At 51.8% G+C, this 244,409-nt stretch overlaps 9 protein-coding genes across 25 annotated transcripts; 5 read left to right on the top strand and 4 right to left on the bottom strand.

Annotated features, from left to right (window-relative positions):
• Nucleotides 1-7,980: 7,980 nt before the first annotated feature.
• On the top strand, nt 7,981-11,936 carry AQP10 (aquaporin 10). Its single transcript, XM_036343861.1, has 6 exons — nt 7,981-8,153; nt 8,625-8,751; nt 10,101-10,238; nt 10,344-10,462; nt 10,707-10,924; nt 11,378-11,936. The coding sequence occupies exons 1-6, from the start codon at nt 8,049-8,051 to the stop codon at nt 11,583-11,585; spliced, it is 915 nt and encodes a 304-aa protein (XP_036199754.1). The 5' UTR covers nt 7,981-8,048; the 3' UTR covers nt 11,586-11,936.
• Nucleotides 11,937-12,468: 532 nt separating this feature from the next.
• ATP8B2 (ATPase phospholipid transporting 8B2) lies at nt 12,469-34,183 on the top strand. 6 transcript variants are annotated; one of them, XM_036343838.1, is made up of 28 exons: nt 12,469-12,622; nt 14,519-14,586; nt 16,738-16,796; nt 17,138-17,251; nt 17,376-17,474; nt 17,690-17,751; nt 17,850-17,922; nt 18,195-18,265; nt 18,403-18,482; nt 19,599-19,757; nt 20,005-20,093; nt 22,280-22,476; nt 24,871-25,079; nt 25,957-26,000; nt 26,305-26,470; nt 26,623-26,811; nt 26,961-27,076; nt 27,167-27,331; nt 27,414-27,525; nt 27,642-27,769; nt 27,903-28,047; nt 28,211-28,420; nt 28,582-28,805; nt 29,067-29,150; nt 29,470-29,715; nt 29,866-30,004; nt 31,894-32,024; nt 32,220-34,179. In XM_036343838.1, exons 2-28 carry the CDS (start codon nt 14,556-14,558, stop codon nt 32,496-32,498), a joined length of 3,621 nt encoding a protein of 1,206 aa, XP_036199731.1. In that variant the 5' UTR covers nt 12,469-12,622; nt 14,519-14,555; the 3' UTR covers nt 32,499-34,179. The 6 variants fall into 6 exon arrangements, 5 of the variants coding, with proteins under 5 accessions (XP_036199731.1, XP_036199728.1, XP_036199730.1 ...); XR_004973341.1 differs by lacking the exons at nt 12,469-12,622; nt 14,519-14,586 and adding an exon at nt 15,093-15,450 and having other exon boundaries at nt 32,220-32,958; nt 33,426-34,183; XM_036343835.1 differs by lacking the exon at nt 12,469-12,622 and having other exon boundaries at nt 13,917-14,586.
• A 17,075-nt stretch (nt 34,184-51,258) lies between these two features.
• On the top strand, nt 51,259-123,996 carry IL6R (interleukin 6 receptor). 4 transcript variants are annotated; one of them, XM_036342366.1, is made up of 10 exons: nt 51,259-51,415; nt 66,728-66,976; nt 67,996-68,119; nt 70,330-70,511; nt 70,776-70,942; nt 71,420-71,561; nt 82,744-82,793; nt 83,839-83,908; nt 85,120-85,210; nt 123,859-123,996. In XM_036342366.1, the coding sequence occupies exons 1-10, from the start codon at nt 51,331-51,333 to the stop codon at nt 123,956-123,958; spliced, it is 1,260 nt and encodes a 419-aa protein (XP_036198259.1). In that variant the 5' UTR covers nt 51,259-51,330; the 3' UTR covers nt 123,959-123,996. The 4 variants fall into 4 exon arrangements, with proteins under 4 accessions (XP_036198259.1, XP_036198260.1, XP_036198258.1 ...); XM_036342367.1 differs by lacking the exon at nt 123,859-123,996 and adding an exon at nt 103,068-103,578; XM_036342365.1 differs by lacking the exon at nt 123,859-123,996 and adding an exon at nt 93,671-97,499.
• On the bottom strand, nt 108,969-128,164 carry SHE (Src homology 2 domain containing E). Its single transcript, XM_036342363.1, has 6 exons — nt 127,156-128,164; nt 124,958-125,084; nt 115,726-116,031; nt 113,398-113,554; nt 112,823-112,942; nt 108,969-111,516 (listed from the first exon to the last, which is right to left on the bottom strand). The coding sequence occupies exons 1-6, from the start codon at nt 127,756-127,758 to the stop codon at nt 111,330-111,332; spliced, it is 1,500 nt and encodes a 499-aa protein (XP_036198256.1). The 5' UTR covers nt 127,759-128,164; the 3' UTR covers nt 108,969-111,329.
• A 5,295-nt stretch (nt 128,165-133,459) lies between these two features.
• TDRD10 (tudor domain containing 10) lies at nt 133,460-156,213 on the top strand. 3 transcript variants are annotated; one of them, XM_036344947.1, is made up of 13 exons: nt 133,460-134,074; nt 134,187-134,215; nt 134,539-134,615; nt 135,448-135,506; nt 141,631-141,701; nt 142,743-142,899; nt 151,292-151,334; nt 151,839-151,929; nt 152,687-152,834; nt 153,094-153,239; nt 153,512-153,666; nt 155,484-155,554; nt 155,761-156,213. In XM_036344947.1, coding segments are annotated over exons 2-13 (1,053 nt in total). In that variant the 5' UTR covers nt 133,460-134,074; nt 134,187-134,213; the 3' UTR covers nt 155,794-156,213. The 3 variants fall into 3 exon arrangements, with proteins under 3 accessions (XP_036200840.1, XP_036200838.1, XP_036200837.1); XM_036344945.1 differs by having other exon boundaries at nt 133,460-134,083; XM_036344944.1 differs by having other exon boundaries at nt 133,460-134,215.
• Nucleotides 156,214-157,926: 1,713 nt separating this feature from the next.
• Nucleotides 157,927-166,664, bottom strand: UBE2Q1 (ubiquitin conjugating enzyme E2 Q1). Its single transcript, XM_036343509.1, is given in 14 exon segments — nt 157,927-158,413; nt 158,860-158,926; nt 159,257-159,352; nt 159,613-159,661; nt 159,751-159,809; nt 159,923-160,013; nt 160,209-160,269; nt 160,463-160,547; nt 160,756-160,896; nt 162,933-162,983; nt 163,564-163,668; nt 163,961-164,065; nt 166,196-166,426; nt 166,428-166,664. Coding segments are annotated over 14 exon segments (1,269 nt in total). The 5' UTR covers nt 166,524-166,664; the 3' UTR covers nt 157,927-158,381.
• A 308-nt stretch (nt 166,665-166,972) lies between these two features.
• On the top strand, nt 166,973-186,436 carry CHRNB2 (cholinergic receptor nicotinic beta 2 subunit). The gene is made up of 10 exons (XM_036344509.1): nt 166,973-167,911; nt 168,462-168,547; nt 176,045-176,162; nt 176,874-177,019; nt 177,193-177,873; nt 179,251-179,396; nt 179,578-179,622; nt 180,037-180,146; nt 181,093-182,059; nt 185,346-186,436. Exons 5-10 carry the CDS (start codon nt 177,810-177,812, stop codon nt 185,514-185,516), a joined length of 1,503 nt encoding a protein of 500 aa, XP_036200402.1. The 5' UTR covers nt 166,973-167,911; nt 168,462-168,547; nt 176,045-176,162; nt 176,874-177,019; nt 177,193-177,809; the 3' UTR covers nt 185,517-186,436.
• Nucleotides 175,718-176,182, bottom strand: LOC118673548 (nucleoside diphosphate kinase B-like). The gene has a single exon (XM_036344510.1). The coding sequence runs from the start codon at nt 176,180-176,182 to the stop codon at nt 175,733-175,735; it is 450 nt and encodes a 149-aa protein (XP_036200403.1). The 3' UTR covers nt 175,718-175,732.
• A 9,211-nt stretch (nt 186,437-195,647) lies between the features above and the next one.
• On the bottom strand, nt 195,648-234,843 carry ADAR (adenosine deaminase RNA specific). Of its 7 annotated transcripts, none has more exons than XM_036342519.1 (15): nt 234,724-234,843; nt 211,182-212,635; nt 208,841-209,024; nt 207,829-207,977; nt 207,215-207,359; nt 206,898-207,088; nt 201,694-201,919; nt 201,272-201,443; nt 200,900-200,993; nt 199,997-200,119; nt 199,635-199,765; nt 199,121-199,303; nt 198,676-198,788; nt 198,207-198,334; nt 195,648-198,087 (listed from the first exon to the last, which is right to left on the bottom strand). In XM_036342519.1, exons 2-15 carry the CDS (start codon nt 211,916-211,918, stop codon nt 197,850-197,852), a joined length of 2,814 nt encoding a protein of 937 aa, XP_036198412.1. In that variant the 5' UTR covers nt 211,919-212,635; nt 234,724-234,843; the 3' UTR covers nt 195,648-197,849. The 7 variants fall into 7 exon arrangements, 6 of the variants coding, with proteins under 6 accessions (XP_036198412.1, XP_036198408.1, XP_036198411.1 ...); XM_036342515.1 differs by lacking the exon at nt 234,724-234,843 and adding an exon at nt 217,700-217,847; XM_036342518.1 differs by lacking the exon at nt 234,724-234,843 and adding an exon at nt 217,704-217,847.
• Between the last annotated feature and the right edge of the window lie 9,566 nt (nt 234,844-244,409).

Below are 244,409 nucleotides of genomic sequence, written 5' to 3'. Positions count from 1 at the left end.
ATTGCTTTTTTAAATACTAAAGTAAAATTATTTCTATTCTAGAATTTTATACTCAAGTGAACATGATTAAATGTGGGGGGATAATAGATACTTTTAGACATTAAAAGGGTATTAGCAAAAACCTATACAATCAAACCTCAGTTCTCAAACATCTCCCATTTTAAACAATTCACTTCTCAACCTGACAACCCTTTTCATGCTGATATGATCAGTGACGTTTCTCAAGCAACAAAGGAGAGAATTATCAAGTATGAGTCAGTTTACCACTAAATCCAGGTTAACATCTCAAGAAATTGTGCTGTGAATATTTTTGGGTTTTTTGCTTTTGTTGCTGCTTATTATTAAATTTTTATTTTTTTACTGTACATTTCATTTCCTTTCTGTTAAATTTTCATTTACGTCATGTCCTTTTGTTTTTAATGTGTTTATAGATTAAATAGCACATTAGACATGTACTATATATAAGAAATTAAAATGGGATAATTGGGGGTCTGGAACCGATTAATTCAATTTATATTATTTCTAATGGGAAAAAAATGATTTGGTTTTCGAACAACTTTCCAGAATGAATTAACTTCAAGAACCGAGGTTCTACTCTACTAAACATTATATTTAATGGTGCTTTTCCAACTAAGATTAGAAATACAAGATATCTGCTCTTACCACTGCTATTCAACATTGTACTGAAGTTTCTAGCTAGAGAAAGACATGGTATAGAAAGGAAGAAGTAGAACTGTATTTATAGGTACCATGAGCTTATGTGTAGAAAAAATATATAAGGAATCAACAACAAGAAAATTACTAGTCGCACCCGACTGGTGTGGCTCAGTGGTTGAGCACTGACCTATAAACCATGGTTCAGGTACAGGCTTGATCCCCAGTAGGGAATGTGCAGGCAGCAGCCAATCCATGATTCTCTCTCATCACTGATGTTTCTGTTTATCTCTCACTTTCCCTTCCTCTCTCTGAAATCAATAAAAACATAAAAAAATACTTTAAAAAAATTACTAGCAGTAATAACTGAGTATAGCAAGATGTCAGGATATAAGATAAATTTAAAAATTTGCATTTTTATAGGCAACAATCTGAATATGAAATTGAAGGAACAGTTTCATATTAGCACAATAAAGAATAAAATAATTTTTAAAAAGTGCAAGAGCTGAACATTGAAAACTATAAAAATTGCTGAGATAATTAAAGAAGATCTAAATAAAAGAGATATGGAACTCTTCATATTGTTAAGACAGCAATTCTGCCCAAATTTATAGATTTAATGCAATTTCTATCAAAATCCTAGTAAATTTTTTTGTAGAAATTGACAAGCAGTTTCCTCTATCCCTACCACTAGTTAACTCGTTCAGTGTATCCATTGTTTAAAACTGGGCAGCTGATGACAGTGGCTGACTCATCCTGCCAGTGGTTGTTTAGTGCCTCGTCTGATGGTTGCTTTCTAGTGGGCATTAACCTGTGATACAAAGATCTTCATACTTCAAGACTACTCCTGTGTGGGGTCTCAGAGGGAAGGGGGGTGGGAAGAGATCAACCATATATATGCATAACCCATGGACACAGACAATAGGATGGTGAAGGCCTGGGGCAGGGGGTAGGAGTGGGCTAGAAGGAGTCAATGCGGGGGGGGGGGGGGGGCGGGAATGGAGGACATACGTAATATTTTCAATAGTAAAGATCTAATATTTTTTTTAAAGACTACTCCTATAGGTCCAGTGACATCTCGTCCTCAGACCTTCTTGTCCTCGATCTTCACTAAGTGAAGATAAGTGGAGGCTATTTGATTTCTAGCCTGGATTAACGTCATTAATTCCCAGGTCGACATACATGACCTGTTACGGACTTTCTCTTTCCACACCAAGTGGATGACCAGAGGTACTGTCCAGATCTCCTCACCGGGAGAACTTCCCCTCACCACTGGGGTTGCAATGTGGCAGTAATATTTGGCTTTTATCTACATACCAAGCTTAAACTTTTTCCTTCTCTGATTCCCCCTCACAAGGGATCCTTGCTATAGACTGAATGTGTCCTGCCCCAAAAACTCATGTTGAACTTAATCTCCAATGCGATGGTATTTTGAGGTAGGGTCTTTGGGAGGTGACTCAGGTTAGTTCCCTGATAACAGACCCAAGAGAGCTCTCTCGCCTCCTCTGCCATGTGAGGACCCAGCAAGAAGATGACTGTCAATGAACCAGGAAGTGAGCCTTCACCAGCCACTAGTTCTGCTGGCCCCTTGATCTTGGACTTCCCAGCCTACAGCACGATGAGAGATCAGTTTCTGTTTTTATAAGGCTGTGGTATTTTTGTTATAGCTACCTGAGTGGACTAAAACAGTCCCCAAAAGGGTCATAGGCGTGAGCAGAGGAAGAGGTGCCAGGGTAAGATGTGAATGATATGAATCTGGGCCACTTGCTTTTCAGCTTCTTGTGCCTCTGACTTTCAGCTTATGCCAGATCCCAAAGGTGCCACTTCCGTATGAAAATGTGTTCTTTCTGGGCCCGGCCTTCCTATTGACATGGAGGATCTGACAGGGTTCAGTTTGTGATGGGCAATTCTAGCTATTTGGTCATTTGATGAACAGTAGTCAATTGCTCTGTCTTTATTGGAACCCAGTCGCACTCCAAGAATTGCTATTCCAATGGTATGTATTTTTCTGCTGCAGCTCGCATGGCTTTGCTCCAGAGCTGTAGGGGTCTACATTATGATTCTCCTATGAGAGCTTGCCAAACCATCTTTTCCTTCCACAGATATCTTAGTCTCATAAGGTCTGTGGAGACCATATGGCTGCAGAGACTTTTTTTTTACTTTTGGTCCCACTTAAAAGTTGACAGCCTTTACTGTCAGCTAGTAAATTGGTCAGAGTTGTATTCTCTCTCTTTTTTTTTTTAAATCCTCACCAGAGGATACTTTTCCATTGATTTTTAGAGAGAGTGGAAGGGAGGGGGAGAGACAGAGAAAAACATCCACGGGGATCGAGCCTGCAACTGAGGTATGTGCTCATGACTGGAATTGAACCCAGGGTCATTCATTCTGCTGGCTAACACTCTATCCACTGAGCCAAACCTGCTAGGGCTGGATTTACTCTTTGGTAATTTACTCTCTTCCATTTTACGGTAAACCACTGCCCCCTGCCATGATCTATTCAGTTTTTGTAGGAGCCAAGCTGGTGGTATAAAAGAGGCCACTTCTCCTGTAGTTTTTTTTTTAAATTGCCTTCAGAGAGGAAGGGAGACGGAGATAGAGATAGAAACATCAATGATGAGAGAGAATCATTGATTGACTGCCTCTTGCTGGCTGCCTCTTGCTTGCCCCCCACTGGAGATCAAGCCTGCCTGGGCTCTCCTGTAAGTCTTGGAGGGTGGTGCTAATCTCTTCCATTTTTCCTAGGATATGGTCGTTTTAAGTTTTTATTATTTTGGTGTGGAGCAGTTTCAGGCCTCCACTTGGCCTTTATCACTTACTCCATGGGTCCAGAAACCAAACTGAGTGTTCTGCAACATCAAAGGATATCCATTTCAGTTGTATGATATATGTATACATGGGGAAGTGACTACTGGGTGGATCCATGGTTTCGGTGAACCAGACCTGAACTGGACTCCATTTATTATCTGAGCCCTATATGCCCCTACTCCAGCCGTGGGCAAACTACGGCCCGCGGGCCGGATCCGGCCCGTTTGAAATGAATAAAACTAAAAAAAAAAGACCATACCCTTTTATGTAATGATGTTTACTTTGAATTTATATTAGTTCACACAAACACTCCATCCATGCTTTTGTTCCGGCCCTCCGGTACAGTTTAAGAACCCATTGTGGCCCTCCAGTCAAAAAGTTTGCCCACCCCTGCCCTACTCTAACAAGGGACCATGGTGAAGCATCCATCTGATATAAAAACTGCTGTTTGAAATTTTAACCCTGCTATTTCTGGCTTCTGTAAATGCTTGCTGGCTTAAATAATAAGGAAAATAAAAGTACTCCCATTTCAGAGAGGCCATTAAACCTTCCCCAGACGAAGTTATCAGTGCTGGCGTCAGGCCAAGCCTTTGGTCGAGGTCTCAAAGCCCCAGCACATAGAGCCCTTTAAGAACTTGCAAAGGGAACCGGAATAACCCCATATTTGGGAGACAAAGAAAGTAAAATCGTATAAAATATGGGAAACTTCATGTGTGATTTCACCCAGAATTTGAGAGACATTTTCCTCTGGGCCCGCGCGTAATAAATGTAACTCCATCTCTCTAAGCTTTGCTTGGTTCTTCTCCGATCTTTCCGTAACAATGGGATAACTTTGGGTTGTCAACTATCAGTGTTAATTCAGATCCTTTGTCCAAAAATCCTCAAAAGGTCTGAGGATTCTCCCTCTTTTCAATATGGTCATCAACATAAATGACTTGTCCTGGCATTTTTACCTTCCTTTGTGTGGGCCATCCTTTTCTCCAAACCTAGGACCATCCTAGTGAAGTATGGTAGCAGTCATCTCAGGTAGATACTGTAGTTTAACTTTAACCCTGTTGTTTGGCTTCTGTACTTACTTGCTTTGTTTAACAATAGAAAAGTTACTTTGATTTTCTGAACTTGTGTATGCTGTCCCAGCCGATTGAATACTCCGATGTTGGTGGTTTGAATGTCCCACTGATTGTGATCTCACTGGTTTTGGAAAGCACATCCTTCTGTACCTGGGAACCAGGACAGCACAATTATCCTAAATTGCCTCAGTGGCCACAGATAATGTGTTTCCGTTGACTCAGTGGCCCCGAGACCCGAGGGCTCTAGATAATGTGTTTCTGTCAACTCAGTGGTCCGAAGACCCAAAACTATAATTAATCTTTGTAGATAACTAATCGGCTCAATTTCGCTTCTGTAACTGCTTTGTGCAAACCAGGTTCCTCATTCCAAACCCAAAGATGTAATCGATACCTTTGTGATTTTTGCCTATATAAATCTGGTGTTGTAGCTACTTAATCACTACGAGATTTTTTTTTAATTTTTTAAAATATATTTTATTGATTTTTTTACAGAGAGGAAGGGAGAGGGATAGAGAGTTTGAAACATCGATGAGAGAGAAACATCGATCAGCTGCCTCCTGCACACCCCCTACTGGGAATGTGCCTGCAACCAAGGTACATGCCCTTGACCAGAATCGAACCTGGGACCTTTCAGTCTGCAGGCCGACACTCTATCCACTGAGCCAAACCAGTCAGGGCATCACTATGAGATTTGAGAGAGCAAAATGCCCCCTCGTAGTCCTGCATTTGCAATAAATGTGACTCCTTAATTCAACTTCTTGAGGCGTCCTTGTGTGATTCGCAAGGTATGTTACAACACTAGAAGTGTATTCACCCCGTATTCATATTCCAGGGATCTTGCCAGAATTTAAATCCTACGTCACAGGAGAGTGCTCCTATATCAGTAACTTTTTCCATATTTATCTTTATGTCCCACCTCCTCTGATCCAGCACTCTAGGTATCCAGTTTCATGAATAATGTTACCAAATTATGCAGGTACAAACATATTAGCCAGATCTTGAAACGCCTTTAGTGTATATTCCCTCTCTTAGTGGGTCAGACATCCTCTTTGGAGCTTTGCTAGAATTTGATTCTTGTTTTTGGTCCTATTGCCAGGAAAACAGATGGAAATAGATCCTTGCAGGGTGGGGGACCTTTCCTCTGCCAAGGGGCATTTAGATATTGATAACATTCGCAGGCCATACAAAATTATCAACTTAAAAATCAGCTTGCTATATTTGGTCAAACATTTAATTAATTTACCCCTATTGCCTTGGAGGGCCAGACCAAATGATTTCTCAGGCCTTATATGGATGTTCACCACCCCTGCTTTAGGGGATGAGCATTGTCTTATAAAGCATCTGCAAATAGGACTAACTCCCTGCTACTTGCATTTTAAGAAATGGCTCAGATAAGAGTTCTTGAAGACCAGGTGTTTGCCTCTCAAAGATACTGGGAAAGAAATGTAAATTCCACTTAGAAGGAACTGGGTTTCATAAAGTCAACTACCTATAAGCCTTTTGAGTTGAATACTGGAGATTTGGGGAATGTAAAAGGACTTAGTGGGCTTTGATGTTTTGGAGCCACACCTCTGGCCCTGTAAAAACTTTGTGAAACAAGGGCAGTGGGTGTTTTTTTAAATATATATATTTTTTTATTTCATAGAGGAAGAGAGAAGAGAAAGAAGGATAAGCACCAATGACGAGAGAGAATCATTGATGGGCTGCCTCCTGCACGCCCCCTACTGGGGATCGAGCCCGCAACCCGAGCATGTGCCCAAGAACGGAACCGAACCCGAAACCCTTTAGTCCGCAGACCAGCACTCTATCCATTGAGCCAAACCAGCTAGGACAAAACGGTAGTTTTTTTTTTTTTAAATATATTTTATTGATTTCTTACAGAGAGGAAGGCAGAGAGATAGAGAGTTAGAAACATCTATGAGAGAGAAACATCGATCAGCTGCCTCCTGCACATCTCCCACTGGGGATGTGCCCGCAACCAAGGCACATGCCCTTGACCGGAATCGAACCTCGGACCTTTCAGTCCACAGGCCGACACTTTATCCACTGAGCCAAACCGGTTTCGGCAAAACAGTAGTTTTTAATACCTCCAGGATTGACAAATGTTAGCAAAGGATTGACAAATTCATTCATCCATTTTTGGAATGTTTCTTTACATTTGGGTATATATTTTTTTTCAGGCTCTGTAGCAATTACAGAGAGATCTAGTTTACCACATAGCTGAGGGTCATTTTTTAAAAAATATATATTTTTATTGATTTCAGAGAGGAAGAGAGAGGGTGAGAGAGATAGAAACATCAATGATGAGAGAGAATCATTGATTGGCTGCCTCCTGCACATTCCTTACTGGGGATTGAGCCCACAACCCAGGCATGTGCCCTTGACTGGAATTGAACCTGGGACCCTTCAGTCTGCAGACTGACGCTCTATCCACTGAGCCAAACCAGCTTAAGGCATGAGGGTCATTTTTGAAAGCCATAAAGGCTTGGCTGTATGGAAAAGGCACATTGATCTCAGGAGGCTTCATCCTCTATCCACTTCCCTTGGGAACAGCAAAAACAGCTCTAGCTGCAGGATGGAATTAAACTCAATGGTGCCATTAGGTGGCCAAACCTCTCCATTGCTCACTTTATTGTGGGGCTAGGCTGTGTTGAGGGACTCAGGGTCAAGTTTCTCCCAGTTGGCAAATACGCATCCCAAAAGGGGTATCTCGAGGTACTGTGGACTGGCTCCCCGCCTACCGAGAGACAGATATATTCTGAGCCAAGACTTAGGATCATCTCTGCTAGTCTCTGGGCTGCCCAGTTGTCTGAGCAGCACAATAGGCAGGTGCCCTATCACCCGGGAAATACCCGGGTGTGGAGTGCATATCCCGTACTCTGAAGGCAGACTTACTAATGATCCCGGTTCCATTCCCGCCAAGGGCATATGCCTGAGTTAGGGCCCATGCAGGAGGCAACCAATCGATGTGTTTCTATCACAGCAATGTTTCCCTCTGTCTTTCCCTCTCTCTTCCACTCTTTCTAAAAGATCAATGGAAAAATATCCTGGGTGAGGATTAACAAAAATTAATTAATTAAAATAAGGAGATCCAGAATTCCAAGACTCTCACTCAAGTCCACTCAGTGCGAAATGAGAAGCCAGTGGGGCACAGTGGCCCCTGTTGGTACCTAGAAAGCGTCTGGTTTTGCAAGATGGTGCTGGGTGGGCTTCTTTGGAATCCTGCCACGCAATCCATCAGCATAGGAAGAGGCTACTCCTGAGAGACAGAGAAGATGGCGGCCCCTGGGCAAACTCCAGGCCCTGGTCATGCACGGAGCCTGCTTACATGGGGACATTCTCTCGTTATCTCTATCCTCTCTATACACGTACGTGCAAACACACTAGCCACTGTTCCAGAGCTGAGCTAATTGGTTTTAAAGTCTTTTCCTTATCTTTTCCCCGGGCAGACATATAGTGAAGTAGCAGCGTGCTTATGCAGACAGAGGGAGCGGCAACCAGAGACAGGGTGTCCTCACCATGGCCCCTATGCAGCTCCTGGCAGAAGTCAAGGGCTGGCTCCGGATCCGAAGCCTCCTGGCCCGACAGTGCCTGGCAGAGTTTCTGGGTGTGTTTGTGCTCATGGTAGGCAGGGTACTTGAGGGAAGGGAACAGAAGGTGGGCAAAAGCTATTGTTAATCTGTGGTGTTCTTATCTCTTTCCCCGGCGTCTTGTTTCAACTATCCATCATTCCTCTTTCTGCCCTCCTCTTGTCTCTTGTATTCCTCTACTTCCTGATTTTTATTCCTCTCCCTTTCTTTCTTTTTTTATATTGTCTAAAGTTTTACATATGTCTCCTTTTCCCCAGATTGACCTCCCCCTATTCCTCTCCCTTTCAAGCTCACCCTCCTTCCCTTTCTTAACTTTTTTTTTCACTTCTCCCATTCTTTTCCCTTCCCTCTGCCTGCTTTCCTTCCTTCCTTGCTGCTCCCTCACATTTGTTCAGAGTTTACCTCTCTTGGCCATTCCCCTCACCTTCCCAGTCTCTCTCCCCTGTAGGTCCACCAGGCTGTCTAGTCCTGGTTCTCTGCTCCTCATCTTTCCTCTCCCCACCAGCTCATCACCCAAGGGGCTGTGGCCCAGGCTGTCACCAGTGAGGAAACTAAAGGCAACTTCTTCACCATGTTTCTGGCTGGCGCTTTGGCTGTGATGGTCGCCATCTACGTGGGTGGTAATGTCTCCGGTAAGGAGGGAGGGGTCTGATTATTAGACATGCAGGATATGCATGTGAGTGTGGATGTATGGTTATCGAGGAAAAAGTGACTCATGGACATTATCTTTTTGAGCTTGATTAGTGCCCTGGACTGAGATATACCTGTGGGGCGCGGCTGCAGTGTTTTGGTTAGGTTCAAGCCTCGGAGTAATGAAAGGACAGGGTCCTCTCATTGCCACGTGCAAGTCCCAGCTGGAAGGGCAGGGCCCTCCCAGCACAATCACAGCCAACGGCTGTGGCTGTAAGCTTGAACCTATGGTCCAAACACGTGGCCCCATGTGCCTTGTGATAGAGTTCGGGTGCATGTAGTTGAGTGAGAATGCTGTAAACAACTTGATCACGCCCCTATTTTGCCTCGTGGCATCTGCTATAAAATAAAGACATGGCTTGTGGGCACTGGCGCTGTCTCCTCATCAGGGAGCAGTGTCCCACCGAGACCCAGCTTTCATTCTCTTGTCTGTCTTTTCTCAATCCTTTCACCCCTCCCACTCAGGGTCACTGAACCAGGCTGAGCTGGCGTGGCACATAAGGCGCCCTGGGGCTGAGTATGCCATGGCCGTGCAGGCTCCCCACATATACCTTTGGCCCATTCCAGCCCCTCCCCTTTCCACATCTCTCCATCCCTCTTCCTCACATTAATTCTTTGCTCACTTCGAGATATATAGCAAAGTATGAAGGGTAAGTGCTATCCTCTAGAGCAGCGGTTCTCAACCTGTGGGTCGCGACCCCTTTGGGGGTCGAATGACCCTTTCATAGGGGTCGCCTACGACCATCGGAAAACACATATATAATCACATATTGTTTTTGTGATTAATCACTATGCTTTAATTATGTTCAATTTGTGACAATGAAAATGCATCCTGCATATCAGATATTTACATGATGATTCATAACAGTAGCAAAATTACAGTTATGAAGTAGCAATGAAAATAATGTTATTGTTGGGGGTCACCACAACATGAGGAACTGTACGAAAGGGTCGTGGCATGAGGAAGGTTGAGAACCACTGGGCTAGTGTTTCCCACCTGAAGCCCTCTGGGGTTCCCTTTGCTCAAGACCTCACCTGCCATCCCCCAGAAGCATCGGTGTGTCTGGCTGGAGCCTGGAGACACAGGCACTGTAGGGGAAAGAGCAGTCAGTCCCAGGCTCACTGTGGGACCTTGACAAGTTGCTTAACCTTGAGCCTCACTTTCCTAACTTACCTGCTGGGAATGGTAACACCTGTCTTCAGAGTTGCGGGGGCGAGTGCCAATGTTACCTGGTGAGTGCCTGGCAGTGACGCTTAATGGATGTTGGTTTTCTTTTCTTGATCCTTGAAGGGGCTCACCTGAATCCAGCCTTCTCCCTGGCCATGTGCCTCCTGGGACGCCTCCCCTGGGCCAAGCTCCCCATTTACTCCTTGGTGCAGATACTGTCTGCTTTCTGCGCCTCTGGAGCCACTTATGCTCTCTACTATGGTAACAGAGGGAACAACTTTTGGGGTGTCTGTGTGTGGGCAGGGGTGCCTTGGAATGGTTTTGAATGAGAAAGATGGAAATCCTGGGTGTTCCCCTCCCCTGCAGATGCCCTACAGAACTATACAGGTGGGAACCTGACAGTGACTGGCCCCAAGGAGACAGCTTCCATCTTTGCCACCTACCCTGCTCCCTATTTGTCCCTGAACAATGGCTTCTTGGATCAGGTAGGTGTGAGGGACAGACCTGGTAGTGACCTTTGTCCCTGACCTCTGGCACTATAACCTATTGTTAAGTCTCTGGGTCCGATGGGATGTGGGGGTTATGTCTGTCTTTTGCACTATCCCCCGCCCCAGCTGCCTGTATAGGACAGTCAGATGACATAAGGTGGTGCCTGTACTATTTGGGTGAGAGAGGGCAGATGGATTATCTGCCAGCTGATCGGAATCCTTTGCATCTGTCCACTCTAAGGTTCTGGGAACTGCGGTCCTGATTGTGGGGATCTTGGCCATCCTGGACACACGGAACAAGGGAGTGCCTGCAGGTCTGGAGCCCATGGCAGTGGCCCTTTTGATCCTGGCCATCGGGCTCTCCATGGGTGCCAACTGTGGATACCCACTCAACCCTGCCCGGGACCTGGGCCCACGGATTTTCACCTACGTGGCCGGCTGGGGCCCTGAAGTCTTCAGGTGCGGGCCAGCTTCCCCTGGTGCTGTCCCTCCACTCAACCTCCCTCTGCTAAAGGCTCTGCCCCTGGGTTCCCAGCCTAAGTATTCTCCTCTTAAATAGTTCTTAGCTTCTTAGGTCAGTGTTCCTCCTCTAAGCCCCAGTTCTCCCTTTTGCTCTGCCGCTCCCCCAACCCTTTTCACGGAAACAGTAAGGTTTAGAGGTCGTGTTCTGGGATGCATATGGCCTTTCTGGGTATCAGTGACCTCATCAACAAAACGGGGATATTCAGATAATTACCTAAGGCAAGAGGCTGGATAAGCCCTCCTGGGACTCCTCCTCTCTGACCCCTTTTCCTTTTCCTGGCGTCTACCACCCAGGAACTGCTTAAGGGAGTTCTCTTGTTACTGCCTCCAGTCCTCTGGGGCAAGACTGGGGGGTCACCCTCATCTCTCCCTTTTGTCCTTCTCTTGCAGCGCCGGTAATGGCTGGTGGTGGGTGCCTGTGCTGGCCCCTATGGTGGGGGCCACCCTTGGCACAGCCACTTACCAACTTCTGGTGGCTCTGCACCACCCTGAGAGTTCAGAACCGGCTCAGGGTCTAGTGCTTGCCCAGTATAAAGACTTGGAAACTCCTGCCTCAACTCAGACGCCCCAACAGTCCTACCTCCCTCATGGACACTGAAGAGGGCCGGAGACCCAGACCTGGAGACACGACATTCTTTCTCTGGACTAAGGCACCAGGCCCTGCGCAGCTTCTGTGTTTACTCATCTAAGCATCGCTTCCCCTAAACTGGGGCGGACGCCGGGACAGGGAGACCGCCCGGGAGGAGCCTGAGGTCCCACAAGCCCCTTTGGGGACCCTGCGGGCTCCCAGGAACGCAGTCCTCCCTGCGGCCGCCAGGGGGTGCGCCCCCCGGACGCCGGACTGGGGAAGCCAGAAATCTGCCGGGTGGTGGGGACTAGCTCCGAACCTGGGTCCCACTGTCTGACTCCCAGGCCCCTACCCTCGGCGCCTCCGCCCCTGCATTAGCTCCCCCTCCTCTTAGAAGGTACGGGGTGGGGGGGCGGCCTCCACCAAGGGGCCGGGGTGGGGGGCTGGCCGTGGGACACAGACATCCAAGCGCCCCGAGACCGGGCGGGGGGGGGGGGAGCGAGGCGAAGGGGAGGAGGCACCCCGATGCGGAGACGGTCCGGCTGTCACTCGAGGACGGGCCGCCATCCAGGAGCTGAGCCGGGCGAGCGGAGGAGACCCGGGCGGCAGGGGAGGAGCGGGTGAAGGGCCCGGCGCCGGGGGACTCCCTCCCCGGCCCCCCGGCCCCCCGAAGGGGACCTTCTAGCCGAGAAGACGGCTCCCCAGCCCCTCCTTCCGCATAAAGCGAGTCTCAGACCTCTCGCCTCCTAGGTGCTTCCTGACGCGGCGGCGGCCGTGGGCGGGGCGCGAGGGGCCGGGACCCCCCTGCCCGGCACCAAGATGGCGGCTCCCGCCTCCCGCCCTCTCCCCAAAACCCACTCCCGCCCCCCGCCTCTCCCGCCACCGCCGTCACTTCCGCCCCGCCGTGGCCGAAACTGACACAAAGTAGCGGGCCGAGGCCCCGGGGGGAGCGGGGCAGCAGTTGGGGGGCGGGAGCCCGCGGGGAGCCGAGCCGAGCGCCCCCGCCCCAGCCCCCGGCATGGGCAGGACGGGGCCGCCGGGGCGGGCGCCGAGCGCCGAGCGCTGAGGTGAGGCCGGGCGCGGGGCCGGGGGCGGGCGGGGATGCGGGAGGACGGCCGAGCCGGGGCCGGAGGAGGTGGCCGGAGAGGCGGGGCGCGGGGCGCCGGGATGGGGCCGGGGGAGCGGCGGGGCCGGGGCGCTGCGCAAAGCGGGGGCCGAGGAGCGCGGTCCCGGGCTCGGGGCCCGGAGGCGGGAGGGGGTGAGGAGCAGCCGGGGCGGGGGGCGGGCTGGGCGGCGAGTCCCGGTTCCGTCCCGGGGTGGCGGCAGGTGGCGGGGGGTCCCCTGCCCGGCCCTCCAGACCCCTGTCCCCTCCGCCAGCTTCCCGGGCTCGGGATGGGCGGAAGGGAGCGGGCCAGGCCCAGGAGGAGGGTTTCCTCGGTGGAGCTCTGCCTCCCTCCCAGAGGCGGCTATTTTTATCCCCAACGAGGCTGCGGAGGGGCCCGGGCCGGGCCGGGGCAGGAAGAGCCCCTGTCCGCGGTCTCCCCTCCCTCCCCTCCCAGCACAGCCCCCGTAGGGGACGGGGTCCGGTCTCCCCGGGGCCCTGGAGGTTGAGCCACTTCCCCGGCCAGTGTCCAGGCTGCCGGCTCCCCAGAGCGGTGCCGCTCCCTCCTGAACTCGGCAGGACTCGAACCCAGACCTGCGGGCTGAGAGCGTCTGGCCGGCCTCCTGGGAAGGGTGGGGCCGGCTGGGGCCTGGAGGCGCCCACCCTGCACCCTGCACCCTGTCCTCACGGTCCCCTTCACACCCCACCCTCCGTGACTCACCCTCTAGACTGGGTGGAGACCCTGGCCGGGGGCCCTGGGGCGGCCTGGCATCTCTGAAATGTGGATGAGGTTTTCCTTCTGGAGCCGGCGAGGGCCGGGGAGGGCCGGGAGGAAGAGGGCTGTGGGTCTCGGCGTTGCCTGATCGGGCTCAGGAAGGGCGTCTGTCTGCGAAGAGACAACTGGTGTGGGCGACAGGCTGCGGCCGCGTCTGTGATTACAGAGGCTGGCAGACGGGCAATTAGTACCTCTGGGGGCCGAAGGCTGGCGGGGTTGCCCCGTGCAGACAAAGAGGAGGTGATGGAGGACCCAGCACTGGCTGGCAGTGTCCTCTGGACCAGGCTGGGGGTCGGGCGAGGCTCTGGGACCCTGTCTCGGAAGCCCAAACTTTTACCTTGTCAGGTGGGAGGAAGGACAGGGGAGACGGAAGGACGCAGCGGTCCATCTGACGGATGCTCTGGAGCCCGCACCAGTGCCAGGCGGGCAGGACAGGCTGGGGGTGGGGGGGAGAGGGCACCTCCTCGTGGGGTCGGGGAGCCTTGCTTGCCCAGGAAGGTGGGGACTGTGTGCAGGACGTGAAGGCCGGGCTTCTAACGGGAGCTCCCCCGCAGGAGGAGACCATGACAGCCCCCAGCGGGGAGAGGGGGTGGAGGGTTATGACTTGTGAGAAGGGTAGAGCCTGCCCACCCTGCTTCCTGATGCTCTGCCAGGTGTTTCCTGGCTGGTGTTCCCTCAACCCCACCCTACCCTCGGGTGGAAAATCTGCTTTCCAGTAAACACAGGCACCATTCATTGCCGCGAGGAGGGCACCTGGGGGCATCCGCTGCCCTGGGATGGGTCCCGTGAGAGCTGTGCCCCTCCGGTCAGTGCCTGGCCTCCCCTCTCTGCCACCTCCGGTCCCTGCAGGTCTTGCTCTTTGTGAACGGTCGGCCCCGCTGTGTGATCCCAGGCAGGGGCACGGGGGGAGCGAGTCTCCTTTTCCAGGGACCCATCGGAGCAGAGTGTTGGTGGGAGTGGGGGGTAAGGCTGGGGACGGAGGAGCAAGGCTAGAACCGGCGCAGAAAGCTTCAGGAGGCGCCTGAAGAAAGGAACGAAGGGTGACCCTCAGGCTCTCGACCTCACCCGCATGTCACCTTCCCGCAGGGCCTCCCATGGGACTGCTGGGACCTTGCTGGGTGAGATGGCACTGTGTGCAAAAAAGCGCCCCCCAGGTAAGACAGGCAGGAGTTGGGGGGTCCCCTGGACTATCGGGGACACCTGATAGTAGGGGTTGTGGCTCCGGGAGCAAAGGGGCGGGGACAATGGTGATGCGTGTGCAGGAGGGTAGATGGGAGCGCCTCGTCCTGGGGGAGCCTAGGGAACCCCGTGCTTCCCTTTGATCCCTGAGTGCGTTCCCTGGGAGGGTGCTGAGTGCCCGCCCACCGGCCCTGCACACAGAGCCTTCTTTTGGGGTACCCGGAGCCTCTTCTCCGGCCGGGAGAGCTGTTTCCATCCTCTCCCCTCGGTCCTCACGCCTCCTGTCTCCCTCCGTTCTCATCCTCCCGGGTCCCACTTTTCCTGCGGGCGGGCGGGCGGGGGTGGGACCAAAGCGGTTGCCCCCGCAACACGGTCGTCCCCGCGCCCGCATTGGCCGGACAGGAGGCGGGGCGGGGCCAGGCTTTCGCCTACGCGGCGCTGGCGGACGGCTGCCGGGCGGCCGGGAGCGCGGGGCGGGGCCGGGGCGTGCGCGCGGCTCGGGACCACTCCGCTCCGGTGTCGGCTGGGCCGTCCGGACCCGCGGCTGCGGCGTCATTGAGCGCGCGGCGTCCCCGGGCGAGGGCGGCCGGGAGGATGGCCGGGGCTGCAGTTGGGGTGCGCGCCCGACGGCCCGGGCTCCCCTCTGAGCGGCCGCAGCTCCTGCGCCTCCCAGGGGGGCCGCCGCATCGGCGCCACTGAGCCCCAGGACCGACCCACAAGCAGGCCGCCCTCCCCCGCTCCCACCGGGATCATGACAGTCCCCAAGGAGATGCCGGAGAAGTGGGCCCGGGCCGGGGCGCCCCCCTCCTGGAGCCGAAAGAAGCCCTCTTGGGGGACAGGTAACGGGAGGCAGCGACGGGCGGCTCTCCCGAGCCCATCATTCCCTCTCCCACCCTGACATCGCTTGTCCTCAGCCGCCCCCGGCCTTCCCCGTTCCTCTCCTTGCACGCCCAGAGGTCCTGGCTCGGCGGGTCGGTCCCTCTCTCTCCCCTTGCATGGTCTTTGGCGGCTGAGCAGAGGTCTCAGCCGAGGGTCCCCTCCGGGGACGTTTCTGGGAGTAAAGTGATGTCCGAGAGGAAGGGCTCTGGGGCAGAGGATGTGGTGGTCTGAGGTTTTGTGCCGCAGTGAGCTGTGCAGGGGTCTCGGGAGGGGGTGAGGGGTGAGGGGTGATGGCCGAGGGGAGGGGTGTGGAATGCTGCTCTGGCTCCAGGACTAAGGCATTATGTTTACTGCCAGACCAGGATGCCCCCTTTTCAGCCTGTGGTAAACGTGACCCTGGGAGATGGATGGGCTGGAGAACCCTTCCTAAGACACCCCGTGTTCTGTCCCTGAACTTGGTGCCGACAGTCCCAGATCGGCGGAGTTTCAGGATAGGCGTAGGTCATGGGTCACAGCCTCCGCGACAGCTGTGTTAAATAGGGGACATGTATGCAGATGGCACACATTTAGAGAGCAGCTGTTTTCCTCTCTCCTTCATGTCTGTCTCTGTCTGCATGACCCATATCCCTGAACCCCCCCTTCTACTTGAAGATGAGCTTTAAAATTAGGTGATGTCATTGCAGGCCAGTCAGAAGCCACTGCTGCCGACATGTGACAAGCAGAGGCTCCTGTAGGGGGGACTGCACATGGGGCTGGGATACTGCCGCAGAGCAGTTCCAGGGCACTGTGACCCTCGGTCTTGCCACCTACCCACCTCCCAGTAGGAGAGGACGGTACCACTGCCGCTAGGTCTGCAGGGGGGTTCCCAGGGGAAGGAGCTTCTGGCTCCAGTTGCTATTCCTCTGGGATTCCCAGGACCATACAGGCCTCAGGCATTAATTAATGAATGGGAGGGGAGAGGAACGGCCTGCCCCCAGTGGAAGACCTTGAGGGTTGTTGGTGAGGAAAGAAGGCATCTTGTTTTGTGAATGTGATGCCTGCAAAGCCCAGCCATCAGGCTTGTGGTGAGAGGTGGACCAGAGGGAGGAATTTAGTGACACCTCAGGTGTGGCGCTAACTCCTTAAAACTGTACTGCGCACAGAACCAAGGGCCCTCCGCGCAAACCCCACAGCCTGGGGCGCGCCTGGCCAGCTGCTGGGCCAGGCCTCAGTTTGCTCCCCCTGACTGCAGTGTTGTTCCGTTGCAGAAGAAGAAAGGAGGGCACGGGCCAATGACCGAGAATACAATGAGAAATTCCAGTACGCGGTGAGTGGCTCTGGACCACCGTTCGGACCTTCCTCCCGAGCTGGAAAGGGGAAAGGTGCAGGACGCAGGAGCGGGGGACTGGAGAGTGCTGGGGGAGGGGGAGGCAGCCTCCTCACCACTCCATCTGCTACTGTGCTGAATTTTTCATGCCTTCACCTGTTGGTGAAGAGGTTACAGTGACCCCAGGAGGCTCCCTTCTCTTTGTTTTTTTCCCTCCCACACCTGTGGGTGCCGGCTTTTGGGGACCGAGGTCTAGGGCAGGGTAGATGAAGAGGCACCCTCAGTCTGCTTCTGGGTTGGGGTTGGAGGCTGCCTCATTGTCTTCTCTCCCACGGCCATAGAGTAACTGCATCAAGACCTCCAAGTACAATATTCTCACCTTCCTGCCTGTCAACCTCTTTGAGCAGTTCCAGGAAGTTGCCAATACCTACTTCCTGTTCCTTCTTATTCTGCAGGTAAGTAACTGTGGGAGACCCTTGGCAACTCCCAAGGCCAAATACAGTCCAGGAGGAGAAAGGTCGAGGGAGAAGAAGGCACAGGAGGGGCCTCAGAGGCATGCCTCCTCTTTCCTCTTCCCAGTTGATCCCACAGATCTCGTCCCTGTCCTGGTTCACCACCATTGTGCCTTTGGTTCTTGTCCTCACCATCACCGCTGTTAAAGATGCCACTGATGACTATGTGAGTTGTATCCATTGCCATCCCTTACCTGGTCCAGCTAGATTCATGATATGGTGGCTGAGAGTAGGGAGGGGGAGGCAGAGAGAGAGAGAAAGATTAGATCTGTGAACAGGTATATATAGCTGCTACCCAGCATGCTCTGCATGCCACCGATGCATCTGCATCCCTGGGAGCAGGAGCAGGTGTCTTACCATTCTTAGTTTCCTCCTTTTCAGTTCCGCCACAAGAGTGATAACCAGGTGAATAACCGTCAGTCTCAGGTGCTGATCAATGGAATGTGAGTGCCAGTCGAGACGGAAGGCCTTGGGAGGACAGGGGTTTCTGGGAAATTCTCTGGCTGCTGACAGCCTCCTCTCTGTCTTCCCGTTGCCTCAGCCTCCAGCAGGAGCAGTGGATGAATGTCTGTGTTGGTGACATCATCAAGCTAGAAAATAACCAGTTTGTGGCGGTAAGGGTGCCCCTCTAGGCCGACAGGGGGCTTCCTCGGCAGAAAGGATGAGCCTCTCCTGGTTCGTGCTGCCTCTTAAACACTCTGGGAGGAGCCTTTCTTGAATGAGAAGCTCCTGTGTCATATTAGTGTGGTTGGGGCTGGCTGCTTTCTGGCCATTCACATGCTTGGGACTAAGCAAGCAAAGAATGCGTGGTGGAAGGAGGATCCCCACAGAGCCCATGGGGGGTGGAGGATCGGGTCTCTGGGTTCTCACTAGGTCTTCTCTCTAGGCGGACCTCCTCCTCCTCTCCAGCAGTGAGCCTCATGGGTTGTGCTACATAGAGACCGCAGAACTCGATGGGTGAGTGGCATGCTTAGTGTCCCCCCTCTCCTGCCTCCGAAGGGGTACCAAGCTTGTTTTGGAAAGAGGTCCCCAGGTCTGAGGGATGTGCACCTTTAAGAATAATTGGGTAAGCAGGACTGTGGGTGTCCTTCCAGAGAGACCAACATGAAAGTGCGCCAGGCGATCCCAGTCACCTGGGAGCTGGGAGACGTCAGTAAGCTGGCCAAGTTTGATGGTGAGTAATTTTGGAGAAGTACCTTTCAGGAAGAGGAGGCGGTCGGGTTTTGGGGTTTAAATTGTACTTCCTCCTTTGGGCTTCTTGTTGCTGTGATTATGGAGCTCCCTGGACTCTTGTGGGGGGTCGGTGGTGTGGCGGTGTCAGGAATGCCAGGTGGCTACCAGTTTTCAAATATGTTTTTACTCATTTCAGAGAGGAAGGGAGAGGAAGAGAGAGAATATCAGTGATGATATAGAATATTAATCGGCTGCCTCCTGAATGCATCCTATTGGGGATGGAGCCCGCAACCCGGCCATGTGCCCTGACGGGGATCAAACCATGACCTCCTGCTTCATAGGTTGATGCTCAACCACTGAGCCACTCCCGCCGGGCACTACCACTTGTTTTTTAATGAATGGTCATTTCAAGAGATCTTCATGGGTGATAACTCCCTCCTGGCTGTGCATATTGATAGAATTTCAGCTTATTCTTATTTCTTATTCTTATTCAATTCAGAACAGTGTGCTACACGCCCCTTGAACAAGACACACTGAGCAGCATGCACGGGAAAAAGCTCTCCTGTCCTCTAGTCCTACCTTCCTAAATAGTCAGCTTGACAGGCACTTGAATGTGTTTTCATTCATACTTTTTTTCCGTTTATACAAACATAAATCGGTGGGATCGTACTGTCCCCAAATCCCTGCAGGCTGCCCGTACCTATTAATTTCATCATCATTACCTTACCACATCACTATAGAAAGAAATTTACTTCATTTTTCAATAGCTGCATATTGTTTCATAGAATTGATGTGTCATAATTTACTCAACTATTCACTGACCCTTTGGTTGTGTCTAGTCTTTCTATTCAAATAATGCTTCAATACAAATTGTGACCCGTGCTCTTATTTCTGTAGAACAGAGTCCCCAAGTGGGATTACGGGGCCCAAGGGTGTGTGTCCTCGTAATAGGAGTTCACGTGGCCCCATTCCTTTCCCATCAGCTCACAGTGACCAGCAGTGTCTGGATGGGCCCACGTCCTCACAGCCTCTCCCTCCGCTGCTTCCTCTATTTTGTTGTCTCTCGGTCAAGCTACAGACGGTACCTTGAGCAGGGGCGCTCTTGTCTTCCATTCAGGTGAGGTGATCTGCGAACCTCCCAACAACAAGCTGGACAAATTCAGTGGAACGCTGTACTGGAAGGAGAACAAGTTCCCCCTCAGCAACCAGAACATGCTGCTGCGGGGCTGCGTGCTGCGGAACACCGAGTGGTGCTTCGGGCTGGTCATCTTCGCAGGTGAGCCTCCGCGCAGAGAAAGCCGGGCGAGGGCGAGGGCTGGCTCCCCGCCCCCTCAGAGGCTGGCAGGAAGCTGAGGGGGCTGGTTCCATGAATAAGGTCGACACCCTGCAGCCCTGAAGACAGGCCCCCTGGCCATCCAGCCTGTGTCTCTCTTCCACGCTGATGTCCTGTCGTCTGGGGACTGGGCAGGAGCCCAGAGGCAGGTTCCTTATTTGGCTTCCTAGCCCTTCCTCTTCCTTTGCAGGTCCGGATACTAAGCTGATGCAGAACAGCGGCAGGACGAAATTCAAGAGAACAAGCATTGATCGCCTAATGAATACTCTGGTGCTTTGGGTAAGCTTCCCACTTACGGTTCCCTGCCGTGCCCTCCTGGTCCTCCCTCTGCTCCCATCTTTCCTCCCTGGTCAGTAGCCAAGCTTCAGGTTTTGGCTTTAAAGCCACTGGCAGGTAAGCCACTCAAAGGCAGTGTTTATTTCAGGTTCCTTTTAGACTGGGCAGATATTATTTTTAAAAACGTGTATGAATCAACAACTTAAAGCTGAAACAAGTCTTCCTTTCTCTGGATTCCAGTTATGATGATGACTTAGTGTAGCATGTGACCTTCTGTTTGCTTTTGCCTGGGACAAGGAGGCCTTCATGGGGATGGAGAAGGAATGAAAAGAAAAATTTCCATTCGGAGGATGGAGAACGGGGTCTAATGGGGGCTCTTCCCCTGCCTTCCCAGAGTGAAGGATCCCGAAGGAAAAGTTTCTATTTCAGTTCTTGGCAATTCCCGAATCCTTCTCTTGTTGGCTAGAAATTTGAGCTCCTTGTCAGGTTCTTCTCCCCTTCTCTCCTCCCCTACCCCCCTCACCCCCCCCCCTTGCCTGCTGCCTGCCCTCCCTCCCCCACCCCATGCCAGCTTGCAAAGGCTGGGCCAGCCTCTGGTGAGACAGCCTCCCCGAGAGAGTGGGTTAAGGCTCTCATGCAGAGGCTTGCATCGCCCCCTGGTGGCTCTTGTGTACCAGGATGGTTCCTGTTTTGTTCAAAGCATCGGGAGTGAAGGCAGCCCTGGCCGGTGGGGTAAAACGGTTAGAGCTTTGGCCCAAGCACCAAGGGTTTCAGGTTTGATTCCCAGTCAAGGGCATGTACTTGGATTTCAGGTTCAATATCCAGCCCCGGTCAGTTGGGCACGTGTGGGAGGCAACCAATCAATGTGTCTCTCTCACATTGATGTTTCTCTCTCCCTCTCTGTACTCTCCCTCCCACTCTCTCTCCCTCACAATCTATGGGAAAAATATCCTCGGTTGAGAATGAACAACCACCAAAAAAAAAGTGAAGACAGCTTGGCAAATGGATGTCTGAAATCAGACAATGGTCTCAATTTTTTTTCTTTTAACTTCCAAAATTCTCTTAGGATTCTTCTTCAAGGACTACAAGTTTTATGAGATTTTTGGCTATCGAGAAATCTACATTTCTGAAAATGCAATTTGTTTCCTGGTTTTAAAAAATGGGGGATGCCCGGCTGGCATGGCTCAGTGGTTGAGCGTCGTCCTATGAATCAGGAGGTCACAGTTCCGTTCCCAGTCAGGGCACGTGCCCGGGTTGCGGGCTTGGATCCTCCGTGTGGGGCGTGCAGGAGGCAGCCGACCAATGATTCTCTCTCATCATTGATGTTTCTTTCTCTCTGCCTCTCCCTTCCTCTCTGAAATGAATAAAAACATATTTTAAAACTGCGGGGCAGGGGTCAGTCTGTATGAGATAAGGAGCATGACGGAAATTTGGCACCGTTGCTGGCTTGTGGAGGCTTAGCTCAAGTAAACGGGTGATTTCCAGTAAGTTTCTTCTGAAGTTTTGAAAGCAGCTTTCTCCCACTTTCATCCCCTTTTTCTTCTTTTTTAAAAATAAAAGCCTGTTGAAAATTTTTATAAGAGTTTATTTGAGCAACACTGTGGACATATCAGGAACTAAGATCTCAAATGCTTCCCACTTTTATCATCTTTGAGGTCTCCTAAGGGTTCTGGGTGTCAGATGGGGAGCTGCACAACTATTTCAGTTCCCCATCAGACAGATGGGAAATGTTCAGAGGAGGCCATGTGATGTGGGTGGCAGACTAGAACCTGTCGCCACTTCTGGGTGCTTCCCACTGGCATGTGCCACCGTTTTAAAGATGCCTGGCCCTGGCTGGTTTAGCTCAGTGGATAGAGCATTGGCCTGCGACTGAAGGGTCCCGGGTTCGATTCCGGTCAAGGGCACGTACCTCGGTTGCGGGCACATCCCTGGCCCAGGCCCTGGTTGGAGTGCGTGCAGGAGGCAACCAATCGATTGTGTTTCTCTCACATCGATGTTTCTCTCTGTCTTTCCCTCTCTCTTCCACTCTCCCTAAAAATCAGTGGAAAACTATCCTCCGGTGAGGATTAACAAAAAAAAGGTGCCTGCGCTTTTGCAGGATCAGGTCTGAGTGACGGCCTTCTGGGACGCAGTTGATTTTGGGGGCTTCCTCGGCGGCAGCCTCACCTCTGCTTCTCATTCCTCCCCAGATTTTTGGATTCCTGGTCTGCATGGGGGTGATCCTGGCCATTGGCAATGCCATTTGGGAGCACGAGGTCGGGATGCGCTTCCAGGTCTACCTGCCCTGGGATGAGGCGGTAGACAGTGCCTTTTTCTCTGGCTTCCTCTCCTTCTGGTCCTACATCATCATCCTCAACACCGTCGTGCCCATATCGCTGTATGTCAGGTATGTTGCTTTCTGTGCCTGGGGTCTCTCCAGGGAGCTGGGGCTGTCCCTTGGCCAACTTCTCTTGTCTGTGACGGTGAAATCCTCGGGCAGGAATGTGGTGTCCTCTTCCTTTGCTGTGAACATGTTATGTTCTTTGATTATCTTTGTGTGCAGAGCTAACTTCACCACCATTCCCTGGCACTTCAGACTGTAGAGGATGGAAACTGTTGCTTATTTGTCACATGTTTGTTGCATGCTGACTTTGTGCAAAGAAGCATGTTAGGTGCGTGGCACATACAAAGGAGAGGTAGGAATGGATCTCCTTCGCTGTAGGCGCTTCAGTCTAGGCAAGGAAGAAAGATGTGAACACGTTATAAAACAAAATGGGAACAAGTGTTTTAGGAGTCCAGCCTACAGGCTTATGTGTACAGCCAGGGGTCGCAGAGATGTGGAACATGGCCTCTGCCTTCAGCAGCAGCGGACTGTTAGGGGAGGGGAGAGACGAGCCTTGTAAGACACTGAGATACCGTGTGGGCGGCACAGCTGCGCAGGCCATGCATCGTTCCCTGCACAGCTAATCAGGGAGGACATCTCTGAAGAGGTGGCGGTTGAATTGGGCTTTGAGTGGTGGCCGGGATGGGTGAAAGGTTAGCCTGCGGGAGAGGGCTAGAAACACGGGCTTGGAGGTGGGAGTCTAGGAATGGGCACAGGACAGTTTGGCTGTGGGGCAGGCAGCTGGAAACATGAGTTTGGTACCAATTGTGGAGGGTCTTGAATTTTTGCCTCTCACCTTTGTACTTAGTAAACCATTAAAGGATTCCTAAAAAAAAACACCTAAATGTTTCAGGAAGTGTTGGCAGACAGTGGTGTGCATGAATAGGATCGGGGAGCCGTCTAGGGTGCTCGAGGGAGCTGTTAACAGGGGCTGGCCCAGTGAGAATAGAAGGAAGAGGAAGGAAGAGTGGCCGAGAGAAGTTTTGTACTTCGTGCCTTGCGCTTGAGTTAAGTGAACCTGCGCCTTTGTAAGGAAATGCTTTACGGAGTCTGAGAACTCTTCCCTTACGCCATAGCTCTGTTCACACAGACTCCCAGACAGCCCTCCCATCTCCCCAGCCCCCGAATCCTGGTGCCCGTGGCAGTGGTAGGAGATGGAGTTCCTGTGCTGCGGGCTCCCCTAGACCATTAAGGGGAGACTCAGGTTTGTGGTTTGGTCCTGCTGTCTCAGTTACGTGACACGGGTAAATCCACAATCACTCGAGGCCTCAGTTTTCTCATGTAAAATGGGAACAGTACCTGGTCCGCCGTCTTCATAGGGATGCCGTGATAGAAGATACCGGACTGGAAAATAGCTGAGAAATTAAGTTACTTCACAGATATTGGGTGGCAGCATGTCCCTCATTGTCACTGTAGCGCTGATTCTTCAGTGTTCTCCAAGTGTTTTCTGGCTTCCAGCCTAATTATGTTTCCATCTCTGGGCCTTGCTGTTCGGCGTTTTGTCTTCAGGCCCACAGTAGCTACCTAAGAAAGTTTTCTTTCCCAGTCTCATCAAGTTCACGGTGTGTGTGTTTGGGGGAAGTGGAGGTCGGGGTGGCGCTTCACCGGCTGAGTGTGAGAACGGCCATGAAGGCATTCCCAGCTAGCGCAGCGTTTGCCTAGCAACTGGGTCCTGAGAGCAGCCTCGGGTCAGAAGCAGGGTTCCAGCCGGGGCCCCTTGCCTGGCTGCACCGGACCTCACGCAGGGCCTTTTCTGAGAACCCTGACGGTCCCCCTCCCAAAGGAAACGCCCAGCCGAGAAGAGGGTGCGAGCAGGCCCTGGCATGTTGAAAACACCGCGCCACCTGAACTGAAATCATTGCCCAGGTCCCCCTGCCTTCCGGAGCCAGCTCTCGGTGGCCTCATGGTCTCTCTGAAAGCCCCGAGCCGGGCGGAAGGAGTGTCGGCTGCGTGCGGCCAGTGAGGAGCGGGCCGAGCGCCTTCTTGGCTCCCCGCACTGAGGCCCTGTGGTGGCGGCACGTGTGGTGGTGGCACGCGCAGACCCTCACTCTCTCTCTCTCTCCTCTCCCTCCCTTTCCTCTCGCACTTTCTCTTGTTTTCTCTGCTTGGTTTCTGTATTATTAGCCCCGAGGTAAGAACCGGCCGAACGCCTCGTCTCCAGCCCCTCTTCCTCCTCTGCCTGTGCTGCCTGCCCCGCCTGCCCGGACCCTTTGCGCTTTTTTGTCCGGAGAGCACCAGAGGGTCGGGGTCGGGGACCTCCTTTGCCGGCTGTAGGTGGCCGGCTCCGCCGTCAGGCTCTCCCCGCCCTTCCCCGCCCAGGTGCCCAGGTGTCACCAGCCGGAGCGCCTGCAGAGAGGGCCTGTGTGGGTGGGCGCCGCCTCCCTGCCCGCCCAGCCTCACCCCCTGTCTCCTGTGCAGTGTGGAGGTCATTCGCCTGGGCCACAGCTACTTCATCAACTGGGACAAGAAGATGTTCTGCACGAGGAAGCGGACGCCCGCGGAGGCCCGCACCACCACCCTGAGCGAGGAGCTGGGCCAGGTGGAGTACATCTTCTCCGACAAGACGGGCACCCTCACCCAGAACATCATGGTCTTCAGCAAGTGCTCCGTCAACAGCCGCAGCTACGGTAGGCGCCGCGGGACGGGGCTCGCCTCTCGCCCGGAAGGAGAGTGGTCCCAGGGCTCCCACAGCTGACTTGACATTTGGGTCTTTAGTTCTTTCCTACCGGGGCCTGGGGGGCCTTGAAAGGGTCCACTCTGGGTCCCATGTCGGAAGCAGACACTGACCGGGCTTCCCTCCTGCCTGCTGACCTCTCACCCGGCCTCGGCCTCGGTCTCGGTCTCGGCTCCAGGCGGTGGGGGAGCTCCTGTTTGCAGTGAAGCCTGACGCTGGCCTCTGGGCGTCCGGGCCAGGCTGGATCTTGGCTGCCCCGTGGAGTGCTAGACTCACCCTGTGTTGCTGTTCAGGGGCCTTGTGAGTCTCTGGAATGTGACCATGGTCTTTCTAGTGTGGCCCTGTGGCAGGGGCCTTGTGGCTGAGCTGCTGGGATGGCTTGGGGCAGGGTGTGTGGTGTCTGACTTTTATGCGAAGGGAGTTCTTACAACCGCTTCCTGTACTAACTCAGGCCTGAGGGCCAGTGTGTGAGGCCTTGTCTGCTGTGTTGGCCCAAAGGGTGAGAGGCACCCCGGGAGGCTTGGGAGCCCTTGGGGGAAGGCTGTAAAACAGGAGCTGCCCTGGGAGGCAAGCGGTGGGGGCGGGGCCCCAGGGGCGGGATGGGGAGCAGTGGGTGCCATGACCTTTAGTCCTGGGGTTCCAAGGATCCAGGGTGCCTGTTGCCGCCTGTCCTTTGAGTCAGCCGTGTGAATCTGTGTGACATTTGCTCAACAATTCGGGTTGTGGGTTTCGGGTGCCTGCGGGGGGGGGGAGGGGGGTGTTGGAGGTTTCTCCCCTTGCTTGGGGGGCACCCTGGCTCTGATGTGGCTTCTCGTCCTGGCTGTGTGCAGGTGATGTGTTCGATGTCCTGGGACACAAAGCTGAAGTGGGAGAGGTAGGTGCAGCCTCCACAGTGCTTCTGTGTATTCTGTTTGCCAGTTAAACGGGGCCTGGCCAGTAACAGTTGGTGTAGTTGGAGCGAGGTGTTACCTGGTCAGGAGGTGGAAGCTGCGTGGAGGAATGGGTATTTCAAGGAAGAATTGGTAGCTGGGGATTTTGAGGTCCACAGCGGGCAGGATCTTGGGCTCTCCTCCTGAGAGTTGGAAGGGCGGGGAACAGCAGCAGGGTGGAGACAGCACCTTTCCTGGGGTGCTGCCTGGTGACCCACCCTTTTCTGATTGCCCCCTTACCTGCCACAGAGGCCTGAACCCGTCGACTTCTCCTTCAATCCTCTGGCCGACCAGAAGTTCTTATTTTGGGACCCCACCCTCTTGGAGGCTGTTAAGATGGGGGACCCCCACGTGCACGAGTTCTTCCGCCTCCTCTCCCTGTGTCATACTGTCATGTCAGAGGAAAAGAACGAAGGTGAGTGCAGAGCTGGCTTGCGCTCTCGCCTACCGACTCGGGCCTTCAAGCATGGGGACTGCTCTGCACGGTGGCCACCCCAGGCTCCCTGGGTGGGACACGGGGCTGAGAGGGTGGCCACTCACACCACGGGTGTCCTCCCTCCCACCCAGGGGAGCTGTACTACAAAGCCCAGTCCCCGGACGAGGGGGCCCTGGTCACTGCAGCCAGGAACTTCGGTTTCGTGTTCCGCTCTCGTACCCCCAAGACCATCACTGTCCATGAGCTGGGCACAGCCGTCACCTACCAGCTGCTGGCCATCCTGGACTTCAACAATATCCGGAAGCGGATGTCAGTCATAGGTGAGGCCAGGCCCGGGCGCTGGAGGGCGCGGGGCAGCTGGCACGTGTGGAATGGGGTGAGGTGTGCTGGGGGACCCTTGTTGATATGTTGGCGTGGGGGCCTGCACCTGCCTGAGCTTTTCTGGGCCTTTCTCCCCCTCCTCACTCAGTGCGAAATCCAGAGGGGAAGATCCGGCTGTACTGCAAAGGGGCTGACACTATCCTGCTGGACAGACTCCACCCCTCTACCCAGGAGCTGCTCAACAGCACCACCGACCACCTGAATGTAGGTGTGAGGCGAGGAGGGGCCCCGTGGCTCTACTACTCGCCGTGTGGAGGGAGGGGCGAGGGGTGACGTTCTTGACTCTGCCTCCAGGAATATGCAGGGGAAGGGCTGAGGACGCTGGTGCTGGCCTACAAGGACCTGGACGAAGAACACTATGAGGAGTGGGCTGACAGGCGGCTCCAGGCCAGCCTGGCCCAGGACAGCCGGGAGGACAGGCTGGCCAGCGTGTACGAGGAGATTGAGAGTGACATGATGGTACGGGCTACGGAATGGGCCAGGGGTGAGCCAGGAAGGCTCGGGTCTGGGACTCGTGCCAGGGACCCTTGTGGTATTTCAGCTGCTGGGCGCAACGGCCATTGAGGACAAGCTTCAGCAAGGGGTTCCAGAGACCATAGCCCTCCTGACACTGGCCAACATCAAGATCTGGGTGCTCACCGGAGACAAACAAGGTGAGAGCCCAGTGGGGCAGAGGCAGTGGCATCTGGACAGCAGCCCCCTCGGGTCCTGCATGAGCCCAGGACGTCAGGCAGGAGAGGCGCTGACTTTGTTGGGGGCCTGCTCGTAGCTCCTGCGTTCTCTCTTGGTAGAGACGGCTGTGAACATTGGCTATTCCTGCAAGATGCTGACGGACGACATGTCGGAGGTGTTCGTGGTCACTGGCCACACCGTCCTGGAGGTGCGGGAGGAGCTCAGGTAAACGGGCCGAGCCGGCGGGTGCTCGGTGTTGTGAACGTGGGTCAGGGGGCGGGGGGGGCTTCCTGGGCCCTGATTGGGCCGGAATCCCTGTTCCTGTCAGGAAGACCACGGTCCCGTTACCCCTCCGCAGGAAGGCGCGGGAGAAGATGGTGGACCCGTCCCGCACCGTCGGCAACGGCTTCACCTGCCACGGGAACCCTTCCTCTCCCAAGCTCACCTCTGTCCTGGAGGCCGTGGCTGGGGAGTACGCCCTGGTCATCAATGGACACAGTCTGGTGAGTGTCGCCATCCTTAGTTTGGGCAGTGTTTTCCCAGAGAGCACTTCTCTCCGAATGGCGTTTAGGTTTTACCTTGTTCTGATTTCCCTCGACTTTGGGGGTCTGTGGTCTTTAAGGGGACGGGGCGAGGCTGACGCCCAGTCTCTCCTGGGGAAGACAGGGCCTCTCAGGCTCTCTGTGTCGCAGGCCCATGCGTTGGAGGCCGACATGGAGCTGGAGTTTTTGGAGACGGCCTGTGCCTGCAAAGCTGTCATCTGCTGCCGGGTGACGCCCTTGCAGAAGGCGCAGGTGGTGGAACTGGTGAAGAAGTACAAGAAGGCTGTGACACTTGCCATTGGGGATGGAGCCAATGATGTCAGCATGATCAAAAGTGAGTGTCGTGTGTAGATGTGAAGGTTGGGTGGGAGGGTGGAGGGAGAGGCCCCTGAGGTTGGGGAACCAGGGAAGACTAAAGGGGGACGGGGCTCTGAGTTGGTGGGATTCTCAGGTGCGTGGCCATCTTCACCCTCGTGTCCCCTCTTGTCTCTGCAGCGGCTCACATTGGTGTGGGCATCAGCGGGCAAGAAGGGATCCAGGCTGTCCTGGCCTCGGATTACGCCTTCTCCCAGTTCAAGTTTCTGCAGCGCCTCCTGCTGGTGCACGGGCGCTGGTCCTACCTGCGCATGTGCAAGTTCCTCTGCTATTTCTTCTACAAGAACTTTGCCTTCACCATGGTCCACTTCTGGTTTGGCTTCTTCTGCGGCTTCTCAGCCCAGGTAGTGAGCTCGTAGTCCACTGGCTTGTCTGTCTGTAAGTTCCTTAAGGCAGAGATTGTATCTGTTCTGTTCAAAGCTTAATCCCTTAGGGCCTAGCTTTTTCTGGTTCATGCATTTAAAAAATGCTTATTGAAGGAGTGGGCGCGACTTCCAGAAAATTCCTTGGGGCTCCGTATACACCACATCGCCGTTTTCCTCTGCCTGACTTGTAGTGAAGAGGGGTGACATATTCTTTCCTCTCTCTCCCCGTTTTCTTTCCAGACCGTCTATGACCAGTATTTCATCACCCTTTACAACATCGTATATACCTCCCTCCCAGTCCTGGCCATGGGGGTCTTCGATCAGGTACGGGGCGTGTGATGATCACGCAGGATGGGGAGAAAGACATTGCTGTGAGGAGTCAGGCTGACAGTGGTGGGCGTGTGACGTGTGCCCTCTGCCTGTGGCCCTGGCACGGCCTTTTCCCAGCTGGTGGGTGTTCTTCCTCTCAGCCACTGCTGACCTGTGACTCCCCTGGGTGGCTGAGCAAAGACTGATCGGGGGCAGTTGGCCGGAAGTTAGATCTAGTGTCAAAGAACTTAGAAAGCAGGAGGCAGGGACAGAGTCTGCCCAGTCAGAACGGCCGCTTCTGAGGCCTCGTGTGTGACCTGGGCTCCCCACACAGGACGTCCCCGAGCAGCGGAGCATGGAGTACCCTAAGCTGTACGAGCCGGGCCAGTTGAACCTCCTCTTCAACAAGCGGGAATTCTTCATCTGCATCGCCCAGGGCATCTACACCTCCGTCCTCCTGTTCTTCATCCCCTACGGAGTGTTTGCGGAGGCCACCCGGGACGACGGCACCCAGCTGGCCGACTACCAGTCCTTCGCAGTCACTGTGGCCACGTCGCTGGTCATTGTGGTCAGCGTGCAGGTCAGAGGCAGTTGGGGACCTGCCCTCACCTCTGGAAGGAGTGAGCCTCCTGTCCTGGGGCCGCCCTGGGCACGGCAGTTCTGTTTCTGGGAAGGGGACAGGTTTTGGGGTGCTCCTCCTTCTGCCTGTGACAGCTCCTGCTTGTTGCAGATTGGGCTGGATACGGGCTACTGGACGGCCATCAACCACTTCTTCATCTGGGGCAGCGTGGCTGTTTACTTTGCCATTCTCTTTGCCATGCACAGCAATGGGCTCTTTGACATGTTTCCCAACCAGTTCCGGTTTGTGGGTGAGTCTCTGGCTTCCCCTGGAATCACTGGGGTGTCACGACTGTCCTGGGACTCACAGGGCAGGTAGCCGGTCTGCACTCCGCGAGCAGTTCCTGGGCGCTCCTCAGGTGTCAGTTCTACAAGGTGCTGGGGGAAGGCTGGGTGTGTCTGACCCCGGTGCTGCCCTCAGAGGGCTCCATGCCCATGAACGTGAAGCACAGTCCTGCTAGGCTGTACGCGGTCAGGCCCGAAGGAGGACGAGGGCTGGCAGGCGTCATGGTCAGCAAAGTGACAGCATGTGGGGTGGTCAGGGAGAGTCCCACACAGGAGGCTGCTGTGAGTGGTGCCAGGATCGGGGAGTCGGGTTCCAAGTCAGGGAGCTGAAAGTGTGAAAGGGCCACTTGTTTCTCGGGCAGGGAGAGAGCTCCAGCCAGGGCGGTGGGGAACCCCCACTGAGAACAGTGGGAGAGAGGCCGTGGAAGGCCGGACGTTCAGGCGTCAGACTGCCAGGCTGTCAGGTTTTCATCTGACGTGCCAGGAGCCTTTTTTTCCTTAAATTATTATAATAATTGGTATTATTTTTATTTCTAATCCTCACCCGAAGATATTTTTCCATTGATTTTTAGAGAGAGTGGAAGAGAGAGGGAAAGACAGAGAAATATCGATGTGAGAGAAACACATCAATTGATTGCCTCCTGCCCAGGGCCTGGCCGGGGAGGAGCCTGCAAGCCAGGTACGTGCCCTTGATGGGAATCGAAGATGGAACCCTTCGGTCCACAGGCCAACGCTGTACCCACTGAGACAGACTGGCCAGGGGCTTTTTGTTTTTTGAGGAGGAGAGAGTGGGGAATGACAGCAAAGGATTACTTCAGAGAGATGAATCTGGCAGTGGTGGCCACTGAGGAAGCTGCTGCAGTGACGGTGTGAGGCTGCTCAGAGCTGGTGACAAGGTGGCTGTGGTGGGTGCCAAACGGGCTGGTTGGGAGGCATGAGGTGAAAGATGCATTTGCGCTTTTGGCATTTTCTTGAGATCTTTTCATTTACTCACCCAGTGGGCCTTCGGTCACCCCCTATTCTGGATGCTGGGGATGCCGCAGTTAACAAAACAGACAGAATCCTGGGTTTCATATTTCAGTGAGAGAGACACACGGTTTATAAGTTAATAGATACATAAGCTGACATGTTTTAAAGGATCACTCTTACTGTGATAAAGTGGAGAGGGAAAGGTGGCTCCAGCAGTAATCGGGTGAGAGCAGGGGTGGCTTGCAGTGCAGCGAACAGTGGCGGGAGCCATAGGCATTTGGGAGTAGAGCCAGCGGATTGGAGGAGCAGTGTGCGGATGGGAGGAGCAGTGTGCGGATGGGAGGAGCAGTGTGCGGATGGGAGGAGCAGTGTGCGGATGGGAGGAGCAGTGTGCGGATGGGAGGAGCAGTGTGCGGATGGGAGGAGCAGTGTGCGGATGGGAGGAGCAGTGTGCGGATGGGAGGAGCAGTGTGCGGATGGGAGGAGCAGTGTGCGGATGGGAGGAGCAGTGTGCGGATGGGAGGAGCAGTGTGCGAGAGAGAAGTCAGAGTTGGCTTCTGGGCTGTTGGTGGTGGCAGCGGAATGGGAGGTGGCCTTTCTGGAGCGGGGCACATGGAGCAGGTTGGGGTGGAGGGAATGATAGTTCACTTTTGGCCATTAGAAATGGAGATGCCCGTTAGAGGTTCAACAGCGATGTCAACTAGGCCGTTAGAGAAACAGGCCTGAAGTTTTGGGGGGAGTTTGGAGCGAGAGTCAAATTTGGAGCTACCTCTATGGGGAGCAGGGAGGAGCCGGAAGCCAGGATGACTTAGGCTGTGAGCCTGGGGGAGTGGGGGAGCTGTCCACCCTGTGACTCCCAGGGCCCCTGACTCCTCTGCGTTCTCAGGTAACGCGCAGAACACCCTGGCCCAGCCCACGGTGTGGCTGACCATCGCGCTCACCACGGTCGTCTGCATCCTGCCTGTGGTCGCTTTCCGATTCCTCAAGCTGAACCTGAAGCCCGATCTCTCCGACACGGTGAGCAGCCGGCTGCCCGGAAGCCCTTCTGGCATAAACACGCACGCAGCTGCGGCTTTGGGCTTCGTGCCTCACGTGTTGGTGGTGGTCCCCATACTGTCCTGTCCTGGGGACTCTGGGTCCCTTCTCGGTGGTGGTGTCTGACGCAGCCACGCTGATGGCCACTCCTTCCTCGTGCTTCCCCCGCCCCGCCAGGTCCGCTACACCCAGCTGGTGAGGAAGAAGCAGAAGGCCCAGCACCGCTGCATGCGGCGGGTGGGCCGCACAGGGTCCCGGCGCTCTGGCTACGCCTTCTCCCACCAGGAGGGCTTCGGGGAGCTCATCATGTCGGGCAAGAACATGCGGCTCAGCTCCCTGGCGCTCTCCAGCTTCACCACCCGCTCCAGCTCCAGCTGGATCGAGAGCCTGCGCAGGAAGAAGAGTGACAGCGCCAGCAGTCCCAGTGGAGGGGCCGACAAGCCCCTCAAGGGATGAGGGCTGGGACCTCTCTGCCCCGTGCCAGTGATCAGAGCTCACAGGGCAGGCCGGCCACCGAGAGGACCGTGTCATAGCTGCAGGTCCTCCTGCCTTGCCTCTCCCAGGCATCTCCCCTGGTGGACTCGGTCCTGCTGGCCCCACCAGAAGCGTCTGGGACATTCCAGCCAGGGGCCCTCCCACCAGCTGGGAGGGTGGAGGGGCAGGCCTCGAGCAGAGTCGGGGCTTGGCATCTGGAACCAGCCCCGGGGGGACCAGATGTGGAACCAAAAACAGAAGAAGAAACTGAGAGATTGGGTCTGCCCCTGCCTTGCCTGGGAGCCCACAGGGAGACTCGAGTCTCTGTATTTTTCTACTCCCCTTCCCCAGGGGCCCTCGAGGCCCTGTTCCTGAATTACATACGAATGTATCATGCCGGGAAGCCAGAGACCTGTTGGGGCCTCTGGGCCCCTCACGTCGGGTATGTCTCTCCTTGGTTTGTGTTTGTGTCTAGTTTGGTTTTGTCTTTTTATTTGGCAAGTGGAGGAGGCCTCTAAGTGACTTCTATGTTGTGGTCGGTGTCTTAACTCTCCTGGAAAGGAGGCTGGCGCACACGGGTGCCCACCTGGCAGTTGTGGAATGGTTTGGGAGGAGCTGCAGTTCTGGGCGGGCCCTCCAGGGGCTGAGGGGCAGTGAGGCTGACCAGGAGGGAGGTGCCTGTTAGCCAGAGGGTGCCCGGAGAACAGAGGAGGGTTTGGTCCGTCTCCTTCCTCACCTTGGGAGTGAAGAGCTACCCCCTCCCCCAACACACTCACATATCCACTCCCGGTTTCCTCAGTCCTGCTGGCATTGGGCTGGAGCCTGGGATAGTGGCCCTGTCATTCTCCGGCCAAGAGCTGGGTATGAAGTTTAGTCCTAAAAAAAGGTTTTGTTTCATTTTAAATGTAGACTCAAGTCCATTAATAGAGTCCCTCTGACTCCCTTCTCCCTCTTCATCTGGCATTTTCCTGCACCTGTACCCCAGGACCTGAGGTGGCCCGAAAGGGGAAGCTGGCCTCTGCTTCTCCCTTCTGGTAAACGGGCCCCACCGGCCGGCCGTGCGCCGGGTGTGGGGGCGCTGCTGGGTGCCGGGCGTGGTCTGGACGGGGCTGGTTGGAGCCTCGGCACCTCTCCTTCCTCCATCCATCTTGGGAAGAATCCTTTCCTCGTCTTTGGAGGGGGTCCTCAGGAATGGTGCGGGCTGGGGTGGGGTACAGAGCTCTTGGACATTCCATTATGTGGAGCCCCACGGAGCTGCAGGCGGGCTGCAGTGAGGCAGGGTGGGTGGGCCTCCGATGCGGGGAGGGAAAGCTCGACAGGGAAGTCCCTTAGGGTCACGCCGTTTACAAACCCAGCATCATGTCTGTCTGTGTGTCTCAAGGTGAGAGTCTGATTTTTATACCAAAGAGGAAATGATTTTTTTTCATATTTGGTTTGTCTATTATATAAATATAAATTTATCTATATATATATATATATACAGTTATATATTATTTTTTTGGTTCTCTCTCATTTTTTAGGGAGGGAGGAAAGTACCAAGTTGCATTGAACTGTAATTAAGGAACATTCTGTATAATTTATGACATATTTCTATACTTGGAAAAATTATATCATTTTATGGATATAAGAGAAAAATGCCTTTTTATAAAATTTCAGTTTCTGAGAAATGTGTGATTTGTTTCTTTTCTGATGTGTAATCAAGACATGGTCAACATGAAGAGAGAAACCTTTTCTTGAACCAGGGTGCCCAGGTCAGACAGGCAGGAACGGGATGGGTGGATCTGGGCTGAGGGGAGAAGACGGTCTGGCTGGTAGGGTGAGCCCCTCTGTTAGCACACCTCCCAGACTCCAGTTCCGCTGGACGATGGGGCAGTGGGCGGGGCCGAGAGGCACATCACAGCAACTGTGTGTTGGTGCCTTGGACCTTGAACTGGTCCCTTTTTCAAACACAAGCCAACCTTTCCTTTGTAATACGTGCCAAGTGGGTGGGTATGTGCAGGGGAAGTACCAGGTAAATATTTTACGTTTTTGTTTGTGTTTTTTTGCTTTTACTCCATACCTTATCCATTAGTATCAGCCTCACAGACTCACATCTTCCTGGCTTTTCATAGAAGTGACTATCAAGGGACCTAAATAGTATAAGCAAGACTGCAGAAAAATTTTTAAAAATATATTTTTATTGATTTCACAGAGGAAGGAGATGGAGAGAGGCATAGAAACATCATTGATCTGCTGCCTCCTGCACACTCCCTGCTGGGAAATGAGCCCGCAACCCGGGCATGTGCCCCGACTCAGAATCGAGCCATGACCTCCTGGTTCATAGGTGGAGGCTCAACCACTGAGCTACGCCAGCCAGGTGGGGGCAGCATTCTTTTATGCTCATTGCCACTTCTAGACATTTTCCTTCCATCTCTGTACAAAGATGCTTCCTCTGAGCCTCCTGCCACTCAGATTCCCGTGTTCTTCCCTTGATCTGCTAATTCTTTCACTGAGGACTTGGGCTCCGGTCCGACCATCTCCGGTCCCCCCCTCACCATCACCTCAGTGCCTTCTCTGACTGACCATCTCCGGTCCCCCCCTCACCATCACCCCAGTGCCTTCTCTGACTGTGGGTGAGAAGTCTGCCTGACGCCCTGGCTTGGTTCTTCCTCATTCTGACTGTAACCCTCCCCTCCCTCACCTCCCCCCCGCCTATTGTAACACACGGACATCCACGGCCCCCGGAGCAGCTCCACGTCTGAAATGTCACACTCCAGCATTTGACCCTCCACGTCCTCCTTGCGCCTTCCACCTGTGCTCCCGGCACGGCCTCCTGCCTGGCCTTCTGGTCGCCAGCTCCCTGGTGTGGGCTCATACCTCCTCCCCAGCCCAGCTCACAGCCTGTGGTCTGACGTGAACCACTCTGCCCAGGAACGGCCCAGTGACTTCCATTCTCCGACCCCCTGCTGACTCCTCCTAACCGTCCCCTCTCCTCCGCTCCCTCCCACCACCTCCTCCCCTTCTCTCAGCAGATGGTTCTGCCTCCACTTCCCAGAGGAAAACGGCTGCTTCAGCGTCCTGTCACTTACAAGTGTCACTGGGCAGAAGCAAAGCCTGGGCCCCACTGTTTGTGCTCTGGCTCCTCTACTCCCCCACCTCCTCCACCCCGTCCTCTGTTCCCTCCACCTCCCTCTCCGCTGATTCCTCCCGTCACGAAATGAGCGTGCTCAAGTGTTCTCCTCACCCCTGTACACCGTTTTGTGATCTGTGTCCACGTCCTCACCCTCTTCCTCATTCCACTCCCTGCAGTCAGCTTCTGTACCCACCCCCCCGAAACGCTTTCCATGAAATCACCCTTATCTTCACGGGGCCGTGTCCCGTGTCCCGTGGAGACGTGCAGGTCTGATCTTGCAATCCCTTAGCCATTTGACTCTGTTGACCACTAAACTCTGTCCTCCGGCTGGCTTTTTCTTTTAATTAAAACAAAATTTCAATGACAGTTGGCACTTAATAGTGTATTAGTTTCAAGTGAACAGCATGTTAGACGTTTATGTGACTTACAAAGTGGTCACCCCTCCATGCGTCTCGCACCACCTGGCACGATACCAGTTACATGATTGACTACATTCCTTACGCTGCGCTTTACGTCCTATGGTGGTTTTGTAACTACCCATGTGTACTTCTCAATCCCTTCACGTTTTTCACCCAGCCCCTCAACCCCCTCCCACCTGGCAGCCATCCATTTGTTCTGTGTCTACGAGCTCCTCTCTCTTTTGTTTGTTCATTTTGTTGTTGTTGTTTTTTTAATATTTTTTTATTGATTTCAGAGAGGAAGGGAGAGGGAGAGAGAGATGGAAACATCAAAGATGAGAGAGAATCATTGATCGGCTGCTTCCTGCTTGCCCCCTACTGGGGAACAAGCCCACAACCCAGGCATGTGCCCTGACTGGGAATTGAACCGTGACCTCCTGGTTCATAGGTTGATGTCAACCATTGAGCCTCGCCAACTGGGCCATTTGTGTCCCGATTAGAGCATTTAATCCGTTTACATTTCATAGGTATGTAGTTGTTGCCATTTTCTTTTCTTTTTTTGCTAATCCTTAATTGAGGGTATTTTTCTATTGATTTTTAGGAAGAGTGGAAGGGTGGGAGGGAGAGAGGAAAAAATACATCGATGAAAGAATGCCATATCAATTGGTTACCTCCCACATGCACTCTGACTGGGGCTAGGGACGGAACCTGCAGTGCAGGTATGTGCCTTGACCAGAATCGAACTGTGTCCTCCTGGTTCATAGGTCAATGTTCAGCCACTGAGCGACGCTGGCCGGGCTATTTGGGAAGTTCTCTCTCCGTCAATTCTAAATAATAGCTTTGCTGGGTAGTCATCTTGGTTGTAGGTCCTTGCTTTTCATCACTTAGAGTATTTTGTGCCAATCCCTTCTATCCTGGACCACTCTTTTCCAGTGATTATGACCCAGGCAGTGTCATGATAGACATGTTTCTGCCCCCAAAGAGTAGCCATTTAGATTGGGACTCAAGACACAAATTCTTCTGCCTGATAATCCCACCTTCCCTGGTCCTGCAGGAGCAGATGGGGAGAGAGCAGGGTGCTCCGGTCAGACAGGCAGGCCGCTGAGCCTCCTGCTGTGTCACCTGCTACAAGCCAGGGAGGCAGTCGCTGATAAAGCCCCAGGACTGTGGACTGTGGTCCCCGCTTGGGCGGGATCAGCGACCAAGAGGTTCCCGCAGCAGCAGCAGCTGAAGGGAGGAGCTGAGTTCTCCCTTATCTTTGTTCTCAGAACAAAGTTGGGAAGGTGGCACCCCTGTCTCCCGTTGTGCGGGGGAGAGTGGGTTTGGAGAGCAACAGCCTAAGGTCAGGGACGGGGGAGGCGGGGTAGCTCCACGTCCAGCGAAAGAAAAGGCCGGCTGTCCTTGGCTTCAGCAGACGTTTCTCTGGGTCTTCAGCATCCTGTCCCGAAGGACTGTCCTGACCCCAGTGGGAGACACTGACCTCCTGTCTGACCCTCCAACACTCCCTGGGAAGGCTTCCGCTGCTCAGTGAGGGTTGGGAGCTGCCCTGCAGAGCAGCTGGGATACAGCTGGGGAGTGTAGCCTTCATCTTTTTCTTGTTTTTAATTTTTATTTATTGGTGGGGTTTTTTTTTTGAGAGAAGTGGCGGGGGGGGGGGGGGGCGCGGAAGCAAGAGGGAGAGAGAGAGAGAAGGAACACTGATTTGTTGTCCCACTTATTTATGCAGCTTCGGCTGCTGCTTTATGTACCCTGACTGGGGATCCAACTCGCAACCTTAGTGTATCCAGAAGACGCTCTGACCAACTGAGCTACCCGACCAGGGCCTTGATCTCGGCGTGAGAAAGGGACATCTTTCCACAACATTTCCTTGGGCCTAGAGTCTATAAAACAAACAAACAAATTCCCCACGATGGGTGGGTCTCCTGAAGGAATGAGTGTTTCTGGACCGAGAACGCGGGAGCTCCCCGAGGCGAGGACAACCTGGGGCTGCAGAAATCTTCCCACGTGTGTGACTGCAGGACGAGGCCTGACGCCCTGGGCAGGACCTCTCCTGTCTCCCAGGGCCCAGCAGGACTTGTGTGGCCCAGGTCCTGGTGGGGGCCAGAGAGGGTGCCCAGGATTACTTGAGGGCCTGGAGGAGGGGTGACTATGGGTGGAAGAAGAAGACCATGTCCCACTCCCCAGTCCCTCTGTTTCCCACTCTCTTCTGCCTTCCTGGCGGCCTGGACTGTGGCGTTTCTGCAGGAACCTCCTGGGCGCGGGGCTGTTGTGCCAGGGGCTCTGGGTTAGGCACAGGGAAAGAGTCCCGAGGCTCTGATTTCCACACCGCCCATGGCCCACTGCCCAGGATTTGCAGGCCAGGCCTGCTGGAGCGCCATCGGGGAGGGTGGCCAACACTGGAGGGCAGCCAACACTGCCCAGGCTCCTTGCCGCCCGCCCTGTGGGAGGAAGGCCGGTGGCTGGCCCTGCTGGGAAGCAGCTTCTACAGAACCTGAGAGAACTGCTGGGGGGAGGGAGCGGGGGAGGGGGGGGACGGGTGTGAGAGAGTGGGGAGGGCCGCACTGGAGGGGAGGGGGGTGTTTCTATAAATGCAGAAAGCCCGTTCTGTGGAGATATAAAGGGGATGGGGAGAATATGGGAGACCTCAGCCACTTGCCGGCCTTCTCCAGGTGGAGCCCACACCTAGAGGAGGGCCAGCCTTGACCCCGCCTTGGAACCAGCATGGTGAAACGCCAACTCGTCTCACCAGATTCTCTGCAGAATCTCAGCTAGTGGTTCGTAGTCCCCGTGAACGCTATGCAATAAAACGTTCCTGTGCATCCACCAAATGCACGCAGGCGAAAGGGTGCTCCGGCCATCCATCCAGGGGGCCTTAGGATGGGTCCCAGGGCAGGTAAGAAGTGGAGGCCTGCGCAGCACGCGTCTAATACTGAGGCAGGCGTTCCGGGTCAGGTTAACGGACTAAGAGTATGTCCCGTCCCCCTGCTTGACAGCGGTATCTTCAAACAGCTTACAAGGCCAAGTTTGGATTTAGAACTCGCCACCCATAGCTCCCCAGCCCTCAGCCCGCCCTCTTCTCTTCCCCCTTTTCTCCCCTCTCCCTCGTCTGCACTGTGAGGGGCCAAGCATGCACACAGGGGACACCAGCTCCATCCCCACCCGGGGGCAGCTCCTGGCCACCTGTGGGGGCCCAGTGTGCACCATCAGGGAGGGTTCTGCTCACCTGAGGACGCCTGAGGCAGAGGCCGCAGGCCCTGGAAGTGGGCTTGAGTTAGCTGGGCAGAAAACGCCAGAGTCTAAAACAGTGCTTCTGCTGAATAACCGGCTTTTTTTTTTTTTTTTTTAATCCTCACCTGAGGATGTATTTTTTTTAAATATATTTTCCTTGATTTCAGAGAAGAAGAAAGAGGAAGAGAGAGATAGAAACATCAATGATGAGAGAGAATCATTGATTGGCTGCCTCCTGCACGCCCCCCTACTGGGAATCGAGTCCAAACCCAGGTAGCCCTGACTAGGAATCGAACAGTGACCTCCTGGTTCATAGGTCAACGCTTAACCACTGGACCATGCTGGCTGGGCTAAGGATATTTTTTCCTTTGCTTTTCAGAGAGAATAGAAGGGAGGAAAGGAGAGGGAGAGACTAACCTTTCTTACCTAAGAGTCTGAGAGTGGCAGAAGACTTTTGGAACACGGACCCTTGAACTGTGAGGCATTCTAGCACAATTCATCAAGAAGTCCAAAGTTGCTTATGCCATACCATGATGCTAGGCCTCCATTGGGTGTGGCCAAGGATAGACAAGTGAATACAAGGCATAAAACATATTCATAAATGAGAAAATCTGTCTATAACAGAAATGCTTGACTGTTAAATAGTTACTTATACAATGAAGTATAGGCTCTCGAGAATGTAAGACACCAAGTCCTATGAAGGGGCTGCTGGCCTTTCTTGCCTTGTCCCAGCTGGAGTTGCTATGGGTCACGTGTCAGCCGCAGCGGATTACTCATTCTGTACCTATCACCTCTTGACTCTGGTTGTGTAAGTGTGGGTTCTGATTACCGGGTGCCCTCACCGGGAATCCAACCGTAGCCTGGTTCATAGTCAACGCTCAATCACTGAGCCACACTGGCCGGGCTCATGTGCTGTTTTTGCCATTTGTATATCTTTTTGTGAAATATTTAATTTTTGTCCTTTTTCTGTTTTTTTTAGTTTTAGTTGTAAGAGTTCTTTATGTATTCTGGATACTGGGCCTTTATCAGATATATGATTTACAAATATTTTCTCCCATTGTGTGAATTGTCATTTCACTTTTTTTTTTTTTTAATATATCTTTATTGATTTCAGAGAGGAAGGGAGAGGAAGAAAGAGATAGAAACATCAATGATGAGTGAGAATCATTGATTGGCTGCCTCCTGCACACCCCGCACTGGGGATCGAGCCCACAACCTGGGCATATGCCCTTGGCCGGAATCAGACCTGGGACCTTTCAGTCCGCAGGCTGACGCTCTATCCACTGAGCCAAACTGGCTAGGGCTCATGTCACTCTTGATGGTGTCCTTATGAAGTCCAACTTATTTTTTCTTTTGTTGCTTGGACTAGGTGCCATAATTAAGAAACTATTGCCCAATCTAAGGCCATGTAGGTTTACCCCTGTGTTTTCTTCTAATAACTTTTATAGTTTTAGCTCTGAAATTTAGGTCTTTGCTCTATTTTTCAGTTAATTTTTGTGTGCAACGGGAGATAAGGATCTAACTTCATTATTGTTACATGTGGATATCCAGTTGTGTTCTTAACAGTTTTTGAGAGTATAAGGGGGTCTTTCTTTCTTGTTTTTAATCCTCAACCGAGGATATTTTTTCCATTGATTTTTATCTTTTTTAAAAAAATGTTTTTTTGTTTTGTTTTTGTTTTTTTAAATATATTTTATTGATTTTTTACAGAGAGGAAGGGAGAGGGATAGAGAGTTAGAAACATCGAGGAGAGAAACATCGATCAGCTGCCTCCCGCAATCCCCCCACTGGGGATGTGCCCACAACCAACGCACATGCCCCCGACTGTAATCGAACCCGGGACCCTTGAGTCCGCAGGCTGACGTTCTATCCACTGAGCCAAACGGTTAGGGCTTAAAAAAATGTTTTTATTGATTTTAGAGAGAGAGAAAGGGAGAGGGAGGGAGAGAGAAACATCCATTGGCTGCATCCTGCAAGCCCCCTACTAGGATTCATTGATTTTTAGAGAGAGTGGAAGGGAGGGAGGGAGGGGGAGAGAAAGAGAAAGAAACATCAATGTGAGAGAGACACATCTATTGGTTACCTCCTGCATGTGCCCCAACTGGGGCCAGGGATTGAACCTGCAACCCTTCGGTGTGTGGGTCAATGCTCTAACCAGTTAGCAACACTGGCCAGGGCTATAAAGGGGTCTTTCAATCAAAAAGTTTAAGAATTGTTGCTGTAGGGGAATCAATAAAAATAGTAGAATAATGTCTAACTAAGGATTAAATAGAGGAGGAAATGAAAAAATAAATTAATACAAAGAAGTCAGAGGGACAGAAGAAAAAAATAGAAACGATAAGATAAACATAAAACAAATGATAAGATGGCAAGAAGTAAATGCAAGTATATCAGTAATTCAATTTAAATATAAAGAACAAAATGACCTAATTAAAAGACAAAGACTGCTGACATTCATAAAAGATAAAACTCCATTGCCCCTGGCTGGTGGCTCAGTGGTTAGAGCGTGGGCTAGTGCACAGAAGGCCCCTGCTGTCCACACCTGGGAACGTCCCAGGACAGAGGATAGGGTGGAGAGAGGTGACGGAGGAGCAGACAGGAAATGTCTAACCTGAGAACCAAAACGCTGATTGGAAGTTCTGCCTTTGGATAGGGCTCTTTGCCGGGGAAATCCCTAAATATCTGGATCTTTGGGTCTCTCCTCTAGGGCTAGTCAGATTTCCCAGAGAAAAATATACCGGATTTCCTTCCAGGAGGAAAAAGACCTGGCCACCGGTGACCTGACTGCGGGCCTCCGGGGGGAGCATGAAGCAGACACAGAGCAGTCCTCTATTTTAGAAGCCACACCCAGGCTCTCAGATGGGCGTGGTGACCTCAGATGAATGCAGACTCTCTGGCGAGGGCTTCAGGGAAAGGGGAGGAAAAGGCCTGACCCGGCTGGGAAGTGTCTTGAGTGGATTTTACTTAGCTCTGGAGGCCATGGGTTTGGGGTGGGAGCTGACCACTCAGGTCTAGCTGTCGGGACGTTTGGCAAGTTTATTATCCATGTAGGTCTCAGTGTCCTCTTGCTTCCTATGTGATGACTCAAAAGGGTGTGTGGGAGCAAGCAGTAAACTATGCAGTGCTGTGCCGTGATGTGTTATTTTTCAAACGCAGCCAGAATTTTCCTGTTTTTATGTCTTTGCTCAGACTGTTGCTTCTGTTTGGAATTTTCTCTATCTCCTCCCTCATCTCTCCAACCCTTCCACCCCTACCGTTAAGGTCCAGCTCAGTGTCCACTCCACTATGAACCCGCTGCCCTCAAACCGAATAGGAATTGCCAAACTTACAAATTTTTTTTTAAAATATATTTTATTGATTTTTCACAGAGAGGAAGGGAGAGGGATAGAGAGTTAGAAATATCGATGAGAGAGAAACACCGATCAGCCGCCTCCTGCACACCCCCTACTGGGGACGTGCCCGCAACCAAGGTACATGCCCTTGACCAGAATCGAACCCGGGACCCCTCAGTCCGCAGGCCGACGCTCCATCCACTGAGCCAAACCGGTTTCGGCTGTTTTTTTATTTAATAGGTTTTTAGAGAGAGAAGAAGGGAGAGGGAGAGAGAAAGAAACCTCTGTGTGAGAGTGGAACATTGATTGGCTACCTCCTGCATGCCTCCTAGAGGGCTGGAGCCCGCAACCGGGGCTGCTTAGAACATGTGCGTGCAAGTGTTTGTGTACAAGTGTTCATTTCTCTGGAAACCGCTGGGTCATATGGTAACTCTATGTTCAATCGTTTGAGGAACTTCCAGGATATTTTCCAAAGTGGCTGCACCAGCCGGCATTCTCACCAGCAGTGTATGAGGGCTCTGCTTTCCTCACATTCTTGCCAATACTTATTATTATCTGACTTTAAATTCTAGCACACTCCAAAGCTTTAAATCTCTATGCTATACGGCTTCACACTTAATACAATTATGTTTCACATGATCCATTCTATGGGCCAGAAAAGGGTATGCTATACCTAGGAAAGAGACGCATGAAAATGGTCAACATAAAGAAGGTTTTTCCCTTGGAGGGAAATTTCAGGTAACAGAAAAAAAAAAAAAAAAAAAAGATTATAAGTAACACCTGCTTTCTTCTCTACGCCACGGGATGGGTGAGGTTCCCACACATACAGATGATTATTACCTGGCTGACATTCACTGAGCCCTCACCGGGGGCGAGACTGCGCTAAGGACTTGAGATAGTTTTCTCAGTAAATCCTCACAGTAACCCTGTGCAGTAGAAACTCTTACTATTCCCGTTTTGCAGAAAAGGAAAAGGATATTTAGAGAAATGGGTTTTAGAACGTGTCCATTTGAAAGGAGGCCTTCGGCTCAGCCATCTGCCTATAGGGTCTGTCCACTCTCCTATGGCTCTGCGTACAGGAGTGCTTGCTAGAGAGCCAGCTAGTGGAGCAAATGGTCAGTGATGTGAAGGTAGTTATTAGTCAGCCCTCCATCTGCCAACAGCCAGAGTGTAACGCAGCCCCTACGGGGAAGTGCGAGAACAGACGCGTGAAGTCCAAGTTTAGAACATTTTCCAGGAAAGATGAAATGGCAGATGAGGGATTAATGTTGACAGCAGGAGCAAACCTGGCTGGAACTGTTAAGTCAACTGGCAAATTGTTCTTTAATCAGAACACAGTTAAACCCGGGAGCTAGAAGGGGCCTCAAAGAGTAGCTAATGAACAAATTCTATTGCAGCCTGTTCGTTTTATGGGTGATATAATGCGCTATAACTAAAAAAAAATATTCAGATGGACTCTTCTGTCTAGAGGATATATTTTGGGAAATTTTTTAAATGTACATTTATTTAACAAACACTCATAAGGACTTACCATGTGTTGGGTATGTTATAAACATGTTACATATGTTAACTCATTTAATTCTCATAAGAAGTCCAGGAAAGTGTCTTTATTTTCCCTATTTTACAGATGAAAAAGGAATTTTTAGGGGAAAAATAAAAGACAGGTTTTAGGAAATTTAAAAAATTTTAGAAATCAAGGGGACCATGGAAGAAGCACAGGGCTGCAGAGCAGCAGAAGGTATATTTCCATAGAATAGGGGGCTGGAAAGCTGCAACAGGTACATTTCCATAGACTGAGGGAGCTGGGAACAGCAGAAGGTTTAAATTCACAAAATAAAGAGAAGGAAGCCCTTGGGGAAGAAGAAAGCCCAAAGGGAATAGACAAACAATAAGGAAGGAGGTGGGGGGGAGAACCTCACGTCAATGTGAGGTTGGACCTTTGAGCTCAGGAGTTACTATAGTAACCAGTCCGAGGGAATAGTGACCAACCGGTTTCGGCTCATGTTATATCTTTTAATAACATGAATAGTTCCCCTGTCCCCACCTACTTAATATATAACAACGTATCTATTTTGCATATCATGATTTATGTTCCTAGCTCGTTTAATCTTATAATTGCGATGCTTTTTTAAAGAAATGTGGAAAAATATACATAATGTAAAATTTACCATTTGGCCATTTATAAGAGGACAGTTCAGTGGTGATAAGCATATTTACATTGTTGCACTCCAGTGCAACCGTCACGTTATATCCATCATCTTGCAAAACTGAAATTCCATACCTATTAAACCATGACACCCATTCCTGTCTTCTCCCAGCCTCTGGCAACCACTATTCTGCTATCTGTCTCTATGAGTTTTGACTACTTTGTTGTTTTTTTTGGTTTGGTTTTGTCTAAATATATTTTCATTGATTTCAAAGAGGAAGAGAGAGGGAGAGAGAGAGAGAGAGAGAAACATCAATGATGAGAGAGAATCATTGAGCGGCTGCCTCCTTCACACTCCCTACTGGCAATTGAGCCCGAAACCCAGGCATGTGCCCTTGACCGGGAATCCGACCATGACCTCCTGGTTCATAGGTCGATGCTCAACCACTGAGCCACACTGGCCAGGCTACTCTGGGCTTTTCATATAAGTAGAATTATACACTAGTCTTTGTGTGTCTGGCTTATTTGACTTAGCACAGTGTCTTTAAGGATCATTCATGCTGTAGTGTGTGCCAGAATTGCCTCCTTTCTTAAGGCTGAATCATTTCATATATATATACCACATTTTGTTTATTCATTCACCCATAGGTGGAAACTTGGGGTGCTGCCATCTTTTGGCTGTTATGTATAATACCGCTATTGCTACAGGGCACTAAATGGGTCCCAGCCATCTGTCACTACTTGAGCCAAATTAAGCAGAGACAAGGTTGAATAGTATATGAGTGTTTATTCTGGCAGTATGGAGAGAGCAGCCGGTCATCTGGTAAATTCTGCGCTAACACCTCCTTCTAGCCGGCTGATTAGAGAGAGAGAAGGATGAAAGCTGCCTGCCAGGGTGGGGTGGGGTGTCAGGATAATGGCTGCAGGGCCTGTGGTCTGTGTGTCTCCTTCCAGGATCTTGAAGCCCGATAACAAGGTAGTTACTTTTCAATGGTGTTAAAACTCAGCTTGGAAGGTTCCTGGGAGGGGAGACTGGTCAGCATTCCTGAGCTGAGGCAAACTCCTGGAGGGGGTCAGGGTCCAGGCACAGCAACCAAATCAAAGCATGTCCTGTCCTTTGTCTGTTCACAACATGTATTTTCTTTTCTGAGGAGGGGCCCACCCGCGTGGGCCCCGAGGCGTCTCTTATCTTTTTACAGCTCTGTTTTTCTTCTTGCAGCACATCCTCGCTTCCCTTCCCGGGGTCTGTAAGAAAACCTCTCATCTGCAGCGAGTAATCATTAAACAGCCGTGGTCCTACCTCCTTCCCACTAGGAACAGGGGTGTACACATATCTGTTTGAGTTCCTGCTTTCTTTTTAATTTTTATTTATCTTTAGATATATTTCACTTGATTTCAGAGAGGAAGGGAGAGGGAGAGATTGAAACATCAATGATGAGAATCCTGCCGGCTGCCCCCCCCCCCTGCCCTGCCCAACTAGGGGTTGAGCCCACAATCCAGGCAAATGCCCTGACCGGAATCGAACCATGACCTTCTGGTTCATAGGTTGAGCCACACTGGCTGGGCTGAGTTCCTGCTTTCAATTTTTTTGTATATATACCCAGAAAAGGAATTGTTAGATCGTAGGGTAATTCTACATTTAATTCTAGTTGTGCTTTTAAACAGTTACGAAATCATAACATTATAAATATTATAAGGGGAGGAGGGATTTTATAACCCCTTTCTGAAAACGGGGCTAAAAATCCCTTCTCTGGGGGTGAACTCAGCTGGTGATGTGACGGGGAAACAGAACAGAAAATGTACTGAACTCCGCTGCAGGCGGTGAACGGGCAGCCTGACTGCGGTCTTGCCGGAGCTGTGACAGTGGAGAAGTCTCCCCAGGCAGGCGGTCGCTGGCCCTGGCTGGGTCTGTGGGGGTGTCAGTGGTCGAGGCCACTGAGTTCTGCCCATCAGAGGGGCCCCTTGATTATACCTCAGTTGGGCCACAGACTGTCTACCTCAGTGGTTCTCAACCTTCCTCATGCGGCGACCCTTTGATACAGTTCCTCATGTTGTGGTGACTCCCAACCACAAAATTATTTTCCTTGCTACTTCATAACTGTAATGTTGCTACTGTTATGAATCGTCATGTAAATATCTGATATGCAGGATGTACATAGGCAACCCCTGTGAAAGGGTCGTTCGACCCCCAAAGGGGTCGCGACCCACAGGTTGAGAACTGCTGGACCTCCTCTTGGGCTGTTGAGAAAGGGGAGGGGAAGGTTTCAGGGAATAAGGAGCACCTTCCAGTAATTATTGATAAGCCAGGGCCAGAGGCCAAGGGAGAGATAGCAAGGCAGCCCACCTCTATGCACAGTTTTAGGATATCATTGCCCCTAAAAGGGGGAGAACAAAGGGCATTGTTTTAAAATCTCCTGATTGAGAATAACTCTCACACATCAGCCCACGCCTGAGGGTGGGCGCAGGGTAGGAATGGAAAAGAAATGACTCTTGAGTCCGGCTATCTGGGATCTTGACTTCCTGTCATTACTTGCCCCGTCATCTTTGGGAGATCACCTTTGGAGGCTGGAGGGCGGAGCAGCAGAGGATACATGAGTACCTTTTGGATTCACCACAATCTATGAATTTATTCTAAGGCTTCCAGTTGACCCTCTGACTGTGGCAAACTAAGAAGCTTAATCTCTTCCGGTCAAAGGTGGGAGAGGACTTGCTTGCTGGGAAGGATCTGATAGGAGCGGAGCCCGTCCAAGCTTCCCCCTCTAGGGGTGACCGAAGGCAACTGCAGGAACACACACTGGTTGAAGAGAGTCTGGGAGGCCCAAGAAGGGGGTGTCCCAAATGGCAGGTTCTGCTCCTCGCTCCTCTCCCCTCCTGGCCCACGAATGGGGCAGACAGCTGTCCTGCAGTGTCCTTGGGCCTGTGTCCACCGCACCCTCCCTCAGTGCGGGTTCCGGGCCAGGAGCCAGACCTCACTCCAGAGCACCCCTGACCAGTGGTGTAATCTTGAACAAGTCTCTTTACTTCTCTGAGCCCCGGTGAACTTATCTGAAAATTGGAGCCGAAATCTCCCAGCCCCCAGGGCTGAGAAGTTCAAAGGAGATCGTGTCTGAAAGCGCTTGGCAGGCAGCACAGTTCCGGGCAGCGGTGCCCCCTGGAAGTCCTCATTGTTCCTTCTCCTGCGGGGCCGGAATCCCCAGCCGGGCCTGGTTCGTTCTCAGTTCTGTTTGCGGGTGACTCGCTATCCCTGTTCCCATTTGGGGCTCTAGACAAATCGAGACAGGCCCGAATCTTCTCCCCTTGCTGGGTCGAGAAGCCGGACGAGAGACCTAGCTAGTGACCCCAGGATGCAGGCAGGTCGGGTATGTGTTCTCTCCCTTATCAGCGTTTTCCGTATTAAACGCCGGAATGCGGCCCCATGAATTTTGAAACTCTACTTAATGTTGAGTTCAAGTGGCGTTTGACGGAGGTCAGAGAGACCTTGCTCGGACGACCCCAGGGAGGTCAGGTCTCCCTGACAAAGGCCCTCCCTCGCTCTGTGCCAGGCCCCCCCCCCCCCCCCCCCCCCCCCCGCTCAGCTCAGCAGGGGGGGCAGAGAGGAACGTTATGGTGTGGCAGGGCAGACAGGGTGGTGAACAAAGTCCGGAGGGGGTTTTGAGGAGGGAGCCCAGGGCCCAGCCACCTGATTTGGCCTTGTGGATGAGCGGTAGGATTCCAGTGAAGCAGGGACGAGACGGGCACCTGCCTGTAGAAGACATCCCAGCTGAGTCTTAAGTGTGAGGAGGGTGTAGGACACACAAGGGGATTTCTGGCAGAAGGAATAGCTTGAACATAGGCATGGAGGTGAGAAACCATAAATCATAAAAAACATAATTATATTCAAAGCATAGAGATGTAGAACATGAGGCTGAGAGAAAAAAAAAAAAAGATGGGCCAGATCTTTTCATGGGAACCATAACCTCGATCATCTGCATATTGCTGCTCTCATATTAAAAAATTGAGCAATAGAGCCCGGCCGGCGTGGCTTAGTGGTTGAGCATCAAGAGCATCAGGGCACGTGTCCAGGCTGCTGGCTCAGAGACCCTGGGTGGGGCATGCGGAAGCAGCTGATCAATGACTCTCTCTCATCATTGATGCTTCTATCTTTCCCTCTCCCTTCCTTTCTGAAATCAATAAAAAAAAAAAATGTTTTTCAAAAACCGGGCAATAGAGGCTCAGAGAGTTTAAATCACGTGCCCAAGTCACACAGCCAGCAAGTGGCAAGCTGGGATGGGACCTTGACCTGTCTGACTCCAGAATGCAGTCACCTCACCTGGATCAGAGACGGGGAGGCCCACTTTGATGGCGCAGCCGAGTGGGGTCTAAGACTTGGGCTTCAACATCCATCTGTGAAGCCTTCCTCTCTGAGCTTCTGGTTTCGGGCTGGCAGCTTGTGGCCCCATAGGATTATTTTCAGGTCTGCATTTTCCACAAACGGGAAGGGGCACCCACAGCGGGAACCACCTTGCAGCCCAGAGGGCGAGTGGCCAAAAGATCCGCCTGCCCCCAACAGGCCTTTCTTTCCCTGCCTGTGGGTGTGGCTGAGTGAATCCACCCCTATCACACTCCATCGCGGATGGGTCAGGGCATGTGGCTGGTTCTGCCTGGCACTGCTGATGGGTGGTTCCCACAGACAGGCAAGATGCACGGGTCTGAGAGCTGCAGTTCAGGAGCCCTGTCCCTTCCTTTTTTTAAAAAAATATAATTTATTGATTTTTTACAGAGAAGAAGGGAGAGGGATAGAGAGTTAGAAACATCGATGAGAGAGAAACATCGATCAGCTGCCTCCCGCAATCCCCCCACTGGGGATGTGCCCGCAATCAAGGTACATGCCCTTGGCCGGAATCGAACCTGGGACCCTTGAGTCCGCAGGCCGACGCTCTATCCACTGAGCCAAACAGGTTAGGGCTGTCCCTTCCTTTTAAAAAAATATATTTTTATTGATTTCAGAGAGGAAGGGAGAGGGAGAGAGAGATAGACACACCCATGATGAGAGAGAATCATTGATCGGCTGCCTCCTGCACGCCCCACACTGGAGATCAAGCCCGAAACCCGGGCATGTGCCCTGACCGGGAATTGAACCGTGACCTGCTGGTTCATTGGTCAATGCTCAACCCCTGAGCCACGCCGGCCAGGCAGGAGCTCTGTTCCTTCTTGCCAGGTCCTGTCCACCTGGGGGCCCCTCCAGGCCATGCCCATTCCAGCTGCCCCAGGAACCTTGGTCCTGGGTCGGGTCAGCCTGGAGTCCAAGTGGATAAGCCCATTGTAATGAGCAGTTGCTGGTCCAGAAGCTTCTCAGACTAGACCTCATCTCAGCACTTTTCTTTCCCTTCACAGTGAGCTCTGAGGCCACCCTCGCGGATTCAGGACCCTGGGCAACCTTCCTGGGCCCTTTCCATAGGTCTTGCTCCCGAAAGCCGGTACCGACTTCTACGTCTCACATCAGGAGGGTGGATAAGCAGGTTCTGGTATCCGCTGAGCCCCTGTGACCCAGACCGTGGGTCCGGTGTACCCATGCCATCTCCTGAGCATACACTGCGAAAAAAATTTCTTTCGGACAGATGCTGAAAGAAAGCCCAAGAACTCTGAAGAGCAGTCACAGTAGGTGGAGGCCTGGGTGGAGAGAGGCCTCTCCCTGCCTCCCGAGCCCCCTCCGCGGGGGCTGCGGCCAGATCCATTAAATCAGAATCTCTGGGGGTGGTTTTAGGGTTATCCCTCAGCGGTTCTCAACCTGTGGGTCGCGACCCCTTTGGGGGGTCGCACAACCCTTTCACAGGGGTCGCCTAAGACCATCGGAAAACACATATATAATTACATATTATTTACAGCAGCAAAATTACAGTTATGAAGTAGCAACGAAAATGATTTTATGGTTGGGGCACAACATGAGGAACTGTATTAAAAGGTCGCGGCATGAGGAAGGTTGAGAACCACTGCTCCAGGTGCGTCCCAAGCAGCCGGGCTGGACCACGGCTTCACAGGAAGCGGGGGCGGGGGCACCTCCGTCCTCCGCGGCCCCCAGGTGTGCCTTTCACAGCACCATCCCGTTCACGAAACCAAAAATCAAAACCGGCGAGTGGTGGCCAAGTCGGCAGGACCGGAAGGAGGGGCGCCGGCCGAGCGCGCCCCGCCGGGCTCGGGGTCCCCCGGCCCGCGGCTCAGGTGTGGCGCCCCGGCAGGAAGCCTGCGGTCAGCCGGGTCGCGGGCGGTTGCGCCACCGGCTCGGGCTTTCGTAACAGCGCCCTGGGGCGGCCCCGGGACGCCCGGCGCGAGTTCCTCAAATGTTTTCCTGCGTTGCCAGGACTGTCAGCGGCTCTGAGTCACGTGCAAGTGGGAAGTCGCACGGACACGGAGCGCGGCCGGCAGGAGCCCAGCCCGGCGCCGCGTGGGGCTCCAGGACGCGCCTAGAGTGTCCCGAGCCGGCCCCTCGGGGATGCGGGCCGCCCGCCGGGCCTGAGCGCGCCCGCCCCCGCCCCCCGCCCCGCCCCGCCCTCCCGGTCCCGCCCGCCCGCCCGCGGCCTCCTCGGGACCATGGCGATGGGCTGCTAGCGGAGGAGGAAGCATGCTGGCCGTCCGCTGCGCGCTGCTCACCGCCCTGCTGGCCGCGCCGGGGGCTGCGGCGGCCCCGGGGCGCTGCTCCGCGCTGGGTAAGGCGTGCGCGCACCTGGAGTGCCGGGCCAGCTGGCGGATGGGGGAAACCGCTGTGGTCACCGCAGGTGGGGGTGGTGGTGGGGGGACGGCCGGAGGGAGGAAAGGCGGGGTGATGGCTGCCCTCTTCCGTGGCTGGTTTAGGTCCCCGCGGGCACGAGGTGCGGGCTCCCAGGGACCCAGCTGTTACGTCGCGGGCGGCGGCTCCTGTGCCCCGGCTGCGCCCCGCGCCTTCGGAGCTGCGCGCTCCGGGTGACGGCTCGTGGCCGGGAAGCGCCGCGCCGCCTGCGCGCAGGGCTTGGTGTGTTCTCAGAACCCTGATTCACGGGTCTCCCCCCAGTGTTCCCCGGAGGCTTTACACCGCTGCGTCCCGGGAGACTCTGAGGGCAGGTACCCCAGCCGGTGGGGCTCCCGCCGAAGGCGCCCCTCTACCTTCAGCTTTGGGGGCGCACCTGGCCTGGCTTCCCCCTCAGTGCCCCGGCTGGATGTGTGGATGACAGTGTTCTGCCTGTGTAGGGACTGCCCTCCTGGGCGCTGAGTCACGACCTCCTGGATGCGTGCTCAGGCTTCAGCAGACACCAGCTCTGCAAGCTGTGTCCACCCTGGGATTTCCACCTCAGTGGGGAGCAATTGGGACGTCTTGGGGGCTGGCACACTCCGGACTCACTTCCAGAGGCGAGGGAGGAGTGAGGGCAGGGGGCAGGGGGCACTTTTGCTCCTGTTGACTGTAATCTGCCCCTGGCAGCATGCCCAGCTGCATGCCTAGTCTCTCTAGTCCAGCTGGGTAACTGCTTCTCCAAGGGTTTATTTTTGGGTCTGAGGGCTTCTTTGAAGGCATGGCGGAAAACCCTGGGGCAGCTGCTGTCTCCTGCGGGGAGATAATGCTCGCGGCTGGAGACCAGTGTGCCCGCCGCTCTCTGCTTCCTGCATAGCTGTGTTCCTTGTGCTGGGAGGTGCGAAATGAAAGGATTCCTCTTCTCAGCACACACTTACAACTCATGCCTAGAGAACGGGCACTGTTGATCGAGGCCTCCTGTGCTTCAGGCGCGTTTTCTAATCCTCCACTGGATCTCAGGACACTTTGTTCCGAAAAGGAGACTGAGGTTCAGAGAGGATGAGATGGGAAGTTGCCAGGCCCTTTGGGCGGAGGCCCACCCCCCATGTCCCTGAGCTCCAGTGTGGCAGATCCCCAACATTCCCACATGCAGAACTAGCCCAGCAGTAGGAGCTGGGGGGGAAGGGTGGTTGGGGGCAGGCTGAGAGTCACCCCTGGCTGGCTGAGTGCTGGAGCAGAAGAGGCCAAGGCAGGGAAGTGGGGGCCTGGGCTTGCCCACCCTGGTGTCAGAGGGGTGCTAGGCAGGGTTGAGCCAGCGGTCAGGAGGGAGCAAGGCTCCCCTGCCTCCTCACCCCACAGCCAGGGCACCTGCCCAGCTGCAGCGAAGGCTTCCTTTCACTCCTGAGTGATCACCCAGCGCGAGGTACTGTGAAAGCAGCCAGGTGCCCGTCAGTTCTCCATCTCCCTGGTGCTCAGGAGGGACGGGCACGGTGGTCTCAAGGCCTGGGCAGCCTGTGAATTCAAGGCAGAACTGAGAGTTTGGGGAGGAAGTGAAAGCCCTCCCAGTTCAGAAGGAAAATACAGAGATGTAGAAAATACCCAGCTCCCCTCCCACACCCACACAGACTCAGCCCACAGGCTCGAGAGTAAAAATAAAGACCGTGTACAGGAAGTCTGGAGCAAATGACTGAGGTGTCTCGCTTTGGAGAAGTGAGGGGCCGAGGGGTAGCAGTGGCTGGAATGGGTTTGGAGGGGAAACCCACTGGCTCCCGGGGCTGTGGGCTCCTAATGGCCAGAAGCCTGTTTCCCTTGGGCTTAGCAGCTGCCGCCTGTCCTGGAGCTCAGGCGGACCTGCCTTCTCGGGGCTGGACTAGCTGGACTGAGCTGTTGGGTGTGGAAGGCCTGGACACAGGAGACTCGGGGTCTCCTTTGGCCTTCTGCAGGGCCCTAGCACCCAAAACATACACCTTTGTCGCTCCAAGTCCTGTCTCAACTTCTGCACTTCCCTTTATGGTAATTTCTTCCGGCCCCAAGTGTCTACAGCTTTCCTAGCCTTACCTTAGCCTTATCAGTATTTCTCAAAAGGGTGATTCTGGGTCGAGTTGCGTCAGAATTGTGTGTGAGTGTGTGTGTGTGTGTGTGTGTGTGAAGGGTGGGGGTGGGGGTGGGGGCTTGACAAAAATGCTCGTTCTTGGCTCCAGATTTACCCAAGAGAAACACCAGGGAACGAGTCTTGGGAAATGTCCTTTTCAACAAAAATCCCTTGTGATTGGCAAGTTTGGGGATGGCTGGCAAACTGTGTGGTGGAGGAACGGAGCCAAGGCCCTCCCCCCAGTGGGCTTCCAGTTGCCAGAGATCTTTTCCTGCTTTGGCTCCGACCTTGTTTTTTCATTGCAACAAACAGGTATTGAGTCCGAGGAAGGAGGGGCTGTGTGTGGTCAGCCGCCCAGACGCCGCACTTAAGGGGCTTGGACAGGGTCAGGTGTAGATCCCTGAAAGGGACTGAGGAAGCCCAGCTCCCCGAGCGTCCTGCTCAGCACCAGCTCCCCAAAGACAACTTGTCAGGGCGACAGTGCGGAGAGCAGCGGTTCTCAACCTGTGGGTCGCGACCCCTTTGGGGGTCGAACGACCCTTTCACAGGGGTGGCCTAAGACCATCGGGAAACACATAGATAATCACATATTGTTTTTGTGATGAATCACTATGCTTTCATTATGTTCAATTTGTAACAATGAAAATACATCCTGCCTATCAGATATTTACATGACGATTCATAACAGTAGCAAAATTGCAGTTATGAAGTAGCAACGAAAATAGTTTTATGGTTGGGGGTCACCACCACATGAGGAACTGTGTTAAAGGGTCACGGCATGAGGAAGGTTGAGAACCACTGGCGTAGAGGAAGCTCCTTTGCGGGGGGGGGGGGTGGGGGGGGTGGGGGGGGTGGGGGGGGTGGGCAAGGCTCCAAGAAGCAGGCATATTGACCCTGACTGTGACCTCATCCTGGGCTGGGTAAACAAACCCTCCCCCTCAGGCTGTTTGGGAGGATTACACAGAGTGGCCTGGGTTCTCTCCGTGTAAATGTGCACCCCTCCCGTCTCCCCCTGTCTCCCCGGCCTGCAGGCCACCAACCCTGTGAGTGAGCGCGTTCTTGTCACTAATCCGGGCTTTTCCCCAGCCAGTCCTAAAGGCTACAGCTTGGCTCTCTAATGCGGTGGCCACTTCCTAAGCGTGGCTCTATAAATTTAAATTAATTCAGCCCTGAACGGTTTGGCTCAGCGGATAGAGCGTCAGCCTGTGGACCAAAGGGTCCTGGGTTCAGTTCCGGTCAAAGGCAGGCACCTTGGTTGCAGGCTCCTCCCTGCCCAGGCCCTGACTGGGGCACTGCAGGAGGCAACCAATTGATGTGTTTCTCTCATATCGATGCTTCTCTCTGCCTTCCCTTCTCTCTTCCACTCTCCCTAAAATGCAATGGAAAAATATCCTTGGGTGAGGATTAAAAAAAAAATTAATTTAATTAAAATGAAGTCAAATGAAAAGTGTAGTTCCTTCGTTGCATTCGCCACATTTCAAGTGCTCGGTAGCCCACGTGACCAGTGGCCTCCGCATTGGTCAGAATAGATAGAATTTCTATTACCGCACAAAGTTCTGCTGGCCAGTACTGGTCCAGTAGAACTTCCAGAGATCTTCTGTTGCTTCTCCCTTTATCCCTCTCTGGTCCTTCTTTGATCCTCCACCCGAACACAGCTCATCTTGGTGCAGGTAATGGCTAAGGCTGTGGAGCCAGACAGGTCTCTCTACCCAGCCCTGCCCTGCCCGGTAGAAGTGATGATGATGAGCAGGGGTGTGTGATCTTACCGCCCAGAGACGCACCGTCCTCATCTAGAAAACATAAATAACCACCCTACCTTTCGGGGTGGTTATGAAGATGAAAATGAGCTAGATAGATTGTATAAAAACAAGTCCCTGGTGCGGAACAAGTGCTTACATAAGTGTAGCTCATAGTTCATTCATTTGAAAAAAATGGTTTCAGCTCCTCTTGCGTCCCGGGCACTATTCTAAGAGCTATAGATACCCAGCCGTGAGCAAAACAGACAGACACCCCTGGCTCGCCGGAGCTTCATTTGAGTGGGGATGTAAATTAAATGTGTAGTGTGACGGTGACTGGTGCGAGGGAGGAAGAATAAGGCAGGGGAGAGAGGTAGGAACGGTGTGCTTCTGTTGCGGAGGGGGCATGTTGAACTGATCTTTTCCTAGGGAGGCCGGGGGTGTTCTCACCAAGAACATGATATTTGAATGCAGGCCTGAAGGAAATGTAAACGTGTTTCAGGATTATACTCCTCTCAAACAAAGCACTTTCACGGCCAGAAGCTTTTCTGAAAGGAAGTGTTTATTGAGCCAAATGCTAGCCAGGAAGGGGCCACGTCCCGGGCATGGAGTCTAAACCACAGCCGCGGGGCTGGATGGAGCAATGCCTGCCCGCCTGCGTCCCCGGCGCTTTCGGACATCGTGTCTGTGGGGGGAAAGAGAAAGATGGAGCTGTGTTGAAAGAATGTACACTGGCTATCGATCAAGAGGGTGGGGGAGGGGGGCGGGGCCGGTTCTGAGATGGGTGCAGAGTCCACCAGGAGAAGGGTTGGCGGCTTTGGATTGGCGGCGGGCAGCGGTCCGGAACGTTCTTGCAAAAGCGAGAACAGAGGTGCCTGGGGGTTGGTGGCGCCTGGCTATTTTCTTTAGATAAACGTGAAGATAGCCACCTGAAAGTTAGCTCTCTGTTCTGTGTGTGCAGCCTTTTGTGGGTCGTCCTGTGCTTGATAACTGATTAACTTCGATGGTCTCTTGCTGCCACCCCCCGCTGTGATCGCATGTAGGACGCCTTGTTCCTCCCTAGGCGCAACACGGGAGACTTCACAACGGGGGAAGAGATCTGGGATAGATCTCATAGAATAATCTAGTCTCATGGTCGGCAAACTGCGGCTCTCGAGCCACAGGCGGCTCTTTGGCCCCTTGAGTGTGGCTCTTCCTAAGCCTTAGGAGTACCCTAATTAAGTTAATAACAATGTACCTACCTATATAGTTTAAGCTTAAAAAATTTGGCTCTCAAAAGAAATTTCAGTCGTTGTACTGTTGATACTGGCTCTGTTGATTAATGAGTTTGCCGACCGCTGGCCTTGGGGGTGTGCCCCTGAGGCCCCCCTCCAGGAGGTCTCCTAGCACCTGTTCTCCGTCCCCCTCCACATCCAAACTTCCTTTCCCGAAAAGCATCCTAGGTCTGCCCTCTCTATACCCCTCTCTACACGATGGTGACTATCTGTTACCATATTGAATGCCAGCTGTATACACGGAACTAAGCTAGGCTCTTTGCCTCCGTGATCTCATTTGCTCTTCACAGCCACCTATGTGAGAACCTCCCCTTGTGTGAGAGGGTGTTAGAGCCATTGCATACTTGGGGGAAGCTGTAGGACCAGCAGGGGTTGTCGGAGGGAAAGATCAGAGGTCAGTTTTGTACATGTCGTAGCTGAGGTGTCTATTAGAAAACCAGGACTGCCTGGGTGGCGTGGCTCAGTGGTTGAACATCAACCTATGAACCAGGAGGGGACGGTTTGATTCCCAGTCAGGGCACGTGCCCAGGTTGCAGGCTTGATCCCCAGTGTGGGGCGTGCAGGAGGCAGCCGATCAATGATTCTCTCCCTCTCCCTTCCTCTCTGAAATCAATACAAATATATTTAAAAGAAAGAAGAGAACAAAGAAAACCAGAAGATGCTGAGGAGCTGGATACAGGAGTCTGGAGTTTGGGGATGAGGACTGAGTTTGAGGCATGAATTTGGGAGTCACCTGGTGGCCTGTGAGAACCCCGAGGTAATCTAGGGCAAGAGTGTAGATGGAGGAGAGAAGAGGCCCAGCCCAGGGGCACCCCAACCTTCTCAGGCTGGAAGAGGAGGAGCAGACTGAGAAGGTGAGCCCAGTGATGTGAGGAAAATCAGGAGCGTTGTTGCCTGGAAACCCAGTGAGGACCGTGGAGCAGAGAGGAGGGAGCGCCCTGGCTGGTGTGGCTCAGTTGCTGTTTTTGGTTACTGTTCTTTTTTGTTTGTTTGTTAATCCTCACCTGAGATATTTTTCCGTTGATTTTTTTTTTTTTTTTAGAGAGAGTAGAAGGGAGGGGAGAGACAGAGAGAGAAACATCAGTGTGGGAGACACGGTTGCATGGGCCCCGACCGGTGCCAGGGATCGAGCCTGCGTCCGAGGTGCCTGCACTCCCCTGGAATCGAACTCGGGACTCTTCAGTCCGTGGGCCGACGCTCTATCCACTGAGCCAAGCTGGCTAGGGTGGTTACTATTAATTCTAAATTTTCTAGTATCTTCCGTAGTATTGTCTGACTCTTCATGTGCTTAGTTGCTTACTGTTTTAATTGCAATAGCTTTATAATTTCCTGCACAGGCCTACCATGTTTTCTGAGATAGGAAGGAAGAGGGGAGGGTGGGGGGGGGGGGGAGGGAGAGAGAGAGAGAGAGAGAGAGAGAGAGAGAGAATAGAGAGAAACATCCATCGGTTGCCTCCCACACTTGCCTTGACCTGGGTGGGGATCAAACCTGCAACCCAGGTACATGTCCTGGACCAGGAATCGAACCCGAGACCCTTTGATGTGAAGGCCAACCATCTAACCATGGAGCCACACCGGTCAGGGCCCAACAGGCACGCTGATTCTAAAGTTCAAATGGGAAAGTAAATAAGCAAGGATAGCAAGGACAGTTCTGAAAAAGCAGAGAACTGGGAGGGGAATTAGCTCTACCCATCTTTAAAGCACATTATAAACCCACGGAAAGCCAGAATCTGGGGTTCACAGCTTCCATCCTGAACTGTTTCCTTCAAGGTGAAGCTTGTACAGAGCTCATGGCACATGGGGGTGTGGAGGGGGACATAGGCTTGAGCTCAGGCAGTGTTGAGAATGCGGTGTATGTGTGTGTATCTTTAGGTCCTTTGTAAAATGCGTACTGCAGTGTCACATACATAGAGAGGGGCGCACTCAGCACAGCTCTGACGGCTTGCTGAGTTGTCACTGAGCACACCCAGGAACTGACCGGGACCAGCCCAGAACCTCCCCTGTGCTCCGCTCCCCCCACCCCCTCCCGCACCTCCACTTGGTGGCTTCTTAAGTCTCTAGCGTTGCTTCCTCGCATCTAAAGGGGTGGGAGAAGGTGGTGGACGTGGTTTGGGATGGGATGTGGGACATAGATCAGGTCCCTTCTTTCCTCTCCCCCTAACCTCCTCCACAAACATAACAACCCTCATGTGGGTCAGGCTCTTGGGTAGACTCTGAGGCCAAATTCAGAGATGGGAAGACCAGTCCCTTTGTGCCCTTCTCCTGTGAAGGTCATGGACCCTGGGGCAAACATGACTGAGTCCCAGGGCCCCGGGTTCCCATCCCTGCTACAGGACACACTGGCTACGTGACTGGGCCCTGGTGCTCATCTATAAAAATGGGCAGGTTGACCTGAGTCATCCTTTTTTTTTTTTTTTAAAGGATTTCCTTATCTATTTTTATTGATTGATTTTTAGAGAGAGAGGAAGGCAGGAGAGAGAGAGTGAGAGAGAGAAACATTGATTTGTTGTTTCATTTACTTAGGGAGGCTCGGCCCCATTTCACTGTTGAGTCAGTTGTATGTGCCCTGACCAGGAATTGAACCCACAACCTTAGTGTATCCGGATGACGCTCTAACCAACTGAACCATCCAGCCAGGGCCTTTAATCACCCTTCAGGCCCCTTACAGCCTCAGAAGAGTGACCCTTCGCTCAGCACGCGCTCTGTGCTTCAGCCCCTCCCTGGACCCAAGTCCTGTGTGTCCATGTGTAGGCACCTGTGCCCTTCTTTTTATTATTGATTTTTGAGAGAGAGGAAGGGAGAGAGAGAGAGAGAGAGAGAGAGAGAAACATTGATGTGAGCGAGAAACATTAATCAGTTGCCTCCTGTATGCACCTGACTGGGGATCAAACCTGCAACCTGGGCATGTACCCTGACGGGGGAATCGGACACAACCTGTGGTGCACAGGACAATGTTCAACCAACGGAGCCGCCCGGCCAGGGCCCTCCGTGCCCCTCTTCACGCCCTGCTCCGTCCTGCTTTGATGTCTCCATTTCTCGAAGGGCTTCCTGGGGCTTGGTGGGGGTGACGGGGTTGGGTTGTTTGCCCTCCTCAGATAACTTTTCCTCTAATGAGTTTGTAATCTCTGTGAGGTGATCCAGGCCAGACCTCCTGGGCCGGAGCCAGCTGCTCCCTCCGATGTTGCTGGAGAGGGAGTCAGTGTTTCCCCCGGAGGACTGGGTCACCCGCTGGTCTCCGAGTCAGCTGCCAGCATCACCTTGTAACGGGTCCAGAAGAGCCTCCACGGCTCCCCCCTGCCCCTCCCAGTGGTACAGAGGCCGTGGTGTGGGAGGGGAGGAGAGGCTGCCAGGGTAAATACTGACACCACCAGCTACAAGGCAAATACAAGCAGGTACAGAAGCACAAACACGCCAGAGGGAGAGGAGCGGCAGGGCTGCCAGCAGGAGCAGCGATCTGAGGAGGGGGGCTGCGGAAGGCGTGGGGCGGGGAGCTGAGTTACTGAACATGGCAGGGGCCACAGCTTAGACCCTGAGGGCTGGCCTCTCCCTCAAGGCGGAGGAATGCATTCGGGGGATTTGGGGGGAAGTCAGTGGGTGAGCTGGGGAGAGTCAGAGGTGGGGGCACTTTGAAACTAACTAGTCCTTTGAGTGTTGCTGCTGAAGGTAGGGTAGGGGGAGAACCGTCAAGGGTACCAGGCCCCTGGCTCCCGGTAAGAGACCCCTCCAGATACTACTCGGATGGCAGGCTAGACTCCTTCCCCCGCAACCCCACCCCTTTCCACATACCCTCAGCCCAGACTCCCTTCCCCAGGCCTCTGTGGAGGGTGGACAGGAGTGAGAAGAGCAGGCAGGGTAGAAGTGAGGAAATTGGAAGACAGGGAGAGATCTATAGAGGGTGGTGGGCAGCCCAGAAAGGGCAGCTGAGGGTGGAGCCTAGGGCGACACCTGGCCCCCAGAGAGAGAGAGGCTGGGGCCAGACTCGCCTGCAGCCCATGCAGACCCCTCCCTCTCTAGGGTGTGAATGTGGGCCAGTTCCTTAATGTCTCCCAACTTCCTGGACTCAACAGTGGCGTGGGGCCAAGCTTCCCTCGGCAGCAGGGTTGTTCGGGGTGGGGAGCTCTCATGGGCACGTGGGAATCAGTGCTAATGAGTGGTAATGATCGTTAAGGTTATTGTTACATCGAAAGCCAGGAGGTTGGTGTCGGCCCTTCGATGGGGAGGCAGGGCCAGGGGATGAACCCTGGGAACTTGTCCGAGGCCCCAGGCCCCGTGGGACCAAATTCTGCACTGGTTTCCCGGAGATTCTCAACAGCCGCCCCCCTCGTTGCCGAGACAGGACCTTTCATTCCCTGTGACCTCATCTGCAGTCCTGTGTCCCTGCAACCGGAGAGGCTGGGGGCCTGCTGTGCGGCCAGCTGCCCGGCTGGCCGGCGGGACCTGCGTCTCCGCTCAGACCAGGGCAGTGGGATCAGCAGGCGTGTGCTAAGCTAAGCCTGTGTCCCCGTGGTGCGCTGGCAGCTGCTTCGCTGCTTACATAATTGGGCCGGGGAGCTGAACTTGTTTTTGCTGTCGGGAGCAGCGACAAGCTGTGCGAGTTGAGAAATATGTCTCTGTGTGCGTGTGTTTTTCTCTAGTTGTGAGCGTTGCACGTCACCCTGGAGAGGGGAAAAGTAGAAAAACAGCAACCTTACTTAGGTCTGGAATGAGGACCCACACTCGCAGGGCTGGCCCTCCCGCCACCCCCCGCCCCCCACCTTTGAGAGGTGTCGCAGGGAGTGGGGTTATGTGGCTCCAGGCTGGGGTGTGGGATAGGTTGCCAGGGGTGACGAGGACCTAACCTCTCCTCCCCTCAGAATGGGAGGCCAGGGAGGGTGTGGGAAGGCCTCTCTCCTGCGGCTTTCCAGGGAGAGGAGGAGCATGTGTCCGAGGGCAGTGGGGTGACCTGGCTGTCACTCCTCTCCAAAAGTCATCCACTATGAGAATAATAAATCCACAGACTGATTATGTGTCTTCAGGCAGGGCTGTTGTCTGAGCTACACAGACACACACACGCTCCTGCCCTCTGAGAGCGAATGCTCGGCGTGGTAAGACGCTAGACTGCAGGAACGGGGGCAGCAGGGAGCTTCGGATCATGGTCTTGCGGAGAAGGCGCAGGCGAATGGGGCTGTGCGGCGGCTGTGACGCGCCCAGGGCTGCCCGCCATTAGCCAGACAGGGAATAGAACCCGGGTCTTCTGACCACACAGGGCGGTTTCCTCTCTGCCCGTCTGCCTCCCGCATTCAGAGATGTGCTTTATGTTAAATAACAAACCAAGACGAGACTGTCCCCGGTGGAGAGTAACCCGTGGAAAACTCCAGGCACTTGCCCTCCCTGGGTTCTCACTTCTCTTTGCTGTTCCCTCTTCACTGAATGCCATTCCCTGTGGCTCTGTTTCTCCAGCTCCCACGTGCTTCTCAAGGCCCAACTCAGATCTCCCTTCCCTGGATCCTGAGGGCTCCCCTCCCCACCCCTTTTGAATGACTTCACCCTCATGACTCCCTCAGTATGTCGGGAGCACGTATCTCGGGGTGGCCTGTATTATAGGTAGATTTTTAAGTTCTCCATGGAGGTCTGTGTAGGTTAAACGAGACCATGACATGGATAAGGAGGAGAGGTGTGTCGGTGCCTAGTAGACGTTCAATAACTGTCAGTTCTGTCCCCTGGGATTGGGAGTTTGGGGCCTTGTACATACATGATGAATGTACAAAAAATCGTGAATCCTTGAGACAGGCACAGGCTTGCAACCCTGGCCTTAAAAGACCGCGCAACTGAACTGCTCAAGCACGAATGCTAAACAATGTGCTCTTTGCTAAATGTCAGGCTGTGCAGGGCCCGCCACTCCCTGCCGCGCCCCTGCCGCCCGGGCTGGGAGTGTGAGCGAGGCTGGGGCGCGTGTGTGAGGGGCGGGAAGGGGTGCTCTAGGAGCACGCTCCTCACCTGTTCCCCGCTGGGTCTCTTCTCGGTGAGTAGGGCCTATTTTGGGAGGGCTCTGGCAGATTCCAGGGAACAAACAGCGGCAGATGGGAGGAATGGTGACCTTATGTCCCCCAGGGGATCAGGCCAGAGCGCTGAAGCTGCAAGGAGCGGGGCGTGGGGGGAAGGTAACTACTTTCTGGCCGGGAAGGTGCTCAGAAAAATCCACCCTCACCCACCCCTATTCCCTGGTGACCATCGTGCTGTGCCCCACCTCCGTCCCTGCCCTCCACCCTAGACAGAATAACTTGGACAGACCTGGCTATGTAACTTTTTTGTTTAAAAAAAAATATATATATATATGTATATATATTATATATAATAAGAGTAATACAAACAACTTATAGAAAATTCAAAAACTACAGAAAGATGAAAAGAAAGAAACCGTCTGGTCTCATCCTTTGGCGAGGTGGGCAGAGAGACCAGGAGGGCATTCTGTGAACACCCCTCCCTCCTCCTCCCAGAAACGCCCGTGGGCTCCCACCCCACGTGCCGCGGCCACCCGCAGTCAGGGGTCTGACTCAGAAGTCGGGTGGGGTCAGGACAGAGGGGTGAGTGGGCGGGTGGGAGGGGGAGCGCTGCCCACTCTGACATTAGCACGTTTGTCTCCTTGTGGTCTTTCCTCTGAGTTTTTGTGACCATCCTGTATCCAGCGCCTCAAAACGCCAAGGTAGCGCGGTGCTGCCCAGGCTCTAGAAGAGATCTGTCAGGAAGAAGGGCCGGGACAGGCGACACTTGCCAACGGCTGGTTTATAATTAATCGTCTCCCATTAAAAAAAAAAAAAAGGTGACTCAGTTTTAAAGAACACTGTTACTCAAGTTCCCTGGCAGAGGAAGTGACCATTATGTTTCTCCCGCGGCCCTGCTTTTGTGGAAGAGGAAAATAGGCTTTCTATTTGCTATTGCTGCGAGTTGCCCAAATAGTCTGGCCATTGTCCGCGAGCGCAGGAACAGAACAGCCCCTGCTATTGTTCGGAGGGTCACCAAGCATGGCAAGAGCTTCCATCTGGACTGGGTAAGGGAAGTGAGCAGGGACACACATTTCCTGGAACTGGCAAAGCAGGCGCAGGAAAGAGCTCCCGTGGGCGCTGGACTCACGGGCAGTGCTTTCCCCAGCGTCTCCTCGTTGGGGCGAGCTGGTCTGGTCTCAGTGGAGGGCCTGTCCATTGTACCACCAGAGGGGGCACCTCTAGACCACTGTGTCAGCTGTTTTTTTGTTTGTTTGTTTGTTTTAAATATATTTTTATTGATTTCAGAGAGGAAGGGAGAGCAAGAGAGAGATAGAAACATCCATGATGAGAGGGAATCATTGATTGGCTGCCTCCTGCATGTTGGACCGAGCCCGCAACCCAAGCACGTGCCCTTGACTGGAATCGAACCCGGGACCCTTTGGTTTGCAGGCTGACACTCTATCCACTGAGCCAAACCGGCTAGGGCAATGTGTCAGCTGTTTTTAATGTGGAGGCCCTGTCCAGGTGGAGACCATGTAGGTGCCCTACATGAAACAAGCATTTATTAAGCACCCACTGAACTCTCTGATGAGTGCAAGCAGGAGCTCACGGTCTCGTAGTTATGGTTGGGGGTGGGGAGCTGTGTACAGTCCGGGACCGTGCCATGTGATAAGTGCCAGTGAGAGGATGAGCCGCCTGTGGTCCTCGGCCCCTACTTGGACCTTCATGCCACCTGCCCCGTGTTTTGTATTGGTGCTCCCGGCTGCCTGTGAGTTCTGATGTCTGCTCATCAGCTGGTGGAGGGGTGTTGCTTGCACCCCACCGCGGGGCCTCCCACCAGCAGACAGGAGTGGCTCCGTCTCTGTTCCTGCAGAGGTGGTAATTCGTGCATGAGCTCAGTGTCCCTGTGGGGTTTAATCCTTACAGCTGCTTTATCAAGTGGAAAATGAAAAAGTGAAGATATCAATGTAGTGATCAGAAGTGTTGGTACGTCTCCTAACGTAACCGCATTCAGGCACAGATGGAAATCAGTATGTGAACTGAAAGTGGCAAGCTGTGTCTCCACCAGGCGCTTTTCGGGCTTGAATCCATTGGACTGTGTATTCTGTTATGAAGGAAAAGGACACGGGTGACACACACACACTAGGACCAGCGATTCTACTCAGGGAAACTCGGAAAATGCACCAAAAGCCACATGTGAGAAAGTTGATAGCCACACGCTTTGAGATATGACTCAAACCTCCCTCAATGGGAGATGATCTACTGTAGCTGCACAATGGAATTTTTTTTAAAAAAATATTTTATTGCTTTTTTTACAGAGAGGAAGGGAGAGGGATAGAGAGTTAGAAACATCCATGAGAGAGAAACATCCATCAGCTGCCTCCTGCACATCCCCTACTGGGGATGTGCCCGCAACCCAGGTACATGCCCTTGACCGGAATCGAACCTGGGACCCTTGAGTCCGCAGACTGACGCTCTATCCACTGAGCCAAACCGGTTAGGGCTGCACAATGGAATATTACACAGCGGTGAAAAAGACACACTGGAGCTCCATGTAAATAAATCACAGAAACACAATGAATGATAAAAATACATCGCATGAGTAGTGAGTCTATTTTTCAAAGTCAGGGAGGGATGCCCTGGCCAGTTGGGCTCAGCGGTTAGAGTGTCAGCCCACTGACCTAAGGGTCTCGGGTTTGATTCCCAGTCAAGGAATCAAATGGACCTCGGTTGCAGGTTCGATCTCCGGCCCAGGTCAGGGTGTGTGTGCGGTAAGCAACCCGTCGATACCTCTTTCTCATGTCGATGTTTCTCCCCCTCCCACTTCCCTTCCACTCTGTCTGAAAACCAAGGGGAAAATGTCCTCGGGTGAGGATTTTAAAAAAAAGTAAGGGAGACGAACCCCAGGACGGAACACTGTGTGGGGGGAGGCTGGAGGGTGCAGAAGGGGAGCGGGTGCTCAGGGACAGTGATTGCACTACTTGTTACTGCAGCCTCGGGGCAGAGGACTCCGGCTCCCAGTGGTGAAGTGAGAAGGCAGCCTGTGTCACCAGGCAGGGCCCAGCCCCAGGAGACGCCATCTCTGTCCCTTTGATGCCCATGCCCCTGGTCCCTGGGCTGTGGCCAATGGTCGGTTTGCACAACCAGCCCTGGCTTTGGGATTGTCAACCTCTGGGAGTCACTGAGCATTAGGCCCTCCTTGCTGACAGCCCCCTCGGATGGGGTGGGAGGAAGGACAGTCTGCCAGGTGTGAGGTTAAAACTCTCTCCCAAGCGAGAAGGCTCTGCAGGTCTGAGAGAGACTGGCGCTCCTCCTCCAGGCGCGAGAGCAGGGGTGGGGGGGGTGAGGTCGGATGCTCGGGCAGCTGCTGGGCCCCTACAGAATCTTGGGCCAGATGTATTGCTGCTGCTTGCCAATGAGTGGTTGGACATTTGGTTTGAAGGACTAAGTGTGCTTCCTGTGAAACTGGCTGTCTTCCCTGGCCCCAGTGCCCTCAGCTTCTTGGACTCATTTAAGAGATGGGTTAATAAATTAGTCCAAGGTGGGCTCTGGCTGGTGTGGCTCAGTGATAGAGTGTCGGCCCACACACCAAAGGGTTTCGAGTTTGATTCCAGGTCAAGGGCACGTGTTTGGGCTGCAGTTGTGGTCCGGTCTCGTAGGGCTGGTCGGGGAGCCTGTGGGAGGCAACAAATTGATGTGTCTCTTTCCCATCAATGTTTTTCTCTCTCTCTTCCTCCCTCCCTCCCTCCCTCCCTTCCACTTTCTCTAGAGATCAGTGGAAAAAATATCCTCGGGTGAGGATCAACAACAACAACAAAAATTGGTCCAAGGTGGCTGGACTAATTTATATCTTAGAGCACAAATATATAATCTGTACTAAAAAAAATGTACTTGTTCCTTTAATTTTGGACACTAGGCCGTGAACAGTGGCAGGCCCTCAAAGGGTTTTCTAAGCAAAAGAGTGGGGAGGCCGGATCGAGGCTTCGAGGGCTCCCTTGGGCAGCTGGGTGGAGAGGGCCAAGGCTGGGGCCTGGGGCCACGGGGAGGCTGTTGCCATCACCCAGGCGGAGGCCTGGACCACGGGGTGGACTTGGGAGATGTTTAGTATTGAAGCCTCGCGGGGCTTCCCCAAGTCAGGAATGAAGTTGCTCCGTTTGCCGTGGACTGACTGCGCGTCTCCTCTGTCCCCAGAGGTGGAGAGCCATGTGCTGGCCAGCAGGCCCGGTGCCAACGTCACCCTGACCTGCCCCGGCGGCAAACCGGGGGGCAATGCCACGGTTCACTGGGTGCTGGGGAACCCGGCGACAGTCTCGAGCCACGACAGATGGGCTGGATGGGGGAGGAGGCTGCTCCTGAGGTCCGTGCAGCTCAACGACTCCGGGAACTATTCGTGCTACCGGGACGGCCTCCCGGCTGGAACCGTGCGCCTGCTGGTGGAGGGTGAGTTGTGTCCGAAGAGCTCTCGGGGACGTGATGGGATGGCTCCCTGAGCAGTAGCTCTGCATCCCAGGCTCCTGTTTATTCCTTGGCCCAGGGATCCTGGGGACAGGCCCGCCGACGTCTGCCAGCGAGACTGGCGGGAATTCCCGCTGGGTGGGTGCACCTGGCTGGCGGGGACTCCGTCCCGCTGGCCTTGATGGGCAGGTAGGGCCAGAGGTGGGAGCCAGGGGGCCTGGGTGTGCCTCCTCCTTTGCAGCTCAATGTCTCTGCTCCTCCGTCTCCTCTTTGGTAAAGTAAATTAACGTTACGTGGGGCCTTGACTTACGAGTTTAATTCCTTCCGAGACCGAATTCGTTAAGGAGCTCGTTAACTCAAATTACTCTGTCAACTCAATGCAAAAAACCGGCGGAGAGACAGTTGGTATCTCAAAAAACTCGTTAGTCGGGACACTGGTAAGTCAAGGCCCCACTGTATTACCTTCCCTCAGAGTCAGTGCAGAGATTACATGGGGAGGAAGTGTGAGTGCGCGCACACATGGACATAGGATGTTGGACACTCTCAGACCAACCAGCTTTAGTTTGAGAATCAGCAGGCTCTCAGCTCCCTCACGTCTAAGACGCGCTGGAGCCAGGTGCCCCGTGCGCCAGGCCCTGTGCCGAGGCACCGTCTCCCCTGTCACATGTCCCCGGGACCCTGTGCGGGAAAGCAGTGTTGCTGTTACTTAGCACCATTTAATTTTAGAGGAGGAAACTGAAAAGAGCTGGCCTGTGTGACTCCAAAGCCCCCATGTTGGGGATTGTTCTCTCTCCCCTTTAGACAGGGTAGCCCTGGGCGTCTCCCTTTGCCACTGTGAGGTCCTTTAAGTTCCCAGCCACTGTTGTGTATGTGGCTGTTTGGGTCCCAGCTGGCGCCAGAGCTGGGGGGCGGGGCGGGGGGGCGTGGTGAGGATGGCTAAGCCAGGGGCTCCCCGAGAAGGGGAGGGAGGAGAGCTCACCTCGGCCCCGTGTGCTGGCTTCCAGGTCCTCCAGAGGAGCCCAAACTCTCCTGCTTCCGGAAGAGCCCCATCAGCAACGTCATCTGTGAGTGGAACCCTCAGAGCCCCCCTTCCCGGAGCACCAGGGCCATGTTGTTGGTGAGGAAGTTGTAAGTATCCTGGTCTGGGCTGTGTTTATGTCTGCTCATCCTTCACTGAGGCCCTGGGAGGTGGCGGGGGGCGGGGTGTAGGGGGTGGGGTCGGGGGAGCGGGGGCTCTCAAAGGAGCCAAGTGGCACTGGCCAGCCAGTGATTCCAAAATTTTATCATCAGAAAATATTAGAAAATAATTAATTCCTCTGGGAAGAAGAGGAGGGAATGAGAGCGGAAACTGAGGCAAACTCCGTGCCCTCCCCTGCTGGCCGCTGTGCTGGGATGTCTGTCCTGTCAGCCGCCGCAACAGGCATGGGAAGTGGGTGTCATTTTTCTCTGTAACAGATAGAGAAACTGATTTCCTTGGGTAAGTCATCCTGCTGGTAGCTCTGCTAGGAGCCCAGCCCAGTCGGCCTGACCTTATGCAACGCTAAGGTTTGGGGCGTTGTTCTGAGATGCAAATGGCGCTGGCAGGGGAAGGGAAGCCGCTCATTATTGTGTCCAGGTGTCCTGACCTGGTGAGCTTATCAAGTGCTTCCCTTGGTAATGGCAGACGACGGGAAGTGGTGATGGGAGGAAGTGGTGATAGAGGGGAAGTGGTGATGGGGCGGAGAGGGAGCCGGAGGGGGTGGTGGTGGTGTTGGTGGAAGTCACACCTGCCTGGGGCGCCTCTCTGCTCCAGGAGATGGGATGAGTTGTGGCAGGGATGTAGAGGAGGGGGAGATGCTGAAAACCAGCACACCTCTGCAGTTCGGTCTGTCTCCATCCAGAGCCGAGGGCCCCTTAGCCCAGGTGCTCCTATTGGAGTTTGGGCTGTCAGTCACCAGGGTCTCAAAAAATCTGAACAGTGAGTTCAACCGGGTGATTCAGTGTCCAGGGTCAGCTGCCTAGACCAGCCTTAGCAAGTTTATTAGAATACTTTGTGTGTTCGTTACTGGCATTTTGAGAGAGAGAGAGAGAGAGAGAGAGAGAGAGAGAGAGAGAGAGAGAGGTTTTAGCTCACACCTTCCTCCTGTCAGCAGCCTCAGGCACTCTGTCCTCCTGCCTGGCCGGGTGCTTCTGCCTTGAAGTGAGGAAGTGGGGTAGGGAGCAACTGTGAGAGCCTGGGGGACCACAGAACCCACTCAGGCCCGACTCAGACCCTGGGCTGCCGGGGGTGAAACAGGCCCCTGGAGGGAGGTTGTGTGTCTTGCTTTGTGCACACATCCACGCCCTCCCCAGCTGTGCTTGCTCACCCATTCGTGTCACCGGGGTTCCTTTCGGCGAGTTCAGCATCAGCTGTGGGCCGGGCTGGGTGGGATGGAAGCCTGGGTGGGATGGAGGGAGTGAAGAAGGGAGTCAGGGAAGCTCTAACTCAGTCTGGGGAGGTTGGGGCAGGCTTCCCCGAAGTTGGTTCTGGGCCTGGGGTTCAAACCCGTAACAGGAGGTTGGTGGGTGATTCGCCACCCCCGCGGCGGGCGAGTGGCTGCCGTGGCCTCTCATGCCCACGCATGTCAGAAGTGGGTGACGTCTCAGGCTCCCAGGCCAGGTGGGCCGGTGTCTGACTCACCTCCAATATCCTCAGTCACCCGGCCTTCCTTTCTGGGCTCACCTGCCAGAAATGCTCCCACCTTCGAACCCCCGGCACCCTGTGCTTCTGGATGGCTTTTCTCCTGGCTGCCCCCCACCCCCACCCCTCCCCCGCCTTTCCAGGAGCACAGGACCTGGCAGAGTGCACCCCCTTCAGCACCTTTGAGCCATGGGCCCCAGCTAGATGTTTTACACTCATTTTTGTAAAAAAATATTTTTATTGATTTCAGGGAGGAAGGGAGAGGGGGCAAGAGATAGAAACATCCACGATGAGAGAGAATCATGATCGTCTGCCTCCTGCACACCCCGCACTGGGGATCGAGCCCACAACCCGGGCATGTGCCCTTGACCAAAATTGAACCTGGGACCCTTCAGTCCGCAGGCCGACGCTCTATCCACTGAGCCAAACCGGCCAGGGCTGCACTCATTTTTCAATTAACCACCAGGCAGGTACTACAAATCTTCCCATTTTCAGATGAGCAAACAAAGGCTCAGAGAGGAGATAACTTACTCAAAGTAGCAGGAACTACCACATGTGGAGCCGGGACTCAGCACCAGGGCCAGCCTGCAGAGCCCAGCCCCCCTCGCCATGTCCCGCCCCCCCAGTCCTGAGTCCTCGGGGAATCTGAGAGTGGGCAGCTCTTGTTTTGTGTTGGCAGCCAGCATGGTCCGCCGGAAGACTCCCAGGAGCCGTGCCAGTATTCCCAGGAGTCCCAGAAGTTCTCCTGCCAGCTGGCCGTCCCCGAGGGAGACAACTCTTTCCACCTTGTGTCCCTGTGCATCGCCAACAGTGCTGGCGGCAAGTCCAGCAGACCCTACACATTTGAGGGTTACGGAATCCGTACGTAAGCTCTCCCAGGCCTCCTGGGCCCCTTCCAGCTGTTTCCCTCTTGGGCTTCTCCAAGGGGCAGGGAGGGGCTGGGCGAGGGTTTGGTGAGCTGGGGCTTTTGGAGCTTCACTTGACAAAAGGTCAGGCTGTGGCTGACCAGGGGAGCGGGGGAAGTGCTTGGGCAGGGTGGCGTCCTGCTGTGGGGGTTTGCACAGCCTTGGGGGGTCTTTCCTCGGCATCACGCTTGCCGCTACAAAGAGCATCCTTTTCCCACAGTGCGACCTGACCCACCCGTCAACATCACGGTCACCGCCGTGGACCGAAACCCCCGCTGGCTCACTGTCACCTGGCGAGACCCGCCCTCCTGGAACTCATATTTCTACAGGCTGCAGTTCGAGCTGCGATACCGGGCGGAACGGTCCAAGACATTCACCACATTGATGGTAACTTCTCTTACTTCTGGATAGAAAAGTGCCCCTGGCTACTCAGGGGCAGTAGAAAGGCTGCTAGAAGAAAGCAACGGGTTCTGGGTCCTGTTCCGCACTCACCATCGGCGTGGTTCTGGAGGAGTCTCTGAGCCTTTCTGAAATGGCGGCATCGCCTATAAAAGGGAAATGAAAACCTCCCTGTGTAGGCCTATTGGTGAGCGCGGGAGTGACCTGGGAAGCGAGTGGGGCTGTGAGCATGTCGGGACGTGGCTGGCAGAATTCCACGGTGCATGCGGGTGGGACAGTGACTTCCAGCTTCTGTCTGTGTTGGCCCAGAGGGCACCCGTGTTTCTGAGCTGCTGGGGTGATGGCAGCCCTTGGAGAAGCTATGCCCAGCCGAGTCGCCCCCTAGACCCGAGAGAGGGAGGGCTGAAGGGCAGGGCAGCCAAGGGCATCCTGTCCCTGTGGAGAGTAACGTGCCTCTGCCCTCAGGTCAAGGAGCTCCAGTATCGCTGCACCATCCGTGATGCCTGGAGTGGCATGAGGCATGTGGTGCAGCTGCGCGCCCGGGAGGAATTTGGGCACGGCCTGTGGAGCGAGTGGAGCCAGGAGGTCCTGGGCACCCCCTGGACAGGTAGGTGCTGGTGGGCACGGAAGGGATGTTTCAGCGTTGCTGCTGTATCAGTTACCTGTTGCTATATAACAAGTCACCCCCAAACTCGGGGTAAAACAAATCATTTATCTGCTCAGGATTTTGGAAATGAGTCAGCGAGGCAGTGTTCGTGTTGGTCTTGCCTGAGACAGTACATGAGGTTGCATCAGGCCTGCAGGACCCTAGGGGGCCTCCCTCACATGCCTGACGGTTGGTGCCGGCAGGTGGCTGGGGCCCTGGATTCTTCCCTGAAGCCTGGCCCCTTCCAGGAGGCCACCCCGGACTCAAAGAGGGGAAATTATTTCACAACTTGATGGCAGCAGCCGCAAAGAATTTGTAGCTATATTTAACTTACCACGGTTACTAATGCTTCTTATTAAAAAAAAAAAAAAAAAAAAAAAAGATGTTAAAGGCCCTGGCCAGTGTGGCTCAGTTGGTTGGGTGTCATCCCATGCACCAGAAGGTGGCTGGTTCAATTACAGGTCAGGGCACATGCCCAGGTTTTGTAGGGGGCGTGCAGGACGCAGGCAGTTGATGTTCCGCTCTCACATCGATGCTTCTCTCTCTCCCTCTCCCTTCCTCTCTCTCTAAAAGTCAATAACAATATTTAAAAATAAGTAAATAAAAACAAAAAAAGATCTTAAAGGTAGTAATAATTGCCTCTGAGGAATGATTGAAATAAGTGTGTTATAGAACATGAAAAATTCCAGAAAAGTATGAAGAATAATTATCAATGGTATATCTTCCCAGCTAGAGAAAACCAGTTAGAACATTTTAGTATACTTCTTTCCTGTGTGTGTGTATTTTCTATATGATATATATATATATATATATATATATATATATATATATATAGTATATAAAATATTGTGAGCATTTCCATGTTATTAAATGTTACTCATTATTTTTGGAAATGTATAGTATATAAAATATTGTGAGCATTTCCATGTTATTAAATGTTACTCATTATTTTTGGAAATGTAACTGCATGATTAATTTTTTTTTTAACCCATGGGAATTTTTTTTTTTAAATTTCTTAAAGTATTACAGAGTATTACACGTCTCCTTTTTTCTCCTCCTTGACATTCCCCCGGCTTCCCCCACCCCCCAGTGTCTTGTGTCCATTAGTTATTCTGATATGCATGCATATAAGTCCTTCAGTTGATCTCCTACTCCCCCCAACCCTCCCCAGGTTTCCCACTGTAGTTTGACATTCTGCTCAATGCTGCTCTGCCTCTGTATCCATTTTTGTTCATCAGTCTATAATGTTTCTTATTATCCATAAATGAGTGAGTTCATGTGGTATTTTTCTCAGCTTCCCAGGGGCCATCTCAGTCTCACAGGGGCCATCTCAGCCTCACAGGGGCCATCTCCGCCTCACAGGGGCTGTCCCAGCCTCATGGGGGCCGTTTCAGCCTCACAGGGGCCGCCTCAGCCTCATGGGGGCCGTTTCAACCCCACCGGGGCGGTCTCAACCTCACCGGGGCTGATTCAGCCTCACCGGGGCCGGTTCAGCCTCACCAGGGCCGTTTCAGCCTCACCGTGGCCGTTTTGACCTCACCGGGGCCGTCTCGACCTCACCGGGGCCGTCTCGACCTCACCGGGGCCATCCTAGCCTCACCAGGGCCGTCTCAGCCTCACAGGGGCCGTCTCAGCCTCACAGGGGCCGTTGCAACCCCACCGGGGCCGTCTCAGCTTCACCGCAGCTGTTTCAGCCTCACCGGGGCCAATTTGACCTCACCGGGGCCGTTTCAGCCTCACATGGGCTGTCTAAACCTCACAGGGGCCGTCTCAACCTCACATGGGCCGTTTCAACCTCACTGGGGCCGATTCAACCTCACCGGGGCCGTTTCAACCACACTGGGACCATTTCGACATCACCGGGGCCATCTCGACCTCACCGGTGCCATCTCAACCTCACCGGGGCCGATTCAACCTCACCAGGACCGGAGCCGTCTCAGCCTCACCGAGGCTGTCCAGCCTCACTGAACCCATGGGAATTAAAAAAAAATGTTTTTATTGATTTGAGAGAGAGAAAGAGAGAGACATTGATGTGAGAGAGAAACATCAACCAGTTGCCTCTTCTACTGGGGATCAAACCAAAGCCTAGGTATGTGCCCTGACCAGGAATCAAACTCACGACCTTTTGGTGTTCAGGACGACACTCCAAATCAACGGATCCACCGAGCCGGGCCACCACGGGAATATTTTTTAACTTCTAAAATTTTCATCCAATTAATACATGCCCAAGGCAAAGAAGCAAAGAAGGGCTTATAACAGCCCGTGTCCCTCGCCCCACCCCTCCCCATGTGCAGTCCTGCTCTCTGGAGGACGCCGCTTGGCTTTCTGTTTCTATTTCTTCTGTTGGCACCCTCCTCAGCGCCGAACAACAACCTAATATGGCTGTTTGTTTGCTTTTCCAAGAAGACAATTTGAGACATTATCTTTTGACTCTTTCCTGTGAAAGATAAGGATTTAGCAGACCTAGACCCAGTGCAGGAATCTCTCTGACTACAGCCCAGAGAGTGGCCACCCTGCCTCTGCTTGAATGCTTCCAGAGATGGCGAGCTTACCACCCCTCGTCATGCGGTCCCCAGTGTTCGTGTAGGACTCCCAGGCTTGTTTCGGTGTCAGATCTCTTTAGCCTGTGCAGTGTCGTGAACCAAACCAGTCGTTCTTAAACACTAAGCAATTTAAAAAGAGTAAAAGACTCATTAATCAAGTGTGTCTGGATAAAATGGGGAAGACAGACGTGGCATCCATTGCCCAGGCCTGTCCCCACCCCTACCCCTTTCTCCTCCCCTGGCCCCAGGCCCCAGGGAGAGGACTTTATGTGGAGGCTGTGATGTGATGGTGTTTCCTCTAACCTGGCTTTGCAGTTTGGGCGTCCTTGTCCTTGTCCTGGGGGAGCCAGAGGAGCGGGCTTGGGCTGAGGGTGTCTTCCTTATTGGCCACACATGATGTCAAGGGCAGGCTCAGATCTTTGTCAGCGCTTCCTGGCTGTCAAGAGCGAAGGCAGCTTTCCACTGGACCCTTTTCTTCAGCTTATTTTCCCCTCGGACCTGGGTACGAAGGGAGGCCTAACTGCTCTATCTTCCGTAGGAAAAGCATTTAAATGAACGACAACGCCCTTTGGGCCGGACTGTGTTGACCCGTTCTTAGTTGTCTTTGATTTGTACACTCTTTGAACCACAGCGCACTCCGTGAACACCAAATATTAATGTGGCCCGGGGAGCCTTTGTGAGGCAAGAACGTCAATTACAACATTGTGCAGAGGAAATGTCCCGGATCTAGGCGGACACCCGTGGACACCCGCTTACCTTTTATTCTAGCCGCTGAACGTAGATCTCCACAAACAGCTCTAAGGAATCCCGTTTTTGTCCTTTCTTTAAAAAATATTTTTGAATTGTGCTACAAAATATGCATAACTTAAACTTTACCATTTTAACCATTTTTAAGGATCTATAGTTCAGTGGCATTAAGGACTTTCACGTTGTTGTGCAACCATCGCCACCATCCATCTTCAGAACTTGTTTCATCTTGCAGAACTGAAACTCTGTGCCCATAAACACTAACTCGCCATTCCCCCTCCCTCAGCCCCTAACGGCCATCATGTTACTTTCTGTCTCGGAGTTGGATATTGTAGGTACCTCATGTAAGTAGAATCACATGCAGTATTTGCCTTTTGTTGTGTCTGGTGTATTTCACTTAGCAGAGGGCCCTCAAGAGTCATCCATGTTGTAAAAGGTCAGCATTCCCTCCCCTTTTAAGGCTGGATGATACCTCATTGTGTGTGTGTCACATTTTGCCTGCCCGTTCCTCTCTGGATGCACATCTGGGTTGCCTCCACCTTTTGACTATTGTGCACAATGCTGCTATGAACATGGGAGTCAGGATATCTGTTCAGGTCCCTCATTTTAATTCTTTTGGGTATAAACCTAGAAGTGGGATTCACTTGGTAATTCCTTTTTATTTGCATTTTAAATTGGTTTTTAGAGCGAGAGCCAAGGAGAGGAAGAGGGAGAGGGAGAGATAAACTTTGATGTGAGAGCTATGTGAGAGAGAAACATCAATTGGCTGCCTCCTGCACACCCCCTACTGGGGATTGAGCCCCGACCGGGAATTGAACTGGCAACCTTTTGGTGCATGGGACGCCACCCAACCAACAGAGCCACACCGGCCAGGGGGTGATAATTCATTTTTTTTTTTTTTTTAAATATATTTTATTGATTTTTTACAGAGAGGAAGGGAGAGAGATAGAGAGTTAGAAACATCGATGAGAGAGAAACATCGATCAGCTGCCTCCTGCACATCCCCCGCTGGGGATATGCCCGCAACCCAGGTACATGCCCTTGACCGGAATCGAACCTGGGACCTTTCAGTCCGCAGGCCGACGCTCTATCCACTGAGCCAAACCGGTTTTGGCTATTTTTAAGTTTTTGAGGAACTGCCATACTGTTTTCCAAGTGGCTGCACCATTTTACATTCCTATCAGCAATGCACAGGGTTCCAGCTCCTTCACATCCTGGCTGGCACTTCTTACTTGCTGTGTTTTTTGGACAGTGGCCATCCTAATGTGTGTGAAGTGGTATTGTAGTTTTGATTTGCATTTTCATAATGAATAGTGACGTTGAGCATCTTTTCATGCGTGTATCAGCCATTTGTTTATCTTTTTTTGCAGAAGTGTCTATTTAAGTAGGAAGTTCTTTCTTATGTGAACAGCTCTGGCCTCACTGGGCCTCGCCCTCTGGGGTCACCCCTGACAAGTCTGCTAGCCTGCTCTCTGAATTCCTCCGGAATTCCCAGAGGATCTGCATCTGCTTGGGCTTCGGTTCCCAGGCTGTTGATGGCTGGTTGGTGGGTTCCTTACATGTCTGTGCACCTCCCCCCAAAGCTGGTCTCATCTGTGATGTTCCTTTTTAAATTGTTGATGTCCTCCCCGCAGTGGGAGGTGATACAGCAGCAGCACAGTCTCTGACTTTCCAGCATCAGGTCACTGTGCTTCTGTGACTTGCTAGAGTGACCGTGTGAGCTCAGTCAGAACACTTGGCTTCTTCTCCCATAAGCAGCTGAAGAGTTTGAACTCCCCGTCCTGTACATGTGTGCTTTTGGGGGGATCCTCAAAGCCCCAGGGGGGAATATATCCGAGAGAAACCAGAGGCTCCCCTCACTCCTTTACCCCCATCCTCTACCCCACTGAGGCGGGGCTGATGAGCTGGGCCTCAGCGGGTGCTGCCCCCTTGAGGCTGGTGCCTGGCTGCACACGGGCTATGTTCCCAGGGAGATTCCCCTTTTTGAGGGCAGGGCACTGAGTCATAGGTATTGGGGTCCCTGCTCCATCCAGCAAAGGCAGGTGACTCACTGAGACTGTGTCACTGAGGGCAGGGAAGGGCAGGGAGAAGAGGTTACTGACAGGGCAGCTGGGCAGTAGCTCTCTCCAGAAACGACTGGCACCACGACTGAAGCCCCTTTGCGAAGTGGGGCAGGGTGCCTGGGAAAAGCCCATTGGACATAAGAGGGTTATTTCTTGCTCCTAACAAATTCCTTTCACTTTGCTTCATACCCCCTCACCTACTCCCAGAAAATAATGAGAACTACGTGTGATAGGGAGAGAGCAGAGTGGACCCATTTTGGGGGATCCCAGTGGTTGAAGGGGGTGCTAGAGGTTTGCATTTGCAGGGCCTTTGGGGGTGCCCCGAGGCCAGGGCTGGGGACTCTCCAGGCGGGTGAGTCTCCCTGGCTTGGATCCTGGGAGGTATATACAGGGGTGGGCAAAAGTAGGCTTACAGTTGTTCATATGGAAAATAATGCAGTAATCCTATCTAATAAGGAGGGAATATGCTAATTGACCCTCACCCCATTGCAGAGATGGCGGCACCCACAGCCAATAAGGAGGGAATATGCTAATTGACTGCCCTGCCCTCAAATATGGCGGCACCCACAGCCAATAAGGAGGGAATATGCTAATTGACTGAACTGCCCTCAAAGATGGCAATGCCCACAGCCAATAAGGAGAGAATATGCTAATTGACTGTCACGCCCTCAAAGATGGCAGCGCCCACAGCCACAAGATGGCAGTGCCCAGTCCCCTCAGCCTTCCAGCCGCCCAGAGCTGCCTGAGGCTCTGGTAACCAGGGCCTGCAGAGGCTTGCGCCGCCGGCAGTGGCAGCAGCAGAGGTGTGATGGGGCATCACCTTCCCCTGATCGCCAGGTCGCCTCCCGCCCCTGAGGGCTCCCGGACTGTGAGAGGGGGCAGGCTGGGCTGAGGGACCCCCCCTCCTCTGCATGAATTTTCATGCACCGGGCCTCTCGTTAATGAATAATAATACAAGAATAAACGCTGTTTCACGGACTCACAACTGTGAGCCTGCTTTTGCCCACCCTGTATTGTCATCTAAACCCTCTGGCCATCCTATTCTGGGAGCGCATTTGACAACAGCCCTCCTTATCGAGCTCCTCTCTCTGTGTGAGCCACACCACTGCTGCGGGCATCTGTCTCCCCCCAACCCACAGCCACGGCTTCCCCATTACTTTTCCCGTGAAGTTCAAACTCCTGAGCGTGTGCAGAAGGCCTCCCCGGGCTGCCCGCCCACCTCTGCCGCATGCCTGGCTCCCCTTCACTTACCTTATTTCCTCCAGCTGGACTGAACCTGGCCCAGCTTCACACGCATGTCCTTCCATCCTCAAGCCACGTAATCCTCTGGTCAGCTCCCTCTCCCGTCCGGCTTATCTTTGCATCACCTCCTCCTACATTCTCGCTGCCTGCCCAGCCTGTCTGCATAGTTCAGAGGTTCCTTTTCACAGGCCCATAACACCTCAAAAAGGACCCAAGAAGGTCATCAACTTTTTTTTAAAATCCTCCCCCGAGGGTATGTTAATTGATTTTAGAGTGAGAGAGAAAGAGGGAGAGACGAGAAACATTGATTGGTTGCCTCCCATACCTTCCCCAACCGGGGATTGAACTCACAACCTAGGTGTGTGCTCTGAATGGGAATCGAGCCCACAACCAATTGAGTCTTCCAGCTTGGGCTAAGGTCATCAAGTTTTACTTTTGCTGAGTAAGGACAAAAAATTGAGCAATTAAGGAAAAATGCTGTGGCTGTTCACCATCACCATCCTCCTTTCCTATATAATAAAAGGCTAATATGCAAATTGTCCATTCGACCAGGGGGCGGGGCCGGCCAGCCAATTGCCCGTGTCACCCCTGCCAGCCCGCCTGATCAGCCCCATCCGTGCACGAATTTGTGCATCGAGCCTCTAGTTATTTCATAAAAGAGAGGATGAAATAGGGCGTAAGCTCAGAATGAAGGACACTTTGGCAACTTTACTTCAACTAGGTATCCACATCACCTTTTCTGGATGTTTCTCTTTTGGCCTAAGGCCAGTAGACTTGTTTACAGACCATCCTTGGGGGTGCTAGGACCCCACTGGGAGACTGTCAGCTCCTCCTGAGGTTTTTGATTCCTTTTCCCTCGAATAGTGGAGCAATGATTAACTTTCTGGTTGGTGGTTTACAGGGTGTGAAGGAAGGTGTGAGGCCAAGGGAGGGAGTGAGCATGTGCAGAGTGGAGGTGTTGTGGGTGGTTGGCCTGAGTGTGTCCTTGTCTCTCCCCAACCCTGCTCTTCCCATGAGTGTCTGGCTTTGTGGTTCATCCTTCTCTCCTTGTTCCCTCATCTCTCTGCCACCCAGTCGCTTCCTTTTTCTTTCTTTTTTCTCTTTTAATTCTCAGCCCACTCCTATTTTTCCTCTCTATACTTCAACCCCAGGCCCTACCCAGTAGCCCATATCTTAACTTGTCATTATATACCATTTAAACATTTTAAGAAAAAAATGTATTATGTTCTCTTTCCCCTAATTTTATTGAAATACCAGAGGCCCGGTGCATGACATTTGTGCACTCAATGGGGTGGGGGTTGGGGGGTCCTCAGCCTGGCCTGTGCCCTTTCACAGTCCTGGAGCCCTCGGGGGATGTCTGACTGATGGCTTAGGCCCATGGGGAGCGGGCCTAAGCCAGTCGGACATCCTTAGCGCTGCCGTGGAGGTGGGCTGCTGTGCTCGCCAGCCGTCAGCCTGGCTTGTGGCTGAGCGGTGCTCCCCTGTGGGAGTGCACTGACCACCAGTTGGCAGCTCCTGCACTGAGTGTCTGCCCCCTGGCGGTCAGTGCGCATCATAGCGACTGGCCATTCCGCCCTTTGGTTAATTTGCATATTACCCTTTTATTATATAGAATAATGGACCTATAACATTGTATGATTTGATATATGTATATATTGTGAACTGATCACCACAGTAAGTTTACTTAACTTAATCCATCGCCACAAGTGGTTACAATTTTTTTTTCTCGTGATGAGAACTTTTACGATCGACTCTCTTAGCAATTCTGGAATATACAATACAGTGTTATTAACTTTAGTCACCATGCTGTACATTACATCCCAGAAGTTATTGTGTTCTCTGTTCCTAATTTTGAGAATTGGGCCAGTTTTTACTTTTTTATTTTTTAAATATATTTTATTGGTTTTTCACAGAGAGGAAGGGAGAGAGAGAGTTAGAAACATCAATGAGAGAGAAACATCGATCAGCTGCCTCCGGCACATCCCCAATGGGGGATGTGCCCGCAACCCAGGTACATGCCCTTGACCGGAATCGAACCTGGGACCCTTGAGTCCGCAGGCCGACGCTCTATCCACTGAGCCAAACCAGTTTCGGCTAGGCCAGTTTTTAAACAAATATTATTGTGTTCCAGGCCAGAGTTAGGTGCTTTTAGTGTGTAATCTCGGGTGATCTGTGCAGGAGGAAGCCACCCCCTTGCTTAGAAATGAAGAAACAAGGACTAAAAAGAGGTTAAGGGTCTTGACCAAGGTTACACATCCTGTATGAAGAAGGTCTCTGCCATCTTTTATATTGAATTTCTGTATTCCAAAACTCAAGCGAGTAAACCCAAACCAATTTTCAAATTAATGGAAAAAAGTTTCTTGTTTTAGAATCTCATATGAAAAAAACCCCACAACACACATGTGGTCTTCGATTAATCTCATTTATTAGAGTATGGCCATTCATTCATCTATATATATAAAAGGCTAATATGCAAAGTGACCTCACGGGAGTCCAGGAGTTCAATTTCTCACTATGATGTGCGTTGACCACCAGGGGGCGGCGTGGAACGAAGGAAGGCCCCAGCCAGCAGCTGGAAGGCCCCAATCGGCCCTGATTGCCGGCTAGGCCTAGGGACCCTACCTGTGCAGGAATTTCGTGCACTGGGTCTCTAGTTTTATTATAAAATAATAGTACACAGGGGGCAGTGAATCATAGTTCCTTCCCCTCTTTCACTCAGTGTGGCAGTGAAGTGAAGCGTTAGGAAATATAAAATACGTGAGGAGAAATAGGAAATACTTTTGCCTAAACAGAAAAGGAATGTGTTCTTCAATGCTAATAACTTCCCACAGCCTTTGTGAGTCTCGGTGTCTTTGTAAAATGGGGTAATAGGGCCCACCTCGTGTGATGCTGTGAGGGCGAAATGGGATGATAATACAGGCATATAGGCAAATGAGCTATTTGGAACTGGTGTGTAGTTACCCTCAAAATGTTGGTGCTAGACATATTAGCGGTATTTTATTAGTATGCTATTAGCATTATTAATCTTATCTTCATTGAGCCCTAATTTCTTCATCTGGAAAATGAAAATGATTATTAATAATGATGTAACAGTTGCTCCACTTTCCGTCTCAGGGGACAAAATGGTCTGAATTAGGGGCCCCCATGGTCATCTTGGGAGATGTTTAAAAAGTCTTGTTATGTAAGACAGTTTTATTCTGTATTAGAAAACTTTTATTCATTCTGGTAACATTCCTGGGTTATTTGAAATAATACCAAACTAAAACCCCCACTTTGCCCCTGGGCAACTGAGTCACCAAAGGTTAAACGCCCTTCTCTGGACCACATGCCATGATGGGGGTCAGAGCTGAGGGTAGAAACTATACAGGTCTCCCTTTCTTCCTAAAACCTCTCTCTGGTTTGGGGAGTCTTTTAAAAACCCTGATGTCTGGTCCCATCCCCAAGATTCTGAGGCCATAGGTCAAGGGTGCAGCCTAAAAGGCCACAGGTAAGGCTGAGCATGGCTGGGTTTGGGAACCACTGGACTGAATGACCACCCATGGTCAGCCATATTTCCTAAGTAGCGCTGCCCCATCTCCTGGTGTTTGCTTTCATTCTAGCGCCCCCATACCCTCCATCCGTCCTTCAGTCACTTTCTGCTGTGATTCTGTCCTTTGCTGGGCTCAGCTGGGAGGAACACAGCGCAATGAGAATAAGGGTCCTTCCCATTTATTCTTGGTTGATTTGGGGCTCACTTGCTGTGTGACCTTGGACAAGTTGCTCTCCCTCTCTGGGCCCCTGTTTCCTCTCTGCACAATGGGAAGGAGGCGTGAACATGCTCGTCTGTCCCCTCCAGTGTGTGGTGTTCTCTCCCGGGGATGGCACGCTCGCCTCCACCTCTTACTAGTTATTTTGCTCCTGGCTCAGGGAGGCTGCACATCTTTGTGTAAACCATTCCCTGGTGTTTTTAACTTCTTGATGGAGAAATGATAAACTGGAAAGAAAATACTTTTAAATTTCAGAGTATTCTACACATTCTACCCAGTCCTGTTTCAGTTCCTGGTCCCTTGGGCCCACGCTTGCTGCTGAGCCTGGCCTCAGGTCACACGCCCACTTTGATCCTTGGCCCCCTGCTGCCCAGGAGGTTTCTGCAGAAACACTGTTCCCATGGAGGGGAAGGGCCTCGTGAGGGGCCTGGGTCCCTGCCGCTCCTCGAGCAAAGTGTACTAAGTCCACCCAGGAGGAAGAGAACTTGTTCTTTATGTTAAATTCTTTATATATTTATATATATATATATATTTTTACTTCAGAGAGGAAGGGAGAAGGAGAGAGAGAGAAACATCAATGATGAAAGAGAGGCACCAATGGACTGCCTCCTGCACGCCCCCGACTGGGGACGGAGCTGTGACCTCCTGGTTCATAGGCTGCCACGTAACTACTGAGCCACGCTGCCTGGGAAGCCTGATGCCCTTTTAAATAACGTTGTGATGAACTTTATTCGGCTTCTGCAGCCCATCAGACAGGACTTCAGGGTCCATGAGTCATTAATAAGACGTCTTCTATCCACAGAACCCACGAGTTTTTCAGCTGCGACCACGGCGGAGGTGTCTTCCATGAAGGTGAGTTCGTGTTCTTGTCAAAGGGTCAACACCTACCGGCTAGCGATGTGGCTGGCACCAGACAGAATGTAGCTTCAGTCCCAGCTCTGCCACTTGCTGGCAGTGTGGCGGTGGGCAAACTGTGTCCTTCTGAAGGCTCTGTAAGACGGGGCAGCAGCAGTTCTCGATCCGGGGCCTTTATGAAGCGTAGAGCAGCGTGGGGCTGGCTCACAAAGCTGCGCTGCCCCGTCAGCGGATGCAGTTTCACCCTGAGCTTCTGGACCCCACGGGAGGCTTAGCGTGCGACTCCGGTGCAGTTCTCTGAGCCCTTCCCTGTGGACTCCCGGTGTCATAATGATCTGGAAAGAGGATTACCGCCGAAGCCGCTTAAACAAATCCTCGAGTAATCCAATTTCCCACCCCGCGGCAACTCCTCCGTGGTCCCCAATTCCCACCCGCTCAGCGGGGAGGCTCCACGCTCCCGGAGCTGGGCGGCACCTCACCCATCATCAGTGGCGGACTGTCCAGGACCAGCAACTCCGGGGTGAAGTCCAGGCCCTTGGGCCAGAGCGCTCCCAGCACAGCGTGTCGGGGCACTGACTGACCGAGAGCCTGCCAAGGCCCCAGGCTCTGAGCCTTGCGTCTCATTGATCCTGACGTGAACTGAGATTCAGGGAGAACGCTGACACCCACCTGAGTTGAGAAATCTGCCCACGGTCTCAGAGCTAGTTGTGGTCACAGAGCCAGGATTCCAGCCTGTGATTTCCCTCGTCAGGGATGGTACCTGTGCCCTTGAACCAGACCCGTAGGACAGCGTAAGCTCTTGGTGGAGTGGCAGATGGGAAGCAATCCCCACCCTGAGTAGGCGGGGTGTAGATGCAGATAATGCAGATAATCTTGCAGATGTTGAAAGTGACAGGTCAAAATTGGAGAGGTGCATGAGATAAAGGAAAGGCGTGGTGGGGGGTCGGGGGGCAGGGAGGGGGTTGAGGAGGTGCCTGAGCTGGGTCCCGAATGAAGGTGGAATCCACAGACACGGGCTTACAGTGTGGAATGTCTTTTACAGGCACCTACTACCAACGGAGACGATGACAACATCTCCTCGAACTATCCTGCCAATACGACAAGCTTCCCAGGTGAGCCCTGGATTGTTGTGTATTCCTGTGGCCTAAGGGGGCACCAAAGGCTTGTAACTCTGTAGAAAGTGCTTGCTTGCTTTCTTTCTTTCTTTCTTTCTTTTTTTTTTAAAAATATATTTTATTGATTTTTTACAGAGAGGAAGGGAGAGGGATAGGGAGTTAGAAACATCAATGAGAGAGAAACATCGATCAGCTGCCTCCTGCACACTCCCCACCGGGGATGTGCCCGCAACCAAGGTTACATGCCCTTGACTGGAATCGAACCCGGGACCCTTGAGTCCGCAGGCCGCAGGCCGACGCTCTATCCACTGAGCCAAACTAGTCAGGGCAGAAAGTGCTTTCTTATTTGGAAATGTTGGCAGGGTGCCAGTCTGCTTCATGGAAAAGACCAGTGGCAGAAACATTCTTTTATGACCTTGTATGTCCAAGTTGGATAATATTGTTAGCTTAGGTATTACGAGAGGACCACAAGAATAATGAGACAGATCAGCGAACCATTTCACAGTTGGCACTTACCCAGCGTGGAATGGGGTCACAGCTCAAAGGAAGTGTCCTCATCTCATCTGAGACCCAAAGGCCGGGGAGGACTGGAGAGAAAAGGGGTGCAGGGAAGGTGGGAAGCGTGTTCTGGGGGAGATGTGAGACCATGTGCAGAGAGCCCCGGGGTCGGCGGGGGGGGCGCGGAGAACATGGCATATGGAAGAGCGAATGAAGATCCTATGGCTGGGGCTTGAATGCCAAGTGGGGAGACAGGCAAGAGATGACGCACCATGGAGAACGCTGCACCCAACCAAACACTTGATTTAAAGCACCTGGGCCTCCCTGGCATCGTCCTCAATGGAGCTGCCATCGATGCGGTCCCCAAAGCTTTCTGCTTCTTGCCCCCATCTGTGCCTTATGGGGGCAGGCTGAGCACCCCTAGAAAAGCCACTCTGAAGGGGAGTGGGAGCCTGTGGCTGGCCACAGGTGCTCAGAAGCTCTGAGCTTGAGGTGTATCTCTTGCCAAGTGGCAGAATCCCAGGGTTTGTCAGACTCTGCTGGGAGTGATTCTTCTAGCGTGGCTTTGGCCAAAACACTGGCCAGAGGCCTGCTGGTTAGCAGAGCTGTTTCCTCCTCCAGGGTGAGGTTCCTTGGAGACTTTTGATAGCACCAGCTGAGTGGTTATTGTTTTCTCTTCCTTCTGCTCCCCCTCCTCTTTTCCCCTCTAGTGCAAGAGCCTCCAGTACCCCTGTACACGTTCCTGGTGGCTGGAGGAAGCCTGGCCTTCGGAACGCTCCTCTGCGTTGGCATTGTCCTGAGGTGAGCGGGGTCCTGGGGGGTGGCCCTGGGTGTTGCCATATTTCTTATCTGCCTAGCTTCGCCTGTGCTGGGACGGGGGCAGTGAGTGGGAGAGCCGCACATGGCTCATGATGTATTTCAGAGGTGGGATCGATAAGACTCGATGACAGTAGATGAGGAGAAGGAAGGGGAGACGGAGGAGTCAAGGCTGACCCTCATGTTTCTGGCTTTGGCAACTGGGCAGATTAGGTGATGGTGGTGGGGGGGGGGGGGTCACGCATTTAAAATTGGAAACACTGGAGGGAGAATAACGGAGTGAAAAACGATGATGCTGGTTTGGGACCCCTGAGTCTGAGGTGCCTGTGAAAGCCCCAGGTGGACATATTGGGTAGACAGTTCTGATCGTAGCTGCGTGCAGGTGGTAGTTGGAGCCATGTCAGAGGAATAGGGCCAGTGGCAGTGCCCTGTGGACCCCAGGGTTCTGACATGGGAAAGTGTAGAGGAGGAAGAGTGAGAAGAAGGGCCTGAGGAGTGTCCTGAGAGGGAGAAGCACCGGGAAAACCCGGTGTGGAAACCAGAGGGAGGGGGGGAGGCACCGAAGAAAGCTTCAGGCTCTGGGATTGCCGGCGAGTACGACCCCCTCCTCCTGAACCACATGCTAAGGTGATTGAAGTAGCGCGTGAGGAACAGCAGTGTGTACCCAGGCAATCTCAGGCACCTGGTCAGACTTCCGGGGGCTAGTCCATGTCTCAAAACAAGCAAACCTAGCCCAGCCAGCTTGGCTCAGTGACTGAGCGTCGACCTATGAACCAGGAGGTCACCGTTCAATTCCCGGTCAGGGCACATGCCCGGCTTGTGGGCTTGATCCCCAGTGGGGGACATGCCAGGAGGCAGCTGATTGATGATTCTCTCATCATTGATGTTTCTCTCTTTCTCTCTCTCTCCCTTCCTTTCTCTGAAATCAATAAAAATATATTTAAAAACAAAACCAAAACGCAAGCAACACCTAGCAGGTCACCTTTAAATGCTCGGTGCTAGGGCTGCCCTCCGGCCATGGTCAGGAGACAGGCTGAACGGGCACCCTGGCCGCTGTAGCACCATGCCCATCCACCCCGTCTCTCTCTATTTGGTCACTGGTTTTGCAGTTCCCTCCCAAGCTTGCAGAAAAATCAGCCAACAGTGCTGTCAGTGATGGCAATAAACAGCTTCCCATGTTCACGGTTTCACTGCAGGAAGTTGTGCTCCTGCCTGTGCTGAGCCCCTACAAGACGCCAGGCTGTGCCCTGGCTTGGACGGTGGTTAATTACAGTGATGATGCGACGGAGGAGAAACTTCTCTGTCCCCCTTTCTCTCACTTTGCGTGTAACTTTGAGGAGACTCCAGTTGGTGGTTGGGAGATGGCGGCTCATTGGGTCCTCACAGCGACCCTGACATAGCTTGACTGTAAGGTGGTCTGGGTTGGAAGGGGAGCAAGATGACAACTCAGTGTGTTCGGGGTTGTTTCCACTTTGATTTTCCAGTGAAGTGGTAAGCAAATTGGCCAAAGGGTGTGCAAAAGAGGAAGTTCCCAGTGAGTGGAGGTAGCTCCTTGGAGAAGCTTGAGAACTCACTGTCTTTTACTTTGGGGCCAGAGAGGGGCTATCCCAGCAGTCAGGGGTCTTCTACAGCCTTCTAAGGGATTCCTTGCCCTCAGGCACATACTTCTGTGTTCTGTTTCTATATCATTAGAGCTTCCACAGGCCTTTCTCTTAACCTATCACAGACCCCATAGAGCAGCGGTTCTCAACCTGTGGGTCGCGACCCCTTTGAGGATCGAACGACCCTTTCACAGGGGTGGCCTCAGACCATCCTGCATATCAGATATTTACATTACAAGTCATAACAGTAGCAACATTACAGTTGTGAAGTAGCAACGAAAATAATTTTATGGCCGAAACCGGTTTGGCTCAGTGGATAGAGCGTCGGCCTGCGGACTGAGAGGTCCCAGGTTCGATTCCGGTCAAGGGCATGTACCTGGGTTGCGGGCACATCCCCAGTAGGAGATGTGCAGGAGGCAGCTGATCGATGATTCTCTCTCATCGATGTTTCTAACTCTCTATCTCTCTCCCTTCCTCTCTGTAAAAAATCAATAAAAAAATATTAAAAAAAAAAATAATAATTTTATGGTTGGGTCGCAACATGAAGAACTGTATTTAAAGGGCCAGAAGGTTGAAAACCACTGCCATAGAGTAAATATGATTTCCACTTGACAGGTGAGGAGATTAAAACAGAGGTGGAGTGATCCCAGCCAGCAATGGCAAGGCCAAGGTTTAAACCCAAAGCTCTTGCTCTATGGATAGGGTATTGGAGGTCATTTAGTCAAAATCTTTAATTTTACATCTGAGGAAACAGCCCCAAGAGGTGAGGTGACTTGCCTAAGACACAGTTTGTTATTAGCAGAGCCAGGACTAGAACCCACATCCTGAGAGTCGCAGCCAACCACGCTAGCCAGCTGTCAGCTAAGCGGTGGACCCAGTTGGTCCCGTCAGCCCACCATTGGCTCCATTTACAAGCAGTGCCATCCTGGTGGGCTGTTGATCACTGACAGGGAGCGTTAGGCTGGGAACCGGCCACAGCGCGCATCGCATCGCAGACCTAGTTAGCTAATGTGCTGACGGTGCTTGTACACGAGCTGGTTGCTACCCAACCAGGGCCCCTGGAGGGCTCAGTACCCTGTGCTGGAAACGTACCAGTAATTTATTTCCTAGCCTGGCGAGCTTCCATTCTCGCCCGTATAAGGCAAATTTATTTGAAAAGAGGCCAGTTATTTCAAGTGATGAAAACCCCTCTGGTCTCCAAGTCCCTCGCGTCAGAGCTGCCAGAATGGCTGAGGCCCAGGACCTGGGGTGGCCACATTACAACAGGCAGGATGTGAGAGGCAGGTTGAAGTACATCCTTACCGTCCATGGTACCCTATTTTTCTTTTTAACACTTTTATTTGGCATTTCAGGCAAAGTCTTTTCCTAAATATTTTCCACGAATATCAGTGATAATTTTTAAGACTTCAAGTGTGCCATCCGGAAAGATGGGCCATCTTCTTCAGTGGATGCCATGCCTTACAGGGCCCAGTTCTCCCCACCCTACTCCCCAGGCCCCCCCGCTTTCCTCTCTTCATCGTATGCCGCGCTGCGCTGGGGATTCTCCTAGCAGAGAATTCTTTCCCGGCACATTTATCTAGAATGGGCCGGCACTGTTAGGAGAGGACTTCCTATGTGTATATGCCAATGATTCAGAGAATTTTGCATTGAATGTAGTCTCATTCCAATATTTAAAAATCACAGACTCTCTCACCTTCATGGCAGGGCCAGAGGGACTCTCAGGGCATCCCGGGCGGTGGAGTGGCTGGGTGCTGTGGGTACCCTCGGGGCCCTGGCGGGTGGGGTCACTTCCTCTCCCTGAGTCTTGGTTTCTCATTTTCTAAGAAGAGTGAGAGTTATTATGAATGTTTTAAGACCTTTGAGCTGTAGAACCTTTTCTTTAAGCAAACATTCTGACGCTCAAAGACGTAACCTCGATAGAAGGCAGAGGCTGAGGTGCAAGTGGGGTCTGACAGCTGGGCTTTTATCTCCTCTCGGCCCCACGCCCGCTCTAGCTCCAGGCCCTGCTCAGACCCCTGCCCAGGGCAGGCCCATGTCAGGTGTGGGCACCCTCAGGCTGGCTGTTATTAAAGCCCCTTTGAGCGCAGTGATTTTTAGAAAGTGTCTCATTCATGCCTCAAAATATTTCAAAAGAAGGAAAGCCCATTTTTCCCAGTTACCCATTCAGTTGCTGAGGATGTAGACTGCTTTTTGTATTGGTTAACACATTAAGCGCCTAGTCAGTCACCGGTGACTGACACTGTACTTTCCGTCCGGAGGACAAAACAGGTTGGGCGCTTAACGTGTTAAATAACTTCAATAGAGATTTTAAAACATTGTGATATATGCTTATTTGCTAAATACTGGCAATTTGCTAAATATTGACAAACAGAAAAAAGGAAAAAATCTACATTATGCAAAGACAGCCACCATTAATTTTTTTTTTTTAGTTCTTTCCTTTTTATTGGGAATACACTCATTATATAGAAATACAATTAATCCATTAACCGCTGTTAATTTTTATTTTATTTTAAAAATGTATATCTTTATTGATTTCCGAGAGGAAGGGAGAGGGAGAGAGAGATAGAAACATCAATGACGAGAGAGAATTATTGATCAGCTGCCTCCTGCACACCCCCTACTGGGGATCGAGCCCGCAACCCAGACATGTGCCCTGACCATGAATCAAACCGTGACCTTTTGGTTCATAGGTCGATGCTCAACCATGGAGCCACACTGGCCAGGAACCACTGTTCATTTTTTAAATGTAAACGTGCTAGAAGTCTAACAAACAAACAGAAAAGTGCACACGTCATAACTGGACGTGAATTATCCCAAGGTGAACACACCCGTGCAATCAGTACCCCGATCAAGAACACTTCATAGAGAATGAATTTCCTCTGCGTCCTTTTCCTCTGCATAATGTCTTGTTTGGCTTTTCTGTGGCCTTGATTTTTCTGTATCTGTCACTCTGATTCCTGCCTTTTAAATGCAGGATTAATTATAACGTACGCGTTTGTCACCTTATTGCACATTCTTTGTGAGCCTCCCTTTCTTTAGCTGCAGACTCCTCCGTCAGGGACATGTTCCCCGTTCCCTTAGCCAGCCTCCTCCCACTGGGCCCTGGGGCGGTGGTTCTGCTTCGATGGAAAGCAGTGTGGACACCCTTTGTGCGTACAGTGTTGTCCATAGCTAGGCTGTCTCCTTCAGGCGCGTTCCCAGAAGTGGAATTCCTGGGCCAGAGCGTCCGAACACTTTGGAGTCCGAGCGGGATGATTTTGTCCTCCGTCTTCTCAGACAGGCAGAGAATGCCGTCCAAGGACCCGGCACAGCTCCAGTGAGACCCTCCTGCGCTCCGTGCTGCCTCGGGCCTGCCTGGCGGAGCCCTCAGGAATATTCTATCGCTTTCTTATTCCACTTGGAAAAAAGGCTAAGAGCCAGTGCAGATTTGGAGCCAACTATCAATTATTTATCACAACAAGGACAGGAATAGCCTGTCGATATAAAGAGAAACCCAAGGAAAATCCCCAAGCCTTGTTTGTTTATTTTATTTTATTTTTTATTTTTATTTATTTATTTATTTTTTAAAATATATTTTATTGATTTTTTAAAAAAATATATTTTATTGATTTTTTACAGAGAAGAAGGGAGAGGGATAGAGAGTTAGAAACATTGATGGGAGAGATCGATCAGCTGCCTCCTGCACGCCCCCCAGCGGGGATGTGCCCGCAACCAAGGTACATGCCCCTGACCAGAATCGAACCTGGGACCCTTCAGTCCGCAGGCCGACGCTCTGTCCACTGAGCCAAACCGGTTCGGCTATTTTATTGATATTTCTACAGAGAGGAAGGGAGAGGGGCTAGAGAGCCAGAAACATCGATGGGAGAGAAACATGGATAGCCGCCTCCTGCACACCTCCCACTGGGGATGTGCCCACAACCAAGGTACATGCCCTTGACTAGAATCGAACCTGGGACCTTTCAGTCTCCAGGCTGACGCTCTATCCACTGAGCCAAACCAGTTAGGGCTATTTTTATTTTTTTTAAAATATATTTTATTGATTTTTTTACAGAGAGGAAGGGAGTGGGATAGAAAGTTAAAAACATCGATGAGAGAGAGACATGGATCAGCTGCCTCCTGCACGCCCCCTACTGGGGATGTGCCCGCATCCCAGGTACATGCCCTTGACTAGAATCGAACCTGGGACCCTTGAGTCCGCAGGCCAACGCTCTATCCACTGAGCCAAACCGGTCAGGGCTTATTTTATTTATTTATTTATTTATTTATTTATTTAAAATTAAATCTTTATTGTTCAGATTACAGTTGTTCCTCTTTTCCCCCTGTAGCTCCCCTCCACCCGTTCCCCGCCCCCCTCCGCCCTCCCCCCCCTCCCCCCCGCACTGTCCTCATCCATAGGTACATGATTTTTGTCCAGTCTCTTCCCGCATCCCCCACACCCCTTTCCCCCCCAAGAATAGTCAGTCCACTCCCTTTTATGCCCCTGATTCTATTATAATCACCAGTTTATTCTGTTCATCAGATTATTTATTCACTTGATTTTTAGATTTACTTGTTGATAGATGTGTATTTGTTGTTCATAGTTTTATCTTTACCTTTTTCTTCTTCTTCCTCTTCTTAAAGGATACCTTTCAGCATTTCATATAATCCTGGTTTGGTGGTGATGAACTCCTTCAGCTTTTTCTTACCTGTGAAGCTCTTTATCTGACCTTCAATTCTGAATGATAGCTTTGCTGGATAAAGTAATCTTGGTTGTAGGTTCTTGGTATTCATCACTTTGAATATTTCTTGCCACTCTCTTCTGGCCTGCAAAGTTTCTGTTGAGAAATCAGCTGACAGTCGTATGGGTACTCCCTTGTAGGTAACTGAGTTTCTTTCTTTTGCTGCTTTTAAGATTCTCTCTCTGTCTTTTGCTCTTGGCATTTTAATTATGATGTGTCTTGGTGTGGTCCTCTTTGGATTCCTTTTGTTTGGGGTTTTCTGCACTTCCTGGACTTGTAAGTCTATTTCTTTGACTAGGTAGGGGAAGTTTTCTGTCATTATTTCTTCAAATAGGTTTTCAATATCTTGCTCTCTCTCATCTTCTGGCACCCCTATAATTCTGATGTTGGTACGCTTGAAGCTGCCCCAGAGGCTTCTTACACTATCTTCGTATTTTTGGATTCTTTTTCATTTTGCTTTTCCAGTTGGGTATTTTTGCTTCTTTGTATTTCAAATCGTTGACTTGATTCTTCCGATCCTCTAGTCTGCTGTTGGGAGTCTGTATAATATTCTTTATTTCAGTCAGTGTATGCTTAATTTCTAGTTGGTCCTTTATCACAACCTCGAGGGTCTCATTAGATTTCTTGAGGGTCTCATTAAGTTTATCGGTGGTTTCTAGAAAATTCTTGAAATACCTTAATAATAAATATTTTTATTGATTTCAGAGAGAAAGTGAGATATGGAGAGAGAGAGAGAGAAACATCAATGATGAGAGAGAGAATCATTGATCGGCTGCTTTCTGCACGCCCCCTACTGGGGATTAAGCCCCCAACCCAGGCATGTGCCCTTGGCCGGAATCAAACCTGGGACCCTTCAGTCTGCAGGCGGATGCTCTATCCACTGAGCCACACCCGCTTAGGGCTCCAAGCCTTGTTGTTTTTTTTTTTAAAATATATTTTATTGATTTTTTACAGAGAGGAAGGGAGAGAGAGAGTTAGAAACATCAATGAGAGAGAAACATCGATCAGCTGCCTCCTGCACACTTCCCACTGGGGATGTGCCCGCAACCAAGGCACACAGCCCCGACCGGAATTGAACCCGGGACCCTTGAGTCCGCAGGCTGACGCTCTATCCACTGAGCCCAACCGGTTAGGGCCCAAGCCTTGTTTTTGACTTTGGTTTCCCCTCCTGCCTCCCAGCCCATCCTGGAGGAGCTGACATCGGTGGGACTGAGGGAGACCACCTTGCTCTCACTGTGGGGCGGGGCGGGGCGGGGCGGGGCGGCAGTAAGTTAGTAAGGGACTGAGGGACGGAGCGGGAAGCAGGAGGGAGGGCATGAGCTGCCCTGCAGTCTTCAGGAAGGAGACCTGACTGTGCCTTTGAAGATCGCTATCACCACCTCATCTCTCTTCGGGCTGTCAGGTGACTTCTCTCAGCTACTGAGCCATGGCTCGGGGCCCAGAGGGAGCAGCTGAACGAAGCTGTGATCAGAGAGATGCCTATCTCCTTCCTGTTTAACATCGACTTTCCTGTCAGATGAGTCACTTGTGCCCGCGTGGTGCCCACGGCCGAGGCTCTGAGGACTCACCAGGGTGGTGGGAGTGGGCCCGGAGGTATACAGAGAACTGGGAGGACGGGGATGTGGGCAGCAGGAGGAGCAGCAGGGCTGTTCAGGGAGCAGGTGGCCCTTCTCCTGCTGTTCCATGGCAGTTGATCTGCCTCCTGCCAGCCTTCATTTCACTGAGCGGCCCATTTCCTCCCCCACTGGGAGAATGCGCTCCCCGTCTCTCTTAAGCAAATGGAGTGGGGCTGAGGATGTGTCCTCTGGGCAGCCTCCGGGACAGGACAGATGAAGCTCTCAGTGCGGTAGAGGGACATTCATGGCCACATGTGCCTCCGTTTCTCCATCTGTAACGTGTCAACAATACCGATCCATTCTCTGGGGGTGTTTTCGAGACCCCCAGCTCCTCAGAGTGGTGTGTAATGCCTGGTGGTAAGAACAGGTGAGGGAATCAGTAGTTGTCCCTCTTCTGAGCCGCAGCCGGGACGGCCAGGCCCGCAGGGCGGCCAGCTGTCGGTGTTTTTCACTCAGGTGCCTCACGGGGGGGACTGAACATCTGTGTGGTTTGTCTCTGTGTCTCTGAAGGTTCAGGAAGACGTGGAAGCTGCAGGCCCTGAAAGAAGGCAGGACGAGCATGCACCCACCGTATTCTTTGGGACAGCTGGTCCCCGAGAGGCCGAAGCCCACCCCGGTGCTGGTCCCCCTCATCTCCCCGCCGGTGTCCCCCAGCAGCCTGGGGTCGGATAACACCTCGAGGCACAGCCAACCCCATGCCAGCGGCCCACAGAGCCCGTATGACATCAGCAACAGAGACTACTTCTTCCCCCAGTAGCTGGCTGGCTGCCTGGCGCCTGGCCGGCTGGGGTGTCAGACCTGCTGAAATGTGTGACGGTGTGACAAGCAGCTTCTCACCGTCGTCTCAGCTCATCTCAGGTGTGTGGGCCTCTGGCTGCGCTGTCACCGCGGGGCCTCACAGCAGGTTCTATGCTGGGTGAGCACAGGTGTGCTGGCCTGTTCCGAAGGAAGAGGTGGTTGAGTTTTTGGACCCCTCTTCCCCACCGCCCTGCCTGCAGGGGTTCCAATGAACGCGGGCCCCGTGCAGGGAGCACTGTCGAGTCCACTGGACACTCGGGTGGGCAGAGCCGGGCGTCTGCGGAGGCCTCGGACCCTGGGCTTCGTGTGGACAAGCTGCAGGCCCCCGGCTCACCTGACCTGGCTCCACACGCCGCACCCTCAGGAGGTGGGATGGATTCCAGCCAAAGACACCCCCCACCTCGAGTCGCCTGTCTCCTGCCCCACTGCACAGTTTCACCTTCTAGCTCAAACTCTTGCGGCCCAAGTGCCTTTGCAATTCAGTTTCTTCGGTCGCCCCGGCTGGGGGAGCTCCCGACTGCCTTTCCTCTCCTCCCCACGCTGGATACAGCGGCAGGGGCGAGAAGAGCATCTCAGGACCAGGTGGTTTGAAGTGGAGTTGCAGTGAGCTCCTCGTTAGCAGCATTCTGCTCAATGTGAATGTTAACCCTCAGCACCTGCTGAACCCAGAAGCCACTGCACTGACTCAGTTTCCCTCTCTGGATCCCAGGGCTTCAGGAGGAGAGAAGCAGAGAGGAAGTAGGGGCGTGGGGACAGGCTCTGAAAACCACTATTCTCCTCCCTCCTTTGCCCCCCCCCCGGCCCCCAAAAGGAGGACGGCATTGGGGGAGGGCTCCCGCCATTGCGGGGAGACCGAACTGTTGGACTCAAAATGTTAATTTAGTTTTCACCTGAGCCTGAGTACTGAGGAGGGAACATATTCATGTGAAAAGACAGAAGAACCCGGCAAGAATGTATGTTAATTTGGTCTTTAAAGGGGTGCTGATCGCTTTTCCCTGAGAGCCTGGAAGGTCCGTGCTAGCTGGGGGTCTGTAGGTAAATAGCTCGGGGAGAAGCCGTCCTCTGTTTGGCACAAAACTGAGTCAGATGGGAAAGAGGAGGAGAAAAAAAGAATGATTTTCCCCTTAGAGAAGAGACTCTGGTTTCATTCTAAATTTTGTTTTTGTCTTAAAAGTGAAATTGCCTGCTTCTCTAATTTAAGGGAAGAGCAGCTTGGGACTGCTCCCCCCAGCGGTGGGGAAGGCCCTGGTGTCCAGCTTCCGGGCTGGTGTTGGGAAGTGGCCTCCCACGGCTACCAAGCAAGGTCAGTTGCCAAACCCCCACCCCTGACAGCCAGGAGCCCTGGTTATCCGGGGGCAGGAGGGTTCATGGCCCCCTGCCTCCCCCCCCCCCACCAACCCATGCCTTCCTCTTCTTCTTTAGTTCCTTGAATGTGATTCAGTTCAGCTCAATGTCTAGCCGTGATTCTGAGACTCTCCCACTTCAGCTCACTTTTCTGTCCGGGCTTTGAAAGTTCAGTGATGAGAGGGGTCCCCCAGACAAGTGCCCTCCAGCAGCACGGGGTGTCCCGGAATGAGGCTGTGATTCAAATCTGTTGGGTAACCGAGGACCAAACATTTTACCAGACCACAGCCTTTTCTAGGAGCCGGCCCTTTCGGAAAAACAGCCACCAGCACCAGGCAGGTGGCAAAGGGTGACCATGACCATGCCTTGTACTTGCGGTTTGCTGGGTTCACACTGTTACTATGTTGGGCAAGGGGTGATTTTCATTGCTGGCTTTGACTCACGTTTCAGACCCCATTGCTGCCTTAGACAACTCTCGTAAGTTTGACGGAAGGCAGGCAGGTGTGTGTGTGTGTGTGTGTGTGTGTGTTTCTTTGAGGACAGCAAAAATGCTGTTAAAGGGAAATATTTTTTTAAAAAAAGAGAGAGACTGCCTGAGAAAGGGTGATTCTGCCCACGGTTCTTTAACTCTTTGTAAAGGTTTTAACCACAAGCACTGTTACCAAAGCCGGAGGAGACGTGCTAGTGGAAGATGTGAAGTCAGATAGCTCATGATTACCGAGAGCGAGGCGGCTTTCATCTCCAAATTGTTATTGCTTTCGTTATTATTGTAACGGAACTGCTTTTTGTTTTATTAATTGAAGAGGGTTGTTTTTTTTTCCCCCCCTTTACATCTTTATAAGCTAGTGTACATGAAGGAAAAGTGTTTGTCTTCTCTGGGTTGTGGACGTTGCTCAGTGGACACAGGTGTACACCCTAAGCTTTCTCTGACCTCGGATCTGTGGTCCGTGACCCTGTATTTTCAACCCACTGATCATTCTCACCTGTGTTTCTGCAGCTCACGTGCTGCCTTTTATCCTCAACGATGATGCCCCTCACCCAATACCCGCAGCAATCTGCCACGGCCAGATGCGAAAGGTTGGCACGCTGACAGTCGATATTACACATGACAGCTTATCCTTCTGGGCTGGAAACGTTACAAATATGCGGGTTCAAGGTCTAAAGTGGTCATTAATTCTTGTAGCATTAAGAAACTATTGGTTCAGATGTCAAGGGGGTAGCATTGGCTGTGTCTACGAAGCCATTGGTAACTCAGAGAGCCCTTTGCTCGGATGGGGCCCAGGCCGGGCTCGTTTTCTGCCAGGCTCTGGGCTCACTCTGTGTTGATGTCCCTGCTCTCCTGGGGAGAGACGGTGGGGGCAGGAAACACCCTCATCATATGTGGAATCTGCTGCTGCGACTGGGGCGGGAGTCCACCTGGTGGCGAACAGAGCCCAGGGGAGCGGGCGGGTGTGATCGTGGTGTGTGGGTCTCCTGCAGAACGTCCAGGAATGTCTTGCCCTGCTGCTGGGTGCTGAGCTATATTGCCCCCGCTAAGGTTGACTCCGCTGGGGAGGAAGCTGGCATCCAGCTCCAGGTGGAGTTAGTGAGAAATTTACCTTAATTTGGAGAAGCAGGGGCAACTGTTGGTCTTTCAGACCATGAGGATGGAGCCCCATGTGGGCGGCCGGGCTGTGACCGGAAGGCCTCCTGGCTCGGGTCCTGCCAGCATCATGTGCGCTTGGGTGCTAGCGCAGGTGTGTTTCTATGGCAACCTTAATGATTTTTGTATTTGCTAATTTTTATTTTATTTTTTTCAATTTCGGCTGGCATTCAATATTATTTTGCAGCCTTAATGATTATTAAGGAACATTGTCAGTTTTATGAACATATGCTCAAACCAAGATCTGTTTTAGAAGGAATGGATTGGAACAGCATGTAGCAAGGCTGTTAATTAATAGAGAAACCATCTTTGGGTGGCAATCACACAACTGTTAAATACCTCAACTTTTCTTTTGGAGATGAGAATAATAGTTTTAAGTTTTTATTTTTTTACTTAATTAGCTAAAAGCAAATACCACAAAGGCTGATGTCTGTATATGGGGCAAAGGGTCAGTATTATATGTATTTCAATGTGTGTGTGTGTGTGTGTGTGTTTATCAGCTATTTTGCATTTAAAGTGAAAATTGTGTTTGAAATAAATGATTTCTAAAACTGTGCTTGGGATGTAATTGTGCGTTGGGCACCTGAGTCCTTGAAAGGAAAGCTTGGCCTGATGAGTGAGGGGACAGGAGTGAGAGAGGGCGGGTTTAAAATGAAAGTGGAACCCTTTTGGGGCGGGCCTCCCCTTCATGCAGGATGAAATCACATCTGGAAAAGATCAGATTAGTTTAAAGAAATAAATAGCAGTTTCTCGAAAGACACTAGTTATGAAAGTGTTTCCCAAAATGAGTCCTGGGGTTTCTGGAAGGGGCGTGGGTGCCATGCTCACCGGCACTCCCAGCTGCTGGGCGGGCGGGACAGGAAGGGCCATTATTCACCAGAAGACTGTTTATTGGACGGGGTGTTAGCGGCATCACAGGCAACGCTGCGTCCTGACCCTCGGGCACATGAAGAGTTCCCTGCTGGGAAGGGCCTCAGGGCGTTCGTGGGCCACAGCCTCCCACCGACCAGTTCTAGACAGGAAAGCCATCGAGGGGGCGCTTCGTGATAAGAGGAGCCGTGCCAACAGCTCAGGGCTCGGGGGAGAAACTGCCCGGAAGCGTCGACACCGTAACTCAGACTGAAAGTTGAAGTGGGGGGCCCTCTGTGCGCCCCCCAACCCCACCCGGGAGAGGAAAGCCCACACTGTCTCCGTGAGAATCTTTTTCGAGGTTGGTCCCTGTCTTGCAGAACGGGAACAGGAAACATGTCCCCCGTGGTGGCCGGGCTGTGCGGGCACGGGCACGCAGAGGGGCGCCGGAGTGGGCGTGAGGAGCAGGAAGTGGAGGAGGGGCCCCCCTCTTCCCCACAGCATCGCTGTTAGGACGACATGGTGACCATGCTGTTTCCAGGGGAGTTGGGGAGAGCAGATGGCGTTTTTTTTTTTTTTTTTTTAATTTATTAATTTTTTTACAGAGAGGAAGGGAGAGAGATAGAGAGTTAGAAACATCGATGGATGAGAGAGAAACATCGATCAGCCGCCTCCTGCACACCTCCCACAGGGGTTGTGCCCGCAACCCAGGCACATGCCCTTGACCGGAATCGAACCCGGGACCTTTCAGTCCGCAGGCCGACGCTCTATCCACTGAGCCAAACCGGTTTCGGCAGATGGCGGTTCTTGATGGTGAGGAACACTCAGTTATTGGAACGGGCACGGAGGAAAGCATTTTCCTTACTGACTGAGGCACAGAGACCACACCTTCCCCATGTCTGCGAGGAGGCCGGACAGGAGGCAGGAAACCGAGATCCCGCAGCCGCAGAGGTGCGCTGTTTGCCTGAAACTGCTGTGCCCCGGGGCAGCCCCGGGCAGGATGGAGGCCAGGTGGGCAGGCTGTGCGCCCTGTTGCTGAGACCAGCGGTCGCCAACTGGTGGTCCACAGACCACTGGTGGCCGGTGAGGTCCGAAAGGTTGGCGACCGCTGGCTTGGACAGTCCTGGGCAATGGTAGCGAGCCCGGCCCCATCCTTCAAATGCTGACCAACCCCCAGTTTCTTTGGGGAAGTGCCTGTCTTCTGCACATTTATGTCGCTTAAAAAACACAACAAAACCAAGTAACAGCAACAATACCTCAGCCTTGTCCTATTTCATACCAACAGCCGGAGGTGACAGTCCGAAACATGAGTGAAACCAAGTTTATTTTCAGTAAAATCATGACACATTTAACCAGGGATGCTTCAGTGAAGCGAACAGCTGCACCCCTGGCCCCACGGGTTACCCAGGAACCCACAGAACCCTTTTTGGTAGAGATGTGCCTGGAAAATTAGCTGAAGAGAATGGCTACCATTTGTGGCCCCTCCACCGGGGGCCTTACCACCAGGATGCCCTTTCTCACCCTAATGACGCTGAAGGTGTTCTCCCCTGTTAGCAGGTGAGGCCACTGGGGCGCGTGTTGGAAAGGACAGAGGCTCCAGGAGCCTGGGTCTGCCTGGCTCCAAAGCTGGGGCTCTTTGCGCTGCCCATGCGGCCCCTCTGGTGACTACCAGGGTGAGTCTCTCTCTCCGACCCCTTTCCCGGGCCAGGTGCCCTCACGCTACACGGGGTAGGGGCCTGGTCCACTCACCCTGGAAGGGAGATGGGCCTCCCTTCCTGTCAGCGTGGGAAGGGGCTGGAGCCTGAGCCCGAGCCCATACAGGCTTGTCCCGGTGCTCCCATGGGTGGCCCGAGGCAGCCAGGGCCCAGCGCTGCTCACGTAACAGCAGCCACAAAGGAGATGGGTCGCCAAGGGAGGGACACAACCAGTTCCTGATACTCAATGATCCTAGATCAGAACCCAACCGCTTCCCCTCCAGCTCCATCGGCCCGCACGGGCTCTGCGTGAATAACTGGGGTTTTCTCCTGCTGCTTCCCTTAACAGATTTCCTGGACATCCTCAAATTGTGCTTTAGTTATGGTAGGCAGACCTCGCCCCACCCACTCCCTCTGAAGGGATGAGCGGTCACCACACGAAGTGCTGGTGCTCCCTGGGCGGTGAGAGTCCTTCAAGGAATGTTGACGGAACCCCGGTGCTGGCTGTGGGGGTACAAGAGGATCCGACCGCTTCCTCAGGAGGCTGGCGGGCCATCCAGCCGGCACAGTTACATGCAAATGCTGTCGCTGGGAGCAGATGACCCATCTGCTCTAGGGAGTCAGGGAAGGAAGGGATAGAAACAGGGAGGGTGAAGATGGAGGAGGAGGGTTGGGTGGGGAGGGTGCTGCACAGGGAGAGGCTGGGAGAGGGCTGCTGGGAGGGGTGGGTAGGGGGAGGGAGGCCCGCCTAGGACATGGGCCATGTTGCGCAACTTTGCAATATTCTGAGAGCGTTAGGAAGTCACTGGCGACCACATTTGCTCCTCCTCTTTTCTTTTATGCCTATTTATATTTCTTCATGAGGGTGCATGTTTTCACAGTTACAGAAGGCTTTTTATTAAACAAGTATAATCCTATTTTGGAATAGTTCCATCATGTTGTGCTGCCTGTAAAAATTGTGTACTAAAAAGGGCAAGCAGTTGGTGGGGATCATAGATAAGGCAAAATTGGCCAGGAGGCAGTAATTGTTGAAGCTGGCACAGAATGATTCATTCTATTAATCTTGAAAAAACCTTGACATTCTCCAGTTTAAAAAGTGCAAGGATTTTAGGGGAATGTTTCACTTGCACAAGTACCATTTAACATAATACAAAATGAATGGAAACACCTTCTTTTTCCCTCTTTAATTCTGAGACTTTATTTTTTAGTTTATCTTTATTGTGGAAAGTATTGCAGAAACCCCCTTTCTCACCCATTGACCTCTTCTAGCCTATGCCTGCTCCCTAAACACACCTGTCTTATCCTATCATGTAAACCACGATTCTCACTGATCAACCACACACTGATATCTTTTTTTAAAAATATATTTCATTGATTTTTTTACAGGGAGGGAGAGAGAGGGGATAGAGAGTTAGAAACATCGATCAGCTGCCTCTCGCACACCCCCTACTGGGGATGTGTCCGCAACCAAGGTACATGCCCTTGACCAGATTCGAACCCGGGACCCTCCAGTCCGCAGGCCGACGCTCTATCCACTGAGCCAAACCGGTCAGGGCCACGCTGCTATCTTGATGAACTCATTGGCTTTACATATATCTTCCCTTCCATCAATCCAACCCAGTAATCCTATTTATTTATGCACAAAAGCAGAAGGCAATCTGAATCATTAAAAAAAAAGTCACGCAGGAAGCACTTTCAGTTTGAGTCAAGACGATGCAGTGACTCAGACCGGATGATTCACAAGGTGGGGGACGTAATTCTGGTGTCACGGGTTGGCTTCGGGAATGGCGATCCGCACGTCTCAGCCTGAATCTCCTTAACGTGCAGTCACATGGCGACGGACTGCAGGCCCCCCAGCTCCGCGGGGGGAGCCTCTCCCACGCAGGGGAAAGGGGACGGCCGCCCCCCGCCCCACCATGACCTGCCAGACGCGGGTCCCTCAGCCCCAGTTCCTATCCCCGGCCTCGAGTCCACGGGCTCTTCTGGCAACCTGCGTGTCCAGGCTGCTAGTCTCATTGGAAGATAATAGACATTCCGTTTTGTCTTTTTTTTTTTTTTTTATTGTGGTAAAAGACACATAAAATTTGCTATCTCAACCATTTCTAAGTATACAGTCCCATGGTGTCAAGTGTATTCTGTTAAGTACAGTCGCACTGTTGTGTAAACACCCCTAGAAAACGTTTTCACCTTGCAAAGCTGAAACTTACTAAATAGCCCTCTTGCTCTTTCCCGGCCTTCCCGGTGCTGGCAACCTCTATTCTACCTTCTGCCTCGATGAACTGAGTACTCTGGGTACCTCATGTAAGTGGAATTGTACAGTATTTGTCTTTTTGTAACTGGGTTATTTCACGTAGCAAAATAGCCTCAAGATTCACACACGTTGCAGCACGTGTCAGAATTTCATTCCTTTTTAAGGCTGAATAACAACATTCCATTGTATGTACAGGGGTGGGCAAAAGTAGGTTTACAGTGGTTCATATGGCAAATAATACAATAATTGATAAATAGCAATGCAAGAAAAATCTGTTTCATGGACTCACAACTGTAAACCTACTTTTGCCCACCCCTGTATGGACCACATTATTCATTCATCCGTCCATGGACGTGTGGGATGCTTGAACTTCTTGGCTATTGTGAATGTTTTCTTTCTTTAAAAAAATATATATATATATATATTTTTAAATATATTTTATTGATTTTTTACAGAGAGGAAGGGAGAGAGATAGAGAGTTAGAAACATCGATGAGAGAGAAACATCGATCAGCCACCTCCTGCACATCTCCCACTGGGGATGTGCCCGCAACCCAGGTATATGCCCTTGACCGGAATCGAACCTGGGACCCTTCAGTCCACAGGCCGACGCTCTATCCACTGAGCCAAACCGGTTCCGGCTAAAAATATATTTTTTATTGATTTCAGAGAGAAAGGGAGAGGGAGAGAGAGATAGAAACATCAATGATGAGAGAGAATCATGGATTGGCTGCCTCCTGCAGGCGCCCTACTGGGGAATTGAGCCTGCAACCCAAGCATGTGCCCTCGACTGGAATCAAACCCAGGACCCTTCAGTCCACAGGCTGACACTCTATCCACTGAGCCAAACCAGCTAGGGCAGGGGTGGGCAAACTTTTTGACTCGAGGGCCACAATGAGTTCTTAAACTGGACCGGAGGGCCGGAACAAAAGCATGGATGGAGTGTCTGTGTGAACTAATATAAATTCAAAGTAAACATCATTCCATAAAAGGGTACGGTCTTTTTTTTTTTTTAGTTTTATTCATTTCAAAGCGGGCCGTAGTTTGCCCACGGCTGAGCTAGGGCAATGTTTTCTTTTTTAAACGTTTTTTTTTTTTTTTCATTTGCTAACTACAACAAAGTGGCTAGTTTATCACTCCTCGCTCAAGTTTGACCAATTATATTCACATTTGAAGGGAAGAATTCCTCAGGCCAGGCACACTCTCTCAAAGGGAAAGTAGAGGTGTAGCAATTAAGAGTCACTCTAGAAATAGACAGGCTGCTCTCTGGGCTCTGCCACCTCCTGTGTGGCTGACCCGGGACAAATTCTTTGATTGCTCCTGGTACCAGGGTCCTTATCTACAAACGAGGCTGCTACCGGTCCAGTGAGTTGTGGAGGATTCAAACCGGATAATGCAGTATGGAAAGCATTTATTCAACAACGCACCTGACATGGAGCAAGAATCTATTCCATCACTTACAGCATGGCTCTCACAAGGTCTGAATCCAACACTGAACACCCCGAACGCTGGCTCTTAAAAACACGGGTTCAGTCTGAGTTCTGCAAACCATTACTGTATGTAAGTGCTTGTGTTATGTGTGTGGTGGGGAGGAGCGGGGAGGTGAACATTTCTCAATACAAACTTCCTTTTCTGTTAACACAGACGGGAAAATAACAATAGGCACTTGTACCACCTGGTGGCAGTTTATATAACTGTTCAGTGGAGATTTAAAATTTGCTACCAGAGACTCAACACTATGATAGTCTTTTTCTAGAACAGTGGTTCTCAACCTTCCTAATACAGCCGCGACCCTTAAATACAGTTCCTCATGTTGTGGTGACCCCCAACCATAAAATTATTTTCGTTGCTACGTCACAACTGGAATTTTGCTACTGTTATGAATCGTCATGTAAATATCTGATATGCAGGATGTATTTCCATTGTTACAAATTGAACATAATTAAAGCACAGTGATTATTCACAAAAACAATATATAATTATATATGTTTTCCAATGGTCTTAGGCGACCCTGTGAAAGGGTCGTTCGACCCCCAAAGGGGTCGCGACCCACAGGTTGAGAAGCGCTGTTCTAGAATCTCAAATGAATTTACTTGCGAATTTCTAAATAGTAGCTTCCAATGGCGATTCTCAGCCATAACCGATTATCAGCATCATGTAGTGGAAATGGTAACCTGCACACAGCATCACTTACAAAAACAAAGCAAAACAGTGGATGGGGAGTGATCGTGGTTTGTGGGAGTTAAAAAGACAACAACAGATAACCACGAAATACACAGGTTTCAAGCTTCACCACAGACCACAGCGTCAAATCCCATGATGGGCGGAGGGCATCTGTATGAATACCAAACAACAACAACAACGTCTCAGCTCAGATGCCTCATCAGGGAAGGTGACAAATGCAACAGCTGTCTACGTGGGAAGAAGATGGCCGAGGAGACAGCGCGCAACGTCACTGTTTCTGTTTAACTGGGTAATGAAAGCAGAAGAGGAAGGCTTTACCGATGAGCTGAGAAAGAAATGAAGATCCGGTCTGGTTATGTTCAATCATGGTTTGTTTACACATGTCATTAGCAATGATTACAAATGGAATTTTTGACCCTCTCTGCTATAGCTGTTACCATAGGAATTTTTTAAAAAAAACATATTTTATTGATTTTTTACAGAGGGGAAGGGAGAGAGAGATAGAGAGTTAGAAACATCGATGGGAGAGAAGCATCGATCAGCCGCTTCCTGCACACCTCCTACTGGGGATGTACCCGCAACCCAGGTACATGCCCTTGACCGGAATCGAACCCGGGACCTTTCAGTCCACAGGCCGACGCTCTATCCACTGAGCCAAACCGGTTTCGGCAGGAATTTTTTTTTTAAGATGAAGGAAGGTGATTCTCAAAACTAATTAAGCAAAACCATGGTTTGCTTGGAATGCTGTTTAAAGTTACATTCCATCGTAAACCATCTTCAGGAGGGCATGTAGCCTACACTGGCTACTGCACTACATCCAGAAATTTTATAAAATGTTTCTGATTTAATTTATATAACTAAAGTTCTACAGATAGGAGCCTGTTTTACTTACAATCGTCACATATTTTTGAAAGTTAAAACCATGTATTAGTTAATATTTAAAATGGTAAAGCCCAGCCCTGACCGGTCTGGCTCAGTGGATAGAGCGTCGGCCTGCGGACTGAAAGGTCCCAGGTTCGATTCCGGTCAAGGGCATGTACCTGGGTTGCGGGCACATCCCCAGTAGGAGGTGTGCAGGAGGCAGCTGATCTATGTTTCTCTCTCATTGATGTTTCTAACTCTCTCTCCCTCTCCCTTCCTCTGTGTAAAAAAAATCAATAAAATATATTTTTAAAATGGTAAAGCCCACTGACAAATAACGGAATGGTTCAGAGCTTGGCAACAGGAGATGGCGGTCAGTCATGATCAGTTGCTAGGCTATTCATTAAAATACAATTTAAGATTCTAAACGACATGATCCAGCCGTAAGTCCGGGGGCCTGGTGATGGGAGTTGCATTAGGCTGTAGTCACCCGTTCCACAGGAAAAGACCGATTTCAAGATGGCAGCTGCTGTGTCATCATTTTTCACGCTGTGAACGGTGTCAGAAATCCTTTAGAAAAACACCGCAAACCTGCTGCTTGTTTTCCCCCTGCAGTTTGCTCTCCGTCCATTAGGTGGCAGTAACACTCCACGGCTTGCTCTCTACAGGCTCCGAAATTAAGGAGGCTAAGTTAAGGTCCACTGCAGGCCGAGTTTCTCCCAATCCAAGTCAATGGGGTTGTAAAAATGAGAGAGGAGAAAAAAGAAGAGTGATTCTAAAGAGATCATAAGTCCAAAACAGGGCTGGTTATGGAAAACAAGAGAGGCAATGGGTGAGCGAAAGACACCTGTGAGAAAGGTGTCACAAAAATTCTGCTACCTACTAAAAGGATGCGGAGAAGGGAAATGAAATCTAGACATCTCAGTCCCCTCTCCAGGCAGAAGGAGAAGGGGGGCATTAACCGTTGACTAGACAAAGGGCATCTTCATAGAAGAGAAAGGCTGCCCTCATTTAAAAGGCAACGGGTTAGGACTCGTTTGCCACCTGTGCCAAACACTTCTGGCTGTCTCGAATCATCTGCCCATCTCCCCGTTCTGTGGCAGAGGCCAATACACGAATAACAACTCAGCAAAGCATGGAGACTTGAAACAGCAAAAAAAATTAAAAGACTTTATTTTTAAAATATAAATGCTTCTTAAGAAAGCCCTGTGGATAACTTCAAAGGACATATCTGTCCCCAGTAGAGATTAGGATGTCAGTATGTACCATTTTGTACACGTGTTAACTTTTCTCTGTTATTTCATGCCTACTCATTGGACTACACACAACTCCGAAGGTTGGAATCCAACCTGATGGAACCAGTAGCAACATAAAAAGAGAAGTCCTCTTACCCTGTTCTTCATAGGCCTGAAACAAACTAATGAAATAGACTATTAACCTGGGGCAGAGAACTTTTTTAAAAGGAGGTGTGATGAAGGAGAAAGGACGCAGATGCAGGAAGCTCTAACGGATGCAAAATTCAAGCCAAGTGAGCACAAACTTGTTTGAAGACATGATTCTCTCCAGAAAAAAACCCAGAACACACCAAGACATTACTCTCTGCAGAAAGAATCTGTCTGGGGGACAGAATTAACTCAAAAGAATGACGACTACAGGAAAACACCTGTATCCAGACAAGATGACAAGCAGCCCAGGCATTCAGAGCTCAGAGAGGAAGCGAGGCAGAGCGCGTCGGAGGATCCGCTGGTCCCGGAGGCTCCACCCGGAAGCCATTAGGGACACCCCGCTGGGCCTAATTGTTTTTAGAACGAATGGTACTTCGTGCCACTGCTCAGCTGTGAACTCCCTGGCTTTGTCAACTTGTGTCACAACCTGAAGAAAACAGTAGCTTAACCCCCTCCCCTGCTACTAATTTACTATATTTCTTCTTCTTATAACCTCCTGTACAACTGTGAAGGAACTGGTCTATAAAGAAACTCCACATCTCCACTTTCAATTATATAAAGAAAGTAGTATGACTGTCACAGAAAATGAGTATAGAAAAAGCCACAATCCTGAGCATTTGCTAGAAGCTCAATCAATACTTAATATATCAGGTCTGCTTTCAAAATGTTATTTCATTATATGTTCACCACAGTTGCTGGGTATGGGCCAAAAATCATTTAGGACACAAAGAAAATTTTGCAAAGGTTTTAGTATTTATTAAAATTAGGATAACTGCTGTGTTTGCTTTGTAGAATAAGTTTAAGTAAAAAATAAGGTTTCATTTCCAGGATATTGAACTAAAAATAAGTTTAACATAATGAATTATTTATATATGCAAGACAATAAATATTTGCTGAATGAAACTATGGATGATAAAAATGAAAAAAAAAAAACTTTTACTAAAGATAGAGTACATGAACCAATACACATTTAAAAAATTCTATCAGTACGTATAAAACAGAACACTCTTTATTAATAAAATCATTGGGATCCAGTGAGAAACATTTCCTCTCAGACCTTTAAAATCAAAGCTCATACAATCCTTGGGCTACAATCTTAACTGAATAAGGAAACAAATGTTTACTAACCTCTAAATCATCATTGTAAAATGATGACTAATAACTAGCAAGCTAGGCTTTCCCCAAAATGAATGGAATCGGTATTTGTTTTTGTATTTCAAAGAAACGACAAAAGTTAACTTTTCGTTAGCGACAGACAACACATTTGCAACTGGACCAGTTGTGAGAACCCAATTACAGACCCAGAACACAGAAACCTCTGCTCAGTGGTAATTCCAGAGCCAGTCACGGTAGTCACCTTCCCATCGTATGCTATGCCAGTGCCGCGTTTTGTTTTCACAGTAAGTAATTGGTGATAAAAGTTCACAATAATTCATAAAGATAACGATGCTGTGAGTGTTAAACAGTCCAGAGAAAACCCCAGGCTTTTCAAATATCTATACAGTGTGAACTGGTCTGTTTTGTACAGCATTAGAGACCCAGTTCATACAATCAGATCCTAGAGTTATACATATTTTTTAAAATTTTCTCTAACGATACAAAGCAAACCTCATTTTAGGGAGAAAAATTAATAGTTTCATAACAACCACAATGTATAAAGATCAAACCAAAGGTACCAGAAGTTCTGTATAATTATCCAGTAAGAAAACAGTTGTTGAGCCTTCTAACTTTTCAGATTTTTTACGAATTAGAAATTAAACCTTTGTTGTATATTTTGTTCTAAAATTCAGAATAATGATGCCAATCCTTAATTATATTGGTGATTCTTTTTAAAATTTTTATTTTTTAAGTCATTTAAAATTTTTCAATTATAGTTGACATACAATATTATATTAGTTTCAGGTGTACACCCCAATGATTAGACATTATATAATTTCCTAATAAATCTCGTACCCATCTGACATCATACATAGTTATTAGAACATTGACTTTATTCCCTATGCTGTACTTTACAATCCTATGATCATTATGTAACTACCAATTTGTATTTCTTAAAGCTTTTACCTTTTTCAACCATTCTCCTCAACCCCCTCCCATTGGGCAACCATCAAAATGTTCTCTTTATCTATGAGTCTGTTTCTATTCTGCTGGTTCATTTTGATTTTTAGATTCAATTATTGACAGATATATATATTATTGCCATTTTATTGTTCATATGTTTAATCTTTTTTTTTCCTTCTCAAGATCCTTTAACAACATTTCATGTAATACTAGTTTGGTGGTGATGAACTCCTTTCGCTTTTTCTTGTCTGGGAAGCCAAGACAAGATTCTAAATGATAGCTTTGCTTGGTATTTCTTGCCACTCCCTTCTGGCCTGCAAAGTTTATGTTGAAAAATCAGCTGACGGTCTTATGGAAGCTCCCTTGTAGTTAACTGCTTTTTTCTTGCTTTTAAGTCTCTATCTTTAACCTTTTGCATTTTAATTATGTGTTTGGGGTGGGTTTCTTTAGATTCATCCTGCTTGGGACTCTCTGCACTTCCCGGATTTGTATTTCTATTTTCTTCACCAAGTTAGGCAAGTTTTGTCATTATTTTCTCAAATAGGTTTTTAATTTCTTGCTCTCTCTCTCTTCCCTTTGGCACCCCCCAATGCAAATGTTGATACACTTGAAGTTGTCCCAGAGGCTCTTTGCACTATCCTCATTATTTTGGATTCTTTTTTCTTGTTGCTGTTTTTTTTTTCTTTTTTTGCTTCCTTATAGTCCAAATTGTTGATTTGATTCTTGGCTTCACCTACTCTACTCTTGATTCCCTGTAAAGCAGTCGTCATTTCAGTTGGTGGATCCTTCATGTGTGACTGGTTCTTTTTCACGGTTTCCACGCCCTTTTTTATGCTGTTGCAGATCTCAGTGAGTTCACTGAGCACCCTTAGAACTAGTGTTTTGAACTCTGCATCTAGCAGATTGCTTGTCTCCATTTTGTTTAGTGTTTTTCTGGAGTTTTGTTCTGTTCCGTTGATTTGGGACGTTTTTTGGTCTCATTTCAGCAGCCTCCTTGTGTTTGTTTCTATGTATTAGATGGAGCTGCTACGTCTCCTGGGCTTGGTAGAGTGGCCTTGTGGAGTAGGTGTCCTGTAGGGCCCAGTGGTGCCCTCCCCCCCCCCCACTGTGGACTGTGTACACCCTCCTATTGCAATTGAGCCTTGATTCCTGTTGGTACAGCAAGGGGAGGAATTTATCCTCAGGCCAATCAGCTGCAAGAACTGGCTGTGACCACGGTGGGGGATCAGAGGTAGGGGCTTACACCATAGAGCAGGACTTACTTCAGCAGGGATCTGGTGCCCACTGAGCCCAACCCTTGAGTGTGTTGCTTATGGAGGTGGTTGGGTGGTGTTTCGACCTGGTGTGAAGCTGTCCACCAGGTGCGATGGCTCTGGAGCCTTCCAGGAGGTACAGGCCAAGGTCAGCTACCACCTGTGTTCTGCCTGGGGCCTCCTGGCATGGGTATGAGCTACACGTTGATCTGCAGATGACTGTTACTTGTGCTGGGCTTGGAGGGCCCAGGTGAGGCCAAGCTATGAACCAAGACCAACTGCCACTAGTGCTTGGCCTGGGGATACTTAGTGAGATGTAAGTAAATGCTGCTTATTTGAGAGATTTTAGGAAAATCTGAAGCATGAGCCAAGACAGGCCATTTGTATAGAAAAGCGTGGGTGGGTCTCAAAGTTGGATGAGGTGGGTCTCAGGGAATCACCAAGGTGGGGCAAACAGTGATAACAAGGCTGATGGAGATTCAGATATGGCACCGCCTGCTGGCTCTGTAAGGTGGATAGACTCAGCAAAGGAATGATGGCCTCTGCCAACACTTCTATCTGGTAGAAAGTCACCCCTCCAGACCTCACCCTGATATCAGACAATTCAGTTCCTCCCCGTTATGTCCCTGGTGCCTTTTGAGCTGCTGCCCTAGTCAGAGGGACTAGTCCGGGTAAGTCCATGCACAGGTCCTTTAACAGGAACTGCCTGGGACTCCAGAAGCCCTCCATCTCACTCAGTTGCAATCCCAGCTGGTTTTTACAACCAGAAATTATGGGGACTTCCCTTCCTGGCACTGAAGCCTTGGGCTAGGGGACTTGGTGTGGGGCAAGACCTCTCACTCCATAGTGCGGACCTCCACAATGAAGTATCCCTCCCAACTTTTATCCACATGTGGGTGAGACCAGCCCATTCAGTGTCTGCTTCTCCTACTAGTCTCGATGTGGCATCTTCTATACATTCTTGGTTGTAAAACTTCCGTTCATCTAGATTTCAGGAGGTTCTGAGTGATGGTTGTTCTGTAGTTTAGTTGTAATTTTGATGTGGTTGTGGGAGGGTGCAAGTACTGCACTTATCTATGATGCCACCTTGACCAGAAGCCTGTACTGATTTTTTAAATTGTCCTTCCTATTTATGCTTATGTTAATGACTTGTTGAAATGACGAAAAAGTTCAGAGATCAAGAAAGCACAAACTTTCTTAGCAGGCTGACCAACAAAATAATCCTTTGCCAGACCCTGAAGTTGGGAAGTTTCACGGACTCCAAAGCTGAACTAGGACACGTGAGAAAGACAGCTTTCTCTAAGGTCCACTATTCACTTATTCTTTCTGTTCAGCCTTTTGTCCAAAGGGGGTCTGATAGCATTTTCTCTCCTGTTCCGCCTGATCATTTTTATGTAAAAGCTAAGTGCACTTTTATTGGTTTGTTTGGAGACCAGGTAACCCAGGTAAAAATTAGCACAATTTCTGGAGAACTTGAATATTCCTGGACTCCTGACTTACCTTTGCTGAGGGTCATACCCAAATAGAACACCCTACTCTAGAGAGTGGAGGCACCTGGCATGAGCCATATCTTGTTGTAGGACTACTTAGCAGGGAGAAAGGGGACAGGTCAGTGACCAAGTGTCATGAAATGGATTCAAGCCCAAAGACGTTTTGACTTCTCAATGGAGACCCCCACCTCCTACCAATTATTGTGGCGCAGTCCAGCCTTGTCCCCTGAGGTGCTGGGTGGGTGCTGAGGCCCTCTCAGGTGTGAGAGGCCCGGCCAGGGCTTGTGGCGGCTGAACCTTAGTGCAGCTTGTTGTGCACGGGGTAGAGTAAGGTCATGTGTTCTGCCCCCTTGAAAGGCAACTTCTCATTGGAATAATAGTGTACCACTTCAGGGATGCTGTCGAAGACGGCGCTGGTCTGGTTCAGTGTGTACTTGTTGTCTTTGGTCTGAGCCACTATGATGTGGACACATCCTTGACTAGTCCTGGAACAAAACAAATCAAGGAGGAGACATGAATGAGCGAGCAAGGGGACCCCTCCTCACTGAAAATAACCCCGGTCAGATTCACAGGTGGACAGGCTCTCATCCATGCCCGGAATTGTTATAAACAAACACAGCCCTCAAAAAAACGTGTGTCCTTGAGTTGTTTATCCTTAGTGCACACAAGTCACCAGGCACCAGACAAAAACAAACAAACAAACAAACAAAAGTCCAGTCCCTCCTGATCCTCAAATTGCCAAACTACTGTGCTTAAGCCCAAGTATGAGACCACTAAGGTGAAGTTTAAACTCATATTCTTCATCATGGCTAAAAGGACATGTATAAGGTTTCCTCCTTCTTTCCTCCCCAAAGAATACATCATCATCAACAACAACAACAACAATAATAATCAAACTGTTTCCTCCCCCCACCCCCACCTCCATCTCAATCTGGAAAGACTGCTCCTGGCTGTATCTAATGACAGCTGGCACTGAAGGCTCAAAGATCTAATCCGCGAGCACCAGTTTCAGGAACAGCAAAGCTATTCCTGGTATTGTATATCTGGTGGCCTATCCCGTTTTCTGAGCCATATTGCTCCAACACCCTCCCGCCCCAGCCTCTTTCCCCCTCCAGCCTGATTGTTTCAGCTGCAGGGGCTCAGCTTCCGCAGGAAGGAAATGCTGTTCGGTGCTTGACAATGATCCTCCAATATAGCACCACTGAACTCGCGGAGCAATGAGAATTTCCATGATTCCAGCTCCACCGGGCCTACCAGGCAAAAATGAACGTTCTGTGTAGAGTCAGCCAGGGGAGGAATAGCGAGTCAGCGTTTCCTTCTCCGCTAGAAGAAGCTGGTATCAAAACGGCACTTGGCATTTGAACAATCAAGGGATCTGATTTATTAAAGTCCCAAAGCACTAGGGAACGAAAGAAAAATGACTGAATTATCCTGTCAGATAGTATTCTTTTTATCAGGAGTTATTTCTCTGGTGAGAGGACCTACTTTAGGTTGGGTGATGTAAGGTACACACTGAATAATGGACAATGACAACGACATAGGACCCTCATTATCATAAGAGATATTGATGCATTCTAATTAGAGCATTTCATAGTCTGTCGTCCAAGCAAACGCATTTTACTATGTGGCAATATATGCCCCTGTGGGACTACCTTGAAATGATATCTTTTTTTTGTCTGGTCATCTACCCATGATAGGAAAGACAGTCAACCCTCGCGCCCGCACCCACCCCCCACCCCCCCACCCCCCGGCCCATCCAAATGGGAGAGCCCATGAGGCTGCCACACTTACTTTAGTGCAATGGAGTACCTACTGGTCCCTGACTCACTATTTCGAACCAGGTAACCAGCTTCTTTGCAGGGTTGGAGTCGACTCTCAGCCTCAGCACGGGTGATGGCACCATGATACCAACTGAAAAACAGGGTGAGGGTGGGGGGAGACACCACGGGCGTCAAAACAGAAAGCCAGGCAGGGCCTCGCTCCGTAAAGCGTTGTTTGAAATGCACTTCTGGCAGGAGCGCCACAGCCTGAACTAGATCCCGCGTCACACTGAGAACAGACACGATGCAGCTCTGGGTAACCCTGGGTCACAAAACCCACCAATCACACGAGAGGGAGCTACCAGGGCAGTGTCGTCATCCATCCAGGAGAAGGAAACTTAAAATCAGGCTCCCGGGATGCAGTAACTTTCCATTCGGTACCAGTGCCCTGGGCTTTGAAAGTGGGTTTTCATTAATGAGCCCCCCCCAGACAGGTCCTCAGGAGCCATAATAACCATGTAAAATGGGCCAGTGTGTTCCCTCCACCCCCGGGCTATGAATGAGCTACCGGCTACTGCCGGTGACGCGGCTGGGCAGGAGACTCACGGCTGCTTCTCCAGCGGCAGGGCCGGGTCCACGCGCTCCCCCTCGCCGTGGTCGGACAGCGCCGGCTTCAAGATCTTCTGGGTCCAGCTCTTCTGCCGGTGGTGCTGCCTCCCGGGCTCCTCCTTGGCGGAAGGTCTCTCAGAGCCTTCAAACTGAACTGGAAGGACGGCTCCATTTAGCATCAGAGGCCACGGAGGTGAACCCAGTGTGGACCTCAAAGAACGAGCCCTCCTGGTCGTTCTCCCTCCCCCTGATGCGAGCGAACGCCCTGGGGTATCTGATCACACTGGAGCATCCGCACGCAGGCAGCTACTTCTCCGCAAGATACTCATCAGCGTGGAGCAGTTTTAGAACCGGAAAGAAAACCACTTGAATATAGTTCAGCATGGAATGTTAGAAAAAACCCTTCCGCTGTCGTATATTCAGATTAAAAGACTACACATATACACATAGGTCCAGGGGAGGACTCCTTGTGAGGGCCTGTGTCACTCTGCGGAATCAACTGAGCAGCTTTTACCACGAAATAATCAAGCCTAAAGAAAAATCAATTGCGGAACAGAGTAACTACTGAATGGTGCCTCACAGAGGCCGTGACAGGTAGCCCGGCTAGAGGATAATGAGAGAAAATGAGCAGCACAGTCGCAGGTGCCCAGTAGAGATGTGTGAACGACAAGACGAAAGGAAAATTCAAACGGACTTGAAGGTTTGCTATCAAATGTATTACCGTCCGTGTTCACTCTTTACATTAACTACACTTTCCTTTTTAATTCTCATGCCAGGATATTTTTCCCCTTGATTTTTGGGGAGTGGGGGAAGGAGGGGAGGGAGAGAGAGATACAGTGAATGGCTGCCTCCTGCACAGGCCCTAACCGGGGCGGGGGATTGACCTGCAACCCAGGTATGAGCCCTTGACCGGAACTGAACCTGAGATTCCATTGACACTCTAATCACTGAGCCACGCTGGCCAGGGCCATTAACTGCACTTTTAAAAAAATATGTTTTTATTGATTTCAGAGAGGAAGGGAGAGGGAGAGAGAGATAGAAATATCAATGATGAGAGAGAATCATTGATTGGCTGCCTCCTGCAAGCCCCACAGTGGGATCAAGCCCACAACCTGGGCATTGCCCTTGACCGGAATCGAACCTGGGACCCTTCAGTCCGTAGGCCGACGCTCTATCCACTGAGTCACGCTGGCCAGGGCCATTAACTACACTTTTAATCGCAAACTTGGCTTAGCTGTTGGAGGGAAAAGACATCCCTAACTTTACAAATCAAAGGCAAAAGAAATTATGTGGTCAGCCAAGTAGAAAAACTGTGTCCCGAGAGAAGCAGGAGGGTGAATTACCTTTAATAACTACTGACAACCTATCACCTTCCTTGTAAGTTATTTAAAAAATTCTTATTTAAAGAACTGATTCCTGTAGGTGGAATTCTGACAAGAGGAGAGAATAAAAAAGCGAGCTTCACCCTGTTTTCCAACCTCCGCTACCTGTAATTCACCTGCCCCAGTACTGGCAATTTATAAACAGGGGCTCTAACTGGTGTGAGGAGGAGCACCAAGGAGAGTGAGAAAAGCTGTTCCCAAGGAGAACGCTTCAGTGGGGATCAGATGAGGTTTCCCAATAGTCACGTAGGGCTTTTCCAGGAGTTGTGCAACTGGGGAGAGAGAGGAAAATAAAATGCCCAGAAGGGTGAAAGAGAACTGCAATAGGAAGGGCTCGTCTTCAGTCCTGGTCTTCCCACCAGGCCCGATTCTTCTTTCCCTACCAGATTCCTCGGAAAGAGACTTGTGCCCTAGCCGGTTTGGCTCGGTGGATAGAGCCTCGGCCTGCGGACTGAAGGGTCCCAGGTTCGATTCCGGTCAAGGGCATGTACCTTGGTTGCGGGCACAGCCCCAGTAGGGAGTGTGCAGGAGACAGCTGATCGAGTTTCTCTCTCATCGATGTTTCTAACTCTCTATCCCTCTCCCTTCCTCTCTAAAAAATCAATAAAATATGTATTTTTTTAAAAAGAGACTTGGAATTAAGTAAAAAACGTGGCATTTGCCCACGGGGCGCAGCTTTCCCAGCGGGGCAGCAAAGAGCGCAGGAACGCGCCCCCCACCTGACAGCGCCAGGACCTGACAGCGCCCCCGCCTGACAGCACCCTGACCTGACAGCGCCCTCACCTGACAGGCTCCCCGACCTGACGGCTCCCCCTACCTGACAGCGCCAGGACCTGACAGCGCCAGGACCTGACAGCGCCCTGCCTGACAGCACCCTGACCTGACAGCGCCCCCGCCTGACAGCGCCCCCACCTGACAGCGCCCCACCTGACAGCGCCCTCACCTGACAGCGCCCGCACGATCTGCTCCTTCTTCCACTCCCAGGGCTGCTCGTACTCAGCCGCGGGCCTCTCGTCGTCCTGCGGCAGCCGGCCGTGGGCGTCGGGGGGCCGCGCCTTCCGCTCGGGGCCCCCGTCGGCCGGCTCGTAGGGCGTGTCGTACAGCTGCGGCGGCTTCCCCAGCAGGTCCTTGGAGCTCCGTCTCCGGGCCAGCGCCTCCGGCTTCGCGCCTGGCTCCCCCGGCTCCCCGGGGCTGTCCAGCAGCTGCAGGGCCTTCACCAGGGGATCTTTGGATCCTCGGCGTCTGATTTCTGAAAAACACGCAGCGCACAGAACACCTTGAGAGAGGAGTGCCGTGGAAGCCTGGAAATTAACCGAGCTGCCTTTCCCCCTCTGGCTGGGCAGTCGGTGTGGGTGTGGTCGAGGGGGCAGAGGCCACCGGCACTGCTCCTACGGGCTGCAGGGAGGAGCCTACAACCTCCCGCCAGGAGCCGACCAGATCATGGGACCAAGTCGCCAGATCAGGGGTCATGTCTGAAGACAGGTGTGCGCTGGGGGCCACCTGCAGTCTGGGAGAACAGACGTGGCCTCGGGACAACCTGTTCACATGTTCCTGACCCATGTTGGCTCCCAATACAATTTACCTGCAGAGTTTTTACTTGTTGTCAGGAGGTCATTTTAATAAAAATCAGCAGAGTGTTTACTATTTTCAAAGCATTGGGCATTAGACATAGTCTTCTTGACTTGTAGGTGGTTTCAGTTATAACGGGGGAAGCCAGACACATTCACAAATGACACGTTAACAGGCTAACAATTGCAGGATAAATAAAAGAGGTGTCACGGGAAAAAACAATAAAACAGCTAACATTTATCGATATGTGCTATGCATTCAGCACTATTCCAATCCCGTTATCATTTTCCTAGCCGCCCTGTGAGATGGGGACTGGCAGCCCCCCACTACCACAGAAGAGAAAACCGAAGCGCCGAGAGCTTAAGGAAATTGCCCAAGCCATTTTAAGTGGCAGAGCCTGGATTCCAAAACAGGAAGCTGGGCTCCAGGAGCCACACTCTTCACCACGGCGTTTGGATGGACTCCAAGTAGAAGAGAAATGGAAGATGAGTTGACTTTGATAGAGAGGGTCATTTCCAGTGGAGGAAGCTGCATGAGTGAAGATATGGCGGTGGGAACCATAAAGGGCTTGTTCCCAGAAAGGGGAGTTGAGAGATAAGTTCAAAGGACAGAGGCCAGGAGAGGAGAGAGGTAGTGGGAGAAGCAGCCAGAAGAGTAAGCAGGCCTGGGCACCAAAGTGTAGAAAGGCCAGGATGCAATGAAAAATGGTTACACATTTTTTTTAAAAACAAGTAATAACAGTTACATTTCTGTTTTGTTGGGAGATAACGCCAACACAGTGTATAGGATGGAATAAGCCAGAATGGTATGGTCTGGACTTCAACAAAGAAGAATGGGAAGGAGTGATCAGGTAAGAAATGGATGCAAAAAACCTGATGCAAATCCATCAACCGCCAGCTAACCAGTCAGCCAACCAGCCAGCCACCGAGGGGAAGAATCAGCAGTATCTGGTGACGGACCAGCGCGGAGCCCAGAGGCCTTGGCAGGTAGAGTTCATGTCTAAGGTCTGGACAACCAGAGCTGGGGCTGCAGGCCAACAGAAGCAGTAGGTGGTTCTTCTAAATGCCCATCAAGGAAGCTTTCCATCTGTCCACTTGGTCATGGTCCAGGAGGACCTTCCTAAACACAAACATCTCATCTCATCACTCAACACCCCCTTAGCTCGCACCGGTCTACTTCTAAGGTACAAACTGCTCAGCACGGCATGGGAGGCCTGCTGGGACCAGGTCACGGTCTCCCTCTCCAGTTTCTTCTCTCAACACCACCCTGCCCCATCCCTCTGCCACCCGATTCTTTGTTCCAACCAAATGGAACTTGTGAAATTCCATGAGCACCACACTGCCTTATGCCCACTAGTGTCCAGGGTGATCTTCCATCCTTTGAAATCTAACCTCGCATCTCCCCCTCCAATTCCCCACCTCTCCCAGGTGCCGTCACTTGGCCAATCCACTCTCACCTTGCATTTCTCCCACTGTATGGATGGATTTGTTCTTGTGTCTGTATTTCCAATTTGGTGGCGATTGCCAGGGCGGGGACCACCACCGTCCTGTTGATTTTTGCAGGACACCCAGTTGTGCTAAATAATAATGGGATGGATGGGAGGAGAGACAGAGAGGAAGGAGCTCTAGAATCTCCAATAAGGTGACAATACGGACCTGGAGTTCAGCAGAGAGACAGAGGTCAGAGGTATGCGTCAAGGAGTTACTTGCAAATGGATGGTTGTTAGTCCTGGGAGAATGGAAGCAATCACCGAGGAAAGGAGGTGGGTTGAAAAGAGGATCCTCAGAAGGATCTGGGCCTTCTTCAGTGAAGGGTGAATGGAAGACGAGGTGCCAGCAAAGACGACTGAGGAGGAGTGGTCATGTGAGGAGGAAGAGGACCACAAGACTGCAAGGCCATAGGAGGAAAGGAGAATGGGCACGGTGACACTCTATGGCGATGCAGAATTGACTCTACTAGCGCGGAAAGACTTCTTTTTTTTAATTGATTTCAGAGAGGAAGGGAGAGAGAGAGATAGAAACATCAGTGATGAGAATCATCCATTGGTTGCCTCCTGCACAACCCCACTGGGGGGGGGGGGGCGGGTCAAGCCTGCAACTTGGTCATGTGCCCTGACCGGGAATCGAACTCAGACCTTCTGGTTCATAGGTCAATGCTCAACCACCGAGCCACGCCAGCCAGGCACCAGGAACGACTTCTTTAACAAGGAAAGGCCAACAGATGAAACGTTCAAGGGAAAAGTTATTCAAATCAGGACTCTAAATTAGAAAGGACAACATTTATTAATAGGGTGAGGTTATAATTCTGCTGGCTAGGGGTCCCTGCCTGCAGTTCACTGGAATCACCTGGGAGTTTTCACACCCACTGAGGCCTGGGTCCCATCAGCAGAGGACCTGACTCAATCGGTCTGGGGCCTGACCTGGGAGTTAGAGGTGCAAAAGCCCCCCCAGGTGATTCTAACGAGAGGCGAAGCCTGAGCAGCACTCCCACACCTCCTGGTCCCCCTGGTCCCTCTGTTTTCCTGCTCTCCAGCGCTCTTGCCATGGCTAGCCCCAAAGAGCAGGGTTCTCCTGTATCGAAAGCCTCCACACCAGAACAGGAGGCTGGACTGTCCCCACCCCCAGGCCAGGAAAGGGGCCTGGGGTTGTCTGAGGTCTCCTGCATCTCCAGTCCAAGCCTCTTGACTTTTAATCCCACAGCTTTTTTTTCTTCGTTGCTTATTCTAGATGGAGTTATGGAAAATAAGAAACAAAAACACACTCTGCTCTCGGTTCAATTAAGATAAGGCTGAAGTTTTTGTTTTGTTTTTTTAAAGAAAAGAGAAAACACAAAGGAATTCCTAGGATGGATTTAGAATTTTAAAGTTTCTGATGTAAACCTGTTTGCCCTCAGTTTAGTCTGGCACCAGCTGGGGTAACCTTTCCCAAGGCTCATGCCTCAATTCTGTCTCAGTTGAGATAAATGGAAAAAGAGTTGATTCCAACCTTAAGACAGACGTCATACTCCTAAGAAAATGTCAATACATTTGTGTGAAAGCGACGCACAGCGATTGGAACGCCGAGCTGTTATCACACATGTCTGCGTCTTCACTTGTGAGATGTGGTCCTTGCACTTCTACTTCAGAGCTCTGGGAAAAACACTGGCAAGCAGACAACCCGGGAATGTTCCTTCCCGAGATGGTCCTGGGATTGGGCAAAATCTGCAAAGTAGGACCATCTTCTCAAACAATGTTTAATTAGGGGAAAAAGAGGGCTTGAGCACAGGGCCCCTCCGCCCGCTCCAGGGGAGTAACCTTCCAGTCCCTTCCAACACCTGGCTGCCCCCGGCCAGAGGCGCCATAGAAACAGAAACAATCGCGGGGCTGCAAGCCGACCCTTCCTGCAGGGAGAATAGCCCCTGACGTGCAGGGCTGGCTCCGAGAGGAAACGAGCCTGAGAAGGAGGAAACGGCGAGAGGAAGCTACGCCCTGGCTTTGCCGATAGAGGCCATTTACATGGCAGACAACAGAATGCGGCCGACGGGCGGCAGATAAACACCCATCTGCAGCTGAAACCCAGGCCTGACCTGCACCAGCTCGCAAGGTGGCGTGGAACAGAATGTGGGCTGACATCTTCCCTTCCCAACGCCGGTTCTACAGAAGTAGGCCACTTATATTTAAAAGCATAGCAGGCGACTAAGACTTCCTTTTACCAAGTTAATCATAGTCGGGACGTGTTATTCCTCCAATTGTCCGGAATTCTCTTTGAAAATGGAATCCTCTGGAGCAGCGGTTCTCAACCTTCTGGCCCTTTAAATGCAGTTCCTCATGTGGTGACCCAACCATAACATTATTTTCGTGGCTACTTCATAACTGTCATGTTGCTACTGTGATGAATCGTCATGTCAATATCTGATATGCAGGATGGTCTCAGGCGACCCCTGCGAAAGGGTCGTTCGACCGCCAAAGGTTGAGAACCGCTGCTCTGGAGTGTCTAAAGAATGGCTGTATTCATTGTGTATGCATGCACTAGCCTGTTATACCCAGTATCTCAGTGCAGCCTCATAATGGAGTCAGAGAAGTGTTATCCCATTTTCACGGGTGGGTAAACTGAGGCTGTGCAGCAGTCAACGGGGAGCCAGTTAGCACGGACTCCAGAGCTTTCTCTATCATTCCTTACTTTACGCCCCAAAGATCTCATGTAAAACATGAGTTAAGATTTCTATAATGCACCTTTCCCCCAATTCATTTCATAATTTAGCCCGTGCCAGCCTCAGCTTAGAGCCTCATAAAGCTTTTATTTCCTCATGGAATCAGAAAAAGGGTTCCCTCCTGCACGAAATCAAACCTGACACCCACACCAACCACCTGAGCCACACTGGCCAGGGCTGGCAGGTAACGTTTGTACTTACATCTTTTATCAGTGCTCGAGCTTTTGATTTAAAATTACTTTAACATTTTCTGAACAAAAGCAGATGTAACTCAGAAGCCCTGAAATTTAAGTTTAACAAGGAAAGTAGAGACAAATTATATAAATAAAACATAGTCTTCTGTTTTTCATTTTTAACTATGGTTAAATTTTTAAATGGAGACCTGAACAATGAGATTCTCCTTTAGGTTTCACTATTTAAACAAACCAACAAAACCATCTGGAGGCAAAAAATACACATTTTAAACCACCTGCGACTGCAGCTCCGTAACGAAAACCAATGGTTGCTAAGGGACCCGGTGACTCCACTCTGACGCTGCATAATTTGGACAAGTTATCGAATCTTTCTGAACCTTGGTTTCCTCAGCTGTAACACAGAGACTTCTAACACCCACTTCTCAGGGTTGTAGGATTTAGTGAGGCAATGTAGCAAGCTTGGCACCTGGCAAGCACGCAACTTGTGTGATACCAGCTGCAGAAGGAATGTGTTTTTATTTCTTTATTTTTATTTTTTACAGAGAGGAAGGGAGAGGGATAGAGAGTTAGAAACATCGATGAGAGAGAAACATCGATCAGCTGCCTCCTGCACATCTCCTACTGGGGATGTGCCCGCAACCAAGGTACATGCCCTTGACCGGAATCGAACCTGGGACCCTTGAGTCCACAGGCTGATGCTCTATCCACTGAGCCAAACCGGTTAGGGCAAGAATGTTTTTTTAAATCCTCACCTGAGGATAGTTTTTCCATTGATTTTTTTTTTTAAAGAGAGTGGCGGGGAGTGAGGAGGCGGGGGGAGAGAAAGAGAGAGAGAGAGAGAGAGAGAGAGAGAGAGAGAGAGAGAGAGAGAGAGGGAGAGAGAGAGAGAGATACATCGATTGGTTGCCTCCCACATGGGTTTCCATGGGGCAGGATCAAGCCTGCTACCAAAATACATACCCTTGACCAGGAATAGAACCCGCGACCCTTAGGTCCACAGCTGACGCTCTTACCACTGTGCAACCGGCCAGGGCTGTGGAAGGACTTTTGACACTGAATGATAGCTGTCCTAGGGAGCTTGTAAAGACCCTTTTAATGCTGAAGTTTTAATTTGGTGGCTAAATCCCATAATGCTAAACGATATAGAACATTTCCCCTAAATATTTAGCTGCAATGATTCTGCTAATTTAGCAGCACAATGAAGAAGTTTGTACTATTATTGCCTCGTATTCATAGGCATATCTTTTTATGAGCAATCCTCTGAATAAATATAAGCAAGAATTTATTCATAGATTGATACAGCCTTAGCCTTTAAAAGTTAAGAGCAAAGTCTTGGCAGGGGTCCAGGGAGCCTGGGTCCCAGGGATTTGGCCTCAGGAAAAGTACTAAATGCCTCTTAATTTGTTTCTTCCTCTGTTCCCTGAGGCAGATGATGATTCTAATTCTCCGCCTCCTGGCACTCACCGTACTTTTCAATGACATATTTTCTTCTGCATTGGTGTTAGGTCTGTCAGCCCCTGGGGCTGTGAGGTCCGCAAGGACAAGGGTCCGTGGGTCTTGTTCCCTGTATGCCCAGATCCCAGCACGGGGCCTGGCACACGGTAAAGAAATATTGGTTGGCTGTTATAACATCAGGAGCAGTGTTCTATACACCCAAGACACTGTTAAAATCAGACATGTTGTTTCCACTTCACAGTCATTAAAAAGGCAGGTCAGAGGCTGGGTGCTCCGCAGTGAAACCATTCATTAGTATTATCTCCTTCTGCTACCAAAATGCGGAAACAAACTAAAAAGAAATCCCTAACGTTCCCCAAGAAATATGGGACATTTCTGAACTTGGACTTGACAACAAATCACACAAGGAACAAACTGAACAAAAAAGGTAAAAGGTTGTTTTTTTTTTTAAAAAAAACACCAGGCAGCAAATCTTTTATTCCTAGCTTCCGATAAACTCACTTCCTGTTATTCTGCCCAGCTGTGTAACCTACGGGTAGAAGAAGAGGTATACTCTCTACATTGACTGAGAAAGTGCTTTTTGATATATATTTTAAGCGAAGAAACTTTAAAATTCATCAATATATATTTTTGAAAAAGCACAGAAAAGGTCGAATAATTTTTAAAAGTAATTTAAATTTTTGATAGACTTGAATTTAGTCTCCAACTGAATATATTAATTTCCCATTCCTAAATGAATTCATTCACATAAACGACTTAACACACGAGCCTGGAATGCACAAATGCTTACATATTTAATGCTAGCTATTATGATTATTACATTTATTCATGTTGGACGACTCTGACTTTTCACTATAACCCTCTCTGTGAGTGAATGGAAAGATGCCTTACTGACGAATAAGGTTCAAGTGCTTTTGCATGCAGCACTTCATATTTCTTGGGGCAACCTGGTATAGGAAGCAGACGACCCCATCTGGAGTGGGGAGATCTGAGTTCTGATTTCTGCTCTGTCACTTACAAAGTCTTGGGAGCTTGGGCAAGTCAGAATCTCCTTGATCCTGCATCAGGGGGATGGTACTGGAGTTTTGTGGGGATTATATGGAGAACAAAAGATATGCTCATTTTAAAAAAGCACAGCACTTTCCCTCTGATCAGTGTGGCCCCACGAATACACAGCGGGGCTAGACTAGACAAACTGCTTATTCCAGTCCAAGAGAAAGGGGTAAAACCCAAAAGACAAAGGAAGGTGAGTAAAAAGGAAACATTTTTTTCTTAGACTATCTTTTCCCTCAATTTTATGTGAAAGTAAATCTTTCCCCCTATTTCTTCCAAGCCTCCGATATTTTTTGAAACTCTGACTAACTTCGTTTTCACTTCCTTTCATTCACAGATTTCATGAGAGGTCACAGTCCAGTGACCTTCAGGGTCACAGCCTGGCCGGGGTACACCCTCCCCAGCCCCGGCCTTATCTCTGCAAGCAGAGCGCAGGAAACAGCAGTGCCTTCCTGTGGCAGCTCGTTTGCATTGGGAGCCTGTCTTGACCCTTCCAGGGGGAGCTTAGAGCACCCCCACTTCTGCCCCCAGATGCGTTCGTTACCCTCTGCTCAGCTCCTCCCAGGCTTTGCTTGTGGAGCCCGAGTTGGACAGCTTCTCAATCTGCTTTTTCACAGAAGAGACTGTCTCCTGTGTGACCAACTATTCAGGCACCAAACGCACGACACGCAAACCAGGCTCCTTGGAGTCCGCACTTGGAAACTTCATTTCTCATGATGGATGACAGCGTGTGGAAGGGAAATTAGGCGAGTAAATAACTTACTCTAAAGTTCACAAATAAAACTATCTTTTTAAAGTACTGTTTACACCAGTTTAAGGGATTTGTGAATAAAAGGGAAAAGTTTGATACCAAAAGTGACAGGGGGATTGGGCTGCTCAGCTCATAAGTTGGAATGGTTCCAAGTTGAGAAGTTACAAGGTTGTCAACTGGTTTTAGGGGGTTTGCCTTGAGTGGCGTGGCTCATGCCAGTGACTGGGAATCAGTCCTTAGTTATTAAGCATTTTGCCCCAATGTTGTAGAGCTTGTGGAGAAACCAATGTTCTGTAATACAGAGGACACCGTCACTTTGTACCTTTTGACAACTTAAAATCCTTTAAGGATGCATTCGTCTCTTGGTGCAGATTTATGACTCCCAAGATAGATGTTAGAGCTCTGAAAGTGGTCAGTCTTAACACTGAAGATCACATCTGAGCAGATCTGCAAACTCACTATGAAAGAGTGTCATTTTACACAGGATTAGGAAAACTTTAAAGACCCCTTAAATTCTAAAACGGAAGGATGCAAACTATACAGGAAGTTAACTAGATATTTGACTTTCGTGTTTTTGTTGTTGGTAAACCTCATCTGAGGGTATTTTTCCCATTGCTTTTTCTGAGAGAGTGGGGGAGGGGAAGAGAGAGAAGCGTGGATGTGAGAGGGGAACATCGACTGGCTGCCTCCTGCAGGCAGCCCCATCTGGGGGCAGGAGCAAAGCCACCGTCCAGGTACGTGCCTTGACCGGGAATCGAACCCTTTGGCGCACGGACCGACACCGACAACTGAGCCACACCGGCCAGGGCTTGACTTTAGTTTTGAGTCTAATTTCTGTACCTTCCACTCAGCATGACCTGGTTAAACGGCTTCATTCCTCTCCCCTAAACAGAGAGTGGTTACTGTTTTACACACTCCAAGCGAGTGTGCGAGGTCTGCCCACGGAGCAGCTCCCGGTCACGAACCTGTTATCATCTGCTGTGCGTCATAGGGTTCCATGTAGCCGTCGTTCTCGCCTACTCTCTCCGCATCCCGCTGACCTTTTGTCCGCTTGGCATCATACGGGTCAGCATAGTCTTCTAAAATGATGACCTGTAAAAGAAGCAGAGAGGAGAGCTGCTAAGGATTATCGTATGCCAGAATGGCAGTGGCAGCAAAGTGTCTACTGACAATCTGCTGATCTGAAAAGACATCAAAATCTCTAGTTCTGGGTAGCTTTTGCACTTGATCGTGTTATCCACCGAGCTGCACACACATCTGATGTTTTTGTAGTATAACTGGTTGTCAGCAATGCACCTAAACTCCGCTGATCCCCACGACTCTTTTCACGTCCTTTTCTTTCCCTAAGCAATAGAGCATTTATTTGCTGGGCTAAAGGGTGGCAGGGGTGGGGTCTACAGAGCATAAAAACATGCTGGTCTACCACCTTCCCCATGATCTGGTCTTTTTAACGCCAGCAAAATGAGCAAATCATGGTAAGTCAGTCAATCACCCAGGCACTGCTGCATGTCCGCGAGCACTGGCTAGGGAATCAAAGTAAGACCAAGACCTGCTTCTTGTCTTTCAAGGAATTTGTAACAGCTCTAAAGGGACAGGCTTTATAATAAGAAATAGGTCAGAACTAAACACCATTGTGGGCGTTCTAGGTTCAATAATTCACAGGCAGACTTGTTCTCCGAGGCTACAATCAGATAGAGTTTTGATCAGTGTGTGTGTCAGAAAGCACCTATTCTTCTGAAAATACAAAGGGGCTTGCAAAGGTGGTGTGTGTGCAACAGTTCCGCTCGGCAGCAGCTGTGTGACAGACAATGTGGGAGGTCAAGAAGCCCCTTCCCTGGGAAGAAGCCTGCTCCACCATCTTTGATTACATTCTCCAAAGAGTTCACGGAGAAGGATCACGGGGCTGGCGGGAAGAGCGGAGACAGATACACAGCGAGAAGCGAGGAAGAGAGGACGCCTGCGTAGGAGCCCTCCACTTGGGAGGGGACGGCCTAAGAAACTCCGACATCTAGAAGTGATGACCACGAAAAGACCCAGGCAACCGCTGCTGGGGACGCGGACTAACCACGCCTCCCTCCCTGACTGTATTCTTCTGACTGCCCACCATGTGAACTACATCCCCGAAGCACAGCGAGGACCAGGAAGTGCGACATGCAGCCCAGGGCTGCAAGGTGCATCCGATCTAGTCAGTCAGGTAGACCACTCCTATTCCGACCAGCTGGGGCCTTGGCAGTGCCCGGTGCCTGGCGCAAGGTAGGCATGCTGCACATACTTGTGCAAAGAATGAATGGAGGAATGGATGGAAGGACCCAAGGCAGACATGCGTGGTCTGCTCCTCGGGCTCCGGACTCCATTCAGGTGGGCAGCATGTTTGAAGCCGGGGCCAGAGAAAATTTAAGTTCCCAGGGCAGAAAGCGATCATCCGGGCTGGAGTCCGAAAGGCCCTGTGAGCGCTTCTCTCCCCCCACTTCACACAGACGAGTGAATTTAAAACACCCAACTCATCTCTGTAAAAACGGAGCGAGCCTCTTTACTAGTTCCCCGAATCTGTCATTTCCTGGAGAGTGTTCTTTGTCCATTCCCTACCCCCTGCAGAGCCCTGTGCCCCCTCTCCGCTCTGGCTGCTGCACAGCCAATGGTCATGGGCTGAATGAAAGGGCTGTAAGCTTGGGGAGCTGGTAAGCTTGGAGAAACCCTTTCTGAGGTGGGGCTTCCAATCTGGGAGGTGGGCTGGGCTGGCCAACCCCTCGCTGGACCTTTGAAAACCATGCTTACAAGTTTGGAGGTCACCATTCCTTAAGCTCCAGAGGAATTACCGCTAGACACAGTCTAGCTCTGCACCCTCCCTGGATTCCAAAATTAAAACAGACCACCACCGATAAGGGGGCCAAACTGAACAAAGCAGGAGCGTTTCATTCCATTCCTCATCTACGCTGCGAACAGAACTAAGCGCAGGGCACATTTCTGCAAAGCTCCCCATCCCTAGAACGAGGATTTTTTTCCAAGATGAAAAAACGAATGGTTTAGCACGGTCAGCTAGAAGTCACCAAATGCTAGAGGGGGAAACACACCCTTCCCGTCTCTGACACAGAAGGAACTCTATCTGGGGGTTCGCGGGGCCGCTGTCCTCTCCCACGGGGAGAGGTGGGGACTGGACTCCTACCGTGTCTTGCTGCTTAATAGACTTGCCCTTGTCCAGCTCGGGGCCCAGGGAGGACGGGGATGAGGACGCGGAGGAAGAGCTGCTGGAGCTGCTGCTGCTGCTGCTGCTGCCGCCGGGGTAGCTGCCCTTCCCATTCTTCTCCTGAGTGTCCACCTTGATGAGCCTGTTGATGTAGGTGCTGCAGCCCGAGCTCCTGGCGGCGCCCCGGTGCGGCTCCTCGTCGGCGGTCCGGGAGTTCTTGCGGCTCTTGCCCGCGGCGGCCTGGATCAGCCCCTGCAGGCTCTCGCGGGACAGCCGGCTGTCCTTGGGGGGAGCCAGGCCGGCCCTGCCGCCCCCCGGCTCGGCCACCGAGTTCTTGCGGCCCTTGCCGGCCGTGGGGGCCGCGCCGCCCGCCTCGGAGTTCTTGCGGGGCTTGCCGCCGCCGCCGCCGGGCTTGGCCCGCTCGGACACGGTCTTCAGGTTCAGGGGGAACTCCTTGAACCACTTGGCCGCCATGAGGGGGGCCTGGCCGGCGCGGCGCAGGAGCGTCGTGGCCGCGGAGCAGGTGAGCGAGCAGGCCGAGCGCAGACACGGGGAGGCTGCAGGCGCCGGGGGCCACCGCATTCCCCGGGGCGGAGGCCGGAGCCGCGGGAGGCCCTGCGACGGCTGCTCCGCGCGCTCCCGGCCCGCGGCCGCCCACGCCCGGCAGGGTGGGGCCCTCCGGCCCGGGGCGCCGAGCGGGCGGGCGCGGGCCGCGGCTCCGGACACGGACGGCGACAGGCACGACGCACGGGGCTCCGCCCGGGCTCGTCTTCAGCGCCGTCTCGGCCCGGGGACCCCGCGGCTGTCCGGAGGCGCGGGCGCCGGGGCTCCCCCTGCGTTTTCCGCCGGAGGGGCGAGGTCCGGCCCACGGAAGCCCACACTCCCGGGGACGAGGGGGCACCGAGCGGAGGTGGCGGGAGCGTCCCGGCGCCGCGGCGGACGGCGGACCGACGGTGGGCCGCCCGCCCCCTCCGCGCCCCTCCCCTCCGCGGTGGCGCCACCCAGCCCGCCGCCTCCCGCCCAGATCCGGGGGCGCCGGGGTCGGAGCTTCTGCGGGGGCGGGTCCGGGGGTGCGCGTTCGGGAGGAAGTGGCCGCCGCTGCACGTGCGGGCCGGCCGCGCTCCGGGCTTGGAGCGCCCCCACGTCTGCGCCCAGCGGGGCTCCGCCGGGCGCTGCCTTCAAATGCGCTCCGGGTGCGCCACGTGCTTCCGTCGCCCCGAAAGCAGCCCCGCCGCTCCCCAGGGAGCCAGGCGAGCCGGTCCGCTCCCTCCTCGCCCCCCGGGAACGTTATTTTGGGGGGTGTGTATGGGGGGGTCGCTCGCTCCAGCGCTGGGGCTCCTGCGGTTACCCTCCCGGAGCACCGCCCCGCGCCTCGAGGACCGGCTCTTCCCGCCGCCCCGGCCGCCGCCCCGGGATTGGTGGCGGGAGGAGCGCCCGCCCTGCGCCCCGCGGGTCCTGGAGGAGGCGGGGCGCGCAGCGATTAGGCGCCGGGGGTCGGCGTCGGGGCTGTGGGCTGGCCGCGCGGGGCCGGGAGAGGCAGGGTTCGGGGGTTCCAGGCCCCGGGCTGCAGGGTGAGGAGTGGTGGGACTCGCACCCCCGTTCCCACCCCAGGTGGCGGGGTGCACTGTTACGGAAGGGGCGCCTGTCGAGGGTTTTGGTGGGGATGGGGGGGTGGGTTGGGGGGAGGGGGGAGCGGACAGCGGGACTGAAACTGCAGGTGGGCAGCGTTTTGCTCGGAACTGTGGACACTCTCCGTTAAGTGAGGCCTGTGCCCCCACCCTGGTTTGGGAAGCAATATTATTATTATTATTATTTAGCTTAACAAAACTAAACGTGCCACAGAGGCTCATACGATATGTTTTAAATCCTCACTGCAAGCCACGGGGACTGAGTGATTTTGCTCTCTTACACCAGCCAGTCTTGAAAATGTTTCTTGACTTTAAAAAAAAAGTGTTATTGAGATATAACTTGCACACCATAAAATTCACGGTTTAAGTGTGCAGTTAAAAATATTTAATATATTTACAGTACAGCCACTCTAGTTTTAGAGCATTGCCTCACCTCAGAAGGCAGCCTTGTGCCCCTCAGCAGTCCCAGCTCGTCCCCGTCTCCCCCTTCCCACCCCAGGCAGCCGCTGATCTGCTTTCTCTCTCTACCGATTTGTCTGCTTTGGACTTTGCATGTAAGTGGAATCATGCAACATGTGGTCTTTGTGTCTGGATTCTTTCCTTTAGCATCACGTTTTTGAGACTCATCTACGTGGTAGCATTTATCCCTACGTCATTCCTTCTGTGTTGCTGAACAATATTCCATCGTATGGATACGCCACATCTGATTGATTCGTTCATACATCAGTTGTTGGACCTTTGGGTTGCTCACACTTTGAAGCTGTGTCCCCACCAAGGCTGCGGCAAACATTTGTGAACGAGTCTTGGTGTGGACATACGTTTTAGTTTCTCTTGAGTAGATGCCCCAGAGTGGAATTGCTGGGTCATATGGAATTCTCTGTTTCACTGTTTGAGAAACTGCCAAACTATTTTCACAAAGTGACTGCGCCATTTTACATTTCTGCCAGCAATATGAGGGTTCCTGTTTCTCCACATCCTCAACACATTATTATTGCCTGTCCTTTTTATTATAGCCATCATAGTGTGAGGTGGTGTCCTGGTGGGTTATTATGTTCTAAAATCCTCACCTGAGGATACTCTTTTCATTACTTTTTATTTTTTAAAATATATTTTTATTGATTTCAGAGAAGGGAGAGGGAGAGAGAGATAGAAACATCAATGATGAGAGAGAATCATTGATTGCCTTCTGCACGCTCTACACTGGGGATCGAGCCCACAACCTGGGCATGTGCTCTGACCGGGAATCGAGCCGTGACCTCCTGGTTTATAGGTCGATGTTCAGCCACTGAGCCACGTGGGCAGGGCTCCGTTGATTTTTAGAGAGAGTGGAAGGGAGGGGGAGAGACAGAGAAAGAGAAACATTGATATAAATGAGACACACCGACTGGCTGCCTCCTGCTCACACCCGACTGGGACCTGGGGCCGGGGATCAAATCTGCAAGGGAGGTATGTGCCCTTGACTGGGGATTGGAATCGTCCGAGGGCCAAGGATCTAACCGCTGTGCTACACTGGCCAAGGCTGTCATTGTTTTGATTTGCATTTCCCTAATGACGGATGATGCTGAGCATCTTTTTGTGGGCTTACTGGCCGCTTGTATAGCTTTGGAGAAATGTTGATCAGGTCGTTTGTCCACTTCCTAATTGGTTTCTTTATCTTGTTATTGAATTGTACAGGTTCTTTATATATTCTTTGTCTTTTTTAAAACACAGATATTTCTCCTGGCCAAGCAATAGAGTGGAAACTCCCTTTAGAGTGGTGCTGTCTGGATTCCAAAAACAGGGTTCTCCATTAACGAGCATAGATCGTTATCTTGGACAAATTACCAGATGATTGTTTTTTTGAGCCTCCAGGACTTCCTCTGTACAATGAGGTGATAATGTACAGCTCTTAAGAGCTTCCAGTGAGGAGTCCGTGAGCAACAGCAATGTATATGAGCCGTTAGCACCCGGCAGGCCCTTAAAGGCATCGTTGGCGGATTTGTGCTGGGTCTTTGTTTGGGCGGTATTGGTGCCTGCCTTGTTCCAGAAGCCAGTAGACTTTTCTGGGGGTTCCATGAGATTGGGACAAACACCCACAACCCTGATTCTGCCCATCAACCTCTCTCTGTTTTTATTTTCCTCTACCAATGTCTTTTTTAATGATCTTAATCACGTTGAGTTCTATTTAAAGTTAGTTGCAGCTAAAGCTGTGGTTGCCTGCTACAGCTGGGAACAGATTAGAGGGTTACCATGTTCTTTAAAAATGTAATGTTTTAATTAAACGTTTTAAGTAAAGGAGAGAAGAAAACCCTTTATTGTGACGTTCACAGCCGTCGGAAAAGAACGTAGGAAAAGAACCAAGGCTTCCTTGGGAGTCACGGACCCGGGTTACCTCCGTATCTTTTATAATCGTAAGGAAATCATCTGATGTCCTTGAACTTTGCCTTTCCCGTCTGTAGAGGAGAAGTCAGTACTCCATAGGGTCATAGGAAAGGGCGGGCAAAATGCATAAAATGAAAGCCAATGGCCACCATTTATTGAGCTCTTAACATGGGGCAAGTGCTTTAAGCACAGCACCGCCCCTCACCCTGGTGTTCGAGGGCATAGGGCTCATTTGACAGATAAAATGTGCCCCGGGGCTCTGGGCTGGACTCTGAACCACATCTCTACCAGCCAAAGGCCCCGTGCCAGCCACACGCAGACCACCGTGCGGAGGTGGGTGTGGTTTTAAAATATTTTTGTTTGTTAATCCTCACTTGAGGATATTTTTTTTCCCCCATTGATTACTGGTAGGAGGGAGGGAGGGAGGGAGGGAGGGAGGGAGGAAGAGAGAAAAACATTGATGTGAGAGAGACACATCCGATTGGTTGCCTTCCATACTTGCCCTGACTGGGATCAGGGATCAAACCTGCAACCCAGGTACATGCCCTTGACTGGAAATGAACCTGAGACCCTTCAGTGCGTGGGCAGATGCTCTAACCACTTACCCACACTGGCCAGGGCAAGATGGATGTGGTTTTAAATTTGCTCATGGTAACTATTTTCTATTTGCTGTTATAACAAATTTCCACTTGTTTAGTGGTTTTACAAAAACAAAACTCCTGCTCTGTGGGTCAGAAGTCTGACATGTCTTCCTGGGCTAAATCCAGGTGTCAGCAGGGCTGCGTTCCTTCTGGAGGCTGAAGGGGAGAACTGTTTCTTTGCCTTTTCCAGCCTTTAGAGCAGTGATGGCGAACCTAGGACACGCGTGTCAGAGGTGACACGCGAACTCATTTTTTTGGTTGATTTTTCTTTGTCAAATGGCATTTAAATATATAAAATAAATATTGAAAATATAAGTCTTTGTTTTACTACGGTTGCAAAGATCAAAAAATTTCTATATGTGACACGGCCCCAGAGTTAAGTTAGGGTTTTTCAAAATGCTGACACGCCGAGCTCAAAAGGTTCGCCATCACTGGCCTAGAGTAGACTCTAGCCCAGGGGTGGGCAAACTTTTTGACTCGAGGGCCACAATGGGTTCTTAAACTGGACCGGAGGGCCGGAACAAAAGCATGGATGGAGTGTTTGTGTGAACTAATATAAATTCAAAGTAAACATCATTCCATAAAAGGGTACGGTCTTTTTTTCCAATAGTTTTATTCATTTCAATCCGGCCCGCGGGCCGTAGTTTGCCCACGGCTGCTCTAGAGTCTAGCGATGGCCTGCGTCCCCTGGCTCACGGCCCCCTTCCTCTGTGTTCAAAGCCAGCAACAGTGGTGCAGTTCTTGTCATACTGCATCGATTCATCTTGCTTCTGCGGTTACATCCCTCTCTCCGTTTCCCTCTTTCACTTTGAAGGGCTCCTGGGATCACTACCTTAGGCCCACATGGATGACCTATTTTTTTATCCTCACTTGAGGATATATGTTTATTGATTTTAGAGAGAGAGGAAAGGGGAGAGGGAGAGAGAGAGAGAGAGAGAGAGAAAGAAACACCAATGTGAGAGAGGCATCAATTGTGTGCCTCTTGTGCCCGCCCAACCCCACAACCTTTTGGTGTCCAGGGTGACCCTCCAACCAATTGAGCACCTGGCCAGGGCTGGGTAATCTATTTTAAAGTCGGCTCCTTAGCAACCTTAATTCCCTCGGCAACCTTAATTCCCCCTCGGCATGAAACTAACATGTGCATAGGTGTGATATTGTGATTTTTAATAGGAAATATGTCGCTTGGCCAGCGTGGCTCAGTGGTTGAGCATTGACCTCTGAACCAGAAGGCCACGGTTTGATTCCGGTGGGGGCACCTGCCTCATTGCGGGCTCGATCCCTGGTGTGGGGCATGCAGGAGGTGGTCTCTCATCGTTGATGTTTCGTTCTCTTTTTCCTTCTCCCTTTCTCTCTGAAATCAATACAAATATATATTTTTTAAAAAAGACATACGCATTTGGGCTTTGTCCAGTTCCTGACACAGAGCTTCTAAACCAGTGATGGCGAACCTATGACACGCGTGTCAGAGGTGACACGCGAACTCATTTTTTTGGTTGATTTTTCTTTGTTAAATAGCATTTAAATATATATAAAATAAATATCAAAAATATAAGTCTTTGTTTTATGGTTGCAAATATCAAAACATTTCTATATGTGACACAGCACCAGAGTTAAGTTAGGGTTTTTCAAAATGCATTGTTCTAAATCCTTTGGAATTGCCTAAGTGAGGAGAGCAATGAAGGTATCTTCTGTTATGTGAATGGGGTGACTTTGGAAAGCCCCTGAGGAAGGGGGCTGGTTGGCAGGGGACCCACCCAGATGATTAGAGGGGTGCAGTTTTCCCTTCGTTCACCCCTCTTTCTGCCCCTCCTCTGAGGAGGGGAAAAAAGGCTGGAGGTTGAACCAGTTGCCAGTGCCCAGGATATAGTCAGTCTTGCCTGTGTAATGAGGCCCATAGGAACCCAAAGGACAGGGTGCGGAGGGCTTCTGGGCTGGTGAGCAAGGGGCGGCTTGGGGAGAGCGGCTGGCCTGGAGGGCCTGCAAGCTCTGCACCCGTTCCCCGTACCTTGCCTTATGCATCTCTCCCACCTGGCTGCGCAAATCTGTGAGCCGCCCTAGCAAACGGATCGAACCCAAGGAGGAGGTCTCGGGAACCTCCGGTCAGAAGCACAGCTGATAACCATAGCCCGTCGCCTACGGACTCTCCCGCTCCTTCCAGGCAGATGGTGTTAGCGTTGAGTAGCGGAGGTGGACGCCAGCTGACGTCCGGAGCGTTGCTTGGTGGTGTGGAGACCCCACATTGGAATTGGTGACTGGAATCCTGCATAGGTGCTGGGGGTTGGTACGCGGACCCCCTGGGGGCGGCCACAGCACCTGCTGGGTAGCTAAGTGCTGGTGGAGGTCCTGGCACGCCTCTGACCGCGGCTGCTTGGCTTTGCAGGAGATCCTGTTGGGAAGAAGCTGCAGCATGTAAGTCACTTCCTTTTGTGACAAACAAGCCTCCTTCCTCAGAGCCTTCTCTTCCTCTCTTCCTGCTCGCGGTGCCCGGAGCTCAGGGGTCACCCCCAGCATTTCTTGCCTGTTGATTAGCAATGACAAAGGTCCGGTGGAGGGCTTCCTGGTTTGGAACCTGAGTCGGGGCGGGGTGGGGGGGAGGGGGAGAGAGAAACCCTCTGTCAGAAAGGGGGTGGGGTGGGGGGCTGGGGGGCTGGGGCAGGGCCCTGCTGCCGATGCCCCCAGACTTTTGTTGGCGTTCGGCCTGGGAGGTGAGACACTGAGACCTGTTTTGACAGGTTCTGGGGCAGCCGTGACCGACCCGCAGCGGAACCGTTGGGGAAGAAGGGGGTGATGGAGGAGCAGAAGCCTCTCCGTGAGTTAGCCTGGGGGCTCGGTTGGTGCTGGGACCCTCCGTCTGTCCGTGGACCTTACTTCATCTCCTCGGTTTCTGTTCCTGCGTGAACTTGGGGCCCTCCTAGATCCTGCCCTTGCCCCCGTCAGCCACCACCTTCCCGTGTACGTGGCTGCTGCGTCCCCCCGGTGCTGCCGTGGCCCAGGCCCCGTCACCGTTGCGTTTGCTGCTGCTGACTCCGTGCTTCTCTTTAACGCCGACCTTCTTCCACTTCACCCTCCCCTGTCTGCAGAGCGGTCTTTCTAAAACCCAGCTATGATGTCACCTCTCTGGTGAAAACCTTCTCCTCCTCCCAGCCAGCGGATTTCCCCATGTGGCCTGGCCTCCTCCCTCACGTTCACCCTCACGCACGCGCTGCGAGCTGTTCCCAACCACATGCAGCTGCCCCCAGGCGCCAGGCCTTTTCATAGCTCCCGGCCTCTGCTCGTGCTGGTCCCTCTGCCCGGATTCCTTTCCCCCCACCCCTGCTTCACGTTAACTCTGAAACGCAACCCCCTGGACCCAGACACCCCATAACATCTCATTGAAAGCACTGGCTTCCAGGGATGCTGGTGACTCCGTCCCCCACAGAGCGAGCCAGCTGCCCCCTTGAAGGCAGTGGTGTCCGCGGCCAGCACTTACCCCCGGCCTCTTAGCACTGGCTGCGGTGTAGCCAATCACTGCTCCCGAGGGGAGGGATGCTTGGGGGGGGGGGGGTTTCACATGGAAGAAAATGTGTCACTGATCACATGCCTCCCCTCCTTTGTACCTTCTCACCTGACACCTGCCGTCTTCATGCTGTTTTCCTTCTTAGGATTCAAGAAGAGGGAGACCGAGGTGTATGTTGGCAACCTTCCTCCGGACATCTCTGAGGTATTCTCCCTTCCGCTGCTTCTCCTTTGCGGGCTCCCCCACGTGACGTTAATCGGCCAGCGGCTGAGCGTCACCAGCTTTAACGACGTTTTAGAGCGATGAGTGTGCACGCAGTCACAGGTGGGGACTGGGCTGACCAGCTCCTCCCCGTTTGCCTTGGACTTTCCCGGTTGTGGCCTCTTGTGTGGTTTGTCCCCACTCCTCCCATGTGAACCGGGACGGCCGGTCACCCCACTCTGCTCTGGGTGGGCGGAGGGCTGCAGCGAGGCGGCTTGTTTTCAGGGAGGGGTCTCATTAGTTCAGGTGCCCGTCCTTCGGGCACGGGGAGCAGTCGGGTCTCAGCCAAAACCTGCACCCAGTTCACTTGGGAACGGACCCGTGGAGTCGGTGGCTGTGACACTTAGAATGTTAGCACGAGGATTTTTGAACCCAAGGGGTCTCACTGTCTAATTGGGGAGGCCGAGTGAACAAACCTGAAATAATTATAGAATCACACAAGTATTTAAAATTTGTAATAAGTGCATCTGAAGTTCAGAGGGAAGGAAAATGGAAGCGAAATCTCCTGAATTGAAGCATCCCCTGACTTTCTGGGGGAGCATCTACTGTATGCAAAATAACGTGCTTGAAGTTGAGCAAGCACACTAGAGACAAAGCCGAGTCTTGACCCTCAAGGAGCTCAGAGGTGGGAGGTTGAGAGAGAGCATCTTTGTGGGGCCCCTGCTGCAAGCTAAACATTTTCAGAAACTCCCTGTTCTCCGCGCCCCCTTGCCAGTCAGTGAAACTCCGTCCTCTCTGCCCAGGCTGTATTTTATTCCTTTCACACCACTTACTATATTTTAATTACCAGGCACGCGCCAGGAAATAGGCTAAATGCTTCATTCGTGTGGTTTTGTTACGTTCGTGTAATAACTCTGGGTGGTGGGTGTTCCCTTCACCCTGGAGGTGAGGCTGCCAAGTTCTGTGAGAGGTCCAAGTGCACAGACTAGTGAGGTCAGCCAAGAGCTGAATCCATATCTCGTTGCCCCCAAGTACCAAACCACATAATCGATAAGACATGTAAATAACTCGCCCATAATAAAAGCGGATCTATTATGGGTGTTTTTTTTTTTTTTAATCTGACAAAGAGAGAAGAAGATGATATTGGAACACAGAACGGAGTCATTTAGGTTGACCCAATAAATGAAATCATATTCAATCAGAGGGGTCGGTGGGGGATTCTTGGCGCCTGATTCCCCTTCCTCTTCTTGGCGGGCTGGCAGAACCTGCTACCGGGCAGCAGCAGGGGACAGGAGCCCCTGCAGGCAGGTCCTGCGGTGGTCGGGGGTCGGGGGAGGCAAGGTGCTGAGAGGCAAGGCCTGGTGAAGGCAGCCTTCAAAATAGAAACCCTCTTAATGCTTGAAGGCAGAACTCTCCGAGGATTTCTGTCGCTCCTCTCCGAATCACCAGTGCACCCTGTTTTGGAGTACAGCCTACTTCAAAGCCAGCACCTGGCCTTTGGCCCCCGTCCCTTCCACAGGAAACAGCCAGCCTCTCCCACAGACCTGTGGACGCAGCCCAGCCTCCTAGCAAAGACTTCAGCTCACGGAGTCGGATTCTAGAAAGAAAGTCCTAAATGTCCTGTTGAGAACTGTGACTTGACTCTCCTTGCAAATCAACAGATTAGTCTCATGGCTGTTGGTAGAAGATGCAAGTTGTGGGTCAGAGATGCAGGAGGATTTGTTACTCATCACAATTAGTAGCCAGCATCTTTTTTCATTGTATTAACATTTTAAAAAACTGAAATATAAATCACATTCCATTTCAGCGGCTTTTAGTATACGCACAAGGTTGTGCCAACATCTGAATTCAAGAACCTTTTCATTTTCTCCCAAATAAATCCCATACCCATTACCCTCCCTCTTCCTCCCGGTCCCTGGAAACCATGAATTACTTCCTGTCTCTGTGGAGTTGCCTGTCTGGACATCTCATAGAAGTGAAATCATGCAACGTGTGGCCTGTCGTGGTTTCCTTCACGCTGCATGCTTCCGGGTCCATCCACGTTCCAGCACATCTCAGCCCTTCACTCCTTTTTATGACCGAATGATATTTTATTGCGTGGATATACCACAGTGTGTTTATCAACTCATCATTCAGTGACATTTGGGTTGTTTCCACCTTTTGGCTGTTATGCATAATGCTGCTCTGAACATGGGTGTACAAGCTTTTGTGTGAGCATATGTTTCATTTCTCTTGGGTATGTATACCTAGGAGTGGCATTACTGGCTCACATGATAGCTCTATGGTTAACTTTTTGAGGACCTACCAAACTGTTTTCCAAAACAGTTGTTCCATTTTATAGTGGCACCAGCAATGCATGAGCATTCCAATTTCTCCACTTTCTCGCCAAAAGCTGTCTTTTTTACTATAGCCATCTAGTGGCTGTGAGGTGGTATCTCATTGTGGTTTTGATTTCCTTAAGTTAGTGGTTCTCAACCTTCCTCATGCCGCGACCCCTTTATTACAGTTCCTCACGTTGTGGTGACCCCCAACCATAAAATTATTTTCGTTGCTACTTCATAACTGTAATGTTGCTACTGTTATGAATCGTCATGTAAATATCTGATATGCAGGATTATTTTCATTGTTACAGATTGAACATAATTAAAGCATAGTGATTAATCACAAAAACAGTATGTAATGATATATGTGTTTTCTGATGGTCTTAGGCAACCCCTGTGAAAGGGTCGTTCGACCCCCAAAGGGGTCGCGACCCACAGGTTGGCGACCCACAGGTTGAGAACCGCTGCCTTAAGTAATGAGCATCTGCTTAAGTAATGGCCAATATGTTTATTGGCCATTTGTATGTCTTTTGTTACAGTATATTGTTATAATTGTTCTATTATAGTAGTATATGTTAATCTTTTCTAAAAATATATATTTTTATTGATTTCAGAGAGGGAGAGAGAGAGAGAAACATTAATGATGAGAGAGAATCATTGATCAGCTGCCCCCTGCATGTATCCTACTGGGAATTGAGCCTGCAACCCAGGCATATGCCCCAGCTGGGAATTGAATTGTGACCTCCTGGTTCCTAGGTAGGCACTCGACCATTCAGCCATGCCAACCGGGCTATATGTTAATCTCTTATTATGCTTAGTTATAGATTAGACTTTATTATAGGTACTAGAGGCCCGGTGCACGAAATTCGTGCACTGGGCGGGGGAGGTTTCCCCAGTCTGGCCTGTGCCCTCTCATAGTGCGGGAGCCCTACGATCGATCTCCCCAAAGAGGTAGGCCCAGCCCACTCACCCAGGGCTCCTCGATGGATTGCTCCAAAGAGGTAGGCTGGAGCGGGGGGTCCCGCCTCCGCACTGTACACGCAGCGTCAAGTCCCCCCCCACCCGAGTACCTCACCGCACACGCAGCCTCCTGGTGATGGGTTGTTACGGCGTGAGGGCATCACGGCGTGAGGGCATGGTGACCACATAGGCTTTTATCAGTGTAGATGTGTATATAGGAAAAAACAGTATAGTATATAGGGCTTGGTCCTGCCTGCAGTTTCAGGCATCCACTGGGGGTCTTGGAATATACATCCGTGGGTAAGGGGGGACAACTACCGTATAAGGGGCAGAAGGAAAGTCATAGTTAGGGCATGTCTTCAGAGTTCAGGCGTCCCTAATGACAGCTGTTAACAGTAACAGCGTTTGCTGATGGGCTGGCCTCACTGAGAGCATTGGTTGAAGTCCCAATGGATGGAAAGATGTTGGCAGGGTTTTGTATTTTGCCTTTGTGTGTGTGGTGGTGGTGGTGGTGGTGGTTTTTCTCTCCTCTCACCCTCAAGCACATTTTCTGAAAAGTAGTTACTTCCTGTATCTGCTCGATACCATTGAACAGTAATTTTTGACCTTGGCTGCACATTAAAACCATCTGGGGAGCTTTTAAAAAATATTGATGCTTTAATCTCAACCCCAAAGAAAAGTAACTGTCCAGCAGAATCTCATTTGCAGTCAGCACTGAGAACCATTGCTAGGGAGCAGGGCTTGGCGGACTTTCTCCGCAAAGAGTCAGACAGTAAATATTTTATGCTTTGCAGATCATGTACCTCTGTCGCAAATACTCTACCCTGGGGTAGTAGCCTGAAAGCAGCCTAGACAATAAGTAAACGAACGTGTGTGGCTGTGTTCCAATAAAACTTTATTGAGAAAAAGGTGGTAGGTTGGATTTGGCTTGAGGATGTGGTTTCCTGACACCTGCTATAGAAGATACAAAAATATGAAGTAGTTTCCTACTTTACTTTAATAATGGTAAAACCTAAAAAGAAGACAGCTGAGGTTTTGCAGAGAATGAAAAGAATGTAGGGTTTGAAGTTAGAGCCCCTGGGTTCGAATCCTGACTCTACATTGGCTGTGTAGTCTTAGGGAAGTCACTTAGCCTCTCTGATCCTTATTGTATGCTTCTGAGAATGAGGACAATAATAATGTGTACTTTACAGGGTAATTTTATAGAAATATTTTTTTAATTGATTTTTTTACAGAGAGGAGGGGAGAGGAATAGAGAGTTAGAAACATCGATGAGAGAGAAACATTGATCAGCTGCCTCCTGCATACTCCCCACTGGGGATGTGCCCGCAACCAAGGTACATGCCCTTGACTGGAATCGAACCCGGGACCCTTGAGTCTGCAGGCTGACGCTCTATCCACTGAGCCAAACCGGTCAGGGCATAATTTTAAAGATCAAATGGAATAAGGTTGGTGAAAGTGCCTTATAAACTGAAAATGCTAAGCACATATTGCTTGTCCTGACAAATTGCATGTTGCTCAGCATCTTGTAGATTCATGTGTAATAAACATTAAATATTTAAAAGTAAAAGCAAATTAGAAAATTTGAATTTAAATGTAATATAAACATGAAGACTGAGAAAAATGAGTTATACATAATGTATGTCTAATTTCCTCACCCAACAAAGTGACTTTAGATGGGTAAAAGCTGCTTTTAAAAGAAGATTGTATAAATGTCACACATTTTTTCCAAAATAGAATTTCCTAGGTAAAAAATGTTTTTTTTTATTATGGTGTGTGTGCTGGGAGGGAAGCAGGAAGGAGGCTGTGAGGAGACGTGAAAGTAGGATTCGAGCGGAGGCCTGCAGGCACGCTTCCCGGTGGGCAGTGGGAGACATCGGGGACCGTAAAGAAAGCCTTTCGTCCTGGCTGGTGTGCTCAGTGGTTAGAGTGTTGGCCTGTGCACCGTGGATTCAATTCTCAGTCAAGGGCATGCACCTGGGTCACGCGTTTGATCCTGCCCCGTGTGCGGGAGGCAGTTATCCATGTGACGCTCTCACATAGATGTTTCTCCCTCCCTCCCTCCCTCCTTTCCACTCCCTCGTGGTGAGGACTAACAAAACAAACAAAAAAGCAAAATTAAAAAAAAAAAAAAAGCATTTTTAGCCGGGCAGGAGCCAGACTGCGGCGGTTAGGAGGGAGCGGGCAGAGAGGACACAGGCGTTAGGAGGAGATGGTGCGGCAGGAAAGAGGAAAAGTAGGGTGTAGCTCAGAAGGCCAGCAGGGCCCTGGAGAGGTCGCTCACAGAAAGGGGGTGGTGTGTGTGTGGAATGAGGGGCCCCAGCTAGCCCAGTGGAAGGAGGAGCCACTGGGAAGGAGGCAGCCGGAGGGCAGAGGAGGAGGAAGGGCTGAGAGCAGGTGGGGAGAAATGCCCAGAGAGGGGGAAGGTGACCGGAGCCCTGGGCGCAGCGGAGGAAAGGGGGCGGGAGACTTGCAAAGAAGGTGCGTGAGCAGCTTGGGGGGAGGCTGAGGGGGGACAAAAGCCCTGGCCCTCAGCACGCTGCCTGCCCTCCCCTGGCCTGCACCTCTCTTCCTCAGACTCCACTCTGCCCCGGGGTCTGTTCGCTTGACTGTCTTGTCTGTAGCCCCGCTGGGCCGATGAGCTTCATTTGGGGGCAGGACCTGTCTTTCTTGCCTCTGTATCTGCATCGCTCAGCACAAACCCGGCACACAGGGTACATCAGAGGCTTTCCATGAAGTATGTGTTCCACTGGTTACAGATTGGCTGGTTGGGGGTCTGAAACCTGGAGAACCAGTTGTAACGTTTGTCTCTGGGTCTCTCTCTCTTGCAAACCCCGCCTTTGTAGGAGGAAATTCGGTACCTGCTGAAGGACTTCAACCCTCTCCGTGTCCATAGGGTCCAGAGTGGCTACAGATGGTAAGGACTGCACTTCCTGTGTTTTCCTTGGGAAGCGACTCCTTTCCTTTTGGTCCGTTCTGCTGATGCACGGACATTGCAGACCGGCCGCTGAGCTCCCAGGCCCACACCCACTGGGACTTGGCCCAGTGACATCTGGAAGCCCCCCTGGACGTGTCTTGCCCACACAGCCTTGGTCTAGGAGTCCAGAGGCCTGGGTTTATTTTTTGTAACATCCTTGCTCTGTTTTATGACTTGAGGTAGATGACCAAACCATCCTTAGCCTCGGTTGCCCCTGGAAACTGGGCCTACTCATCTTTCCCCTTTCTTATTTCCAGGGCAGTAAGAGTGCTTTGACCTTTGGGGGGCGTAGTAGGAAAGAAACCCCAGCCCTATGCAGCCAGATGGTGTTTAGTGGCAGAGTCAACGCACACACGTCTTATTTTTAAAAAAAATATGTTTTATTGATTTTTTACAGAGAAGAAGGGAGAGGGATAGAGAGTTAGAAACATCGATGAGAGAGAAACACCGATCAGCTGCCTCCTGCACACTCCCCACTGGGGATGTGCCCACAACCAAGGTACATGCCCTTGACCGGAATTGAACTCGGGACTCTTCAGTCCACAGGCCGACGCTCCCAGCCGTGGGCAAACTACGGCCCGCGGGCCGGATCCGGCCCGTTTGAAATGAATAAAACTATTGAAAAAAAAGACCGTACCCTTCTATGTAATGATGTTTACTTTGAATTTATATTAGTTCCCACAAACACTCCATCCATGCTTTTGTTCCGGCCCTCCGGTCCAGTTTAAGAACCCATTGTGGCCCTCGAGTCAAAAAGTTTGCCCACCCCTGCCCTAGCCACTGAGCCAAACTGGTCAGGGCACGCACACATGTCCCCTGATCCCTGCTGCTCAGCCCAGCCCAGCCCAAGCCTGGGCCTCAGTGACTTGTTTGTGTGTCTGCAGCGCCCCCCTCTGGCTGGAAGGGGCGGAGAGCACCCGCGTTGGGGCTTGGCTGCCTCCTGCAGCTCTGGCCTCTGGCTCCCTGTGTCCTTCCTCGCAGCTTCGCGTTTGTGGACCTGGGCTCCGCGCACAGAGTGGCGCTGGCCATCCAGGAGCTGAACGGGAAGCCCTTCCACAGTCGGAAACTGTACGTGAACTCCAGCAGACGCTCTCCCAAGAGGCCGCCTGACGGGGCCCAGAGGCCCCAGGAGCTGCAGGTACTTGTTCCAGGCTCTCCATGCCCTGGGGGCTGGTGCTTCCTCATCAGGGGGCTGTGGATGAAATCAGGGAAACTTTTTGTTGTTGTTGTTGTTAATCCTCCACCTAAGGATATTTTTTTCCCATTGATTTTTAGAGAATGGGCGGGAGCCAGGGAGAGAGAGAGAGAGAGAGAGAGAGAGAGAGAGAAACATCAGTGTGAGAGAGGGGGGCCTGGGAATCAAGCCTGAAATGGAGGTACATGCCCTTGACCATAATCGAACCTGAGACCCTTGAGTCTGGGCCGACGCCCTAACCACTGAGCAAACTTTAAAAATAGACACTCTCAATTTGTTGTGTGTTTCTGATCAGTTTCCAGAATCCTGAAATGGTTGTCTTTGTTTTTGTGTTGTGTTTTTAATCCTCCCTGTAGGATATATTTTTATGATTTTAGAGAGAAGAAAGGGGAGAGGGAGGGAGGAAGGAAGGAAAGGAGGAAGAGATAGATAGAAAGAAAGAAAGAAACATCAATCAGTTGCCTCCCAACGAGGGCTTGAACTCACAACCTAGGTATGTGCCCTGACTGGGAATTGAACCCAGGACAATACTCCAACCAAATGAGCCACTCAGCCAGGGCCTGAAATGGTTGTTTTTCACAATTGCGTCAAGTTTTATGCTTTTTGGGGAGAGGATTTATCAGTTGGAATATTTTGTAGTAAAATTGTTTTCAAGAGGAGAAAAGGTGCAATTGGAGAGTCAGCTTCAATAGTGCAACATACACATCCAGGAATAGTTCAGGTCAGCATGAGGGAGAAAGGGTCAAGGGACATCAGCTCTCTCAGGAGTGAAGGATATGAGTTTCCAGAGTGAGAACCACCAATGAGTGCCCAGGATAAGTGACGGGAAAATAAAAACGGACACCAAGGCACATTATAGAAATATTTTAGAATTCTGGGATAAAGCTTCCGAATGAGAATCTACATGGAAGGGTATGGAATTGTGTGGTGTCACTGAATTCTGCAGGAAGATGATGTCCAACCACAAATCCATTCTCTCTTAAAAAAAAGAAAAAAAGAAATGTAGAATCTCAGAAATATATCCCTCATGTACCTGTTCTCCGAAAGCTACAGAGGGATGTGCGCCAATAAAATGAAGCCGTAAGCTAAACAACCAGGTGATCTAGGAGATCCAGCCCAGGAGAGGGGTCTGAGACTTCCGAGATGATGGCAAAGGGGTAGAAGAGTTGTGCAGCAGCCAGTCAGGACAGAGCAGGATGGTGTGAGACTGCAGGATAACAGTTGCATGAAGAAGAATGGAAAATTGAGTGGGGAGGTATGATAAAGAGCTATTGGTGGGTGGGAAAACTGAGCCAGAAATTTAAGAAAATCCAAGTAGTAAATGGAGGGAGGAAAAAGCAGTTAATTCCTGGGGCAAAGATTGTGTAAGAATGAAAGCAATCAATCATAATACATAACTTAATTCATCTGTGATTGATGTTTACATCTCTCTATATAAAAGCCTAATATGCTAATTGTCCCTCCAACCCTTCAACTATTCGATCAGTCGCTGTGACATGCACTGACCACCAGGGGGCAGATGCTCTGACCGGTAGGTTAGCTTGCTGTTGGGGTCCAGCCAATCGGGACTGGGTGAGATGGACTGGACATGCTCTGGAGCCCTCTCACGGTCCCTTTCCAGCCAGGGTGGGGTCCCAGATTGCGAGAGGGCACAGGCCAGGGCAAGGGACCCCACCGGTGCATAAATCCGAAGGGTTCCGGGTTCGATTCTGGTCAAGGGCACGTACGTCGGTTGCAGGCTCAATCCCTGGCTCTGGTAGGGGCAGGTACAGGAGGCAGCCAATCACTGTCTGTCTCTCACATCGATATTTCTCTCTGTCTCTCCCCATTTCTCTAAAAATAATGGAAAAATATCCTTGGGTGAGGAATAAAAAAAAAAGAGAGTTTGGGCAGGGAGCAAGGTAACCAGAATTAACCAATTTACATTAAAACACCAACTTAATTGAAGTATTAAGTATATTCTTGAAGTATGGCTTCATAAAGTTTGATGAATTTTGACATATTTAATGTCAGCAGATGATCGTTGGTGCCAATTCAAATACCAGCAGGAATGCACACTTTGGGGCGCAGTGAAGAAGGAAACTTGAGTGTAAACAGCTCCGCATTAGTGCAGCGTGGCCGCTGCGGTGCAAACAGCTCCACTGTGCTGCAGGGTGGCAGTGAGGCTGCCCGAGCCAGGTGGTCCCGGACCAGGCCTCTCCAGCTGGGCAGCTCCACGCTGCCATGGCCCGCCCTGCGGTGTCTGCCCCAGTCTGTCCCACTCCGGCCGCCACGCTCTGCAGGTCGGCGCCACGCTGCCCTCTCTGAACCATCTTCAGCCAGTAAACCCAGTTTTCAGTCTTAGGTGGAAAATGGGCACCCCCAGAGCCAGAGGGGAGCTGGCTTATAGCCAGAAGTCCCCACCCCTCATCCCTGATGGGTCAGAATAGAACTGCCCTGATTGGTTGGAGCTGTGCAGCTCCCATTGGATGGGGAAAGCCTCAGTCCTATTGGTCGAAATAGGACTCCAAGAACTTTTAAGGGCTGGCTCAGAGGCCAGAAGCACCATGCAGGCAGGCCCTTCAGTGGGCATGGGCAGTTCAGCCCAGAGCCTTCTCTGGGAAGTGCTGTTTGCATGGGAGGCCTCTGTGCAGAAATGGCTGCAAGGCTCTGTTATTTTTTTAAGACCAAGTAGCCACCAGGAGCCCTTCTTAGTCCTCAGGGTTTACAGCATGAAGCCACATAACCACGACCACAACCCAATTGAGAACATTTTAGTCACCCACCAGGTTCTCCTGTGTTTTCCCAATCAGCAGTCCCCCTCGCATCCCTGGCAACACCGATCTGCTTTCTGTCGCGTCAGATGAGCGTTGTCTAGAGTTCTGTGTCCATGGAATCCTGCTGTATGTGCATCTCTGTGTCTGGCTGCTTCCACTCAGCGGAATGTCAAAGAGGTTCCCCCGTGTGGTTGCACCATCAGCAGTTCTCTTTTCATTGCTCAGTGGTATTCTGTGGCATGGACGGGTCACTGTTTGTCCAGCCGTTCACCGGGGTTTAAGTTTTAAAGGGGCCCTGTAGAATAGCTTCCAGGGACCAGAGTGGAAGCAGGAAGACCTGTCACAGGTGCCCCAGGTAAGAATGAAAGTGTCTTGTCACGCCCGCCCCAGTGCTGTTCTGCAAACACGCCCAGCTCATGCCCACCTTGGCCTTGGACCCGCCGCCTCCAGCCCACGGGCTCTTTCCCAGGTGTCTACGGGGCTGGCTTTGTCACTTCATTCAGGTCCTGTGTAGCTGTCACCCCACCTCCCCCCCCACACCCTTCATCCCTGCCCCCTCGCCTGTGCTTCTGCATTGCCCTTGTGGCCCCTGGTGGTGGGTATACCTGTCTGTACACTTACTGTCTGCTGCCTCCATCCAAGTGTGAGCACTTACTGGCAGTGTTTGGACTGTACACATTTTATAAATATTTGTGGGGCGACTGAACGTGGGCTTCCTGAGAACGGGGTCTGCGTCATTCGCCTTTGTCGCTCAGAGCCTGGCACATAGTGGAAGCACAGAGTGCATAACCTGGGGGAGAGGAAAGCTGTTGAGGGTTAACACTGTAAATGTCACATTCCCACCAAGATGTGCCCTTCCGGTGGCCCTTGTGCGGTTCCCTAGGTAGGGTGAGAGGCCTTCAAAGCCCATGGCCCCGAGTGACCAGCAGCAGTCGACCCAGAGGCCGCGGGCAGGGATGCTGCCACTGCTCCGGGTGAGGCCTGCACCCCTGCTGAGCAGTGGACCGAGGGCTTCTCCCTGGTGTGTGTCTGGCAGGGATGGGGAACCTTGTTTCCGCCAAAGGGCCATTTGGATATTTACCGTGTAGCATCATTCTCGGGCCACACAAAATTATCAGCTTAGAAATCAGCCTGCTCTATTCGGCCACACACTTAATGAACTCCTCATGCCTTGGCAGGGCCAGACCGAATGATTTTGCGGGCCTTATGGTGTGTGTGTGGGGCGGGCCCATGGGTCCACATGGCCAATCGTTCCCCACCCCTAGTGTAGGGGAGCCAGTGGACCCCCCACCCACCCCAGTGCTTTCTGGCTACTGACCTCTGTGTGCCCTGTGTCTTCTCTCCCACTGCTCAGACTCGCCGGCATCGTTCTGGAGTCTGCTGCCCCTTAGGACACTTGGCCAGCTGGTAGCAGTGCCCAGAACCAAGTGAAGCGCCTGTGACAAAGCTGGTGATTGCTCTGGGCATGAGGGTCCCTGTGCTCGTAGCAGCGATGGAACTTAATTTAAACCGTCCAGTTTGGCAGAGATTGAGATGCTGCCCGCTCTCGGTCACTCCCGGGGGGCCACCTTTGTGACACACACACCCTGGCATCTGAGGCTTGTTTCTGGGCGACATGCTACGGTGGCTGGATGATAATGACATGTTTTCCTCTGAAACTTAATTTCACAAACTGTCAAAAAAGGCTTGTTATATTTATCTCTGAAATCATTAGGGAGTAATAATTAGACAAGAATGGTTTAACATGTTTACATATTGATGATGATTTTTAGCTTGAAGCCGCCGCTGAGAATTGGTTCTCAGGATTGGTACTCGGGGCTGTCTTAAGAGATTTTAAATAAACAGTCACCTGTGCTTGGCTTGGGGGGCAGGTGTTTGCACGGTCACCTTGTCTTGCTGCAGGTGCACAGGTGGGGCCGAAGGTTTCCCATGCAGATCGGACTGGTCTCCGTGGCTGACGGGGAGTGAGCCGCTGCGGCGGGCTCGTTCTGCAGGCTCCTTGCGAAGGGCGTTGCTGTGCGAACTCAGTCACAGCAGCCGGTGCTGTTTCTCTCCCGTCCTGCAGATGAGGAGCAAGTCGCTAGCCCGCAGTGAAGGGGCCCTGTCAGTTCTGGAACCAGGAGTGGATTGCTCTGGGCGTGAGGGTCCCTGTGCTTGTAGCAATGATGGAACTTAATTTAAGCCGTCCGGTTTGGCAGAGATTGAGGTGCTGCCCCGCTCTCTGTCGCCCCCGGGGGCGGCCTTTGTGACACGCACACCCTGGCGCCTGAGGCTTGTTTCTGGGCGACGTGCACCTGTGACCATAGTCTCATCCCGCCCCTGTCTGTTCAGCACCTTCTTCACGTCGCGTCCTGAACCAACACGAGCCCGTGTGCATCTTCACATCCGTGCAGATGTGACTCGTGGAGGAGAAGAGGAGGCCGAGGCTGAGAGAGTTAAAGCTTGCCCCAGGAGTTCATAACTTCTCCTTCCTTCCTTTCTCCCTCTCTCCCGCCCTCCCGCTCTCTCACTCTCCCCTTTCCTCCTCCTCGTATCCCTTCCATTAATCCAGCCATCCGCCCCATCCACCCGTTCACCCAACATCTGTTTACCGAGAGCTTAATAGGCACTGGGGAGCGTGCTAGGCCCCGGGCTACCTCCGTGTAATTGTCAGAAGACAAATGTGATTCTTATTCTCATGATATTTATGTTCCAGTGGGAAGAGACCTACAATAACCAATAAATAAGAAAATGCCGGCCCTACGCACTAATTGAAATAAGCTGATGTGATGAATGTGAGGGGCCTCACTTCTTTACATGGTTTTTTAGGGGGGGCCTCTTTTGTGAGGAAGTGACGTCTCACCTGAGATCTGAATGGACAAATCAGAGCCCATCCTGCAAAGACAGGAAGAATACTTAATTTCAAGCCACAATACCTGCAAAGGCCCCGGGGTGTGATGCGGCGGGAGGAGGGGCAGTGGGCAGAGGGGAGCCCAGTGGGAAGGAGGCTCCTAGCGTGGCATCCTTGAGGAGCCCAAGAGGCTGGGTTTTACTTTCAAGCACAATGGGAAGATGCTGGAAGGATTTAATCGGGGGAGTCATGTGAACTGAATTTTTGTTGGTGAAAGATCGTATCTGCTGGGTGGCGACTGGATTCTGGGGCCAGGGTGGCAGCAGGAACTCTGTGGACACTGTTGCGATGGTCCTGGGACGAGGTGGCAGTAGCTTGTATCCCGGCGGCAGATACACACAGGGAGGAGTCCGTGGGTTCCGGTGTGTTTTGGAAGAAGAGGTGGCTTGGCTTGCTGATGAGTTTGATGTAGGGAAGCCAGGGAGAGAGATGAACTTGGCCTGAGCCACTGGGTAGATATGATGTAATTTGTGAGGTCGAGAGAGCTGGGGCGAAGCGGCTTGTGCAGGGTCTGGTTTAGGCCTGCCGAGTTCGTGTACCTCTTAGTTGTCCGGTGGAGTAGACCTCTCTATATTTGAGTTGAATTCCAGAGAGCGATTAAGGCTGGAGGTCTGATTTTGTGTTTGTTAATCTGTTGATTCCCAAAACCACAGAACTGGAGAGGACCTTGGAGAGAAGGTAGATGGAAGAGAGAACCAATTCCTGGGCTTGGCCGGCATTGACTGGGTCGGCTCCCTTCAGGGGCCAGCCAGTCAGCCTGGCCAGCGTGGCTCAGTGGTTGAGCGTTGACCTATAAACCAGGAGGTCACAGTTCGAGTCCCAGTCAGGGCACATGCCTGGGTTGTGGGCTTGATCCCCAGTGTGGGGCGTGCAGGAGGCAGCCAATCAATGATTCTCTCTCATCATTGATGCTTCTATCCCTCTCCCCCTCTCCCTTCCTCTCTGAAACCAATTAAAATATATTAGAGGGCCAGCCAGTGAAAGATAAGGAAGACCGACGTGTGCAATGTCAAGGAAGGCCAGGGGAGCAGTGTTTCTAGAAAGTGGGGGGCCGGGGGGGGCGGTGTGGAATACCGCCAGTGAGCTCAGCGCGGAGAACATGAGGATGCAGCAGCTCCAGGTCATGCTGACCCTGTGCGAGCGGTTTCAAGGCGGCCTCATTGGACTGTGCTGCAGGGAGGTGTCAGGTGGGGAAGCAGACAGGAGACAGCCCTGCCAGCGACGGAGCAGGGGAAGCTGGCAGCTAGGGGGGAGTGCGGTCAAGCCAGGGTCTCAAACATGGGTAACAGGGCACGTTCCTGGTGGGAGGCGTCCACAGGAGAGGGAGAGCCATGGGGGAGGAAGAGGGCACGCCCTCAGGGCTGCTGTCCTTGAGAAGGCGAGACGGTGCGAGACCCAGAGTGTTAGGGCAGGTACCTGGTGGCCACAGTGCGAGACCCAGAGTGTTAGGGCAGGTACCTGGTGGCCACAGTGCGAGACCCAGAGTGTTAGGGCAGGTACCTGGTGGCCACAGTGCGAGACCCAGAGTGTTAGGGCAGGTACCTGGTGGCCACAGTGCGAGACCCAGAGTGTTAGGGCAGGTACCTGGTGGCCACAGTGCGAGACCCAGAGTGTTAGGGCAGGTACCTGGTGGCCACAGTGCGAGACCCAGAGTGTTAGGGCAGGTACCTGGTGGCCACAGTAGAGACCCAGAGTGTTAGGGCAGGTACCTGGTGGCCACAGTGCGAGACCCAGAGTGTTAGGGCAGGTACCTGGTGGCCACAGTGCGAGACCCAGAGTGTTAGGGCAGGTACCTGGTGGCCACAGTGCGAGACCCAGAGTGTTAGGGCAGGTACCTGGTGGCCACAGTGCGAGACCCAGAGTGTTAGGGCAGGTACCTGGTGGCCACAGTGCGAGACCCAGAGTGTTAGGGCAGGTACCTGGTGGCCGGGGCAGCAGGAGGGATGGCGGAGAGGGTGGGCTAGGGGCTTGCATGGAGAAAGGGGGGGAATCTCCCGTCCCACTGCTTCCAGTTTTCACCTGGTAAAGAGGCAGGTTCGTCGGTGGGGTGGGGAGTGGGGTGGGTCTGAAGAGGCGTGAAGTCGTCCGTTTGGCGAAGCGGAAAGGAAGCTTACGAGGGGCTGAGGTGGGACTGTAGTGTGTGTCCAGGAGAGAACGGGCCACAGCGGTCAGTGGCCAGAGCAGGGGAGCAGCAGGGCGGGCAGAGTCATGGCTCTAAGCAGGGGTGAGTGTTTTCCCGGCGAGGACAGTGGAGAGGGGAGCCAGCGTGGGTTGGGGGCTGCAGGGCTGTAGGGAGGCGCAGGGCACCCAGACCTTTCTGTCTCCACGGAGCCCGGCTTCCAGTGTAACCATTCCCACCTCTCCTCCGCCCCCCGCCCCCCCGCCCCCAGAAGAAGGTCCAGCAGGGACCCCCCCAGGCTCCGCGTCTGGCCTTTGGGACTGTGAGTCCTGCGGGAGCCCCCCTGCAGCCGCCTGCCCCCCCTCCCCTGTTTCTGAGCGTCTTCTCCTGGTTGGCTCAGGGTCCAAGCGAGAAAGAGCGTGAATGAGTGGGTGTCAGACTCAGCGGACGCCGGCGGCGGTGCAGGGGCTGTGACACTTTGCCTCCAAGTCCACTTGGAGCGACTCAACGTACAGATCGATAGAGTAACTGCTGCCGCGCCTGAGCGGTGCCCTGTCTCCTTCTCCCTAGGTGTCGCAGAGGCCTTCCGGTCGAGGATTTGCCGAAATCGCTGGTGAGATCCTGTGTCCCCAGGACGTGTCTTCGCAACGCCTGACTCAGTTCTCCCAGCCCCCCTTTCAGCTCTGCCCGCCATGGGCCTCTCCGTGGGGGAAATAGCCTGTTTATTCCTCCGGGATGCTCTCCTGATTAATGACTGTCAGGCAGCACACCCTCCCCACCCAGCTGAAGATATAGGGCAGCGGTTCTCAACCTGTGGGTCGCGAGCAATGACAATACATCCTGCGTATCAGATATTTACATGACGATTCATAACAGTAGCAATATGACAGTTATGAAGTACCAACGAAAATAATTTTATGGTTGGGGGTCACAACATGAGGAACTGTATTAAAGGGTCGCGGCATTAGGAAGGTTGAGAACCGCTGGACTAGAGGCTGAGGCGTGGGAGGACGCGGCCGAGTGGCCCATCCTGTCCTACCTCTGAGGGTGGGGCCAGGGCGTCTTGGGGGGCAGGGGCAGCTCTGGTGCCTCCAAGACTCAGTCTCCTGCTCTCCAGCTTATCTCCAGCTCACCCCCAAAGCTCCCGGTGACCCCCGAGAGACAGCGAGACCGAGGACGCCCTTATTTGCAGTCCCCATGGAAATGAGGTCAGTGGAGGGGCACAGGGCCCACCAGAGCAAGCGGGCGCCTGCACACAGCATTCCGTCCCTAGAGGGTGGTAGGGGTGGTCCCCGTGCAGGAGTTAAGTTCTCAGGAGCTCCGGCACCAGACCCACAGGGACCTACGAAAATCCGTGTCCGTTTTGGGACAGTGAAGGCCTGTGACTGTCCCCCACCCCGGGTCCCATGAGGCCATCATGCCCACCACATCGTCTGCTTTAACAGTGGACACCTTTCGTAGTGTCAGAGATGCCGGGATCATCTCGGGCGGGAACATGCTGTAGGAGGAGCGATTTGTGTGTTTTTCCACGGCAGCAGGTCTGCCTTGCTGGCCACACGGGTGCCTTCGGGGATGGAGTTAGTGGGTGGGAGGCGGGAGTTGGGCAGGAAGTAGACACAGGAGAAGCGATTTGGGGATTGAAAACGTGTCCTGGGTTTTGGACAGTCCACCCCTTGCTTCAGGTCGTCTGCCCAGTGAGGGCCGACCTGTCTGTGGGAGCCTGGGTGTGTGTTTGTTTTCCTCCAGGACCCGCCCCTTCCCAATCTCCCCCTTCCCCTCTCCCTCCCCCTCCCCCCTCCCCCTGCCCTGGTGCTGCCTTCGTTCTGCGTTATGTACTCACCCCTCCCTGGAGGGGTGGACCTGACCCAGGGTGACCCTCCTGCCTGGCCCTGCCCCGCATCCTCCAGGACCAGGTTGGTCACCTTGTTCACTCGCTCACCCCGTGTCCCACGGCTCTTCCCCCAGAGGCTCCTTCCTGGTGCCGCTCCTGAGGGAATGCTTCCGCGACCTGGGCTGGCTGGCCACCGTCTGCCACACGGGCGGGGACGTGGGGCTGCTGGTGACCAGCATTGTCCCTCGGACCCCGTTCTTCTGGGCCATGCATGTCACGGAGGTATGGGCTTGTCGGGGGCCCGAGTGGGCTCGGCGCCTCCTCGCAGGGCCTTCCCGGGGCGGGTGTGGTGATGGGCCGGCCAGCGGCGGCGTCCGGACGAGTGCGTTCCAACCCCCGGGTCCCGAGTCTTCCTCTCTCCCGCCTGGACCTTGGTTCCCTGGGGGCCGATCAGTGGTGCTGGCCTAGCAGGGGACGTCTGCAGAGCCAGGTGTGGGACGTGCTGCAGGCAGTGAGGCCCGTGCATGGGTGCCACCTGCAGACTCTGCACCAGAACATGCAGGCGCTCTTCAGCACCCTGGCCGAGGCGGAGGAGCAGCAGCCCTACCTGCAGGACGCAGCCGTGCAGCGCGGGGCCCGCTGCCTGGCCGAGTACCACCTGGGCACGTACGGCCGGGCCTGGAACAGGTATGTGCCCGGCAGGGGTGGACGGCCTAAGGCTGGACAGTGTGAGAGAGGCCGGCGGACAGACACTCCTTCCCTTCTCCCTCCTCGGGACTCTGGTTCCTTTCTTGCTGCTTCCTCTCCGAGATCTGTGACTGTGATCACTTCTCTGCCCGAGGAAGGGGAGAACGAGGGAAACTCTGCTCCGTTAGCCTTGACCTCTGAGCCTCTTGGTGAAGGACCGCCGTGCATGCCGCCAGGGGGAACAGCCCTCCGTTCCTCCCTCCCCTGGCCAGGTGCTGGGTAGTGGACAGGGTGGATTCCTGGGCTGTGGTCTTGTTCGTCGACTTTGGCCAGTCGGCCACCGTCCCGGTGCAGTGTCTGCGCAGCCTGGATAGTGATGACTTCTGGACCATCCCCCCTCTGGCTCAGCCTTTCATGCTGAGGAAAGGTAAGATGCCCTCCGACCCCCCCCCCCCCCAGGCTCAGGGATGGGAGATGCTGTGTCTGCCCCCAGGACCTCGGGGGGAGGGTGTGGGGGCAGCCAAGGCCCTCAGGGTCCCCTTAAGCCTCTAGTCATTTGATCTTTCCCCAGTTTTGGCATCTGCCTCTTGCAGAGCTGCCTCTTGGGTATTAGTTTTCACACCTGGGTTCCAGGGGCCCCAGCAGGTGCTGTCCAAAGGCTTAGCTCTCGGGGTGCAGGGAGGGAGGGCAGGCTTCTCACCCCTGCTTCTGCCAGCGCTGCTCTGTCTAAAGCGGTGGTTCTCAACCTTCCTAATGCCGTGACCCTTTAATACAGTTCCTCATGTTGTGGTGACCCCCAATTTCATTGTTACAAATTGAACATAATTAAAGCATAGTGATTAATCACAAAGACAATATGTAATTATATATGTGTTTTCCGATGGTCTGAGGCGACCCCTGTGAAAGGGTCATTCGACCCCCAAAGGGGTCGCGACCCACAGGTTAAGAACCGCTGGTCTAAAGGAACAGCACGTCAACAGAAGGCCCGAGTCCAGTGCCCTCCAACTAACCATTTGTTTTCAGATTCTAGTTTTCTTCTGTAACAGAATCCTTTCCCAATGAAATCTTAAGCAAAACCCAATGTACATAAAACCGGTGAAAGCAGAGCGACTCTGTGAAAGGATGAAAGAATGCTTTGGGGGATCAGGAGAAGCAGAGGTGAAGACAGACAGACAGACAGACACACTCACTCCCCAAGTGTAGGCCCAGGCCCCCTCACCCCTGGTAGGCTGAGGGGAATGGTGCCTAGTGATCAGGAGCACCACCCACAGGTCATCTTGGGTAATTGCCCAGCCTGGGGGGAACAGGCTGAAGGGGACTGCGTGGGTGTTAGGGGCCAGAGTGCCCAGCCCAGACATGGGCTGTGCTGAGCTCCCTCCTGGACTTGGAGATGGCCCGAGAGGTCAGGCAAGTGGTGGACAGTCCTCCCCGGATGGATGGGGAAAGCAAAGCTCCAAAAGGTGAAAGAAACTTCCTCACCTCTCACAGCAAGAAAGGGGCATGGCCGGGGGTGGAAGTGAGGTCCGGCTTTAACATGGTCAGTCTCATGCGCAGACAGTCCCAGATTCGGAGGTTGGCAGGACAGCAGGAGCTGACATTTTGACCAGCGGCCTGCGCTGCCTCGTTCCAGCATGTAAACATGCTCATGGTGAGAGCATCTGCTTCTGACCTCTATCCCTCTAGCCCAGATGCTCAGAGCAGAGAGGATGAAGTTTCTGTCCCCAGAATTTCCCATTAGAGAATGTGAAATCCGCCCAGCTGACATGGCTCAGTGGTTGAGCTTTGGCCTGTGAACCAGGAGGTCACAATTTGATTTCCGGTTGGGGCATATAACAGGGTGCAGGCTTGATCCCCAGTGTGGGGTGTGCAGGAGGCAGCCAATCAATGATTCTCTCTCTCTCCCCCCTTTCATCTCTGAAATTTAAATATATATATATATATATATATATATATATATATATATATATGGAGAGAGAATGTAAAATCCCAGGTTCATGTAATTATTCCAGTAACAGTAATAATGTCCCCTCCTTTTATATATCCCTGGTGCACCCTCCTCCTCCCCCCACCCTCCCCTTGCCAGCTTTATCTCGTTTTATCCTGCAGCAGGGAGGTAGCCCTAACTAGCAGAGACTTGTAGGAGCTGCTCTGCATTTCCCGAGGCCCTGCCTCCCACTTCCCTCCCTTGCTCCTCCTGCCTGACCCAGTGCCACCAGGGTTTTGTTGTTGTGTTTTGTTTCGCAGGCATTTTGAGTTCATATCAGCGGACCCATCACATCCTCAAAGGGAGAATCACCGGCGCTTTGAACTTGGAGGTAACTGCCCCGGTATCTCACTCAGCCCTGCTCCCTCTCCTCCCACCCCAGGTCTCAGCTGCGGGCCAGTGCCAAGGCCTGGATTGTGGATTTATCTGGCATTCCCTTAGAGGCTTAGACAAAATAACCTGAAGTTACCCAAGGGGTCGGGTAGACTGGCTGCCGTGGTCCTTCCTTCCCACTGAGACTTTCTCTTTTTCTTGCAGCCACAAATCCTGAAGTTTGAAGAGTTAAGATGATGTGGCTAGCATCAGCTCTCTCCCTTATATATTCTTCGTGCCCCCTCCCCTTGCCTGCCCTGACCTGTGTCCCCCTTCCACTCGCAAGGCCACACTGGTGCCCAGGATTGATTTGCATTTGCCTTTACCCTCAGCTCCTCTCAGAAAAGTCTCAAATTTGTCATGTGTCTTCAGTTCCCCACTCAGTATGGACATTTGAACCAAACCTAGGAAGCTTACATGGGAAGCTTCAGGTGGCCATGTATTTCTTTTTTTTGTGCCCCCAGAGCACGATATAAATTGCTCTAACAGATTCTGGAGATTCTGGAGAATGGAAGGGCCCACTGCTTTATTTTCCTGGGATTCCATTGTAGAACCAGGTGGGGAACATTTAACCAGTGAGCCATCCCCACGGAGAATAAATGTTGGCACGGTTCACGGTTTGGGTGATTGATTCCTGTCTGGCCACCCCTCCCCAGCTCTGCCCTCCCCTCCCCACGGCAGTGAGGTGAGCTGTCTCAGGCTCTTACTCGGCTCTGGCTGCGGACTCTGGGCTGGGCAGACCCTGCCTGGGATGGAGATTCATTCACACTTGAGGTGCAGGATACTGACCTCAAAGAGCTGTTTCACTTCTTGTCTTAGAAGGAAATTGATTCACGATATGGCTTTGATTCTCCCATGATTTGTAACGCCATGAGAACCCTAAACTTAAGGTCATAAAGGGAATATTAGGTTTGACAAGAAAAGTGGGGGGTTCTCTGAGAGTTGCTGTACAACTCACAGGAGCTGGTGCCTCCCTTATGGCAGGGGAACAGGGACCCCATTATTTCTTTAAAAAAATTGATTAGAGCCAAACTATTTAAATAACTTTATTTGTTTCATCCTTTGGTAGATGAGAAAAATACATTACAAAATACATTATACAGAGGACAGCTCACAGTACACGTTACTAAAAACACAATCTACATGTCAGCCAGGGCTGGTGATCAGTTCAGAAGAAAGCCACAAAGGCCTTGAAAATCAGATTTTCGCTCTATGGAATAAGTTTGCCCCTAAGGTCCCCACTTTATCTAAACTTTAGCACCCCATATCAGGTGGGTGTGGGTAGAGTTAGAGCAGCATTGAGGGGGACTGTTGAACTCTCCATCCACCTGAAGCAGCAAGACATTAATCCCTTAAAAGAAAATGGGGGGAAATGACCAATGTTAAAGCATTACAGAACTGACATCCTATAGGCACCCAGGCAGCGCTCTCAATTCTGGGCTAAGACTAGCATCGCCACTGAGCCATCCCTGGCTTCTGTTATTGCGGTCATCACCTAGTCTGCAGGCATAGTCTGTCCCTCAGAGCCTGTCTCAACCCCAACGCAAGCTCACTGACGGGAGGCAGGCAGCACGCGTCAGACCTCATACCCTTCCTTTTAAACAGCATGTACAGACAACACAGCACTGACGGTTCTAGCCCCGCAGACTTCCTACCTCACTCTCCCCGCCCCAGCAGTTCCCAGAGCCTGGGGTGGGGACACAGGTGTACACAACAGCCCCCTTAAAGCTCACCTTCCCAGAGGACGCATCTTATGGAAGTGGCTTGAAAAGAATCCACAATTTTTCAAGCCAAACAATCTCAGAGCTATACCTGTTTTCTCTTATGAGACCAAGGGAAGTGAGAGAGAGGAGGGTGAGCAAAGAAGCTAGCCAGAAGCCATTTCCCGGGAGGGAGGGATCGGCGAACACCGGAGTTGTGGCATACAGAGCATACTGCTGAGACCGGAGGCTGAGTACACAGGAGACTGCCTCCATCACCACTCAATTCATTTAAAAGCAATTCCATGAAACAGCAGCCTGGTAAGCCTCCTTTCCCATTTCCTTGTTCTTAGAAATTTGAAAACATCTGCAAGTAGAAGAGAAAAGTAGTCCTAAGAATTAAAGTTGTCATTCCAGCCTGCTACACCGTGGCTCAGCAGGGCAGGCTCTGCATGCCAGGGGGACGAGTGCTGGTCGCTCCAGAGGCCTTCAGACGGAATCCACCTTCCTCTGGCTTTAGCAGTGAAGTGCAGCCTCTCATCTCGACCCCTCCCCCACCACCCAAATAGTTTCGGGGATGGGGGTGGGGTGGATATGGGAACAAAAAGAAAGATGAGTCAAGACCAGCATCTTCAAATTAACAAACTGTAATTGTTTTCCCAAAGATACATTTTTTTCATACACATCCATCATACACTGTAACCAAAAAAAGCAGTGTACATGAAATAAGAGAAAATAAATTAAAAATCCATAGCATAGGTAAGGAGGCTCTAGTCTGGAGCACAGCTGAGTTTCCAGCAATATAAGGAGGCTCAAAAGTTTCTTTTATAAGAATGCCTGCTAGCAAGGGTTCCAGCCAGGTGGTTGGTTGGTCTGTAAGTCAGTCTTGAGTACTTGAAACAGTTCGGTGTTTGTTTTTTCCTTAGCGTTTAGAATAGCCATCATTGTCCTGCAATAGGCAGAGCTATCACGTCCAGGAAAAATGAGGGAGGGAACCACAGAGGCAGCGTGAGATCCAAATACAGCATTCAAAGGTAATTGGTCCAGTGGTGCCTGGGGAAGGAGGAGGGGGACGGCGCTCCAGGGTTAGCCATCTTCCTTTGGGGGTGTGTACCAGCCTGCAAAGAGACCCAACAGTGAGGTGGAGGCTGAAGTCCCTGCTCCCAGCCCCGATCACTGAAGACTCCAGGATGACAGGTGACATGACCCTAGGCAGGGCTTCCAGTGCGGGGAGAGGTGCAGGGGCAGGGAGACTGCCCACCTGGAGAGCATAAGCAAGGGGAGAGGCTGTGCCCAGCCCGAGATGACAGGGTGAGGTGAGCTTTCTCATGGGGTGGTTGGGAAGGGGCAGCACTGAGTCCACATGGGGTATGATGGCTGGTGCTTTTCTGGAGAGGAGGCAGTGGAGGTAGCCACCTCTAGCCCTTCTCTGGGTAGCGGGCAGGTGCTGTGTTAATGGGTGATAAAGGCTCAGAAACCAGAAGGGGGTCCTTGCTACTTGGCTGGAAGGGAAAACCTCAGGCCTTCCGAGTGTCCGAATCCCGAGTCCTGGCTCCAGCCTCACCGTTTTTTTCGTGGATCTGCACCAAGGACTTGTAGGACTGCTGTGCTCTTGTCAGACTGTATTGAGACTGGGGAGAGGAAGCCGCCAGGTCAGGCCATGGCCAGCTGCGGCTTTACTGCCCCTCGCCTTCCATGAACTGTCACCCAGAGACCCAAACTTGTGGTCTGTTAACATAGAAGTGCCCCGCCTGTAGGCCCCTCGGGATGCAATCCCATAGCCTTCCCTTTCCAGACCTGTGTCCTCCCCCAAGTCCTAGGTGGCCCCTCAGGCCAAGGCCCTCTCCTGTGCCCACCACGGTGTCCCAGGCCCAGGCATCCGATGCTTCGTCCGCTTGGCCCCTCAGAGAGGGCGGCCTGGGCACCTGGCTCCAGCCCGTCCAGCAGCCCCAGCTCCTTACTTTGTTGGCTCCAAACTGCACTCGTGCTTTCCCCTTCACCAGTGTGGCACTGATCTGCATGATCACAGACTCTATCGAGTAGGCACTGCTCCAGCCCTGGGAAACGGGGGGAGCAGCAAGTCAGGAGAGTTCCAACACCTCACACCTGCTCTCCAGCAACGAGCTGCGCCTGTGGAGGGGGTCCTGCCCTTCACTCCCGGAACAGCCACCACCTGTTTGTCTGGGTCAATGGGTGCCGGGCTCTGCCTGGCAAAATGGAAGGTTAAGCCTATCACCCGAAAGCCATAGAGGTGTGCGGTGAAGCTCAGCCGAGCCCGGCCCTGGCCAGCCTGACCAAGAGCAAGAGACAGGCTCACCTGCTTGGTGAGAAGTTCCATGCAGATGGCACCTCCACCCAGCACATACCTGCAGAAGAAAGGTTAGTCAGTTGTGCCTGGCAAAAGCTCATGCCCCTTTCTCACCTTCTGTAACAGGAGCTGCCCTCAGCCACTCACCCTCCTGAAAGGACTGGAGACACAACCCTGACAAACGGTGGGTCAAATGGAAAGTTATCCTGTGAGAGACAAAGGCAATGATTAGGGGGCGAGGCCGGGATCTGCCACAAGATTGTACGGTAGAGAAGGAGGCCTAGGCCAGGAGGGAGGGGCTGGGAGGGAAAAGACTTACTTTAAAGGAAAAGTTAAGTAGGATGAAGTCTGCACCTTCTTTCTCTTTGAGGATCTGGAGATCGTTGTGCAAAGCGCTGTCCTGGTCAACTCTATGAAGCAATGCGTCTGGGCTGACTCCTTGTCCTAGCTCAGGCGTCTTGTGTCGACCCCCACTTCCCCTGGCTAGCAGCAGAGGGACACCCCACTGCCCACACCTGTTCCTGGGACTGCCCGAGACTCCCAGCACAGTGGCTCCCCACCTACTAGGCCTCAACTTCCTTTCCAATCCCAGAATCCCCACTCACTTGAGGAGTTTGACATTCCAATCATAAAGACTGTCATTCACCAGTTCGACTGCATAGTTTCCTGGAAGGCGGGAAGACAGGTGTTAGCAGGATGGTCCAGATGAGGATCCACCCAGGCCGAGAAGAAAAAGATCAAAGGCTCCAGGTGCACCCATGGACATGCGGCCAATCTGAGCCACTGGCTTGAGGCGCTCCATTCTGGCTCGTGTCCTTAGAGAAGCTCCTGTCCAGGCCCTTCCCGGAGGCAAACTCACCACCTTTGAAACTCTGTGATCGGTATATATCCCTGAGCTCCTTCATCAGCCGGTCAGTGGCCTGCACCGAGCCAGATACTGCCCCCTGCCAGGGAGGGAAGACAAACGCCTCAGGGTCATGTGGTTTAGACCTTAGGGGCAGCCGGGCAGCTTGTTCAGGATCTGAGCAAGGATTAGGCACACCCATAACTCACCCCAGAAAACACTGCTCCCAGACGGACAGGTGATGGCCTACCACCTTCTAGCCAGTACCCACCACCCCCTGGCCCAGCCTCTCCCTAGAAGGTACGTACATTTAAGTAATCTTGCCTCTAGTTCTTTTTAATTTTCTCTAGGATAGCCAAGTTTTCTTTTCCGATGCCATCATCTTCCGATTTCTTGCCCTCAGCTGGCTCTTCCTCTTTCATTTCATAGTGATCTAGGTCTTCTGTGTCCTGGAGGTGGGATGGGATAGAGAAAAGAAACCAACACAGGTTGTGGAGAGGGGCCATCGCCTTCCCAGTCCCATTTGGTCTAGAGCTGCAAGTTAAGGAACAGTGGACTCTCCAGCAAGCTAAGGAACACAGCATCCTTTCTGTTCCGGCAACAATTCCCAGCCCCATTCCCTCCACAATCTAAAGGACAAGGCAAACCCCCTCCCATTCATTCAGTCCTACAGCAGAAATACGTACGGGTCTAGGGAAGCAGAGACTCATTCCTCATTTCTCAGCCTGACCCTGCTCCAACGTTCCTAAAACTCTCCCTTGGCAGCAGCTCTTAATTCCTAGAATGACTTTGGCCTGACACTGTGAGAGATCATGTTTCACCAGGTGACTACTGTACCCAAGAATTCTCAGGACTCTCCAGGTTAAAGGAGGAACCTGGATCAGAAATCTCATGCCCGCCCAGGTGCATGACCTGAGTCAGCACAGGCACCACTGACAAGAGGGAAATGAGGAAGGCGGTCCAGCGAGGGAGCTTGGTAGAGGTCAAGAACAGAACTCACCCTGCCTTTCCATCATGCACAGAGTCCACTGTGCATGATGGGAAAGCCCGTATCCAGGATGCGAGCCCTGTTAGATGCTGGGTGATGGCGCAGAGGGCTCTCTACTCTGACAGGAGTAAGTTTCATGTGTCATGAGTCTTTTGTGTCTTAAGACCTTAACAAAGTTATAGAACCTGGGACATTAATGCAATGCTTGGAGACAAAGCAACCCAAGTGATCTGGCTCTAGCAGGACACGGCAATGCTGACTTCCTAACTATTACCTCGATGCTGACATCTACTGAGCGTTTATTATGTTGGGCACTACACTGGATGCTGTGCGCACGAGCTCGGTTAGTTCGCACAACCACCGTGCCTTTATGTTATCATCACTCCCGCTTTCACAGGTAAGGAACTGAGGTCTAGTAATGTTAATTCTCATGTCCAAAGCCATACAACTCTTAGCAGAGCTAAAATGCGAATCAAATCTGTCTGGCTCCGAAGCTCAAGTTCTTAATTGTAATATTATGCAGAAATACCTGTTTTTAAAATATATCAGATAAATTGTTTAGCACTATGTACTGCATGAAGCATTTTACATGCAATGCGCTCATTTTATCTTTAAGACAACCATATATAGTAGATACCATAATTCTGTTTTATAAATAGGGAAACTGCAGCTTAGTAAAATTAGGTAAAATTCCCAAGTTAAGATAACCTTGGAGATACAGGATGCAAACCCAGGCCTGCTCAAAGCCATCTGAAATTAACTTGCTGCAGCCTGACCAGTTTGGCTTAGTGGATAAGCAGTGGCCCATGGTTGGAAGGGTGTCGGGTTCAATTCCCGGTCAAGGGCACGTACCTCAGTTGCTGGCAGGATCCCTGGCCCCAGGTCAGGGCTAGTGCGGGAGGCAACCAATCCAATGTTTCTCTTTCTGTCTCTCCCACTCCCTTCCACTCTCTCTAAAAATAATGGAAAAATATCCTCGGGTGAGGATTAAAAAAAAAGAAAAAGGAAAAGAAATTAACTTGTTGCTATTTGGTATAAACAGATTTGCACTTGACTGTCTTCAGTGGTTGGATGTGAGTGCCCTGTCTCCTCTATTACACTGGCCATTCCTCCAGGTCAGTGAATCTGTCTTTACTCACTGGCATTTTTCCCTCCCCAGTTTAGACTGGAGCTCTGTTAATCCTCACCCGAGGATATTTTTTTTCCATTGATTTTTAGACAGAGTGGAACGAAGGGAGAGAGACAGAGAGAAACATCGATGAGAGAGACATATGGACTGGTTGCCTCCCGCACATGCCCCTGTCTGGGGCCAGGGATCAAGCCTGCAACCGAGGTATGTGTCCTTGACCAGAATCAAACCCAGGACCCTCCAGTCCACGGGCCAACGCTCTAACCATTGAGCAAAACAGGCTAGGGCTACCCTGGAGCTCTGTACACTGTGGATGCTCAAAGCTGCTGATTGAAAGTTTCCAATGCTGCCTCAGGTGGCAAGCCTACCTCAGGCATCTCCTCATCTTCATCTTCCGAAGACACGTCTTCCTGTGTGCACTGCAGTGGGGAGAGGAAAGGTGGGAGATCAGAGCCCAGTGGCTTCCTAGAATGCAACCTCTCACCTACTCCCCCAAGCTCCCAGGTCTGGAAGCTGTGTGCCCATCCATAACGCTGCCAGCCTGTCCACCAGCCAGATCTGAGTGGAAGCAACAGCCCAGGCAATGACTTCACTAGCAGCCCATTACTCTCCTCCTACCATATGCCAAAGTATAGAAGAGAAGCAGAGTGGCTACTTCGGTCACCCACCTCACAAATCCCAGTTTATTTTCCCCAAGAGGGATTCTTGCTTCTTGGTTCTTAACAAGGGGCCTGAGACCCCAACTTCTACTGGACCCCCCCCCACCCTTTCTTCTCCACATAAGGTATATTGCCCATGAGAGTGAGTTTTGATAGGTGAAGCTATTAGCATCCCATTTAACTAGATTCCCATCTGGGGATAAAAGAAGCCAAGAGTCACAACACGTGTGTGTGTGTTTGGAGGGGGTCGGGTGCAGAGGAACTGCTGCAGGTTTGCCTCCATCGCCTGAGTGCTGTCGGTGGGGTAACTGCACAAGGCCTGAGCCCCTCGGCTCCTCACCTGGTCTGCGGGCAAGGGCTGATCCAGCATCTCCACATCTGGATGCTGAGGGAGGTTATAGAGTTTACACAGGTCGGAGATGATCCTCTTCAGATGCTGCAATAGCTGGGGGGTAGGGGACCACAGTGACATCAAGTACTTTCCAACCCCAATCTGGACAGGTACATGGATGAGCTCTTAGCTCAGAACCCAAATTGGTACCTAGTTCACTAATCTTATGGACCACGTAGCTGTGGGAGAGTTTACTGGACCCATCCTGGGGCTGGCATAGGTCTCCCCCTTTGTCCTTTGCAAGCAACTCCCCCAAGAAGTCTGCCCCCACAGTTCAGCCTACTGCACCACCCACTTTCCAGGTGTCTCCCTTTCACAGTTCGCCTTCAAGATATGGGCCCCTTACCAGAGTATTCCCCTTCTTTATGTCCACCAGCCTCTCCAAGACAGCAGCCAAGTTTGGGTCATCAGACTCCACCGACCAGATGGGGGGCACAGCAGGGTATGACTCCTGGCGGGAAAAAGAGCAGAGAGCGCGGTCAAGATGGGCAGCTCTGGGAAAAGCTACATTTTGCCTGCCCTCCACTCCTCAAAACTTCTCGTTCCTTTGCTCTTTCTCCAGCTCACGGAAGCCCCGCTCAGCAGGTCAGTATCTAATCCAGCAGCTTTCCGAGGAACCCTAGGCCATGAGGAGAGAGAGCGGCACAGCCACACTCTGAGAACAGTGAGGGGGCTTATCCAGGTTCTGGCCTTGAAGTTCTCCCACACCCAGCACCAAGTCCTCTTCTGATTTTCAAGCTCCACAATCAGCTGAGGAGCAGATCACCTCACCACAATCACACTGATGTGAAAAAAGCAGACTACAGACCACTTTCAGTTTAACTGCGGAAGCAGGGATTGAAAACTAGATTGTATCTCCAGAATCTAAAAGTGAAAGGGTAGCAGAATTTCCACACCCCACTTCCAACAGGACCCCTCAAAGGCCAATCTCCCCACCGCTCTCGGGAACCTGCCACCCTCTCCGTCCAGGCGTAGGATGCGGGCTCCACATGGCAGGCTGGAAGAGGCCTACGCCGCGAACATTCCCAGCATTCCTGAGCCACAGTGCCAAAGGCAGCCGGACCAGACTCCCCCTCTCCCTCAACCAAGGGGCCAGTTCAGGCCAAGTCTCCTTTACAGGGGCCACAGGGCGTCTACCGAGAACCTTCTAAATTAACTTCCTTTTAGGGACAAAGATAGTAGATGGCCGCTGGCAACTGGAAGGGCAGGTAGAAGGGGGAAAACCTACCCGTAAGGAATTAGCTAAATTCCGGAACAAAATTAACTCCTGAAGTTTCCACATCTGCCAAGGAAGCCTTTTCCACGTTTACTAGGGGTTTCAGCTCTACCATGGTTCTAACCCTCAACGCCGGAGGGAAACAAATTATTCAAGATGCCCAGTCTTCACCTAAGCCACACCTAGTGCGTCAATCTTAACTTCCTACTTCAGTAGGAAAAAAGGTGATGTGTGTGGTTGGTGGGGATGGAAGAAGAAAGAAGAAGTGGGACGCGCGAGTTTTGGTGGGACATCCTCCAATCTGAGCCGAGGCCTGCCTCGCCAAACCTTGACCTGGTTTGATGAAGGAAAGGGACAGAAAACAGGAACCATGTAAACTGAATCAGGACCCAAAGTCCCACACAATCCACAAGCCTGTCTTTCCCCAGACTGCTCCCATTTGCAGCCTGCTGCCTGCCCGGATCAAGTACTGTTCTCCGAGTCCTAACCAGGGCTGCACGTGATCACAGAGGTAGTGTAAGTGCTACACCACAGTATCGGGCAATCCCGGGGTACCAGCGGCCAGCCCTCTTCAAGGGGTCTGTGCGGGGGCACTAGCCCAGCAAGCAGAGGGTGGAATGATGTCCACTGGGGAGAAAAGGAACTGTTTCTTGTTCGGAACGGGATCGTCCTCAAACATGAACACCATTACCAGGAGAGGCAACACACAACCCAGGACAATTGGCGATATCCTCGGGGAACAGCGAGGGAGTGGCAGATCTGCTCCCAGCTGGGGCAAAAGGAGAGTTAGAGGTTACACCAGAATGAAAGGGAACCCGAAGGAGAGGAAGAAGAGGGTCAGCGTTACTGCAACCACCACCAGGTACATTCAGAGGCAGAGGGGCTGCAGGAGAGGCGCCTGGGCAGGGCTCTCACAGGTGGCAGCGTCCTAAGCGAAAGGTGCCGTGAGAGGGGGCATCACTGAAACGTGTCGAGCTCCCGACCAAGTCCTTCCAGCTGAGGTCGGGGCAGAGGCCTGGAACCGGGCAATGGGCGCGAGGGGAAGCAAAGGGCACTCCCAGGTGGCAGGGTGAAGCCGTGGAGAACCCCAAATCGTGAGCCTGGGGACGCGGGTGGGTGGGTGAGTGGAGAGGGGTAGTGGCGGCGCTGCGTGTCAGGGGGTACCTCACTAGGAAGGGTCCAGGGGGGAGCTTCTGGGTGCCCGGCAGAACCTCCAGGGGCAGGCACAGTGTAACCCGGAGGGAAGGAGCGAGCCCCGAGAGGGGATTCGGCCTCCCAGGTCCCTCGAGATAAAAAAGCTGTGCGGGGGGACCTGGAGTCGCTGAGAGGGGGCTCCTATGGGGGCGCACGCACGGGGGTCCTCACCGTGATGTTGCAGTGGATGCGGACGGGATCCCCAGGCACCGACCCCCGTGCGGGGAGATGCGGGCCAGGCGTGGCCCCCGCCCCGGGCCCCTCCGCCCCGGCCAGCAGGAACTCGAAGCTCAGCTCGTCCAGGCAGGCACTGGCAATGCGGAAGCGCTCGTGGCCGCGGTGGAAGATGGACTCGAGCAGCTTCAGCTCCCGCCTCAGGCAGGGCCCCGGCCCCGGGCCCCCCCGCTGGGCCGCCCCCGGCCCCCGGCGCCGCCCCCTGGCCCCCCAGCTGCTGCCCCGGCCCCGGCTGCTGCTGCCCCTGCGGCTGCGGCTGCTGCATCCTCCGCTCCGCTCCGTTCCAGGGCCGGCGGGCCGGGAGCCTCCGGCCTCCGCTCCGGGCGCCGCCGCCGCCGCCGCCGCGGTCCGCACTTCCTGATCCCCCCTTCGCCAAGATGGCGCCGCCGCCACCTCCGGGACAGGGCCCCCCCCTCCGCTCGCCGCTCCCCCCACCCCCAGCCGCCGGAAGCCGCGCGCCCCTCCTCCTCCTCTTCGGAAGCCCCGCCTCCACCCCTCACGTGACCTCCCCGCTCGGCCTCGTTCACGTGACCTCTCCTTCTTTCCCGCCCCCTTGTTCTCGACCGCCACCCTCCACATGTGACCGCGGCTCTGGGCTCGCCGACTTTAAGCGCCTCAGTGCGTGCTGACGCACAGCGTGCGTGCGTGCGTGCCTGCTCTCCCCGCTCACGTGACCCGGCCCCGCGTGCTCCCAGGGGCTCCCCGCGCGGGACTCTGTTTCCTGCTCTGGGTCCCTTTCCCTGCGTCTCCACGTCGCGGCCGCCGTGCTGGGCGCTCGGTGGGCAGAGACGGAAGAGTGGGACCTGCGGGGGCCGCCGTGCCGCCGCCATCTGCACCCCCACGCCGGTCCTCGGCGCAGGGTCCGCAGCCACGGCCCTCGTGAGGCCACGTGGGCATGCCCGGTCGCCACGCCGAATAAGGGGCGCGTAGCTGGGGAAGGAGATAGGGACCCGGTAGCAAGAGGCTGGGATTCTCGCCCGGCCCAGCCGCTGGTTCGTTCCGTTGTGTGACTTGGGTCGACTGCCTTCCTCCAGTCGCCTCATCTGTACAGTGACTGGTGAGGGCAATGCCCGCTCTGCCTACTCCCGAAGATTCGATGCCAGGGGACCGCCAAGTGTGGGATAATAGATCGCTGGTCCATTAAGTGTGAGATTGCTGACCCCTCGCGCCGATCAGGTCCAGGGGTCTGGACGAGGTCGGAGAGGGACAGCGTGGGCTTCCCAGGGTCACTGGAGGAGAGCTTCAATCGTCCAAACCGCTCGCCTGGACGTAGGCTGGAAGGAGGCGGCCCGGAGGGAGGACCGCGTTCTCCATCCCAAGCCCGAAGCCTGAAGGGCTCACAGTCGCAGTGGTCCCCGCAGTTGCCGGGAGTAGGGAGCAGGCGGCAGTGCCCCGGGCCCTCGCTAGGTGGCAGTGTCACCAAGGACAAAGCTGGCTGAGGGTCCAGCGACCCGGGGCCGGCGTTCCTCTGCCCAATGTGAACCTGGGGAAGGGCCGGGTGGATTCTGCTGGGCCGGCTCGGCGCTTGAGCCCCTGGCGGATTGCCACCGTCCTCTCTCCCGTACGGACCCAAATGAGCCGGCCTTTGTTGGAAATGGACTGAGCGCTTTGGTGCTTGGTGCTGGGTTTCCATTTAAGTAATCAGTGGGCTTGGTAAGGGCCTTCTTTGGTTAAGTCGGGCTCTGGGTATTTAAAGATGGTTGAGACATGGTCCGCAGGACCAGGAACGTGTCTTCTTTGGGGAGCCCGAACAGTTAGCTACACGGAGCATAAAAGGCTGTAGTAAGGATTCCCATTTATTGAGCACTTCCTAAGCCAGGGTATCTTGTACATATTTCTAAACCCCTGCCCCACAACAACGTTGCAAAGTAAGCATTTTGTACCCCTGTTTTACAAGTGGGGGGAAGGAATGACTGCCCAAGGATATACAACTGGTAGGCAGTGTTTTTGGGTGTGTCTCCAAGGTTCCTGCCCTTCTATCCCACTCTGTCTTCCTCTGATGCTAAAAATAAAAATCCTTATTGATTTTAGAGTGAGAAAAATATTGATGTGAGAGAAAAACATGGATTGGTTTCCTCCCACACACATCGGGACTGAGGGTATGCTCTGAATGGGAATCGAGCCTGAAACCTTTCTGGTGTTCGGGATGCTCCAACCAACTAAGCCGCCCAGCTGGGGCCTCTGATGTTTTGTTTTTTTTAAGCCTCTATTCCTGTGTCTCACACCCGGGCAAGTGGAGAAGAAAATCTGGTGCTTCTTCCTTCGGCACCAATGGGAGATTCAAGCCAGGTAAGCCCCTGCCTGAATGCGTGACCCCCTTATCTGGGCCCCACCTCACCACCACCTATTTTTGCCTGTGAGAGTTTATCTATGAAAAGCACTTAAAACAGCCCCTGGCACATAGTAAGTGCTATGTAGGTGTCAGCCATCACTCCTATTGTGATTGCTGTCGTTGTTGTTGATGGTCTCATCACTGGAGAAAAGGACTGGGTACCTCTCCTTCCGACATACACATATACGCCTGTGTGTCCCTTCAGTCCTGTGCCATTCCCAGAAAGGGCCCAGAGTGATTTAGCGCCCTAACCTCCACTTTTCCCTATAGAGCAGTGGTTCTCAACCTTCTGGCCCTTTAAATACAGTTCCTCATGTGGTGACCCAACCATAACATTATTTTCGTTGCTACTTCATAACTGTCATGTTGCTACTGTGATGAATCGTCATGTAAACGTCTGATATGCAGGATGGTCTTAGGCGACCCCTGTGAAAGGGTTGTTCGACTGCCAAAGGGGTCGCGACCCACAGGTTGAGAACCGCCGCTGTAGAGGAATCTCTTATATTAGATATGGCTGGTTCCTCATTCACCTTGTGGACAACAAATTCCTAAACAAGGAATTCTTGGAAGTAAGGACCTAACTTCATGTCAACACCTCAGTGAAATTTTCCTAATTTGCCCACATAAAGTTCACAATGTGGTCCCTGGCCTTACCCCATCAAAGCATTTTTCACACTGTGCTGGCGTCTTTAAATACTTGCTGTCCCCACCAACCTGTGAGCTTCTGACATCCACAAACTGTTGGCTCATTTCTGTATGCCCTTCCTTTTTGCCCTGAAGTGGCCTTCTGGAAGTGCAGCTCTCTCTGTGTTTAACCTTTTCCTGGCCTCGGGCAGCCATGTTTTTCCAGGCTCCTGCTGACGGTGAAAAGTGAGAATGTGGCTGGTTCTCCCCCAGCCAGAGGCATTGCAGTCATTTCTTGAGAGGCTTTTCTTTGATGTATGGTATCCTCATACCATCCAGGTGTCTGCAGGACTCGAAGTCTGTGCATCACACATATTTGTGTTCCTTAGACTTCCTGTCACAATGCCTGACTTCCTATCACAAGCCAGTTACTGAATGAATGAGCCCAAGATGTCTGGAGACCTCCCCTGCCGAGAGGTGTGTAAAGCTGATGGCATTTCTTAGCACAGGTAGTCGAGCTACAGTGTTTCTCTCTCTCATCTTCTTCAAGAGGTTTTCGTATGTCACTTGGCTCTAGCCCTTACCCCAAAACCCTACAAATGCAGCCATTTGGAAGATCCTGAATTCCATATGTTGGCAATGACTTTAATTAGAACAAAACAAGGTTCTTAGTGGTTAGAGTGTTGGTCCACAGACTGAAGGGTCACAGGTTCAGTTCTACTCAAGGACATGTACCTCAGTTGCAGGCTTGATTCCTGGTCCCGGTCAGGGCATGTGCAGAAGGCGACCGATCGATGTGTCTCTCTCACATTGATATCTCTCTCTCTGTCTCCCCTCCTCCCTGCCATTCTCTCTAAAAATCAATGGGGAACACATACCCTTGGGTGAAGATTAACAACAACAACAAAGAATAAACCAAGGCGATGAGATGGTCCCACAATGTTGCACAGACTCCAAGTGCCCCAGTGAGGAAACTCAAACGTCATGGTCACTGGGATGAGGCTTGTCTCTCCCTCTCTGCTGGTCTGTTCAGTACCTCAGCTCCGGCTGAGAGAGCCCTCTGGCAGAAGCCTGGTTTGGAGTCATATGTGGCGTTCTGCTAAAACGTGAAGGGAAGGGGCATGACAAATGGAATGGAAGTGGTGCATATATTCACTTAATGAATATATTAAAAAATCACTGCCCTCGTGGAGCTTACATTCTGCTGGGGAAATAGACGTGATAAAGGTGGAGTCTATAAAGCCAGCCGACTCCCTAGATGTAAGAGAAGATGAGCAAGTATTTACAGGTGAGGCACTGGGGATGCAGCATTACATGAGACAGAACCAGTCCTCACCTTTTCTGTGCGTTCAGGCTGGTAGAAAACCAGATACTTTATGAATTGTTACACATCCAGTCTCTTAACTGCAATGGCCTATGAGGGGAGGACGGGCTGGACGCTGACGCAGGCGGAAGGGACAGCACACGCAATAGTTCTGAGGTAGGACCGTGGCAAGTAGGACCATAGCAAGACACAGGAAAGAAGGCCTGTGTCTGAAGCAAGGGAGAGAGAGACAGGTAAGGCAGGCAAGGCTTCCATCTGGGAAGGCATCCACAACCATGTTGGGGAACTGGGGCTTTATTTTAAGATCAAGGAAGATGAAAAGATCACTAGAATTCTGAGAAGCTGTGCAAGCCTGGGCAGCTAATAGCAGTAGCATTAACAGAATCTCATGAGATGTCTCAAAGGAGAGCTGAGTTCCGTGGGAAGAGTGGAGAGTTGGGTTATAAATATACTGAGTGTGTGAGGGAGGGGAGATGTGGGACATTCTCCTGGAGACACCCAGCGGAGTGTGTTCTGAGCTCAGGAAAAAGGCAGAGCCACAGGTGTTAATTAGAGAATCAGCTCCAGCTGTCCTTTGAATGAGCCCATAAAGGAGGCAGCACAGCTGAGTGGAAGGAGCATGGACAGGGGAGTCAGACAGAACTGAGCTTGGGTTTGAATGCATCGGCTTTGCTGGCTGTGTGACCTTGGGCGAGTGATTTAATATCTGTGAAACTCAGTGTCCTCATCTGTAAAATGGGCACGATGCTTGTTCTGCCTTGCAGGGTGGATCCTTGTTCCAGTTTAGATGAAAAGAGATATGTAAAATGATGAACACTGGTGGGTCCATGGTACATTGCTCAGCACATGTTAAATAGGACTATTCCTACGATTACTGTTATTGCTACAAAGTCAAAAGGTACTCACCAGTCAGTAACCATGGATGGGGCTTTGCCATGTGTCAGACACAGGTCTAGGTATGAACATATAGCAGTAGACAGGCAAGATCCCTGCTCTCTAGCCCTTGTGCAGAGTCAGAGACCAGACCAATGAGTGACCAGAAGAGTGACTGGTAAATATTTGCTAGGAATTAGAGTAGGGTCATGTGGGAGAGGAGGACGGGGGTCACTTTCAGTCCACTAGTCAGGGGAGGGCTCCCTAGGGGGGCAGTGTTTGAGCTGAAATTTGAAGAAGAGAGGGTAGTCTGGCAGGAGAGAAGAGCCTTCCAGCAAGGAGACCAACAACTTCAGAGACCCTGAGTGAGCACACAGATGCTGGTCTAGAACTAGGAAGCTCATGACAGGCTGGCTGAGCTTATGGGCTCTGAACCCCATACACATCCAGTCTCTTAACTGCAATGGCAGCTGTTAATGGTGCGACTTAGCCTGGATGTACTTCAGTTTCCACATCTGTAACGCGTAGATCATAATAGCACCTACCTCATAAGGCCGGTGGGAGGATTAAGTGAGGTACACGAAAAGTGCTTAGAATAGTGCACAAAGCAAGAACTTGGTTTTTCGCCTGCTGGTGGTGTTCAGTGGTTGAGCATTTACCTATGAACTGGGAGGTCACGGTTTGATGCCCGGTCAAGGTACATGACTGGGTTGAGGGCTTGATCCCCGTGTGGGGCGTGCAGGAGGCAACCAATCAATGATTCTCTCTCACCATTGATGTTTCTGTCCCTCTCCCTTCCTCTCTGAAATCAATTAAAATGTATTTTAAAAAGAACTTGGTTTTTCAAAAATGAGAGGGGATTATTATACCTTGAGTCTAGTGGAAAAAAGAGGGGGTGGTAAGGTAGGCGATGAGGCCAGTGAAAAAAGCAAGGGCTGGATTATAGAGGCCACAGTCAGTGTCTGGGTTTTATTCAAAGGACAGTGGGAAGCCCTTGAACGATTTTAAGCTGTGAGTGACATGATCTGACTGGAAATTTTAAAAGATCATTCTGGCTGCTGTATGTAAAGTGGATCATAGGGATTTTTTTCTTCTAAAGGTCATGTGTTGTCAGAATAAGCAGACGCTCTTATTTGGGGCAGAGTGAGCGTCCTTCCCTTGGACTTGCTCCCAGAAGCATAGCACTCTGACACTGACCCACAAATATGGCCTGAGCCCTTGTGCTTGGTCAGGAACTATAGTGGGCACCGGGGATGCAGAGACAAAGAAAATACAGTCCCGTGGGTCGTGCCTGGCTTCATTCCTGGCACACAGGAGGGGCTCCTTACATGACAGCTGCTACACGTCGTTTCTGTTGTATTTCTCACATGGCAATGGGTGAACGGGGGCCAGAGATAATCAACTAGTACAATGCGGCAAACAGTCATAGGGATGGAAGGTGAGGGCCTGATGGCTGATATTATTCAGGATTAACTCCAAGAAAGAACATGACAGAAGTTACTTAGATGGAAATGAAGGGATATCCTGAGAGAATTGACCCTTAAAGTAGGAGGAGGTTGGGAAGAAAGGCCCCAAGACGAAGGAGGAAGGACTTAGGAGAAAAGGAGAGAAAGACAGGAGAGGGCTCAGCATAGGCAAGATTGTAGAGATGTTGGCCATCGGTGATTTAGGCTGAGGCTCTGGTAACCCTGATAGTATTAATTCTCTGGAGGTGGAATAAGGTAAGTATTTACCAATAAATAATAATCAAAAAAACTTTAAAACCTTTGGCCCAGCAATTTCACTTGGAAATTATTAAAGACATATGCAAAAATGTACCTACAGTAGAGTACTTTGTAACAATTTAAAGTCACCAAAGAAACAAAAGCCGTCAAACAATGCTTATTGGCATAAAGAAATGTTTGAGAAATAGTAAGTGAAAAAGGAAGGTTACAAAACTGTATCATAGCATATTCCTTTAAAAAATAAATTGAGATGTACACAACTTAGTTATGTACCAAGCAGGAACGCATATATTTGTACACCAAGAACATGAACAATAATGTTCATAGAAACATGTTTAATAGTCCAAAATAGGAAACAACTGCCCTGGCCAGGTAGCTCAGTGGATTAGTGCATTGTCCCGCTAAGCCAAGATGTGGGTTTGATCCCCATTCAGGGTTCTGAGAAGAATCAACCAATGAATGCATAAATAAGTAGAACAACAAATCACTGTTCCTCTTTCTCTCTCTCCCTTATTCTCTCTCAAAATCAAAAAATAACAAAACAAAACAGTAAACAACCCAAATAAGTGATGGTATATTCATACAATGGCATATTCTATAGCAATGAGATGAATAAACTACAACTACATTCAACAATGTCAATGATTCTCATTAGCATAATGTTCAAAACACAAAAGATCACAATCCCATTTATATGAAATTCAGCAGGCAAAGTTGATTTGTGCTCTGGGAAGTCAATAGCGGTCACTTCTTAAATTTTCAGTCATGTTTTCTTAATTGTGGGAAAATATATAACATAAAATTTACCATTTTAACCATTTTAAAGTGTACAATTCAGGGGCATTCATTAGAGTCACAGTGTTGTGTGACCATGACCTCTGTCAGTTCCAGAACTTTAACAGTACCCACTGAGCAGTCACTCCCCATTCCTCTCTGCCCCCATGATGTTACTTTTGAGAGGAGAGAATAATTACGGGGATATGTGGGGGAAGGACATAATGAGGGACTTCTGGATATCAATAGTGTTCTAGTTTTTAAAAGTCTGGGTGGGGATTATATGGCTGTGTTCGTGTGAAAATTTACCTAGCTGTACATTGATAATTTATATACCTTTTGGACGTATGTCATATCTAAGTATACATAAATGTGCAGATCAATTGGTTTATAATGCCTTTAAAAGAAAATATTCCTTACCATCAGAGACAAAGGGAGTGTCACACCAAACGTGGCCTGGTCCCTGGTTTGCCTCGGGGCTGATACTTCTATATCTGCCCATCACCCTGCATGGTTTCCGACCTGCCCCCTCTCTCTGGCTGCCTTGCTTCCTGGTGGGGATGGGCGGGGGGAGGGGGGGAGAGAATGAGGGAGAGAGGATGTTCCAGTTCTCCTTGGCCACTGGGTGGTTGTGCTGAGAGGACTTACTCCCTGCCAAGCTGGAATTAATCTTCACGATGAGGTCACGGCCAAGGTGAGCAGACTGCCTGGACTGGCCCTAAAGGAGCTTCAGGTAGCAACCAAGGGCTTCAAGAAAGCAAATGTGCCTCTAGTCTGTCAAACCAGAGACAGGCGAGCACTCCAGAAAGAGATGTTCTTTTTTAAAATAGGTTTTTATTTCAGAGAGAGGAAGGGAGAGGGAGATAGAAACATCAATGATGAGAGAGAATCATTGATCAGCTGCCTCCTGAACGCTCCCTACTGGGGATTGAACCCACAACCCGGGCATGTGCCCTGATTGGGAATCAAATTGTCCTCTTGATTCATGGGTCGATGCTCAACCACTGAGCCACACCAGCTGGGCCAGAAAGAGATTTTCATAAAGGAAGCCCTCTTCAATCACCCACACCCACCAAGAGAGGAAAGTACTAAGTTCTATCTACATGCAAGCTCCCCGTGCCTCTCTTTCAGGAATGCAAAATTAAGCCACCCTGGTCTTACTGGCTTTCTCATCTTTCAAATCTCAGTTTTTATCTTCATCCCCTCCAGGCACTCAGACATTACTAACCTCTCCCTCCTCTGTGCTTTCCATAGCACCTTGTTTACAGCTCTACTGAGCAGCCACCATCTTGTGTCATAAGTCTTTGTTACCAAACCGTGGCAACAAAGCTGGGACTAGGTCTTTTTGATCACTGCATCTCAACACCTGTGCAGTAGATACCGAACAAACATGGGTCTGATTGTTGAAGGCAATCCTTCTTCCTGCCTTTGACCCTTTCCCCACGTGATGTGACGGCATACATTCCTTTCCTTCTCTGTAGGCTTTTGTTCTTCAATCCTTTCCTTGGTTCCAAGATTTTCTAAATTCTTCAGATGGTATTACATGTTCGTGCCTGCACTTGCCTTGGAGCCTGTGGTGCAGGGTTATGGCTCACTTCCATGGGCAGTACGGAGCCTGCAGCCATCCCACTTCTCTCCAGTCCTTTTTCGGGTACTTGTCCTGCTCTTCCTTCCCAATTCCAGGACCTGAGCTTTTATTTATTTATTTTTCCAGTTTCCAAAGGCTTAATTAGTAAATATGCGTTAGAAAAAGGGTAGATCCTATTGCCCCCAAGTCAATGGACTGGAGAGCCAAGGGGAATGATGCCTTGTCCACCTCTCATTCACAGATCCAGCCAAACGCACAGACGTGTAGTCACCCATTCTTTGGGCGTAAACCACAGGCTGATTTCTCTCTCGGCACTTTTTAATGAATCACTGCAGTGAATGATGTTCCTGCCAACTGGAATGCAAAAGTCTCCGTGAATGGTGCCTGGCTTACAATCTGCTGGATTGGTCTCCCCAAGCATCACTCTCCCTGTCTTCACCACATTCAGCCCCTCCCAGACCACGGTCACCACAGGCCCTGAGTTCGTGTACGTCACCAGCCCAGGGTAGAATGGGTGGTCTTTCAGGTCAATGCGGTGCTGTTTCAGGAGTTCCTCAGAGGCCCGGTGGACATCCATGGTGACGAGGCGGAACCCCTTCTTCTCGCACTTGATGCTGCTGCCCATCAGGCCGCACTGCACGCCGTCAGGCTTGATGGCGAGGAAGGTGAGCTCCATGCTGGCCATGTTCCGAGAAGCGGGCTGGCCTGGCAGCTGCGCTACTCTGCGCAGCCAGAGCCCAGGAACTGAGCTTTTAGAGGGGAATGTTCCTCTCCACAGTAAAAGGTGTCAGTCCTGTACTAGCGCTATTTGTTGAGCCCTCACCATATGCCAGGCACTGAGCTGGCTCATGGTCTAGCAGGAGAGGGTCACAGCCTTAGACTGGTTCATTTAGTCATTGGACATCCTCTGGAAACATATAGCAAGTCATCTGATTTAGTCCTTGGTCAGGCATAGCTTCCTTAAGGAACTGACATTTCTGCCAGATGTTCAAAGGTCAGTACATGGATGTTGAGGGGAAATGGGTAACAGAAGAGCCATGTGAACTACATGTTTAAAGGGCCGTGAAGTATAGAGGGTGGAAGGGAGAGAATGTGCAAGGATCTTAAAGACATTGCCCATATTTGAAGTGTGGAGCCGGGGGTAGGGGTGCCGATGAGGTTGAAGAAGTAGGCAGAGGTGGAATAAGACAGAGCCTTGATACATGATAAGCCTGCTTTAGTTAGGAACCTTTTGGTTGAAAGTGACAAAAATCCACCTAAGAAAAAAGGGAAGCTTTTATTGGCTCAGAAGCTAAAAGTTCAGGGCTTTCAAGATCAAAGATGTCATTGAATTTTGACACCTCTCTCTGTCTCATCTGTGCTTTCCTTTGTGATAGCTTCGTTCTAGGACTGGCCTCTGTGAAATGGTCTTCTGATCCTCCTCCTCACACAGAAGCTGAAGACTCGAGTGGAAGGGGATGGGGAGTGAAAGGCTAACCGATGAAAGCCACTAATCTTCCTTCCATTCTTCAAGACCTTTAAGGTTACCTTCTCTTCAGGCCACGGCCAGAGGTCCTCACCTTAGACTTCTTGGCCTTTTGGGGGATTTATGGAGGGAGGTAGAGAATGGGACATGGAGGGACCCTGTTCACAGACTCCAAAGCTTTCGTTTTCTTAAGGTTAGCAAACCCACAGTCCCCTGTCTCTTTTCCATAGGGCATTTTCTCTGCTGCATCCTCAGCTGCACCGGGAGGCAGGATCCTCTGGGTTTGATAAGAGAAAAAAGGAGAGCGGGGACCCAGAACCTCCTCCCGACTTCCGCCCCCTCATTCTGGCCTTGCGATCCTCTGCACTAAGCGGGTCCTGACCTATTTGCCAGACTCGCTGTTTCTCCCTCCTCTTCTCAAACCACCCCCGCGTCCTGCCCCAGCTTCTGGGTTTTACAACTCCTCCACCCTCGGGGAGCCGCCCTTCTTTTGCTTGACACCCCCCCTAACTAGCCAGGACCAGCAAAAGAAGATCGCACCCCGAGACCCCTTTTTTACTGGGTTCCGGCGCTTCCGCCTCCGGGGCGAAGACTCCTCCCCCTCCCGTCCCAATTGTATTCCCTGGAAGAGCAGCCGGAAAAGCCTCCGCCGCCAGAAGCTGGTACCTTCTCGCAGCCCCGTGCACGCCCCAGACTTGCCGCGGCATCCTGGGCCCCGCTCCCAGCCGGGGCGGGCGGCACGGGCTCCGGCGAGACTTCAGCACCACGGACAGCACCCGGACCGCGGCCCTCCCGCCCTCGGCGCGCTCCCGCGGGTCTAGGTGAGGCGGCGAGCGATGCCCACAGCATGGCCTGGTGCTCCGAGCCCATGGCGCTGCTCCTCGCTTTCGGCCTCCTCTGGCTGTGCTCAGGTAACCACAGGTCACTGCGCTCTGTCTCACCCCGGTCAGGCTCAGAGGTGGAAGGAAGGGATTCCTGGAGATGGGGGAGTCTGTTGGGAGTTAGGGGAGAGACCTTTGGGCCTGCAGGGAGGCCCTGGGGCACTGCCCTGGGAGGAGGACATACCCTAAGGACATACCCTAAGAAGTAAGGAAGAGGTAGAAACCTGGGCTGTGGTGCTGGGAAGGGTGTGGACACAAAGGAAGGAGGGAGGGAATCTCCCCTGGCTTTCTAGGCCAGCAGGAGAGCAGTCTCTGCAGCTGAGACGCTGTGTGAAGCTTTCTATCAAGAAATCTACCTGGTTCAGCACCCTCCTTTGTCTCTCCATCATTCCCTGTCCACCACATTGGGGTCCTGATTCTGGTCGCTCCACAGGGGCAAGACAGGAGGGGGAGAGAAGTGACTCCAACTCTCTCCTAGGGCAGGACAGAAGGCTTGGAGGGCATAAGCTCTGCCAGGCTGGGGCCAGGGAGGAGCACTCTGAGGGGATGGGGTGTGTTTGTGCAGAGCTACAGAAAGTGGTAGAGTGTATGAAGGGCAGGTACAAAGGAAATGTACAACCTAATGAGACTTCCACACGTGGAGGCACATAACGTGACTTGCACGCGTAGGTGAGCACTGACTGAGGGAAAGGGTGTGTGGTGGGACATGAGCAACTGTTCCTTTAGACCACCCTCCAAAACCGCCCCGGAATTGTAGGTATCTTGTAGAACAGCGGTTCTTAACCTGTGGGTCTCGACCCCTTTGGGGGTTGAACGACCCTTTCACAGGGGTGGCCTAAGACCATTGGAAAACATATAATTACATATTGTTTTTGTGATTAATCACTATGCTTTAATTATGTTCAGTTTGTAACAATGAAAATACATCCTGCATATCAGATATTTACATTACGATTCATAACAGTAGCAAAATTACAGTTATGAAGTAGCAACGAAATTAATTTTATGGTTGGGGGGTCACCACAATGTGAGGAACTGTATTAAAGAGTCGCGGCATTAGGAAGGTTGAGAACCACTGTTCTAGGAGAAGCCATGGAAACATGGGTTTCTCTCTGAGACCTTGCAGGAGAGCAGGTCTCCACCGATCCTTGCAGAATGGTTTCTGAGTCTGGAGGACTCTGTGTTGGGCTGTCTGGGTAACTTGGTCAGTGACCCCAGGGAGGAATTTCTCTCTGAGGGGCCTTTATGGGGAAACCTAAGCATTTGGATACCTTAGGGATGGAGCATTGGGGAAGCTGCAGCCTCCTGTCTGGGCCTGGGTTGCCCCATTTGCCTAGGGCGAGTGGGGTCCTGGATGGGCCTTTCTTGCCTCCTTACTTACTTCCTGCCCCTCAACCTATTGCCCAGGAGTCTGGGGTACAGACACAGAGGAGCGGCTGGTGGAGCATCTCTTGGATCCCTCCCGCTACAACAAGCTTATCCGCCCAGCTACCAATGGCTCTGAGCTGGTGACAGTACAGCTCATGGTATCACTGGCCCAGCTCATCAGTGTGGTGAGTGGGGGGGTCCCAAACCCTCTGCTCAGCTGCTGAAGTCAACACGCCAGAATGTGGTGGTGTTTGTGCTTCCTCCTCTGGAGTTCCCCAGGCTTGGGAGGTGTGGGAGGAGCCATGGCGGGTGTGGTGGGCCCCACGGCTGGAGGGCCTTCTCAAGGGCCTCTCTTCTTTCCTGCAGCATGAGCGGGAGCAGATCATGACCACCAATGTCTGGCTGACCCAGGTTAGTGCTCTTCCCACCCCTGGTCTTCTCTTCCCTCCTTTTCCCTTTCTTTTCATGTGTCTTTCCCTCCTTTAATCTCCCGAAAAGAGGCAGAAAGGTACAGACTTTGGAGTCTTAATTAACTGGATTTGCATCTTGCTTCTTCCACTCACCAGCTCTGTGACTTGAACATTTTAAACTCTGCAAGATTGGTCTTCTCAGTTGTAAAATGTGGATTCTAATATCGTGGATTAGCTGTTAAAATTAAATGAGAAAGTATTTTATGATTCACATTTGCTGGGCAGAGAAGTCACTGTGGGAAGGTGATGGCTTGAAAAGCTTCCTCAAGCCAGATGGGCCCTCTCTTGTCCCTGTTCTTCACCTGGAGCCCTTCCCAGGGCAGAGGCTGAAGTTGCCTCCCTCTCCCTTTCTCAGGAATGGGAGGATTACCGCCTTACTTGGAAGCCTGAGGAGTTCGACAACATGAAGAAAGTTCGACTCCCTTCCAAGCACATTTGGCTCCCAGATGTGGTCCTGTACAACAAGTAGGTGACCCTGGAGTAATGGGGAGGCTGGGGGGACCATGGCAGTGCTCAGGGAAGGAAGGGGTCTTGGGGAAAGTAAATCAGCTCCTGCTGGGTATAGAGAAGGTATTTTTCTTTGGCACAGAGTCAGTCACTACCTAGATAGACAGACCCAGACCAGAGATGTATATGGACGGCCAAGGTGATTGGCCCATGGTCAGCCCCCTCTCAGTCAGGAGTCCCAGTGTTTGGAGCTGCAGTGGGATAGAAATAAGGATTGACAGCCCTCAGTGCCTAAACTGATTCACAGTTCAATTCCCAGTCAGGTCACATGCCTGGGTTGTGGGCTCTATCCCCATTGCGGGGTATGCAGGAGGCAACCAATCAATGTTTGTCTCTCATCATTGATGTTTCTGTCTCTCCCTCTTCCTTCCTCTCTGAAATCAATAAAAAAAATATATTTTAAAAAAGGAATAGATTTTTCCTGGAGGTTTAGGCAAGATCAGAGAACATGGAGGTCTCAGTTTCTCCTCCAGGTTCCATACCCTCTCCTGAAATAATAAATAATCCCTCTTACCCCCAAGATCCAAAACCACCGGTGGGACCATCTCTTGCTCCCACCTGCCTCTGTCCCCCTCCATTGCTCGGGGAGCCGCATTCTGGCCTCCCTGGCTCCCCCAACTCCTCCATCCACATGTGAAGCAAACAGCTTAACACAATGTATGACAAGCAGCAGGCGTGTCCCTCACCCCCTTCCTCCAGTTCTTCATCTCTGAGGGGCCTCACAGATCTCCTCAGAGAACAGCCTTCTCCCCACAACCCCACCCAGACACCATTCTTGCTCCATTTCTGCTCTACCACCTGATACTCCGGACTGGGTTTCCTCCCCTCACAGTGAGGGCTGGGGTGATGGGTGGGGGTGGAGGAGCGCTGAGGCCAGCGCTGACTTCCTCTCACCCCCTGGCAGTGCGGACGGCATGTATGAGGTGTCCTTCTATTCCAATGCCGTGGTCTCCTACGACGGCAGCATCTTCTGGCTGCCGCCCGCCATCTACAAGAGTGCCTGCAAGATCGAAGTGAAGCACTTCCCGTTCGACCAGCAGAACTGCACCATGAAGTTCCGCTCCTGGACCTACGACCGCACGGAGATCGACCTGGTGCTCAAGAGCGACGTGGCCAGCCTGGACGACTTCACCCCCAGCGGCGAGTGGGACATCGTGGCGCTGCCAGGCCGGCGCAACGAGAACCCCGACGACTCGACTTACGTGGACATCACCTACGACTTCATCATCCGCCGCAAGCCGCTCTTCTACACCATCAACCTCATCATCCCCTGCGTGCTCATCACCTCGCTGGCCATCCTCGTCTTCTACCTGCCGTCCGACTGCGGCGAGAAGATGACCCTGTGCATCTCCGTGCTGCTGGCGCTCACCGTCTTCCTGCTGCTCATCTCCAAGATCGTGCCGCCCACCTCCCTGGACGTGCCCCTGGTCGGCAAGTACCTCATGTTCACCATGGTGCTCGTCACCTTCTCCATCGTCACCAGCGTGTGCGTGCTCAACGTGCACCACCGCTCGCCCACCACGCACACCATGGCGCCCTGGGTCAAGGCCCTGTTCCTGGAGAAGCTGCCCCCGCTGCTCTTCATGCAGCAGCCGCGCCACCACTGCGCCCGCCAGCGCCTGCGCCAGAGGCGGCGGCAGCGGGAGCGAGAGGGCGCGGGAGCCCGCTTTGTCCGCGAAGCCCCGGGGGCCGACTCCTGCACGTGCTTCGTCAACCACGCGTCCGTCCAGGGCGTGGCGGGGGCCTTCGGGGCAGAGCCCGCGCCGGTCCCCGGGCGCTTGCGGGGCCCCTGCGGCTGTGGCCTCCGGGAGGCGGTGGACGGCGTGCGCTTCATCGCGGACCACATGCGCAGCGAGGACGAGGATCAGAGCGTGAGTGCGCGGGACTCGGGTGGGTGCGGCGGCATCGGGAAAGCAGTCGCGGGACGGATAGACCCGCAAAGCTGGTCGGCGGGATGCGGGGAACGTGAGGCGGCTGGGGGCTGGGGGCTGGGGGCTGGGGTGCTGCCCAGGGTTTTGGATTGGCTTCCGGGAGGAGGCGCCGCCCGAGCTGGAGTCCTGCGGGCTGACCTTGCGCTTCCTGGGGACCAGCGCCCCCTGCGGGCAGCGCTAGTGACGGAGGGCGGCCAGGAAGGGGAGGAGGCCCTTCTGGGTTTGCAGCTGGCCTGTCCCCGCCGCTTGCATTCCCGAGCCCAAGTTGCTAATCTTCAGCTCTTAGCACAGACGGAGACTGAGTTCTTCGGTGCCCCACGGGAGCAGGGAAGGCAAAATTAAAGGCAGTGGGAGGGGGGTGGGGAGCGGGGAGGGGTGGGTGTTAAGAGGATCCAAGGGCCTGCTGGTGCAGGAGACAGTCCCAAATCAATTTACCGTTTCTGCTCTTCTGGGTCCAGGGGAATGGCCTGGTGAAATATGGATGGAGGTAGGAGAGGTGGGGCCAGAGCTTCTGAGACTCGCCCCCGGCTTTCTGCACAGCTGGCAGCTCCTCAGAAAGGGGACTCCCATGGTTTCCCAATCTGAGAGTCGAGCGTGAAGAGTTGACATGCCCCTACTTTGAGTGCCCCCGCGCGTGCGCGCGCGCGCAGTCTTTGGGTACCTGGCTAGTTCCAGGCAGCTGCTCAGCTGTTGCCATGGTGACCAGTGAGGTTTCTGCTGGGTCGCTGCCATTCCAGTTTGAGGGTGAGGAAGGGGGAGCTCCTGCACCACTGTTTGGGGGGCGGGGGAGGAGGACGTCAGAGCCTGGCGTCTGAGCAGGGCCCGGTGGCAGAAGAGGTGTGGCCCCGCCTGGAGGTGACGGGTGGAAGCCTCGGAGCCAGCAGAGGCCAAGTAGGGGCTGCACGGGTGGGGGTGGGGGTGCGGGAATCCAGCCAGCTTCTCACAGCCCCGCCCCTGCTGCCGCCCATGTCTGTCATCCCGGCAGGGCGCCAGGGATGCAGTGACCTACTTGGCTGCCCCACAGGCATCTCAAACTCGACCTGTCCCAAACGGAGTGCTTGCTCTACATCCCACCCACTCCTCTTCTCATCTCCTCTTTTAGTAAATGGCATCACCTTCCACCTGATGGGTCAGACTAAAACCCTGGAGTGACTCTCGACTTCTGGAGTCATTCTTTTTAAAAATATATTTTTATTGATTCTTTTTTAGAGAGAGAGGACGGGAGAGGGAGAGAGAGAAACATCCATGTGCGAACATGGATCAGCTGCCTCACGCCTGCTGCCTATGGGGGATCGAGCTCGCAAGCTGGGCACGTGGCCCGACGCGGATCCAGCTGACAACCTCACAGCCACAGGATGACGCCCAACCAACTGAGCCACACCGATGTTCGTTTTTCCTTGTTAATCCTCACCTGAGGCTATTTTTTTCTTTAAATACTTGTGTTGATTTCAGAGAGGAAGGGAGAGGGAGAGAGAGAGAGAGAGAAACATCAATGATGAGAGAGAATCATTGATCGGCTGCCTCATGCACACACCTCACTGGGATCTGAGCCCACAACCTGGGTACGTACCCTGATCAGGAAATTGAACCATGACCTCCTGGTTCATAGGTCAATGCTCCACCTCTGAGCCACACCGGCCATGCTCACCGGAGGATATTTGTTCCTTGCTTTTCAGAGAGAGTGGGAGAGAGGGAGGGAGAGAGAAACATTGATGTGAGAGAGACACATTAATTGGTTGCCTCCCTGCATGCACCCCCATAGGGGGCAGGGAATGAATCCACAGCCCAGGTGCATGCCCTTGACCAGAATTGAACCTGAGACCCTTTGGTGCACAGGGTGATGCTCCAACCACTGAGCATGCTGGCCAAGGCGGCATTTTGTTTTTGTTAACCTCACCTGAGGATTTGTTTTCATTGGTTTCAGAGAGAAAGGAAGGGAGAGAGAGAGAGAGAGAGAGAGAGAGAGAGAGAGAGAGACAGACATTGATGTGAGAATCATGGATCGGTTGCCTTGAGCACGTGCCCCAACTGGGGATTGAGCCCCAAACCTAGGTATGTGCCCTAGGAAATCGAACCCGCAATCTTTTGGTGCATGGGATGATGCTCCAACCAACTAAGCTACCTGGCCAGGGTGTAATTCTTTTATTTTTACTTATTTTGTGTCCATTTCTCTCAGTAGACTGTAACCCACAGGATGTGTTTGTCTTGCGCTCATTATATCCCCAGTGCCAGCATGATGCCAGGTACACAGCAGGCACACCTGTGACATGAATGAGTCATTATTCAGCTGCTGACTAAATGAAGTGCACAGGTGCCTCCTTCCCAACCCCCAGCTAGCTGGGCTACAGATGAACATGTGTGCTAAGACCTGGACTCAGGCTGGCGTGGAGCAGCTCCGAGGGGAGCCAGAGCTTCCCCTGAAACCCACAGAGGTCACTGTCTTTTTAACTCATTTGTTCACGTCTGGGACTTAGTCCTCACCGTCTGGGGCCTGCTTGCTCAAGATGATACTGTTGGATGGGGCTCCCCGTGCAGTCATGTAAGGAGCAGAGGGAGCCATTCATTGACTAATTCAACACCCATTTACTGGTACTCTGTGTTCCATGTGCTGGAATTACAAAGATGAATTTGACGGGCCCTTGTGGTTTAGGAGCTGAAGGAAGAGGTATGGGGCGGGGGGGCGGGGCAGGGCAGAGGGAGCGGGTGCAGATATGCAAATTGGAATGGTAACACAGTGCAGTATAAATACTGTGCTAGAAATGTGTACACAGTGTTAAAGGAACCCAGAAGGGACAAAGGTTCAACCTTATCAGGGGCATCAGGAAAGCTTTCATAGAAGAGGTGGTGTAGTTTGGGCTTTGAAGGATGTATAGGAGTTCACCAGGTATAGACAGAGAGGACAGAAATTCTAGACAGAAAAAAACCCACAGGGATGGAGAACTGAGAGCCCATGTGGGGTTTGGTAAATCTGAGTGAGAGCACGGAAGAGGATGGGGGTAAGCTCTGACTGTCATGGGTGGGTCTTGATTCCAGATTCGGGAGTTTGGATAGGTCCTGAAGGCAGTGGGGCCACGGCTGGAGGCTTTGGAAAGGTCACTCTGGGATCTTGAAGGAGAGGCGTGGTGTGTGTGTGTGTGTGTGTGTAAGCTGGGACCTGCTTATGCCCACTCCGCTCCTATCTTGCATCATGTGACTGATATCTTGGGCATCGTTTGTCCCCGTCCAGGTGAGCGAGGACTGGAAGTACGTCGCCATGGTGATCGACCGCCTGTTCCTTTGGATCTTTGTCTTCGTCTGTGTCTTTGGCACCATCGGGATGTTCCTACAGCCTCTCTTCCAGAACTACACCACCGCCACCTCCCTCCACGCAGACCACTCGGCTCCCAGCTCCAACTGAGCCTCCCTCACCCAGCTCCACGGCCCTTCACCCCGCTGCCCTCTGTTGTACAATCGTTTTGGGTGGAAGAGGATGAGCTACCAGGAAGAGGGGCGCTGCCCACAAAGATCTGTCCTTCCACGTCACCTGGAGCCCCTCCCCCCACCCACAGCCAGCTCCACCTGGCAGCTGGGCCAGCCCCTCTCCTCCTCCTGCACCAATAGTGTTGCTGATTGAGGATGAGGCCGAGAAAAGGAGGGTGGAGATATCGGCGACTTCCAGCCTGAGGAAAGTGTGAAGGGGAAGGGGCTGAGAAGGGGCCAGAATCTTCCACTGCCTTCCAGTCATGGGAAAGAGTGAGAAGGACAGGGGCTCCAGCTCTGCTGGGCCGGCCCAACACAATGGCAGCTCAGAAGGGAGGAGCAAGAGGAGAGAGGCCTGGGTGTGACTGGATGCTTGCCTCAGCCCCAGTGAACGGCAGCTGGGCGGGTGGGCCTCCCAAGGGGCACAGGTTCCTGCCCAGAGGGTTCGTCTGCTGCTGTGGTAGACGCCTGGAGGGAGCTTCCAGCCCGGTCCCACCGTCCCAGCTCCCCTCGTCCTGGTGAGGAATTCTCCGCACCCCCTGGACTTTCTTTCCTTCCTTTCTTGCTTGGCCAGGGTGTGAAGGGCAAGGCTGGGTATTGGGAGCCTCTGAGTTCTGAGTCTTTGCGTGACCTGCTAGGAGCCTGAGGTCCGAGGACACACACTTTGGGGGAAGGGCAAGTTCACAGGCTGTTTTTTACCCCCAGTTGAACTGACTGGTTGTTTGAAGTAAATGAAGGATGTTAGCTGTAAGCAGAGCCAGCCTTTTTTATTTTTTTTAATACATTTTTTTTATTGATTTTAGAGAGAAGGGAGAGGTACAGAGAGATAGAAACATCGATGAGAGAGAAAATTCCATGGGCTGCCTCCTGCACACCCTACATTGGGGATCCATCCTGCACCCTGGGCTTGTGCCCTGACTGGGAATCGAACCATGACCACGCGGTTCATAGGTCAACTCTCAACCACTGGGCCACACTGGCCGGGTCAGACCCAGCCTTTTTGCCTGGCTGCCGGGAGAGAGCCGGCTGTGGAGGCCAGCGGGCAGGGCGGGAGTGGCCGCATCAGCACTGCTCCTGCTCTGCCCTCCTCCTCAGGGCTGTTCTCCTGCTCTCGCCCCTGCTCTCACCCCGCCCACCCAGACCTGAGCAGGATGCGGTGGGACAGGACTGCTGCTGCCAGTAGCTGCCCAGAAGGCAGCCCATCCTGTGAGTCTGTGGAGGCTATGTACTGACACTGCTCCCAGGGGCCAGCCGGAGGCCACCTGGCCTGTTAGCACAGGAAACAGACCTCTTATGGGATTTCTGTCCCCATCCCTGCCACGTGACTGGCTCTGATTTATGGCCCCAGCCTGTGCTCCGTGCTGGGCCAGCAGGTGGCAGGTCACAGAGGGGTCAGTCTGCCAAGTGCACTGAGGGGTCTGGTCCCCACACACCATGCTGTTCTTGAGCCCAGCTGGACGCCTGTGTCCCCAGGCACGGCACAGGTTGGGGTGCCAGTGGGTGAGAGGAGACGCACGGCATGTGCAGAGCGCTGGACCGGGGCCCCATTCTGGATTCTAGTCCCAGCTCTGCCACTGAACCGTCTTGAGCAATCTCTGCCTTGTTGGGTCTCTGCTCCCTCATCTATGAAATGGGAACAGTGAGGATGAAGTGATGCTTGTGGAAAAGCCAGTGCTCTCGTGGGCACAGAGTGGGTGATTTATTACTGTGGAGTCAGAGCTGGTGGGAATGGGGTCGCCTGTCATGTCAGTCTCCCCCTAGACCAGGGGTGGGCAAACTTTTTGACTCGAGGGCCACAATGGGTTCTTAAACTGGACCGGAGGGCCGGAACAAAAGCATGGATGGAGTGTTTGTGTGAACTAATATAAATTCAAAGTAAACATCATTACATAAAAGGGTACGGTCTTTTTTTTTTTAGTCTTATTCATTTCAAACGGGCTGGATCTGGCTCGCGGGCCGTAGCTTGCCCACGGCTGCCCTAGACCCTTGCTTACCCTCTCTCTCTCTTTCTTTTTAGTTTTCATGTACTTTTTATTTTATTTTAAAAAAATCTTTATTGTTGAGAGTATTACAGATGTCCCCCACCCACTGCTCCCCTCAACCCGGGTCCTGCCCCACCCCAGGCCTTCGCCACCCTATTGTCTGTGTCCATAGGTAAGATCTTCGGTTACTCTCTTCCTGCCCCCACCCCAGTTTCCCCTGAGATTCGTCGGTCTGTTCCATGCTTCCATGACTCTGAGTCTGTTTTAGTCACCAGTTTATTTTGTTCATTAGATTTCTTGTTTATCTTGATTTTTAGATTCGATTGTTGATAGATATGTATTTGTTGCCATTTTATTGTTCATGTTTTTTATCTTTTCTTCTTCTTCTTAAATAATACCCTCCAACATCCTATATGAGAAAAGGCTGATATACAAATTGTCCCCTTGACTGGGAGTTCGACCGGGAGTTTGACCAGGGGGGTGCCGGCCGGCCAACCGCCCGCAGCCCCTCCCCTCTACTGTCCCGTTCCCCACCCGCCCCATTGGGGGACCCCACCTGTGCATGAATTATAACCTTATAACCTTATAACCATGGTTTTGAACTCTATCCAGTAGTTTGCTTGCTTCCATTTCTTTCATTTGTGATATGTTTGTCTCTGCATTTTGGCTGCTTCCCTGTGTTTGTTTCTATGTATTGGGTAGAGCTGCTGTGTCTCCTGGAGTTGGTAGCGTGGCCTTCTGTAGTAGGTGCTTTAGGGCCCAGGGGCTCAGCCTCCCCAGCCACCTGAGTGGCACTCTAGGCGCACCCCTGTGTGGGCTGTGAGCACGGTCTTGTAGTTGAGCCTTGATTGCTGTTGGCGTCTCTGGGAGGAGTTGACCTCCAGGCCAATTGGCTGTGAGGACCAGCTGTGACTACCGTGGGAGAGCTGCTGTGCTAGAGCCATCTTGAGCCTTTTATTGATAGGTTTGGGGCAGCTGTCACCAGCTGCAGCTTGTCTGAAGCCTGAGGCCGGACAGGCTATTCATATGGAAAAGCTGCCTCAAACAGCTTGGGGTGGGCCTGCAAATTGGATGGGGCGGGGTCTCAGGGAATCATTAGGGCGGAGCAAACAGCGTGCTCCAGGCTGACGGAGACTCAGAAATGCCTGCCAGTCAGCCCTGCAACAGGGGCGGTCCCAGCACAGGAACAAGGACCCTTGCGAGCACCCCTCTCTGGGAGAAAGCTGCCCCGAGTTCCTGCCCTGATGCCAGACAACCCAGTTCCTCCCGTATGTGTCTGGGTCCCCAAGCGCTGAAGCTCGGAAGAAGTGGACCAAGTGAGTTTGTGCGCCACCGGCTCTTCACACCTGGGATTCCAGCAGGCTCAGTGTCACTCAGCCCCAACCCCCATGGTTTTTACAGCCTGTAGTTGCGTGGACTTCTCCCCCCAGCTCTGGAGCCCTGGGCTGGGGTTTGGTGTGGGGCTGGGACCCCTTGCTCCTCACAGCCCCCTCGGCAGAGACAGTCTCCCTCCGGATTAAAAACCCACACACACGGGTGTGAGGCCAGCCGCCCCTCACCCCACCCCTCCGACCAGCCTCTGTGCTTTCTTCGTTACTTTTCTGGTTGTGATGAAAAGCAGGCCCTCTGTTCAGCCAGCTTTCGCGGCGGCTCCGTTGTAGTTGTGACTTTGATGTGGCCGTGGGAGGCGGCGAGTGCAGGCGTCTATCGGTAGGCTCGGGGCGCGCTGTCACCAGCTGCAGCTTGTTTGAGGATTTCAGCGAAGCCTGAAGCCCGAGCCAGGACATCTGGGTTCTCCTCTACCCTGTCTCTTTCTCGAACAAACCACGTCCCCCCAAACAGGGCCTGTGTCTGGGGGAACGGAGAGCTGGAGGGAATGCTCTGTGAGTCTAGCGGGTGGGTCTCCCTCTGGAGCAGCTTCAGAACTGGCCTTGGCCCTGACCTCCCTCTGGGTCAGCGCCTCCTGATGCAGGGTGTGCTCAGGGCTCCCCGCTGCCCGAGGCCTTACTGGTGGTGTGTGCGAGGGGTCCCCAGTGCTCTCACCCGCCTGCCAGGGTAGTGTCCTGGCTCCATGGAAATGCACTTCTTCTAGAACAGCACATGGAGAGTTGCCAGTTTTATGCCTGGCCTCACCTCAAACTCAGCCCTAGGGAAGCATCTGGGACCTGAAACAGCAACTGGAAAGGAACTCCGTCTGAAGGGTTGGTGTCTCCCTCTGAAGGGAAGGGTGCTGGCCTGGGGCCCGCCCTGCTGGCTCTCCCAGGCTCCTGGCCCCTCGGTGGCTACCGTTGGCTGTACTCGCTTTAGTCCTTCCCCCAGTGACTGTCGTCCAGGTAAACCAGCAGACAGTGCCCGAGGGGCTTAGAGAGCAGCCCCTCCGAATCCTCTCCAGGGGCATAGGAAACCGAGGCCTGCAGAGTCTTTGCTGCCTGACCTTGTACAAGCACCTGACTCCGCATCTGCTCAGCCTCATCTGTAACACGGGGGTGAGAGAGTGGGCTCAGGGCTGCAGCAGGGAAGAGAGGGATCGATGAACACAAAGGGGCTAACCAGGCAGGGTCCCTGGGCAGTGCCACTCCCTCCATCTCTGGCTTCAGGCCTCTTGGACCATCCCAGTGGAGAGGGGAAGGGAGGGAGGGAAGGAGAGAGGAGGACGCCACTGCTGGGCCAGGTGTTATGTATCAGCCCATCAGCGCAGGGTCTGAACCCTCGGGGCACGGGAAGCTTTCGAGAACCAGGTTCGTCCATCCTTAGGTTCTCTGTCCTCATCCCTTGGTGTTGTCTGGGCAGCACCTTGCCCCTTCCTGGGTGGGGCTGTTTCTAGAGAGAATCAGGGCAAGGACCAGAGGCCCCAGGTCTGAAGAGGGAGGGAGAGACACCGATTGCAACCTGAGTGAGGTGGCCTGGGAGGCGGGCAGCGAAGGAACGAGTTGGGATGGTCTCCATCAGAAAAGGCGAGACCACAGCGGCCCGATAGCCATTTTTGTCTGAAAAGAGCGCCTGTACAGACTCTGCTTTTGACAGTTGGCACTGCAGCAGGGGGAAGGCAGCTTCCTGGCCGCGGGGGAGCTGATGCTGGAACAGCTGGTACCAAGTTATTGAAAATGTAAAAGCAAACAAGACACGGGCAGCCCCCAGCTGGCATTTGCTGCAGAGCAAGGCTGTCTGCGGAGGAACGGCTGTGTCCCTCCGAGGAACTGGGGGTGCCCTAGGGGTTTTGGGAGCCTTGCCCCGTTCGGTCTCCTCCCAATTGCAGTATTAACTACTGTTTACCACGGGCCTGCTGTGTGCCTCGTGCTTCCGTTGCACCGTCTTTATTCCTCACGACAACCCTGCAGGGAAGGGGCCCGTGGACAGAAAACAGGGCTCAGAGACCAAGCGACAGCTGCTGAGCCGGGCTGGGCCCGAAACCTGACTCGCGGCCCCAGAGCCCGCGCTCTCCCGCGGCCGAGACGGGTGGAAGGGAAGCGAGGGGCCCCAGGGTCTTTTCTGAATTCATTCCCGAGTCAGGGTGGCCCGGGTCCAGTTGTCACCCTCTGCTTCTAGGCCGTTGGGCTGGTGTCACAGCCTCCCACTCACCCCCCAGACTAGACAGAGGACAAGCAGTCACCCGCTTTGTTTTTTTAAATAATGTAAATACAGATTACTTGTCCCCACACCAAGAAGAAAAGCAGCCTCTGACAAGTGGAGGCCATTAAGATGCTTAAGCAGCTGACTGCCTTCAGAGGGTGGGTCTGTGGACCTAACACTGGAGCTTTTTCCATGGGGCGCCCCCTCCTCTTTTCTAACTCCTCACGATGGACAAGCCGGAGTTGCGGGCAGTTTGTGTGACTCTTGTCCCTCCAGGCACTTTCCCATGAAGCATCGGACACTGTGTTCTTGTTGGCAGAAGCCGCGGTCTCAGGCCTGGCAGGCTCTCGGTTCCCCGGTTCTCCAGTTCCAGGGCAGACGCTGGAGCCTGTGTGCCGGTTCCCCAGTTGTCTCAGGCCTCACTCGCCGGACGGCAGGTTTTACTCTCGCGTCCTCTGAGAGATCGTGGGAATCGCTTTCCACGTTCCCTCTCACCTCAGCTTGGTTTTCAGTGCCTGTGGCAGCACGAGGTCCTTCTGGGCCCCCCAGGCAGTAACAGGCCACAGGTAGACGGGCATCGCCGACGTGCAGCTCACCGATGCCGCGAGGGGGTGCTTGGCTGCCATCGCAGCTCCAGAGAACACCGGGCATGAACAGTGCTCAGCAGTGAAATTTAATATTCATCCCGACAGGTCCACGAGGTCTGTGTGACAGTCACATGGTTCCTCAGGGGCTGTAGGTCTGGGACACCTCACGGATCTGCCCTTGGCGCCCCTCTCCCCGACCTGCCTTGCTTGGCCTCCCTTGTCTGTGCTCCTGGAATATTTGCACTGGTCTAGCCCACTCCAGGCCAGACTCATTAGGAACTCGATTCTTTTCTTTTTTTTTACTTAAAAAAACAACTTTATTGTTGAAAGTATTACATATATCCCTCTTCCCCCTCCTCCCCACCCACTTCCCCACTGACCTCCTCCAGCCACCCCCCTACTCCTGCCCCAGGCCTTTTCCACCCTATTGTCCGTGACCATAGATGATATATATATATATACACACACACACACACACACCTCCTCCAGCCACCCCCCTACTCCTGCCCCAGGCCTTTTCCACCCTATTGTCCGTGACCATAGATGATATATATACACACACACACACACACACACACACACACACACACACACACAAAAGTACACACAAGTTCTTTGTTTGATCACTTCCCACCCACCTACCCTTCCCCGCCTTCCCTCTGAGATTCTTCACTCTGTTCCATGCTTCCATGTCTCTGGATCCACTCTGTTCATCAGTTTATTAATCAGATTCCACATATGAGTGAGATCATGTGATACTTGTCTTTCTCTGACTGACTTATTTCACTTAGCCTGATACTCTCCAGGTCCCGCCATGCTATCTCAAAGGGTAAGAGAGCCTTCATTTTAACTGCTGCATGGTATTCCTTGGTATAAATGTACCATAGCTTTTTTACCCACTCGTCTACTGATGGGCACTTGGGCTGTTTCCAGATCTTAGATATTGTAAATTGTGCTGCATGAACATAGGGGTGCATACATTCTTTCTTATTGGTGTTTCGGGTTTCTTAGGATATAGTCCTAGAAGTGGGATCACTGGGCCAATTGGAAGTTCCATATTTAATTTTTTGAGGAAACTCCATACTGTTTTCCAGAATGGCTGCACCAGTCTGCATTTCCGCCAGCAGTGTACCAGGGACCCCTTTCTCCACATTCTCACAGTCATTTGTTGATGGTAGCCATTCTGACAGGTGTGAAGTGACACATCATTGTCGTTTTAATTTGCATCTCTCTGATGATCAGTGGCTTTGAGCATTTTTCTCAAATGTCTCTTGGCCATCTGTATGTCCACTTTGGAGAAGTGTCTACTTAGGTCCTTTGCCCATTTTTTAATTGGATTGTTTGTCTTCCTTTTGTTAAGTTGTATGAGTTCCTTATCTATTTTGGATATTAACCCTTTATCAGAGGTATCATTGCCAAGTATGTGCTCCCAGACAGTGGGCTCCTTTTTCGTTTTGTTGGTTTCTTTTGCTGTGAAGAAGCTTATCCTTTTGATGTAGTCCCATTTGTTTATTTTCTCCTTAGTTTTCTGCCCTAGGAGCTGTATCTGTAAACCTATTGCCATGAGAGATGTCTGAGATTTTGCTGCCTATGATTTCTTCTAGGATTTTTATGGTTTCCTGACTTAAATATTTAAGTCTTTTATCCATTTTGAGTTTATTCTTGTGTATGGTGTAAGTTGGTGGTCTGGTTTCATTTTTTTGCGTGGATCTAATTTTTCCAACACCATTTATTGAAGAGACTATTTTTTCTCCATTGTATGTTATTGCCTCCTTTGTCAAATATTGAGCATAATGGTTTGGGTCTCTGTTCTGTTCCATTGGTCTATATGCCTGTTCTTATGCCAGTAGCAGGCTGTTTTGATTATGGTGACTTTGTAGTATAACTTGATATCTTGTATTGTGATTCCTCCAACTTTGTTCTTCTTTCTCAAGATTGCTGCAGCTGTTTGGGATCCTTTTTGGTTTCATATAAATTTTTGGAGTATTTGCTCTAGAGCTGTGAAATTTGCTGTTGGTATTTTAATAGGGATTGCATTGAATCTGTAGATTGCCTGGGGTAGTAAGGACACTTTAATGATGCTAATTCTACCAATCTATAAACATGGTATAATCTTCCATGTGTTTCTACCTTCCTCTATCTCTTTTTTCAATGTCCTGTAGTTTTCTGAGTACAAGTCTTTTACCTCCTTGGTTAATTTTATTCCTAAGTATCTTAATTTTTTTTTTGTTGCAATGGTAAATGGGATTATTTTTCTTTCTGAGAATTCATTATTGGTGTATAAAAAAGCCATTGATTTTTGGGTGTTGATTTTATAGCCTGCTGCATTGCCAAATTCATTTATTAAATCTAGTAGTTTCTTGCTGGAGTCTTTAGGGTTTTCTATGGACAGTACCATTTCATTTGCGAATCATGAGTGTTTTACCTCCTCCTTTCCAATTTGGGTGCCTTTTACTACTTCTTCTTGTCTGGTTGCTGTGGCTAGGACTTCCAGTACTGTGTTGAATAAGAGTGGTGAAAGTGGACATCCTTGTTAGGAACTCAAGGTTCTTGTAAAGACAAGTTGTGTCCAAAGACATCTTGTCTGTTATATTGGGGGGCAGGGAGGACCCAGTTTGGCAAATATGGGAAAATCAGAGAATGCTGGGAAAAAAGCATCATGAGGTTAAAGACAGAACCCAAAGAAAAGCTCAGTGGTAATAGTGCAATTATTGTGATTTGTTCACTAGATGGAAATGAAATGACCAAATGGCTAGGCCTGTAGTAGACAGGCCCAGAGATAGCTCCTGGGGAGGACCCTGGAGGGCAGGGCAGAGACGGGGGGCTAGGGGCCTCCTCTCACAGCCCCTGCGTGCTGGGAAGTCAAGGCTGTAGTCTGCGTGGAGGCCAGACCTGCTCCCGGAACAGTGGTTTGATCTGGACCCAAATCCTGGAGACGGCGTTAAACGGTGGGCCTCCTGGATGAAAGGCGGGGTGGACGGCACTAAGGAAAACACTGTGGTCCCGCAGGCAGTCTGCTTTCCCGCCTGAGGCGGGCGGTGGGGACAGCCCTCACGCCTGGCACTAGCCTTAGTAGGTGGGAAACTGCCCACTTTCTCCAAGTCCTGGGCACTCCATCCCTCTGGATGGAGCCAGGGGCTGCCCGAGAACAGGACAGCGGCACTCCTGGCACATCCTGGCAGCAGACCCATAATCCTTCCCTGCGTTTAAAAGCTGTCCAGCTCACCCAGCACCATTTCAACAGATTGAGCCACACCCAGAGTTCTGGTGCTTACTTAATGTGCCGCAAACATGCACCCCCCCCCCGCCCCCCGCCTCAGCTGCTGCATTTGTGTAATGGATGAGGAAGGAGGCTTTGCTGTGACAGCCTCACCCTTGTGTCCTCTGGCGTATCATTCTTAAAAGGTCAAGCATGAGTCTTGTAGAAATTCTGGACTAAATTACAATGTGGCAAGTGGTGCATTCTCTTTGAAATTCAAGACGAAGAAATATTCTGGATGCCAGCTATGCAGTAAAAGGCAATGGCCCGCCTCCTGAGATGGCCACCCAGCCAGTCCTGGTTCAGGCGGCACACCTTTTGGGGCGGGGTGTGTGTGGGAGGGAGGGGCTGTAAACACATCCCTCCAGGAGAGGTGGGATTCTGTACATGATTTGTGATACTGTCTCATGGCCTCTTTTCTGACTCTGGGCTTTGAAATTTTGCCTATCCAAGTCTCTGGGAACAAGACATTTAAGGGGCGGGCTCTGACTGGGGGGGATGCCTGATGTACCTCACCCGGACGCAAGCTCAGCTCCCAGGCAGGTGCACTGAAATGGCCCCTTTCTGCAGGTGGGGATGGCCTTCTTCCCAAGTATCAGACGCAGCTAGTGCTGGTGCCAGAAATCCCTCTGTCCCCACTCTCCCCTCCCCCAAGAAACCAAGACTTGAAGTTTTCTACCAATTCAGATTATTTATTTCTTTAGACGGAATGTATAATGTTAGTCACGTATCAGGGAGACACATAAGAGCGGAATTTAAAAACTGCAGCCTGTGGCACCAAGTCCAGGCTCGGGCTGTGCCCCCTCTGCTCCTGGAGTCACTGCTCCGACCCCAAAATCCAACAGTCTCTTCCCAGGGAGTAAGGGAAACAGCGTCAAGCGGCGGCAGTTTTTACAAGTGATTATTCCAGGAACGCACACAAGCCACGGTTCAGACAAATCAACTACAAAGTCATTTTTAAAAAGAGGGGGAGGGAGAAGAGGGCCCTGCTTATTAGAAACAAAGATTGGACAGAGGTGAGAACACTCCAGGCAGGCTCTGCCTCCCGTGACCCCGAGGGGCACGGGGTGCGGCCGTGCAGGGCTGACACAGGGCTGTTCCCAGCAGACACGGGGGGCAGGCGCCTGCCTCTCTTCCTACAGCAGGAGCCGAACACCGCACGGCTGCCAGACGAGAGCCCGGGTGAGGGGGCTCTGGTCTCTGGAGAGCCCCGAGCTCTGCAGGAGGCCCCGGGGCCCAGGTTCAGAGGCGCCAGTGGCGCCACCCTCCAGCCTCAAGAACCAGGTCGGCTGCCTCTGAGGCAGGACTGACCCCTGTGCCTTCAGCTGTCACAGGGCCGGGGCGGGCAGGCGCCTCCCTCCAGAGGACAGCACTGCTCCCCTGCCAGCTCCCATGGAGACGTCCGTAGTGCATCATGAAACTTGGGTTTTCGCATTTGGTCAATCTTGGGGAACAGTAGCCACAAGGAAAGTGTGAATGTGGACGTATCCATTGCTGAAGAGGTGGGACCGATGGGAGTTCACTAGTCAGTGCGGGGCAAGGGAGGGTGGAAGGTCGTGTGCGGCTGCTGGCTCAGCATGTTCACAGGTAAAGATGGAGGGACCCTCTAGAGCAAGCCTGTCAAACTCGTGGCCAACGGGCCGCATGCCTCAAACACGAGTTTGACATGCTTGCTCTAGAGGAGGAGCCGGGCTGAGTGCCAGGGCCTCTGTGCTTCTCTGGAGCAGGTACATCCGCCTGGCACGGGCCCAGAGGGAGGCCGACGGCTCTGACCACAGGCGTCATTAGCTTGAGGTGTAGACCCGGGGCTCCACCTCACAGGATCTGCAGACAACCTGCCCTCCATCTACAGCTGCAGTCCTGTGTCCGCCCCTAAAGACCCCTGTGACCTGCCCCCAATGACCTTCTGAAGCTCTCCGGCAAAACAAAAGCACTTGAAAAATTACATCTGAATCTAAATCTGTGCAACTGCAGGTTATCTGTAGCAGTTAAGACCTGACTCTTACGGCATTCTTTTACAGACTCCTAAGTCACCCACGGCTCCATGAGCTTCCCTGGGTGTGGCTGTCAAGGGAGACCTGCGGGTGGAAGAGTGCTGTGACCACGTCCCTTTCTGCCTTATTCCTGCCGAGTCCAGAGGCTATCTGCCCTGAGGCCCTAACCCCCACTGCAGGCACATTCCTAGGAATGCTGTGGGAGGGGCAGCTGGGAGCTTGCCTGCTCCCCGGCCTGCCTGAGCTCCCTGGGAAACGGTCTGCTAGCTGCAGGGGCACCTGGGCTGCACCTCCCTCAGCTGGCTCTAAGAAGCTCTGCTCCTTCCGGGGCCGCAGGGTTCTCCTCCTGCTCTCAGGGATGTCTCCTCTTTACCCTCTCGGAGGAAAATGAGAAACTTGACCACAGGAAGGAATCTCGACGGGGCGGAGGGGCTTGCAGAATCCGCAAATGAAATCAGTTCCTGATGTGACTCACAGAGTTGACTGGAACCTAATCAAGACCTCAAGAGGCCAGGGTAGCAGGAAATGGAAACCCCCAAACAGAACTGGTGAGGAAACGGGCTGCGGGTGCTCAGTGACAGCTTCCGCGCTGGTTGAAGGAGAGAGACCCCTTTTCTCCCCCCTCACGTCTCTACCTCTTTGCTTGGGAAAAGAGAAGGGGCCTGGTGAGACCTGGCTGGTATTCCCAAAGAAAGCAGGATAAATAGGAACCCCGAGGTCTCAGTATCACCAATTGTGGTTCCATTAAAAAAAAAAAAAAAAAAAGGAGAAAATAAAAGAAAAATTAAAAAAAACAAAATCCTTGACTAACAATGAGGAATGCTATGACCTGCCTCTTGCCCCAGTGACACGCCCGCCACCGGCCAGGCCCGAGTCGCACTATACTGGGCAGAGGTGGAAATTCTTTTCCTCCTGAGGTTTGCTTATCCAGTTCCCATAGCCCATGTCCTTCAGGCCTTTTTTGAAGTGGTTCTTGGCTATCTCGTATTCACGGGCAGCTCTCTTGGCCTCACCATAGGAGAGTTTAAGTAGATCCCTGCGGCCCCGGAAGGAGCAGAGCTTCTTAAATAGGAGGAAAATGTTCTTTTTGGAGACCCGGGACAGTTCATTCCGTGGCCTGGGGAAACAGAAACGTTACTCAGCCAGGGCCGGCGCGTGGCGGGTGGGTAGCTCGGAAGCCTGGAGGCTGGCACCCACGCGGTCCCTGTGAGCCGCTCTGTGCTCCCTGCTCCTTACCCGTCCACGGTGCCCCTGGTGCCGTCCAGGATCTCCAGGTCGTAGCCGTCAGCCAAACACCAGTTGACGCTCGTCTCCTTGGTCTTCCCAGACTGCCTTTTGGAATCGTAGACGCTGACCCGGCCAACCTAGGAGTCACAGGGGCAGCGGGAGAGGATGGACACGTCTCAGGAAAAAGGTTAGAAGCAGGGACCCGAGTCTCAGGGGGCAAAGGGAGTGAGGGCTCAGGACCTTGCCCCTCATTTATGTAGGATTCTACGTGGCTGAAACTCTAGGCACACTAACCCCACTTTGATGGAAATTAATTCCAGACTAAAAAGAGGAAAGCTGTTGGCATTCAAAGAAGAAAAGGGTAGGTTCTTGGGATACCAACTAAGGCTCCCTGGGCCACACCGGACTTTTTTGCTCTGTGAACAGATGGCTTGAGAAGGAGAAAATGGCGAGGGAAAAGCAGACGGGGTTATAGCACCTTGGGGTGGTTGACAACAAAGGGATAGCGCAGTCCATTCTCAAACGCACTCCCATCTCTCGTCACACGACAGCAAATGGCACGAGTCAGATGCCCTTGGCTGAAAAGGTAACCTGGGTGTGAGAAAAAGCACACATTTGGCACCAGGAATGAACTGGGAAGGCGGAGGGCTGTGGAGGTCAAGAAAAGGAAGACACTGCCGTTTTAGCCGCTGTGTTTCAGGGACTCATCGGGAAGAGACCTGCCTGGCACGTCCCTCACCTGGGCTTGCTGCCTAAACCCGTCTTCCCATCATGACAGATGGACACTCAGCATCAATTACTGACTCACACACACTTTGAAAAGCGGAGACACTGTGCTAACTCCTGGCCACAAAGCATGCGGTTTGCTGAGATCTGGGCCTAGAATGACAGGCTGGTTCTGGCTCCCGGGATGGGCCCCTTACCCAGTGTGACTGACTTGAGGTACACGGGCTGCAGGAAGTGGGTCAACAGTGCCCCTTGCAGGCCGAGCACGTTCCAGCGGAGGATTTTGTCACTGCAGGACATGGTGCGGAGTCTCTCCCCGAGCCGGATGCCGTCCCAGGTGGGCACAATGTCACTGGACTCCACTGGGATCGTGCCTTCCCCTGCGTGAGAGCTTGGGTCAGACCCACAGCGGCCCTGGGCCGAAGCACGCCCTGTGCGGCTCTATCCAGTCCCATGGCTGTGAGAGGAATAGCCGGGAGCCGACTCCCATGCTGCTACTTCCAGCCAGGCTCTCAGGGCGAGGGCAGCTCTGCCTCCTCTCTGATCCTCATCTTCCTGCGCACATTTCCCCCACCCAGACCTTCCCTCTCCCTGTAAACAGGACCCTCCAACCCCTGCAATTAATGGCAAAGCCCCGGCAGCGGTGCCCGGGGCCCCCAGAGGAGCCCGGGCTCAGCAGAGCCCTGGTGTGGGGAGGAGGCGTGCGCTCACCGTTCTCCACCTTGGTGCGGAGCTTGCCTTGCTTGGGGTTCTCGAAGACGGGGTAGTGGCGGTCTGTGCTCTCCACCGCGCGGTCGCTGCAGGACTTGTCAAAGAGCGCACCGTCCCCACACGGGGCCGTGCTGCAGGACAGGCCCCTGTCAACACTCGCCCAGGCAGAGGTTTCTCTCCCTCCCCCGGGCTCAGGAACTGTCCCACGGGGTGGGAGACAGGGTGGGCAGAAGCGTACGTGGGAGTCATTCCATTCCGGGTCCGTACAGAGCGGAGTGGGGCCCATGGACTCGCTGGTTACGGACTAGGGGAGCATTCCACACCCCCCTGGAGCCGGCAGGGCCCGCTCGGGCGGCACAGACCTGATGTAGAGGTGGAACGACACGGTCTTCTTGATCTGCAGCCTTTTCCCGCCCTTCGCGAGCTCAAATATGCTGTCCTTCGCCGTCTGGGGGTTGTACTTCATCAGCTCGCTGTAGAGAAACCTGCAGGAGGAAGTCGGGTCAGGGACAGTGGGAGCCTGGGGAGCAGCTGCTTCTGGGATCTGGCCCCAGTAAGGAGGCGCCTAACGCTGCAGCCCTTTCAGTTTCTCGGGCAGGAAGGCCCGGGGACTCCTCGGGGCCTCGGCATTTCTTAAAGCCAAGCTGGCCTTTCGGGTCAGTTCATTTCTGCCAAGGGTTCCCGCTCTGGCAGGAGCAGGGGTGCCGGGCAGAACAGCGGCTTCTCCCTGGGCCTCTCGTCAGTGGAAGGAGAGGTGGCTGAGGCGGCGGCTGGCGGGCCAGGGCCGTTTACAGACCCTCCCGCAGAGGGGAGGCCCAGGACCAGGAGGCCATCGTGGGCCTTTTTAAAAAAGGCCCGAAGCAGAGCTGGCAGAGAAAGCGAGGGCACGTAGCAGCCGGCCGAGCAGTGGTGTAGCCTGGTCCCGGTGCAAAGGCTGTCGCCGTGGGGGCGTTAGAGCCACCGTGGGGGCAGGAGGGGCTGGCCCGACCCGCCTGGGGGTGTCGGAGCTGCCGCGGGGGTGGGAGGGGCTGGCCCAACTCGTCTGGGGGTGTCGGAGCCGCTGTAGGGGTGTCGGAGCTGCCGCGGGGGTGGGAGGGGCTGGCCCAACTCGTCTGGGGGTGTCGGAGCTGCCGCGGGGGTGGGAGGGGCTGGCCCAACTCGTCTAGGGGTGTCGGAGCCGCCGTGGGGGCGGGAGGGGCTGGCCCGGCCCGTCTGGGGGTGTCCGAGCCGCCGTGGGGGGCGGAAGGAGCTGGCCGGTCGCGCACCTGATGAAGCCCCTGCGGGAGATGATCTCCGCGTGGCAGTCGTTGACGGTCTCGCCCTTCAGGCTCAGGGAGTCTCCTTTCACACAGCGATTGCCTGCAGGACCGGAAGGAAGGAAGGACGGAGTGTGAATGCCCAAAGGACAGCGATGATGAATGGGCGGGGGTGGGGGCTGCTCGGTCTTAGGGCGTGAAGGCGGCGCGGCCGCACTTCATCAGATCCTGACTCCCGTCCTCCCTTCCCTGGGGATGAGCACGCACCCCCCTCCCCATGATCTGGAGCTAAAGGTTCCTACACTCGCCCCAGGGGACCCCAGGAGAGGACAAGGCCACCTCCAGGCACCGTGTGGGCGGGGGCGGGGCAGCCTCACCGACCTGTCCCCAGGCTGACCACCACTCCCAGGTCTTTGGAGTCTTTCTTCATGATGATGGCAGCCAGGATCTTGCGGCCCAGCAAGGAGGGCTGGAAACTGTTGGTGAGCGCGTTGAAGCACCGGTGGCTCAGCATGGCTATCTGGTCGTGGAAGGTGCTGCCGGTGAGAGGGAGCTGCGGGGGCAGGAGGCCGAGTCAGGGCCCGGAGCCGGGCTGTGGCCGCCACGCCCGAGTGGGCGGGGAGAGCGCGCTCACTCGTCGGTGAACCGTCCTGTCCCCTCGCAGACCTGGTGTCCCTCCCACGTTCTAGGAGGCTAACATGAAAGCCCAGGAATGATGCACATACTAGCAACGGAAAGCTAACTCCACCCGGACGGAGCTGGCTGGACCCCCAAGGAAGAGAGCACGAAAGGAGACGCTTAACTGTCTTTGGCTGTGCATCTGGGGACCTCGAGAGGAGGAGCATAGTTCTTCTGAGAGTGGCCCCTGTCACTGGGGTTACCTCTGTGAAACCCATGCGCTCTGCCTTCTCGTTCTCCCCAATCAGGACGCGGAGGGCGGCGTCCGCTGCCTCCTGCTTGCCTTGTTTCTTGCTGTGCGCGCAGACGGCTGGGAACCAGCGACCCCCAACTTTTGCTTGGTAAACAAACCTTTGGGACGAGAGGCAGGGGACAAAGACAAGCATCTGAATTGCCGGCAGGTGTAGGAAACGCAAGTTTTGCTTAAGAGGCAGCCAACATCAGCCCCATCCCCGTCACAGCCCTCCAAGGCAGCAGTGCCTGGGCTTTGGACATTCCTGGGTCGCAGTGTGGTTTTTGCTAGATTCGGATATAACCTGGACCGTTACTTAGGTCAGAACGTCAAGTCTGCCTTAGACCAGGGAACCAAACTGTCATGAGGAGCTGTTTTTTGATTCCTGGAAGCCTTGGGATGGCTATGGGGGACGGGAGAGCACCTTGGCATGTGACTCTGCTGACTTAAAGGGCTTGAGTAAGCAGGGAGGTGGGCAGTGCCGCTGCGGGCCCGGGGGGGAGGGGGGGGGCCGGGGGCGGGGGGGTCTCACACATATAGAGGGAAGAGCAGGATGGAGCAAAATGGCTGGAGCGTCTCTCCGACCAGAGTTCAAGAAGCCTAGCTTTCAAACACCCTGATCTGCGGGTTGGAGACCCTGCTTTGGCTAATCCACCTGGGTATGGGAAAGGCTTCAGATCGAGGCTGGGCAGCTCAGGCGGTCACGGGAACCGAGCTTCTCGCTAGTCCTTGCTCACCCAAGGCACTGAACGCCTTCACTCTATTGTGCTGGGGCCAGAGGTGCTGCAGGGCGGTGGGCTGGCGGCCGGTGAAGGACAGGGACAGTGGGTGAACGACCCTGGAGGGGCGGCCTAGCATGGTGGGTCTCCGCCAGGTGGAGATTTCACGGCTGTTCATGTGTTTGCACATGGATCACGTATGTATCGATGATAAAATCTGTGAATTGTGCAGTTAGAATCCTTACAGCCGCACTGTCCAGTATGGTAGATACTAGCCACACGAGGCTATTAACTTTGATTAAAATTCAATACAATTAATAATTCAGTTCCTCAGTCACACTAGCCACATTTCAAATGCTCAATAACCACATGTGGCTGGTGGTCAGCCTTTTTAGCAAAACGCTGGGGACAAAAGCTCCTGGAATGAGTTAAGAAAGTGAAGACAAAGACTACAAATAATTGAGAGGTTTGGCTGGGAGGGGAGCAGAGAGATGAGGTGGGCTCAAGGGAAGGTGCCAAGGTCGGACATGGGCATGTCTGCAGGCTGACAGAAGTACCCAGCCTGGAGCCGAGGGAGGGAGGGACCCGAAGGGGCGGATGAGAGGGAAGGGGCCCAGGCACAGCGATGGAGGAAGGATGCTTCCGGCAGGTGGTGCGGACAGAAGCACAGAAGCAGGCAGGGAGGTGGATTTGCTGATGGCCAAGGTGAAGTACTGGTCATATGATTATCGCTATTTTCTCAATTAAGTGTGAACTAAGATCACCAGTTTGGAGTGAGGAAGAGGGATTTTGGTGGAAATTTGAAGAAAGAGGCAAAGGTCTGAAGTGGTTTTCTCAGAGTAGGAAAAAGGCTGGGAAGGGAACACCGGGGGTGGAGGCAGGTGGCAGCCCCTCAGTTAGAACCTTTCAGTGCTGGGAAGGCAGCAGCATGACGTCTCCAAGGCCCGTGGCCTCCCATCAGCTCGTCTCACCGGCCGGGCGCCCTGTGCTGTCTGCCCCGCCCACCAGGCCTCCTGCAGCTGCCTAGCAGCTCTGCTCTCTTCCCACCGCAGCAGCAGCACCGTAGGCGACTGTCTCCTCCGCCTAGAGCCCCCCACTTCCCTCTTAATCTCCCTCCTTCTCAGAGAAGCCCTCGCCCCTCCGGACTCGGGTCATGCACGGAGGTTGTCATGCACATGCCCCTCGAGCCCTTTGTCATACATGTCGAACACGAGAGCTCACGTTTCTTTACGTGACTATTGATGACTGTCTGGCTCCTGCACTAACAAATAAGACGTACTCCACAAATACTGGTTGAATGACTAAAGTAGGGAGGTCAGGTGACTACTGCCCTGGGTTCCGTGAGAGAAGAATGTGCTTAGCCTAGAGGGTAAGTGGAGCTGGAAAGACGAGGAAGGATTTGGGATGGAAATTGTAGACATGACAGAACTCACGGATGGAGTGGTGTCATTTACTGAGATGGGAAGACAAGGGCAGAGAGGTTGAGGGAGCAAAAATCAAGAGTGCTGCTTTGGAGATGTCCGTCCAAGAAGCGGCAAGGAAGCAGCTGGATCGAGGAGTCTGGCGCTCTGAAAAGGTCTCCAGCATTTTGATATTAAAAGTTGTAAGCCATAGGCGGTTTGGCTCAGTGGACAGAGCGTCGGCCCATGGGTTCGATTCCAGTCAAGGGTGCATGCCTTGATCCCCAGCCCGGTCGAGTCCCATGCAGGAGGCAACCAATCGATGTTTCTGTCTCTCCCCTCCCTTCCACTCTCTCTAAAAATCAATGGAAAATATCTTCGAGGGAGGATAAAAACAAACAAAAAAGGTAAAAAAAAAAAATTAGTGAAGGTTGCCAAGAGGACAGAGAGGAAGGAAAAAGAGAGGACCCAGCATGACTCACATTAAGGAGTAAAGTGTGTTACTGTGCCAGACGTTCAATAAACGTAGCTTCTACATTAGTGTCTTCCCTCCGCAGTGCAGCCTTCCTCGACTCCCCAGGGACACCGGCCAATGTGCACTGTGTCCCCACAGTCCCTTGCATTCACCTCCAGTAAGCCCTGTGCTGTGCTTCTGTGTCTGCAGTCCATTCAGGGGCGCTTTTCATATCTTTAATCTGGTTCACAGTGAGTTCTTAGGTTCTGAGTGAATGACTGATTTGAAGCCCTAGGGAGGACTGTATGGAAAATTTTACAGAAGTGAAAGAGGAAATGGACTAAACCTGCCACAGATGGAGGTTAAAGGACGAGGGGAGTGCGAAGGGTGTGAATGAGGAGCCTGTGGCTTTAACCAAGGGTGGAGCCCGTGACACATCGTAAATGCATCGTGCCCAGGAGAGGGCCTTTTCTGGCCTCGTTGATGTTGACTGTTCTAAAGTGGGGTGCACGCTGGTTGAAGTACTAGGTTTAAAAAAAAAAAATCCCCACCCAAGGATATTTTTTTCCATTGATTTTCAGAGAGAATGGAAAGGAGGGAAAGAGAAAGTGAATTGAGAGATACAGCGATTGGTTTTTCTCCTTTAATCTATTAATATGGTAAATTATGATAAATATCTGAATGTAGAATAATCTTTGGTGCCATTTTTCACATTTTAAAATGGCAAAGATAAAAATGTTGATAATACCATATTGGTCATGGTGTAAGGGAAAAGCCATTTTTATATATGGGGTGGGGCAAAAGTAGGTTTGAAAATTATTCATATGGAAATAATACAATAATTAATAAAATAATAATATAAGCATAAACTCTGTGTACTCACAGCTATAAACCTACTTTTGCCCACCCTGTATTGTTGGTATAAGCATAAACTGGTATAATTTTCACTGGAGGAAAGTTTGGCAATATTTGCCAAAATTCTGTATGTACATAACATGTTATTCATTGCAGCCTTGTTTATCATAGCAAAAGTTTGGAAACAATCCAAGTGGTCATCAATAAGTGCTGGTTAAATAAATCATGACATTGGCCCACTGCACTTTGTAGCCATATACAAAGAATACAAAGTAACATGGAAACTCTCCAAGGTAATGCTGTTATATGTGGAAAGCAAGCTGGAGATCAATATATATACTTCCCTGTATTTATACGAGGGTACTATGAAAGGATACATAATAACCAAGTTACTACATGTTGGTGTGTTGGGTGGGTGTATGTGTGTGTGTAGGTGAGAGTTGGGCCAAAGGGAGAATGGGTGAGAATGAGCTTTATATATTTTTTTATTTTTGAGTAATTTTAATTTGGATAGTCTATTACCTATTAAAAAAAAAACTTAAAAAGAAGTATATGACCCATGTTTGCCCAGAAATTCCTAAAAATGTGTACTACAGACATGTAAGCAGACATACGTAGAAGGACAGTTACTGAGGAGTATTTTTTGGTTTTTTTTTATTGATTTTTTTACAGAGGGGAAGGGAGAGGAATAGAGAGTTAGAAACATTGATCAGCTGCCTCCTGCACACTCCCTCTACTGGGGATGTGCCCGCAACCAAGGTACATGCCCTTGACCGGAATCGAACCTGGGACCCTTGAGTCTGCAGGCTGATGCCCTATCCACTGAGCCAAACCGGTCAGGGCAGAAGTGTTTTTAATAGGAAGACCAAAACCAACCTAAATGTCATTGGAAATGGGCTAAATAGATTATGTAAGGGTGGGTGCTTCAACAGCAACAACAGTCTCTTTCTTAAATTAGGTAAACTACATGGGTGTCTGTTTCAGAAAAGACCTTTCATATCTCTGGTTTAATAGCTGTGCAGGAGTCGGACAGATCTGTACATGCTGATTTGTAATGATCTCTACTGGTAAGGAAAGGAGTTAAGGCCTGGCACAGAACATATGTTAAATACTTATTTTTAAAACCAAAAGAAAAACATGCTAATATATGCTCGAAAGTTCTAGAGGGCCTCAGTCAGTTGGTAATAGTGTATGGGGAGTGTGGGGAGGGAACTAGAGTCTGTGTTAGAAATGAGACCTTTCGTTGCATACTTTTTGAATCAGCTTGAGTGATTTTCTTGAAAATTAAAATTAGTTAAAATTAAAAAGGATTATACTCATTGGAAAAGTGACTATAATCTCAAGATGGTTCATCGTCTAGGGCAGGGTGGGGAACCTTTTTCTGCCAAGGGCCATTTGGATATTTTTAACAGCATTCACCGGCCATACCAAATTATCAACTTAAAAATTCTGTTGCTATGAAAAAGCTCCTAGGTTTATTACATTTCGAGCTCCACCCGTAACGGTTGCCTTGGCAGGGCCAGACCAGATGATACGGGCCGCGGGCCGCCTGCTCCCCACCCGTTCTAGGGGGGTCACGGAGACACGGCTAACGCACATCCTTCCTTTCCCTGGGTTCCAGGTGGACCCCACCTGTGACACATGCTGCGGTCGGGACAGGAACACTCACTTGGGCTCGTGAGGAGGTCCGGACTGGTCAACCAGCTTGAACTCGGCAGCGAAGCCGTGGGAGCGGGCGTACTCCAACAGGCCGCCCACCGGGTTGGTGTTCAGGTATCTGACGAGCTCGCCGATCTTCCTAACCTTGTTGGGCATCATCGATTCCAAGTTATCAAATGACTCCGTGCTGGTACCTCCGGACTGAAAGAGAATCAGCCGAACCAAGAGGAACCGTAAACGCTGAAGGCGACCGAGGACTCCCGGGCAACCCTAAGCCATCCTGCTGCTAAACATGACCGGCACCTTCTGAGTCGAAAATGGCCTCACCTGGTTATCGGAAGGTGCCGAGTTGGTGGCCTCCTCGTGCAGGGCCTTCATGGCTTCCTCGGCGGCCATCTGCTTGGCCGCTTTCTTGCTGGGGGCACTCACGGTGGGGAAAGTGTGGTTTCCCATGGCAACACAGTACTGGAACCTGGCGGGAGAGGAGAGGATGAAAATGGCGGCGGTGGAGGGATTTACCTAGCCCGTGTCCGTGGTCGTCCTTTAGGACTTGCCGCTTCCTGGCACACCTCTCCTCTGTGCCTTGAAGAGCTGGCGCCTTTCTCCCTCCTCCTGCCCCGTCTCTGAGCCTGGCTGACCCTGCTCAGCATTTAAGCATCGGCCTAGCTTCACTTCCTCCTCCTCCTCCTGAACATCTAAGTCTGCAGAGCCTCAGAGCAGAGCTTGTCAGGTAGGCCCGGGCTTGCACCGATTTGTCCCACCACCAGTAAACCTCCACGCTGTGTACCCCCCTCGTGCCTGGTCCCTGCTTCGCCCTTTGAATTCCTAGTCCCAGCAACCATGCCATCATGAAATCATCTGCCTTCTCAGAGGGGGTAAGGAGAACTGCATCTCTTTTTTTGAGAAAACCTCAGCAGAGATACATGACACAAGAGATGTACTTGGGGTCATGGGCAGGGCCTTCTCTGGATAGGAGGCGGAATTCGCAGGAGCTCCCCAACTTGTGCACACACTCAAGCAATGTACTGACGGGGTTCTTCCCAGATAAGAAGGAAGTTGCTGAAGGGGTGGTGGACGGGGACTCTGCAGTCTGCAGAAAACGAGAGACAAGAAAAAACACAGCACAGATAGTGAGAAAACACTGGCTAGCCCATCACAGAGCGGGAACGGGGGTGGGGGGGGAGGGGGGGGCGGGTGGAAAGAGAACTTCTTTTGGTCAGCCACACATTTGGGCTGGCTTCCGAAGGAACAGGGCTGTGGCGTTTTTAAGCATCAAAGGAAAGGGTGAGTTAGAGGTTCTGGGTCTCTTTAAAAAAATTTTTTTTTATTGATTTCAGAGGGAGAGAGAGAAACATCAATGATGAGAATCATTATCACCTGCCTCCTGCACGCTCCCTGCTGGGGATCAAGCCCACAACCCAGGCATGTGCCCTGACCGGGAATCGAACCGTGACCTCATAGGTCAGTGATGGCGAACCTATGACACGTGTGTCAGAGGTGACACGTGAACTCGTTTTTTTGGTTGATTTTTCTTTGTTAAGTGGCATTTAAATATATAAAATAAATATCAAAAATATAAATATTTGTTTAGTATGGTTGCAAATATCAAAAAATTTCTATATGTGACACAGCACCAGAGTTAAGTTAGGGTTTTTCAAAATGCTGACGTGCCGAGCTCAAAAGGTTCGCCATCACTGTCATAGGTCGACGCTCAACCACTGAGCCACTGGGGCCTGGCTGAGTCTCCTTTCCATCTTCGAGAGGAGACTGGACTCGGTAATCTTCCATGTCTCTTTCAACTCCTGGTGAGGGGGTGGTTGAGGGCACAGCAGCAGCTGACTCTGAGACACAGCATCAGTTGCTGGGCCGAGACGCTTCTAGAAGGCCAGAGAAAGCCCTGCTCCTTCACCGACAGGAAAGGAACGGATACCCTCGCAGAGGGCGGACACCTACCTTCTCTGCCTCTTTCTCGAGGGAAGGGTAGTAGGATTCTTCGGGTCTGCCACTGTCCTTGGCTTTTGCTTCCTCGAGCAGGATGGTCATGGCTTTCATGGCTGCATCCTGCTTGGCCACTTTCTTGCTGCCAGCTTCAGCCGGGGGAAACTCTCGGCCACTGATGACAACTTGGAATTTAAATCTTGATGGAAAGTGATTAGATGTGTGAACACTAGCCTAGGCCTCCCTTCTGCCCTCTCCAAAGAGATCTTCACCCTGGAATTGCTGCTCCTTTAAGGGGCTGTTCGACTGGCAGAGGACATGGAGGGCAGGCCAGGGACTCCTGTCCTTCGGAGGCTCAGCCTGTCCCTGCTTTTCAGAAGCAAAGCAGCCAGTGACCCTCTCCCCCTGGCTCATTAGAGCAAACACAGCCACAGGTGATATGAGACTAGCTCAGGGGAAACCCACTCTCAACAATGAACTGAGATAAAGTCTATAAAAATGATGAGCTAAAGCAGGGGTCCTCAACCTTTTTAAACAGGGGTCCAGTTCACTGTCCCTCAGACCGTTGGAGGGCCGGACTATAGTTTAAAAAAAACTATGAACAAATTCCTATGCACACTGCACATATCTTACTTTGAAGTAAAAAAACAAAACGGGAATAAATACAGTATTTGTATTTGCATGTGGCCCGCGGGCTGTAGTTTGAGGACCCCTGAGCTAAAGTCACCATTACAGCCTTGTTAGTAACCAAGCCTTCTTCCTAAAGCAGCTGCAGCAGGCTGGCCACCCACGGGCAGGTCCTAAGGCAAGCGAAGGCTCTCACAGGGCAGTCTCCCGCCCCGGACACCTACAGGGACCAGAACACCTGTCACTTCCTGGGGTCTGTTTCTGTCCCAGCCTACCCACAGGACACACCACTCTTACGGTTTGTGCTGAGTCACTCTGAAGCTCTATCTGAAGCCTGTGATGGAAGGAATGTCCCTGTTATGTAGAAAGCCAACACGCACTTGTCCTAGGCCTCTGGCCTGAGCTTAGACTGCCTTTGTTCAAGCTTTCAAATTTGTCCAGCCCTTTGCTCAGTCTGGGATTTCATTTAGAAAAAGTAAGTCAAATTTCTTATTTCCCAGGTCTTCTGAAATGTGTGAATATGGCATCAATGTTTCTTATAGCTGGAGTCCAAAGAAAGGTTAGCCACCAAACCCACTGCTTGTCCCCAACCCTGGGGACAGGGACAGAGGAACGTGAGCGAGCATGACGGCCATCCAGTCTCTACCCCAAACGAACAAGCCAGCCCAGGCCCTGCCACTTCTGGACGGACACACATCCTCTCCCTAACAGCTCTCCCGCGACACCATCGCCGAGTGATTAAGACGGGCGCAAGGAGGGAGAACGGTGAAGCTGGGAATCCTGCCCTTAGCAAACAGCCTAGGATATAGGATAGCCTCTCCCGCCCTCGCTAGCTGGTGTGCAGCCACTGAGCGTCAGTGGGTTCAGCAGCTCCCTCTGGGCCTGCCTGTCTTCCTCAATCTGTCCGCCGGCCTGCAGGAGCCGGCCAGCTGTCTGAGTGGGGTCACCTCTGGTTTCACAGCTTAGGAGCAGCAGCAAGTGGAGCCCACCCATCCGTGCAGAGGAGGTGAGATCAGAACCGCCACTAGGTAGGCGGGCAGCCTTGCGTGCTCTATCCCGTCCTGTCCCTGCGGAAAGGGGGCTGGGGGTGGGTTTGAATCCACTGCTGCTGGCAGCACAAGCTGCCCTTGCTTGTGTGTGCAGCCTGCCCCCACCCACTGCTCCTGGACCACCCTGGGGACTTAGTGTGGGGAAGGGGGAACGGCAAGGGCCCCCTTAAGAGGCAGACATGACACTGATGCATGAAAGCTAAGCATTTCCCAAGAAGCTTCATTTTAGCCAATGGGGTCAGCCTTCCCTTTGCTCAGCCAGGATTCTGGCTGGTCTGAGGTCTACATTCCTTGCTCAAGATCTAGAGCAGGGGTGGGGACCGTCCGGCCCACGGGCCATATAAAGGCCCTCGAAATCATTGGGTCTGGCCCTGCCAAGGCAACTACAGGCGGGACTCAAAATTCAGTAAATCTAGGAGCTCTTTTCACAGCGACATAATTTATATTCAGTGAATTATAATTAAGCAAATGCTGTTATAAATATCCAAATGCCTTTGGCAGACAAAAGGCTCCCCACCCCTGATCTAGAGGAAGGGCCAACAAGGGTGCTTTGGCCAGAGGGCAGAAAGGAAGAGGGAGAAGTCGGGGCCACCACACAACACTGCTCATGAGTCAGCAAACTGTCAGGGGCAAGAGCGCCTGACCCAACCCTAGGTCGGTCCGGTCCCGGGCTCTCTTACCGAGGTTCATGGGGTGGTCCGCTCTGCCCTATGAGGTTGAACTCACAGGTCTGACTAGCGAACTGAGCATATTCTAACAGCCCGCTGATGGGGTTCTTCAACTGGCACTCAGCCAGCTTCTTGTAGGGTGAACACCGTGGCAGGCCATGACTGTAGAAGGAGGGCATCTCCATGATGGCTCGAAACTCCCCTGGGGCTGTGTGGATACTATTCAAGTCATCTGGGATGTCATCTGTGGCCCACTGGCCATTCTCAAAGTCCACATACCCAGGTTTTGAGGGGCCATTGTCACAAACAGGTGGTTTCGGTTTCACTGGTTCTGGGGAGACCTGTGGCCTACTTTCTGCCTTGATGACCGGCTCCTGCCCATTCTCCACTTTTTCTGTGGCGGCTTCGTTTGAGGCATCTGGTGCGGCTTCGTTTGAGGCGTCTGGCGCGGGTGAGTTACAGGCGGGAAGCTCTGCGTCTGTTTTGGTCTCAGGGATAGCAGCTTGCGTGGCTTCGGGGACACTGTTCGTACTTCTCTTCATTTGTATCCTCTCTCGCTTCTTGTCCGTCAGGTACCAGATTGGAGGGGTTGCCCCTTCCCTGTACACGTCCCCCTGCCTTTCCAAGTCAATCAGTACGGCGTTGACATCGCGGGCTTTCGAGAGGCCGATATTTTTAGCCAAATTCAGGGCGGAGGACTTGACCACGTCAAACAGGTGGTTGCAGATGTCTTCCTTGATCTCGGCCATGTCGGCAGGCTCAGGGGGGTCCTCCGAGTCGGACGCGGGGCTCCTGCCTGCGGTTTCCCAGCTGGGGCCCGGGTCTGGAGCTCCCTGGCTCCAGCCGTCTGCTGTCGCTACTCGGCTGTGCTGGTTCAGAGGCTGAACGGGAGCTGCGATTCTCCACAAAGGGGGCGTTCCCGCCTCCCTGTGCAGCACACCCTTGTCTTCCAGGCAGTATAAGATGTGGTTGATTTCCTTCTTTGGGGCCTGGAGCTTCCGAGCCAGGTCATGTGCTGTGGTGGCCTTCCCTTCGCCACGCTCCTGCAGGAGCTCTAAGACCCTGTGCTCCTGATCCTGGCCGAGGCTCAGTGCCTGGAAATGTGAGGACAGCCGATCAATACCGCCCCACGGCCGAGCCCTGCCGCGTGGGGAAGGAGGCCAGAACCCTCTGGGGCGTACCTGGCTCCTGAGAGGCACACCCCTGGGGACCCCCCAGATCTCCCGCTGCCAGCCTCGGGCAGGCGGTCCTGGAAACCGTGGCCAGGGCTCAGGGAGGAGGGGTGACGGTGGTGGTGGTGCCTGCTGTCCAATGAGGGGCGCTTCTGGGAGCCGACCCTTGAGAAACTCTATTTGCTGAAGCTGGAAACTCTGAGGATAAGATGCTGGCTCTGGCTGCCGGTGCCTGCGCTTGCTGTGCTCATAGCCTTGAAATGGACCGGGGTAGTATCTGCCGAAAGAACACCCCTGCAGAACGAGAAGACGAACCGGGACGTGAGCAGTGGTGAGCCTGGGCCTTCCTCCTGCGGGGGGTGCAGGGGCGGGGGTGCTGCCCCTGATTTCTAGTGGCGGGAAAGTGTGTGTGATGAGGGCGGGGGGCCCAGCAAGGACGGCTTGCCCACCAAAGAGGAGAGAGAGGGGCAGGAAGTGCACACAGAGCTCCCAGGGGCAGCACGGCCGCTCCAGCAGCCCAACTTGTTCTGTTCCCTTTGGCAGAATTTTAGGGAGCTGAGAGTGAATCTTCCACTCAGCAAAACACTTACCCTTTAAAAATAAAAACAAACAGATATTTTCTTTCCAAAAGAAACAGAAAGAGCCCTAGCTGGTTTGGCTCAGTGGATAGAACATTGGCCTGTGGACTAAAGGGACCCAGGTTTGATTCCTGCCAAGGGGCACATGCCTGGGTTGCGGGCATGCAGGAGGCAGCCAATCAATGATTCTCTGTCATCGATGTTTCTCTCTCCCCCTCCCTGCCTCTCTGAAATCAATAAAAACATATTAAACAAAAAGAGAACAATAGCCTAAGTGCAAAGGGGCCAGAGGACCAGGGTATGGACTGCAGCACAGACCCCTCGTGTCTAAAATCTATCCTTTGGGTGATTAGAACCAAAGGAGATGCAAGTGGAAGCCAGTCCTGTGCGGCTATGACAGAAGACCCTCCCCTCCCCCCAAGGGCAGCCGGAGCACACAGGCTCCTCGGCTCATCACCGCCAGCATCTGGTTTTGGGGCGGATGGAGGATTCCTTAGAAAACAGACACATGTGCTCATATCTGGCGTGGTGCTCAGGCCTGGAAGGGACGCTGGCACTAGCTTCTAACCAAACCACCAGCTCACCTGGATGAGTGGAGCTGGCAGGGTCACTCCTGGAGACCTCAGCCCCGCCCTCCACACTCCCTTAGCTCCCTCCCAATGGCTGTTTCCATGGTTACATTGTGTCCTTCAGAACCCAGTCCCATGGGCACAGCCACGCCATGTGCTCACAAACTGCCATACACTTACCAGAACACCGAGCACTTGCCTCTCCCCCCCAGCACACACACCCCTGCTCATCCTCTCTCCCAGGCGGGGGTGGAGGTGGGAGACCCAGGGTGGGGCTGTCAGAAAATACTTTGGTACCTTCCTGTGGGGCTCGCAGACGTGTGTATGTGTGTACGTGTGCGTGTGCGTGTGTGTGGTGGACGTGAGGTTGAGGGGACAACAGCTGGGATCACTGCTTCCTCCTGCTTGTCCCCTGGTCTGATTCTCCTGAGGGGCCAGGACCTGAAGCCGGGACCCTTTTTCAATAACCACATCCTCTGCTGCCATTAGGGGGTTTAGCATCCCTGCCACACCCCCTCATGCTCTCCCGGCTGTGGAGTTCCCCGATGACCACCACTGTCTAGCTTCTCAGGCAGCCTCACTGTGACTCCAGCGGGGCCACCACCAAACCTCCAACCCGGAGACTCTTCCAGGGGCCGGCAAACCTTTTCTGGAAAGGGTCAGGCAATCTTCAACTGCAGCACAAAAGCAGCCACACACAACGTGGAAACTGTTACACAGGACAGGGGTCTCAAGGTCTAGGGAGCTCTAAATGCTATTTCTTGCTAGATGTTACATGTAGCCTAGCATTCCGCAGCTAGACCTGTAACCTGGAAGAGCGGACAGGAACTCAGCTGGGATGAAAGCAGCCAACTGCAAAGGACACATCAACAGGTAACTGACCAAACGGTGTATCTAAGCCAGCCGTGGGCGAACTACTGCCCGTTTGAAATGAATAAAACTAAAAAAAAAAAGACCGTACCCTTTTATGTAATGATGTTTACTTTGAATTTATATTAGTTCACACAAACACTCCATCCATGCTTTTGTTCCGGCCCTCCGGTCCAGTTTAAGAACCCATTGTGGCCCTCGAGTCAAAAAGTTTGCCCACCCCTGCCCTAGGCCCTAGGCCCTAGGCCGTCTCCTAAAATCTCCACCCTTAAAACCTTAGGACTGCCTGGCCAGTGTGGCTCAGTGGATTGAACTTCATCCCATGAACCAAGAGGGCCCCGGTTTGGTTCCAGGTCAGGGCACTTGCCCGGGTTGCAGGCTTGATCCCCACTAAGGGGCATGCAAAAGGCAGCACCGACCGTCTCCTCACACGTTTTTCCTTATGTCTGCCCCTGCCCCTTTCGGCCGCCCTTTACATATAATTAGTCGCCAGGGTTTTAAGGGCCTCTTCTTCCTTCCCCAGCTTGATTTCATCCACTCCCTCAACCTAAACTAGCCTCTTCAGAAACTGTCAAATCTATTCTCTCCAGCCACCACCTTGTCCTGGAGCGTAAGACTTGAATTTCCAAACGCCTAGATAATCTGTTCACTCAGCTCTCCTACTATTACCGCCAACGCCACATATTCCAACCAAATTCACCTTTCCCCTCAAGCCAGCCCTCTCCTGCTGTTCTTACTGCTGATAATGGCACCCTTCTCCAGTTAGTTCTGAGTCATCTTTGCTGCCTGTCTGCCTTCCTCCATCCAAAAATCAGGTAGTTGCCAAGTCGTACCTTGTCTGCCACCTCCGAATTTTCCCTTAAGTGTGCATTTACAGTTCCAGCCCCTCGGTACCTCTCACCCGGGCTACGGAAGACAAGAGCCTCTAATCTCCCCTGCCTCTACATCCTAGTCCACGCGGCCTGCTTCTCCCTCTGTTGCCACCTATTACAAGTCCAACCCGTCCTTGCAGATCTCCTTAAATGCTTCCAGCCTTTGAACTCCTCCTTCTCGGCACCTGTTATGCTGCTGACTTTACCTTTTATCAGAGCTATCGGTTTTTTAAAATGGTGCACATAGATTGCAGTATATCTGAAAGGCGATTAACAATATTAGGTATTCTAGAAATTGTGCTCAACTCTCCACTCCCAATATTCCCAGGGAGCACTGACGGGGGTCTGCAGTCGACTCCACAGGAAGCTCCCGCATCCCCAGCACCTGGCATGAAGTTGATCCCCAAACGTTTGTGGAATTAAGACCAAGAACAAGACATCCCCTGACGCACTATCCCTTCCCTTCTTGCCGCACACGCCTTTCCCCAGCACGCTGCTAGGGGCACAGTGTGCGTGTACAGAGTGGGAGTTGGCTCACAAAAGCTGAATTATGGGGATTTCAGCGCTTCTGTTTAGTTCTTTGACTGACCTTGGTAAAATAACTGTTTCAAAATGGCTGAAGTCAGTTCCTAGCCAAATGTTTTTAGATCTACACTGCTTCTACTTGGCCAAAGTCTGCAAAACCTTTTAATGTTCATCTATGTAAGAGTAGAGTAAATCATGACATGTTCAGACTATGGAACAGTACTCACAGTTTAAAAAAAAGTGTTGCGATCTATTTGTATTCACCTGGAGGAAATATAGGCATGACAGAATGTTAAATTAACCGGCAAAAAAAGCACGCTGCAGAGGAACATGCATGCTAGAACGCCCCATGTTGTAAACACAAGAAAAACCCATGAATATGTGCGTGTGTGTGCACACACTAGAATGCGCACAGAAAAAGGGACACATACATTTGTTAACAATTGCTATTTTAGGGAAAGGTTAGAGGGCGGTTATTTTTTCCTACTTGCCCTCCCCAAGTCCCCTGAAAGACAAGCCAAGCCAATCCACCCCTTGAGAACAGCCATTTGCAGAACCACTGAATGGGAGCGAGGGCAAGAAAGTGGGGAACCACCTCAGGTCGGCCATTCTTAAATCCCTCCATCGCCACTCACCCGCTCTGGTCTACGTGTCATGAAAACGATGTAACAAGCCATTTCACATTCACTGCCCTGCAAACCTGCACTTCAATCTCGTCTCTTATATTTAGCATCAAGAGACGAGCCCCCACTTTTACTACGTGGGCTCCATAGAGAAATATATTGATACGTGTGAAAAGCTGCTTTTCCTTAAGTGCCTAATTCTTTTAAAGAAAATATAAATAAAAAAGAAAGATATATATGCATATACGTATGTTTGTGTATATATATACATGATCATGGTTATAGTTATAAAGCCGTATGTGCTTTGGCTTTATGTAGTCAAAACTCAGAATTATACACTAAAAAGGGTAAGTTTTACTGTGTAAATTTATCTCCATTTTTAAGATATATATAAATACATATACATGTATGTATATACACAAGGTGGACGAAAGTAGGTTTACAGTTGTAATACAAACAAATAATACAAGATTAAAGCCTGCCTGGTGTTGCTTAGTGGTTAAGCACTGACACATGAACCAAGAGGTCAACGGTTCGATTCCTCGTCAGGGCACATGCCGGGGTTGTGGGATCGATCCCCGGTTGGGGACGCACAGAAGGCAGCTGGATCAATGTTTCTCTCTCTAAAATCAATAAAGACATTAAGCCCTCGGACCAAAGGGTCCCGGGTTCGATTCCCATCAAGGGCCAATGCTCTATCCACTGAGTCAAACCGCTAGGGCTGTCCTTTTATCTTTGTGGGTTTTTTCCCTCAGAATAAAGCTAAAGGGACGCATACAGTATATATGCAGGCTTTTGCTTAGCACAACGCATTTGAGATCCACCTACACTGTTGCATGTGTCAGCCCTTCCTTCCTTTTTTTTGGCCACGCAGCAGTCCATTACATGGATGTCCGCCACTGTGTGTGTCATCACCTGTGTAAGGACATTGTTTTTCCAGTTTTTAGCGACAATGAATAAAGCTGCTATCAACTTCCTCCTAAGGGTAAGAAGGGTGGTTTTCACTTCCCAAACGCCTTCAGGAGGTGCAGAGGATGCAAAAATGAAGCCTGTTGTCCAGGGGGCTCCAGGAGGGGTGCGGCCGAGCACCCGAGGTCCAAGCCGAAGGGGAGGCGGCTTTGCCTGGCCCTGGGCTCCGGCCTTCCCCCCACAAGCCTCTTCCTCCCACTGCCCCGCACGGCAGAGCTGGTTACCCCGACAGACAGGACTACAACAGCCGTTCTGCCGGGCAGAGCACACACAGCACGCGAGTGCGCGCACACTAGTTACCGGCTGAAACGCGGACGGTGGGCCCACGCCGGGAGCTCAGGGCCGCCCTTACCTGCCTCAGGTCCATGGCGCCCCCCGAGGCATGACCAGGCAGCGCGACCCTCCCCCGGGTGGCGTGGGTTTCCAGGGGCCAGGCTTCTGCTCGAGGCTCCACAGGTGCGGGGGGCTGCGGGGCGTCCGAGTAGCCGGACAGGAAGCTCCTGGGCGGGGAGGGTGAGCGGGTTGCGAAATGGCTCCGGTTCTATTTCACTTTCGTTTCCCCGGAAGGACAGCCCCTTTGGAAACTTTGGGCAGCTCGGGGGCGGGGCTCGGGCAGCTGTGGGGGCGGGGCTCGGGCAGCTCTGGGGGCGGGGCTCGGGCAGCTCGGGGGCGGGGCTCGGGCAGCTCGGGGGCGGGGCTCGGGCAGCTCGGGGGCGGGGCTCGGGCAGCGCGGCCTGCAGCCGCTGGTTTCGCGCGGATCACAGCCTAATCCCTCCTGGCAGAACCGGGTAGGGTGCTGTTTCTTTAGGAAAACAGCTGTAAATACCGAGCGCAGGATGCCCCGCCACCCTCTCAGGACGCCAAGGGCTGAAGTAAAGGAAAACAAAGGCACCAGGAAAGAGGCGGGGCGCAGTTCAAATGGCTGACGTCCCTACTCCTGTTCCTTGAATATTATCAAGGACAGGAGCCAGCAGGAAGCTGCTATGAACGTCCTCCTGCGGGCTGAGAAGGGAAGCCCTCTCCATGCATATCCCTTTACTCCTCACAACAGCTCTGCGGGCAGGCCTAAGTCCCACGTTACAGATGCGGAAAACCAGCTTTCCAGGTCTGACCGTGGTCACACTCGCTGGTTACGCTGTGACTTTCTAAAAGTTCACTGTTATCTAGATCAGTGGTTCTCAACCTTCCTAATGCCGAGACCCTTTAATACAGTTCCTCATGTTGTGGTGACCCCCAATTTCATTGTTACAAATTGAACAGAATTAAAGCATAGTGATTAATCACAAAAACAATACGTAATTATATATGTGTTTTCCGATGGTCTTAGGCGACCCCTGTGAAAGGGTCGTTCGACCCCCAAAGGGGTCGGGACCCACAGGTTGAGAACCGCTGCTCTAGAGGAAGCGATTCAACTGGTTTCATGATCATGCTATGCGTCTGCTATTTTGTTCAAGATTCTATCGATCAATTCTAGTGCTCAACACACCCTCACCTGTGAACATTTTCTTTTTCTGTGTTTAATTTTATCCCCACTGCTTTTGAGATTTACAAGGCAGTCCCTTTAGGGCAGTGGTCAGCAAACTGTGGCCCCTTGAGTGTGGCTCTTCCACAAAATACCACGTGAGGGCGCGCATGTACAGTGCGATGGAAACTTCGTGGCCACACTCAAGGGGCCAAAGAGCCGCATGTGTCTCGCGAGACGCAGTTTGCGGACCACTGCTTTAGGGCATTATCACCAGCACATGCCCTTCTCCACTCTCCTTTTAAAAAAAAAATATATAAATTCTTAGTGATTTCAGAGAGGAAGGGAGAGGAAGAGAAAGAATGAGAGAAGGAATCAAGGATGAGAATCACTGACCGGCTGTCTCCTCCATGCTCCCTCCTAGGGATCGAGCCCACACCGGGAATCGATCCTGGTTCTAGGCAGGGAATAGGTGTCACATCCCCATATCCCTGGCATGTGACTTTCTAAATAAACTTCCTCTTATAATTTGAGTTTCTTGGTTCTGAATTCTTTCTTTGCTGAACTTGAGTACTGAGGTCTGGTAACATTCTGGTGTCACTTCACCACTAACAACAACTGAAATGTCTATCAAAAATAAAATGCATAAATGATGGCAAATGTCTATGATGGAATCCTATATAATAAAAGGCTAATATGCAAATAGACTGACCAGTGGAAAAACCGAACAAGTGATCTCTATGACGTGCGCTGACCATCAGGGGGTGTGCGCGGAACATGGCAGGTGTCGGCCGCAGCGGGATGGTGGAGGTAAGCGGGGGTGCCAGCCCAAGGCGGGGTGCCGGTGGCTGTCATGGGGTGAGCCTCTGGTGGTTACTGAAAATTCCTTGCTCCTGAACACTGTGTTCTCACCGGTGCTGCACCTGCTGCCGGCACGGGAGCCGCCACTGGCACCTGCTGCCGATGCCTGGTGCTGGCCCCGATCGCTCGGCGCCTTCAGTGGGTGCAAGCGGCAGCTGCCGGCCCTGATCGTCCCTCAGGGCTTCTCCACCTCCCCGTGCTCCTGAGGGGTGATCAGGGCTGGCAGCCACCTCTCGCACCCACTGCCGGCACTGGCCCCGCTTGCACCCACAGCCGGTGCCAGAGCCGATGGTTTCACCCACTGCCAGCTGCTGGCCCTGATCGCCCCTGAGGGCTTCTCCACCTCCCCCTGGACCTAAGGGGCGATCGGGGCAGCAGCCACTGCTTGTACCCGCTGATGGCGTGGAGCAATTGGGGCCAGCACCAGCAGCGGGTGCGACTGGGGCTGACGCCATCAGTGCATGGGAGTGGTGGTGGTGGGAGCGGGGCTGCTGGCAGATAGGAGACTGGGGGCTGTGGCGGGAGGAGCAAGGTGGGGGTGCGGAGGATGGGCCAAGACCTGCCCCCGTGCCCACCACAGCCTCGTGGCCCACAGCTCCTTTCAAGGTGCATGAATTCATGCACTGGGCCCCTAGTATTATATAGCAACAAAAATGGGAGAACTAGAACCACATGCAACAAAATGAGTAATCATCTAAACATGATATGGAGGGAGAGAAACCACAGACATATTATATGGTTCCATTTACATAAAAGTCCCAAACTGGGCAAAACTGCATAAAAGACAGGATGGTGGTTACCTATAGGGAGGATGGGTTGGGGGTTTGACTGGGAAGGAGTGTGCTGGGTGCTGGTGATGTTTTAGCTCTTGGCTTGGGTGGTGATTACATCTATGGTTGCTTTCCAGTAGTTTATTAAGTTACACACTTACGCTCTAAGCTGTACGTCACAATTTATAAGGTGAAAAATAAGAACAAACCCCCACTGTAACCATTCCAGCCTCTGTTCCCACATTCTATTTTCCATTTAAGTCAAATGAGTTATGTCTTACCTCTTCTTCCTTGCCTCCGGGCTGAACAATTCCACAGCCCTTAATCCTCCTACAAGAATGTTCCAGAAAAGTCTTAATCACTGCTGTTGTGCAGGGGAAAGTGCACGGCTGCTGCCCCCATCCCTTTTAAGCAGATGGAAAATTTGTTTCCTAAGCAGAGGGTCAGTTTGTTCCTTGAAAGAACAACTACCCTTGTCATTTAATCTTAGCAGCTCAAGTAACTGTGGACAGTCTTATTCATAAACATTTCATCCACCCCACTCCCCAGTAATTGTTTCAGCTCCCACAGGGTTGGGAGGTAGTGACATGGTGACATAAACCTTCGTGCTATTCTATTGCAGGGACTTGATGCATCGGATGAAGCTCTTTACACCAGAAGTAACAGGTTGATTAGAGAAAATTTCAGAAAATACAGACAAGCAGTCAAAATGATCCCTACCCCTTCCCTGTTAGTTCATCAGTGCCTTTCCTTCCGGTGTTCCCTGCGCACAGCGGCACCAGGCGCACGCTGGCGCTCCTCTCCTGATGCGGGTGCTCACCTCCCGGGGGTCTGAGTGCCTGCTGCCCCGCTGTGCAGGAACCGAGGGCTATCTGCTAACCACCACCTACACGGCCAAGAGTTCCCATCTAGAATGAGGTGCGCATAAAAAGCCCTCACTGGCAAGCAAGGCTTTCGCACAGCATGGCGAGCTCTGGCTCCACGTGAGCGAGCCTTCAGGGCCCTGGACTTCCCCCCGCTATGGAGGACGGTATCATCTGGCTACTGAGCTGGTTTTCGTTTCCAATTCCTGCTATTCTTGCCTTTTCCCTGTAAGGAACTGCTGCTCTGGCTTGTTGTGGCTCCTCTGTTTAATCTCACTGTGTGCAGGGATGAGCATTTACAAGTCTTTTCAGCCTACAACTTCCTATAACCAGACTACTGCACATATGGGCTACATCCAATCTAGCTCCCTATGGTGACGCAGATGTCTGCAAACTCCTTCAACATTTGCTCATACAGTGATCCTGCAACAGAAATGTATTGCCTGTGAATGCATGCTACTAAACTTGCAACGTATTATCAAAAAAAGTAATAAGTAACTGTTATTTTTAATTACCAGGCTATTGTTTTAGAAAGGATATGCACATAAATAAACTCACCTTCTTATATTTAGTCCTAGGAAATACATAATAAGCAAATTGTAGAGTTGTGAGGACAAATTTAATGGCTTCCTTTTTTGTTGTTTCTTTTCGCTTTTTTTTTTTTTTAAATATATTTTATTGATTCCCCTACAGAGAGGAAGGGAGAGAGATAGAGAGCCAGAAACATCGATGAGAGAGAGAGACATCGATCAGCCGCCTCCTGCACACTCCCCGCTGGGGATGTGCCCGCAACCCAGGTACATGCCCTTGACCGGAATCGAACCCGGGACCTTTCAGTCCGCAGGCCGACGCTCCATCCACTGAGCCAAACTGGTTAGGCTCTTTTCGCTTCTTTATCGTTGGGTTTTTATTCCACTGCAACAGTTACTGCTACATCGACGTAATTTCAAAATCTCAGGGCCTCCCCATAGTAACCCCATTTGCTTTGATCAATTGTGAGGCCTTCTGCAGACAGACTAGTGAGTTGCCTAATTGGCTGAGTAGGGCTCCACAGCTGTATTTATGCTGATATATATACTCTACTGATGTTAATGATTAGACCGGCTTTTTTTTTTAGACTGGCTTTTGACAAGAAACAAGAGATGCCTCAGGTATCCCCAGAAGAAACAGGTCTCCAAAAGTGGTTAAGTGCCTGTACCCCAAATTATCCGGTAAATGAAAAAAGAAAAGTGGTATTTTGTAATTACCTACTAGAGGCCCGGTGCACAAAAATTTGTGCACTGGGAGTGGGGGGGTGGGGGAGGGGGGTGTGTCCCTCAGCCCGGCCTGTGCCCTCTCGCAGTCTGGGACTCCTCGGAAAATGTCCACCTGCTGGCTTAGGCCCGCTACCTGGGGGATTGGGCCTAAGCTGGCAGTCAGACATCCCTCTGGCAGCCCGGGAGCCATCAGGGAGGGGATGTCCACTTGCCAGTGGGGAGCAGGCCTAAGGTGCAGTCGGACATTCTTAGCGCTGCTGAGGAGGCAGGAGAGGCTCCCACTACCACCGCTGTGCTGGCAGCCATCAGCCTGGCTTGTGGCTGAGCAGAGCTCCCCCTGTAGGAACGCACTGACCACCAGGGGGCAGCTCCTGCATTGAGTGTCTGCCCCCTGGTGGTCAGTGTGTGTCATAGTGACCAGTTATTCCCAGTCGTTCTGCTGTTAGGGTCAATTTGCATATTACCCTTTTATTATATAGGATAGAGGCCTGGTGCATGGGTGGGGGCCAGCTGGTTTGCCCTGAAGGGTGTCCCGGATCAGGGTGGGGGTCCTGCTGGGGTGCCTGGCTAGCCTGGGTGAGGGGCTGATGGCTGTTTGCAGGCTGGCCAAGCCCCCCAGCAGGGACCCTCACCCCATGAGGGTGTGGCCATCCTGGGTGAGGGGCTGATGGCTGTTTGCAGGCTGGCCACAGCCCCCAGCCACCCAAGCTCCCAGTGTAGGCTGGCTGGAAGCAAGTATCTGGGATTTATTTATCTTCTATAATTGAAACTTTGTTGCCTTTAGTGGAGGCTACAGCCGGCCAGGGCAAGCAGGAAGCTTGGCTTCCTCCATTACCAGGGAAACCAAGCCTCCTGCTTGCTCCAGCTCCCTGCCACCATCTTGGTTGTGTTAATTTGCATATAGTTGCTCTGACTGGCTGGTGGGTGTGGCTTGTGAGTGTAGCAGAGGTATGGTCAATTTGCATATTTCTCTTTTATTAGACAAGCAACCAGGCATTGTGATAGTAGGTATCTATAATAATAAAAGTGTAATATGCTAATTAGACTGGATGTCCTTCTGGAAGACCTGGACAAAACCAAGGCTGCAAGGGAAGCCTGGGTCTCTGGTGCCAGAGGGACACTGGTGCCGGCAGCCAGGAGAAGGAAGGCCTACTCTTGCACAAATTTCATGCATTGGGCCTCTAGTTATCATATATTAAGGCTATCATATTAGTAATAGTGTCAAAACAATACTAACAATGGCTAACAGGCCTCTGCTGAATATTTTACATATAAGTTTAAACAGTTAATGTACACTTAGCCTCATAATAACCCCACAAGATGACCCTGCAACTTGTGGTTTTATGCATTAAGCTCTGACACCCTTCACCTGCCCTCCTACGCTAGGTTGGTCTGGCATATACCACCTGACTGCCCTTTAGTTCGGCTCTGACCACAACAGAGAGGTTCTGCTGAGTCAGGGTCCAAAGGGGGGCCTCCCAGTCACTTTTTCTTCTCTCCCTCTTCTCTCTGACCCAGCCTGTGAATGGCTGGGCTGAGTCCCACCTTCCTGCCAGGGCAATGCTCCCAGGTCCATGCTTGTAGGAAGCAGCGGGGACACGTGCAGCCTGTTGCAGGCAGGCCTGCTGGCAGCTGCTGCCTGAGTTCTGCAGTGCTTTCTAGGGAAACAGGCCGATTTTACCAACAGCTAACTGCAGAAAGCCAATTTGCCAAATGGCCAATTCTCTAAATAACCAATTTACTAAGCAACCAATATGCTGCATTAACTTTTTTCTCACAGCTCTCGTCTTTGTCTTTTTTTTTTTTTTTTTTTTTTTAAAAAAAGGCATTTTAGGATTAACATTTTTTTCCCTTTATTGATTTTTAGAGAGAGAGGAAGAGGATAGATAGAAACATCAATGAGAGAGAAACATCATCGATTGGCTGCTTCCTGCACGGCCCCCAATGGGGATTGAGCCTAAAACCTGGGCATGAGCCCTGATCAGGAATCAGGGAACGGAACCAGGGACCTTCTGGTTCAACCGCTGAGCCACACCAGCCAGGCTCGTCTTCCTTTTTTCAATTCTGTCTTCATAATAGTATTAGAGGAAATGTACGCTGCCCGTCTCCCTACTGCTGTAGAACTGGAAACTGAAGTGGAGACTAGGGGACGGAAGGGGTGAGGCTGAGGGCTCCTGTAGAACTGATTCTCTGGGAACTGACCCAGAGCCATTTCCAGGTGTTTACAGTCTTCTTTCCAAAGGGAATGAACAAAGCTTTGCTATTCCTAACATCAATCTTTTTTGTTTTGGTTAATCCTCACCCAAGGACATTTTTTCCATTGATATTTTTAGAGAGTGGAAGGGAGGGTGAGGGAAAGGGAGAGAGAGAGAGAGAGAGAGAGAGAGAGAGAGAGAGAGAGAGAGAGAGAGAGAGAGGGAGAGAGAGAGAGAGGAGAGAAACATTGATGCAAGAGAGACACATCCATTGATTGCCTCCTGCATATGCCCTAAGGGGGGGGCCGGAGATGGAACTTGCAACCCTTTGGTGCAGCTCTAACCACTCAGAACACTGGCCAGGGCCTAACACATATATTTAAAAGCATTACCTTCAGCATTGACAAGTTCACAATAACTTGCATCTACACACACAGAGGAGAAGGCGTGTGAAGACAGTGCAGAGAGAGATTTGAAGATGCTGCCCTTGAAGACGAGTGATGTGGCCACAAGCCAAGTAATGCAGGCAGCCACCAGAAGCTGGAAGAGGCAAGGAATAGATCTTCCCTAGACAGAGCCTCTGGAAGGAGCACAGCCCTGGGACACCTCAATTCGGCCTAGTGATACTGACTTCTGACTTCTGTCCTCCAGAACATGAACGACCTTCTGGACGAAGCCGGGGCTGCAAGGGAAGCCCGGGTCCCGGGTGCCAGAGGGACGCCGGTGCCGGCAGCCAGGGGAAGGAAGGCCTACTCTTGCACCAATTTTGTGCATCGGACCTCTAGTATGTACATAATGTATAAAGCCCACACACTTAGACAAGATAGTACATACATACATACACAGTGCTCCTGTGGGTCAGCACTGTAGTTTATCTTTTAATCCTCATGACCATCTTCTGAAAGATATGCACGATTACTGTCCCCATATTACAGAAGAGGAAACCAAGGCAGAACAAAGCTATAGAGGCTGTTCAAGGTAACAGCTGGCGCTTTGACTCCAAAGTGGGTGCTCTTGGCCGTGGCCCTGAGCTCCCCACTAAAAGTGCAGTCAGTAAAAGGCAATCCACAAAAAGGAGGCACCAATGCCCATCAAACATTTGGTGAGATGTCCAATCACACTAACAATTAAGGCCATGAAAAGGTGATATTATTACATTTTCATTCAGAAAATCAGCAATTAAAGAAATGCAATTTCTCAGTGCTGGCTGGGGGTTCCATAGCTGCCTTCACAACGGAATCTGCACTCTAGGAACCCACCTGGCCCCCTCCAAAATGTTCTCACATACGACCAGGTTACCTCTCATCTCCTTTCTGTAAACCCATTAGTGGCTACCCATCGCTCTTTGGATAAAGGCCCAAGTCCATAACAAGGTCTGCAGTGTGCCCCCACTCCATGGCCACGCCTACCCTATCCACACTGCACAAAAGGCACGTCCACCCTGTCTGCCCCACAGCCACAGACACTCCTGCGGCCTCGTGGGAAGCTTTCTTCGTAATCCTTAGCACTAGCTGTAGTGACACACCTGTATGATCATTTACGTTGTAGTGTCTTTCTTTCCTGAACAGAACAAGTCTTGTAACCCCAGGACCCAGCACAGTGCTTTGGCTGTAGAAAGTACTCAGCAGCCCAGCCGACGTGGCTCAGTGGTTGAGTGTGGACCTATGAACCAGGAGGTCACTGTTCGATTCCCAGTCAGGGCACATGCCTGGGTTTCGGGCTCGATCCCCAGTGGCGGGCATGCAGGAGGCAGCCAATCAATGATTCTGTCTCATCATTGATATTTCTATCTCTCTCTCCCTCTCCATTCCTCTCTTAAATAAAAACAAATATATATTTAAAATATAAATACATATTGCATAAAACTTGCCCTTACGAAGCTCAGTATGGTAATAGAAACAGTCATGTAAACAAATTAAAATATGATGTGATAAGGCCACAGGATACCACTTCACAACTATCAGAATGGCTAAAATAAAAAACTCGAGATAGCGAGTACTGGTCAGGATATGGAGCAACTAGGACTCTTGCACACTGTTGACGGGAATGTAAAATGGCACAAGCCACAGGAAAAAAGCTTGGCAGTTTCTCCTAAGGTTAAATACATAACTACCCTACGACCCAGCAACTGTGCACCCGATACAGAAAAATGAAAAGAAATGGCCATAAAAAGACGTACAAGAATTGCCATAGAACCAGGGGTAGGAGAAAGGGAATGGGGAGTTGCTTTTTAATAGACGCAGGGTTTCAGATTTACAAGATGAAAATTTTCTGGAGCTGCCCTAACCGGTTTGGCTCAGTGGATAGAGCATCGGCCTGCGGACTGAAGGGTCCCAGGTTCGATTCTGGTCAAGGGCATGTACCTTGGCTGCGGGCACATCCCCAGTAGGGAGTGTGCAGGAGGCAGCTGATTGATGTTTCTCTCTCCTTGATGTTTCTAACTCTATCCCTCTCCCTTCCTCCCTGTAAAAAATCAATAAAATATATTTAAAAAAAAATAAAGTTCTGGAGCTGTTTCACAACGTGAATAAACATAACAGTACTGAACTGTACCTTAAACATGGTTATGATGGTAACAATAATGTTTATAGAGCTTTATTCTTAACTAGAGGTCCTTTGTGCATAGCGTGTGTGTGTGTGTGTGTGTGTGTGGGGGGGGGGGGGAGTGGCAGTCCCTCAGCCCAGCCTGCACCCTCTCCAATCCGGGATCCCTCTCACAATCCAGGACCGCAATCCAGGACCGCTGGCTCCTAACCGCTCACCTGCCTGTGTGCCTGCCTGCCTGATCGCCCCTAACTGCTTTCTCCTGCCGCCCCCCCCCCCCGCCCCCCGTGGCTTTGTCCGAAGAATGTCCGGTCTAATTAGCATATTACCTTTTCATTAGTATAGATAGCCTCAAACTGGAAACAAACCAAATGTCCATCAACTAACAGATGAATGAATAAACTATTGAGGTATATTCATACAGAAGATACTGACACATGCAACATGGTTTAACCTCGCTGGAAGAAGCCACGCACAAAAGTACAATCCATTTACTTTAAATTTTAGAACAGGCAAAACTAATGTCTAACGTCCGACGATAGACATTAGAACAGTGGTGGCCCTTGGGGATGGTGGTGACCAGAAAGGCACACGAGGGAACTTTCTGGGGTGATGGAGATGTTTTATTCTCTTGGTTTGAAAGGTGATTAAATGGATAGACTATATATTTGTAAAATCCACTGAATGGCACACATAAATGATGTGCTATTTATTGCAAAAAGAGTTAGGGGAACAATGGGGTAAGGGCACCGGAAGAGGCTAAATTCATCATCTTGGCTACCACTCATCATCTGGGCTACACACACATTTGGCAGAACAAGAATACTTCCTTAAACCAGATCAACAGACGCAGATAAACACTTTCATGCAGCAATTTATGGAAATGCTAAGAACATTAAGATCATCATGAGAAGTACACATGTATCTGAATCTCAGTTTCATGGAGCAAGCTTTGATATTTTGATCAATTATTTTTAAAAAAATATTTTTATTGATTTGAGAGAGAAAGGGAGGGAGAGAAAAATAGAAGCATCAATGATGAGAGAGAATCACTGATTGGCTGCCTCCTGCACACCCCCTCCTGGGGATCGAGCCCACAACCTGGGCATGTGCCCTTGACTGGAATCGAACCTTCAATCAGCAGGCCGACGCTCTATCCACTGAGCCAAGCTGGCTTGGGCTTGATCAATTATTTTAAAAAGGAAAAATACGTCATGTTTGCACTAATGCAAAGACCTTTAAAATGAAACACAGACCATTATCTAATTCAAACTGATTTTATGTAAAACATTACTTAATATTTTCATCAAATATCTTGTCATAATCTGAAATAAAACTAAAAATTAGCTTTTAAAGTAATAGGTCAAAAAGCTAACTATGAAAGACTAGAATACAGAATGAGGAAAAAACATTTTAAAGCTTATAAGCAAAGGAAGAAAAATTAAAAACACAAAATATGTCTACATAAAAATGAAAAATATGTATATCTGATGATAAAGCCAAAATTATATGGCAAACACAAAACTGGAAAAATATTCACAGCAAATAAAGTTTTTTGTTTTTTTTATAATGAACATATACTCGTGTTTTTTTAGAAAATTTGTATAATTTATAAAAATAACACAAGGGACCAGACAAAAATTTTAAACACAGAAATTAAAAAAAAAAGATAAAAATGGTTAATAGGCATATGCAAAGAGTTCAAACTTAAACATAACAAAAATGCAAATTAAAATGAGATGCCATTTTTCAATTTAGCTAAGATTTTCCTTTTTTAGTTAACACACCCAATCCTTGAAAGGGCAGGGAGAGAGAGGGCCAGTGGAATGGGCGGGCACTGCAGTGTAAACTATCATTCACTTTTTAGGGAAGCCAGTCAGGACTAAGCACTACAAGAGGGAGGGGCCTGATGTTTGGGGGTGAGTGTGGGGTTAAACAGCAGCCTGTCACCTCAAGTCTTTACAGTATTTCCATGAGAACTTTTCTTTTGTGTTAAAAGAAACAAATGGGAACCCCCACCTCCTTTAGTTGCTGTTGCTGGGAGGGGAGCATGACATGAATGGCCTTCTGCAAGGCACCGCAACAACCGGGAAGATCTGGGACCTCCTTGGGCGAGCGGGAAGGGCAGAGTTCACTCCGGGCCGCAGGCCCCCCATCCAGCTCTGCACCCCCAAGCAGGGCGGCTTTGCCCGGGGAGCAGTGGTGCGGGCAGCGGAAGCACCCCGAAGCAGCTTTGGGAAAGGCAACGTGCAGATCAGCACGTAGAACGTGGCTGCATTTGGAAACCAAGCAACAACCCAATTATATATATAATATTTGATTTTATTAGTAGCTGTAACTGTACAACCCTAAGCAAAGGTCAGGAAGGAGACACACATCGGGCTATTATCAGTAGCTCTATTTCTGGAGGATGAGGTGAGCTGGATGGAGAGGTCTCATTTCTTTTATATTTTTCTAACCTGGAATTATTTGTCATTATTATTATTATTATTATTACTTAGCCTTTCTTGAGTGTTCTGGTACTTAAAAAGAAAAATGTTTGGAAGTGCACAAGCTTTGATCCCAAAACCCTGGTCAAAGAATGAGTTGTTATTTATAAAGGGTTTAGAACAGTGTCTGGCATATTGTAAGTGCTCAAGAAAACGATTTAAAAAAAATAAACAAGGAAAAAGACTCAAACTATAGAAAAAGCCTTCACATACACCCATCGTCGTCTGGAAAGGCTTGAGGGAGTCCATCTCACGGGGAGGAACTTCCAGGGGCTTCTCCTGGGACTTGACCCTCGGCCTCTGCAGGTTCAGACATGCACCTGGGGGAGAGGCTCTGCCCTTCCAGGATGGACCACGTGGAACCTGAGTCCACGGACATTTACAGGATGGACCGCGTGGAACCCGAGTCCACGGACATTTACAGGATGGACCGCGTGGAACCCGAGTCCACGGACATTTACAGGATGGACCGCGTGGTACCCGAGTCCACGGACATTTACAGGATGGACCGCGTGGTACCCGAGTCCATGGACATTTACAGGATGGACCGCGTGGTACCCGAGTCCACGGGCATTTACAGGATGGACCGCGTGGTACCTGAGTCCATGGACATTACAGTGAGAACTGTATCAGGTAGATCGGAATCCTCATCAACACCACGCCAGCGTTTTCTCGCTGTGGGCAGAATTTCATTCATTTGTTTGATAACATTTATTAAGCACATACTATGTGCCTGGCACTGTCCTAGGCCTTAGCGATACAGCAGTAAACAAATGAAAATTCATTTCCTATTATTTTCATGAAGCTGATGTTCTAGTGAGAAGACAGGCAATGAACACAAATATATCATGTCAACTGGCTGCATGTGCTATGAAGAAAAGGCATGGCAGCCAAGCATGGGGGGGGGGGGGGGGACACAAAGCAAAGGCCACCTCTGTTCTCGAGGGCTCAGTCTAGAGAACTGACCAGTTTGGACAGCAAACAAATCAAACCCAGGGTTGAGTTGTGTTGCGGTGTTTACGGGAGCACCGAGAAGGGGTGCCTAATTCATCGATGGAGGCCGAGGAAGGCTTCTGGAAGGAGAGGCCTCACCTGAAACCACAAGGAAGACAGCCATTGGCTTCTAAGGGGAGGGCAGCCCAAAGGGCAGATGCAAAGGCCGGGAAGGGATGGAGAGCACGATCGATGCCACAACAGAACAAGTGTGCGAACGACAAACAGCAGTGGATTCATTTCGGCTGGAAGGCTCTGGTAGGGCCTCAGAGAAGTGGGATATGAGTGCACATACAAGCACATGCATGTAGACACACACGCTTAGTGTAGTCACCTGCTGTTTTTGCCTGCTGAGTACTTCTGTACTTCCGCATCCCATGTGGTTATAGAGAGGTAGTTTATTCCTCCGTCCCAGGAAGTGGGCCTGTGGCACAGACCTGTACCATCCGTCACAGATCTTTCCCAAATATTTAATTTTGCAACAAACTAGTATGTACCTGTCCACGGTGATTAGCTTACAATGCCAGAAGACAGCTCCAAGGTCATAGGCTGGGGGCTGCCAGTAGCCAGACTTTTCAGTATGTGTAGAGAGAAAAGCAGGAGAGACTGAGGCTAATAAACCAAAGGAGGAGAGAAAGGCAGGGCCAAGAGAGTCCTCATGACTTCATTTCAGCCTCATGACCCAGCCATGCCTGAAGCTCATCTTTGTATCTCCTAGTTACATGATCAAAGAGGGGACAATAGCCCGGCCAGCATGGCTCAGTGGTTGAGCGTCAACCTATGAACCAGGAGGTCATGGGGTTTTTTGTTTGTTTTGATTCTTTTTTTTTTAAAAAAATATTTTATTGATTTTTTTATAGAGAGGAATGGAGAGAGATAGAGAGCCAGAAACATCGGTGAGAGAGAAACACTGATCAGCTGCCCCCTGCACATCTCCCACTGGGGATGTGCCCACAACCCAGGTACATGCCCTTGACCGGAATCGAACCTGGGACCCTTCAGTCCGCAGGACAACGTTCTATCCACTGAGCCAAACCGGTTTTGGCGGAGGTCATGGTTTGATTCCCAGTCAGGGCACATGTCCAGTTTTCGGGCTCAATCCCAGTGGGGGGCATGCAGGAGGCAGCCAGGCAATGATTCTCAGTCATCACAGATGTTTCTATTTCTCTTTCCCTTTCCCTTCCTCTCTGAAATCAATTAAAATATACATATATATGAAAACCCATTTTTGCTTGTTAGTTTACATTGGTTTTCTGCCATTTGCAACTAGATTAATATACCCCCCTTTGGGGAAGGTTCTTCACTGTGCGTGTGGTAGTGGTGGGGTACAGAGGAAAAGGGAGGATGGGTTATGTCAGAGGGTTTCTCCCATCAAGCTTGATGAAGATGGTGAAACAGGTGGCTTCCAGGTATCCGAGAGGACACAGAAGCGGCAACAAAAGCTCTTTGGAGTGTAAGTCGCCGTTAGTATGGATGGGTTCTATAAACCTTGTGAGTTCCTAATAATTCACCACACAGCCTTAAGTCATCTTCACACAGAGCCAACAGAAAATACCAAAAACGCTAAAAATATGACCTACTTAAACCCACTTTGCTATTCCCACATTAATGTACATCAGTCACAGATCTTGCCCAAATATGTAATTTTGCAACAAACTCGTATTTTGAACTCTTTATCCCCGATACCAAACATTCATCCAGTGCTCCCCAGTTAACTCAAGCAGCTGGAGACATTACGGTCCAAGTCTAACAGATGTTATAGCGAAATAAATGACTGTATCTCAAGAGATCACCATAGAAGCCCAAAAGCTTAGATCCTGTTGTTCACACATCTTAAAACTCTAATCAGTTGGTCACAGATAACAATATCAATCTTGGCCTCAAACACAGCTTTAAATCTTTAAATCCACGAATCAGAAAGATGCTCGTATTACATATAGCTGGGCTTAAGGGAGCCTTTGTGTATTAAGCAATGGGTCTCCTTCTGGCAGAAATAACAATACCTTAAGATTTTTTCTTTTTTCCACGGGCATTTACCAAATACCTATTGCGTGCCCATGATCCCCGCACTGTGTGCCCATAAGCCTTCCCTGTTTTTTTTCTAGGTGAAAAAGCCAAATCTGGTTCCACATCTGGACAACGCTGGGCAAAATAAAAAATAATTTATCACTGGACAATTTGAGATGTTATTCTTGCAGCAAATACCGGCCCTCTACTCTCCTTATGCCTCCCTTCCCCCACGACACAGGACCACATTTCCAGGACTCTGGCCACTGAAAAATAACAAGACCCAAACTACAAGCCTGAGGGCCTGGGTTCCAGTTCCAGTTCTGTCATTAGCTAGAATCAGAATCTTGGCCAAGACTCACCTTTTGCATCTGTAAAATGGGGATAAAAATCATTGCTCTGGATTGCTGTTGGGATTAAATTAATTAGCACCTGGAAAGTGCTTGGTACAGTGTAAGGCACCTAACAAGTGCTCAATGAAAAGAAGCTATTAATTAATACGAATAAAGTGAGGCCTTAACCTCTTTCCAGGTCTAAAATGTTGAGGTCTGTAGTAGAGAGATTATGTGTTTTGAGATCCACCCTTCCACCTACCCCCACCTAGCCGCCCAGCCCGCCAAGTCTGCTTTATCATATCTGGCGGAATAGCAAACATCCAAAATAGCAAAACGTTCCCCTGTTTCTCAGGCAGCTGTAGCAATGGGAAACCTTCAGAGGGAGGGAGCACGTTCAAGGGCCTGGGGGCTGTGCCCTTACTATTAATAGTGAGACACTTCAAATGCTGACGACAACCCTGCCAGGTAGACAGAATTACCCTCCTTTTGTAGATAAGACCACGTGGGGGAAGAGGGGCTCACTCAATGTCACGCCGCTGGTAGAGGGCGGACCCCACTCCAAAGTTCATGCCCCTTCCCCCCCGTTTCCCTGCGCCCCTGCCCCAGCAAGCACTCAACTGTTTGTCAAAGAATGAACAAGTGAAAAGGATATTCCAGGACCTTTGAAGCGATGGGAACAAGCCTTCTCTGGTAAAGAAAGAAGTTGGCACCATCACTCTCATTTGCTCAACAATTGAATGCTCCTGGGTTCTCTGCTTCCAATGACCTATTCCAGCAAATCGGGGCTCCCTCGCAGGCCACGGCCACGGCCGCGGCGCAGGCCGGCATCCTCCTTTAGCTGCCTCGACTCTGCGCCCTCTGCAAACCACGCACCGCGTTGAAAATCCAACGACAGGTGTCTCTCTTTGAAAGGCAAGTTCCCCCAACTCTGACACCAACTCGGGTAGCACCTGCAGCCGGCTTACCGTCTAATGGGCGCCAGAATCAAGCCCAGCAGGTGAAGGAAGGGGAGGTGACGCAACGAGGCCTCCCGCGCCAGGGCCGGGCCGGAGCGGAGCGCGGCAGCCGTGACCCCCGCAACGGGCTCCCCACGGCGGCCGCCTACGCCATCCCTGCGTCAGGCAGGGCCCGCGCGGCGGATGCTACTACCCCCGGGGCGCGGCGCGGGCCTCCGCAGCGAGGACGCGGCGGCACAGGAAGGCGCGCGCCACGGCCGGTCCCGGCGCCTCGCAATCCAGTCACTCCCCGAGGCGAGAGGGGAGCCAGGGCCTTTGGTACCCAACTGTTGGGCACCACCTGGCACGCGCGCCCGAGCATCCGTGCGCAGCCTCTGCTGCCCGCAGCCGCGCACACACGGGCGCGCACACGGACGGCACCCGCCACCCGGGCCCCGGCGCCCGCCTCCCCGCCGGGCTGCAAGCCCAGCCGCTGCCCCCAGACCCGCCTCCCTACCCGGCCCCGCGACCACCCTCGGAGCCCACGGGGGAACCCACGCGGGAGCCCACGCGCCACCCCTCCCATCCGTGTCCGAGCCCGGACAGGCGGCGCGAGCCGGGCGCCCGGCCGGGGGGGTGATGGCGAAGAAGGAAACGAGCTCTTACCGGGGCCTGCAATTCTCCGGGACGCAGCCCACGGCGGAGCTGCCACGGCCGCCCGGCTCTCCCCCCGCCCGCCCCCACCACGTCGCTCTCTACCTTCGGCCGGGAATCAAAGGCCCGGGCGCGGCTTGGTGACATCACTGGCGCGCCGCGCGTGGGAGGCGCACCACGTGATCCCTCCCTCTTTTGTTTGCGTCCTAGTTAAGCGGGGACCTTGTTGCTCCGTCTTCCCTGCGTTTTCACGGATCTGTTAGTGGCAACGTGGGCACGATGGGGAGGCGGTGCCTGGGTGCATGTTTGCTCAGAGCCCTGGTGAAACGCCTCGGTCCTTTATAACGCAGCTGGGCCGAAGGCCTGGGCGGTCTGTGGGTACCATAAACGTCATCTCGATGGCCCTCGAGAGTCAGTAATGCACTATCATCAGTAGTCCTTGGAAGCCCGTTTATACTAAATTATTTTAAAAGTTATGTGATGCACCCCCCCCCCACCTCTCCATCACCCCAACCCAAGAACACAGTATCCGTGGGCTTTCATCTACACTTTCAATGTCCCAAGGCTTAAAATATTAACCAGTAACTTTCCTCTACTTATAAGGGGTCCCATCCTTCCTCACTGTCTCCCCCTCAGAAGTCATTTCCATATTTGCATTTGCACAAGACTTAGTCAACTCTTACTTTACTTTCGTTTCACATTTATGAGTATTACTATTATTATCGTTAATCCTCTCCCGAAAATATTTTTTCGCCATTGATTTTTAGAGAGATGGAAGGGAAGGAGGGAGGGGGACAAAGAGAAACATTGTTTGGGATCCAACCTGCAACCCAGGCATATGCTCTGGACTAGGCATCAAACCCGGACTCTTCAGTGTTCGGGCCGAGGCTCTAACCACTGACAACACCGCCCAGGGCTGATTTCTTCCTTTGAGCTCAGAGTACTTATCCAGGCTGTTGTTATTTAGATAAACTTCGGAATCGTGGAACTGAACGTCTGCTTTGGTTTGTCCCATGTCCCTTCTGTCCCTCTAGTAGCAGAACCCCCTCTTTCTTGTGAGGAATCTGATTGGGCTGACCCGCCCCTCTTCAAGGCGGTCTTATGACCTAGATCTGGCCAATCAGAATCCTCCTCCACTCTTCTGCTTCACAGATTAGCTGATGGCGGGGCATGCAACTCAACATGCAGGGAACCAATTAGAGTCTTTCCTAGCTTTGCAGGTGGAGCCAATGAGGAAGATGGCTTTTTCTTCCAGGTTAACCAGGATGGTCTGAGAGGCCTTCCCGAGGCCATCTCCCCACCATGGGGGATGGGGGGGGGGGGGGGGGGGGGGTTACTGCCTGGAGAATGAAGCCAAGGCGGAATGAATCGACTGACAGATGAAGTGAGCGGAACCCTGAGGACGTCTCTGATCCACACCAGCTCCATTAGAACCCAGAGCATCCTTGGCCTTCTCTCAGTGTAGGGAGTCAGCAATGTCCCTTTTACTGCTTACGTTTCTGTCATTGCTAGTCAAAAGACTCTTGTCCAATACAAGTATTATAGGGACCTTTATCTGAGTTTAACAGAAACAAAGCAAAATAGAAATGAAACGAAAGTGGAAGAAATGCTGAATTTGAGATAAAGCTTTTTTTTTGGGGGGGGGGGGAACAACAGACAATTTCTTTTTTTAAGTTAAACAAAACATGATGAATACATTTCAAGGTCGAGGTAATTGTGTTTTATAGTTGAACCTGAGGTTTCTTAATAAACATAAGTTTAAGTTTCTAGAACAACTTAGTCAATTGTCTCAAAAACTAAATGCCACCTCTGATGTCTAACCAATCAACCCAACCAACCACACGTAACTCCTTAACCTTCCTTCATTTTAAAGCAGAACGAACACCTTTTAAAATGGAAGCCTTCAGCCTGCATTTAGGGTCATTCTTTAAATTAGTAGGGGAAGGAATTAATAAGGAAGTGACTGATCTATAAGCAAAATATTCTTTTATGTGGAAAAAAAAAACCTTTCAGAAAAAAATAAAACACACACACCCAAAAGGGGAGAAATAATGATAGCCATGCCTATACTAGATTTGCAGTGTGGACTCAACCCGAATGGTTCCAACGCTTCATTCAAATGATTCTCTCCTCACTCTCTTGCGTGTAGCCCGTGTAGATGAAAGCCCACTGACACTGTGTTCATGGCATCCAATTTCTTTTAATGTCCCGAGGGCTAAAATACAATTCTTTTTAGAGACATTTCAGAATTTTTGGGAAAAGATTTAAGCTAATTTGGCTGCTGGCACCAAATACTCTCCAGTGCAATTTATTTCGGGGAGAACCATTTAGTCGATATTCTACTGAAAGTCATGTGGTTACCACAGGGAAGGACCAACCTTGTCTGGTGGTGTATTTAATAAAGTGAAACATGCTTTACCTAACTGTCTCCCCATCCTGAGCAGGAAGGATGCTCTGCAGGGCAAGTGTGCTCTGCTCCTGGTCCCACAACCCCAACCCGGGCAGCTGTATGCGGGTTTAGAGCAGGGGTGGGGAACAGCCATTTGCGTATTTAAAACATTTGTGGGCCCTACAAGATTATCAACTTAAAAATTAGCCTGCTCTATTTGGCCAAACATTAATGAACTCACCCCAATGCCTTGGCAGGGCCAGACCACACGGTTTTGTGGGCCTTATATGGCCCGAAGGCCGGGCGTTCCCCACCCCTGCCTTAGAGCGTCCGGCTGAGGGTCCTGGCTCAGTGAAGATTACAGGTCAAATGCCAGGTGAGGGGAAATACTCTCATGCTCATATTCTTATGGGGGCTATTCTGAGAATCCTTTTTACAATGAACTCTCCCATGACTCCATAACGAATGGGGCAAAGCCCTTCATTAGGTTAGCATAAAAATTGTAGTTATGTCTGTCTTTTAGCTTATTCCGTGTCCTCTAGCCCGGCAAATACTTAGGTTTTCAAGCCAGCTAATAGATTTCTATATGATGGCAGGCAAAACTAAAGGGCTGCTGGTGCTGTCAAGGGTCTGGTGGCCTAAGATCAGGCCTTTGAGTCCTGGCTCTTCTGGGTGCCAGCGCTATGACCCTCCTCACTCAAGTCCTGAAATTGCCAGAACCTCAGTTTTCACATCTATGGAATGGGACAATAATATGATAATTGGTAGGAAAGGGCCTTGGAAACTAAAAGGGGCTAAAATGCTGCTCTTTTACCCACATAGCATTCTGAGCTGTTTCTGAAAAAATTCCTTCATTTGTTAGAACTTATACACCTAATTACCCAAATACCTACTATTTGCACAAGGCTGTCCCTTCTATGCAAATTCAACAGAGCAGCTAGTTTTCCTAAATAAGCCACCACCACAACAAACCTAGTTAGTGGAAGGTAAACATGCAGTTTTAGACACCCGCAGGTAACGTGTTTCCCTTATGCATTTGGAACGAGGTGAAGCCCAAGGCCTTTCTCATCGCCTGATGCCAATAAGCTACAAGGTATCCGGTAGCCCTCCTTTCTGGAGAGAAATCTTTCAGCGGCTGCTCTTTTCCTGGTGTTGGCCGTTTTCCTCACCCACTTTGGAGGCTGTGCTCAGAGCGCCCCCTGCAGTTGAGCACAGCTCCGGCACCTGCTGCGGGCTGGTGCTGTGCCCGCTGTCTCTGAGGACAGGAGCCAGGGGACCATTCCATTTGCTATTTGGCCACTGGATTGCCTCCCTGGGTCATGCGGGTCTTTTTCTTTAAATGCTGGCATCCCAAAGTGGCTGGGCATGTGGCCCAACTCTAAAACAGGTCATTTTGTTAATAGCTGCCTTTCCCCCTTCAGCTTGGGAAGAAGAATTGAGGCTTTAAGATGCCATTTAAAATACCAAGACAAGATACCATGTAAAATACCAAGACTTTTGTTAATATATAGGAATAGACAAAAGAAATGTAAGCCCCCTAGGAAGAAAATTGTAAAATATTACTGAATGACAATTAAAAAAAAAATTCATGGATAGGATGGCTCACTATCATGTCCGTTGCAATTCGAATACATTTCCCAGCTCCCTCTCTTTGAATACTCAAAGCGCTGATCCCGTCAGCCCTGCTTCCTTCTCTTCCGTCTGCCCGCTTCTCTCTCTCACCAGTTCTAATTTATTCCAAGTCCTTCTTATTCTCTCCTGAATTTATGAAACCGCCTCTTAACTGCCGCTCCTTTCCTAAACACCTTTCCGCAACTGCAGCTAAGTTTAGCTTTCTGAAATGCTTGTCTGACATCGAAAAGAGAGACAGAGGAAGATACAGACAAGTGGAAGCATATGCCGTGTTCATGGATTGGAAGAATTAACACCCTTAAAATGTTCATACTGCCCAAAGCAATCTATAGACTCAGTGTAATCCCTGTTAAAATACTAACAGCACTTAGGAGAAACATTCCAAAAATTTATATGGAACCAAAAAAGTCCCCGAATAGCCTCCGCAATCTTGAGAAAGAAGAACAAAGTTGGAGGGAATCACAATACTGGACATCAAACTATACTACAAAGCATTGTATTCAACCACAAAAAAAGAATGAAATCTTGGCATTTGCGACAACATGGGTGGACCCCGAGGGCACTATGCTAAGTAAAATAAGTGATACAGAAAGAAAAATACCATGTCATTGCACTTAAGTAGAATTGAAAAAAAAAAACCCACACCAAACTCATAGACACCGAGACCAGATTGGTGATTGCCAGAGGCAGGGTGTGAGTGTGGGTGGGGACAAAATGGGTTAAGGCAGCGGTCAGCAAACTGCGGCCCCTTGAGTGTGGCTCTTCCACAGAATACCACGTGCGGGCGCGCACGTACAGTGCGATAGAAACTTTGTGGCCACACTCAAGGGGCCGAAGAGCCGCATGTGGCTCGTGAGCCGCAGTTTGCTGACCACAGGGTTAAGGGAATCAAAAGGTACAAACACGTAGTTATAAAATCAATCAGTCACGGAGATATAATGTACAGTATTTCAACTATTGTTAATAGTATTGTGTTGCATATTTGATTGTTGCTAACAGAGTCTTTGTAGTTCTCATCACAAGAACAAAAATCCTATAGTTATGTATGGTGACAGATGTTAACTAGACTTATGGTAATGATCATTGTGCAGTATATAAATTATTGAATCATAATGTTGTACACCTGAAACTAATATAATGTTGTATGTTGATTATACCTCAATGAAAATAAATTATTTAAAAAATATCCTATTCTTTTTATATATATTTTTCTATTGGGAAGGGAGAGGGAGAGAGAGAGAGAAACATCAATGATGAGAGAGAATCATTGATTGGCTGCCTCCTGCCTACCCCCTACTGGGGATCGAGCCCATAACCCAGGCATGTGCCCTTGACCAGAATCGAACCCAGGACCCTTCAGTCCACAGGCCGATGCTCTATCCACTGAGCCAAACTTGCTAGGGCAAAAATATCCTATTCTTCATCAAACTTTCTATTTACTTAATTTATTTCGATCAGTACAGATAGACTCAGGTTTCCTGTTTTATTCAATGAGTTGTAATCATTATTTCGATGCTTTGATTTTTGTTAGATTTGCCCATTGGCAGTGCCTGCAAGCTGCCTTTCAAATCTTCTGACATGCTCCACCATTCTTTCAGCCAATTTCTCGTTCTGGTAGACAGATGAGTCTTTTTTATTTTTCTGAAAGGCTGAATTAGGTATATATAGAATTCCAGTTAGTTATATTTGCTCTAAGGATGGCATTTTGAGTTAAAATGAGATATCCTCCCAGAATTTTAAATCATGCGGTGTGAACAGATACTAGTGAGAGTCCCAATTTATCAATGAGAGCGTCTGTTACATCAGGAGAAACGAACCCGTTCCCGTGTTCTGCATTGGGAGACTATAATTAGAAGGAGCCTTTGAATAGTATTTTTTTTAGTGACTCAATTTTCAGGGTCTCATTAGAAAAAATCTGTGTATTTGTTGTTCTGTGAAAGTTATTAATAGCTCCGCAAATCCTCTGCTGCCCTTAGCGGACAGATTGTGTGTTTAAATAGTCTATTCAGGCACTTGAGAGTGAGCACCTCCCTCCACGGGGCACATGCCTGCCTCTTTATGAGCTCCCAGGCCAGGGGTGCCCATGGCTACACCCTGGACCTGCCGGATCCCAGATTGGAGCCGGGCACGTGACAGGTGCTCAGCATTGCCGGTCGGATGACCGGGTGGTCATGCGCTGTGTCTCGCTTCTGCCCACAGGATGGCAGCATTTAGTCGAGGCTTCCGCCCCACCAGTGGCCGGGCTGTCTGGGAACTGGAAAGTACCTGGTTTCTTCCTGGAATGAAGAAACCTCCTCCTATGAGGGGAGCACATCACATCATGCACCATGTTACCTGCCCACCCTCTCTTCCATGTGCTTCCCGGACGATGACTCCTTGGAAGGGAATTTCGTGATGTTTGGGGACCGGGGGCACCCATCCCGGAAGGACTATCTATGTTAAGAGGGTGTGTTAGCTGAAACCGATGGAGGAGGCTGCCATCCCATCACCAGCTCACTTCACCTACGAGTCCTTAGGTGCAAAGAATTGTTGCTGCTATTTAGAGAGAAAGGAGGAAAGCGAAATTATTGAGCATGCGCTGCATGTCACGTTCTTTAAACCAGGCCCTCTCATGGGGGGGTGGGGGTGGGGGAGGGGGGGAGTGGGCATCAGAATCGCCTGGGGACTGGTTAAAGCAGGCAGCTGGCCCCGCCCACAGGCCTTCCGATTCAGTAGTTCTGGGGGTTGGGGGTGGGGAGTGGGGGGGGCTGAGGTTTTGCATTTAACAAGTTCCCAGGCGCTGCTGATGCTGTCCAGGGAATCACTGCTTTAAAACAATCACATTGCTTGGCCAGTGTGGCTCAGTGGTTGAGCATAGACCCATGAACCAAGAGGGCACCGGTTTGATTCCCAGCCAGAGCACAGGCCCTGGTTGCTGGGCTCGACCCCCAGTAAGGGGCATGCAGGAGGCAGCTGATCGAGGATGTTTCTCTCTCTCTATCCCTTTCCCTTCCTCTCTCTAAAAATCAATGAAAAAGCATATCTAAACATTGTTTTAAAAAATCACATGGAACCCTCAGCAGCCCTTTCACGTACCACTGTCTTCATTTGCAGGTGAGAAAACAGCGTCAGAAGCTTCAACAAGGTGCCTAAGGATCACCCAGTAGGTGGAAGACTGGAATGGGAAGCCCGGTCAGCATGGCCCTAAACCCAGGCGCTTCCACTGCATCGCTCTGTAAGGAAAAGGGAACGAGCCTGAACTATGGGGGGTGGGGGGGTGTGGGGGGGTGTCTGTAAATCGTGTGGCTCCGAAAATATGCAACAATGTCCAACGGCTGTGCGATGCCTTTAACTGTTTAGAGTAGAGCAACAGCAATTCATCCGTGCAGCTCCTCTGGGTGAAAGTAATGAAGGGAACTGCCCAACGGGAATGAGCAGGTGCACCTGAGTCCGAAGGGACCCAGCCCTTTGCACTATTCATTTGAAATTAAAATGTCTTCAGAAACGCGATAGTGATGTGACAGGTATTTTAGTCACCAAACTCCAACTCTGAAACTAGAAGAGGATGTGAAAATAAGGCAGAAGTAAGTGATGATAAAACCCATTCGCTTGCCCGTGGGGAGGAAGGACAGCGTTCGTCTGTGGAAATAATTGAGGAAATCGGAGCTGGTGGGCTTTCTCTGGGAGCGAATCAGCAGACGAGTGAGCTGGCTCCAGGCCCCGGGCTCCAGGCTCCAGCGATGGTTGAGTCCCTGATGTGTCCGCCCAGGATGTGCTGAGAATCTGTTTTGCATTTATTACTCGGGCACAAATGCCTCCAAGTCTCTTCCCCAAATTTTATATAAAAAAATTAAACCTGATATTTTAAAAACCTCAGATTTTAAAATCTGAGGGAAGGGGTGGGACATGGAGGAAGAGGATAGAACAGAGAGAGACAACGGCTGAAGCTGAGGCTGCCAGTCTGGCTGAATCAAATGGTCCCCTCCCTTTGATGGCTCCTGTTTCTCCTCTGAAGTCAGGCCTCACCTGTCTGGTTCAAACGGAACAGGTATGCTCACGCTGGGCTTAAAAGAAAAAAAAAAATATATATATATATATATATATATATATTTGTGTATATATATAATATATTTGTAAATATATATTTGTAAATATATATATAAAGTATATATATATTTGTATTGATTTCAGAGAGGAAGGGAGAGAGAGAGAGAGAGAGAGAGAGAAACATCAATGATGAAAGAGAATCATTGATCGGCCGCCTCCTGCATGCCCCCTACCAGGGGTCGAGTCCACAACCTGGGCATGTGCCTTGATCAGGAATCGAACGGTGACCTCCTGGTTCACAGGTTGATGCTCAACCACTGAGCCACGCCGGGCAGGCATGCTGGGCTTCTAATGCAGCCAAAGAAGACCTAGTCCTAGTAGCCCATGTAGGGGCAGAGGTGGGCAAGCTGGGGGTCTTTACACTGAGAGAGGATACGCCATGCTGCCCACTTCCAGCCACCTCCAGGCGAGTCTCAGCTGCTACCTGAAGTAGCGGTCTCTAAAGAAAAACTCATTTTTATAACCTGTTTGATCTGAACTCCCAGAGCCTGTCCCAGACCTGAGGGCTCCGGAATGTTTCCTCCTCCTTCCGTCCCCAAGAGGGGTTATAAGCAAACACCTGCAGAAGAGAAGTGCCTGTGTGGGGGCAGGGTGGTTCTCTGAGCAGCGGGGTCACCTGCAGGGCGCTGGGAACCGGGAGTGTGGAGACAGCCCGTGTGCCCCGTGGAGCGTCCCCCGCCCTCCCAGCCTGCCCCCCGCTGCCCCCGAGGGTCCCAGGTCAAGGGCTGGGGTTCAGTCCCTTCACCCTCACACAATGCACTTCCCAGGGCATCTGAGCTCCCCCGGGAACATGGGGGCTTCTAAGGAACAGAATGCTGTAAGAGACAGGCTATAAACGGGAAAGCTCATATCAGACAAAGCAAGAACACTGCTTGACTATATTACCTGACACCGAAAGGTTGTGGGTTCGACTCCCGGTCAGGGCACACACCTAGTTTGAAGGAAACGAACATAAGCAGGAAAAGGAAGATAAAAAGTTATAATTCCTGGAGCCAGAAGCATCCTAGCGCTTTTGGTGAGAGGAGAGGGGAGAGGGTGAGCACTGAATACAGCGTGAAGCGGCTCTTCCCGGAGTGACCTCATCTGGGGGGAAAAAGGAGGAGGAAGGAGCATGTTCACAGCACAGGACGGGGGGGCCCCGCTGGGAGGAACTCAGCCTCGGTGCCTGGCCCAGCCCTGCTGAAGGGGCAACGGGCCTAAGGGAAGGGGGCGGCCGAGAGCGGAGCCCCTGGGAGGAGCTGCGGGACCACGGGGCTGCTGCCTCCCCTGGGCCCCTGGCTTCCCCGAATGCTCTGTGCCTCCTCTGAATGCCTCTGCGCCATTGGACCAGGAGGAGGTGTGTGTCAGCTCGCATTTCCCGTTGATCGGGAGGAGAGTCACGAATGTGCCTTTGAGGCAGGAAAGCCTCGTTTGCATCGCACCGCGTGGTGTGCGGAGAGCCGGGAGTGAGACGCCGCGTGAGCTGCCTGCCGGATTTGCAGCCCCGGGAACCGCGCTGGGAGTCCCGCTCCTTCTTGTATGCCGCGGGAGGCCCCGAAGCAGCGTGGCAGGGGCCGGAAAGGCCTGCGTGGGATGGAAAGGAGCCGTGGCC

The sequence above is a fragment of the Myotis myotis genome, unplaced genomic scaffold (assembly GCF_014108235.1).
Source record: "Myotis myotis isolate mMyoMyo1 unplaced genomic scaffold, mMyoMyo1.p scaffold_m19_p_18, whole genome shotgun sequence".
In the NCBI taxonomy this organism is placed as follows: domain Eukaryota; kingdom Metazoa; phylum Chordata; class Mammalia; order Chiroptera; family Vespertilionidae; genus Myotis; species Myotis myotis.
Note: the sequence above shows the minus strand (reverse complement) of the source record. Positions and strands in the feature narration are given on the sequence as shown.

Coding starts and splice junctions, on each gene's coding strand:
- AQP10 (XM_036343861.1), top strand. CDS start 8,049: ATGGCCCCTATGCAGCTCCTGGCAGAAGTCAAGGGCTGGCTCCGGATC. Junction 8,752..10,100: donor CGTGGGTGGTAATGTCTCCG/GTAAGGAGGGAG, acceptor TGATCCTTGAAG/GGGCTCACCTGAATCCAGCC. Junction 10,463..10,706: donor ACAATGGCTTCTTGGATCAG/GTAGGTGTGAGG, acceptor GTCCACTCTAAG/GTTCTGGGAACTGCGGTCCT.
- ATP8B2 (XM_036343834.1), top strand. CDS start 15,363: ATGACAGTCCCCAAGGAGATGCCGGAGAAGTGGGCCCGGGCCGGGGCG. Junction 17,752..17,849: donor CAGGTGCTGATCAATGGAAT/GTGAGTGCCAGT, acceptor CCGTTGCCTCAG/CCTCCAGCAGGAGCAGTGGA. Junction 28,421..28,581: donor TGATGTCAGCATGATCAAAA/GTGAGTGTCGTG, acceptor TTGTCTCTGCAG/CGGCTCACATTGGTGTGGGC.
- IL6R (XM_036342365.1), top strand. CDS start 51,331: ATGCTGGCCGTCCGCTGCGCGCTGCTCACCGCCCTGCTGGCCGCGCCG. Junction 68,120..70,329: donor ATGTTGTTGGTGAGGAAGTT/GTAAGTATCCTG, acceptor TTGTGTTGGCAG/CCAGCATGGTCCGCCGGAAG. Junction 70,943..71,419: donor AGACATTCACCACATTGATG/GTAACTTCTCTT, acceptor CTCTGCCCTCAG/GTCAAGGAGCTCCAGTATCG.
- SHE (XM_036342363.1), bottom strand. CDS start 127,758: ATGCGGTGGCCCCCGGCGCCTGCAGCCTCCCCGTGTCTGCGCTCGGCC. Junction 116,032..124,957: donor CGCACAGCAGATGATAACAG/GTTCGTGACCGG, acceptor CGTGTTTTTCAG/AAATCAGACGCCGAGGATCC. Junction 113,555..115,725: donor GATCGTGCGGGCGCTGTCAG/GTGAGGGCGCTG, acceptor CCGTCCTTCCAG/TTCAGTTTGAAGGCTCTGAG.
- TDRD10 (XM_036344947.1), top strand. Junction 151,335..151,838: donor AGGATTTGCCGAAATCGCTG/GTGAGATCCTGT, acceptor CCTGCTCTCCAG/CTTATCTCCAGCTCACCCCC. Junction 152,835..153,093: donor GGGCCATGCATGTCACGGAG/GTATGGGCTTGT, acceptor TGCCACCTGCAG/ACTCTGCACCAGAACATGCA.
- LOC118673548 (XM_036344510.1), bottom strand. CDS start 176,182: ATGGCCAGCATGGAGCTCACCTTCCTCGCCATCAAGCCTGACGGCGTG.
- CHRNB2 (XM_036344509.1), top strand. CDS start 177,810: ATGGCCTGGTGCTCCGAGCCCATGGCGCTGCTCCTCGCTTTCGGCCTC. Junction 179,397..179,577: donor TGGCCCAGCTCATCAGTGTG/GTGAGTGGGGGG, acceptor TCTTTCCTGCAG/CATGAGCGGGAGCAGATCAT. Junction 180,147..181,092: donor GATGTGGTCCTGTACAACAA/GTAGGTGACCCT, acceptor ACCCCCTGGCAG/TGCGGACGGCATGTATGAGG.
- ADAR (XM_036342515.1), bottom strand. Junction 207,360..207,828: donor GGCCCTGCCCATGACCCCAA/GTACATCTCTTG, acceptor CTCTCCCGCCAG/GTTCCAGTACTGTGTTGCCA. Junction 199,304..199,634: donor CCGCACCAAGGTGGAGAACG/GTGAGCGCACGC, acceptor GCTCTCACGCAG/GGGAAGGCACGATCCCAGTG.